General features: G+C 43.7%; 1 protein-coding gene across 1 annotated transcript; it reads right to left on the bottom strand.

The window, feature by feature from the left end:
* Positions 1 to 20,984: 20,984 nt before the first annotated feature.
* Positions 20,985 to 210,825, bottom strand: LRRC52 (leucine rich repeat containing 52). Its single transcript, XM_082266087.1, has 2 exons — positions 209,895 to 210,825; positions 20,985 to 21,341 (listed from the first exon to the last, which is right to left on the bottom strand). The coding sequence occupies exons 1-2, from the start codon at positions 210,571 to 210,573 to the stop codon at positions 21,049 to 21,051; spliced, it is 972 nt and encodes a 323-aa protein (XP_082122213.1). The 5' UTR covers positions 210,574 to 210,825; the 3' UTR covers positions 20,985 to 21,048.
* Between the last annotated feature and the right edge of the window lie 45,361 nt (positions 210,826 to 256,186).

Genomic DNA, 256,186 nt, shown 5'->3' with positions numbered 1-256,186 from the left:
GAATGTATTCCTCTATATATTTATATACACAGAGTAATATCATGAGGTGCCCCCCTCACATTACACTCATGCCCAGGCGCAGTCCTGGGGGGGAGAATGTATTCCTCTATATATATATATATATATATATATATATATATATATATACACAGTAATATCATGAGGTGCCCCCCCTCACATTACACTCATGTACAGGAGCAGTCCTGGGGGGGGGGGGGAGAATGTATTCCTCTATATATATATATATATATATATATATACACAGTAATATCATGAGGTGCCCCCTCTCACATTACACTCATGTACAGGAGCAGTCCTGGGGGGGAGAATGTATTCCTGTATATATATATATATATATACACAGTAATATCATGAGGTGCCCCCCCTCACATTACACTCATGTCCAGGCGCAGTCCTGGGGGGGAGAATGTATTCCTCTATATATATATATATATACACAGTAATATCATGAGGTGCCCCCCCTCACATTACACTCATGTACAGGAGCAGTCCTGGGGGGAGAGAATGTATTCCTCTTATTTCTGTTTATGTAAAATCCCCCCCCCCCCCAGACAGGACTGGGATGGGAATTAGTGGGCTCTGCCTTACAAATTATATTTTAGGGCTCATTTACAGATAGAACAGCCTGATGAAAAAAAAAAACATAAAGCACAAGAACGTGCAAAAAAAAAAAAAAAAAAAAGCGCCCGGACGCACCTTCTGGTTTTAACAAGCCCTCAGACTTATGTGCCACTGGGATTGTGCACAATTCTAAAGGATTTGAAAAAAAATACCAAATTAGAATCCTGGGAGTGTGTGGAAATGGTGCCCGTACCCTCGTACCCTCTCTATTGAGGGCAGGTGCTTCCAGCAATGTACACATACAGCAAACCCCGAAAGGGAAAAAACAACTACAAGGGCTACCAGAATCAAAAATGTATATTTATTGGACATATAATCATAAAAGGCTGCAGGCAAGGGTGGGAAACCTCTCCTCACACATAGTATACAAGAGACCCCTAGTCTGCCTCTCACCCCCCCCACTCCACTCCCGTATGCTTGGGTCATTCCACCCCTTTCAATATCCCCCCTAAAACTACTAAGTGAAACACATGTTCCCACTAGGGTTGCCACCTCATCCCTTTAATCCAGGACACATAATAATTACACAGGTTCTGAGGCTAATATATTACACATAAGGCACTAATTGAGTTTAATTACCACCCTAATCAGCCACAGAACCCATGTAATTAATGTGTGTCCTGGTTTAACCTCTTCCGGACTGCCCGCCGCATATTTACTGTGGCAGGCAGCCCCCCCTGCCCGAACCGTCGGGCAAGCGGGGACTCCGATGTAAGGGGCCAGCGGCTCCGATTGGCCCCGGGCACCTGCGATCGCTCCCCACTGAGAAAGAACTGTTGTAAACACAGCTGACCATTCTCTCTGAAATGATCACAGAGCGCCTGTGATCCTTCTATAGAGGGTCACAGGTCTCTGTAATCATTTTAAAAGCCCCGCTGCCCATACAGTTAGCAACACTCTCCTAGGCTTACATTTAACCCCTTGATCACTTACTGTGTTAACCTCTTCCCCGCCAGTGTCATTATTACATTACCAGTGCATATTTGTAGCACTGATTACTGTATTAATGTCACTGGTCCCCCAAAAAGTGTCAAAAATGTCAGTTAGGGGTCCGATCTGTCCGCCGCAATGTCGCAGTCCCGCTAAAAATCGCAGATCGCAGCCATTACTAGTAAAAAATAAAAAACAATAAAAATGACATAAATCTTTTCCCTAGTTTGTAGATGCGATAACTTTTGCGCAAACCAATCAAAATACGCTTATTGCAATTTTTTTTACCATATACAGTAAACCCCCCTCCATCGCGGGGGTTACGTTCCGGACCCACCCGCGAAAAGTGAAAATCCACGAAATAGAAATACCCTATTAAAATACACCCTAGGCATGTTTCTATAACTTTCACTGTACTTTTAAAAGCATTTTAAGGTCTTTAAACACACTTTTAAAACAATAGAAACTCATTTAAACACATAAAAGATACTAAGAGACAGAGCAAGAGCTATGCAAAACACAAAAATATTTCATTAAATATGAAAAAGAGAGAAATTTTATGTAGGTACAGCATTGCACAACCGTGCCATTGCCTGTTAAAGTAACACAGTGCCGAATCGCAAAAAATGGCCTGGTCATTAAGGGGGCAAATCCTTCCGGTTCAGAAGTGGTTAAAGGGATGAGGCGGTAACCCTAGTTCCCTCCCTACTGATGATATTGTGGTCAATGTGTGTCTACTCGATACATTGTATGCAGCAACTGGATTGATATTGACTCACCTAGGAGTGCTAGTCTGTGAGGTATCCACCCATTCATATTCTTCTGAGACCTCCTTGGTGAGTCATGGTATATGTCTCCAACAAATAAGATAAATGTCAATGTTGACAGTTTTGAACAACTGTAATTACATTGTAACAAAAATGTTCCCACCGTGGTCATTCATTGTATTGTGAACCAGTGTGTGAGACTGGTGAGCTGACATGGACCAATATTATCGGCTGCATTGCAGTTATGTAGAAGATGATCTCCAACAAAAGATTGTTTCAATGCAGTTGCTGCAGTGACTATTTTGCAGCTCATTTGATCTCTTATATTGTTTCTCTTAGGCTCCATGTACACGGGACGTTAGAAAAAACGTCCTGCAAAGCTATTTCTGACGCCGGGAAAAAGCAGCTGTTAAACGTGCTTTCAGTAGCTTTTTCCATTTGCGTTATTGCACGTTTGGCCACGTTGCTTTTAGCAGCGTTTTTCTGCCTCCATTCAAAATCAATGGTTCCCTATGGGAGCCTATTGATTTGAATGGAAGTCGCACCGCAAGTCGGATCCGACTTTCGGCGCGACCTGCACTGTGAGAATCTTGAGGGGGAACTCCACGCCAAAAATGGGAAAAAAACTGCATGGGGTTCCCCCCCAGGTTCCAAACCAGGCCCTTCGGGTCCGGTATGGAATTTGAGGGTAGCCCCCACACCGAAAAAACGGCGTGGGGTCCCCCCCAAAATCCATACCAGACCCTTATCTGAGCATGCAGCCCAGCAGGTCAGGAAAGGGGAGGGGAGGAGCGAGCAGCCCCACCCCCCCTGAACCACACCAGGCCACATGGGGGGGTGTTGGTGCTTTGGGGCAGGGGGAGCTCTGCACCCCCCACCTCAAAGCACCTTGCCCCCATGTTGATGAGGACAAGGGCCTCATCCCCACAACCCTGGCCGGTGGTTGTGGGGGTCTGCGGGCAGGGGGCTCATCGGAATCTGGAAGCCCCCTTTAACAAGGGGGCCCCCCAGATCCCGGACCCCCTCCCTATGTGAATGGGTATGGGGTACACTGTACCCCTACTCATTCACCACATAAAAGGCAGTGTATGGAAATAACGACAGGAGACGTTTTGGAAAGTTTATTAAAATTCTTCATCCGGCTCTTCTTGTCTTCTCCTCTCTGGGGGTCTTCTCCTCTCCGGGGTCTTCTGCTCTTTTGCTGTCCGCTCTTCTTGTCTTCTCCTCTCCGGGGTCTTCTGCTGTCACAGATGGCGTCATCTGTGACATGAGGGGGCGGGGCCTCCCGATGACGTCATCGGGGCCACGCCCCTAATGGCTATATAATAAGCTGCAGAGACCGGAGACCGGCATAATCACCGGAGACGTCGTCGGAGGAGGACCGGAGGAAGAAGAGCCGACAGTCGACAGCAAAAGAGCAGAAGACCGGAGAGGAGAAGAAAAGAAGAGAGGACAGCAGAAGAGGGGACAGCAAAAGAGCAGAAGACCCCAGAGAGAAGAACACAAGAAGGGCGGACAGCAGAAGACCCCGGAGAGGAGAAGACAAGAAGAGCGGACAGCAAAAGAGCAGAAGACCCTGGAGAGGAGAAGACCCCCGGAGAGGAGAAGACAAGAAGAGCCGGATGAAGATTTTTAATAAACTTTCCAAAACGTCTCCTGACGTTATTTCCATACACTGCCTTTTATGTGGTGAATGAGTAGGGGTACAGTGTACCCCATACCCATTCACATAGGGAGGGGGTCCAGGATCTGGGGGGCCCCCTTGTTAAAGGGGGCTTCCAGATTCCGATGAGCCCCCTGCCCGCAGACCCCCACAACCACCGGCCAGGGTTGTGGGGATGAGGCCCTTGTCCTCATCAACATGGGGGCAAGGTGCTTTGAGTTGGGGGGTGCAGAGCTCCCCCTGCCCCAAAGCACCAACACCCCCCCATGTTGAGGGCATGTGGCCTGGTGTGGTTCAGGGGGGGTGGGGCCGCTCGCTCGTCCCCTCCCCTTTCCTGGCCTGCCGGGCTGCATGCTCGGATAAGGGTCTGGTATGTATTTTGGGGGGGACCCCACGCCGCTTTTTCGGCGTGGGGGCTACCCTCAAATTCCATACCGGACCCGAAGGGCCTGGTTTGGAACCTGGGGGGGGAACCCCACGCAGTTTTTTTCCCATTTTTGGCGCGGAGTTCCCCTTCAAGATTCTCAGAGTGCAGGTCCCGCCGCAAGTCGGATCCGACTTGCGGTGCGACTTCCTTTCAAATCAATAGGCTCCCATAGGGAACCATTGATTTTGAATGGAGGCAGAAAAACGCTGCTAAAAGCAACGTGGCCAAATGTGCAATAACGCAAATGGAAAAAGCTACTGAAAGCACGTTTAACAGCTGCTTTTTCCCGGCGTCAGAAATAGCTTTGCAGGACGTTTTTTCTAACGTCCCGTGTACATGGAGCCTTATCCAGGCTCAATTTGCCTTGCGATGAAGGCTAATGTTAATTTGACATTTTCTTCAATTCATAGCCTATTGAGGCTTTTTTTGCTCAGGAGATCCCAGATCTGTTAGCTGTCTGCAGATGTATGTGTATCTATACTATTTCCACATTGTGAATCTACAGTGCCTTGCAAAAGTATTCGGCCCCCTTGAACTTTTCGACCTTTTGCCACATTTCAGGCTTCAAACCTAAAGATATAAAACTTTAATTTTTTTGTGAAGAATCAACAACAAGTGGGACACAATCATGAAGTGGAACGAAATTTATTGGATATTTCAAATTTTTTTAACATATAAAAAATGAAAAATTGGGCGTGCAAAATTATTCAGCCCCCTTAAGTTAATACTTTTTAGCGCCTCCTTTTGCTGCGATTACAGCTGTAAGTCGCTTGGGGTATGTCTCTATCAGTTTTGCACATCGAGAGACTGAAATTTTTGCCCATTCCTCCTTGCAAAACAGCTCGAGCTCAGTGAGGTTGGATGGAGAACGTTTGTGAACAGCAGTTTTCAGTTCTTTCCACAGATTCTCGATTGGATTCAGGTCTGGACTTTGACTTGGCCATTCTAACATATGTTTATTTGTGAACCATTCCATTGTAGATTTTGCTTTATGTTTTGGATCATTGTCGTGTTGAAAGACAAATCTCTGTTCCAGTCTAAAGTCTTTTGCAGACTCCATCAGGTTTTCTTCAAGAATGGTCCTGTATTTGGCTCCATCCATCTTACCATCAGTTTTAACCATCTTCCCTGTCCCTGCTGAAGAAAAGCAGGCCCAAACCATGATGCTGCCACCACCATGTTTGACAGTGGGGATGGTGTGTTCAGGGTGATGAGCTGTGTTGCTTTTACGCCAAACATAACGTTTTGCATTGTTGCCAAAAAGTTCGATTTTGGTTTCATTTGACCAGAGCACCTTCTTCCACATGTTTGGTGTGTCTTCCAGGTGGCTTGTGGCAAACTTTAAACGACACTTTTTATGGATATCTTTAAGAAATGGCTTTCTTCTTGCCACTCTTCCATAAATACCAGATTTGTGCAGTATAAGACTGATTGTTGTCCTATGGACAGAGTCTCCCACCTCAGCTGTAGATCTCTGCAGTTCATCCAGAGTGATCATGGGCCTCTTGGCTGCATCTCTGATCAGTCTTCTCCTTGTTTGAGCTGAAAGTTTAGGTCTTCGTAGATTTGCAGTGGTCTGATACTCCTTCCATTTCAATATTATCGCTTGCACAGTGCTCCTTGGGATGTTTAAAGCTTGGGAAATCTTTTTGTATCCAAATCCGGCTTCAAACTTCTCCACAACAGTATCCCGGACCTGCCTGGTGTGTTCCTTGTTCTTCATGATGCTCTCTGCGCTTTAAACGGACCTCTGAGACTATCACAGTGCAGGTGCATTTATACGGAGACTTTATTACACACAGGTGTATTCTATTTATCATCATTAGTCATTTAGGTCAACATTGGATCATTCAGAGATCCTCACTGAACTTCTGGAGAGAGTTTGCTGCACTGAAAGTAAAGGGGCTGAATAATTTTGCACGCCCAATTTTTCAGTTTTTTATTTGTTAAAAAAGTTTGAAATATCCAATACATTTCATTCCACTTCATGATTGTGTCCCACTTGTTGTTGATTCTTCACAAAAAATTACAGTTTTATATCTTTATGTTTGAAGCCTGAAATGTGGCAAAAGGTCGAAAAGTTCAAGGGGGCCGAATACTTTCGCAAGGCACTGTATGTGTCAGATGTTTTGAAATAGGGCCAATATTCCCGATCTGATTTCACATTGACTTCCTCTCCCCAGGTACTAAGTATAAGCTTATATCAGCCTGATATTTGCCAGCTGGTAACCTTATGGGGCAATGTTGCTCGCGAGAGATCCGAGATCTACCGACCATCTACACCTACCCTTGTGTCCAAATAGGATACACATCTGATGAAGGGGTATTTCCACAGCAATGGGTTAGTACATCAATCTAAGCATAATATTCTGGAGATAAGGCCAGTCTCTCAAATGGCTCCTACTTCTACCCAACGGGTGTAGACTGCTATGCAATTCTAGCTTGTGCCGATATTGACACCTGGCAGCTGATTGACCTCTAATGGGGAGTGGTACACGAGAGATTAAAATCAGCCATTAATATCAACATGTATGTGTAGCAATATTTCCAGGCCTTGGGCCTGAGGTGGGTCTGCCATTAGTACCGGTAACACTCCCAACACATTTAAGTTGTGAACCCAGCTGTGAGAATTGAGACAATAACCATTCCGGCATCTTTGGTTTGTTTTGTTTTATTGAATATAGGGGATGGGAGAAGGGAATGAGTGGGGAAAATGCCTGTTGGCGCTGTCTTGATGCCAGCTAAATGCCGACCAGCGCTTTCTGAAGCCTATAGATACTGTAGTACTGAAACTGTGCTTGAACCTTGACTTTAATTCAGCAGATCCAGGACTGTAGAACACTTGACTCCTGACACTGCTTTAGCTCAAAAGTCACTGAACAGCTCCCTCCAGCCCTGCACTGGCTGAGGTAGCTCTGTGTAGATACTTGTGCTGCTGCAACTCTTAACTTGTACACTTCCCACTGTACACTGACTCTTCAGGGTCCAAACTACGACCCCTTTCACACTTCAGGGTCCTCTACCTGGTTACCCCCTCTAATACTTTAGTGTCCTCTGACCAGGCACCCCCTGTAACCGCTAGCTGACTCCTGGATCCCTAGAACCTTCTCCGGTGTGATCCCCTCTGACACTAGGCAGACCCCCAGGGGCAGTCCACAGTATTCACGACCTTTGTAAGCTTTCCTGGAGCTGGACCCCTTTCTCTCTCCGCTGGTTCTTGGCACACCGGATCCCCTCTGCAGCTTAGCTTCACTCTCTCTGGATTTCCAGGCCGCCATCCGGGACACCCGCTTCCTCTGACAGGAGGAGAGACAGCTGCACTCTCCCTCCTGGAACTCTGCTTCCCGCCAAAGATGCTGCGTCATGCATTCCCTTCAAACTTATACCCACTCCCAGAATCCTCTGCGGCAGAATCTGCCTTCTGGGGTAGATACAGGCCTGACTGAGCCACTGATTGGGTTTCCTCCACTGCCCTATGAGAATCCTCTCACAGAGCCAATGGGGAGACTCCCCTCTCAGTAACCTCACCTGGGAGACATGACAGTCCAGCTGAAATCATGGCCCTGCTATTAAGCAGCCAAGGCCCACTATACTCTACCTAGCACCTACCTGTAGGGTGCTACATATGCATACCCTATGCAGCAATTGTCTGTGCAATAACCTTGAATGACAAACCCGTTTAAAAGTCCATAGGCAAATAAGTTGATAGAAGCCCACAGTCCTTGATGCAATCAAAGCAGTATTGAAATCCCTTTCTTGTTGTAAACCTCCATGTCCGGCCAATGCTGGGAAGGGACATGGGTAATCCTTGTTAGAGACCACAAAATAGTAGCCTTGACAAATAGCAACTATAGTTCACATGTCCACAGAAAAAATTAATGATTGAAGAAAGTAAATTGAATGTCTTGGTTCCACTCACCAGTCCACACCAAAAGCAGATGATCCTTGTTCATTTTGGACTTCTACTGAGGCACTCCAATCCAAATAATTTTTTCAGCTGTGATTTTATATCTAGGCTCCACAGAAGTCCTTCAGAGCTGACTGCTCTCCTATGCTTATGCTGCCAACGATTGGTCCTCAAGTCAGGAGAGATAGCTGCATACAATGTAGTATTACCGGCAATGCGGCCAACATAGCTGCTATAGATACAGGTAGGAGACCATGAGTGGGGATGTGTGTGCCTCTCCGCCTATGCGTTTCGCCTCTCTGACTGACTGGAGCTTCGCCTGGGCGTATGAGGGGAATGAGTGAGAACTCCCTAATTCAGGGCTTGACAAATTTGCTTGAAATCTAGGAGGCAGCTAAAAAAATTAGGAGCCAGTTTTTTCTCACCCATGTCAAATGGCTGGCTTCTGTCGGACCGGCTGCCATACACACGGGCCCAATGGTGGCCAGTTTTTAATGCACCGGCTGATGTTGCCCGCCATTCGACCCGTGTTTACTTTGTTTACTTCTTCTGAGAGATACTGAAGGAACTCTCCAGCCACCATGGCCACTTCAGTGTTTTGAAGTGGTCATGGTGATAGAAAACACTGCACATGCTGGGATATTTACAATTATGTGCAGGGGGCTAGTTGCACCCCTAGCACATGTGACTAACTGCTAGCAGGTACTGCTGGCTGGTACTGCTGCGGGTACTGCTGGCTGGTACTGCTGGCGGGTACTGCTTTGGGTACTCCTTGTGGGTACTGCTGCGGGTACTCCTTGCAGGTGCTGCTGGCAGGTACTGCTGTGGGTACTCCTGGCGGGTGCTGCTGGCTGGTACTGCTGTGGGTACTGCTGGTGGGAAATGCTGCCAGGGATTACAGAGTGGGGCAGTAGGAAGCATGCAACTGCAGTAGAGAGCAGAGCCGATGCTTCCTGTATCTCTCCTGTCACAGACAGAGTGCATTTGATATCACTCCGCCTGTGACAGGACGGAGCGAGAACTATACAGGAAGCATCAGCTCTGTTCTGTCACAGTTGACAGACACAGTTCTTTCGCCACACATCCTAAGTCTCCTGCGAGGTGTGGGAGTCTCCCGCATGCGGGTGAGGCACTTGTGGGTGTCGGGGAGCTGCAGCCCGCATGCGGGAGACTCCCACACCTGGCATTAAACTTAGGATGTCTGGCAACAAGACACCTGCCAAAGTATAACCCAGGCGCCAGGCTAATTCTAGTCGCCAATGCGACCTGATGCCTGGGGTTTGTCGAACCCAGCCCTAATTTATACCAAATTTAACTATTTTTTATCCCATCTCTTAGAATCCCAACTCTAAATGTTAAACTCTTCCATACAGTATGGGCATTTTTTTGACTGATTGGCTATTTAATTTCTCTTCTCTCTTTATGTGACTTTTGATTTTAGTCTCAACCAAGAGAATATTAGTATATTTTTACAGGAATGGTTGTAGGGAAAGCTCATTGTTTAAACCTAAAGGTACCATGCTATTAAGCTGGAAGATGCATCTGGAATCTTTCTGAAGTAGTATTTTATCTTTGTCTCCCCTCCATTAAGATAATATGAATTGGTAGATGGCTGCACGTCTGATGACCTATTAATGATTGTATTGAAGAATTATGATACTGCTGAAAGTGCATAGCCTGGGAAGATTCCACATCTTCCCCTGTTATGCAACTTAGATGCTCTCCAATTCTCCTTCCAAACTCTCTCCGGGTTTTCCCAATATATATCTTTTTGCAGGGCATGTTATTTTATAGATTATTCAGGCTGAAGAGCAGTTTAGGAAAGCATATACTTTGTAAGTACGTTTGTAAAATGTGTGTATGTGTGTGAATCCTGAAACGATTTCATTTTATTTACATATGGAACAATGTCCACATGTGACCAACATGGAAGTGACTATAAGTCTGAGTAAGTTGTTTTACTTCTCTTAATGTCGCTGCGAACTAGGGTCATCCAAGGGTCATCCAAGGTTTATCTTCTATTGATGGTGCTTTACTATCAATCATTCAAGGGTTATCCCCTATAATGTTCGATAACCTTTGATCTAGTTTTAGGATGGGCCAATGTTTAGTTAACCACTTGCCGACCGCCGCCCGTCTATATATACGGCGGCGGTCAGCCCCTCCCAGGCAAAGTGACGTACCGGTACGTCACTAGCCTGGGAGCGAATCGGGGGCGAGCGGGCGCCGCCAGAGGCGCGCTCCCGCCCCCGCTCGTACCAGAGGAAGCCCACGCGTGTGACCGGCGGACCCGATGTCCGCCGGTCACTCGCGATCGTCGGGCAGAGAGGGAGAAAGGCAGGCGGCTAGTGTAAACAAAGCCGCCTGTCATTCTCCCCTGTGTAAAAACACAGATCACTCAGTCCTGCTATGTAGGACCGTTGATCTGTGCTATTACACCACTAGCCACATTCAATGACAGTTAGAAGCACGCCCCTAGGGACACACTTAACCCCTCCCTCTTCAATAAAGTTAACCCCTTCCCTCCCAGTGTCATTTTTACAGTAACAGTGCATATGTATAGCACTGATTACTGTAGTAATGTCACTGGTACCCCCAAAAGTGTCAAAAATGTCAGTCAAGGGTCCGATCTGTCCGCCGCAATGTCGCAGTACCGCAAAAAATATCGCAGATCGCCGCCATTACGCGTTAAAAAAAAAACAACAAAAATGACAAAAATCTTTCCCTTAGGTAGTAAACGCAATAACTTTTGCGCAAACCAATCAAAATATGCTTATTGTGATTTTTTTTACCAAACATATGTAGCAGAAAACAAATTGGCCAAAAATTTAAAAAAAAAATAGATTTTTACATTTTTTTTGGGGGGAATTTTATATAAAAAAATGTGAAAAATATTGTTATTTTTGCAAAATTGTCGCAATTTTTTTTTTTATAGCGCATGATCAAAAAATCGCACAGGTGATCAAATACCACCAAAAGAAAGCTCTGTTTGTGGGAAAAAAAGGACGTCAAATTCATTTAGGTACAGCGTCGCATGACCGCGCAATTGTCCGTTAAAGTCACGCAGTGCCGAATCTCAAAATACCCCCTGGTCAGGAATCAGGAAGGGGGGTAAAATCTTCCGGGGCTTAAGTGGTTAATAAACCTCTTAGTTGGTCCCAATGGGTACCATATCTCGTGACAGAGCCTATTTTAGCCAACTCTTTCTTTCCTTTTTCATTTTTACAGTGCTTTCGTTGTAAAATGTCTCCTCTGTCCTGTTGGAAAGCTCTAAGTCTGCTATTTTCTAAAAACTGATTTTGGATACTCCCTTGCCCTAAACCTGTCTCTTAGTTCTAGACTTTCCAGATGAAAATCCTCTATTTTTGTACAGTTTCTCCTTTTTTTCAAATATTAGCCATAGGGGATTCCTCTAATCAAAGGCCAAGGGTGATGGCTGGTGGTGTGGAGGAGTGTGTTCCCAGCTGTCTCTTTCCTAAAAGTGGTGGTTTAAATTTTCGTACCCATTTTTCTAATTTTTAATCTTGAAATTCCATTTCATACTCTTTGTAAGCATTGCCGGTAATACTACATTGTATGCAGCTATCTCTCCTAACTTGAGGACCAATCGTTGGCAGCATAAGAGAACAGTCAGCTCTGAAGGACTTCTGTGGAGCCTAGATATAAAATCACAGCTGAAAAAATTCTTTGGATTGAAGTGCCTCAGTAGAAGTCCAAAATGAACTAGGATTGTCTGCTTCTGGTGTGGACTGGTGAATGGAACCAAGACTTTCAATTTACTTTATTCAATCATTCATTTTTTCTGTGGACATGTGAACTATATTTGCTATTTCTCAAGGCTACTATTCTGTGGTCTATAACAAGGATTACCCATGCCCCTGACCAGCATTGGTATAGGTAGATGGTTGGTAGATCTGGGCTCTCTCACAAGCAACATTGCCCCATAAGGTTACCAGCTGTCAAATATCAGGCTGATATAAGCTTATACTTAGTACCTGGGAAAAGGAAGTAAATGTGAAATCAGATCGGGAGTATTGACATCTGACACATAGATTCACAAAGTGGAAATAGTATAGATACACATACATCTGCCTCAATAGGCTATGAATTGAAGAAATAACATTAGCCTTCATCGCAAGGCAAATTGAGCCTGGGAAAGAGAAACGATATAATGCCTCGTTTCCACTGAGTGGTACTGTACGGTTCGGTTCAGTACGGAACAGTTCGGAACGGTACATCTTCCGTTTCCACTGCTGATAGTACCCTTTCATGATAGGTGTGGTGTAGCAGGAAAGCTGTGATAGACGATTCTCTGTCAACCAATCAAAGTTCTGCAGAGTGTAGCTCCACCCTGTTGGTACGGTACTAATGTGCTTGGTACCCCAACGAAAGGGTCCCAAAAAAGTGGTATGGTACGGTTCAGAATTAGGGTACCATTCACAATGGAAACGGCAAAAATAGGGTGCCGTACCGAAACGAACCGTACCGCTCAGTGGAAACGAGCCATAAGAGATCATATCAGCTGCAAAATAGTCACTACAGCAACTTCATTGAAACAATATTTTGTTGGAGGTCATCTCCTACGTAACTCCAATGCAGCCGATAATATTGGTCCAAGTCAGCTCACCAGTCTGACACGCTAGTTTACAATACAATTAATGACCACGGTGTGAACATTTTTGTTACATTGTAATTACACATGTTCACATGTGATGTGATGTTCACAACTGTCAACATCAACATTTATCTCAATTATTGGAGGCATATACCATGACTCACCAAGGAGGTCTCTGAAGAATATAAGTAAGTGGATACCTCACAGCAGTGGCGTACCTAGAGCATTTGGCACCCGGGGCGAATCCCCCCCTCAACTTTAAAATGTAAAAATACCCACAAAAATTTGTAACGTTTTCAAGAATATTTATTGCACATAGTTCACAGCCCCCCATCACAGTGCCCCTTGCAGTCTGCCCCCCCCTCTCTCTCTAATCACAGTGTCCCATTTGCACTCTCTGCCTCCCCTGCACAGTCCTACCATTGGCATAAACGGATAGCTAATACTATTAGCAATGTGTTTAAGTTTGAGTAAGAGATTGGAGACATGCTACAGGAGATGGTCAGAGACTGCGGAGATGATGCAGGAGATAGTCAGAGACTGCAGACATTATACAGGAGATGGTAAGAGACTGAGGACATCGGGATGTTGGTTTTCCAGCATGTCCTTTCCACAAAAGCCCGTTTGTCAGACTGGCTTCTGTCGGACAAACATCTGTACACATTGACTAAAAGTAAGAGGAACTGGCTCATTTTCGGACAGTTTGTACCCAGCTACAGGATTAAAATGCCTTTAAACCTGATTTACTAAAGATTCAGAAATCAAAGCTTTTCTCCACCCATTTTTTAAAATTGTTTGTCTCAGTAAGTTATATTCTGTCTGTTTCTTCTATTTTGGAGATATTCCCTCACTTCCTGCCCCATGACACATTCCTGCCTCTATGACACCATCCTGCCCCTTTGACACCTTTCTGCCTCTACGGGGGAGACAGTTAACTGCACAGGCAGGATGTACAGTGCCTTGAAAAAGTATTCATACCCCTTGAAACTTTCTTTCATGTTACAACAAAAAAAGTAAATGTATTTTATTGTTATTTTATGTGATAGACCCACACAAAGTGGCACATAATTGTGAAGTGGAAGGAAAATGATAAATGTTTTTTTACATTTTTTACAAATAAATATTTGAAAAGTATTGCATGCATTTGTATTCAGCCCCCTTTACTCGGATACCCTGAACTAAAATCTAGTGGAACCAAATTCCAAGTCACCTAATTAAAACACTGGGTGTAATTTAATCTCAGTTTAAAGACAGCTGTTCTGTGAAGCTCTCAGAGGTTTGTTAGAGAACCTTAGTGAACAAACAATATCATGAAGGTCAAGGAACACACTAGACAGGTCAGGGATAAAGTTGTGGAGAAATTTAAATTAGGGTTAGGTTCTAAAAAAAAAATATCCCAAGCTTCGAACATCTCAAGGAGCACTGTTCAATCCATCATCCAAAAATGGAAAGAGTATGGCACAACTGCAAACCTACCAAGACATGGCCGTCCACCTACACTGACAGGCCGGGCAAGGAGAGCATTAAGCAGAGATGCAGTCAAGAGGCCCATGGTAACTCTGGAGGAGCTGCAGAGATCCACAGCTCAGGTAGGAGAATCTGTCCATAGGGCAATTTATTAGTCATGCACTCCACAAATCTGCACTTTATTGAAGAGCAACAAGAAGAAAGCGATTGTTGAAAGAAAGCATGGGGAAGCCATGTGGGGGACACAGCAAACATGTGGAAGTAGGTTCTCTGGTAAGATGGGAACAAAATTGAACTCTTTGGCCTAAAAGTAAAATTCTATGTGTGGCGGAAAACTAACACTGCACATCACCCTGAACACACCATCCCCACCGTGAAATATGGTGGGGACCGCATCATGTTATGGGGATGCTTTTCTTAAGCAGGAACAGAGAAGTTGAACAGAGTTGATGAGAAGATGGATGGAGCCAAATACAGAGCAATCTTAGAAGAAAACATGTTAGAGTTTGCAAAAGACTTGAGACTGGGGCGGAGGTTCCCCTTCCAGCAGGACAATGACCCTAAACATACAGCCAGAGCTACAACTGAATGGTTTGGATCAAAGTATTTTCATGTTTTAGAATGGCCCAGTCAAAGTCCAGACCTAAATCCAATTGAGAATCTGTGACAAGACTTGAAAATTGCTGTTCATAGACGCTCTCCATTCAATCTGACAGAGCTTGAGCTATTTTGCAAAGTAGAATGGGCCAAAATGTCACTCTCTAGATGAGCAAAACTGGTAGAGACATGCCCAAAAAAACTTGCAGCTGTATTTGCAGCGAAATTCTACAAAGTATTGACTCAGGCTGAATACAAATGCACGCCACACTATTCAGATATTTATTTGTAAAAAAAATGTAGAAAATGATTTATCATTTTCTTTCCACTTCACAATTATGTGCCACTTTGTGTTGGTCCATCACATAAAATCCCAAAAAGGCTCCATTCACACCTGAGCGTATCGTTTTCAGGCGGTTTTTTTGGGCATTGTTTCAGACGTTTTTTGAAGGTGGGCATTTTAAGACTTCAGAGATGAGCGTTTTACAAGCTTAAAAACATTAAGGACATTTATAACAGCTGTTTTGACCTCACTGCAGCACTGAGAATCATCCTGCACACGACATAGACTGCAGGCTGAAAGTCGCCTCTGTCTTTTAGTCCCCCCAAATCTCTAAGTCGGAATTTGGCAGGAAAACAGAAATGGGGTTTCTTCCTTATCATACATAAGTCTGGCATTAATTATTAAAGTAGTATTAAACACTACAACTTTTTAGCTGAACTAATTCTGTTTAAAAAGGTAAACGTTCCCCCACACATAACTTGGGCAATATATAGGAACAAAAGCTTGCTTGCCATGCCATGGAGCCAGTATTGGCCCAGATTTAACTGTGAGCAGAAGGATATGAGTATACCTGACGTAGGATTGGTGAGTGTGCTTTGCCACGTCTTGTCTCAGTGCTGTTCCTTATTTACACTTATTAGAAGAGGCTTCCTTCTGGGGCGACAGCCATGCAGACCAATTTAATGCAGTGTGCGGTGGGTGGTCTGAACACTGACAGGCTGACCCCCCACCCTTCCAACCTCTGCAGCAATGCAGGCAGCACTCATACGTCTTTTTCCAAAAGACAACCTCTGGGTATGACGCTGAGCACGTGCACTCAACTTCTTTGGTCCGACCATGGCGAGACCTGTTCTGAATGGAACCTGTCCTGATAAACTGCTGTATGGTCTTGGCCACTGTGCTGAAGCTCAGTTTCACAGTCTTGGCAATCTTCTTATAGCCTAGGCCATCTTCATGTAGAGCCACAATTATTTTTTTTAGATCCTTAGAGAGTTCTTTGCCATGAGGTGCCATGTTGAACTTCCAGTGACCAGTATGAGAGAGTGAGAGCGATAACACCAAATTTACCACACCTGCTCCCCATTCACACCTGAGACATTATAACACTAACAAGTCACATGATACCAGGGAGGGAAAATGGCTAATTGGGCATAATTTGGACATTTTGGGGGTACTTACTTTTGTTGCCAGCAGTTTAGACAATAATGGCCGCGTGTTGAGTTATTTTGAGGGGACAGCAAATTTACACTGTTATACAAGCTGTACACTCACTACTTTACATTGTAGCAAAGTATCATTTCTTCAGTGTTGTCACATGAAAAGATATAATAAAATATTTACAAAAATATGAAGGGTGTACTCACTTTTGTGAGATACTGTATGAGTGTGGCCAGCGTGAAGAGGTTAAAGAGACTTACTATTAATGAGCTGAATCCCTTGTGATGCTGGCTTCTGGTTTCCTTGAAAATCAACCCCACACCCCTGCCGCCAGAAACTTCGAGCGTGGCAGTGTTTAATAAAAATGGTAGGAGCGGTCATTTGCACTCATTGAGGAGTTAAGTCATTTAGCCTTGTTTCCATGTCCTATAAACGAAAAGACAGGAACTGGAGTGCAGAAAAATTGCACCACCTGGACTGATAAATCAAAATTTGAATAATTTGGCTGTAGCAGGAGGCAGGAAAAGGGCTGGAGAGAGGCACAATGAGTGTCTGCAGGCAACAGCGAAGGATTGTGGAGATTCCTTTCAATATGGGGCTGCATTTCTGCAAATGGAGTTGGGGATTTGGTCAGGATCAGTGGTGTCCCCAATGCTAAGAAATACAGACAAATACTTATCGATCGTGCCATACCATCAGGGAGGCGTGTGATTGGCCCAAATGTATTCTGCAGCAGGACAACAACCCAAAACATACAGCCAATGCCATTAGGAACTATCTTCAGGGTATAGGAGAACAAGGAGTCCTGGAAATGATGGTTTGGCCTCCACAGAGCCTTGAGCTCAACATCATCGAGTCTATCTGGGATTACATGAAGAGACAGAAGGATTTCAGGCAGCCAACATCCACAGAAGATCTGTGGTTAGTTCCCCAAGATGTTTGGAACAACCTACCTGCCGAGTTTCTTCAAAAACTGTGTGCAAGTATACCTAGAAGAATTTATGCTGGCTTGAATGCAAAGGGTGGTCACACCAAATATTGATTTGGATTTCTCTTCTGTTCATTTACTGTCCATTTTTTTGATTGATAAAAATAAACTATTAACACTTCTATTTCTGAAAGCATTCTTAATTTATAGCATTTATTCATACCTGCCTAACAGCAGCACATACTCAGGTAAGTATTTGGGGGGTGGGGGGGGGGGAGGCTGTGAGGGAGCCAATCATGGAAGGTTTTTGCGTGTCCATTCACACACAGAGCTGTGGCTCGGCCCCACCACCTCTCTCTCCTCATTAGCTCACTGGCTGGGATTGACAGCAGTGGGAGACAAATGGCTCCCGCTGCTGTCTCAGCCAATGAGAAGGGAGAGTCCCCAGAGAGCCAATGCTCTTGTGCATACGTATCGCTGAATTGTAGGTAAGTACTAGGGGGGGGGGGCTGGGGGGCTACTGCACAAAGAAAGTTTTTCACCTTCATGCATAGAATGCATTAAGATAAAAAGCCTTGAGCCTTTGGAACCATTTTAAAGTAGCTGTAAAGGTTTACATTTTATTTTTTTTTTAAATAAGAAACATGCCATACTTACCTGATCTGTTTAGTGGTTTTGCACAGAGCAGCCCTATCCTCCTCTGCTTGGGACCCCCACTGGTGCTTCTGTCTCCTCCCCCCTACTGAGTGCCCCCATAGAAAGCCACTTGCTATGGGGGCACTTGTGCATGCTCACTCCTGAGCCAGCGTTGTGTGTTCATAAGATACACAGAGCAGGGCTCGAACCCTGCCCCCACTCCCTCCTCTTCCTTGGCTGTGATTTACAGCAGCTGGAGCCAATGGATCCCTCGCTGCTGTGTCTGAGCCAATGAGGAGGGAGAGAGTTGGGAGAGCCTCTGCTCTTATGAACATTGTTGGTTTGAGATCTAGCACAGGTAAGTATAAGGGGAGGCCGGGGAGGAAGCTGCATGCCGAAAATGTTTATCCGTTATGCATAGAATGCAGTAAGGTAAAAAAAAGTTTCTGCCTTTAGAACCATTTTAGGGCAGGGGCGTCCAACCTGCGGCCCAAGATGGCTATGAATGCAGTCCAACAGAAAACCGTTAACTTACTTAAAAATGACAATTTTTTTTTTGTTTTTTTGAATTTGTAAAAATGCATTTATAACTTAGCAAACACATGTGGATGAAGAAAAAATTGAGTGTCTCTTTACTGGACTTTTATAATTTTTAGCTTCCTAAAGAAAATATACCCCTTTTCACAATCATGCCATCGGTTTTTGGCAGCATCAATATTTGTGCACAACTATTTTCAAGGATGAAGCACATGAAGGTCAAAATTAGAACAAAAAATATCTGATGAGCACCTTGAGAATTGCTTCTACAGCCATCGAACCAGATATTAATGTGTTTGTCTATCAAAAACAGTGTCAAATATGGCATATCATATCAGTGTCATATCTCAGTGTGTGTCTGTGAAACTTGCTCTTTCTTACTACAACTACAGTGCTTTCTCTTACCCTGTTCTTAATATTGCTGTTGAATCAAGGAGCTGATTTGCAGTGCAAAATGTAACCCTCTTGATTATTGTGACTGACATTATTTTACATTGTCATGGCAGCATGAGTGAGTAAACATAAATTGCATGTGGACACTTTTTGCAGTTGTCAATAAATCTCACAGTCAAAACACTTATGTATAACTTTGTCTTGAAAATCATGGCTTGCATTGCCTTGTTTCAGGATGCTGTCGAAGCACAGCTTACATTACCTTATTCCACCAGGCTGTGGAAGCACACCTTACATTGCCTTGTTCCACTGGGCTGGTGGAGCACATTTTACATGACCTTATTCCACCAGGTTGGTGGAGCACATTTTACATGACCTTATTCCACCAGGTTGGTGGAGCACATCTAACATTATCTTGTTCCACCAGGTTGGTGGAGCACATCTTATATTACCTTCTTCCACCAGGTTGGTGGAGCACATCTTATATTACCTTGTTCCACCAGGCTGTGGAAGCACACCTTACATTACCTTGTTCCACTGGGCTGGTGGAGCACATTTTACATGACCTTTTTCTACCAGGTTGATGGAGCACATGTTACATTACCTTGTTCCACCAGGTTGGTGGAGCACATGTTACATTACCTTGTTCCACCAGGTTGGTGGAGCACATCTTACATTACCTTGTTCCACCAGGTTGGTGGAGCACATCTTATATTACCTTGTTCCACCAGGTTGGTGGAGCACATCTTATATTACCTTGTTCCACCAGGTTGGTGGAGCACATCTTATATTACCTTGTTCCACCAGGTTGGTTGAGCACATCTAATATTACCTTGTTCCACCAGGCTGGTGGAGCACATCTAATATTACCTTGTTCCACCAGGTTGGTTGAGCACATCTAATATTACCTTGTTCCACCAGGTTGGTGGAGCACATCTAATATTACCTTGTTCCACCAGGCTGGTGGAGCACATCTAATATTACCTTGTTCCACCAGGCTGGTGGAGCACATCTAATATTACCTTGTTCCACCAGGATGGTGGAGCACATCTAACATTGCCTTGTTCCACCAGGTTGGTTGAGCACATCTAATATTACCTTGTTCCACCAGGCTGGTAGAGGACATCTTACATTACCTTGTTCCATCAGGTAGGGGGAGCACAGCTTACATTATCTTGTTCCTTTAGGCTGGTGGAGCACATTACCTTGTTCTGTCAGTTTGGTGGAGCAAAGCTTATCTTTTTTCCCCATATTAGGGTTGCACTCGTACATTAACTAACTTGTCTCTGCAGGCTGCAGCACTGATAAAAGAAACATTTTCCAACAAGCCAGTTTTGGAGAAGTCCATCATTAGATTGACTTCTCTGGAACAGGAACGGCCAAGGACTGTATGAAAATCAGCCAGTCCCTCCTGAATCAGCTGAATTTCGATCCATCTATGCCAGGTTAAGTGTGAGTGGGCTGAAGTGCAAGGATATAACAACCAGCATTACTGGTTTAGTCAACCTTTTCAGTTAAAGTGATTGTAAATGATCACCTTGTAAAACAACCCATTCAATATAAAATAGAAATTAAAGGCAAGAAAGTTGTGTATAGTTATAAAAAACATTATAAATTCCTTTTTTCCCCCTTTATTTTTTTTTATAAGTGATCACATTTCCTCTGTTCTCAGCTGCATAAAAGCCGGGGGAGGCGAAAGAGCAGTACATTGAGCTTCCCAGTGATTGGTTGAGCAGTGGGTGTGTGTCAGGAAAAGTCTGATAATTGGAGGAGAGCACACAGAGTGCCCAGTACAGCTAGAGAACTGACCAGGATGTGTTATCATGCCTAGTATGGTCAGTTTTTAATAGGCAAGCAGAAATCCATATATCGAGAGTAGAAATCACTTACACAGCAGCATCTTACATAACTTTCATTCAGTTTCCATTTTATGGAACATAGAATCTCTTACAGTTTATTGTATCAATTTCACATAAACAAGGAGTACGGAATTTGTTTTATAGTTTTGATAATTAGCTTACACCTAAAGATTTCAAAGCTATCAAAGAAAATTATGTAATCTGATGGAAAACAGATTTGTCATGTTGTTTGTGTCTGCTTAGGCTTCTTCTTCTTTTTTCTTTGGTTTTGGGGGTGGAGGAGGTTCTTCATCTTCTTCATCCTCATCGTCCTCACTGGTGCCGCACAGTCGGTCATAGATCACAATACAGACACCAGTTATCCAAGCCACGACTGTACCGGAGCCAAATATGACAAAACCCACCAGCATGAGGAAAATGTAGTCTCTTTCATATAGGTTGGTGAAGCACATTAGATTAATATGTCTTTCAGTATTTTTCAATAATTCTCCATGAATATGCACAGGTGTTGTACATGTCATATTTTCTTCATCTGTAAATTATAGAGAGACAGCAAAAAGTCAAATTGGGACATATGTTAATACTTATAAAATACTTATTAGAAAAGACATACAGTGTGAGGAAATTTCACTTGGATTTAGAAATGTTTTATACAAAAGTTTACCTAGAGAAAAAAAACTTTTTCTCTTCCAGTATTACAGTGGAAACACTTGTTCCAGGTGCTAGCTATCTAAAAGGGGACTTTCCTCACTTTCAAAAGATTTCCTTTCATTTCTTGTTGTTTACAAAATGAGAAATGAAGGGAAACATCAATGGGGCACAGAAAAACAAAAAACAACAACAACCTGAACTACAATTTAAAACATGTACTACGATACCCAAAACTAATAATAATAATAAAATAAATTCTTGTTAAAAAATATTTTTATTAAAATAATGGTTTAGGTTTAGATGTATTTTAAAGGAAATCTTTACTGTGGGCTGTCATTACTGAAATGGAAATAGATTACAGTGCTATTTTTAATATATATATATTTTTTTGTGGTGCCCAGGTCCCAGGTCCATAGTATGCATATTCTAAATGCACACCATTGTGTGTGCAGTAAAATGCATTACCACAGCACAAGGTAAAGCACATCATTCTGTGAGTTGCATTGTGGTGCTATTAGTTATTAAAAGGATCTTATGATCACATATTGCTGCCCAATAAAATAGATTTTAAATACATATTAAATTCATGGAGGGTCATCTGCTCTGATATATCAACTGAAAAAATGACATTTAAGCGAAGGCAGGGCTAGTTCTAAATGGCAGCTCTGGAGCCAGTGATTCTGCAGTATCCTCATTGAAGTTAGGCACACAAACAAGTTCCCACTGTAGCATTACACAGGTAGTGGTGGTATAGTGCAGGATCTCTGGTTTGACACTTTTTTGTGTTTGTGCAGTGTATGTGGACTAAGCTGTTGCCATCCAAGCACACAATTGAATTCTGACTGCGTATTCCAGTGTGGAAAAATATAGTGGAAAAATAATGTCCATTCATCAAGTTAGATACCCATCAAAATAACTACATCTCGTTTTTGTGTTTCTTGTGAATCTTTATATTTTCTTTAAAAAAAACAAAAAAACAAAAAAAAAAAAAATGCATTCTCAAAACCCTAAACCAACAGTGGGTGAGGCAAAATCCTTATAAGGTATAATCCAATTTCCTTCAACAGATAAAAAATATTTTCTGATCCCTAAATTCAATCAGATACTCCCTACAATGGTATTTCTTCTAAAAATAAATAGAACATTGTAATTTATATTTAATGCATTTACAAACACATACAGCATTTTAAGCAAGCCACTGAATTATCTAGAACCAGACTTTTTCACAACTCTTACGGTAAAGAACCATTGTTGTATGTGGAGGTCAAACCTTTTTTTCTGCAAACACAACCCATGTGCCATTTTATCTTTTGCAATAATCTTGAAGTAGGCACCTTTCTTTTGAGTTTATTATATGGACCATTTATATGGTGATCATAATGACTTCATTTAATTTGATCAAAATACATTAATCCAAAAATGCACAGTTTACTCTATGTATTGCTTGTGCGGTCTCTCAATAATAAAAGATCTTATTGAATATCTTATAAAAGATCTTATTAAATATATTTTCCAACCTTTCCAACCTTTAGGGCCCTTTCACACGCAGAGTCCGTCAGGCGGACTCCATTTTTCTCAGCGGGGCATTGATCCCCCAACCCCCCGCTGAGCAGGAGGATGACAGCTGTGTCTCTGCGCTGTGTGCGGAGACAGAGCTGTTGGGTCGCCATGTATCTCTATGGGGGAATCGGATGGGAATGGACCATCTGTCCGTTCTCATCCGATCCCATCTGATCTGATCTGCTGGACGGACGGAAAATAGGGTTTCCATCCATCCAGATTTGACGGATCGGATGTCAGCAGACATGTCTCCGCTGACATATGATGCCCCATAGTGATGCATTGGGGGACCGTTCAGATCCGCCAAAAAAACTGACAGGCGGATCTGAACGGTCCGCCTGTGTGACAGGGGCCTTAATCAAATAACTTTTGTCTACCAGATGACAAATTATTCAGAGGCCATTTTTCTACACCCTGCTTTCCTCCACTTAGCTATGTTTCTTCAGTCATAGCAGTGTATTCACTTCAAACCAACTGGCTTCTCATAATTAGAGCACTTTAGGCAAAAATTATTTATAATACTGTGTTTCTCGGAAAATAAGACCTACCCTGAAAATAAGACCTACTGTGATTTTCGGGGAGGGCTGCAATTTAAGCCTTAGTTTAAAGTGTTTGTAAAATGTTAGAATCCACTCTATTACTGTTTTATATAATGTCCAATGTGTGTGTTTCTCTATTATAATAGTGTCAAATACCTTCGGTACAGCACAGCTCAGTGCACAGCTGATCTCCCGCTGCTCTCCTCCTCTTCTCCCAGCTGTCAGCGGGGGATCTCAGCCCCTCCCCTCTGCAGTGCTCAGAGAGTAGAAGAGAGCTCCAGGGGATCACGGAAAGCGCTGTAAAGAAGGTATTTGGCACAAATATAATACAGGAACACACACATTGGACATGATATAATACTAGGAGAAGAGAGCTCCAGGGGGGGGTCACGGAAGCACTGAGCGGCGCTGTAAGGAAGGTATTTGGCACAAGTATACTACAGGAATACACACATTGGACATGATATACTAATAATAGAGTGAATTCTAGAATTTTACAAACACTTTTGACAAAGTTAAAGGTAGGTGGAGGATCCTTAAGAACGATTTCAGGGACTTAGGTAATAGATTGAGGAAAAGGACCTCCAAGGTGGTTTTCTCTGAAATACTGCCTGTACCTCGAGCCACACAGGAGAGGCAGAAGGAGATTAGGGAACTTAACAAGTGGCTGAGGAACTGGTGTAGGAAGGAGGGGTTTGGGTTCCTGGAGAACTGGGCTGACTTCTCAGTCGGCTACCGGCTCTTTAGTAAGGATGGGCTGCACCTTAATGGGGACGGTACAGCTCCTTTGGGGAGAAAGATGGCCACCAAGTTGGAGGGGCTTTTAAACTAGGAGACGGGGGGGAGGGCTCAGAAGTAGAGTCAGTCAGGAGGGAGCAGAGGACTGAAGGCAGCTGTAGGGTCAGCAGCGACAGTAGGTCCACAATGTCAATTGGCAGGTCTGTGCGGGAAAATCTCAGACCAAACAGGAATAAACATAACCACCAATTGCGCTTAACTTCCGTAAAACTAAGAGGGGTATATGCTAATGCCAGGAGCCTAGCTTATAAAATGGATGAGTTGGAAATGTTGGTACATGAGGAGGACATAGACCTTGTGGGAATAACAGAGACTTGGTTCGACCCCTCACATGACTGGCTGGCCAATATCCAAGGGTATTCGGTGTACCGGAAGGACAGGGTAGGAAAAAGAGGGGGTGGGGTATGTCTCTATGTCAAGAACAATATAAAGGTGATAGAAAGGAGTGACATTACGGATGGGATGAGCATGGATTTAGAATCTGTGTGGGTTGAACTCCATAGGGAAGGAGAAAAGGGGAAAGTAATTGTGGGGGTTTGCTATAGGCCACCTAACCAAGGGGAGGGGGTAGAGCTGGAATTCTTAGCACTAATGAGTAAAGTGGCAAAATTGGGATCAGTCATCATATTGGGGGACTTCAATTATCCCGACATTGACTGGGACGAGGGGACTACACACTCACAGAAGGCCCGCCTATTCACGGAAACCTTACTGGATAATTACATGTCACAGTTGGTGGATTCTCCGACTAGAGAAAATGCAGTCCTGGATCTATTGATCACTAAATGACCCAGACCTAATCTCGCAGGTAGGAGTCCAGGACAACCTGGGCTCTAGCGATCACAGGATGATCACATTTAGTAAAAATAAAAATATAACAAGGCAAGTGGGGAACATAAGAACCCTAAACTTCAGAAGGGCAAACTTTCCAAAATTGTACTCATTGATGGAAAGGGTAAACTGGGACCAAACCCTGGGATCCCTGACCACAGAGGAAAAATTGGAATGCTTTAGGAACATATTGGGCAAAGGCATCTTGCAGTGCATTCCTATGGGAAATAAATTTAGAAGAGACAAAGCCAAACCTGGCTGGTTAAACCGTAGCGTCAAAAAACTTTAGGGGAAAAAAATTGGCCTTCAAGAAGTATAAATCAGAGGGCACAGTATCGACTTTCGAGCAATACAAGGAGGCAAATAAGAAAAGTAAACAAGAAATCAAGATGGCTAAAATCAACTTTGAGAGACAAATAGCGGAGGATAGTAAAAAAAACCCAAAGAAATTCTTTAAATATATCAACAGCAAAAAAACTAGGGCAGAGCATATTGCACACATAATTAACAATGATGGGAGGATGGTTACAGAGGACACTGAAAAAGCAACCGTGCTGAATGCTTTTTTCTCGTCAGTCTTTACACAGGAAACGGAGGGGTACACTGACCATGACTGTATGGTTAGTAGTAATACACAGGACTTGCCACTATGGCTAACAGAGGGTGAAATCAGGGAAAGGCTGGATAAACTTAACACAAACAAATCACCAGGCCCGGATGGCGTACATCCGAGAGTACTCAAGGAACTCAGTAAGGTTATATCCAGACCACTGTTCCTGATCTTTGCTGACAGTATTAGGACAGGAGATGTACCAGGGGATTGGAAGAAAGCTAACGTGATTCCGATATTCAAAAAGGGCCAGAGGCATATCCCGGGAAATTATAGGCCTGTCAGTTTGACATCAATAGTATGTAAACTTCTGGAGGGGATGATAAGGGACTATATCGTAGAGTTTGCTAAAGACAACAACATCATCAGCAGTAATCAGCACGGGTTTACAAATGGGCGTTCTTGTCAAACCAATCTATTAACATTCTACGAGGAGGTGAGCTGTGAGCTAGATAGGGGGAGACCAGTGGATGTGGTGTACTTGGATTTCGCTAAGGCGTTTGATACAGTTCCCCACAAGCGCTTAATTTATAAAATAAGGTCTGCAGGTATCGACAGCAGGGTTTGCTCTTGGATACGGAATTGGCTTAAAGGGCGTGTCCAAAGAGTGGTAATAAACAGCGCATACTCAGACTGGTCTGAGGTAGTAAGCGGGGTGCCCCAGGGCTCAGTCCTGGGACCAACCTTGTTCAATTTATTCATAAACAACATTGAGGTCGGGATCAGTAGTTCGATATCAGTTTTTGCAGATGACACAAAATTGGCCAGAGCAATAACTGCACAGCATGAAGCAGATATCCTACAGAATGACCTGGACAAAATTACAGAGTGGGCAACGACATGGCAAATGAGGTTTAACGTGGAGAAGTGTAAGGTTTTGCATTTGGGGACTAAAAACATAAAAACACAATACACGTTAGGAGGGGAACCCTTGGGGGAATCAAAAATGGAGAAGGATCTGGGAGTCTTGGTTGATGATAGATTAGGCAACAGCATGCAATGTCAAGCGGCAGCTGCCAAAGCCAGCAGAATATTAGCATGCATAAAGAAAGGGATGTATTCCAGAGATAAGACTATAATCCTTCCACTTTATAAAACTCTGGTCCGACCGCATCTGGAGTATTCTGTCCAGTTCTGGTCGCCAGTCCTCAGGAGGGATGTGTTGGAGCTGGAGAGAGTCCAGAGAAGGGCAACTAAACTAATTAGGGGATTGGAGGACCTTGACTATGAAGAGCGTCTACAATCGCTCGATTTATTCTCCCTGGAGAAGAGACGTCTGAGGGGGGACATGATAGCAATTTATAAATATCTTAATGGGGATCCCAGCTTAGAAAAAAAGCTGTTCATTCGAAGGGATTGCATGAGGACTCGAGGGCATACAATGCGATTAGAGGAGAAGCGTTTTAACCTCAGGCAACGTGGGGGGTTCTTTACTGTTAGGGCTACAAGATTGTGGAATTCTCTACCACAAGAGGTGGTTTCTGCGGGTAGTATGGTGGCTTTCAAAAGACTCTTAGACTTGCATCTCAAGGATCAGAACATTCAGGGGTATGTGAGATGATTACAGCCACACACACCTACACAGGTTGAACTGGATGGACTATTGTCTTTATTCAACCTCACCTACTATGTAACTATATGTAACTATGTAACTTTACTCGGTTCACACAGGGGATTCCTGACAGGCAGGGAGGGAGAGGGGGAGAGAAGACAGCACATTATATGTTAAGGCCTACCCCGAAAATAAGCCCTACTGTGTCTTTTGGTGCCAAAATTAATATAAGACCCAGGCATATTTTCGGGGAAACACGGTACTTACAGTATATGGGTTTTCATTCATTTCAAATAACTTTGTCAAATCCACCTTTCTACCTCTCCACGCGCGTCATCAACATGTCTTACCCAAAATGCCAATGTGCATCCCAACCAGTGATGGGAATAACGGCGCTAAAGTAGACAGCGTTACTAACGCCATTACTTTTGCGGGTAACTAGTAATCTAATTGATTACTCTTCCCTCTGCGGTAACGCCGTTCCCATTACTTAAGCGGCATTACCGCACTACCACCACTAGATGGTAGTAGCGTAACTCCTCTACCTCCTCACTCCTGTATGACCCTGCCGGCGCTGTCTGCTCCTCGCGGTACTGGCCTGTGGGAGAAGAGAGACCGGAGTTACAGCTCGCCAGCCAGCAGGCCAGGCACCCGATATAAATATACACCGCTTGCCTCCTGTAGTTCTGTCAAAGTGAAAGGAGCCTGCAAGCGTAGCCTCTGGGAGGCTGACAGACATGGCAAGGGAATGGAGGACAAAGAGGCAAGAAGTAATAACTACATGGCCAGTGGGCAGGTTCAATGCTCCTATACCAGCGGCTGATGGTCTAACAATAACAATCTCCATAAAATGTAACCTTGCAAAAAAAACGTTTTTTTCTCTGCCTTTGAGTTAAGAACCTTAGTTAAAGCGTCCTGAGTCGACAGCCATGTCAAATACTCCTTCTCCAACCTGAGGGTCATTTGAGTCAACTGCACTTCATGGCCTTTGGTATCTTTTTTGATCCCATCATTATTTATTAAAGTAGAACTGTAGGCAAAACTTTTTTTTTCATTTTGGATAGAGTAAGGAAGGGTATTACCCCCTGTAGTTTTTTTTTTTTTTTTTGCCACCTGTGCCCCATTGGGGAGATTTAATTTAACTTCCTGTCCCATAGCCAAACAAGATTTGAGAAAAAATCTCTGCAAATTTAGGAAATTCAGGACCCCCAGGTCACCAGAACTAGTGTCCCCATTGGAAGATTTCCCCTCTATTACTTTTCTGGGAACCAACCCAAAATTTTGAATTTTCTTTTACTTCCACTTTCAATGACAAAAGTAAACAGGACAAATAGGGAAGGTAAATGTCCCTAATGTAGGGCACAGACAGTAATAACAACCTGACTTTAAAAAATGGGTTCTTTCCCTGTGTTTCTCGGGGTAAGGAAGCCCACTGAAATAAATGAGCTACCCTATATGCAGCACGCAGCTGGACAAATGTGAATTGAGGCTTGTTCACTCAAGAGGTTGGGGGACAGTAAAACCACACAATTGAGCAACATTTTTACAACCCTCAACTGCTCCCCCTTTAGCTGGCTGCAGCGGCTACAGATAGGGACATACACATGCTGTTGCTACGGCTTGAAATGTACCCCTAGGTAAATTTGGATGCGCTGCAAGTGTCCTGCAACCGCATTGTGGCATGGTGATGCTGCATTTAAGAGGTTAAAAAAGGTTGTGAGATGGCGACATATTGCCTCCTCACTGCCTGTCAAATCCCTCTGAAAAGCGATGTGAGCAGGGGAGCAGCAGACCTTGCTGCTATAATGAACAAGCCCGAAAAATGTACAGGATGGGGACAAGGGAGATGTCGGTGCCTGGGGTGCAGTGCAGATGCCGACACCCCCACCATGTACGTAGCGCACTCCCGAACTCTGCACTCTGTATGTAATGCACTCTTGGTAATAAACAAATAATGCAGCGCTAATCACAACAGATAAGAACACTGATTACTAAAATGATAGTATATGTGATTAATACACAAACAATATAGAGTCCATATAAGTGGTCAAATCCAGGAGAGAAAGGGTAAACAACACCACCATTCCTAGGAGAACCACAAACCGATAGTAGAAGAGGGTGACTGGAAAACCAGGAAGGAAACTTCACACCCTATGTGATAAAGGTAATCCCCTTACCAGATTTAGTGGACCACTAAATTATAGGTGATCAAATCAGGCAAACAATCAATCATCCATCCAAAGACAATAAAGTATACATGGTCATCTGTCCTCCGACTGTAAAGGAAGTCTTCCTGAGGAGGAAAATGGCATTTTGGTCAAAAGACTATAACTAAAACTAAATCAAAATTAGATGCCAAAATTAACACTGCATGTGTGAACCTGACCTCAGGCTCCATTCACACTAGTGCAATTTCAGATGTGACTTGAGTCACGCAGAATTACATGACAATGGAAATCTCATTGTTTTCAATGGTACCCATTTCACATCAATGCAACTCAGCATGAAACCATTTTGAAAAAGGTTTCTTTACTACTTTGGTGCGATTCTAGCACAATGTGGGGTCCAAGAATTTGGGGTACACAGATACTCACACGGGTACTGCACTGTCAGGTACTGTCTTGTAGGGGGAGGTGGAGAGCTCAGGGCCCAGGAAGCTGCCTCCTCTTTCCACTGCTTTTATTTCATTGTCCTGAGCCCCTGCTGTGACAACGTGAAGTCTGATCTGACCCCCTTTCTCAACCAGGATGCCTTGGCTCCGCTGGCGACTTCAGGAGGCATCCCAGGGTGCTGCACCAACCCGGCTGAAAAAGGCTGGTCTACTTGTTGTTATTTCCTCTTCATCTACTGTATCTGACACTTGTCAAAATGTTCTTTCATGTGCAATTGATTTAATTTTAGTCATGGTCTTTGACTAAAATTGCATTTTAGTTTTAGTCCCATTTTAGTCATTGTATTTTAGACTAAAATCTCCAGTACATTTTAGTCAAATAAAATAAATTTAGTCAACTAAAATCGAATGTATTTAGTTAAACTGTAATGCATTATTTAAGTATTTCTATAGAATTTCCAAACTCATTATATACTCCTGGAGTAAAAAAAAAACTAATACTGTATCATGTTATTATTTATGGTATTAAGGTTTGAACAAACAGATTCAGATTAACCACTTAAGCCCCGGAAGATTTTACCCCCTTCCTGACCAGGGCCTATTTTGAGATTCGGCACTGCGTGAATTTAACGGACAATTGCGCGGTCGTGCGATGCTGTACCGAAACTAATTTGACGTCCTTTTTTTCCCACAAACAGAGCTTTCTTTTGGTGGTATTTGATCACCTGTGCGATTTTTTGATCATGCGCTATAAACAAAAAAAGAGCGTCAATTTTGCAAAAATAACGATATTTTTCACATTTTTTTTATATGAAATTGCCCCCTAAAAAAATGTAAAAATCAAAATTTTTTAACATTTTAGGCCAATTTTTTTTTTTTACCATATGTTTGGTAAAAAAAAAAAAAAAAATCGCAAAAAGCGTATTTTGATTGGTGATGCACACAGTCACTTCAACTCGCTTGCTTGCTGGGAGCGGAAGCAGGCGAAGCTCAGTGAAAACGGGAAGTTAGCAAACGTCCCTGCCTCACATTTTCGTCACGTTTTCTTTCGTTAACTAAAATGGACTTGATTTTTATCATAGTTTTTGCCAGTGGACAAAAATGTGTACTTTTAGTTTAGTTTTCGTCACTGTGAAAATGCCATTGACGCTTAACACTGCACACATGCTGTGGCCGCGGGTCGCCGCAGGGATCTGGTGTGTCCCTATTCACTGGATTCAGGTGTGAATCATGTCCAGATTTCTGCCTGAATTTGCACCTGTTTCAGAGCCAAAGACACACAGGATCCTTTCCAAATGCGGTCTGCGGCTGCCCGGGAGGTGTGTGAATCAGCTCCATTGAGAGCTGGTCACACTCTCCTGTCATATGAATTGGATGTGGGGAAAATCCGCATCCAATTCATATAAGTCTGAAGCCAGCCTAAAGCTTTTTCCTGTTCATAATTTTCCTTGCTATCACCAGGGGGAGCTCTTTTCTTATTCTGATGAATCATGACTGTGCAGAGAAATAGGGGAAATCTTTGCAAATTTCAAATTCTTCACCACCTATAACTGATGCAAAAGTTAATACCTTCTTTAACAGAAGAATATGTTCAGAATTTAATTAAAATGAGGTCTGGTTAACAATGATAATATTTTCTCCTTTTATTATCTGCTCGCCCCTGAGTGTTCCTGTTTTTCGCACAGTCTTTTCTATTTATATATCCTGTCCCTTTTCTCCTTCCTTTTTTTCTTCTAAACAAAGTCACAAGTGTCTTTAAACTCCAGTTTCTTTCACTTTTCTGAATAATTTGTTGACACAAGACACATTGCTAAGGCAGGCCATACACGGTGCAAATAGCAAATTTCTAATTTCTTTGATTGCAGGAAAATATTTAGCATGATTCCCCCATCAACACAGACTGTGCTGACAGGGGAATCCCTCCTGCTGAGCCATTGTCTTCTCCCGGCGGGGAAGACAGTGATTATCGCTAGCGGCTATAGCAGGCTGGTTGTACCCAAGTTGATTGATCAATCAGCTAGCTTGGTAAATTCAACCCGTTCATTAATGATTCGAACCGTGTATGCCTGGCCCAACCAAATCTCCAAATTCTCTTCCCCTTACTGCCAGTTAAATTAAAGCGGAGTTCCACTCAAAAGTGGAACTACCGCTTATCTGTCTCCTCCCCCCCCCGCCGGTGCCACATTTGGCACCTTTCGGGGGAAGCGGGTACCTGTTTTTGACTTCCGTCAGACCTGCCTGCAGTGAGGTACGTCAGAAGTTCGGCTCCCTCCTCCTCCCTATGCTTTTAGGCCAGTAAGAGAGCGCAGACCGCTACACACATATGCAGTAGGCTTCACTGCCGGGTTCCCTTACGGGCAATGGCAGCGGCAGCATCTGACAACCAATGGAAACACCGGCTGCGGTGCTGACAACGCTGGACTCAAGGACAGGTAAGTGTCCTAATATTAAAATTGACTTTTCATTTCCGGAAGGGGGGGGGGGTTCAGAACACGGCTTTAAATATCTCAGAAATCTTTTTTCAATAGTTCATTAAATTTATTAAATTGTGAATTTTCTGTAAATTTATTCAGTTTTTTTCAAGTTTTGATTGATTTTCTGTTCCATTTTCTATAATTGTGCCTTTTCTTCAGCTTTTTTAGTTCTATCACTCCATGGGAAATATTTTTGTTTATCTCTTCATAAATCACTCCTGTATGCAAGTTAGTTCCAGGTATAACCCGTTCTTCTAAATCTCTAAACTCTATCCTAATACTAATAATAATACTCTCATTTATTTGGGCTTATAGAGAGCAAGTATCGCATTTGTGTGTTGGATCACTTTAAGGTTAGCTACTTAGGCTGGCCATACACTATACAATTTTCTTATTCAATTTCCTTTAGATTTACCTTTAACTATGTAGTGCAAGGTAAATGGTGAGGTATGTTGCGCACGTCTGAAAAAGTAAATGAATAAAAATCCAACAGTAAATAAATGAGCTGCCAACACATAGATCTAGAATTAGAACAATAGATCCCCATAAAAATTAAAAACAAACAGGTGTGGCGCTGAAGAAATATTGAATATAAACTGCAAAGTTCTTATCAACAGACAGTCCAAATCTGTATCATATATTCCAATAGGAAAAAGCGACAGGGTGCTCCAAAAGTACTTCAAACTTCAATCACCATGTGTAAGGAGAACCGCCACCACAAGTAAAGCTGGCCTCTTACCATAATGAATTGACCCCCATTACAGAGATCAATAGTAGCCTGTATGAAATCCAATAATAGACCGGTATCAGAGCCTTCATCGACCGCTTCACTCCCAACGGTACAGAGTTACATGCAAAGAAGAGGGACAACTCCCATAGCATAATACTGCATAAACCGCTTTATTATTATCACAATGACAAGTGGCAACTCACGTTTTGAAGTAAAAGTACAGGCATGTAAAGTTCAAACAGACCGGAGCTTCCCTGCAGCTTGTTTCCTGCCAACAAAATGGCCGCCGCGTCTCCCTCGTGGACTCAGCATGACGCACCGCAGGCTCCTCCTACGCGTTTCGTTATAGGTTAACGTCGTCAGGGGGTGTGGCCTGCGGTGATCGTCCGTCATTTATACGCTGAGAGGCAAAGGGGAGGGCTGGATTAAGGGCAGGTCCCGACCCCGGAAGTAAAGCGCTTGATACGCAAACAACCAGGGACAGGAAGAGCATATCTGAATAATCATGGCTATTATAGTACGGACCGTGCGGGTCAAGGAACAGAACCGGAACTAAGCCATGTACAAACCACGACCATGGAAATACAATATGCGATTCACATGCATACCGGCACACGGAATCACAATTAATCATACAACATATCCAGATACAGATAATTCAGGTATATGTCGAGAAGGTCGAGGAGTGTTCCATCAAAAAAGGATAATTGTACTTCAAGCCCAAAAGGGCTAATATAGCCAATATAAGAGAATGTTCACAATGAGCCACAAGGGGACATTGGCGCCATCTTCTGGCCACAGAACAAATCCACAGGGAACTCCGACATACCATATAATAAATAAATATTATAAAACAAATGACAAACAATTACATAAAAACTGTTAAAGGGAAAAAAAATTCTATGCATTTCAAACATATAGCAAAAATATTAAAAAAGTTTTAATTAAAAACAGGCTATAAAGGAGAATTGATTGTGAACATCATTCAAGAATTGTTGATAAAAGAATTGATGTCCCAATCTATATTGAGCCCATGGGGGGCATAAGATTTAAGTCGATATATCCAGCTGGTCTCTAGTCTGGAAACACCTCTCGTTAGATTACTACCCCTCCAATCACCAGAATATTTGTCAATCCCCATATACATGGTGCCTTTAGGATCACTATTATGGCATGAGGCATAATGCCTTGACATGCTATGCTTGGGGAAGGCCTTGATGATATTGGCCACATGCTCGTTCAATCGCACATGCAATTTGCGTATCGTGCGGCCCACATAATCTAGGCCACACGGACAACGCAACAAATACACAACATATCGTGTAGAGCATGTGATGAAGGGTTTTATCTTAAACTCCTGCTGTGTAGCATTTGAGCGAAAGGATTCTACTCTCCTCGATCTGCATATGTTGATTTTACATATTGGACACTTCCTACATGGGTAAAAACCTCCTCTTTGCTGGAAAAAGGAAACTGTCCTCGGAGGATTCACGATGTTTGGGGCTATCTGGAGTCGTAGTGGAGGCACACCTCTAAAGATGACCTTCGGTGTGTCTGGTAGGATTGATCCTAAAACACTGTCACCCTTCAAAATGTGCCAGTGCTTCTGGATTATCTTCCGTAACGAGAAATGCTGAATAGAGTAGGAGGAGAAAAACGCATGCTGAAAATCATCATTCTCTCTGCGTACTCGAGGCTGTAAAAGCTCCTCTCTGTCACGGCTATCAGCCCTTAACAGGGCTTGCTGTAACTCCTCCTCTCTATAACCTTTCTCCAAAAATTTAGACTTCAGTATAAGAGACTCACGCAAAAAATCTGACCTGTTGGAACAGTTCCTCTTTAACCTGAGGAACTGACTGACAGGAACGAACTTGAGCCATGATACATGGTGGCAACTAGATGTATCGATAAATCCGTTCCTGTCAGTCTCCTTAAAAAACGTGGAGGTCTCCAAAGTATTACCCACCGCTTTTATATTCAGGTCCAGGAAGTGAATTTCTGTCTTACTGCTCTCATGAGTGAGTCTAATGCCCCTATCGTTGTCATTGAGCATCAAAATGAAATTGTCCAATGAAGTCGTATCACCATCCCAAAGGAGGAGGATGTCATCGATGTACCTCCGCCAGAGAATGATCTCCGGCCTAGGAACGCCACCGATGACATCCTCCTCCCACTTGGCCATGAATAAATTGGCCATGCTGGGCGCAAATTTTGCGCCCATGGCCACACCCTTATTCTGTTTATAATATGTTCCTCCGAACCAGAAATAATTGTGGGCCATAGCATAGTCCAATAATAACAAAATAAACTGGTTTTGAAAGTTTAGGAGAGTGCCCTGATCAAGAAAGTATTCAACTGCCTCCCTTCCATGTTGATGTGAAATCACAGTATAGAGGGAGGACACATCAGCCGTGACCAAGGTGTAACTGTCCTTCCACTCTATACCGTTGAGGGTATTGATGACTTGAGTTGAGTCCCTCAAAAAAGAAGGGGTCTTGGTAACCAAGGGCTGCAGGAAAAAATCAATGTATTTACCCACCCGGGAGGTAACTGAATTGATGCCACTCACAATCGGCCTCCCTGGGTGGGTTCACCGCATCCTTGTGCACCTTGGGCAGGTAATACATGATGGGCACTTTCGGTGCGGATGGGATCAAGAAGGATTTCTCCTTCTTAGTTAACAACTTTCGCTGAAAACCATCCTCAACCAGTTGTACCAGCTCTTTTTTGTAAGCCATAGTAGGATTCCCACCAAGGGGAATGTATGTATCTCGGTCGGAGAGCAATCTCATCATCTCCCTGTTATATGCCGAGGTGTCCAAAATAACAATACCCCCCCCCTTTATCGGCTGGCCTTACAATGATGTCTTTCCGCTCAGTAAGAGAGCGTAGACCCTCATCGAACATACGTTTATGGTGTGTTTTTGCTAAGGTCAACCGATCCAGATCCCTGGCCACCGAGTCCCGAAAAACGGATAACGTCGGGGCCATGGGGCCTGGAGGGTTAAAGAGGGAGGCATTTGAGAAGGGGGTATTTCTGACTCCCATGGTATAATTTAACCTGGGAACAATGGGATTCCCCATCATATGTCTCCTAATACTTAGCTTGCGCACGTATTTTTGTAAATCGATAAACGTATCGAATTTACTAAGGGGACGAGGAGGGGCATATTTGAGTCCGTGATTTAATACACATTTTTCGGCATTGGATAGGGGGGCAGAGCTCAGATTGAACAAACCCTTATCCCTTAGCGCCGCCTTCTTTTTGTTGCGGACCCGCCTCCCCCCTCTGCGTGAGTCTCTTATACTGAAGTCTAAATTTTTGGAGAAAGGTTATAGAGAGGATGAGTTACAGCAAGCCCTGTTAAGGGCTGATAGCCGTGACAGAGAGGAGCTTTTACAGCCTCGAGTACGCAGAGAGAATGATGATTTTCAGCATGCGTTTTTCTCCTCCTACTCTATTCAGCATTTCTCGGTACGGAAGATAATCCAGAAGCACTGGCACATTTTGAAGGGTGACAGTGTTTTAGGATCAATCCTACCAGACACACCGAAGGTCATCTTTAGAGGTGTGCCTCCACTACGACTCCAGATAGCCCCAAACATCGTGAATCCTCCGAGGACAGTTTCCTTTTTCCAGCAAAGAGGAGGTTTTTACCCATGTAGGAAGTGTCCAATATGTAAAATCAACATATGCAGATCGAGGAGAGTAGAATCCTTTCGCTCAAATGCTACACAGCAGGAGTTTAAGATAAAACCCTTCATCACATGCTCTACACGATATGTTGTGTATTTGTTGCGTTGTCCGTGTGGCCTAGATTATGTGGGCCGCACGATACGCAAATTGCATGTGCGATTGAACGAGCATGTGGCCAATATCATCAAGGCCTTCCCCAAGCATAGCGTGTCAAGGCATTATGCCTCATGCCATAATAGTGATCCTAAAGGCACCATGTATATGGGGATTGACAAATATTCTGGTGATTGGAGGGGTAGTAATCTAACGAGAGGTGTTTCCAGACTAGAGACCAGCTGGATATATCGACTTAAATCTTATGCCCCCCATGGGCTCAATATAGATTGGGACATCAATTCTTTTATCAACAATTCTTGAATGATGTTCACAATCAATTCTCCTTTATAGCCTGTTTTTAATTAAAACTTTTTTAATATTTTTGCTATATGTTTGAAATGCATAGAATTTTTTTTCCCTTTAACAGTTTTTATGTAATTGTTTGTCATTTGTTTTATAATATTTATTTATTATATGGTATGTCGGAGTTCCCTGTGGATTTGTTCTGTGGCCAGAAGATGGCGCCAATGTCCCCTTGTGGCTCATTGTGAACATTCTCGTATATTGGCTATATTAGCCGTTTGGGCTTGAAGTACAATTATCCTTTTTTGATGGTACACTCCTCGACCTTCTCGACATATACCTGAATTATCTGTATCTGGATATGTTGTATGATTAATTGTGATTCCGTGTGCCGGTATGCATGTGAATCGCATATTGTATTTCCATGGTCGTGGTTTGTACATGGCTTAGTTCTGGTTCCGTTCCTTGACACGCACGGTCCGTACTATAATAGCCATGATTCTTCAGATATGCTCTTCCTGTCCCTGGTTGTTTGCGTATCAAGCGCTTTACTTCCGGGGTCGGGACCTGCCCTTAATCCAGCCCTCCCCTTTGCCTCTCAGCGTATAAATGACGGACGATCACCGCAGGCCACACCCCCTGACGACGTTAACCTATAACGAAACGCGTAGGAGGAGCCTGCGGTGCGTCATGCTGAGTCCACGAGGGAGACGCGGTGGCCATTTTGTTGGCAGGAAACAAGCTGCAGGGAAGCTCCGGTCTGTTTGAACTTTACATGCCTGTACTTTTACTTCAAAACGTGAGTTGCCACTTGTCATTGTGATAATAATAAAGCGGTTTATGCAGTATTATGCTATGGGAGTTGTCCCTCTTCTTTGCATGTAACTCTGTACCGTTGGGAGTGAAGCGGTCGATGAAGGCTCTGATACCGGTCTATTATTGGATTTCATACAGGCTACTATTGATCTCTGTAATGGGGGTCAATTCATTATGGTAAGAGGCCAGCTTTACTTGTGGTGGCGGTTCTCCTTACACATGGTGATTGAAGTTTGAAGTACTTTTGGAGCACCCTGTCGCTTTTTCCTATTGGAATATATGATACAGATTTGGACTGTCTGTTGATAAGAACTTTGCAGTTTATATTCAATATTTCTTCAGCGCCACACCTGTTTGTTTTTAATGTAGTGCAAGGGCCTGCCTGATTGCATACAAATTGAAAGTGTTTAGGTTTGACCCTATATTACATGGTTTTGGTAAATCTAAAGGAAAGTTGAACAAGAAAATTGTATAGTGTATGGCCAGCCTTAAACAACATTTTCAATCCCCCCCCCATGTGTTTTCAGTTGTACATTTATGAAATACCATATGCATTTCTTGCTCCAAATCTTTCTCCAGGCGATATGCCATCACCATATTTTTAATGCTGAAATTGTAAAGAGAAACTCCATGTGTCTATATCCCAGCGATTACTACATTTTAAATAAGACTTGCTTCAGGAAAGAGAGGAATAGTAACCCTCTAAATTAATGTATATCATAAACAAAAAAAAAAGTAAAACCTATAGAGTAAATTCTTTGTATCAGATGCAGACTCACCTCAGATTGTTTGGGTACTTCCTTTTTTCAAAAAAGGCATACATAAAAAAAAGCTGGTATGCAATGCCTCACAGGTCGCCCTAGTGTGAACCGGGGCTCAATCTGTGTCTGTAGTGCGTGTTCAAACCTTATAATACATATTATTCGATTTTTACTCCAGGAGTATACAATTCATTTGGAAATGCTAGAGAAATGTTTAAATAATGCATTACAATTAACCTAAACCTATTCGATTTGTAGTTGACTAAAATGCATGAGATTTTAGTCGACTAAAATGTACTGGAGATTTTAGTCGACTAAAATATGACTAAAACTAAAACAATTCAGATGACTAAAATACGACTAAAACTAAAATCGCATTTCAGTCAAAAGACTGAAATACGACTAAAACAAAAATGGCATTTTAGTCAAAAGACTATAACTAAAACTGAATCGAAAATTTGCTGCCAAAATTACCACTGATGCAATGGAGTACTGCTGCCATCTGATTGTAAGAAATTTTAAAATTCCTTTATTTGTATATTAAAAAATGTGTTTCTAGCCCCTCCCCATCTCCAACAGTACTAGGCAGGGGTGCCTCCTTTTGCCTCCTCTCTTCACCCTCTCCCAGGAGCCTTTTCTCTCTAAGGTCAGACTCGACCTAAATTTTTCTGGCCTCTGAATCAGAGATGCTCATTATAATGTTTTGCCTTACGCAGATGATATGTTTTTCTCGCTCACCAAACCCACTATATCTCTGCCAAACCTGCTCCCCCAACTTGAAAAATATGGTTCCCTCTGTAATCTGAAAATAAACCTATCCAAATCAAGGGTATTGCGATACCCTCATACCAAATTAAAGGCCAACTATAAATTAAGGTGGACTTTGACAGCCCTAAGATACCTGGGCACCTACATTTGAACCAAACTTATGCGTTGAACTTCCCACCCCTGCTTAGTAAAATACGTGACTTACTTCATAAATGGAATCAAGGCCTTTTCTCCTTGTTCGGTTCCTGCAACATCAACAAAATGTCTGTCTAACTCAAACTTAGGTACTTATTTCAAGCTTTACCAATTCATATTCCTCTTCCTCTTCTTTTTCAAGCAAACTCATGCTCTGTTTGTCAGATTTATATGGGCCCATAGGGGCCCAGACCCAGATCCAGACTTTCTAACTCCTCCCAAAGGACATGGTGACATTGTGGTATCTGATATACATAAATACTATCAAGCAGCTAATGTGAGGAGATTCATTGATTAGTGTAGACACTCTGACCTGTGGCTGCAAATTGAGCAACTACAGAGTGTCATTCTCCTACATTGGGCAGCCTGGTGCTTTGGGAACTCTGCCCTTAAAAAGCACCTGACTTTGGGACCCACTTTCTGTACCTGCTCTACCACTTCGTTATCGACCTCTAACTCCCCCCTCTACCACATTTTAGGCAACTCGCGCTTCCCTTCCGGGCTCTAGGGGGGGACCCTTTCCCTCTCTCCTAGAGACGCAATGCTTTCAAGCCTCTCATTTTCTGGACTCTGATCACCGAACCCTCTATCCCGATGTTGATGTTGCCGATGGACTGTTATAGCCTCTGGAATGCCCTTCAGCTTTGACAATTTCTGAGCTTCCTCCCCACTCCTAACAACTTTTACCGACCATTGACGGCATTTCAAAAACTCTGTGTTGATACTGACCCACTTCCTCACACCCTCTCTCAGATGTATTTTCAGCTGATAACTCCACTTTACAATTTTACACCCACTTATCATTGGAAATGGTAAATGGCAATGAACAGAAACTTTACTCCAGCTTAACGCAGGCATTTTATTCATTTTGTCCATCTGCACACAGGTTCGGGAGAGCAACTTTAAAATTCTCATGAGATGGTATAGCAAGCCAACAGTACTTCATAAATATTTCTCCAATGTGTTGGACTGCTGCTGGCGGTGTCAGGAGGTGTGAGGGGCTTTACTGCAAAATTTTTTGGTCCTGCCACAAATTGGATCACTTCAGGAAAGAGGTGTGTAGAGTTTCACAATAATTTACTGATTACACCCTCCTAGAGGACCCAGCTTTTTTCCTTCTGCAAGACTCTGATATCCCGGAGAAAACATACAAACATATTGATTTTTTGACACCTTCTCAACGCTGCCAAATCGAACATCGTATTGAGATAGAAAGACTCAGAAAGAAAGATAAGGGAAGATTTAGTATTGCCAGCTCAAAATAAACATGAATCTTCCTCTAAAACCATCAGAACATGTTCCCATTTTCAGACGAGGGTAAGGCAGGCCCCAACCTATCCTGTCCTCCTTTCAGCGAACCATCCCTTCCTCCCTCTCTCTGCCTACTATCCTCCTTTTTTTTTTCTTTCCGCTTTCTTTTTTTTCTCTTTTCAGTCCCTACCCTCACCTGACCCCCTCCACTCAAGCCTGCCCTTACCCCACCTTCAATATTTATCTTTTCCCCCATAATGTAAAGCAGAAACCCTGTATCCCATGCATTCTTATCGTTCTTTAAGGTTATGTTAAACATTGTTCCAGTCATATGTCAGAATTGAGGGATCCCCTCTTAGCAAATAAGTCAGGGATCGACTTGATGCCTTTGTACTTTGTGGTTATTGTACTTTTTTGTTCACCATTATAATGCTCATGATGTGACATTGTATTGCATTGTATCTCTATGTTTGCATTGCAGCTTATCATTCTATGAATGACGGATAATTTAAATAAATAATTAGCAAAAAAAAAAAATGAGATTCTGACCTTTTTTTTTACCACTTATAGTGTCTATGTACTCTACCATACCATACTGTCTATGTACTCAAAGCACCAATGACAACACCACAGAGTATACCAAATATAAAAACAGCTCTGTAACCTAGGTAGCCAGCATATCATTTCATAAACAGGCATTACATCGGCATACTGCAAAATGCATCCAAATTTTTTTTCTCCAACATGTCATTTTATGTTTTTTTTCTATAGGTATAGCAAGACTCTCGCTTGCATCAACGAGATGGGGAGGGGTATAAAAGGACCCACGTGGCAGTGACCATTTTGCTGGAGTCCTAGGAACCTTGTCCATACCACACCCCAAGCAGGTTGTAACCTGAATTTACAGCCTCAATGTATCAATATCCTTAAACTTTATATATGCTTTATAGATTTGATTGATGGTATGCCCTTCATTCCCTTTTAGAACTGGATGTGGCATCTTACCTGGGGATTGACCATCCATTTATGCTTTAAAAGGATAGGTCTATTTTTGATCGGCTTCAGGTGTAATCAAGTTCGACCTAAAGCCCCGTACACACGTCCCGAATGTCGGCCGAACGATCGGCCGTCTTTTGTCCGGTGCTGTCCTGTCGGCTGAAAACTGCAAAAGACTGCACATGAATTTTGTCGGCCAACAACAGCCGACTGCAGAAGTGATGTCATGTGATGGTTAACTTTCCGTGTCTTTTTTCTTTTCTGAGCATGCCCAGTCTTGCTAATCGGCTGTTTGTCGGCCGAATTCTGTACTGACTGGCGAACAATCGGCCGTTCTGGTGTTGGCCAACAAAAATTTTAATGCCTGCACAACAGATTCTGTTCGGCCGAAAAGTCGTTGTCGGTTGTCGGAAGCATCATACTAACAAGCCGACAATCGGCCGATCATTCGGCGGCCGAATATTTACGGCCGACAATCACTACGTGTGTACGGGGCTTAAGTCTTGGTGAATAAACTTTTTGTTTTATATATACATACACAATACCGGACCAACACCAATCTTTGGCTGCTTAAAAGTTTGTTGAAGTGTTTAGCTTGTAATCATTATCATTTACATTATATATTTTAGCACAGTACTTGTAAACAAGCGCCATCTAGTGGATCTCGTTACTCCCTACACCTGCTGTTCAATCTATGCAAAAGTAAGTACTAATTAGGAGTGGCCACAATTAGGTAAATTAAAGGAATATGTTCCTGTTAGTATGATAATACATTGTGTGTATTTGTTTCAAAATTAGAGCCCACTCTTTAAGTAATTAGTGCTCATAACTAGATTCCTTTATGACCATATACCTCTCTCTGCGGGAGATCCGGTGTTTGTGGGCGATCATACCTTAGTTGGTGGGGGGCTTTGTTTTTATGGTTTCGTCACCCCATTATCATTAAGGTAGGAAGCCAATGCTTGGGAACTTTTGCTGGATGGGGGGATGTGTCTTTACCTTTGCTTCACTGTTATCTATAATAGATTTACTTTTTTTTTTTTAATTCAAAAGTTTTTATTGTTTTCAATACATTACATATTATTACTTACAAACATACATTCACAATCCAAAACACACTCCCGGCCCCTCCCCCCCATTATCCCACCTGTTATGTCTAGAGAAAAAAAAAAAAAAACCCATCAGTGTAAGAATTCCTCCAGACAAAGCTCAGAGGAAACATAAAGCAAGAAACATGTTTCATATATTTTCCCCTACCGTGACATACTTGTCTACCTTTGTGACCGCACTCTAGGTGCAAAAAGAAAAAAAAAAAAATTGATTTACTTTAAAGCGGTTGTAAACCTGAAAAAAAAAAAAAAACCTGCAAGACAAAGGCATAATGAGCTAGTATGCATCGCATGCATTTTCCGGCAAGCTCCCGGCATGGAAAGCTGAAGGTCCGCGGGACCTTCAGAGCGCATGCGCCGCTCGCGTGAGCGGCTGAATGCACTGCAAATATCTCCTAAACCATGCCTGTTTAGGAGATATTAATTGTGCCTACAGGTAAGCCTTATTATAGGCTTACCTGTAGTTAAAAGTGTCAAAAAGCGGTATACTACCGCTTTAATAACATATATGTATCGTGTTTTATAAGTGCATCCTTCTCGTATATGTCTTTTCATTCGGTAGTTATTGCACTTTTATTGTACCCAAGTACCTGTCTCCAGCCCAGAGTACCCGAGTACCTGTCTCCAGCCCAGAGTACCTGTCTCCAGCCCAGAGTGTCCGAGTACCTATCTGCAGCCCATTAGATTACCCGAGTACCTGTCTCTAGCCCATCAGAATACCCAAGTACCTCTGAAGCTCATCAGAGTACCCGAGTACCTTTCTGAAGCCGATCAGTGTACCTGAGTACCTGTCTGCATCCCATCAGAGTATCTGAGTACATAGCTGCAGCCCATGCCTCCTAGATTATGTGTTGGGGTGTTTGCTTTCCAAAATTGGGTCATTTTATGGGGGTTTCCATTGTCCTGGTGTTCCAGGGCCTTCAAAAGTGTGATAGGTTGTAATGAAATTATGTGTAATTTATGCTCCTAGAACACCTGACGGTGCTCCTTGGATGTTGGGCCTCTGTATGTGGCTATGCTGTGACAAAGTCTCACATATGTGGTATTGCCATACTCAGGAGGAGTAGCAGAATGTATTTTGGGGTGTCATTTTTGCTATGTACATGCTATGTGTTAGAAATATTTTATAAATTGATAACTTTGTGTAAAAAAAAAAAAAAATGCGTTTTCATTTTCTTTCCAAATTTTCCAAAAACTTGTGGAAAAAAATTACATGTTCAAAAGACTCATTGTGCCTCATAGAATATACATTGGGGTGTTTGCTTTCCAAAATGGGGTCATTTTGTGGGTAATTCCATTGTCCCGGTGCTCCAGGGCCTTCAAAAGTGTAATAGGTTGTTAGGAAATTTATATGTGTAATATATGTGTAATTTATGCTCGTAGAACACCTGACGGTGCTCCTTGCATGTTGGGCCTCTGTATGTGGCCAGGCTGTGTAAAAGTCTCACACATGTGTTATTGCCATACTCAGGAGGAGTATCAGAATGTATGTTGGGGTGTAATTGCAAGTATGCATATACTGTGTGTGAGAAATAACTTATGACAATTATGTGTAAAAAAAATAAATAAATAATATTTCTTAATTTTCCCAAGAATTGTGGGAAAAAATTACAACTTCAAAAAACTCACCATATCTCTTACTAAATACCCTGGAATGTCTACTTTCCAAAAAGGGGTAATTTGGGGGGTATTTGTACTGTCCTGACATTTCGGGGCCTCAAGAAATGAGACAGGCTGTGGGTACATCAGGTGTGATTAGGTGTGATCAATTTTCGATGATTGGCACCATAGCTTGTAGACTCTATAACTTTCAAACAAACTAAATAATAACCACTAATTTGGGTTATTTTTTACCAAAGATATGTAGTAGTATACATTTTGGCACAAATGTATGAAAAAAATGACTTATTTGCAAAATTGTACAATAGAAAACAAAATGTTTTTTTTTTTCAAAATTTTCAAGGTTCACTTGCCCAGCATCTTATCCACATAAATCTTTCCTAAGTGACGGTTCACACTTGTGTGGTGCGGGAACGCTGCGAATATGCAGCGTGTTCCCGCATCGCATCCGCACATCTGGCAGTTCACACTGCCATATGCGATACGCAGGGGGTGTCAATTAAATGTTAATGATACCCCCAGTTTGATCGCATATCGCAGTGCGATCTGACAGTTCGCACAGAATCGGATCGCACAAGTGTGAACCACTGTGCGATCCGATTCTGATGCGGCTGAAAAAATGCCTCATGTGCGTGTTTGGTGCAGATACAGTGCAAATTCAGCCATACAAAGTGTATGGCTAAACTTGCATCCGCACAGGAGATCGCATGTAAAGAAGGAGCAGTGTGCTCCGAATTACATGCGATCTCGCAAGCCGCACAAATGTTGAGTTTCAGATAAACATGGACTTGCAAACTGACCTTTTTTTCATTTGTTTTTGTATCTCTGTTTACAGTTTTTTTCTTAAAACAACCATAAGAAACATTTACTGGTATATCCTTATTACTTTGCAGGTTATGGTGAAAAGAAACAAAGCATTCAAAAAGCCCTTCAGCTGAATTGGTGCATAGCATATTAAAGCAGAAGGTATTCAAGTTTCATTCCATCACATATCCCAAAAATAAGAAGCGTATTCCCCATTTGAGGATAATTCCTCATTGCAGAATAGATCAGGAGCAATACAAATCATTGCTTTATTCCCCATGAGCTAAATGCCCATACAGAAGCACTAGTGTATAGTGCAAATATATCAAAATAAAACACAAAGAAGGTTTTACTGTGCTATTCAGTTGGAGGGCTATTTTTCATTGCTTTATTTTTTTTTTTTCACTATGGTTATACTGTTTCATTGGGTCAAAAGCCCTACTTCATAGAACCCATGATTTCCATACACTGTACTGATGATGGCCAAAAATCCTGAAACAGCCATATGCAGTTTGGAACAAATGGCTCTAGAATATTAGGCTATATTTACACTATAAATAGGGTTGAGCGGACACCTAGATGTCCGTGTTCGACGGGTTCGGCCGAACTTTAAAAAAAAGTCCGGGTCCGTGTCCCGGACTTTTACCGAACTTTTCCCGGACACCGAACCCCATTGAAGTCAATGGGGACCCGAACTTTAAGGCACTAAAATGGCTCTAAAACACCAAAGGAAAGGGCTAGAGTGCTGCAAATGGCAGCAAAACGTAATTAAGAGCATGGCAAGTGCTCTGCAAACAAATGTGGATAGGGAAATAACTTAAAACAACAAAAAAAAACAGAAAAATAAAACAATGTTCTTCTTCATCTCTGAAGGACGAGGCCCATATGGAGTAGGAGGGAGGTTGAGGTGGTGGTGGATGTGGCGGTGACATAGGCGTGCGCACAGGGTGTGCTGGGTGTGCCTGGGCACACCCTAATCACCTAGGGCACATAGCATTGCCAGTGAGGAGATGGGAAAGATCTCCCTGGGACCTGCTCTGCTCTATTTCTCCTTGCCTACAGGTACATGGCCCCGATACATTACTCTCCCTGCTGGCAAACACATGCATGTGTATTTCAACTTTGGGGTGCACACCTTAATGCAATAGGCTGCGCACACCTATGGGCGGTGTAGGTGGAAGCGGCGGTGGAGGAGGACCAGGGCCGGATTAACAGCATCATGGGCTTGGTGCTGAGGATTTTGAAGGGCCTTAAGGGCCGTGCCTTGCCATGCACCCAGAGGAGGAAGGGTGCAGCCATGCATGCCTAATTCAACATGGGATGCTGTCTCTGAAGCCCATAAACACATCCATGCATCGCCAACTGTCCCTCCTTGTCCGGCCTTCACGCTGTGTGGGGAGGTTCTGAGGGTGCTGCCTGGGGAAGCGAGCATAGAAGCCAGACTTCTGTGTTTACAAGTGACAGAAGAGCGGTAACAGTGAATATGGCCAACCCGGGGCCTATATAAAAGGTAGGGGCCTGGAGCTGCAGCTCCAATAGCCCCTACATTAATCTGGCCCTGAGGAGGAGGACGAGGTAGCCAACACTGCTTCTTTTCAAAAATTTTAAATGAGGGTACACCCCAAAAGAGTGAGAAAGAGCAAAAATGGAACAATGGGTGGGTAAGGTCGGTATCCATTGCTATTCTGCATAAGGTACGGAAAAGTCCCGTGGGATCCATGCCTGGTTCATTTTAATGAACGTGAGCTTGTCCACATTGTCTCTGGACAGGCGGCTGCGCTTGTCTGTTATAACGCCCCCAGCCGTGCTAAATACCCGTTCAGATAATACACTGGCTGCAGGGCACGCCAGCACCTCCAAGGCGTAAAGGGCAAGCTCAGGCCATGTGCCCAATTTGGAGACCCAGAAGTTGAAGGGGGCAGACCCGTCATTCACTACATGTAGGCGTGTGCACACATACTGCTCCACCATGTTGGTAAAATGCTGCCTCCTGCTAAGACGTTCCATCTGAGCTGCTGGTGCTGCTGTTTGTTGTGGCGTGCTGACAAAGCTTTTCCACATTTCGGCCATGCTAACCCTGCCTTCTGAGGTGCTGGCGGTGCCCTGGTTGCGCTGGCGACCTCCTCCTCCTCCTCCTCTGCCTTGTGCTTCCACTGTGGCCCCGCTGTCAGATGGGAATGCCAGCAGCATGGCGTCTACCAGCGTGCGCTTGTACTCGCGCATCTTGCGATCGCGCTCCAGTGAGTGAATTAAGGACGGTACGTTGTCCTTGTAACGGGGATCCAGCAGCGTGGCCACCCAGTAATCAGCACAAGTTAGAATGTGGGCAACTCGGCGGTCGTTGTGGAGACACTGCAGCATGTAATCGCTCATGTGTGCCAGGCTGCCCAGAGGCAACGAAAGGCTGTCCTCTGTGGGAGGTGTATCGTCCGTGTCCTCTGTATCCCCCCAGCCACGCACCAGTGATGGCCATGAGCTGGCCTGGGTGCCACCCTGCTGTGAACATGGTTCCATCTCCTCCTCCAGCTCCTCCTCCTCCTCATCCTCCTCATCCTCCAGAACTGTGCCCCTGCTGGACAATTGCGTCCCTGGCGTTTGCGTGTGCAGGAACCCACCCTCGGAGCCCCTTGCGAATGACTGCCCTGAAAGCCTTGGAAATGTTACCTCTTCATCCTCCTCCTCCTCCTCATCCTGTGCCACATCCTCTTCCATCATCGCCCGAATTGTTTTTTCAAGGAGGCATAGAAGTGGGATAGTTAAGCTGAGAACGGCGTCATTGCCACTGGCCATGTTGGTGGAGTACTCAAAACAGCGCAACAAGGCACACAGGTCTCGCATGGAGGCCCAGTTATTGGTGGTGAAGTGGTGCTGTTCCGCAGAGCGACTCACGCGTGCGTGCTGCAGCTGAAACTCCACTATGGCCTGCTGCTGCTCGCACAGTCTTTCCAGCATGTGCAAGGTGGAGTTCCACCTTGTGGGCACGTCACATATGAGGCGGTGAGCGGGAAGGCCGAAGTTACGCTGCAGCGCTGCCAGGCGAGCAGCAGCAGGGTGAGAACGCCGAAAGTGCGCACAAACGGCCCGCACTTTCTGCAGCAGCTCTGACATATCGGGGTAGTTTTTAAGGAACCTCTGCACCACCAAATTCAGCACATGCGCCAGGCAAGGGATGTGCGTCAAACCGGCTAGGCCCAGAGCTGCTATGAGATTTCGCCCATTATCGCACACCACCAGGCCGGGCTTGAGGCTCGCTGGCAGCAACCACTCATTTGTCTGCTGTTCCATGCTCCTCCACAACTCCTGCGCGGTGTGTGGTTTGTCCCCCAAACAGGCAAGTTGTAAAACTGCCTGCTGTCGTTTACCCCTGGCCGTGCTGAAGTTGGTGGTGAAGGTGTTACGCTGTCCGGATGAGGAGGCGGTAGAGGATGAGGAAGCGGAGTAGGAGGAGTTAGGAACAGGAGGCAAACTGAAGCGCCCTGCAATCCTCGGTGGTGGAAGGACATGCGCCAAATTGCTATCCGCCTCAGGCCCATCCGCCACTGCATTTACCCAGTGTGCCGTTAGGGAGATATAACGCCCCTGACCGTGCTTACTGGTCCACGTATCCGTAGTTAGGTGGACCTTGGCACAGATGGCGTTGCGCAGTGCACACCTGATATTTTCCCCCACTTGGTTGTGCAGGGAAGGGATGGCTTGCCTGGAAAAGTAGTGGCGGCTGGGCACGACGTACTGTGGGACAGCCACCGACATAAGGTTTTTAAAACTGTGCGTCTCCACCAGACGGAATGACAGCATTTCAAAGGCCAATAATTTTGAAATGCTGGCATTCAGGGCCAGGGATCGCGGGTGGGTAGGGGGGTACTTCCTCTTCCTCTCAAGTGTTTGGGAGATGGAAAGCTGAACGCTTCCACGGGACATTGTGGAGATGGTTGTTGGTGACCCAGGTGGTGGTGTTGCTGACAGATCGTCTGTTTGCGGGGTGGCAGGTGCCGGTATCACTACAGATGTGGCTGGAGCGGCCGAGACTGCAGCAGAAGAGGAAGCAGGATGAGCCAGAGACGTTTCTTGGTTTTGAAGGTGTGTACTCCACTGCAGCTCGTGCTTTGCACTTAGATGCCTGATCATGCAGGTTGTGCTCAGGTTGAGAAGGTTTATGCCTCGCTTCAAGCTCTGATTGCACAGGGTGCAAACCACTCGTGTCCTGTCATCAGCACATTTTCTAAAGAACTTCCACGCTAGAGAACTCCTTTGAGCTGACTTTGGTGCGCTCGTTCCCTTGCTGCGTTGGGCAGTAGCGGGCGTAGTGTCTAGGGCACGGCCGCTCCGCTTCTGCACCCTGCTCCCTCTTCTGCTGTGCTGGTGGCTCTGTGCGACCACCGCCTCTTCCTCCAAACTACTCAGGTCACCTGCATGACGTTCATTCCATGTGGGGTCGAGGACCTCATCGTCCTCCACATCATCTTCCACCCAGTCTTCACCCCTGCCCTCCTTGTCGGTCTCCACAATGCTGAACGCCGCAGCAGTTGGCACCTGCGTTTCGTCATCATCGGAGACGTGCTGCGATGATCCTTGCATGTACTCATCTTGAGAAATAAGTGGTTGGGCATCGCTGCACTCAATCTCTTCCACTTCTGGGGCAGGGCTAGGTGGATGGCCCTGGGAAACCCTGCTGACAGAGTCCTCAAAAAGAATAAGAGACTGCTGTATGGCTTGGGGCTCAGACTGCTGGCCTGATTTGCAAGGGGGTGAGGTGAAAGACGGTTGGACATTGGCTGCAGGTGCCAACTCTGACCTTTCTGCAGTAGACTGGGTGGGAGACAATGTGAAGGAACTGGAGGCACTGTCAGCAGCAAACCAATCTACTATCGCCTCAACTTGTTCTGGCCTCATCACTTCTAGGGGCGTTTGATGCCCTACCAAATACTGATGCAGGTTCTGTCGCCTACTCACACTTGAGGAAGGTGTTTCACTTGTGCGTGTAGCTGGCACAGATCGACCACGTCCTCTCCTTGCAACAGGAGCTCTACCAGCAGCACCACGACCCAGGCCACGGCCCTTATTTGACGGTCTCCTCATATTTCTGTAATTTAAGATCTTGCCCTAGAAAGGTTTTTATTGAATAGCGGAATAGGAAATATGATCCAAAAAAGTGTATGTATCTCGCACGTACAAAACCACACTAGGCCCCAATTACTATTGTTTCTACCCCTAAAAGGATGGATGAGGAGTAGGAGGAGTATGGAACAGACAGCACCCTCAAATCTTCAGAAGTATGAGATGAACCCCAAAAACTTGGAAAGGTGGATCTCACACGTACCGACACAGACTATCCCGCAATTCAATTGATCCTCAAAGGTTTTTATTGAATAGCGGAATAGGAAATATGATCAAAAAAAGTGTATGTATCTCGCACGTACACAACCACACTAGGCCCCAATTACTATTGTTTGTACCCCTAAAAGGATGGATGAGGAGTAGGAGGAGGAGTATGGAACAGGCAGCACCCTCAAATCTTCAGAAGTATGAGATGAACCCCAAAAACTTGGAAAGGTGGATCTCACACGTACCGACACAGACTATCCCGCAATTCAAATGATCCTCAAAGGTTTTTATTGAATAGCGGAATAGGAAATATGATAAAAAAAAGTGTATGTATCTCGCACGTACACAACCACACTAGGCCCCAATTACTATTGTTTGTACCCCTAAAAGGATGGTTGAGCAGTAGGAGCAGGAGTATGGAACAGGCAGCACCCTCAAATCTTCAGAAGTATGAGATGAACCCCAACAACTTGGAAAGGTGGATCTCACACGTACCGACACAGACTATCTCGCAATTGAATTGATCCCCAAAGGTTTTAATTGAATAGCGGAATAGAAAATATGATCAAAAAGAAAGTGTATGTATCTCGCACGTACACCACCACACTAGGCCCCAACTACTATTGTTTGTACCCCTAAAAGGATGGTTGAGCAGTAGGAGGAGGAGTATGGAACAGGCAGCACCCTCAAATCTTCAGAAGTATGAGATGAACCCCAAAAACTTGGAAAGGTGGATCTCTCTCACACGTACCAACACAGACTATCCCCCAATTTAACTGATCCCCAAAGGTTTTTGATTAAATAGCGGAATAGAAAATATGATCCAAAAAAAGTGTATGTATATCACACGTACACAACCACACTAGGCCCCAATTACTATTGTTTGTACCCCTAAAAGGCTAGATGAGGAGTAGGGGGGGTATGGAACAGGCAGCACCCTCAAACCTTCAGAAGTATGAGATGAACCCCAACAACTTGGAAAGGTGGATCTCTCTCACACGTACCAACACAGACTATCCCCCAATTTAACTGATCCCCAAAGGTTTTTGATTAAATAGCGGAATAGAAAATATGATCCAAAAAAAGTGTATGTATATCACACGTACACAACCACACTGGGCCCCAATTACTATTGTTTGTACCCCTAAAAGGCTAGATGAGGAGTAGGGGGAGTATGGAACAGGCAGCACCCTCAAACCTTCAGAAGTATGAGATGAACCCCAACAACTTGGAAAGGTGGATCTCTCTCACACGTACCAACACAGACTATCCCCCAATTTAACTGATCCCCAAAGGTTTTTGATTAAATAGCGGAATAGAAAATATGATCCAAAAAAAGTGTATGTATATCACACGTACACAACCACACTAGGCCCCAATTACTATTGTTTGTACCCCTAAAAGGCTAGATGAGGAGTAGGGGGGGTATGGAACAGGCAGCACCCTCAAACCTTCAGAAGTATGAGATGAACCCCAACAACTTGGAAAGGTGGATCTCTCTCACACGTACCAACACAGACTATCCCCCAATTTAACTGATCCCCAAAGGTTTTTGATTAAATAGCGGAATAGAAAATATGATCCAAAAAAAGTGTATGTATATCACACGTACACAACCACACTAGGCCCCAATTACTATTGTTTGTACCCCTAAAAGGCTAGGAGTAGGGGGAGTATGGAACAGGCAGCACCCTCAAACCTTCAGAAGTATGAGATGAACCCCAACAACTTGGAAAGGTGGATCTCTCTCACACGTACCAACACAGACTATCCCCCAATTTAACTGATCCCCAAAGGTTTTTGATTAAATAGCGGAATAGAAAATATGATCCAAAAAAAGTGTATGTATATCACACGTACACAACCACACTAGGCCCCAATTACTATTGTTTGTACCCCTAAAAGGCTAGATGAGGAGTAGGGGGGGTATGGAACAGGCAGCACCCTCAAACCTTCAGAAGTATGAGATGAACCCCAACAACTTGGAAAGGTGGATCTCTCTCACACGTACCAACACAGACTATCCCCCAATTTAACTGATCCCCAAAGGTTTTTGATTAAATAGCGGAATAGAAAATATGATCCAAAAAAAGTGTATGTATATCACACGTACACAACCACACTGGGCCCCAATTACTATTGTTTGTACCCCTAAAAGGCTAGATGAGGAGTAGGGGGAGTATGGAACAGGCAGCACCCTCAAACCTTCAGAAGTATGAGATGAACCCCAACAACTTGGAAAGGTGGATCTCTCTCACACGTACCAACACAGACTATCCCCCAATTTAACTGATCCCCAAAGGTTTTTGATTAAATAGCGGAATAGAAAATATGATCCAAAAAAAGTGTATGTATATCACACGTACACAACCACACTAGGCCCCAATTACTATTGTTTGTACCCCTAAAAGGCTAGATGAGGAGTAGGAGGAGGAGTATGGAACAGGCAGCACCCTCAAATCTTCAGAAGTATGAGATGAACCCCAAAAACTTGGAAAGGTGGATCTCACACGTACCGACACAGACTATCCCGCAATTCAAATGATCCTCAAAGGTTTTTATTGAATAGCGGAATAGGAAATATGATAAAAAAAAGTGTATGTATCTCGCACGTACACAACCACACTAGGCCCCAATTACTATTGTTTGTACCCCTAAAAGGATGGTTGAGCAGTAGGAGCAGGAGTATGGAACAGGCAGCACCCTCAAATCTTCAGAAGTATGAGATGAACCCCAACAACTTGGAAAGGTGGATCTCACACGTACCGACACAGACTATCTCGCAATTGAATTGATCCCCAAAGGTTTTAATTGAATAGCGGAATAGAAAATATGATCAAAAAGAAAGTGTATGTATCTCGCACGTACACCACCACACTAGGCCCCAACTACTATTGTTTGTACCCCTAAAAGGATGGTTGAGCAGTAGGAGGAGGAGTATGGAACAGGCAGCACCCTCAAATCTTCAGAAGTATGAGATGAACCCCAAAAACTTGGAAAGGTGGATCTCTCTCACACGTACCAACACAGACTATCCCCCAATTTAACTGATCCCCAAAGGTTTTTGATTAAATAGCGGAATAGAAAATATGATCCAAAAAAAGTGTATGTATATCACACGTACACAACCACACTAGGCCCCAATTACTATTGTTTGTACCCCTAAAAGGCTAGATGAGGAGTAGGGGGGGTATGGAACAGGCAGCACCCTCAAACCTTCAGAAGTATGAGATGAACCCCAACAACTTGGAAAGGTGGATCTCTCTCACACGTACCAACACAGACTATCCCCCAATTTAACTGATCCCCAAAGGTTTTTGATTAAATAGCGGAATAGAAAATATGATCCAAAAAAAGTGTATGTATATCACACGTACACAACCACACTGGGCCCCAATTACTATTGTTTGTACCCCTAAAAGGCTAGATGAGGAGTAGGGGGAGTATGGAACAGGCAGCACCCTCAAACCTTCAGAAGTATGAGATGAACCCCAACAACTTGGAAAGGTGGATCTCTCTCACACGTACCAACACAGACTATCCCCCAATTTAACTGATCCCCAAAGGTTTTTGATTAAATAGCGGAATAGAAAATATGATCCAAAAAAAGTGTATGTATATCACACGTACACAACCACACTAGGCCCCAATTACTATTGTTTGTACCCCTAAAAGGCTAGATGAGGAGTAGGGGGGGTATGGAACAGGCAGCACCCTCAAACCTTCAGAAGTATGAGATGAACCCCAACAACTTGGAAAGGTGGATCTCTCTCACACGTACCAACACAGACTATCCCCCAATTTAACTGATCCCCAAAGGTTTTTGATTAAATAGCGGAATAGAAAATATGATCCAAAAAAAGTGTATGTATATCACACGTACACAACCACACTAGGCCCCAATTACTATTGTTTGTACCCCTAAAAGGCTAGGAGTAGGGGGAGTATGGAACAGGCAGCACCCTCAAACCTTCAGAAGTATGAGATGAACCCCAACAACTTGGAAAGGTGGATCTCTCTCACACGTACCAACACAGACTATCCCCCAATTTAACTGATCCCCAAAGGTTTTTGATTAAATAGCGGAATAGAAAATATGATCCAAAAAAAGTGTATGTATATCACACGTACACAACCACACTAGGCCCCAATTACTATTGTTTGTACCCCTAAAAGGCTAGGAGTAGGGGGAGTATGGAACAGGCAGCACCCTCAAACCTTCAGAAGTATGAGATGAACCCCAACAACTTGGAAAGGTGGATCTCTCTCACACGTACCAACACAGACTATCTCCCAATTTAACTGATCCCCAAAGGTTTTTGATTAAATAGCGGAATAGAAAATATGATCCAAAAAAAGTGTATGTATATCACACGTACACAACCACACTAGGCCCCAATTACTATTGTTTGTACCCCTAAAAGGCTAGATGAGGAGTAGGGGGAGTATGGAACAGGCAGCACCCTCAAACCTTCAGAAGTATGAGATGAACCCCAACAACTTGGAAAGGTGGATCTCTCTCACACGTACCAACACAGACTATCCCCCAATTTAACTGATCCCCAAAGGTTTTTGATTAAATAGCGGAATAGAAAATATGATCCAAAAAAAGTGTATGTATATCACACGTACACAACCACACTAGGCCCCAATTACTATTGTTTGTACCCCTAAAAGGCTAGATGAGGAGTAGGGGGGGTATGGAACAGGCAGCACCCTCAAATCTTCAGAAGTATGAGATGAACCCCAAAAACTTGGAAAGGTGGATCTCTCTCACACGTACCAACACAGACTATCCCCCAATTTAACTGATCCCCAAAGGTTTTTGATTAAATAGCGGAATAGAAAATATGATCCAAAAAAAGTGTATGTATATCACACGTACACAACCACACTAGGCCCCAATTACTATTGTTTGTACCCCTAAAAGGCTAGATGAGGAGTAGGGGGGGTATGGAACAGGCAGCACCCTCAAACCTTCAGAAGTATGAGATGAACCCCAACAACTTGGAAAGGTGGATCTCTCTCACACGTACCAACACAGACTATCCCCCAATTTAACTGATCCCCAAAGGTTTTTGATTAAATAGCGGAATAGAAAATATGATCCAAAAAAAGTGTATGTATATCACACGTACACAACCACACTAGGCCCCAATTACTATTGTTTGTACCCCTAAAAGGCTAGGAGTAGGGGGAGTATGGAACAGGCAGCACCCTCAAACCTTCAGAAGTATGAGATGAACCCCAACAACTTGGAAAGGTGGATCTCTCTCACACGTACCAACACAGACTATCCCCCAATTTAACTGATCCCCAAAGGTTTTTGATTAAATAGCGGAATAGAAAATATGATCCAAAAAAAGTGTATGTATATCACACGTACACAACCACACTAGGCCCCAATTACTATTGTTTGTACCCCTAAAAGGCTAGATGAGGAGTAGGGGGAGTATGGAACAGGCAGCACCCTCAAACCTTCAGAAGTATGAGATGAACCCCAACAACTTGGAAAGGTGGATCTCTCTCACACGTACCAACACAGACTATCCCCCAATTTAACTGATCCCCAAAGGTTTTTGATTAAATAGCGGAATAGAAAATATGATCCAAAAAAAGTGTATGTATATCACACGTACACAACCACACTAGGCCCCAATTACTATTGTTTGTACCCCTAAAAGGCTAGATGAGGAGTAGGGGGGGTATGGAACAGGCAGCACCCTCAAACCTTCAGAAGTATGAGATGAACCCCAACAACTTGGAAAGGTGGATCTCTCTCACACGTACCAACACAGACTATCCCCCAATTTAACTGATCCCCAAAGGTTTTTGATTAAATAGCGGAATAGAAAATATGATCCAAAAAAAGTGTATGTATATCACACGTACACAACCACACTGGGCCCCAATTACTATTGTTTGTACCCCTAAAAGGCTAGATGAGGAGTAGGGGGAGTATGGAACAGGCAGCACCCTCAAACCTTCAGAAGTATGAGATGAACCCCAACAACTTGGAAAGGTGGATCTCTCTCACACGTACCAACACAGACTATCCCCCAATTTAACTGATCCCCAAAGGTTTTTGATTAAATAGCGGAATAGAAAATATGATCCAAAAAAAGTGTATGTATATCACACGTACACAACCACACTAGGCCCCAATTACTATTGTTTGTACCCCTAAAAGGCTAGATGAGGAGTAGGGGGGGTATGGAACAGGCAGCACCCTCAAACCTTCAGAAGTATGAGATGAACCCCAACAACTTGGAAAGGTGGATCTCTCTCACACGTACCAACACAGACTATCCCCCAATTTAACTGATCCCCAAAGGTTTTTGATTAAATAGCGGTATAGAAAATATGATCCAAAAAAAGTGTATGTATATCACACGTACACAACCACACTAGGCCCCAATTACTATTGTTTGTACCCCTAAAAGGCTAGGAGTAGGGGGAGTATGGAACAGGCAGCACCCTCAAACCTTCAGAAGTATGAGATGAACCCCAACAACTTGGAAAGGTGGATCTCTCTCACACGTACCAACACAGACTATCCCCCAATTTAACTGATCCCCAAAGGTTTTTGATTAAATAGCGGAATAGAAAATATGATCCAAAAAAAGTGTATGTATATCACACGTACACAACCACACTAGGCCCCAATTACTATTGTTTGTACCCCTAAAAGGCTAGGAGTAGGGGGAGTATGGAACAGGCAGCACCCTCAAACCTTCAGAAGTATGAGATGAACCCCAACAACTTGGAAAGGTGGATCTCTCTCACACGTACCAACACAGACTATCCCCCAATTTAACTGATCCCCAAAGGTTTTTGATTAAATAGCGGAATAGAAAATATGATCCAAAAAAAGTGTATGTATATCACACGTACACAACCACACTAGGCCCCAATTACTATTGTTTGTACCCCTAAAAGGCTAGATGAGGAGTAGGGGGAGTATGGAACAGGCAGCACCCTCAAACCTTCAGAAGTATGAGATGAACCCCAACAACTTGGAAAGGTGGATCTCTCTCACACGTACCAACACAGACTATCCCCCAATTTAACTGATCCCCAAAGGTTTTTGATTAAATAGCGGAATAGAAAATATGATCCAAAAAAAGTGTATGTATATCACACGTACACAACCACACTAGGCCCCAATTACTATTGTTTGTACCCCTAAAAGGCTAGATGAGGAGTAGGGGGGGTATGGAACAGGCAGCACCCTCAAATCTTCAGAAGTATGAGATGAACCCCAAAAACTTGGAAAGGTGGATCTCTCTCACACGTACCAACACAGACTATCCCCCAATTTAACTGATCCCCAAAGGTTTTTGATTAAATAGCGGAATAGAAAATATGATCCAAAAAAAGTGTATGTATATCACACGTACACAACCACACTAGGCCCCAATTACTATTGTTTGTACCCCTAAAAGGCTAGATGAGGAGTAGGGGGGGTATGGAACAGGCAGCACCCTCAAACCTTCAGAAGTATGAGATGAACCCCAACAACTTGGAAAGGTGGATCTCTCTCACACGTACCAACACAGACTATCCCCCAATTTAACTGATCCCCAAAGGTTTTTGATTAAATAGCGGAATAGAAAATATGATCCAAAAAAAGTGTATGTATATCACACGTACACAACCACACTAGGCCCCAATTACTATTGTTTGTACCCCTAAAAGGCTAGGAGTAGGGGGAGTATGGAACAGGCAGCACCCTCAAACCTTCAGAAGTATGAGATGAACCCCAACAACTTGGAAAGGTGGATCTCTCTCACACGTACCAACACAGACTATCCCCCAATTTAACTGATCCCCAAAGGTTTTTGATTAAATAGCGGAATAGAAAATATGATCCAAAAAAAGTGTATGTATATCACACGTACACAACCACACTAGGCCCCAATTACTATTGTTTGTACCCCTAAAAGGCTAGATGAGGAGTAGGGGGAGTATGGAACAGGCAGCACCCTCAAACCTTCAGAAGTATGAGATGAACCCCAACAACTTGGAAAGGTGGATCTCTCTCACACGTACCAACACAGACTATCCCCCAATTTAACTGATCCCCAAAGGTTTTTGATTAAATAGCGGAATAGAAAATATGATCCAAAAAAAGTGTATGTATATCACACGTACACAACCACACTAGGCCCCAATTACTATTGTTTGTACCCCTAAAAGGCTAGATGAGGAGTAGGGGGGGTATGGAACAGGCAGCACCCTCAAACCTTCAGAAGTATGAGATGAACCCCAACAACTTGGAAAGGTGGATCTCTCTCACACGTACCAACACAGACTATCCCCCAATTTAACTGATCCCCAAAGGTTTTTGATTAAATAGCGGAATAGAAAATATGATCCAAAAAAAGTGTATGTATATCACACGTACACAACCACACTAGGCCCCAATTACTATTGTTTGTACCCCTAAAAGGCTAGGAGTAGGGGGAGTATGGAACAGGCAGCACCCTCAAACCTTCAGAAGTATGAGATGAACCCCAACAACTTGGAAAGGTGGATCTCTCTCACACGTACCAACACAGACTATCCCCCAATTTAACTGATCCCCAAAGGTTTTTGATTAAATAGCGGAATAGAAAATATGATCCAAAAAAAGTGTATGTATATCACACGTACACAACCACACTAGGCCCCAATTACTATTGTTTGTACCCCTAAAAGGCTAGATGAGGAGTAGGGGGAGTATGGAACAGGCAGCACCCTCAAATCTTCAGAAGTATGAGATTGTGTTCACTGTACCCCACAAAGATTGAGTTCACTGCACCCCACAATGATTGTGTTCACTGCACCCCACAAAGATTGTGTTCACTGCACCTCACAAAGATTGTGTTCACTGTACCCCCCAAAGATTGTGTTCACTGCACCCCACAAAGATTCTGTTCACTGTACCCCACAAAGATTGTGTTCACTGCACCCTAAAAGGATGTTGTTCACTGCACCCCACAAAGATTGTGTTCACTGCACCCTAAAAGGATGTTGTTCACTGCACCCCAAAAAGATTGTGTTCACTGTACCCCCCCAAAGATTGTGTTCACTGCACCCCACAAAGATTGTGTTCACTGCACCCCAAAAAGATTGTGTTCACTGTACCCCCCAAAGATTGTGTTCACTGCACCCCAAAAAGATTGTGTTCACTGTACCCCCCAAAGATTGTGTTCACTGCACCCCACAAAGATTCTGTTCACTGTACCCCACAAAGATTGTGTTCACTGCACCCCAAAAAGATTGTGTTCACTGTACCCCCCCAAAGATTGTGTTCACTGCACCCCACAAAGATTCTGTTCACTGCACCCCACAAAGGATTTTGTTCACTGCACCCCAAAAAGATTGTGTTCACTGCACCCCAAAAAGGATTTTGATCACTGCACCCCAAAAAGGATGTTGTTCACTGCACCCCAAAAATGATTTTGTTCACTCCACCCCAAAAAGATTGTGTTCACTGCACCCCACAAAGATTGTGTTCACTGCACCCCAAAAAGATTGTGTTCACTGTACCCCCCAAAGATTGTGTTCACTGCACCCCACAAAGATTCTGTTCACTGTACCCCACAAAGATTGTGTTCACTGCACCCCAAAAAGATTGTGTTCACTGCACCCCAAAAAGGATGTTCACTGCACCCCAAAAAGGATGTTGTTCACTCCACCCCAAAAAGATTGTGTTCACTGCACCCCACAAAGATTGTGTTCACTGCACCCCAAAAAGATTGTGTTCACTGCACCCCAAAAATGATTTTGTTCACTGCACCCCAAAAAGGATTTTGTTCACTGCACCCCAAAAAGGATGTTGTTCACTCCACCCCAAAAAGATTGTGTTCACTGCACCCCAAAAAGATTGTGTTCACTGCACCCCACAAAGGATTTTGTTCACTGCACCCCAAAAAGATTGTGTTCACTGCACCCCAAAAAGGATGTTGTTCACTGCACCCCAAAAAGGATTTTGTTCACTGCACCCCAAAAAGATTGTGTTCACTGCACCCCACAAAGGATTTTGTTCACTGCACCCCACAAAGATTGTGTTCACTGCACACCAAAAAGGATTGTGTTCACTGCACCCCAAAAAGATTTTGTTCACTGCACCCCAAAAAGATTGTGTTCACTGCAGCCCAAAAAGATTGTGTTCACTGCAGCCCAAAAAGATTGTGTTCACTGCAGCCCAAAAAGATTGTGTTCACTGCAGCCCAAAAAGATTGTGTTCACTGCAGCTCACACACAGAAAAATGGATGTGGATCACTGACACCTGCCTATCTCCAATCCCACACCACACAGCAATATCGATTGTAGTTTGTAGAACACAGTTTCCCTAAAATTCAGCAGACTCTGTCCCTAACAGGATTGAGAAGAGATCGTAGATCAGGATTGAGTGCAGATTCACCCCACCCCCCACACAGCAATATCGATTGTAGTTTGTAGAAGACACTGACCCTATAATTCAGCAGACTCTATCCCTAAAATGCCTACAACTCGCCCTGCCTAAACACTCCGACCTGTCCCTCAATTCTATCCGGACACAAATGGTTTTTTCCTGCCTATCTTTCCCTAATCAGCAGCCAGCACATTGATGTGTGCTCTGTCCCTTAGCTAAGCAGCAGAATGACGCTGCTGCGGCGGCTGCCTCGAACTTATAAAGACTTGGTCACATGCTTCAGACGGCCAATCACAGCTACTAAGACATTTGCAGGCATGGCTGGGATGGCTTAAGGCACACCAGTTAAACGATTGTTGATTGGCTGTTGAAAGCCCGCCATGAAAAGAGCGCCAAAGCATGCAAAACCCGGAAATAAAACGACCGGTAAAAAAAATCCAATTATTCGGTACGAACACGAATAATACAGTCCGTGTTCGCTCAACACTAACTATAAACCATCTTTTCTGGATCTGCATTTGAATGTGCATCTGGCTGATAAGGCATACAGCAATGATTTGCATGGCTTCGCCCAGTATCCTAGGAGGAAGCAGAATTATAATTTATATTGGTACTAATCTGTTTTGATATTAGAATAAAATGGCAGGAGTAAGCAGTGAAACGATTTCCCAAACTGCAAACAAACTGTCTGTGCTTCGTACAGGATGAAATTTAGGGTGTGAGATCCTGGAGATTTTTGTAAATTTTAAAGCGGAGCTGCAGGCTCCTTCATAAATATTAAAAGTCAGCCGCTATAAATGCTGTAGGTGTTAACTTTTAATAATTGTACACTTAGCTGTCCAGGGATCTTGTGGTGTCTTCACCCCAGCCGATTTCTCAATTGGCTCTCAGGTGCTGTCACCCTCATTTGGTGTAAGGAAACCCAGCCTTGCGGCTTCACAGCCTCTTCCCTACTCCGCATGCATGAAGCACCCTGCGCTTTGTAAATGGGACGGTGGCTAGCGAACATTCCTGACCTCTGCAATCTGTACATATCGCACTCCTGAACTCTGCACCCTGTAAATAGCGCACTCCTGAAGTCTGCACTCTGAACATGTGCACTCCTGCACTCTGTACTTACCACACTCCTGAACCCTGCACTTTGTACATAGTTCACTCCTGAACTCTGCACTCTGTACGTAGAGCACTCCTGTACTCTGTACATTGTGCATTCCTGAACTCTGCATCCTGTACATAGCGCACCGCTCAACTCTGCACTTTGTACATAGCGTACTCCTGAACTCTGCTCCCTGTACAGCGCATACTCCTGAACCTAGCACCCAGTTCATAGCGTACTATTTAACTCTGTAAGTAGCCCTTCTCGAAACTCTGCACCCTGTACATAACACACTCCTTAAAAACCTTAAACCTGCGCTGTGTACATAGTGCACTCCTGAACCCTGCACTCTGTATGTTGTGTATGCCTGAACCCTGTGCTAACTAAAGAGTTAATTCTTACCTGTCCAATAGTCTCTCACTGGTGCTAGCATGTTCTTCTGAGTGCTGGTCTTCAGGTCTTTTCATTGGCAAGTGGGGGGGTGATGTCACTACTGTTTATGTACAGGCTCAACACTGTAAGCTGAGCTGTGCATGCACAGCTCAGTTTATAGTGCCAGAGAAGACAACAAGCTGGCAGGTAGGTAGGGGCTTTTTTTTTTTCCAGAAAAGACAGTGCATGTCCCTTCTTCAGTAAAAGCCTGTTTGCTTTTTCTTTCAGCAGATCTTTAGTTATATTTTAGCAAAGCCTTTGTAAGACCATCCCACTGTTAGTGAAGTTTAGCCACACACACCTTTAATACAGTATGATCTGCCCCTGTGGGGGGGGGGGGGGGGGGATGGAGGAAACTTGCGTTCGGGAAATGGTGGGGTTCTTGCACCTATTCTCTGAGAAATAAAGCCCTGGATATAGCATTTATTTGTATTATGGTGATAGGGGTTTACATGGAATTCAGGTACTAGGGTGAGGTATGTTTGGTGTCAAAGTGTATTTTACTTAACATAAAATACAAATAAACACCTAAACCAATAAAACCACCAAAATACTATCTAAAATAAGGCAACTATATTTTCTTTTTTGCACCACTTGCCGCCTGGCCACTGTCAAATGATGGCAAAGCGGTGCTGCTCTCGTTCTAGGCTGACGTCATATGATGTCGGCCTATTCAAACAGGGCATGCATGCAATCAAGTGCGCACAGCCCGGCACTGTCAGTGGAGGCGTGTCCCTGAGACACAGCTCGTCACAGACAGAGGGTAAACAGCCAATGATCGCGGCTGTTTACCACGTGATCGGCTGTGATCAATTCAGAGCTGATTACATCGCGCTGCCCCCTGTGTAGACTGCACATGCGTGCGATTGGGAGCATGCTGCGCAGTCATGTCGGTGGCGGCGTGTTCCCAGGAACACTGCTCATTACCGACAGTGGTACACAGCCAATGACAATGGCTATTTACCACGTGATCGGCCTTGATCCATTCACAGCTGATCACAAATGTAAACACAGAGCGGAAACTGGCCGTTACCAGTCATTCTCTCCTCACACACCGTTTCCAGTGAGGAGAGAAGAGCCAGGAGCAGTGAGTGTTTGTCAGTGTACTGCACCAAACACAAATAAAGAGAACCAGTCCCCATCAGCAGTGTACAATCCTCAGTAGTGTTACTGTCGCTCCCCCCCCCCCCCCATTGCAACTGTCACCCAACAGTCACCACATCAGTGGGGTACCTGTCATCCATCAGTGCCCATAAAGTGCACCTGTCACCATCAGAGACTGCCCTCAGTACCGTCAGCAGTGCACCTGTCACCCATCAGTGACCATCGCCTGTCACCTATTACCCATCAGTGCTGTCGCCTGTCACCCTCCTGTCACCCATCAGTAACCGACGCCTGTCACCCATTAGTGACCGCTATCAGTCACTCATCAATCATCCATCAGTGACCGTCACCTGTCCCCCTTCAGTGACCCACCAGTGACCGCTACCTGTCACCCATCAGTGACCCACCAGTGGTCGTCACCTGTCACCCATCAGTCACCCATCAGTCACCGTCACCTGTCACCCATCAGATGCGCATTAGCGACTGTCACCTGTCAGTCACCGTCACCTCCTACCCACCAGTGACTGTCAGCTGTCATCTTTCACCTGTCGCACAGCCTATTACCAAGGTACCTGTCACACAGCCACCATCAGCAGCATGTCCAAAAAAGTGTACAGCAGGGAGGAGGGGTTCATATCCTCTCCATGACTGATGAGAGCAGTGGGGAGTTCTCATCAGATTCCAATTTCGGAAGAGTGGGTCCCTCCTTAAAGGGCACAGCAGCCACCAGCAATAGACCCCAGGATCAAATGCCCAGGCACAGTGCCAAAACTGCCTCCTAGCGATAGACCCCAGGATCAAATGCCCTTGCCCAGCACCAGCGCTGCAGTATCACCCCCAAATACCAGCATAGGAATTTCAATTTCCCAAACTACCAGCACTGGAGTGTCACATCTCCCAAGAGTCAGGGCCACTACATACCTCCCAGATGCTCTTGACAACCCAACATGGCTGCCTAGTGACTCGGGATCAGCAAGCATTCCCCTTTCACCGCACAGCAAGGTGTGCAGGCCAATCCTGAGAATTTCTCAGAAATTGGTTCTCTTTATTTATTTTTGCCCAACAGTTTGCTGCAGTTTATTGTGGACCAGACCAATCTCTATGCCCAGCATTATATTGCAAACAACCCCCAATCATCTGTCCATTTTGAGTGGAGAGATTTTACTTTTTTTTAGACATTTACATTTACTAAGGAAAATTAGTGCAAGTGCAAAGTAAATCCACCCCTATGGCCGCTATCAGCCTCCCTTTTAACAGTGAGGGACTGGATTATCAACCTCTCTTTCTAATATTGGCTGCAGTGAGCATTGTAGGCGGGCTTCAATTATTATTTTTAATTATTATAATTATTAGAATCACTAACCTTAATAGAGGGTTTTTTAAGCCTTAGTTAATGTAAACATATTTAGCCAGGCCCATAGGCCTCTCCTAACAAAAGGTTTCGGTTTTTCACATTATATCTAAATGCTTCCTGGGGGGAGCAGGAGGTATTTCCCCCCTGTGTAGCAAACTAGATAATGCTTTTTTTTTTTTTTTTGCCTTCCTCTGGAACAACTGTGGGCATTGGATTTTTATGGAGGTTTTTTAGTTGTTTATTTTTTTTTCCTATTGGTGGAACTAGATGGACTTTTTGTCTTTTTTTCAACCAAACTGTAAAACTATTTTAATTGTAATAATACACTATCCTGTTCAGCTGTTAAATCTGACATTTCTGTAAGAAAAATATGCAAAGTTTTGCTTTCTGTACCATGGGAAAGCTACATGGATTGATATCATCGATCTGCATGGATAAGGAAAATATGGAATTGTTTAAATAGGAAAGAATTATATTATTTGATTGGAAGAAATAGTCGGTAATAATTTTTGCAGAGCTTGAATTGGTGTTTTCTGTGCTGTCTATAGAATACTGATACTGACAGTCTAAGCTTCCAAGTTTGATTATTGTATTCAGCATTCTGCCTCTTTTGCACCTATCAAATGCTGAAGGAAATTTGACAATAATTTACGTACAGCATTCAAATGGTTTAAATTATAACATAACCCTCAGGTTGCATATAACCATCACAGGTGCACATGAAAAAATAAAATTATAAAATAAAAATGTTACCCCAAAATTTCCCATGCTTGATATATATCTTGTAATATCAGTGCATTCAGATTCAACTTTTTCCCTGCCTTTAATACTGACAATTCCTCATTTTGCCTACTCACTATAAGTCAAAATAATCACCTGTAAAATCACACATTTTTTCAACTTAGTTTATTAATCTACCTTCCTTTAATTATCTCTTAGCAACAATAGCCTGTCACAAAATAACTAGGAAAATAAATATGTGAATGCCTGAATGATAATTTCAAACATTTACGGGATGACCACATTGTATTTTTGCTTGAACAATTAAACCATTCATTTTGATATATATCAAAATAGTTTTGCATTTCCTAGACTTTTCTGGAGCAAAAATGCTGGGCTGTTTTCTTCACTGCTAGTGTACCAGATTTCACCAGGGTGGGGCAGTGTTGGTGGGAGCCAAAAAGCCAAAATGCCAAGAATTCCTAGTAGGAAATTTGTCAAGGAAAATCACTGTTGGATTATCAATAGTAACAAAGAAGTAATGGGCCCACATAGCCCACATGGCATCATGGCCTATAGCTAAAACATCTCTTTTCTGTGGACTGACCCTATAATGTTGACTCCAAAAAATATAGCAAAAATGGATTTTTGTAAGAACTTACCGTAAAATCCTTTTCTCTTAAGCTCATTGACAGACGTAGTCTTCTTGATTCTCAAGAGCTGGGTTATGTTGTCTCCGCAGGAGTAGGACTAGGCAGAATGACAAAACGTTCTGGCTCCACCCTAGGGGGCAGTCCCTGAGGGTATATCCTCCCTCTCTCTGCTACAGGGAATCAGTTCTGTTTAAAGCAGTACAGAGAAATTAACCCAACCCAACTCAATGATAGAGGGGCGGGTACTACGTCTGTCAATGAGCTTAAGAGAAAAGGATTTTACGGTAAGTTCTTACAATAATCCATTTTTCTCTATCGCTCATTGACAGACGTAGTCTTCTTGATTCTCAAGAGCTGGGACATCCAGAAGCAGTGCCACAAATGAGGGGTGGGATTGACAAAATCAAATCCAATCTAGTAGGCCCAACCGGTGCCAAACTAGAAGCTTTAAAGGCTCATTATAAACAAAGAATGAGACTAAAGAAAAATTTTCCAACGGAAAAAACCCTCGAGGTAGACCACTGGTCTCCTCAAATTGCGGCCTGCAAAACCTTGCGGCCAAATGAGGCATCAGACGATGCCATTACATCAACTTTATAATGTTTAGAGAAGGTATGCACCGACGACCAGGTAGCCGCCTTGCACACCTGGACCACTGACGCCTGATGGCGAAAGGCCCATGACGCACTAAGTGCCCGAGTGGAGTGCGCCTTAACAGGGAACGGGGGCTCCCGACCCTTAATAGAATAAGCCTGCACTACCGTCTGTCTGATCCATCTGGAAATGGTCGCGGCAGATGCAGGCAACCCCTTTTTGGGTCCATCTGGGATCACAAAAAGTGAATCCGTCTTGCGAAACGAGTCTGTCGTTTTCAAGTATACCCTGATCGCCCGGACCACATCCAAGGAGTGCAAAGCAAATTCCCGAGGATGACTGGGCTTAGGACACAGGGAAGGTAATACAATTTCTTCATTCAGATGAAATTCTGAAACTACTTTTGGTAGGAAGGATGGATTCGGACGAAGAACCACCTTATCTCTATGAACCACCAGATATGGTGAACGACAAGATAATGCGGCCAGTTCTGACACCCTGCGTGCAGAAGTAATAGCCACGAAGAAGGCCACCTTCTGGGACAACGTGGGTAGAGGAATCTCCCTAATATCTTCAAAGGGAGGTTTCTGAAGAACCGACAACACTAAATTAAGATCCCAGGGGGGTAACGGCGCGTGCACTGGCGGAGCCAGATGTCGCACCCCCTGGATGAAATTCCGCACCAAGGAATGAGTAGCCAAAGGCTTCTGAAAGAAGATGGCTAATGCTGAGACCTGACCCTTGATAGTACTCAAGGCCAGTTTCTGCTCAACCCCTTGTTGCAGAAAAGCCAATATTCGACTAATCGAATAAGACCGAGGACGGAACCCCAAAGGTTCACACCATGCAATGTAGGACTTCCATGTGCGATGATAAATCTTTCTGGAAGTCGCTTTCCTTGCTTCAACTAGAGTAGGAATAACTGAAGCTGACAAACCTTTGTCCTTCAGCACCTGGGTCTCAATAGCCAGGCCGTTAAAGTCTCGGTCCCTGAGACAGTAGATCCTCTCTGAGAGGAAGTCTCCACGGGACGTCCGCCACCAGTCTGACCATGTCGGCGTACCAAGCTCGACGAGGCCAGTCCGGAGCTACCAGGATTACTGGGATTCCTTCCTCCTCTACCCTGCGAAGAAGTCTTGGCAGTAACGCGAGAGGAGGGAAGGCATATATTAGCTGGTATTGCCCCCACGGGGCGATCAGTGCGTCTGCGGTTTCTGCTAGAGGATCGCGGGAGCGAGCCACGAATCTCTGAACTTTCCTGTTGAATCGTGATGCCAACAGATCCACATCCGGGGTGCCCCACCGTAGGCACAACTGGTGGAAAACGTCTGGATGGAGGGACCATTCCCCCTGATCCAGGGTCTGACGGCTGAGATAATCTGCCTGCCAATTCTCCACCCCCGGAATGAACACCGCAGAGATTGCTGGAACAAATCGTTCCGCCCAGCGAAGAATGCAAGCCACTTCTTTGGCCGCTCGGACACTCTTGGTGCCCCCCTGGTGATTGACATAAGCCACGGCCGTGGCATTGTCCGACTGGATCCGAACCGGGCTGCCCTGGAGCTGCTCGGTCCAGTGAATCAGACAAAGTCTGATCGCTCTCAGTTCCAATACATTTATCGGTAATCTGGATTCTTCCGGGGACCAAAGTCCCTGGGCAGATAATTGACCGAGAATTCCTCCCCATCCGGATAGACTGGCATCCGTGGTCACTATCGTCCAATATATTGGCAGAAATGACTTTCCCTGGCTGAGCATTGGAGACCGAAGCCACCAAACCAGAGACTCTCTGGTCTGTTTGCTCAATCGTATCTGATTGTCCAGGGATTCCGGATTCCGATTCCATCTGAGGAGAATCTCTTGCTGAAGAATTCGGGTATGGGACTGGGCAAATGGGACTGCTTCGAATGAAGCCACCATCAACCCCAGAACCCTCATGCAAGTCCGAAGGGAAGACCAGCTGTTGGACAGTAACAACTGGACTGCTGATTGAATCTTTCGAAGTTTCCCTACCGGAAGAAACACTCTTGTCCTGACTGTGTCTAGAATTAGACCCAGATATTCGAGCCTCTGGGTGGGAACCAGAAAAGACTTTTGCTGGTTCACCAGCCACCCGAATTCCTGTAAAGAAATCATAGTAATTTCTATGTTTTGTAGCAAGGTCTGAGGAGACTCTGCATGAAGCAGAAGATCGTCTAGGTAACCTAGAATCGATATACCTCTTTGGCGCAGAAGTGCCAACATTGGGGCCAACACTTTTGTGAAGACCCGCGGAGCCGTGGCGAGACCGAAAGGTAACGCCACAAACTGATAGTGGTTCTCCTCTACGGAAAAGCGTAGAAAACGCTGATGTCCTGCGAAAATGGGAATGTGAAGATAGGCGTCCTTGATGTCTATGGACGCTAGGACATCCCCTGGATGCAGGAAGGCTGCTACCGTGCGAATGGACTCCATTCTGAATCTTCTTATGTTGACGAAAGAATTGAGTGCTCTTAAGTCCAGAATTGGACGCACTTTGCCCTCTTTCCTGGGTATTGTAAACAGGTTTGAATAAAACCCTTGAAACCGTTCTGTCCAAGGAACGTGGACTACCACTCCTTGTTGTAGTAGATCTGTGACTGCTCTCCGCAGATCTTCTAGACGATCCGGAGATAGTCGGATATTGGAAGGGAAGAATCGCGCCGGTGGGAGAGATCGAAACTCGATCTTGTACCCTGACTTTATGACTTCGCAAACCCATTTGTCCGGGATTCTGGAAAGCCATGGATCCGGGAACCGGCGAAGACGTCCCCCCACCCCAGTTATGGGTGGGGGCGCACCTTCAGGCTTTGGATGGTTTATCTTCAGGTCTGGAGGGGGCGGGCTTTTGCTTGCCCGACCAACGACCCCTGACGCCTCCTGTAGGAACCTTGGAGGACTTAGTTTTTTCACCCGCTGGACGAAAAAACCTCTTGTGAGCAGAAAAAGAAGGCCCTCGTCTTTGACGAGTTCCTCTACCTTTAAAATTTTGCGGTAAAAAGGTGCTTTTTCCACCGGTGAGATCCTTAATGATCTCATCTAAGTTGGCTCCAAATAGACGTTCTCCTGAAAAGGGGATATTAGCCAATGCTTTTTTGGAACCTTGGTCGGCTATCCAACCTTTTAGCCACAGTGTACGCCTGAGAACCACTGCTGAGACTGATGCTCGCGCCATTAATGGAGTGGCGTCTAACGCCGCATCACATACAAACTGTAACCCCTGTATCATTTGTTCCAACAAATCTGATACCGCCTGAGGGACTTCTTCTAAGTCCCGGCGTAACCACTTGGTCCATTCAGTTACAGCCTGCGAAACCAGACCAATAGCAATTATTGGCCTGAAAGCTGATCCAATCAAGGAAAACATGGTGCGAGACATAGCTTCTATCTTGCGATCCACTGGATCTTTAAAAGACGGAGCGTCTTCTAAAGGAATAACCGTGGCTTTATTCAATCTAGCAATTGGTGAATCCACCACAGGTGGTTCTGTCCATTTCTTAATAAGGGTTTCCTCAAACGGATAACGCCTGTCAATGCGTTTGGAAATATTAAAAGTGCGTTTTGGCAGACGCCATTCTTCATCGATTGGATTGCCAAAACATTTGGGCAATGGAAAAACCTTTGCCACTTTGATGCGCTTTTTAGTCCCAAAAGGGATCTCAGTTTCAGCTATTTCTGATGGAATACCCTGTAACCTTAAAGTCTCTTGAACAGATACAATGAGTGCGTTTACCAACGCTTCCTCTCGGGCTATGGCAGATGCCGAAACATCCTCCTCACTGTCTGAAGAGACAGGACCCGAGACACCAATACCAGATGAAGTACCTGCAACTGCAGAAATAGGCTCAGAGTCTGAATCCGAGGTTTCAGATAATAAGGGGTTAGGCGGGGGTCGCTTTCTTGCGCCCTGTCCCTGACAAGCCACTTCCACCCGGGACACAAAAGTTTCCATAATGGCTGACAAAGATTCAATTGTCAATGGGGTGCTGGAGGATCCCGCAGACCCCTCGAGGGGATCCGGAGGAGATACATGAGTGGCAGCGTCCATGTTAATACAGGACACTTTTGCCAGCAATAAACAAAAAAACTTTTTTTTTTTTTTTTGTGTGTCTCCCCCTAGCGCAATAGCGCCCCTCAGAGTACCTGCTTCTCGATCCCAGAGAGAGAGAGAGGGACCCCCAAGGCTCACCAACCGATGCAGTGCAGTTTCCAACAAACTGCAGCCAGCGTCTGTCTTACACAGACTGGAAGGAGCTGTTTGCTTTTTCCCGGGCAGAAGGCATGGCTCCGCCCCCTGTGTACGCCTTCCGGCGTTCCCAGCCCTCCACGAGGAAGCTGGGCTCACAAAACATGGCCGCCCCCATAGAAGAGACATAAGACTCCAAAAACATGGCGGCCGGCGTGACCTGAGGACATACATGCATTCGGTCTACGGCAAAATGGCGGCGGACCGCCGATATCGTCTTCCCAGCACATCCACCTGCACTCTGCTGAGAGGTGACATATGGATCTACAGAGATACACTGCACATAAGGTAGGATTATACCTCCTATGTTTGCTGTAATGTTACAGTCTGCTGGGTAGAGTGTTAGCTCTTGAACCAAGTCCACTTCCCACAAACACATGCTGTATTACAAGGGGGACTTGTAAGTGTCAGATATATATTAACCATATATGGAGGGGCCCATAATATATACTGCCTCATAAATGAGGAAAAAAGGGAACGTTTTACTCACCATACCGAACCGACAGGCACCCTCTCTTCATAATACCCTCTCCACCAAGGTGGGGGTTTGTGGACGCCTCGACTCTCTGGTCCTGGCGTCCAAGCGAGCTTTTAACTCGCAAAGTCAGTCCCTTTACTGGGACTCCGTCGCGGCCGACTCAGCGCACTGGTCTGCACGCGCTTTTAGGCAGAAACCGGGGTGACCACTGGATCTCACATCCAGCCCGTCGCCCGGCCCCGCATACTTACTTGAATATGTCGCGGCCGACCAAGCGCAATGCCTGGTCTGCACGTGCTCGTAGGCCGGCTGGGGTGACCACAAGTGTCGCCCAGTCCGGCATTTTTGCTTGAAGATCTCACAGGAAAAAAACACTGGAGAAAACTACCTAAAAAATGTCTTTTTCTTAAAGAAAAAAAGTCTTGCCAGGACCAAAAGATCCCAGCAAGGAACTTAGGTCCTTACTCCTGACTAGACAGAAAAAAACTGATTCCCTGTAGCAGAGAGAGGGAGGATATACCCTCAGGGACTGCCCCCTAGGGTGGAGCCAGAACGTTTTGTCATTCTGCCTAGTCCTACTCCTGCGGAGACAACATAACCCAGCTCTTGAGAATCAAGAAGACTACGTCTGTCAATGAGCGATAGAGAAAGGTAATTTATTAACATCTGTGTTCTTTAAGTGATCATGATAAATAAGACAACTTATGCTAAAGAAAATTTGGATTTATATAAAGACATAATGAAATTGACAGTGGTAAACAAGAGTTCATAGAAGTGAAAAATGAATATGTGGGGTTGGTTTACTAATATGGGTTTGGTTTACTGGAGGAGTAAAGAAGGAGTAAAAAGCTCTCTATTAGTTCATGATTCAAGGTTCACAAGCAGTTAAATAAACATAAATGCCCAGATCATCTATGTTAGGCAAATTTATTTTGATGGAAGTAGGATCAATAGCGTTCCCACTTCCCAGAGACATTTGGTCCCATTATTTATGGTATTACTGCACACTAAAGCTACAGTATATGCAGGGGTATTGTTTATTAAATTTTTTGACAGTGGCATTATTGTAGAGAACATTTATAAAATGCAGAACCTGCAGTATATAAAATAAACAGGAGATTATACTGTTATGATACTGTTATAGTGGTATACTATAATGCATAGTGGTCTATTACAAAATCTAATACAGTAAACCCCCGCTCCATCGCGGTTCAGTTTTTGCGGTCCCGGTATATTGCGTTTTTTTTTGTAATGTTATTTTACTATATAAATCATTAAAAATGAAATATTTTTGTGTTTTCCATAGCTCTTGCTATGTCTCTCAGTATCTTTTATGTGTTTAAATTAGTTTCTATTGTTTTAAAAGTGTGTTTAAAGATCTTAAAATGCTTTTACACGTACAGTGACAGTAAAAAAAACATGCCTACAATGCATTTTAATAGGGTTTTTCTATTTCGCAGATTTTCCCTTTTTCGCGGCTGGGTCCGGAACGTAACCCCCGCAATGGAGGGGGGTTTACTGTATATCTAACAATACAATATTGTAACTTAAACATATCTCAAATAAATATAATAGTTGTGATGACCCTGACCTACTATGGGGAAAAAAGGCTAGTTTTCAAACTTGGGAACACTGGAGACAAAGGTTTTTTGGGTTTGTTTTAAGCAAAGTCCAAGTCACCGACTTCTGTAATGGGTAGCCAGGTAACTCTATGGGCTAAACTTTTCAATAGTCTTTTAGATACCATAAGGAGTGACTTTCTTCACCTGACATGTCTCAGCAGGAGCTTTCTTGGCTGATCATGTTGGTATACCTGGCTAGATAACAAGAAAACAAGTGGAACATACATGCCCAGTTTTCTAGGACTCTAGGACCCTATCTCACTGGGCAGAGTTAAGTCTTTGCACTACAGCCAGTTGTGTGAGGTGCCAAACCCAGCCTGTGCTGGCACTGGCACCAACTCTTCAACTTCAAATAATGCCAAACGCACCAGGTAACTGCCTTTGCTTCTGGTATCGGCTATCATGATTAAACCACTGCACCTGTCCTGCTCTCCTTGGTCTACCCTAAAGAGTCTACTGCTGTCAATTGCACTTCAGGGCAGGTTCTGACATAGGTAGAAACTTTCCCAGAACTGCCAAAAGCAGTTACATGAAAACTTGTAAAGTGGACTTTACTTCTTTATAGGAACAAGCTTGAGAACAGTACAAATTATTTCTAAAAATATGTTATTGTTATTTCTAGATGTTTGTGACTGATTCAGTGTGGCTGATACACTAAATGAATTGAGCGTGTTCATTTTTAAAGTAAATGGTAACTTTACAGGAGAATTTTCTCTTACTTTACTGAACTTTGGGACATTTTGCTTTGAAGAGAATTCCTAATCGCTTGCACACAAAATTAAAAAAAAAAAAGTATTTTTGCTTGAGCATGATTGCATAGTAGAATTTAGCACAGCTTCACCTCATTCAGTAAGCTGAGAAAAGTTCCCTTGCAAAGTGACCATGCTTTGCTCCTTTACTAAATCAGCCACATTGAGTTACATAGGCAGGCTTGATCCATAGGGAAGAACTGGGATTAATGAGGATACGCAAGCTGCACAGCTAAGAACATTTCCCCAGAATCAGTTTGAACAATAAAATATAATTATACCAATTTGTTAGTAACTTGTATGGAGAAAAAATATAATTTATTTTGCTATTCATTTTAGGACATACCATTCTCCATTTTTTATGAGCTTAAAATATGTTTTTACCATATGCACAAGTAACAAACTGTGCTTGGATTGTTTTATTGTTTTAAATATTTTTAGCTTTAATTTATATTTTTGTAATAATATTTTTCATTTGACACATCTGCAACACATCTACCAATGCTTAAGCTTCCCTAAATGTTTCACATGTAAGCAGAAGATGTCCCTTATTCCCATTTAAAAATATTGCAGAAATTTACCTTTAGTGCTTTTCTTTATATTATCTAATCACAATAAAATCATAACATGATTTTATTGTGATTAAACCCTGATAAATTAATAAATAATATGCAATAATGTAAGCTCTTTTTTAATTAATCTGTAATTGTATATATTGTTTCTAATTCATAGAAACATGCCTTTGTTGTAGTGTAATTCATGTATGACTCACTGCAGTCCACCTTTCTTGTGTTATCTTATGTTTCGTAGAAGGCAGTACTTTACATAACTTACTTTGTTTCTCACTTCTGTTGTTACAATAGTTGTGTATAGCAATGTGAAACTTCAGGGAAAAATTTTAGATAATTTTATCAGCTTACCCCATCATGCTGGCAACCAGCTCTTCCTGCAGCGATAAAAGGAGATACAAAAGGCAGGGAGCAGCAGAGATATATTCAGGTGACAGTTATACTATATCAATGTCACCTGGAGCATGATCAGCTGACTTGATCTCATCAGGTAACTCTCTCTGTGCCTCTGATGCCAGGATCTCGCTCTGCAGTGTATAACAATCTATGGTAATTTTCTGATCTTGACAGCAGGAAGCCTAAATTCCACTAGAGCAAAGGAGCTAAAAAGTGCCTGATCTTTACCAGTGGTCCACTAAAACAAGCTTGGGTTTAGCTATGGAAGTATGACAGGTCATAATCCTTTGCCTCTTCTGGTACAACTCATACATAGCTGGCAGACAAATAGTATAGAGAATGGTAAGAGAAGCAGAAACACCTGGAGCAAAGTACAGTAGAAAGCAGGCTCAGATCTAGTGGTAAAGAAATTTGGTCAGTTGGCGAGGTTAGGACAGGTGGCCCAAGTTTTTGGTCAACATACAAGTAAGGGTTTCAAAGTAAGCACATATTCATGGTCAGGATTAAAGTAGTGTTAATTTTGACATCAAATTTAGTTTTAGTTTTAGTCATATCTTTTGACAAAAATGCCATTTTAGCTTTAGTCGTATTTTAGTCGTCTGAATTGTTTTCGTTTTAGTTGTATTTTAGTCTACAAAAATCTCCAGTATATTTTAATTGACTAAAATCTAATTGGTTTAGTTAAATTGTTCTGCCTTATTTAGGCATTTCTGTAGAATTTCCAAACTCATATACTCCTGGAGTAAAAATCTAATACGATGTAGTGGGGATGGAGAAGTTAATGGGACTGGGCAGAGAACTGGTCTGGAAGGCTGTTATTTTACACAGTGCTAAGCATTGCTACCTTGCTGGGAGAGGAAACACTCATGTGGTTTGCAGGGCATTGTTCCAGAACTCCCAGGCAGCAGGGAGAAAGAGGGACCTGCATCTCTCAGCCAATACAGCTTGTCAGGGGGCTGGGGCTTTAACAGATAGGCGGAGCTCTAGGGAAAGCAGAGGTTTAGGTGGGTAAACATCCCTCTCTCACATTTTTCTTACGTTTTTGTTCATTGACAGCATTTTGAATTTTATTTTTGTTTGGTTTTCATCATTGAAGCTGATGAAAATTATGACAAAAGTATTTTCATTGACCAAATTAACACTGGATTAAAGCTGTCATATACCAGGTAAGTATAAACAACAGCTAATCAGTTGTGGACATTATAAGTGATAGATAAGTGGACACAAACCAGTTCATACACAGACAAGCAGACCTTGCACAAAAAAATCTCTGGACTTCTTTGAGCATTTATTAGCATATGATGTCATTATTCCTAAAACACCCTGGGGGGGGGGGGGGGGGGGGGGACTTGCAATAGGTTGTTTTACACATGGTGTTCTGGAAGGGCTGGGAGATGGTAATGACTAACACTACTATAATTTAGTTGAGGTCCAGCATTTGTACATTGAATATGTATTATGGGATGTGAAATGATGTAAGGCACTTATTCTGTTCTTCCTTGTAACATGATTCTATCAGATGGATCTTTGTTCACTTAACCAGTTCTGGACCGCCGACTGCATATATAGTGCAGCAGGGCGGCCAGGCTGCGCAAAACCACATTTAGGTACATGACGCGCGCCCGCCGTCTGGGCGGTGATCTGATTTGGTTTGGAATCAATCAGTCATCAGGTCCAGGCCAATGATTTATGGCCTGGACCTGGTGATCGGTTCTGACCGATTGCAGAACCTCCTGTGCCTGTGTAATTTAAACACAGGCATAGGGAATGATGCAATCTCCTATACTGGAGCCCTTTTCGGTTTTAGCATGAGAGGAGAATGCATCAGAGTAAGTACACAAACAGTACACATAGGCACATATTTATCCCCCTGATCACCCCCCCCCCCCCCATTTACCCTTTCACTCCCTGTCACAGTGTCACTAGTAAAGCGTACAGATCTTTTATTGTGATCACTATATTTGTGTCACGGGTGACACCAGTTAGCGTCAACATCACAGTCGGTTAGGGTTGATCCCAGAAAGTGTAAAATTTTAACCCTTTGATTGCCAGTAACACTAATGCACACTCAAAATCTTTGATCTGATCAGAACTATACTAGCATCCCCAATAGTTTGGTGTTCCCAAAAACACGGTGTTAGCAGAATCAGCCCTGACCCCTGTCAGCACCTGTGTTTAGCTCCTCCACCCAGCCCCCAAGAAGTGCAGTATCAATAGATCACTGTCACTTCCAATACACAGCATACAAAACCGCAGCATTAGCAGAGTCAGGCATGATCTCTGCTAGCACTAGCAGGTATTTTTTTTGTAGCGGTTCATACAGTCCTCGACAACCAGGTGCTTTTTTACCTGTGAGTCACACTAGGTACCTGTAAATTTAGTGGCCAAAATGTCAAAGGAAAAGTACACTAGTGAAGAGGTCTACAGCATACTGAGCATGAAAAATGAGAGTGATGGGGAAGCCTCACTGTCAGAATCAGGCTCAGTATACAAACCTGTAGAGAGCAGCAGCACCCTGACAGATAGCTCTGACGACGGAGTAGAGGTCCCTGCTAATGTTAGGTGTAAATGACCCCGTTCTTCTGTTGCTGAGGTGCAACAACTGCAGGATTCTCATATGCAGCAGAGTGTCGGTATTAGTGCCGCTCAACCTTCTGGTGAACTGGCAAGCATCAGGGGCCTAGTACACCCTGGTCATAGACAAGCCAGCAATGCAGTATCACTTGGTGATGTGGTGAGTCCCATGAGTGCAATTCAAGCTTGTGTGGTGGCTAGCACAAGTAGTGACCCGCAGCCTCCAAGAATTCGAACGCAGGCCCGTAGAGCCCATAGTGCCCTTCCTGATGCGCTTGCAAATCCTGATTGCCAGCCCACAGATTCTGCAGCGCCCGTACTTCCCCCATTCTCTGGCCAAACTGGAATTCAGGTGGAAATAGCTAATTTTACTCCTCTTGATTATTTTGAGCGTTTTTCACAGAAGATCTGTACGGATCTATTGTGGACCAAAGCAATTTGTATGCTAATCAATTTATTGCCGCAAACCCAAATTTGACCCTTGCCAGACAATTTGGCTGGAAACCTGAAACGGTTCCTGAATTTAAAACCTTTCTGGGCCTATCCCTCAACATGGGCATTAATGAAAAGAATGAGTTGCGTTCATATTGGTCCACAGACCCTATTCTTCATATGCCGTGTTCTCTGCTGCTATCGCCAGGGCTCAATACAAGCAAATATTGCGGCTCATGCACTTCAGGGACAATGAACTCTGTTGTCCTCAGGGTGACCCTGAATAGGACCGGCTCCACAAAATTCGGTCCCTGGTAAACCACTTAGCAGCCTTGTTTATCCCCCACGAAGATGTCTGTGTTGATGAGTCCCTAATTAAATTTTCTGGCCGCCTTGCTTTCAAACAGTTTCTGCCCAGCAAGCATGCCAAATACGGGGTCAAGATGTATAAGCTCTGTGACAGGGCAACAGGCTATATATGTCGTTTTCTGGTTTACGAGGGAAAAGATAGTAGCGTGGAGCCCCCCAACTGCCCAGACTACATGGAGCAGTGGCAAGATTGTTTGGGACTTAGTGTCTCCCTTATTTAGAAAGGGGTACCATTTATTTTGTGGACAACTTCTTTACAAGCGTGCCACTTTTTAGACACCTCTTTCAATTAGGAATTGGCGCATGTGGCACCATGCGATCCAATCACCGGAGCTTTTCCCAATGGCTTATAAATGCCCCACTTAGTTAGGGGGAGAGCGCCTGCTTGAGGTGCAATGAATTGCTTGCAGTGTAGCGGAAGGACAAATGGAACGTTTTCGTTCTGTCTTATATTCACGCAGATACAACAGTCCAAATTACAATGGCGATTGGTGTTGTTGAGAAGCTCCTCTGTGTCCACAACTACAACCGTAAAATGGGAAGGTGGACTTCAACAACCAGATGATGGGGCCGTACTTAATTGCCCGGAAGGCCAGATGCTGGTACAAGAAAGTGTCTGTACACTTATTCCAATTGGCTCTTTTCAAAGCTTATGTACTATACAAAGCGTCTGGAATAAGTGGATCCTTCCTAAAATTCCAGGAAGAGATCATCACAGCCCTTCTGTATCCAGAAGGTGCTGTGGCCCATTTTCCCAAACAAGATGCAGTTAGCCGGCTGCATGTGAGGCATTTTCTGGATGTCCTCACTGGTACCCCTACCCAAAGAACACCCCAAAAAAGATGTCTGTAGCAAGCGCAGATATAATCGTGCTTCCCTCTATTTTTGTCCCTCCTGTCCTGGCGAACCTGGTCTCTGCATCAGTGACTGTTTCCATCATTACCACACACTAGTGGATTATTAGTATAGGGTACATCACGGCACAGTCTAGGGCAAACTTTCACACAGGGTCTCGAAAGATGTTAGATGGCTATTAGATTTTGAGAGACCCTAACCTGGAACGTTTAGAGTTATAATAAAAGTGTAAAAAAAAAAAAAAAAAAGACAAAAAAACCCATAAAAAATAAAAAGACAAAAATAGTTGTCGTTTTATTGTTCCTGCTGTTTTACTGTATTTTATGATACTGTAATGTTTTATTGATACTGTGTTTTATTGTTAACCATTGTTTGCTTTGCAGGTATGTCATTCTAATGTTTTACTGTACTGTTACTGTGTTTTATTGTTAACCATTGTTTGTTTGCAGGTACACCATTAAGCTGCAGCACTAATTTGCTTATTTTGACAGCAACAGGGTTTGCTCTCACAATACATAAAATCAGTGACTCCAGCATTTTAGGAGGTGATTTCACCAACACAGTTAAAAAAAAGAGCATGTATGGCGAAGCATAGGGGCAGGGGTGGACATAGGGGCATATTGACCCTATGCTTCGCCATATATTTTTTTACTCTTTTTTTGGCACAGATTTTGTTTCAAACTTTTTATTGAGAATATAAAACATAACATGTAGTAGTACAGAGTACAATAATAAACTGGTAAAGCATAAATGATTAGACAAACAGTGGTAATTAAGTAAACAAAAATAACACCAGGTAGTATCTAGAGTCAGAGGTTAGAGGTGAGTTTCTTTAGCATCATACCACCTGAGGGCTAAGAAGAGATAAACTTTCTGTGTATTGTAAGCTCAGAATAATAGTATAGCCTAGCGAGTGTAGTTATGACAGAAGCGGAAGTAACATCATACAGGGAGGGTTGGAGAGTGGGATAAGGGTGTGAGCAGTGGGAGCCATATTGGCCACCTTTGTCCAGTAAAGCCTGTAATACCCAGCTCCAATTAGCGGTAATCCGCAGTACCAGCTCTCCCGAGCGTGGAAGAGACAGTGAAGTGTACACTGGCTGTACCTTCCAGTACTCTAATATTTCTCTCAGTATGTCTGTCAAAACAAAACACCGTGATTCTACACATAAAACCTTTCTGGGGTCCTTCATGTTCCTGGGGAGGTGGAGAGACTTATTTACTGATGCCTTAGAGGTGGTGCTTCTTAAAAGGGGTTCCTCCCCGCTGGAGGGATCCAATACAACAATCTGGTGCTCTCCCAGAACACAGCCAGATGCGGGATTCACCACAAAACTCTCAGGCTCAGAGTCAATGATCTGTTCCAGGTCTTCTCTATGAATATCAACTTGGAATATGCCTCCATTAACTTCTTTATGGGTTATGGGCAAAATTCCTGCTGTGCATTCATCCTCATTGGTACCTTCTATACAGAGAGGGCCATCATCTGCAAAGGCAGCAAGCGAGCCCTTGTCCAAAAGCGGCTCTGCAGCCCCTCCATTTAACACAGCAGAAATTGTGTCCATCTCATTATTACTTTTAGAAATTTCTTTCAACCATGCTAATACCCTTATGGCCATACTATCCCAGTCTGCCCTGTTTGTGCTCCAATCCACAGCACTCAGCAGCACTGCTCCATCTACCGAAGGAGACACAGGACAGAGTGGCTCAGCAGCAGACACATTGCACATGTCACTTTTGTTCAAACTAAACTCTGGCAATACATTTTTAAACATAGACTGCAATACCATATTTTTACCACCTTGCTCTGGTGGCGCTTCATTAAACTCATGAAGACTCTTGTTGTCAGCTGTGACAGACCGCATTAACCCTTTATCATCACAAGTAAATTCAGACATTTTAGTTTTACCATTCCCCATATTCTCATTGCCAAGGTCAAGTACCCTCTTATCCATCAGAGCGGCACCACAGTTGTCCCAGGCACATCACATTGTCACATTTACTTTTAACACTTGTCTCCCCACTGGACAGGGCACTGCAGCAAGGCAAGTCCTTTTTTGCACCAACAGTGGATCTCCCAGTTGGGATCACGTCCACTCCAGTGTGAGCACTCACACAGTCAGTCTTTCCCATGACTTCAACAGGAACACTCTTACCCATCAGTGTAACAGGTCTTGCCTTGTTCACTTGAGTACGTTGACTTCCTTTTGCTGCACTTCTACTGGCCAACTCCCTCTGGGGGCCATGGGATGAAACTACAGCAGCTGTTTAGCACCCCCTGCAGGCACAACAGGAATTTCCCCTCTGTTGCCAGGGGTGACTGCAAACCTTTGAAAACAGGAATCAGGGCTGGCAGACAACAACTTTTGCCCAGCAACATCATCTCCAGCAGTATTCCAAAATGTAGGACAAGAAAAAATGCCATGCCCAAGTTGACCACATTCTAGGCATGGTATTTGGCGACTTCTCCTGTTGCTAAGGGAGACTGCACTCTCCCAACATGCCGAAACTCATGTGCATCTCTATGGACATGGTGGGCCACCTCTTCTCTGTAGCTCCTCCTTCCGATTTGCACATTTTCTCCCATTGCTATGGGAGATAGCACTCTCTCAGCTGCACTTTGCTGGCTCTCCCAAACATGATGACTTTCTCCACAAAGCATTGTTGTTTCCAACTTGCCATAATCCTCTGCTGGCAATCTCTTTCTCATGCGGTTCACAGCCTTGACATCACAGGCGTTGCTATGGGCAACCGCATGCCTCTCAAACTTCTGGTAAGCCCGTTGCTCACTCCTGGCACTCAGAGCAGGCTTCCCAAACACAGATGCATACCTTTGCTTTGCTGGAGTCTGGGACAAAGGGCACATGGAGACAGCATGCCCCCACTCACTGCACCGCAAACAGCGCTCTTCCCTCCGTGTCTTATCCAGACTTCCCACATTGCATCCTCTTTCCAGCTGAGAACACTGCATCTCCTTAACTGGTCTATTTGCACCAGTGTTGCTAGGGACAACAGCCTTTCTCCTCAGCAAACTCTGTTCAGGCATGTATGGGGTTCGTTCAGGCGGTAACAACCCCTCTAGCCATAGAGCTCTGTCTATCATCTCAGCCATCCTTGCTTTTTTGAGTTTTGACCGACCATCTTCAGTCACTCCACAACAGTTTTTTTTTTCACAGTCCGGCAAAAAAGAATTAAAGCACTGTCTCTTTAAAGCAAGTAGCTTTTCTCTTGCAGGTTCTGCTCACCTGCACACACAGATTGTGCAGTCTCATGCACCAAACCCAGTTCATATAACAGATGAACTTAACTTCTTTGCAGGGATCTCCACTTCTGCCCAATGCATTCCTCCACGATATGTGAGACTCGCATCAAATGTAGAGCTTTAAGGACACCGCCACTCGCTGTTTCTTCTTTAGGGGCTTTCTTTGCCCATGTTTATTAAAAGAAAACTCAGCATTTGAGTCCTCAGCAAAATAAATGATTATTCAGCCCTCCGGGCTTGAACTTGCAGCACTGCTGCTCTGGCCTTAACACTTCAGGCCCTTGTCTGTCTCCTACAGACTTAGCTCACCCAACAGGGTGCACACAGATCACAGCCTTGTCCTGCACTGACTCCTAGGCCAGACCTCCTGTCTGCCAGGGTGGAGCCCAGAACCATGGTCAGGTTACTACTGAAAGCATAGCACACACCTGACCAATTATTATGCTGGCTATACTGAATATCTGGACCTAGGATTGGAGATTCCATCCCACCTGGATCACTTAGAAATCTCCAGGCTCCAGGTCCCAAACTGGACTTTTTAAAATACTAAGGAAACTGAAAAGCCAGTTTCCTCTTCATGTTACAAGCTCCCTGGAGCCCCTCAACCTGTCTGGTTGAGAATTCTGGGTCACATTCACTTTTTTAAACCCTGGCAGGGCAACGCTCTGCTACAGGTGATATCTGAGTAAACTTTTACAAGTGTATTTGTGTCCTGCAACATTATTGCCTCTTTTGCTGTGTCACACAGTGCCAAACTCACTGGCCAATTTTTTGAACAACTGGTGTGATAGACCAGTGGCCCCCCAATACCACATATTGAAGTGCGGTGTTATTTAACAGTATAATTTTCTAAGATTGTATTTTAGTCCTGCAAAAATGTGGCCTCTTTTGCTGTGTTAACTGTGCTACACACAGTGACAACATTTACTGGCCAATTATTTGTAGAACTGGTGTAATAAACCTGTGGCCCCACAATACCACAGTTTGAGGTGAGGTGTTATTTAACAGTATACTTTTCTAAGATTGTATTTTAGTCCTGCAAAAATTTGGCCTCTTTTGCTGTGTTAACTGTGCTACACACAGTGACAACAGTTACTGGCCAACTATTTGTAGAACTGGCGGACTGACGGACCGGCAGATAGGGAGGAGAGGCAGGCAGAACTTGCATTGCACAAGAGGTACAAAGCAGACTGCAAATGTATCAGGAGCTAGCCATCAACCATGTACAGTCACATCTGGCGCTCCCAGGATGCAGTCACATGGCTCCGCAGTGTGGGCTTTTTTTAATGTGTCCGTTGCTGACAACAGTGTTGCCATCTGCAGCCTTTGCAGTCAACGCATAAGTCGCGGTAAGCGCAACACTCACCTAGGGACAACCGCCTTAAGAAGGCACCTGAAATCGCATCACCGAGCCCAGTGGGAGCAACACCATCAGAACCCACAAAGCCACACTCCAGGCTCTCCCCGTCCAGCCTCTTCTCCTTCTCCTGTCTCCTCACAGTTGTTCAACACTCCACCTTCCATGATGCCATCGTCACGTTGTTCTGAAAAAAGGCAGGCTTCTGTGGCTCAAATGTTGGAGCGTAAAAAAAGGTGTCCGACAGGTGTCCGACTACATCGGGTTAACGGCCGATGTGGATGCTCTGAGGAGTGATGAACCCCTGGACTACTGGGTGGGCAGGCTTGACCTCTGGCCAGAGCTTGTACAATTTGCAATGGAACTGTTGGCTTGCCCCCTGTCCAGTGTCCTGTCCGAAAGGACGTTCAGCGCAGCAGGGGGGATCGTGACCGATAAGCGCACTCGCCTAGCTCATGACAGTGTAGACTACCTCACATTTATAAAAATGAATGAGGCATGGATCTCTGAGGAATTCAACACATGTGACCAGTAGACCATGTTTCATTGAAATTCCTCAAGACAGGCCACAAATATCTGCCAGACCGCCATCCACCCACAACAATTCCTGGTCCTTGTTTTCGCTAAATACAGCGGCATAAAAGGAATTTCATGTCCATTGAATGGCTATTTTTTGGGGCCTATACAGGCCGACACTTCTGTATATTGTGAATGCCTAATGTACCTCTAGCAATTAAATACACTACATTCTTTGCTGTCAGTTAAACCCATGTGAGCTAATTTTTGGAGCCCATACAGACCAACACTTCTGTATCCTGTGAATGCCTAATGTACCTCTAGCCATCAAATACACTACATTCTTTGCTGTCAGTTAAACCCATGCGGGCTAATTTTTGGAGCCTATACAGGCCGACACTTACTTCTGTATCCTGTGAATGCCTAATGTTCTAGCCATCAAATACACTACATTCTTTGCTGTCAGTTAAACCCATGTGAGCTAATGTTTGGAGCCTATACAGGCCGACACTTACTTCGGTATCCTGTGAATGCCTAATGTACCTCTAGCCATCAAATACACTACTTTCTTTGATGTCAGTTAAACCCATGTGGGCTAATTTTTGGGGCCTATACAGGCCGACACTTACTTCTGTATACTGTGGGAATGCCTAATGTACCTCTAGCCATCAAATACACTACATTCTTTTCTGTCAGTTAAACCCATGTGGGCTAATTTTTGGGGCTTATACAGGCCTACACTTACTTCTGTATACTGTGAATGCCTAATGTACCTCTAGCCATCAAATACACTACATTCTTTGCTGTCAGTTAAACCCATGTGAGCTAATTTTGGAGCCTATACAGGCCGACACTTACCTCTGTATACTGTGGGAATGCCTAATGTACCTCTAGCCATCAAATACACTACGTTCTTAGCTGTCAGTTAAACCCGTGTGGGCTAATTTTTGGGGCCTATACTGGCCGACACTTACTTCTGTATCCTGTGAATGCCTAATGTACCTTCAGCCACAGAATACTATGTTCTTAGCTGTCAGGTAAACCCATGTGGGCTAACTTTTGGGGCCTTTTATGGCCGAAACTTACTTCTGTATCCTGTGAATGCCTAATGTACCTTCAGCCACAGAGTACTACGACCTTAGCTGTCAGGTAAATGCATGTGTGCTACTTTTTGGGGCCTGGAATGGCCGACACTTACTTCTTTATCCTGTGAATGCCTAATTTTTCAGACTGGAATTGAAAATCAATGGGTCTGTAAAGGTTCCGCCAAATTGTGGAATGGATGAGGACCCATTTTATAGATGTGTGAATGGACCCTATATGTATTAGACATGTTTTTACCGGCTGCTGTCAGTTCTGGCTGATTTATGAAAAAAAATATATATATTTTTTGCTGTAAAAAAAAAAATAAAAATTTAGGGCAACTTTTTCAATTGCAATACTTCTGCTCTGACATTGTCCATGTGCCGGGACTATTTGTGCACAGCTAGTACTTCTTTTGTGGCTGCAAATATGACCTAAATGTTTTTAAAGTTTGCCTCCCATTAAAGTCAATGGGGCCCGCCGCGAACTCGCGGTTCGCGGACTTTTGAGAAAATTTGCGGCTGACGTTTGCGAACCGCCCCGGCCGATGTTCGTCCATCTCTAGTGGTGGAACAGGAGATTCACTTAATGGATGTGCAGCCTGCAAATCTGCAGCAATTGTGTGATGCTATCATATCAATATGGACCAAAATCTCTGAGGAATGTTTTCAAATTTGGGGTTGAAGTGATACAATTTAATGGCTCTCTTGTGTTATTAAATAAGAAAGTTTTCGCAAACTTCCTTCTGTCCCTTCTCCAGGCTTTAGGCAATTAAATTAAATAATACAAACAATAATAATTATAATAAACACAAATAATGTCAGATTCCAAAAGGATTTTCAACACAAATCCAACCAATCTCAAACAAATGAACAAAATACATTCCAAGTAATTAATTTGTCCTCCTATCCTCTAACGCAGGAACAAATTCAAGTCCCAATGAGATTTGGAAAGATCTCACTATTAATGATACCAAATCCATTATCGAATTTATGGAGCTATGGGAGGAAGGTAATCCATCTGATGATTTGGCCGAACCTAGTTCGAGCAATGAGAGTACCCATCTTTTCTCCTCTGGCTCCAACACTGCAGAGGTGTGCTTTCCAACCTCTCAGTTATACAAACCGAAATCTCGTTCATTCCCAGTATTACAAGGTAATCACAATATATGGGCATTAACCCATCAAGTCACAAAAGAGACTGAAAACACTAGATGGACTAGAAATAGAATATTAAATTTGACTTTAGCCCAACAGAAGGCGGTTACTACCCTTAAAAATAATTATGAAATTGTTAGCAAACCAGCTGACCAAGGTGGCAATTTAGTCATTGTGGATTTGACACAATATCAACAGATGGTGATGGATATACTTAATAAGGGTGATTGGTATTAACTTTAAAAAACTTGATTGCCAAGGCTTTTCATGATGAAATTAAAAAACTTGGAAATTTCTTGCAGTAAAAACCTACAAGATGCCAACATTATAGGCCCCACCGAAAATTCATAAAAGTATAGGCCACCCTCCAGGTCAGCCTATAGTATTAGGGAATGGTTGTCTCATGGAACCAGCCACTCAACTTATTGATGACTATTTGCGTCCACATGTGGAGGCTTTTAGTTCATAAATCCAAGACACAATGGACCTATTAAGATCCTTAGATGGTGTCTTGATTCCTGAAAAGACTTGGTTAGTGGCAATCGATGTTGAGGCCCTATACAATTCTATCCCCCATGACTTGGGTGTTAGGGTTGTGGAGGACTTTGTCCCAGAGAGAGGGCTTATAGCAGGCCGATATAACTGTTTTATTTTGGAGCTACTTAAATTTGTTCTGACCAATAACATCTTCCTGTTTGCACGCTCCCACTACCTCCAGGTGCAGGGTGTTGCGATGGGGACTCGTTGTGCCCTGTCATATGCAAACTTGTACCTGGGGGGCTGAGAGCATGAACTTTTTGCCTGTGAGGACCTACAGGACAGTATAGATAAGATACTCATTTGGCATAGATTCATAGATGATGTGTTCCTAATCTGGACAGGATCCAGGGATGAACTATTGTCTTTCCTGGATATCCTTAAGCTTAACACCTACAATCTCAAATTCACCATGACTGTGACCAATGATCTATCAATTTTTTGGACATTCAAATTTTCAGCAATGAGGATGGTAGTATGGGTTCTTCTCTATAGAGAAAACCCTCTGCAGGGAATACCATTTTTACATGCTGGTAGATCTCATCCTTTGCCTCTACTCTCCAGTATACCATACAACCAGTACCTATGGCTGAAACGAAATTGCACCAGTCAGGCAGATTTTGAGCTTGAGGCTTAAGCATTACAGAATCAACTCCTAAACAGAGGATACAGTTGCTCATGTCTCAAAAAGGTCTATCATCGGGCCAAATCACAAAATAGTAACTGTCTGATTCATCCAAAAAAGCATAAGCCTAAGGACCAAAGTGTTAGGCTAATTACACGCTATTCAGGACAGTACAAAAAGGAACTTTTGGTGGCTGATGATGTGGTCTCTAAATATGTAAATCCCCATCCTTAAATTACATATAGAAGATGACGATCTCTGAAAGATCAGTTGGTCCATAGTCATTTGCAGTTCGGGCCAAAGTCTGTGACACAGGGAATTACTGGTACAGCACCTTGCGAAAAATGTAATTTCTGAAGCTTCATGATGAATACCAGAGAGATAATACTGCCCAATGGACAGAAATATAAACCAAATTTTTATGTTAACTGTCAATCTGTGGGTGTTGTTTATTACATGGAATGTGAATGCAAGGGCTACTTTGTTGGAAAAACCAGAAGACCGTTTTTCCATAGAGTCAGAGACCATGTCTCTTTGGTTACAAAAAAAGAAATTACCACTTAACCAGCATATGGGCCTATACCATGGTTTCCAAGCATCCAAAATGAAAAATTTTGCTTTAGAATATATACCCAAACATGAGAGAGGAGGGGATGTGGATAGTTGGCTTTTGCAGCGTGAAACTAAGTGGATCCACACTTTGGCAGCAACTAAATATCCGGGCCTAAACTAATCGATCAGTTTTAAGCCCTTTCTGTGATTTAGCCATGCTCTAAGAACATTAGTTTTTTGTTTTTTCATTTTACATTTTTCATTATATATTTTCTTTATTGTTCATTATATTTATAAATATATAAATACATTGTTAGTATATAGTTATTGATTTCTACTATATGTATTTTAAATATTTTTTTCCTTTTTTGTAAAGCACATATTCACCAGTTACTGGATGTCCATCGCACATGCATGTGATGTCACATCCGTTCGCCATTGCACATGTGTGGCGGCCTTTCTGACGCCCGCGCCTTCATCGGCGTAGACGCCGAAGCAGGTGGGGAGGGGTAAAAAGGACCCCCTAGAGTGTTACTTTTTGCAGTGGCCTGCCCAGGAGAGACCTATGAATGCAAGAGCGCTAACAAGAGGTAATTAGATCTGTGAGCTATGTCAGACTGACATTAGTATAAACCTATGTTTTGGCCAGCTTGGTGGGAAGATGTTTTTAACTATTATCTGTCTATTTTCTGACCAAACTGTTGGGAGGATTTCTTTATATCAGTACTGTTTATGCTTTATATTTAACCTTATGTGGATAGATATTTGTTAAAATTGTCATAAAGTCATCTACGGAAGACCTCAATTTAAGACATATCCTTAGAATTAACCTGATTTGTATACTTTGCAATCCTCCTTAATTGGTCCTCCTGTCTGTTTTGGTTGCACTTTTTCCTGGTTTAGACCTTGCATTCCTGGTAGGTTATTTTTGCAATGTCCTGGACTTCCATGCATCTTAGCGAATATATTTATATTTTTTTGTTTTTTACTCCCAGTTCACAATTTCCTCTTTTTTGTATAGAACTTTCTGGGGATTCTATATTCCTCTCTGTGGTTTCACTGATATCTCCTTCTGACCATCCTCCTGATATGCAGCATGTCACTATTATTAAATGTACATTTAGGCAAGAGGGCCTCATAATGATGATCATCAGTTCACATGCATTTTTGAGAAAATAATAATTTGTACTGTTGTAGAAATTTACCTTTATTTATGGTAGTGTTTTTACTGTGACTAATATGTTGTTCTTCAATTTCATAGCGATTTTGTATGCAGTACTCTTAAGAGTCTCCTGAAGAAGCCATAGGCTGGCGAAACATGTTGAGCGGGAGTTACTGCATGCATACATAAATCATATTGTGCTGGGTTTTTATCCCATGCAAAGTTGACTTTAATTTAATTGTTTCAATAAAATGTTGTTATATCTTTTATACAACATTGTTTTTTCTTTGGCACCAATAAAATCCAATTGTTCCCATTTCTCAAATATTTTTGATTATTAAGGGATGTGGTGCATTTAATTCTTTGACACCTGGCCACATACTCATTGTATATTCAAGTAAATAATAACTTAACCCCTTCATGCCCTTTAAGTGGGGTTTCATGCCCAAAACGCAGTGCGATTTCTCTATCATGTGGCTGCTGTGATTGGCTCTCCAAGTAGTCACATTACCTGTTAGTTCCCAATCAGAAGCGATCTCGGTGACTGAGATCTTTGCAAGAAAATAGCACCAGAACCAATTTTTTTCCTCTTTGTAAAGTTTGTCTTACTATAGCTTTAGTAAAAACTTCAGAAACAAATACTTTAGAAATGTTTTTATAGGCCGTTACAGCTTTATGCATCTCTATAAACTTTCCTTTTTAAACCTTTTTGATTACAAGACTGGCTTAAGAAAATCTTAGGTGGTTAATTATCAATACATATTTTAAGCACATATTTAGTAATTTAAATTAAGTTCTCATCTTGTATTTAGCTGGTTGGTTGGAATTTTTTTGAAAGCTTCTATGAGGGGTGATTTGTATCCATGCATTTCAGGAATGCACGTGTTAACATAAAAGTTACAACATTGAGAGGCATCTAGGCAATGCACATGCATTGCAATGTGCTGCAACACATGGCAAACACCATGGTGTGATGAGGCAAAAAGAAGTGTTATACATCCCATTTTTGGGGTGTTTTGGTGTGTTGGAAGCCCATTGATTTCAATAAGCTGCCTTATAGCAATACACATTACTAAATGGCATAACCCACATTAACATACATGCTTTACCACACCAAACAAATGTAAATGGGAGGCCTTACTTGTGTTTGTAAAATTAGGATGGATGGATTAGTTGTAATATATTTTTCTTGGAGTACATTAAAGTACATAAGGCATCTTCATATTCATGACTACTCATTGCTGCTGCACACAGAAGGTTTTTTTATTTACTATGAGAAATCCTTAAATGCACATAAATCAGTAATGAAATCAATTTTCACATATTTATAAACTAATAAATAAATAAAAAGTTACATATGTGTAATCAATCAGGAAAAGTATGTATATCAAGTGCAAAAATGAAATAATTAATGGATAATGAACACAGTTTCAACAATAAATAAAGTGCATCAGTGCAAGTTAAAAAAATAAAATGTCATCCGTGAAGTGAATCCACAGACCCAATGATCCCAGCACCAAATTTAGGTAATATGCTTACCAGATCCACACCCTCTTATAAAGAGCCTGTTTTCATGTGTGTGACTGAGAAGAATGAATCCTCTCAGTGCTTTAATCCCTCTACATCAGAGACCCGGCACATCTTTGCTGATCAACCCCACCATCCTATCCATCCCTCTCACAGACAGCTCTATCATAAGACTCACAGAAGAAACAGGGAGGAGGCTCTTATAGTGCAGCATTTATAACTTTTTATATGTAGATATTACATAAGTATGGAATGTAAACTGCAACATTAACCACTTGCCGACAGCCGACAGTAATCCTACTGCGGCAGTGCGGCTCCCCTGGGTCCAGCGACATAGACCTACGTCACTGGACTCCTAGTGGTCTTGGCGGCACGCATGCGCCGCTGGAGGCTTGCTCCCGCTGTGTTTAAACACAGCAGGAGTCGGGCCGGAGGAGGAGAGGCGGCATTCGCCGCCTCTCTTCCCCGATTGTCAGGGAAAGTGTGAGAAGCCCCGCCTGCCTATGTAAACAAAGCAGGCGGATCTTCTCAGTGACAAACAGGGAGAGATCACAGGAATCGGCATAGCTGAACCTGCGATCTCTGTCTGTGTCACAGAACCCCCCCCCCCCACACACGTCAGTAAGCATGAGGCATACATTTAACCCTTTGATCACCCATAGGGTTAACCCCTTCCCTGCCAGTGTCTTTATTACAGTAACAGTGCATATTTATAGCGCTGATTACTGTAGTAATGTCACTGGTCCCCCCAAAAGTGTCAAAAATGTCAGTTAGGGGTTCGAGCTGTCTGCCGCAATGTCGCAGTGCCGCGAAAAAGCGCAGATCATCGCCATTACTAGTAAAAAAAAATAAACAATAAAAATGACATAAATCTTCCCTGTAGTTATAAAACGCGATAACTTTTGCGAAAACCAATCAAAATACGCTTATTGCGATCTTTTTTTACCAAAAATATGTAGCAGAAAACAAATTGGCCTAAAATGTTAAAAAAATTTGATTTTTAAATTTTTTTTTGGGAATGTTATATAGCAGAATGTGAAAAATATTGTTTTTTGTCGCTCTTTTTTTGTTTATAGCGCAAAAATTAAAAAATCACACAGGTGATCAAATACCACCAAAAGAAAGCTCTATTTGTGGGAAAAAAAGAACGTCAGTTTTATTTGATACAGCGTCGCACGACCGCGCAATTGTCGGTTAAAATAACGCAGTGCCGAATCGCAAAATAGGGCCTGGTCAGGAAGGGGGTCAAATGTTCCGGTCTTAAAGTGATTAAAAAATATTAACAAAAGAAGAAAAGCGGACAAGAACACTTACAAATTGGCTGCTGCCAAACAGACAGCAGCATGTAGTATCAGTATGCTCAATCTCCACCCAAGCAAGGGGAGATCCATTCAGCCCAGGGATATTATATATGCAGTTTTTTTGTTTTTTAATCAGATTTTTTTTTAAATATTTTTTTTTTCATTTTACATAACAAACATATACAAAAAAACAAAAAAAACCCCAAGAACAAGAAATTCCCTTTCTCTCTTTTTCTTCTCTCTTCCACACCGCTCAGTTAAGCTGATAAAACTTTAACAACAACACATTTATTTCATTATGTTAAGGTATACCAAAAATTGCAGAAATATTCCTGGGCAACTGATACACTGTATAACAAATTAAATAAAACAGGCCAACCTGCTCTTCAAATACTACCTCTCTTTTTTTGGGGTTTAGGCAGGAGCATGGAGCATCTATCCATTTTTCCATATTTTTTTTGATCTTTAAGGATGCATTTAGTAGAACTTAGGTGTATTGTTCAAAAATAACATGTTTATTCATTTCCCGGATCCAGTCCCCCAGGGTAGGAGGGTTGGGCGAGACCATTTGCTGTTTACTTCTGCTTTTGAAGTTAAACATTCATTAAGCTTAAACACTTACTTCTGGGTTTTGGGTCCCAGGTCCTGCCACTTTCAAGATTTGGATATCTAGGTGTTTGTTCTACTTTCTTTGGTAGAAGATATGCTCCATCTAAATGGATTTACTTTGAACAGGTTATGGACTTACGTATTTAATTTATGACACCGTTCCTTTTTTTTTCTTATTAGTTTGACATTTGTTACACATTGCCCATCATAGATATGATTTCAGGTCACTGTGATTTTACTTTGCTGGCAGGTACTGTATTTGCCCCTGAGTATCCAAAGAGTGAACACTAAATGCAGTAGAGTTAAAAGATTAATTGTTAAAATCAAATTCAAATTGACCACTTACAAAGTTAAAGTAGAAAAAGCATGTACTCAACATTCTCCAGCATGGGCGCTTGTTTGTATTCACACTTGCAGTCCTGGGTAGCAGTACTGTCTAATGGAGGTATCTCTGCAGCTGAAGAACAGACCAAAGCTCTGTATTTGGGCACAGTGTGTTGTAGGGAATCTCATGGATGACATCACATGTGGGCGAGCAGTGGGCATAGCTACATAAGCCTACCTAGATGCATACCTCCCAACTTTTGAACTTTGGAACGAGGGACACTTGAGGGAGGAAGTGATTTGCGGATAAGTTCACCGTGGCAGAATGTGGGTGTGGCCAAATGCTTAACAGTGGGAGGGGCTTAGGGAGTGTGGTTAAACAAACCCCTGACAGGGGTCAGCTGGGCGGAGAGCAGGGGCTATCAGGGCAGAAGATAAGGGTCAGCTGGGTGGAGAGCAGGGGTTATCAGGGCAGAAGACAGGGGTCAGCTGGGTAGAGAGCAGGGGCTATCAGGGCAGAATACAGGGGTCAGCTGGGTGGAGGGCAGGGGGGTCAGTAGGGTGGAAGATAGGGGATTAGTAGGGCAGGGTACAGGGGTCAGCAGGACAAAAACCAGGGAGTCAGTAGAGCAGGGTACAGGGGTCAGCCACCCACAAGTGTAAATGCAAAGAAGCATCCATTCTGGGGGAGTATCGAGTATGTGCCTTTCTATTTTATTTTTGGATTGATTTTACCATTACATTTTTTAACTCCACTGCACTTAGTGTGCACTCTTGTTTGTGTAGCACTGTCCCCGCAGGGCCTGCTGAATAATGACTTGACGGGATCCCCTGATTACCAGCACACGGTTACCTTGAGATATAGTTTCTGGATCCCTTCTTTGCTCCTGATGGCCAGTCACACAAATAAACAGTCTAGGGGTGTTGGTTTTTTGATGTTTATTTGGAACTGGGATAGGAGAAGGGAATAGTGGGTTACTCCAGTATTCACATTAGATGAGGACATCTATCTTTAAGCCTTCTAGGTTGATTGGAAACAGCTAGGCTGCTTAATCCACACTGCCACAAGTGTAGAAAGGGTTAAGTCTCTTGCTCTTTACTTTCTAGCAAGACGACTTATTGGATGATAACTTATCTTCAGGACACTCTCACTAGCATCCCCATTCACCTGACACCTATCCACTGACTATCCTAGGAGCAGGGGTGGCCCCCCTCAGGTCAGGCCTCTTCACACAAGTACCTGTACTCCCTGTATTGCAAAGACAGATCCTCCAGTGTCTCCCCTCTCAGTCAGCTCCTCTGGACCTCCAGGTTCAGCTCCTCACTGCTACTCTCCAGGCTCTCAGGATGACCCCTCTACAAAGGAGGAGGCAGCCGCCCCCCCTCCCTCCGGGACTCCGCTATCCAGAGGAAAGACCTCAAGCACATGTGTTCCTGGCTTTTATACAGTATCCCAACATGCACCGAGGAACTTTCCCTCTGCCAATTATCAGGACTGTATCATAAGCCTGTGCACCCATTCGTCAGGTTTCCTACCACTGTCCAACATGTCTCCCTATTGGACCAGTGTGAAACATTCTCTAGACAGAAAGAGTTGCATCCTGAGCACAATGAGCAGACCTCACTAACAGATCATGCTCTCTGGTAGGCAGAGAATAATATGGATTTACCTGCAGCCCCTCTGGTAATCAGACAGAGCTCAAAACTATAATTTCTCACTAGCACCTACCTAGGAGGGTGCTACATTTGTTTTTTTTTTGTATGTCACTTGTAGATTTCCCTAATCTTGTGAGGAGCAGCAACAAAGGCAGCAAGAGGTGTTTAATTACTCTTTATGATTCTAATGCCTGGATTAAGCATCTGTGGTTTAAACTGTTTTTGTTTATGGGCTTTTTTCTGATGGACTTGGTCTTTGCTTACTTTCCACAAGCTCTTCTATTTATATATACAGTATTTCTAAAGTCACAAGTATAAAACTTTTGTTTGCTTTTAGTTTTCAGTTCTTACAAAGTATCACCCAGTTCAGGGCTGTCTTGCAAAGCCAGAGGGGCTGTAGATGCACATATTTATCAACTTATATCGGCATCAACTGATATTTATATCTGCAGTGAGCAAAGGACAGAGGGTAATAGTGGATGCACTATTGATAAAATATCCATAACATCTATTGCTGATGTAAATGACTTGACAAATCAAAAAAGAAGCCTAAGAAAACATAAGAAGAAAATAATATGCACCCATACAATACTGAGAGGCATATACACAAATTCCAGGAGCCTAGCTAACAAAATGGAAGAACTGGATATGCTATTACACGAGGAGGACTTAGACTTTGTGGGAATAACAGAAACATGTTTTGACAGCTCACACGACTGGCTGGCAAATATCCAGGAGTATTCCTTGTTTCGGAAGGACAGGGAAGGTAGAAGAGGGGGAGGGGGTGTGTCTATACATCAAGTATGATTTAAGGGTGGTAAAGAGGAGTGACATTGTTAATGGTGTAGCACCCTACAAGGTAGGTGCTAGGTAAATTAAAGTGGGCTTTTTCTGCTTATCAGCAGGGTCATGATTTTCAGCTGGGCTGTCATGTCTCCCAGGTGTGGCTGTTGAGATTGGGGAGTCTCCCCACTGTGCTCCATGAGAGGGTTCTCATTGGGCAGTGGAGGAAACCCAGCCAATGGCACACTCAGGCCTGTATCTACCCCAGAAAGGCAGATTCTACCACACAGCATTCTGGGAGTGGGTATAAGTTTGTGGGGAGCACATGACGCAGCATCTTTGGCAGGAAGCAGAGTCCCAGGAGGGAGAGTGCAGCTGTCTCTCCTCCTGTCAGAGGAATCGGGTGCCCCAGGCGGCTTGCCTAGTGAGAGGGGACAGAAGGCTGAGCTGAGCTGCAGAGAGGATCCTGTGCAGAGGACCAGTGGAGCTGAGAGGGGTCCAGTTTCAGGAAAGCATTCCCAGTTTGTGATTACTGCAAACTGCCCCTGAGGGTCTGCCTAGAAAGAGGGACCACTCCGGTGAAGGTCAGAGGGATCCAGGAGCTAGCTAGCCGGTGCAGTAGCAGGTGTAAAGGGGGTGCCAGTGTTGACCCTGAAGAGTAGAGGGGGTGAATAGTGAGAGGACCCTGAAGTGTAGAGGGGGTGCCTAGTGAGAGGACCCTGAAGTACAGAGGTGGCGCCAGCGGTTGGGCCCTGAAGTGTTACAAGTGTGCAGTGTGCAGTGTACAGTGTTGAGTGTGGCAGCAGCAGAAGCAGTATACAGAAGCTACGTCAGTCAGGAAGGACTGGAGGGAGCAGTGTTCTGGACTTTTGAGCTAACCAGAGCGTCAGGAGTCAGTTCTCAGTACAGTCCGGGACTTTTGAGTTAACCAGAGTGTCAGAAGTCAAGTTCAAGTATAGCACGACAAGTCAGTGTTTTTCAAGCGCCAGCAAGCGTTGGCCGGCATCAAGACAGTGCTGAAAGGCATTTTTCTCCAAAGTGTTCCATTTGTACCTAGTTGAGCCAGAGGAGTATCCCACTCATTTCCTTCTCCCATCCCCAATATAAAATAAACAAAACAAACCAAAGATGCTGGACTGGTCTTTGACTCATACTTGGGCATTCAGCTTAAATGGGCTGAAGGTGTTACCGTTGACCATGGCAGACCCACATCAGGCCCAATGCCTGGAAATCCTGCTACAATGGGGCAAAGGGGGAAGTGGAATCTGTGTGGGTGGAACTTCAAAGAGAAGAAGTAAGTGGGAAATTAAAAGTGGGGGTATGTTACAGGCCCCCAACCTGAAGGGGGAGGAAGAGTTTAACCTCCTATCACAGTTAGAAATGGCATTGAGGCAGGGAAATGTCATCATAATGGGGGAATTCAACTATCCCGATATTGACTGGCAACTACATGGCAATGATGTTTATTGTGGAGAAATGTAAAGTACTGCACTTGGGAGCTAAAAACATAAACAAAAACTACTCACTAGGGGGAGAACCTCTGAGAGAATCAAGGATGAAGAAAGATCTGGGGGTCGTAGTAGAAAACAGACTGAGCAATAGCATGCAACTGTAACGCTCCGGCGTTTGTTTAGTGAACTGGATTTGCAGCTGCAGAATTTCCACTCAGTAGTCGTGTAGAGATGTGTTGAATCACCATATCCAACTCTCCAGACTCATCATTGTGGCCCAGCCTGCCTCAGCATGCAAATATACAGACACTCAGATAAGATGTTCCTGGAGTGATAGGTTGTATACGATAGTATAGAGGTGATGTGCTGAAAGGACAGGCGTGAGTAGTGATAGCAATGATAGGCACTCAATAGTAATGTTCAGGAGTGTTAGCAGATGGTGATAGATAGTATGCAGATAGGTTAGCAATCATGTACAAATAACAGGTGGTAGGGGACAGCAGATGAAGTGTACAGGAATTGCTAACTCAGTGCTAGGATATAGATGGTAGTAGACTCAAGAGCTAGCAATCTATGTAACAGTGCAGATGATAGAAATAGTAATGCATAGATAGCAACAGTCTTTAGTATGCAAGAGTAGATAGTGTAAGTTGATAGGAAGGAATCCCCTGTGGGGTACTTATCATTAGTTGGTTTAGAGAGATGAGGGGTCCGGTAATGAGATAAGGATCAGGTAGCGAGATACAGGATCAGTAGCGAGATACAGGATCAAGTAGCGAGACTCCGGTCTATCCAGATACTGGGGAAATAGCTGGAGGCTTCGGCAGCGTCAGACAAGGCTGTATAACAAGCGGTTTGCACGAACACCTTGTGAGTGAAAGCCGGCGATTGAAATAGCCGCTCAGAGCGGCGCCTAGTGATAACGTCATGCGGCTTAAAGAGATAGGCAGGTATATGCGTTCCACCTAGCTGAAAAGGTGGGACGCAATGCGGAAGAAATGGGCTGGAAGGGTACCGAAGGTACCAGAATCTTACAGTACCCCCCCCTTAAGGCCGGCTCCGGAAGGCCTATAGCACTGGTCTCTCCGGGTATTTGGAGTGGAACCTTCGTATAAGCCTGGGAGCGTGAACGTCAGAAGTATCCAACCAGGTGTCGTCTTGGGGTCCATAGTTTTTCCATCTTATGAGATATTGGAGTTTCCCTCTGTGGATACGACAATCCAAAATCTCCTTAATCTCAAATTCTTCTCCGCCCTCAACTTGTACTGGAGGTGGAGGCGAGATGGTAGGTCTTATTCCTTGGTTGGGAACATGTGGTTTCAGTAGCGACACGTGAAAGATGGGGTGTATTTTAAGATCTGCCGGTAAGGTGAGTTGAACTGCAGCTCTCCCAATGAGCTTCTCAATTGGGAAAGGTCCTAGAAACAAAGGCCCAAGCTTTTTACTGGGGATCTTTAACCTTAAGTTTTTCGTAGATAGCCAAACGAGATCCCCAATAGCATATTGAGGAGAAGGTCTTCTACGGAGGTCGTAGTACCTTTTTTTGTTGGCTATGAGCATGTGAGATGGTGGTGTTAAGTAAACCCAGAGAGTCTTTTATTTGGGTAAGATAGTCAGAGGCTACTGGGTTACTTGATGGCAGGATGCGTGGTGGAAGAAGTGTGGGATGAAACCCATAGTTTAGGTAGAATGGACTTTGCTTAGTAGTACTGTGGGTTGCGTTATTGTAAGCAAATTCTGCCAGAGGGAGGAGGTCCACCCAATCATCCTGTAGGTATGAGGTGTAGCAACGCAAATATTGTTCAATGCACTGGTTGACTCTTTCAGTTTGTCCATTGGTCTGAGGGTGGTAGGGAGAAGTAAGTTTTCGCTCAATTCGTAGTATATGACATAGAGCTTGCCAAAACTTGGAGATGAACTGTGAACCTCGGTCAGATAAAAGAGTCTTTGGAATTCCATGTAGCTTGAACACATGTTTCACTAGTAATTCCGCTGTTTCCTTAGATGAAGGTAGTCTGCGAATAGAAATGAAATGTGCCATCTTTGTCAGATGGTCCACTGACACTAGAATGGTAGTAAATCCTTTGGAAGGTGGTAATTCTACTATAAAGTCTAAGGACACAACTTCCCATGGAACTTTGGGTATTGGTAGACTGCAAAGTAGACCAGATGGTTTTGTAGTGTCAATTTTGGACCTTGCACAGATGTCACACGAGGAAACAAATTTTTGTACAGACGTCTTCATATCAGGCCACCAAAATTGCCTGGTGAGCAAATTGAATGTCTTAGTCATACCCATGTGTCCTGCCATAGGTACGTCATGTGATAATTCCAAGATCTTGGTACGCATACCAGGAGGTATGTAGAGTTTGTCGTTAAAGTAGAGGAAGCCTTCTGCATCAGCACTTAGTTGTGGTGGTGGTGAATCCAGTCCTATACTGTGCAGAATCTCTTCCTGCAAGGAACGAACAACACCAATAATACGGTCATGGGGTATTATAGGGAGTGAAGGGATTTCGGCGCAGTTATCTTCGGTTAGCCGTGATAGCGCATCCGCTTTTTTGTTTTTGTCTGCAGGCGTGTAGGTCACTAGGAAGTTGAATCTTAGGAAGAATAATGACCAACGTACCTGCCGGTGGGAAAGAGTCTTGTTGGTCTGAAGGTATTGGAGATTCTTATGATCTGTATATATGAGTATTGGCAATCGAGTACCTTCAAGTAAATGTCGGCAATTTTCTAGTGCCAGTTTTATGGCAAACAACTCTTTTTCACCCACTGGGTAATTCACCTCTGGGCTACTTAGTGATTTAGAGAAAAAAGCAACTGGGTGGAGTGGTGAAGTATTCGTTGGTCGTTGGGAAAGAACTGCTCCTACAGCCATATTTGACGCATCTACCTCCAGGATGTATTGGAGGGATGGGTCTGGATGGCGTAGTATGGGAGCAGAAGTGAAGCTTGATTTTAACAAGCGGAAAGCTTTATTTGCTTCTTCAGACCATTTGAATGGTTTCTTTACACTTGTAAGTTGTGTGAGCGGTCTCACAATAGTAGAGAAGTTCTTGATGAACTTCCTATAGAAGTTTGAAAATCCAAGGAATCGTTGTAATGCCTTACGAGTTGTTGGTACAGGCCAATCCAGTATACACGATATCTTGCTCATATCCATCTTGATACGTTCTTAGATATGATGTATCCTAGGAATAGTACTTCTTCCTTATGAAATAGGCATTTTTTCAATTTTACGTATAAATTGTGTGCGAGTAATCTGGATAGCACAAGTCTTACATGTCTTACATGTTCGGACAAGGACTGAGAATAAATGAGTATATCATCCAGATATACCACAACACAAACATCAAGTAAGTCTCTGAAGATGTCATTTATGAATCGCTGAAATGCTGCGGGAGCATTACACAACCCAAAAGGCATCACTAGATATTCGAATAATCCGTATCTGGTTCTGAATGCCGTCTTCCACTCATCCCCATTACGGATTCGGATGAGGTTGTATGCCCCTTTTAGGTCCAATTTTGAAAAGTAGGTAGCTCCGCGCACTTGTTCAATGAGTTCGGGAATGAGAGGTAAAGGATAGCGATCCTTTATCGTAATGGTATTTAATTGCCTATAGTCAAAAATAGGCCTGAGACTTAAATCCTTATTGCGGACAAAGAAAAGTCCTGCAGCTGTGGAAGAAGTAGAGGGTCTAATAAACCCTTTCGCTAAATTCTCATCCAAGTATTCCTTGAGATGAGAAAGTTCATCCTGAGAAAGAGGATAAACATGACCGAAAGGTAGTTTACTATTAGGGAGTAGATCAATAGAACAATCGTAGTCCCTATGGGGAGGCAATACTTGAGCATTTTTCTCAAGGAAGACTTCTGATAGATCCTGATAACATGGTGGTGGTGAAATTTCATCTGACACCATGGACAGGATTTTTCTATATGATTGGAGGTTACACGTGGTCTCGCAGTAGTGAGAGGGGAAGGTTAGAGTCCGTGTTTTCCAATCAATGGTTGGTTGATGTATGTGTAACCAGGGAAGTCCCAAAATAATGGGAAAATGTGGTAAAGGTAATACATCAAAAGTGGTGGTCTCAGCATGAGACTCGTTAGCAGTAGCAAGGAGTGCTTGTGTCTGATTGGTATTTGGACCAGAAGATAACGGAATACCGTTAATAAAACTAACAGAGACAGGTTTAGATTTTGAAATAATAGGTATTTTATTTAAAGCAACAAAACTAGTGTCAATGTAGTTCCCACAAGATCCTGTGTCGATCATAGCCTTGGTGGTGATCCTATTGTGGTCCCACTGTAAGGTCAAATGAATAAAAAGATAGGGATTAGAAAAAGAAGTCGTTAATCCCCCCAGCAAGACATGTGAACACTCACCCTCTTTTTTGCGGACAAGGGGACAGACGCTTATCAAATGATCCGGGGAGGCGTAGTACATGCAGAGATTTTCAGATCTTCTCCTGGCTCGTTCAGTAGACGATAATGGTGGGCGTATGGTTCCTACCTCCATAGGAGTATGGTCAACGGGTGAAACCCGAGAAGGATTGGATAATGGTACTCCCATTTTCTCAGCCTTTCTTTCTCGCAGTCGCCTGTCAATATTGATGCTGAGTTGTATTAAGGCATCCAAAGTGCCAGGTAAATTCGCTCGGGCGAGCTCGTCTTTAACGGCTTCTGATAACCCGAGTCTGAACTGGGTTCGCAAAGATGCATCATTCCACCCTGAATCAAGGGTCCATCTATTGAACTGTGCTACGAAGTCTTCAACAGGTCTCCTTCCTTGTTTTAAAGCCCTCAATTGGCTGTCAGCAGTACTCTGCCTATTTGGGTCTTCATATAAGCTAGCGAGTTCTGCTAAGAATAAAGGATAGGAGTTAAGAAGAGGGTCATTTTTCTCAAAGAGGGAGTCTGCCCAAGCCCGTGGATCACCCGACAAATATGAGATAGTGGTGCAGACTTTAATTTGGTCTGTAGTGTAAGTACGAGGTTTTAAATTAAAAAGCAATTGACATGCGTTTTTAAATTCACGAAATTTTTTCCGATCACCTGTAAACACTAGAGGAGGGTTTATTTTGGGCTCACGAGGTTGAGCAGCAGTGAGCTGTGAAACACGGGCTATCTGCTGTCTCAAAGTCTGATTTTCATTTTTCACTTCGGCAAGGGAAAGGATTAATGCATCTACCTTTTGTGTTAGTTGTATCACATGAGTGGCTAATTCTGCTGAATCCATTTTTTTTTTCTGGTTCGTGCAATCTGTAACGCTCCGGCGTTTGTTTAGTGAACTGGATTTGCAGCTGCAGAATTTCCACTCAGTAGTCGTGTAGAGATGTGTTGAATCACCATATCCAACTCTCCAGACTCATCATTGTGGCCCAGCCTGCCTCAGCATGCAAATATACAGACACTCAGATAAGATGTTCCTGGAGTGATAGGTTGTATACGATAGTATAGAGGTGATGTGCTGAAAGGACAGGCGTGAGTAGTGATAGCAATGATAGGCACTCAATAGTAATGTTCAGGAGTGTTAGCAGATGGTGATAGATAGTATGCAGATAGGTTAGCAATCATGTACAAATAACAGGTGGTAGGGGACAGCAGATGAAGTGTACAGGAATTGCTAACTCAGTGCAAGGATATAGATGGTAGTAGACTCAAGAGCTAGCAATCTATGTAACAGTGCAGATGATAGAAATAGTAATGCATAGATAGCAACAGTCTTTAGTATGCAAGAGTAGATAGTGTAAGTTGATAGGAAGGAATCCCCTGTGGGGTACTTATCACTAGTTGGTTTAGAGAGATGAGGGGTCCGGTAATGAGATAAGGATCAGGTAGCGAGATACAGGATCAGTAGCGAGATACAGGATCAAGTAGCGAGACTCCGGTCTATCCAGATACTGGGGAAATAGCTGGAGGCTTCGGCAGCGTCAGACAAGGCTGTATAACAAGCGGTTTGCACGAACACCTTGTGAGTGAAAGCCGGCGATTGAAATAGCCGCTCAGAGCGGCGCCTAGTGATGACGTCATGCGGCTTAAAGAGATAGGCAGGTATATGCGTTCCACCTAGCTGAAAAGGTGGGACGCAATGCAGAAGAAATGGGCTGTAAGGGTACCGAAGGTACCAGAATCTTACAGCAACGTCAAGCTGCAGCTAGCAAAGCCGGCAGAATATTAGCATGCATAAAAAAGAGGATTTACTTCAGAGATAAAACTATAATACTGCCACTTTATAAAACTCGGGTTAGGCCACATCTGGAGTAGTCCATCAAGTTCTGGTCACCAGTTCTCAGAAAGGATGTGCTGAAGCTGGAGAGAGTCCAGAGAAGGGCAAAAAATTAATAAGGGGATTGGAGAACCTCAATTACGAGGAACGACTACAGGCACTAAATTTATTCTCCCTGGAGAAGAGATGTTGAGAGGAGATATTATAGCGATATACAAATACCTCAATGGTGAGCCCAGCGTAGGAAAAAAAATATTCAATCTCAGGGAGTATAAGAGGACATACAATGAGATTGGAGGAAAAGCAGTTTAACCTTAAGCTGCGTAGGGGGTTTTCTACTGTCAGGGTGATAAGGATGTGGAACTCTCTTCCAAAATTGATAGTGTCAGCGGGTAGTATTCATATTTTTAAAAGACTCTTGGACGAGCATCTTAGTGAACACAACATACAGGGATATGGGAAATGATTATCGACACTGACACACATACACCTACACAGGTTGAACTGAAAGGACTATTGTCTTTATTCAACCTTACCTACTATGTAACTATGTTTGTAACTATGTAACTTGATGAGGCTCTAAATGAATGTAGCACCCTCCTAGTCAGGTGCTATATAAAAGCATCAGATTGCTTTCCTGCTTATCAGGGAGCAGGATTTCTAGTTAGGCCTGTTACATGTGTCCAGGTGTGATTCACTTGGTCTGAGGGAGCATGTTGGACAGTGGAGGAAACCCAGCCAGTGACACACAGGCTTTTGTGGCAGTCCCAGTGGGAGGGCATAACAGTGGTGCATCCTGGGATTGCAATAAAAGTCAGGGACACATGTGACAGGGAGTCTTTGGGTGGGAAGCCAGGTCCCAGGAGGAGGGTGACGGCTGTCTCTCCTCCTGTCAGGTTGGAAAGTGGTCACAGGCAGTCGGCCTAGTGGACCAGAGTGTGGAGCTGAGCTGTGAGGTCCAGGAGAAACTGACGTTGAAAAACAGTGTCCGTGAGTACCAGGGAGCTTGCCAGGGGTCTGCCCAGGAAGGGGACCACTCTAGGGAAAGTCAGTGGACAAGAATCAGCACACACAATGGGTCAGAAAAAGGGTATCAAGTTACACCCTGAAGAGAAGCTAAAGTACAGTTCATCAGTTAAATCTTCACCTAAGTGGCAAAGTGAAGCAGATGCCTTGCCGCATCCTCTGCAGTTAGATGTCCTCAATGTGTGCATAGTTGCTAGTTGGAGTATCCCACTCATCCCTTCTCCTATCCCACTATAAAATAAAAAAACAAAAAAACAAATCCCCTGGACTGTTCATTGACTGAGCCAAGTGTAAAGTGAGGAATATTTTACAGACTGTTGCTATGGGTAACCCAGGGGAATCCACTTTAAGCAGCTCCTATGGGGGCAATGCTACATGAAGTAAGCCAAAGGAAAAAAACTGTAGTCATCCACTAGTGTGGGGACAGACTATACTGTATGTACGATACGGACCTGTTTCCAAGAGAAGTCTTAAAAAGGACAATCCCTCTTCCATACCTGTACTAGTCTAAACCAAAAGAAAACCCATCTTAATCCTCACATGCACCAATGGTCCCACTATTACCCATTTAGGGATTTCAGTGGTATATTGCTTCTGACATGAGAGGGCAGAGAAAGAAAGATCAAGGAAGAAAAAAAAAGTAAATGTAGAAGGAGAGGAGAAAAAGGGGAGTGGGGGGGGGGGGGGGAGGGAGGTTGACGAGGGGCAAGGGGAGGAAGAAAGGGTAAGAACCCCCCTCCCAAGAGACCAGTAAGGGCTGCACAGGGCCCAGCTACATTTATCCAGCAAGCAGAACATAACTAAAGAGGATGATGCAAAATGGTCCAGCCAAGGCTTCCAGGTACGTAAGATCTTATCATGCGTGTCATTTAATACCGCCTACAACTTTTTATTAATAAGTGTACCCGGTTCTTTACTGCGCCAAAGTGAAGTATCAGTGTTTTCCATGCCCTCACTATCTTTTGCTTGGTGGCCATAAATATTTGCGTTATCAAGGTTCATTCACATTGTTTAATATTTTGTATAGGCTGATGTAGAAGAGCTTCCTATGGGTTTTCCTCAAGTTAACATAGAGAATCGTATTGACCATCACATGCAGTATGCCCGAATCCAAAGCCTCTTAATCTTTGGGCAGGTGCACCAAATATGTTTCATGTCACCAAGGTCAGGGCAGCCCTGAAAGCACATGGGCGGGTGACTAGGAGGACCTCTTGCAATCCTAGCTGGAGTATAATACCATCGGGATAGAACTTTATAAGAGTTCTCTAACGCTAAGACATTACGGAGGATTTATGAAGCGTTTCTCATATCTTGTTCCACTATTCAAGAGGCTTAAAGACCTCAAAATTCCGCTCACACCTCTGGCAATCGTTTGGAGTGTGTACATTGGTATTACCTAAGATAGAGGAATAGAGCATTGAGAGAAAGTTGGATTGAAACAACACCTGGACTCAAACGCTGTTTGGAGTGAGATCCAATTGAGATTTCTAGTTTAGGGACCCTGTTAAACGATCATTCTGGAGATGGTGAAATCTCTTCGAATCTGGGATGTGATGCGAGTCTTTAAGTTGCTAAAAGGACCAAATACCTTGCGCTGTCAAAAAGGACCAAGCTGTTTTAAGTTTATGGGCTTGCCACAGCGGTAGCTCTAAGGATTTTCCAACTTTGGAGGAAAAAAGGGGGCAATTAAATATTTGCAACAAAGGGAGGTGCAGAGAAATCAGCAGGAGTGAATATTTCAGTACAAAATGATCACTTCCAGCACTCAGAGAACCTCCACTGTTGAATAGGACTATGCAAAAAATCCAAATGCTAGGCAGATGCAGCCTTCCATGGATAAGGGAATCTATAGTGGAACTACAAAAGCCTTCCTGGCTGAATATTTGATTGAGTCCCATTCCGCCAGTGTGTGTGACAGAACTGGATTGAGTGTATTTGGACAAAGCAAGGGGGAATCCAAAGAATGGAAGAGAGGGAGATAGGCTTCACATCCAGCATGTCAATATAGGTCCCTTGGGGTGCAGCCCAACCTGCGTAGAGTTGGACTAGAAATGTGATCTAAGCTGCCTTATAATAGTATAGCATATTCAGGTCTAGCAGGGTTCCAAATAAATTTAGGTATAGGTCGCTGCAGCGAATGGAGAATGTGGGGCAGGACTGCTAGTACTCAAAAGGGATATAAAAATTTCAAGAGGAAAGACATCTTAACCGCGTTTATTTGGGCCATCCATGAGATGTTAGAGACATCCCAAGAAGTCAGCAAATGAGAAAGAGATGAAATAGGAGGCAGGTGATTGGCCTTGTACAGAGTTTGATAGAAAGGTATGAGGCGGATGTCCAAGTAGGAAATGGAAGTGGACCATTGGAATGGAAATTGAGAGTGGATGGAGTCGTATAAATTTTCGGTTAGGGTCACATTTAACTCTTGTGATTTGTACTGATTAACATGAAGACCAGTAAGAGAAGCAAAACCCTGTAAGAGGGAAATGAGATTTGGCAAAGAAGTATGAGGAGACGGGACGTATAGCAAGATATTATTCACGAACAAAGCCAGTTTATGTTGAACAGAACACTAGCAAATTCAATACCCTCTATGTTTACATTCAAGCACACATGTGCCGCCAGAGGCTCCAATGCAAATATAAACAGAAGAGGCGATAGAGGGCACCCCTGTTGTGTGCCTCTTGAGATAGCGAACAGGGACAATTTATATCCAAGGTATTTTAATCTTGCTGAGGGTTCAGCATAAAGGGTAATGACCCAATAGGGAGCCCCAAAGCCTCTAGGGCTCAATACCACTCGAAGATATGGCCATATCGAATGCTTTGCGTATATCAAGAGAGAGCAACATTATTTGTTTGCTTTTGGTTTTATTTTTATCCAAATACTGAAGTACTTTCTCCTCTGGATGCTTAGAATTAGGACAAAAGTGGCAAGTCAATGTCCTGATTCTGGTAGAACAAGAAAACCAGCTAAGGTAAAAAACAGTATCAAGACCTGTATCCTGGAGAATCAGGAAAGGTTAAATGCAGAAGAGCACAGTCAGCTTCAAGACTCTATAAGCTGAAGCAATGGCAACCAAAAAGGCAACCTTGCATGTAAGAAGTGACAGGGGGTTCAAATGGAGAAGTCTTTAAAACAGACAATACCAAATAAAGATCCCATGGGGGCCACTCAGGTGAAACAATCCACATGATACCCTGTACAAAGACTTTTATTAAGGAATGAGATGTGATAGGTCTTTGGAACAAAAGGGCCAAAGTCAAGATCTGTCACTTGATGTTACTTAAGGCCGGAGACATCTCCACATCAGACTGAAGAAAGCCAAAATGCAACCATGACATACTGTTGAGGAGGACAATTGTAGGTCTCAAACCAGACAAAATAAGCCTTCCATTTACTGTATGACGGTACACCTTCCAAGAGATCAGCTTTCTTGCCTTGAGAAGGGAAGGAATTTCCGAGTTGGAATTAACCCAGACCCTCAGGACTTGGGCTTCATCAACCATGTGAACCATGTGTTAATCTCCAGTGACCATAAAGCAGGATGTAAGATGGGTCCCTGCAACACCAAGTATGACTTATCTTGAAGAGCTCATGGCTTGTCCAGCAACTGATTTACAATATCCACGTACTATGTTCAGAATCCTTGGAATGCACTCCACCTGTATCCTATGCAACAAGTGAGAAAGAAGCTGCAGTAGAGGAAAGGCACAGATCAGGGTTAACTGGTCCCAAGGAGTTACCAGGGCATCTGCTGCAAATGCCAAAGTATCCCTGGTTTGGTACACAAACCTATCAAGCTTGTTGTTGAATCCGGATGCCAAGAGACAGACATCTGGCATCCCCCACCACAAACAGATTACTGTGAACACCTCCAGGTGAAGAACCCATTCATCCAGATTCAAATGTTGAGGCTTGTCCAATTTCTACCCTGTGCACAGTGAAGCTCTGCCCAGGACTAGACCAGATCCACATCTTCCATTCTTAATGAGTGATGTACACCCTATCTTGGAGACCCCGAAGGCAGACAGACCAATGTAGGAGTGCCAGTCAAATCACCCAAAGTTTTAAGATGTTGATAATCAATCTCTGCTCCTCTGATGGCCATGTTCCCTGAACCAGAAGGTTCTCCAGAACACCTGCCCAGTTCAACAAGGAGGCATATGTTGTCAAACCCTTCCAAGTCATCAGTAGAAAAGGTTCTCAGGCATCCAGCATCTGCATGTCAATCCATAATTCTAGAGGTAGTCCTGGGAGTCAGATGTTTCAAGGACTTCTGGGGTTTGTTCTATACTGACAGTAAATTTATAGGGTTAGGACTGCAGATAATACTGGGATGCCTTATCGCTGCCTCTGCAGCTTATGCATGTATTCTCAAGTGTGTGAAAAAAAAAATCCTGTTTTTAACATGAATTGTTAGACAGGACAATTCAGTTTGTTGCAGGCTGATTGGTAAGTTGAGCTGTGAATTTTTCTTTGCTGTAAGATATTGAGTTGCCCTGAGTAAAACTGGGCATACTGGACTGCATCGAAGATGGCTACCTTCTTTCCCAGAAGCCTCATGCTGATACGAATCAAATGACTTTCCAGCAACCTCAGACACTCCACCTGGAAGCCAAGGGACAGGCATATCTCCTGTGGAAGCAACACTTTCACCTGTGCTGTGTCAAGGACTAAGCCCAAAGATTCCAGGCATTGCATCGGAACCAAAGTTGACTTCTGATGATTCAGCACCTTACTAAACCTTTTCCAGGACCTGTATCAAATGATGGGCATTTGATGTCAAGATCTGAGCTGATTGCTCCCTGAAAAGCAGGTCATCCAAATACCCCACAAAAGGAATACCCCAAGTCTTAACAATCCCAGAATTGGAGCCAGCACCTTGGTAAGCACTCAATGAATGCAAACACCTCAAACTGGTAGTGGTAATCCACTACCACCAGATGCAGAAACTGTTGATTAGGCTTGAAAATCAGGATGTGCAGGTAGGCAACGTTGACATCCACTGAATCCATTGGAATGCAAAAAATTGTTGAGACCCTCGAGTTACAGGATAGGCTGGATATCTTCATTTGGCTTTAGTTCTAATAGAAGCTGTGAACTTCTCCCCTTCTGGCATGGGTTTGATAACACCGTGAGACAGCAAATTTTCCAGTGCTGTAAAGAAATCCGCTCTTTTATGAGGCTTTCAAGAGACATTTCTGAGACTCCGTAATCATGGAGGGATGAAAAACATTGGAAATCTAGTTTGTAACCTCTTGAAGACACATTGCAGACCAGTTTGTCTGATGAGTCCAGGCAGCTGCAAAGGCCAATATTCATCTCCTTATCCACAAGAGTGGTGTCACTCCTTCAGTGGGAAGAAGACTCTCCAGACTAAAGCCTCATAAACACGATCATCTGTTTTTTTGTGGCATGCATCCATGGATATGAATGTGTTCTGTAAAGTATGATTATTCTTAATCATGTAATGGTGAGAGTGTCCCATTTTGTGTAATTACAAGACAGTTTCTACTCTGTAAATGTTTGCCATACACATACAAAGAAAATTATTCAAAATGACAGAAATGTTTTCCCTTGTCATCCACTTGTCTGCTAAATAATCTTTATATAGAAATTAAATCTGCAATGTCTGTTATAGGCTACCTTCATACTGAAGTCTGTCAGAGAGGCCTGGTTGCCAACTCAGTGTGACAAAAAGGCTCAGATACTCATACATGCACATGAGGTGCTCTTAGCACATCTATTGCCTGTAGAATTGTAAAACAGTACACCATATACTCTCCATCTGTAGAGCTTGTGTATAATGATCCCTTCAGTAAATTTAACCACTTAAGCCCCGGAAGATTTTACCCCCCTCCTGACCAGGGCCTATTTTGCGATTCGGCACTTGACTTTAACGGACAATTGCACGGTCGTGCGACACTGTACCTAAACAAATTTGACGTCCTTTTTTTCCCACAAACAGAGCTTTCTTTTGGTGGTATTTGATCACCTGTGCGATTTTTTGATCATGCGCTATAAACAAAAAAAGAGCGACAATTCTGCAAAAATAACAATTTTTTCAAATTTTTTTATATGAAATTCCCCCCCAAAAAATGTAAAAATCTAAATTTTTTAACATTTTTGGCCAATTTGTTTTTAGCTACATATGCTTGGTAAAAAAAATCACAATAAGCGTATTTTGATTGGTTTGCGCAAAAGTTATTGCTTTTCCTAACTAAGGGAAAGATTTTTGTCATTTTTGTTGTTTTTTTTTTTAACCAGTAATGGCGGCGATCTGCGATTTTTTTTGCTGCGACATTGCGGCGGACAGATCGGACCCTTGACTGACATTTTTACACTTTTGGGGGTACCAGTGACATTACTACAGTAATCAGTGCTATACATATGCACTGTTACTGTAAAAAAAGACACTGGCAGTGAAGGGGTTAACTTTATTGGGGAAGGAGGGGTTAAGTATGTCCCTAGGGGCGTGTTTCTAACTGTGATTGGCTACTGGTGTAAGAACAGAGATCAACCGTCCTACATAGTAGAACCATATGAGCTCCATTTTTACACAGGGAAGAATGACAGGCGGCTTTGTTTACATTAGCCGCCTGCCTTTCTCCCTTCACGGCGGACGATCGGTCACACGCGCGGACTCGTTAGGGAACGAGCCTGGGCGGGAGCGCGCCTTCGGCTCACAGGCTAGTGACGTACCAATATATGTACTTGCGGCGGTTGGCAAGCGATTAAGTCCAATTATTTGTTGCTCCTTGGAATGGTTCTAAGGCAATGCTACAATTCTCATGGTTAAGGTGGCCATAGAAATTAGATGGTTGTTTACCAATCCTGAACATTTTGGCCAGATCTGGGTGTGTTTCTTCTTCCCCAACTATAGGTATAGGTAACCAGAATGCTTGGGTGATCCAAGCAGTAATGTTTTGTGCCAGTTGCAAAAGAAAATATTCTTGAATTAGTTGTATCATGCCTGCATATCTCACTAACTCTAATTTCCCAGCTTTATTGAATGCTGCAGCCAGGCATTTAGATTTAACCACTTAAGCCCCGGAGGATTTGGCTGCTAAACGACCAGAGGGTATTTTGCGATTCGGCACTGCGTGACTTTAACGGACAATTGCGCGGTCGTGCGATGCTGTACCTAAACGAATTTGGCGTCCTTTTTTTCCCACAAACAGAGCTTTCTTTTGGCGGTATTTGATCACCTGTGCGATTTTTTGATCACGCGCTATAAACAAAAAAAGAGCGTAAATTTTACAAAAATAGCAATATTTTTCCCTTTTTTTTATATGAAATTCCCCCCCAAAAAAATGTAAAAATCAAAATTTTTTAATATTTTCGGCCAATTTGTTTTATGCTACCTATGTTTGGTAAAAAAATCGCAAAAAGCGTATTTTGATTGGTTTGCGCAAAAGTTATTGCGTTTACTAACAAAGGGAAAGATTTTTGTCATTTTTGTTGTTTTTTTTTTTAACGCGTAATGGCGGCGATCTGCGATTTTTTTTGCGGTACTGCGACATTGCGGCGGACAGATCGGACCCTTGACTGACATTTGTGACACTTTTGGGGTCACCAGTGACATTTCTACAGTAATCAGTGCTATATATATGCACTGTTACTGTAAAAATACACTGGTAGTGAAGGGGTTAACTTTATTTGAGAGGGCGGGGCTGTGTGTGTCCCTAGGGGCGTGATTCTAACTGTGATTGGCTGTGGCTTCAACTGTATGCAGAGTGATCAATGGATCTACATAGTAGATCCATGTGATCATCTCTCATACAGAGAGGAGAATGACAGGCAGCTTGTTTACACAAGCTGCCTGACTTTCTCCTTCTCCCCCGCCGATCGCAGAGTGGCCGGCGGCGATCGGGTCCGCCGGTCACACGCGCGGGGGGGGTCCGTGACCACGCGGGAGCGGGAGCGCGCCTCCGGCGGCGCGCGCTCGCTCCCAAAACCCTCACAGGCGAGCGACGTAGACCTACGTCACTTTGCCTGTGAGGGGCTGACCGCCGCCGTAGATAGTCGTGCGGCGGTCGGCAAGTGGTTAAGTATATGTGAACAGTCACCTTGTAAAATAACGTATTCAGTTTAAAATAGAAATGAAAGGCAAAACACTTGTGTGTGTATATTTAAAAAAAAATATATTATAAATAACCTTTTCCGCTCTCAGACATTGAAGAGTGGAGTTTTGTGAGACTAGTATTTGTTTGAGCAATAAGTATAAATTCCTTCCCCTTCTTCTTCATTTCCCCCCCCCCCCCCTTTTTTTTCTTTCTTTCCACTGTATGTATCACAAATTATGGTATTGGTTGGTTTAGGGGATAATCACATAGGAGTGTAATTCACGATAATGGGAAAGAGGGAAAAATTAGGGTTCCTTTTTTTTCTTTCTTTTCCCCTCAATACAGGGGACACTGGGGTGACACTGGGGTGTAGAAAGGTTTTTGAGATGGGAGATATCTCCCCTTAATGATTGATAATATGAATTAATCACTTAGGGGTATAATTCACGATAATATGATGGAGGAGGGAGGGAGAATATTTTCTCCAAAGGCTGTTAATGAAATTAACTGATGGCTAATATGGAGAACATATGAGGTTGGGGGGTTGGGGGGGGCAATGTTTTTATAATTGAAAATGTTAGAAATGAAAGAGAGAAGATTTTTTTGGGTTCTTTCCCCATTTCTTTGTATGTGTTTAGAAAAATGTAATAAAAATATATAATATAAAAAAAATAAATAAATAACCTTTTCTTTACTTTTTTTATAAGTGATCACATACCCTCTGTTCTCAGCTGCATAACGAGCTTAGAGAGCTGGGGAGGAAAATCAGCAGCACACTGATCTTCCCAGTCAATGACTGTGAGGGGATGGGGGGGGGGGGGGAGATGACAGCAAAAGTCTGATCAATGGAAGAGAGCAGGCTGAGTTCTCAGCACAGCCAAAAAACTGACCAAGTTTTGCTCTCATGCCTATTGTGGTCAGTTTTTAATAGGAAAGCAGAGGAACTGGCAGGAACACCAGGTATTTCACACAAAGGAAGCAAAACAAACATAACAGAATACTTTTTAATACAAGTATATGGTACAGCATGCAAAAATCAGATATATGAAATGTTGGGTTAACATATTCTTTATCGGTGTATCATATGGGCAAAACAAATTGCCTGGATTCATAACTCCAAATACAAGCTGCTTATCACGTCTACAAAATTATTTCTATTTATAACAATAATATATAAATACATTTTTCTCATTCATGTGAGTTTTAAGGTGGTTATAGGCAGCTGGCTTGTGGAAAATGCAAGTGGTAAGTCTTTTTTTTATTTATTTCCTGACTTTCTTAACAAACAAGAAGATATTGATAAGATGCCTTTCTCAATTACATTTTTCCCATAATTAAAGAGGAGCTCCAGGCTCCCCCAAAAAAACTGAAAGTCAGCAGTTACAAATACAGTAGCTGCTGACTTTTAATAATAGGACACTTGCCTGTAAAGGCACCCAGCGGTGTCCTCACCCTAGCCGATATTTCAATCGGCTATCAGCTGCTGGTGCCACCATCTTGATTAAGGGAAACCGACAGTGAAGCCTTGTGGCTTCACAGTCGGTTTCCTACTGCACACACGTTTGAAGAGCACTGCACTCTGTGAATACTTAGAAAATGTAAAACGAATGTGCCTCGCGCTTATGGTAAGTAAATAAACTGAACTGAAACAAATGAATAAGCTGCCTGCTGCAATAAAAAGTGCAAGTGCTTTTTAGATGTGTTTGTCTGTGTTTGCAGCGCTGCTATAAAGTGTTAACGTGCATATATACCATAAATTACAATAAAATTCATAAGTGCATAGTAAAATTCATAAGTGCAAAATAAATAGATAGAAACTGCATAATAAAATATATCATCAAGTGCAATAGTGCTATGCTGAGAGTGTGCATAAACGACCTGTTGAATATCACCATAAAACAAGTGCAACAATAAATGCTCATATACAGTCCATTATAAAAGTCCTTTTTCAAATTATAAAGTGCTGGTGCTCATCCGTGTTGCTTGTGGGGTCTCCCCCTTTGTGGATGTACTTACCCCAATCTGGCTTAAGCAGAGCAGGAAATAATGATCATGGTGATCTTTGGATTCATTGATGTTTGCTAGAGATCCAAAAAAGACTCCTTTTCCTCTTTAAATGCTCCCAAGTGTCCTCATAAAAAGAAAAGACTTTCCATGGTGAAGCCCGTTTAAAAATACAATTTATTAGGGTTAACAGACAATGGGATACTCACAAACATAGTAATGTAAAAGACATGTAATACACTCGGCTCGGTGGTTAGCTGCTCCCGCAGCGTGCGCTTCACCGACCGGATATCATGTGACAGGGCGCTCGGCCAATGGCTAGACGCGTTTCGCTGTTGAACACAGCGTCTTCTGTAGCTAGCTATCCGAGCCTGTCACTATGCTTAAATAGTCATACACTGTGCATCTCTTCCGGTTACCGCTACCTCCTTACTTCGGAGTTTCACTTCGCTACCCAATGTGATGCTTGGTTATGCCATGAGATAATAACCAAGCATCACATTAGGTAGCGAAGTGAAACTCCGAAGTAAGGAGGTAGCGGTGCATGATATCCGGTCGGTGAAGCGCACGCTGTGGGAGCAGCTAACCACCGAGCCGAGTGTATTACATGTCTTTTACATTACTATGTTTGTGAGTATCCCATTGTCTGTTAACCCTAATAAATTGTATTTTTAAACGGGCTTCACCATGGAAAGTCTTTTCTTTTTATGAGGACACTTGGGAGCATTTAAAGAGGAAAAGGAGTCTTTTTTGGATCTCTAGCAAACATCAATGAATCCAAAGATCACCATGATCATTATTTCCTGCTCTGCTTAAGCCAGATTGGGGTAAGTACATCCACAAAGGGGGAGACCCCACAAGCAACACGGATGAGCACCAGCACTTTATAATTTGAAAAAGGACTTTTATAATGGACTGTATATGAGCATTTATTGTTGCACTTGTTTTATGGTGATATTCAACAGGTCGTTTATGCACACTCTCAGCACAGCACTATTGCACTTGATGATATATTTTACTATGCAGTTTCTATCTATTTATTTTGCACTTATGAATTTTACTATGCACTTATGAATTTTATTGTAATTTATGGTATATATGCAAGTTAACACTTTATAGCAGCGCTGCAAACACAGACAAACACTCTGTGAATAGGTCGTAGCTTTTCTGGGACCTGTGAAGTGTCCCAAAAGGCTGCGGGGGAAAGAAGGGGGCCAGAACCTGGTCAAAACCAGCTACCCTCTCCCCCCCCAAAAGGTGCCAAATGTGGCAGCGAAGGGGGGGGGGAAGAGGCAGACAAGCAGAGCAGGTATTTAATGTGAATAGATAAGCTGGTCTTGGAAAGGTCCTAGGTCTGAGACATTTGTTTACTCTTAAAGTGGCCATACTTGGTGCAATTCCTATGCAAGAGGGTGTTGATAGTCTCGTAAGAAGGTAGATTACTACATCATATGGAAAAAAAATTTAATAAGTAAAGGCAAAATGCAAAGCCTATGGGGTTTATTTACTAAATGCAAATAGACTGCATACTTTGCAAGTGCAGTTGCTCCAGAACTTACAGAGTTGCATAAAGTACTCGAAACCCGTACTTGAGTAAAAGTACAAGTGCTCGATCAAAAAGTGAATTGAGTAGAAGTGGAAGTGCTCAATCAAAAAGTGACTTGAATAGAAGTACTAAAGTATTCAACATTTTTTGTACTTAAGTATTGCAAGTAGTTTTTTTTTAAATTTTGCTACTCAAGTACTTAAAGTAAAAGTACAAATACTGTGTTATGTAGTTATTAAAGAAAGAAGTCAAAAGTTTGAACATCATATTGTTTTTTATTATTTCAAATGCAGCTTTTATTTATAAATACAGTAGCATTTATTTTCGTATGCGCTGATAATACACATGTTTTGAGCTTCATGAAACCTGCCATCTACTGTTCTGGCAGTGGTAATTTTTATAATAGTAACGAGTAACTATGCAGCACAAAAAAAAATATTGGAGTAGAAGTATTGAAATCATCGAAAAAATGTAGTGAAGTAAAAGTGGAAGTAGGAGAAAAAAATTCTACTCTTGGAAAGTACAGATACCGCCTTTCCGTACTTAAGTACAGTAGTGAAGTAGTTCTACTTAGTTACTATACATCTCTGAGAACTTAGTATATGAGATGAATCTTTGCTCACTTCAATCATTCAATCATGTGCAAGCAAAATTCTGTTTTTTTTTTATTTTCCTTGCATGTAATTGAGTATTCTTTGCAAAGTGCAGCTTCACCTTTTTAATGCAAAGTGTACAGTTTATTTGCCTTAAGTAAATCAGCCCCTATGTGTATAGTGCAAAAGCCCCTAGTAAGCTATCAGATCCCATATTTTACTGCTCTGACATCAGTAGAAAAAAATCTGATTGGTTTGCATTGTGACACTGCTCCTGGTACTTTAAGTGCACTTTGCAATTCTTTACTACCAAAGCTTAATATTACATTGCTCAAACAATTAAAGAAACTTTTTAATCAGAGTATAGCATCAAGTCAATTAAACTCCTGGGATATTGATCTGGTCAGTTAAGTAGCGGGGGGGGGGGGGTTTAATCGGTTTTAGCTGCTTTGGTGTTAATGAAATTAACAACAGGTGCACTAGATGGGCAACAATGAGACAACCCCCAAAACAGCAATGGTTTTACAGGTGGATGCCCTGACATTTTCTTTCACTACTCATCTTTTTCTGACTCTTTTTTCACTAGTTTTGCGTTTGGCTAGGGTCAGTGTCACTACTGGTAGGGTGAGGCGATACCTGGACCCTATAGAGGTTGCACAGGCTGTCCAACTCCTCCAGAATGGCACATCAATATGTGCCATTGCTGGAAGATTTGCTTTGTCTCAAAAGCATGGAGGAGATTCCAGGAGTCAGGCAGTTACTCTAGGAGAGCTGTACAGGGCCGTACAAGATCCTTTACCCATTAGCAGGACCGGTATCTGCTCCTTTGTGCAAGGAGGAACAGGATGAGCACTGCCAGAGCCCTACAAAATTACCTCAGCAGACTACTGGTGTGAATGTCTCTGACCAAACAATCAGAAACAGACTTCATGAGGGTGGCCTGAGGGCCCAACATCCTCTAGTGGCCCCTGTGCTCACTGCCCAGCACCGTGGAGCTCTTTTGACATTTGCGGATGAACACCAGAATTGGCAGGTCTTCCACTGGCACCCTGTGCTTTTCACAGATGAGAGCAGGTGCACCCTGAGCACATGTGACAGACATGAAAGGGTTTAGAGAAGCGGTGGAGAACCTTATGCTGCCTCTAAGATCGTTCAGCATGACCGGTTTGGTAGTGGGTCAGTCATGGTCTGAGGAGGCATATCCTTGAGGGACGCAGAGACCTCTACAGGCTAGACAATGGCACCCTGACTGCCATCAGATATCAGGATGAAATCTTTGGACCCATTGTCAGAACCTATGCTGGTGCAGTGGGTCCTAGGTTCCTCCTGGTGCATGACAATGCCCGGCCTCATGTGGCGAGTGTATGCAGCTGGTTCCTGGAGGATGAAGGAATTGATACTATTGAATGGCCCCCATACTCGCCTGACCTAAATCCAACACCTCTGGGACATTATGTTTCGGTCCATCCAATGTGGCCAGGTTGCACGTCAGTCTGTTCAGGAGCTCAGTGATGCCCTGGTTCAGATCTGGGAGAAAATATCCCAGGACACCATCCGTTGTCGCATTAGGAGCATGCCCCAACATTGTCAGGCACGCATACAAGCACTTGGAGGCCATACAAACTACTCAATACCATTTTGAGTAGCTGCAATGAAATTTCAACAAGATGGACTAGCCTGCTGCATCATTTTTTTCACATTGATTTTCGGGGTGTCTTTGAATTCAGCCCTTTGAAGGTTATTAATTTTAATTTCCCATCAAACAATGTGGCATCCTTTACTTCTTAACACATTACCCAGTTCATATCAGTATAGATATCCAGTATGATATTTTTCCCCATTGAGATCTGATTTGTTTTCAAAGTGTTCCTTTAATTTGTTTTGAGCAGTGTATGATAAGATCCAAATAAAGCAAAAGAATTGCGCTAACCGTGAAGTGAGCTGCTTAGCACAAAACAACTGACAAAATGTTGATCCAGTGAAACAAAAATAATAAAACGTGCAGCGCTAAAAAAATATTGCATATAAACAAACATAAGCAATAACATGTGTCCAATTAGAGTCCATGGTGAGATATATATATATATATATATATATATATATAACATAAATCCCAAGTGTCTATAAAGTGCAGGGAAAGGTGTCCACAAATATAATAGGTGATTATGGTGCATGTGGAATCCCAACAGGGGATGTTATAAGCGCTCACCAGAAGTGGAGGACCCAGAGTACCATATAGTACCTGGATCTACACGGCTTTAGGTGGTAGATGACGGTTGATCGAGCCCATACGATATCATCCGATGCTTCAGTGTAATATAGTAGCCGGTATATGCACCGCAATGGCTCCCATTTGAAAATGATGAAAATAAACCAAAAAGGAGCAAAAATAGTGTAATACTGCTACAAATTTATTGATAAAATAAAGCAATTACACTTACAGACATCCCAAGAATAGTGCATCAAAAGTACATGGGTAGGCTGTCCACGGCGTGATATGATAAGATCCACCTGGCAGTTTGCTCTGGAGAACCTTAGTCACTTGCATACATGGATTTCTGGTATATACTTTGACATGTAGTGCAAAAGACTACAGAGCCCTATCCAAATGATTCCGCATTAGGCATCATGCAGTAAATGGTTTAATTTACTGTTGTGAGCTTAATGTATATCTAAAAACACATATTTTTATCTTGTAGTTTTGGCTATTGGTTACAACTACTGTAATTTTTCTGCTGTCTGTGTACCATGAGGAAGTTTTCCATTCACTTTCTGTCCCAGAAACAACAGGAAGCAATAAAAAATCTCTCCAAAATGCAGAGAAATGTACTCTTGTCATTTATCCCTTGAACAAGTGTCCCGTTTAGAAAATTGCTCCCTCATTGGTTTAGTAACAATTGAAATGTTTTAGATTTCCCATCTCTTTCTGTTTGCGTGCTAATGTTCACCAGTAAGGGAAATTTCCCTAAACAGGGTCATGGGTGGAAAAAAAGGGTTTTAACTAGGGATCAACTGATTATCGGCAATACCGATATATCGAGGGGCGATATGTACTTTCCCCTATATATTGGAATCGGCCCCGGAAGTTACTGATATTACCAATATTGTGTGTGGCGCACACGTGACATCATTCTCCGGTGCTGTGCACACATTCTGTCTTTTAAGATCGCCTCCCACGCCATTCTCCAGCGTGCTGCACACGTTCTGCCTTCTAAAACCGCCTCCCACGCCTTGGACAGCCTCGTGTGCAGCCCGCTGCAGTCCAGTCACGATGCTAGCCAGCCACCCACAGGCCCTGGCCTCCGCCACCCACCACAGGGTGCCAGCCAGCCACCCACCACAGGGTGCCAGCCAGCCAAGGCAGGGTGCCAGCCTCCAGCCATCGATCCACAACAGGGTTCCAGCAAGCCAGCCACCCACTGGGTGACACCAAGCCGGCCACCCACCACAGTGTTCCAGCAAGCCAGCCACCCACAACAGGCCAGGGTGATTGACACCAAGCCAGCTACCCACAACAGGGTGACACCAAGCCAGCCACCCACAATAGGGTGACACCAAGCCAGCCACCCACCACAGTGTTTTTAGCAAGCCAGCCACCCACAACAGGGTGACACCAAGCCAGCCATCCACAGTGTTCCAGCAAGCCAGCCACCCACAACAGGGTGACAACAAGCCAGCCACCCCCCACAGTGTTCCAGCAAGCCAGCCACCCACAACAGGGTGACACCAAGCCAGCCAGCCACCCACCACAGTGTTCCAGCAAGCCAGCCACCCACAACAGGGTGACACCAAGCCAGCCACCCACCACAGTGTTCCAGCAAGCCAGCCACCCACAACAGGGTGCCACCGACCTACAACAGGGTGCCAGCAAGCCACCTACACTGCCAGGCATCAGCCACTGACCCACAACAGGGTGCCAGCCAGCCACCCACACTGCCAGGCATCAGCCACGACCCACAACAGGGTGCCAGCAAGCCACCCACACTGCCAGGCGTCAGCCACCGACCCACAACAGGATGCCAGCAAGCCACCCACAGCAGGGCAGGGTGCCAGCAGCCAGCCAGCCATTTTTTTAACCTTTTTTTTTGTAAAATTCTTTTTATTGAAGTTTTCACACAAACAAAACATACAGAAACAATAGACCAGCTCACCCCAACATGGGGGAGTCACACAAACAGCAACATCAAAACAGTAAAGTCCCCCCCCACCCCCCACCCTGGCAACCCAACCCCCAAACACAGCCGGATTCCCTCCGAAAAAAGTAGGATAATGGGACCCGGAACGACTGAGCCCCGGCGCACCAGTGCCCAGCCGTCCCCGCTCCCAGCCCACACATAAAGGAAGCATCACTCAGTTAGGTGAACATTATCATAACAAATTACAAACGCTATCTACCGTACCGTAACAGGAGACTCCACCCATGCCCTCCACACTTTCTCAAACTTCTTGGGGCACCCTCGGGACAAATATGTTTCTTTATAAAGGGGCAACACGGCATTCACCAGACCCTTCCAGTACAGCAGGGAAGGCGGGGTCACCTTCTTCCATTGTAACAATATGGCCTTCTTGGCATAAAATAGCAATATAGTTAGAAGGGTTCTATGTGCCATCGAGGGAACCACCTCCTCCACCAAACCCAGCAGACAAACACTTGGAGTCAGCGGGACCGCAGTCATCAGCACCTCCCCTAAGCAGGTGGTAACTTCCGGCCAGTAGCGCTGAATCAGCGGGCAATCCCAGAAAATATGGGACGCATCCGCCGGAGAGGCAGAGCATCGCCAGCATTCAGCGGAGGACGTGGGGTAAATTTTAGCTAGTCTAGCAGGAGTGTAGTATATTCTATGGAGAAACTTGAACTGAATAAGTTTGTCTCTAGCAGCAACGAGGTGTTTGAATGGTTCAACCCACATGTCATCCCAGTCCTCCCCCTGGAGTTCAGGAATTTCAGCGGTCCAACGCTCCCTACACTTCACAATACTTGGTGGAGTCAGTCTGAATAAATCCTTGTAAACTGAAGATAGGGTTTTGGTAAGGTCAGGATTAGTTAGCATTAATTCTAGGTCAGATGGTACCGGTTCAATCTTGGTGTCAGTAAATTGGCATTGAAAGGCGTGACGCAGCTGTAGGTATCTGAAAAAATGAGTTGAGGGTAAGTCATGTCTTGTACGTAGGTTGTCAAATGATAGCAATTCTCCCTCTGTCGTTATGTCCCCTAACGTCTTCACCCCCACAGTAGCCCACACCATATGGTCAGGTAAGCGGTAAAAATGAGGGAGCTTTGGATTCATCCAAAGAGGGGTAGACGGGGAAAGTCCAACGTAGCTGGGGCAGGCCAGTCGTACAGTCTGGCTCCATGCCCTAATGGTAGCCTTCATTGACGCTGTCAACGGGAGGTCGGAACCCACCCCCCTGTGGAGAGCCAGACGGAGACTTTCATAGGATCCCAGGTGCGCCGCCTCCAGGATCGTAGCCGAGTCCTCCTCATCCGCCCGCAGCCATCGCCTCGCAAAAACCATTTGCTCAGCCAGATAATATTTCCGCCAATCAGGGAGAGCCAGACCCCCGCTACCCCAAGGCTCCTGGAGGGCCTGAAGGCCAATCCTGGGAACCCCGGGGGACCAGAGGAAGGAGCTAATAAAACTATCCAATCTGCTAAAAAATGTCTTTGGAACCCACAGCGGGGAGTGGCGCAAGAAATATAGAACCACAGGGAGAAACTTCCATTTTAAGGAGGGCTATTCTTCCCATTAGGGAAAGCGGAATCCTCCTCCACACCTGCACCAGGCGCTGAAGCCTAGGCAGGAGCGGGAGGAGATTCAGGTCATAATAGTCCTTCGGATGCCTAGTTACCCGGACCCCAAGGTAGGTAAATGCGTCAACCCAACCCGGGAAGGGGCCATCTCCAACTAGTGCACCAGGCACTCCTGTTACAGACAACATCGAGGACTTTCCCCAATTCACCCGGAGTCCCGAATACTTGCCAAATTCATCCAAGATCCGTAAGACAGCCTGTAAGGAAGGACCAGGATCATTAAGGAAAAGAAGCATGTCATCAGCGTATAACGCCACACACTCCTTTATGGAACCTACTCTGACCGCCTCAAAACCCTGCGAGGAGCGCAATGCAATGGCAACCGGTTCGATGGTAAGCCATGACGGGTCCCCCTACCCACCCTAAAATACACCGGGTCAACAGACCCAAGCAAATGGCCGTACGAGGAGAAGAATATAGCAGTTTCACCCAAGTCCGGAAATTGGGGCCAAAACCCATGAGCGACAGGACCGTGTGCATATAGGTCCAGTCGACAGAGTCGAAGGCCTTTTCTATATCAATAGAGACCACTACGCGTTGCGAGGAGGCAGCCACCGGGAGTTGGAGGTGCGTAAACAGACGCCGAATATTGGTATCCACCGATTTCCCCGGCATGAAACCCGTCTGGTCAGGGTCAACCAAGCTATGTATGACTTTCGCCAGACGATTCGCAAGGACCTTGGTTAGGACCTTCAGGTCCGCGTTCAGCAGGGCTATGGGCCTGTATGAGGAACAGTCCTCAGGGTCTTTTCCCGGTTTTGCCAGCAGCACCATATATGCATCCATCATGGACGGCGGGAGAGCCTCCCCCTCCAGGCAGTGTTGAAACAGGGCACTCAGGCGCGGGGCCAACTGCTCCGAGAACTCCTTATAGAAGTCCGCAGGGAACCCATCCGGGCCCGGAGCCTTCTGCGGCGGGAAGGAGGCAATGGCCCCTTCCACTTCTAGGGGAGTGATCGGAGCGTCTAGCAAGGCGCTATCTTCGTCAGTCAGGGTAGGTAGAGCCAGGCCACGGAGAGTAGTCTCCATGACAGCATCGTCATAGTCATGGACAGGGGCATATAAGGACTCAAAGTAATTCCTGAACTCCTCCAAAATATCCCGCGGATCAGTGAGCATGTCCCCCCTAGAACTCTTAATACGTGGGATGTTAATAGGGGCCCTCTGATCCTCCACCAACCTAGCCAAGAATTTGCCATTTTTATCCCCTTGTGCAAAGGCAGCAGCCCTGAAATGGGAAGCCTCAGTATGGGCCAGATCAGACAGGTGGAGTGAGAGTAGACGCCTCGCCTCCAATAAGGAGGTGTAAGTGGACTCGGATGGCGAAGCAGCATGATCCCGCGCCCTCTCCCTCTCCATCTCCTGCATAGGCCCGGAGCTCCCCATTATGATCTTTCCTGGCAGTTTTAATAGCTGAGATGCACTCCCCCCTGGCCACCGCCTTGAAGGCCTCCCAAACCACCGAAGGCTCGGCAGAGTCTACATTGCTCGCCCAGTACGTCTGGACCGCCTGTACCAGGTGGGAGGTGACCTGATCCTGTTGAAGCCAGCCCAGAGACAGTCTCCAACCCCCAACCAGAGGTGCACTGTCAAGAGAAGCGGGTTATGATCAGACACCCCCCCAGCCAAGTAATCAGCAGCAGTCACGAGGGACTGGAAACGAGCACTACCAAAAGCCAGGTCTATCCTGGCCGCCGAGCGGTGCGTAGTGGACAGGTGAGAGTACTCCCTACCATCCGGATGCTTCCAACACCATAACTCAACCAGGCCCTGAGCAGCCGCCCAGGCAACCAGATCCACCGAGGCCTGTCGGGTGGGGTTGGAAGTATCCAACGCCCCATCCAAAATCGCATTAAAATCACCCATAAATAACATAGGCAGGGAGGCATGAGCCGAGAGCTTAGCAGGCAGGTCATACAGCATCTGAACATTAAAGGGAGGAGGTACATAAACAGCAACCAAAATAAATTTGAACGAATAGAATTCCATCACCACAGCCACATATCGTCCCCCCTGGTCTGAGATCACCTGGTGGACGGAACATGGAATAGATTTACTGATAAGCACCGATACACCTCTGGCGTACGTGGAGTATGTGGCATGAAACGCCTTTTGAATCCACGGTTTCTTCAAAGCGAGCACCAGATTACCATCCAGGTGAGTCTCTTGCAGGAGGAGGACATGCGGTTTCGCCTGTTTCAAACATTGAAATACACTGGCCCGTTTATATTTATTGTTCAGACCTCTCACATTCCATGAGAGGAAGCGTACTGCATCAGCCATGGGCATCAATAAAAAATGTCAGCAGGGATTCAGAAAAAGAAATGTTCCACCAAAAATAGCGTTGTGAACTGAGAGCAAGTAGCAGCAAACGGATCCAAGATCACTGAGGTTGAAACGTTAGAGGGTCGAGTTGCCAACAAAACATTCCCAATGCCCTTATACCAGCAACAACAAAAAAAAAAACAAAAAACTAGTAACCATCCAGCCGGTATGAGGCTTAAGCCCAGAACTCCCCAACATCTGGAACTGTGGACGAGTGTCAAATGCGATCAAAGTCCGGCAGTCTCTTAGGTGATGACAACAGAAAAGACTCCAGAGGAGCCCCCGGAACCAACAGGGCAGCCAAGGGGCATTGCAGGAAACAGAAGGGGAAGGGTATCGCACCAGAGAGATGGCACAGGCCCACTATGCGGCCAGCATAGAACCACATGCATGATCCAGGAGGGGGAATAAACAGGTAGAGGAAGCGGCACTTCAGCGCAGACCATCCAGCCAGTCAGAAACCTCTTGCGGCGTTTCATAAAATTTAACTGCGCCATTGTATTGGATCCTGAGCCGACTTGGATACATCATGCTGTACTTAATCTCCTTATCCCTGAGTCGTTTGCGCACCTCCGTGAACGAACGACGTTTCCTCTGGGTTTCCGCAGAAAAGTCAGGGAAAAGCATAATCCGGGTATTTTCAAAGTGCAGATCCTGGTGCTTCCTGGCCTCCGATAGCAGCATGTCCCGATCCCTATAATTCAGGAACTTAACCAGGAAAGGCCTCGGCGGAGCTCCGGGCGGTCGGGCACCCATCGGAACCCGGTGGGCTCGCTCAACCACATAGGTAGGCGGGAGATCCGAAAGGGACAGGAGCTGTTTAAAGAACTGTTCAGCAAAGATGGCCGGCCTAGTCCCCTCTGCCCCTTCAGGGAGTCCCACCACCCGGACATTATTGCGGCGTTGGCGGTCCTCTGCGTCATCAGCTCTATGTTGCAGGGATTTGACCAGGTGCTGTAGGTCCGCCAACTGTGAGGCATGGGAGTGAGTACTATCTTCCACCTCGGAAATGCGCTCCTCCGCTGTTGTAATGCGGCCCCTCATTTTGTCCAGGTCATGCCTGATTAATGTGCACTCAGAGGCAAGGTGGTCTATCTTGACCATGAGCGCCGCTTTGCTACTGTCAATTGCAGCCAGGATGGGGGCCGTGATGGCTCGCTGGCCCTGCTCCTGCAGCGGTGTAGAGGGCAAGGGGACAGGTACCTGTACAGCCGGAGAAGAAGCCGCTCCCTGCTGTGCCGCATCCATTTTCGCGCCCGCTCCAGAAGCACGCTGAGGGACGGATGACGAATCCAAGATGGCGGAGGCGGAGCCCCGGGCCGCGAGTGGAGCGAGTCTGCCTCTGTCCGGATTGTTGCCCGCGCTGCGGTTTTGAAGCCGAAGTGGGCATCCCCGAAGTGCAGCTGGACTTCCCCACGATAGGTGACCCGCAGATAGGCAGGAGGATAGCCCCAAACAGGGTAATTAGCAGGATACTGCGGGAGCTCCTCAGAAGCACGACTTGCCTCGATCACATCCGGCCACGCCCCCCCCATTTTTTTTAACCTTATTGTCTCTTTCAAATTGCAATGGAGATGTTTGAAGGCAGAAAAAGTAAAAGTGTGGTCTGGGACTATTTCTCGTCTCAACCATCTCCAGGAAAAGCAGCAGTGTGCAACACATGCACAAACAATATAAGCATGGGATCAGTAACTGCAAAAAAAACAACAAAAAAAAAAGATTTCATCATATTGAATTATATCATGCAGCACAGAAAAAACAGAGTGAATATCAATGTGATTTTGAAATACCTCCTCCACTATCCCAGGCAACAATAACAGATATGTTTCAGAAAAAAAAAAAAAACAGGTGTCACAGTCTAGATTCAGATAGACGATCCCAACTGCTGGACAGAGTAATCAAAGAGATAATGGTCACTGATAACCAGCCATTTATAATGGTGTCTGACTCAGGATTGATGTCTGTTGATGCTAATACTTGAGCCAAGGCACACACTGAAGAGTGAGAAGTATTATCGAACAGAAATGCTGGGAAAGATTCACCAAAAGGTCGTTCAGAAAGTAAAGGCTATGCTGCAACCAGAGAATGCTGGCAACTCACTTTCATTCATGACTGACTGCTGGTCAGGACAAACAGAATCACTAATGATTCGTACATGCCACTTCATTGACAGCGCATGGACAAAAGTGATGCAAGGATCCCACACTGAGTACAGTAGAGAAATGTTTCTAGGCATGCTTGAAGACTGGGGAATCAACAAAGACCGAGTGATGCTTGTGCTCCTTTGAGACAGCGGAGCAAACATGCTGAAAGGAATGAGGCTTGCTGATATGTCAGACCTCAGTGTCATGGCACACAACCCCCTCCAACTTTCAAATGATGGTCTGTCAAGCCAGAGAGCTTTGATTGATATATGTTTTGAGAAACATGAAGAGTTTATAAATGTTGTGCTGGCAAGTCTTTTGAATCCTCAATACAAGAACAATGCTTTCGCTTCTGATGATGTATTGGCCAAGGCAAAACAATGGCTGGCAGAAGATATTCAACAGGAGGTGCAGGAGGTTCCTGCCAAAAAGAAAAGTCCAGAACAACATTTTTATAATCTGAAAGAGCAGCATGCTGCAAAAACAGAAAAATGTCCAAAAAGACGGCAACGAACAGAAGAGAATCTGCTTCATTGTGGTCGAATTGATCATGACATTTTCAGTGTTTTATTGGGGCCTCATGCGGAGGATTCTTCTGAATCTGCAATAATGAGCCTGGATGATGAACTTCATCTCTATTTGATGGAACCAGTAATTGACAGAAGGAGTGGTGATCATCTTCAGTGGTGGAAAGAAAATGAGGCACACTACAAAAGACTTGCTTTCCATGCTAGAAGATACCTCTCTCTCTTTGCTCCTCTGTCCTCCTCTCCTCCTGTACCAAGTGATCATGTTAATGAAGTGGCAGCATTATATAAAAAAAAAAAACAGAAGCCGTTTAACAGGTGAACATGAACATGCTGAAATGTTCTGCTTTCTGCAGTATAATATTGTTCTACTTAACTGGGAGTATTGAAAACTGTAGTACTACTAGTGTCCACTTCAATCCACTGTCTAGCTTTTGTCTAGCTTTTTTTCTAGCAGTTTTGCACTGACTTCAGTAGTGATTAAAAATCATTGCAGTGAGTGCGCTACTGCAGCAGTACTCCACTGACTCCAGTCCAATCCATTGTCTAGCTTTTGTCTAGCTTTTTTTCTAGCGGTTTTGCACTGACTGCAGTAGTTGCAGTGAATGCCCTACTGCAACAGTAATCCACTGACTCCAGTCCAATCCACTGTCTAGCTGTTGTCTAGCTTTTTTTCTAGCGGTTTTGCACTGACTGCAGTAGTTGCAGTGAGTGCACTACTGCAGCAGTAGTCCACTGACTCCAGTCCAATCCATTGTCTAGCTTTTTTTCTAGCGGTTTTGCACTGACTGCAGTAGTTGCAGTGAGTGCCCTACTGCAACAGTAGTCCACTGACTCCAGTCCAATCCACTGTCTTGCTTTTGTCTAGCTTTTTTTCTAGCAGTTTTGCACTGACTTTTGCACTGACTGAGGTAGTTGCAGTGAGGGCAATTCTGCAACAGTAGTCCACTGACTCCAGTCCAATTCACTGTCTAGCTGTTGTGTAGCTTTTTTTTTCTAGCAGTTTTGCACTGACTAGAGTAGTGATTTAAAATCATTGCAGTGAGTGCACTACTGCAGCGGTAGTCCACTGACTCCAATCCACTGTCTAGCTGTTTGTCTAACTTTTTTTCTAGCAGTTTTGCACTGACTGCATTGTAGTAGTGATTTAAAATTATTGCAGTGAGTGAGTGCACTACTGCAGCAGTTTATGCATCATTCACAATCAGATGATGTGAATTTCTGATGTCCCTGCAAGTGCAGTTTTCATGCAGTTAAGGTGTGAAGAATGAGCCCTTAATGTTAAAAATGTTAATAAACAAACATTAACATGTTCAGTAACAGATTTGTGTCAAAAATTGTGTTTATTTTGCAAAACTTTTAATGTTCAAAATATTGGCGCATATCGGCTGATACCGATATGCATTGGCCAAAATATCGGTATCGGCAACGAAAAACCGATATCGGTCAATCACTAGTTTTAACTCTTTCCCATGCTATCTACAACTAAAACAAATGGTTTTGTGTTTAGACCCCCTTTATTAAAAATTGAATTTTGGACTGTATGGTGACTTAGAAGTGGGTAATCTGCGCACAATTACAATATTCTGCACGTCTAATAGTGTTGGGTGAACAGTTTGGCCCAAGCATTAGTTCGGGCTAAACATTGGCTGTTCGCCGGTTTGGTGAACACCCAAATTATCGGGGTGTTCGAACATTTGTTCAGCCCGCCGAACGCCTCTCAATGCACTGTGTGCCGCACAGTGCATTAGAAGCAATGAAGGCTTTGCCCAATCAGGGCACAGAACACTATCAAAGCCATGATTGGAGAAACTAATTATGATTGTGTCTAATCATAGCTCATTGCTCATAGACCCACCTCAGACTTTTAAAAGGTTCTTCCCAGAGACGCCATTTGCAGTGTGTCATTCGAGTGGAGATAGATAGAACAGGGCTCTGTTCATGGCTGCTAGCAAGTTAGTGTTCTATTGTGAGTGTAGAGTGTCAGTGTAGTGTCAATATAGTGAGAGTGCGCCCACCTCCTTTTTTACTTTAGTGTCAGTTTAGTGTGTCAGGGCACGTTTACTGCAGTTTATTGAAGTGTATCAGTTTAGTGTGTCAGGGCAGGTTTACTGCAGAATATGGAAGTATATCAGTGTAGCGTGTCAGGGTACTTTTACTGCAGTATATTGAAGTGTAATAGTGCATTTTTACTGCAGTATATTGAAGTGTGTTAATGAAGTTTTGCTGCAGTATATTGAAGTGTGTCAGTGCAGCTTACTACAGTATATTTTAGTGTGTCAGTGGAGTATGTCTATGTAGTGAGTGCTCAAGTTAAATTGCACCAAACACCACTTTCCATTGAATAAAGTGCATCAAAGTACACATTTCTCTGTCTCTATTACATTTTGGTAATAAGCCTCCCCCCCATCATGTCTGGGAGGCCAACAAGGAGAAGCAGATGTGACCATTGCCCTGTGAGGGGGCCAGCAGTGTCTGTGTCCACAGGCAAAGGTGGACGTGGTCTGTCCTCAGGCAGGGCACCATTTCCTCTGTTTAGTGATGTTGACCGTGCTATTCAGCCACAGCATTCAGGAGGTGGTTGACTGGCTTACTAAACCATCCTCACCCTCCTCTTCCTCTGTTACCCAAGCAGAGAATAGTGTGCAGTCCACTGCAGCTGCCAGAGCAGCTAATTCTGCCTCCTTGTCCACAGCTACTCCTGCTATAGCCCCAGCATCATGCATGGAGGAGTCAGTTGAGCTATTTGAACACAGCGTCAGCCATTTGCTTCTTGATGATGCACAAGCATTACTTGATTCTAATGTTAGTTCTGAGGTTGAGAAAGGGAGTACCATGAGCCTACAGAGAGTGAAGCACACTGATAAACAACAAAGTGGCAGTCATGTTCTCCCATGAACTTGGGCCTGAGTGTACTATAATTTGGCTTCTTCACATAAGGCTCACTGTGGGGCAAAACGTTGTTATTTCCATTCAAAGTCTCCTAAAAGACACCAGAATTTTTCCAAAAAATCTCTAATCTTGTTCCAAGTGCACTAAATCGTGCCTCGTCATACAGACTGGATCCCTAAGCCATTGTTTACAAAATAAAGAAAGCTTACAGAGAAAGTTAATTCAAATTTCATATATTTTTTCATTTTTATGTATGTCAATTTTGCTGACATACACTGTACAGATGTGCCACTTTACAGGCAGACTTAGGGGATCCCTCAGGCACTACACTATATTACCCAAAGTATTGGGACACCTGCATTTACACGCACATGAACTTTAATAGCATTCCACTCTTAGTCCCTAGAGTTCAATATTGAGTTGGCCCACCCTTTGCAGGTATACCAGCTTCAACTGTTCTGGGAAGGCTATCCACAAGGTTTTAGGAGTGTGTCTATGCCAATGTTTTACCATTCTTCCAGAAGTGCATTTGTGAGGTAAGGCACTGCAGTCTCTGCTCTAATTCATCCCAAAGGTGTTCTATCGGGTTGAGGTCAGGACTCTGTGCAGGCCAGTCAAGTTCCTCCACCCCTAACTCGCTCATTCATGTTTTTATTGACCTTGCTCTGTGCACTGGTGCGCAGTCATGTTGGAACAGGAAGGGACCATCCCCAAACTGTTCCTACAAATACGGGAGCATGAAATTGTCCAAAATATCTTCATATGCTGATGCCTTAAGAGTTCCCTTCACTGGAACTAAGGGGCAAAGCCCAACCCCTTAAAAACAACCCCACCCCCATCCCCCCTCCACCAAATGATTTGCACCAGTACACAAAACAACGTCCAGAAAGAGTCCTGACCTCAACCTGACAGAACACCTTTGGGATGAATTAGAGCGGAGACTGCGAGCCAGGCCTTCTTGTCCACATCAGTGTCTGGCCTCACAAATGCACTTCTGGAAGAATGGTCAAACATTCCCATAGACACATTCCTAAACCTTGCTAAATATTGTGGACAGCCTTCCCAGAAGAGTTGAAGCTATTATAGCTGCAAAGGGTGGGCCAACTCAATATTGAACCCTACGGACCAAGACTGGGATACCATTAAGGTTCATATGCATGTAACGGCAGGCGTCCCCCAATACTTTTGGTAATATAGTGTATATTTAACCTTCCTAGCGGTATTCCCGAGTGTGGCTCTGGGTTAATATTCAGTGCCAAAAGCGGTAACCCCGAGCCACACTCGGGATTACCCCAGGATGATACTCACCTTCCCCTGCAATCCTCCGCCATCCTCCCCAGCTTCCCTCCAGCCGTCCTCCTGCTGCACTCTCGCCGACACCTTCTTCAGGTTCAATTCCCTGCGAGCGCCTTGTCACGTCACAGGGGGTGGAACCGGCGGGAGATTAAAAAAAAAAAAAAAAGATTGACATGATACAGTGTAATCTGTTAGGATTACAATTTTGTATCATGCCATCTCACCTAGAGGCTTTTCCAGTGCCCTGCCTATACTTTTTGTGGTCCTTTGTGCCTGGAAAATTGATAACATCCATGGCATCCAAAAAGCGTTCGTTTAGCTCAAAAACGCTTTTGAATGAACTGGAAAACAGCGACGATGAATCAGAAATATTTGAAGAACTGAGTGATAGCGAATTCGTGGGAAAATTCGTCATCAGGTACTAAAAGTGACAACAGCGATGATCCCTGCGACTGAGCTCAGCGATGTGCGGACTTGGTGCTCTATTGACTGCGGTACGGATCAGGCAGTACCCCCAAGATTCCCATTTACTGGAGCACCTGGTATGAAAGTTGACGTTGACCATGACAACCCCTTGGCATACCTACAATTATTTCTGACCGATGAGGTTATTGAAAAAATAGTTACCGAGACAAACCAGTACAAAGAGCAACAATTGTCTACGCATCGGAAGTTTGCAAGATGCAGAAAGTAGGAACCACTGACCAAAGATGACATTTGGAAATTTCTGGGCCTAATAATTCTTCAGGAAGTGGTGGGGAAACCCCTGCAGAAGTGATATTGGACAACCAATACATTACTTGCCACTCCATTCTTTTGCACGGTCATGTCAGAGTACAGATTCTCCCTCATAATGAAATATCTACACCTCGAAAACAATGACAAATTTGATGAACTTTATTATTATTATTTTATAATTTATGGTTTCATGTTTCAGACTTTATCATACCCGGGATGTCTATTAGACTTTTGTTTGGACAGATTTAAGTGAGTTATTCCTAAGAATTACAGGCCTAAAATATAAAACATATTTCCATGCAAAACAATGTACCGCTTTTAACACAAAAACTCTGATATAATCAGACCACCAGGGAGGTTAAAGGAAGTTTTCATTTTTATTATTTCATGTTAAGCATCAGTTAATCACTGATCGTTTTTACAAACTTTTTTTTCATTGATACATGTCCCCCAGGGCAATACCCGGACTCCCTGTGTATGCTCAATAATTTGCATATAAGCCTTCAAAATTTCCAGTTTGGGTCCCATAGACTTCAATGGGGTTCATTGTTTGGCTCTGAACTTTTGCGATGTTCGAAAGTTCTGGCGCAAACCAAACAGGGGGTCGTTGTCTCATAGCTGAGAGCATCAAATACAATGTCACCTGTACCAGTACTAATACTGCAAGAAAATGTATTATTTTAATTATTTAATATGTAGAATATGTAGATACTACTGTGCAAAAGCTTTTGTCAGGTGTGAAAAAATGCTGTAAATTATGAATGCTTTAAGAAATAGAAATGTTAATAGTTCATTTTATCAACTAACAAAATGGAAAGTAGACTGAACATAATAGAAATTCAAATCAAATCAATATTTGGTGTGACCACCCTTTGCCTTCAAAGTAGCATCAATTCTTCTAAGAATACTTGCAACCAGTTTTTGAAGGAACTCGGTTTGTAGGTTGTTTTAAACATCTTAGAGAACTATCCACAGATCTTTTGTGGATGTAGGCTGCCTTCTGTCTCTCATGTAATTCCAGAGAGGCTCAATGATGTTGAAATCAGGGCTCTGTGGGGGCTGAACCATCACTTCCAGTACTCCTTGTTATTCTTTATGCTGAAGATAGTTCTTAATTACATTGGCTGTATATTTGGGGTCGATGTCCTGCTTTAGAATACATTTGAGGCCAATCACATGCCTCCCTGATTTATGGCTGGATGGATAAGTATCTACTTGTATTCCTCAGCATTGAGGATTCCATTGATCCTGACCAAATCCCCAACTCCATTTGCAGAAATGCAGCCTCAAGCGTGCAAGGAACCTCCACCATGCTTCGCTGTTGCCTGCAGACACTCATCATTATACTGCTCTCCAGCCCGTGATCAAACAAACTGCCTCCTGCTATAGTCAAATATTTCACATTTTGAGTCATCAGTCTAGAGCACCTGCTGCCATTTTTCTACACCCCAGTCCCTATGCTCATGCATAGTTAAGTTGCTTAAACCTTGTTTCTACATCGGAGGTATGGCTTTTTGGCTGCATTTCTTCCATATAGACCAGTTCTGGCCAGACTTCTCAGGACAGTAGATGGGTGTACCTGGGTTCCACTGGTTTCTGCAAATTCTGTGCTGATGGAAGGAAAGAAAGCATGGCCGACCACTGTTTCTATGGTCCTCAATATTGCCCATTACTTTGTGCTTCTTCAAAAGAACTTGAACAGCAAATTTTGAAACTCCAGTCTGCTTTGATATCATTGTTTCGGAAAGACATTGCTGATGCAGTATAATTATCTTGTGTCTCTCAGTTTCTGTTTGAGTTAATGACTGTGTTTAACACTCATATGAAATTGATGATCAATCATAAGCATCTGCTTGGTGTAACTGGTTTATCCTACACCAGATTATACTGACCTGACCTACACTTGTACAAAGTGTGCAAGTATAAGAATTGATGCTGTTTTAAAGCCAAAAGGTAGTTCCACAAAATATTGATTTGATTTAGATTATTCTTCGGTGCGCTCACTTTGCATTTTGTAAATTGATAAAAGTAAACAATTAAAAATATATATTTTTGAAAGCAATCTTACTTTACAGCATTTATTCACCCTTGCCTAAAACTTTTGCACAGTACTGTATATATAACAAGAGCCAGAACCACAAGGTAAGTAGGCAATCTTAAAGGATATTCTCCATTTAATTGGAAGCCAGGGTAAGGAAAGAAGAATTGGGGTGATGTGGCAGTGATGGGGATGGTGGACAAGTAGCCTGACCCCTGCACTGTGTACCAGCTGCACAGAATATTGTTTTTCCCAGGGAGATCATAGTAGTGCACACTGCAAAAATCCAGTCTGAATGTTATAAAATCATGGATTTATTTTGGCATGTCCTCTGTTGGCATTAAACGTTTGATTCTGCTAATGGTGGAAGGAAATGGAAGGAGGACTGGATGGCAGCTCATGCCTGTTGCTTAACCACTTGCCTACTGGGCACTTTCACCCCCTTCCTGACCAGGCCAATTTTCAGCTTTCAGCGCTGCCACACTTTGAATGACAATTGCAAGGTCATGCAACACTGTACCCATATGAAATTTTTATCATTTTTTCACACAAATAGAGCTTTCTTTTGGTGGTATTTAATCACCGCTGGGTTTGTTTTTTTTTTGTTTTTTTTTTTGCTAAATAAATGAATACATACATAAAATTTTGAAAAAAAAAACAAAACTTTTTCATAATTTGTTATACAATTTTGCAAACAGGTAATTTTTCTACTGCACTGATGGGCACTTATAGACAGCAATGATGGGCACTAACAGGCTGCACTGCTGGGCACTGATAGGCTGCACTGATGGGCACTGAAGGGCACTTATAAGGCAGCATTGCTGGGCATTGATGGGCACTGATGGGCGCTGATGAAGCAGCACTGGTGGGTACTGATGAAGAGGCACTGATAAGGCTGCACTGATAGGTGGCACTGATGGGCACTTATACAGTAGGTGGCAGTGATAGGCGGCACTGATGGGCACTGGAGGGTGACACTGGTAGGCAGCACTGATAGGTGACATTGATGAGGAGGCTAAGGTGACCACTGACAGTGTGAGAAGGAGCCATGAAGAGAGCCTAAAACCGGCTTCTGTTGAAATCGTGATCAGCTGCTGTCAGTGGACACAGATAATCACGTGGTAAAGAGCCGCTGTTTGGTTCTTTATCTCAATCTGTGTTCGTCAGTGACCAAAGCGTGCCACTCATGCCCAGCAGTGGGAACAATAACGGGAGGCTGTCATATGACGACCTCCCAAAACTGGACAACTGCACTGTAGCCATCATTCAGCTATAGCACGGTCGGCAAGTGGGTAATTTATATGTCTGTGTTGAGGACCACACCCAAGCTGCACACATGACTTCCCACTGGAACCTTTTGCATTGTGTTGTTGGAGATAGATAGAGCAGGGCTCGGTGATAACTAGTCATTGTGTTATTGTGACTGAGTGTAGAGTGTTAGTGTAGTGTGAGTACAGAGTAAGTATAGTGTGGTGTTAGTGTAGTGTAGTGTGAGTGTAATGCAGTTTTATAGCATTACACTACATTTAGTGCTATATACAGTGCTGTATATATATATATTTGGGTTGCTGCATCTTTGGGTCCTTTGGGTCTGGTATTGATTTTCAGATGAATCTCACGCCAAAAAAACCCCCCCAAAAAAACCCTTAGGTCTAGTAGGGACCCTGGGGGGTAGTTGTGGGGGTTTGTGGGTAGGGGGCTTATTGGAATCTGGAAGCCCCCTTTAAACACTTGCCGACTGCCTAACGACGATTTACGTCGGCAGTCAGCCCCTCACAGGCAAAGCTCACGGACCCCCCCCCCCCGCGCTCACTCGCAATCGTCGGTTACACCGGGAGAAAGGCAGGCGGCTAATGTAAACACAGCCGCCTGTCATTCTCCCCTGTGTAACAGCAGAGATCATACGGTCCTGGTATGTACCGATAACTTACTCTGCCCATTCATACCGGAAGCATAGTAAACTGTTTTTACTATGCTTCAGTTTTTGAATGAACGGGAAGCTCTGTAGAGAGCTATTCCTGTTCATTCATTCTGTGAAGCTGAGGCTGCAGAGATGGAGATTGAGGACTGTGTCCTCAATTTTCTTTTCTCTGTCTCAAAGATGAAACATCAGGGATCTGTTTAGACCACTGATATTTATCAAAGTCCCCAAACAGGGCTCCTAAAAAAATGTAATTATAAAATAAAATAAATTAAAATGGTAAAAAAAAATAAAATTCAAAAAATAAAAAAATATTGGCAGAACTACCAGGGTCTCAAAGGTTGCACTAGAGACCCTGGTGTTCCGCTGCTGGGCTTGGTGGTAGGGCCCTGATGGGATAGTCATCACACATCAACTAAGTTATGTTGTGTGAGAAGTTTTTTTAACCAATGCATTTGTGAGTAAGAGATAGAGCTTCTACCTGTTAATGTATTATTGGTAGGATTAAGAACACAGTTGAAATCTCCCGCAAGGTGAATCACCTCTTTGGCAAATCCCAGCAGTTTGTAAAATTATTGAGTAGCCTGAGCTATTTGATCCTGATAGGGAATGTACAGATTGGCTAATGTATATGTTTTGTCACTAATGGTAACTTTCAGGAATAAGTATGCACCCTCTGGATCTGAGCAAACATCTACTAGATTGTAATGTACTGATTCATAGAAGGCAAATGAGGTGCAACTATGTGGCAAATGAGGTTTAATGTTGATAAATGTAAAGTTATGCACTTTGGGGCTAAGAATATGCATGCATAATACTACTACTAAATTTTTTTTTTTTAGGTAAAGTTGATCCAGGGAATATCCGATTGCCTCTCGGGGGATCAGGAAGGAATTTTTTCCCCTGCTGTAGCAAATTGGATCATGCTTTGCTGGGGTTTATTTTCACCTTCCTCTGGATCAATAGCGGGTATAGGATTGTGTATATGGGATTGTATGGTTGGGTTTTCAACCAGATGGACTTTTTTTTGTCTTTTTTCAACCTGACTAACTATGTAACTGTGTAACTATGTAGCATGCAATCACTGCACCCCTGGATTTTGAGTGAGCATAGGTACAATTGAACCAGGTTGAGTATTATTTATTCTGCAGATTAGGAATACTATCTGTGCGAGAATGGGTTTCTTGAAAAAAGACAATACTGACATTGAACTTATGAAAATGATGTCGAATTTGTGATCTCTCTGACAAGTCATGCAAGCCTCGAGTGTTAAATAAGCAAATATAGAAAGGTTTAATAGAATCACTCTGATGATAATGAATAAATCTATAACACTAGCAGCGCTAAATGCTAGTTAAAACCATGCATATAGTGCATCACATTAATACATAGCATATAAATAACCACTTGCAAATAAATGCAGAATATGAAAAGTCCCAACTGAGAAGCATTCACAGTCCAGTCTGGATAAAAATCATGCGGGGGGGGGGAGGGTGTGAAGGATTCCTAAGTCTCCCCATAAACCTCCACCATCAAGCCGTGCTCCCTGTCACAATGGACACTCACCAGACTGCTGCCAATATAACGCCTGTCACTCTCAGAAAGAACCTCTTAGACTAGTATCACATCTGCTGCACTGTGGTTCCAGAATATAATCCAGCCTTCATAAACACTCCACTTACATCCGCCGTGTCATGGAACAGACAAATGCAGAGCGGGGACACATAGCGTAATTTCGTATATTTTTATTCAAAACTCACACAGATAAAACACTATCCCCCGCTCCCATCCCAATCCTACTTACAAGAAGGGAAGTAATGAAGGCATTGCAAATGCATATCCCGCTGTCTGCCACCACTGCTGTCCGTGTTGCCTGTAACTGCAGCGTCCGGAGCTAGTAGCGTGGCTCGGCTTGGCGTCCAGCGTCACTTTGGCGACCGCGCACTCACGCACTGATGCGTTTCGTCATCACGGACTTCAACTGAGTGCGCACATGTTAAATAAGCAAAGCTTGACAGAAGCCTCTTTCCTGGGACCAACCATGAATGAGAAAGACACAAATGTTGATACAAATACCAGCAACTCTTAGCAGGCCTAAGAAAATTGGCTATGTAAGCCAACAGTGATTCGTCTGTTTTAGGATTAAGAGAGCAGACAGAACCTCTGCAGTCTACAGTATGTGTGAAAGAGAACCAAACAATGGCATCAGTAGTAGAGCAGCATCCACCTCTACTGTAGGCAATGCATAAGGAGAAATGGAAATGAGAGCCCGGGGTTAGATGACCATACAGACTTAAGCAAAGTGACATTGTATAAGATTGTAACCCTAGGTTGTCAGATAGTTAGCAGTATAAAATACCCCCCCCCCCCCATAACAGGAGGTTAACGGACATATCTTACAGAGAATACAAGTGGGGGGAATACAGTTCAGGCTACAACTCCCTGGAAAGTGGGTTGGTGGATGGTTGTCAAGGTTTCTTTCTGCTTAGAGGTGTATGGTGCCTTCTTTAGGGTGGTGGGTTTACTTTAGAGGAAATGTTCTTTGCTAGCCATTTCGGCATGTCAAGGGGGTGGATGTTTAAAATATGAAAAAACATCTGACAGTTAGCATGGATTATTCAAAACAACCTGGTCATTGTGCATAAGGTTAAGCCGAAAGGATAGTTCCAGACACAAGTGCCCCCATGTTCTCTAATTGCATCCAGCAAAGGCCTCAGTTGACATTAAATTGAAACTGGCGCCTATCCCCTCTTTCAATGTAAAGCCTGCACTCGACACAGTATGTCTCTGGACTGGGATCGTTTGGTGCCACCTGGGACAAAAACTCTATGTACCATGCTGCTTTTAAAGGTCACACAAGTTTTCTGGGCCTGTAGCTTCAGGGATACCATGGATCTTAATATTGTTTTCCCTATGGGGATTTTCCAGATCATCCTGCTAAAGGCGAATATGAGGCATTATCCTGTTGCTGCTGATGAAAGGTTTCTAGAGCAGTCAGTCTCTGTAAGTTAGAGTCCCTATCCATGGATAAGGTGTTACCAATATTCTCAAGGACAGTCACCAATTGGTTCACCTCAGTAAGATAATTTCTGATGGAAGCTTCCAGCCTGGCTGCTATATAACTTTTAGGGGAGGGTAAGCAGAATGGCCAATATTTTTGCTTGACAGAGAATAGAGCCTGCAGCTGAGGCAGTCTGGGCTCCAGGTTCAGAGCAGGTGGCTGTCAAACTGGGATGTGAAGGGCTGGCTGATGGTTCATCACTCAGTAAGGCTGGTGTGGCAGACAGACCTGTGCTCAGTGGAGACAGGGCTCTTGTAGAAGCAGCAGGGTGAGAAGGTGACTGTCTTATCTGCCTATTACTACCTGAGTGTCTAGGAGTACCTATTACTACCTGAGTGTCTGGGAGTACCTATTACTACCTGAGTGTCTGGGAGTACCTATTACTACCTGAGTGTCTGGGAGTACCTAATACTACCTGAGTGTCTGGGAGTACCTATTACTACCTGAGTGTCTGGGAGTACCTATTACTACCTGAGTGTCTGGGAGTACCTATTACTACCTGAGTGTCTGGGAGTACCTATTACTGCCTGAGTGTTGGGACTACCTATTACTACCTGAGTGTCTGGGAGTACCTATTACTACCTGAGTGTCTGGGAGTACCTATTACTACCTGAGTGTCTGGGAGTACCTATTACTGCCTGAGTGTTGGGACTACCTATTACTACCTGAGTGTCTGGGAGCACCTATTACTACCTGAGTGTCTGGGAGCACCTATTACTACCTGAGTGTCTGGGAGTGTCTGAGTGTCTGGGAGAACCTATTACTACCTGAGTGTCTGGGAGTACCTATTACTACCTGAGTGTCTGGGAGTACCTATTACTGCCTGAGTGTTGGGACTACCTATTACTGCCTGAGTGTTGGGACTACCTATTACTACCTGAGTGTTGGGAGTACCATTTACTACCTGAGTGTCTGGGAGTACCTATTACTACCTTACCTGAGTGTCTGGGAGCACCTATTACTACCTGAGTGTCTGGGAGCACCTATTACTACCTGAGTGTCTGGGAGCACCTATTACTACCTGAGTGTCTTGGAGCACCTATTACTACCTGAGTGACTCAGGTACCTATTTCTACCTGAGTGTCTGGGAGTACCTATTACTACCTGAGTGTCTAGGAGTACCTATTACCTAGTAGCTCAGGTCCTGAATCTAGGGAAGCAGCTGGCAACACTGAGACGAATGTCCATACCGGAGGAGAGCCAGGATTGTACCAGTCAGGTGCAGGCAGGGGTCTGCACAGAGGTGGGCGGAGTATTGGAGGTGCAGGCATCAGAGCAGAGTAGAGGGGTGACAGTTCGGAGGGGTAGAAGGGGACAAGGCAAGGAGGCTGATCCTGGGCTGGAGCACCCCAATAGATACGCCCCGTTGTGTGATGTTGGGGAAACCAGTCAGGGACCAGCATTGCTGGAGCAGAGCGACGCCCCTAGCTGCCAGGGGAAGAACTCCTCCAGTGAGGCCGGGAGAAAGGGAAAGGAAAGACAGGTGCTGGTGTTAGGGGACTCAATTATTAGAAGGACAGACAGTGTAATCTGTTACAAAGACCGTGTGCGCCGAACAGTCTGTTGTTTGCCGGGCGCTCGGGTTCGGCACATCACGGATCGGGTGGACAGATTATTGGGTGGGGCTGGGGAAGACCCAGCTGTCATGGTACACGTGGGTACCAATGACATAGGCAGAGGAAGATGGAGAGTCCTAAACGATTTCAGGGACTTAGGAGCTAAGTTGAGGAGTAGGACCTCCAAGGTAGTATTTTCCGAAATACTACCTGTACCTCGAGCCACACCAGAGAGGCAGCGGGAGATTAGGGAAGTTAACAAGTGGCTGAGGAGCTGGTGTAGTAAGGAGGGTTTCGGGTTCCTGGAGAACTGGGCCGACTTCTCAGTCGGCCACCGGCTCTTTGGTAGGGACGGATTGCACCTAAATGGGGAGGGTGCAGCCGTAGTGGGTGAGAGGATGGCCACAAAGTTAGAGGGGCTTTTAAACTAGGTGACGGGGGGGGAGGGTACAGATGTAGAATTAGCCAGTGGAAAGCAAGATTCAGAGGGCACAAGTGGGGCCATTAGCGGTAGGGTGTTCGGAGCTCCTAAACCCAGGGTGGGTATGGGGAAAAATCAAAAGAGCAGCCTAAAAACATCAAATGAGGATATATGTAACCGATCAAAATTAAGAGGTTTGTATACCAATGCCAGAAGCCTGGCCAACAAGATGGGAGAGCTGGAGCTACTGATGTTTGAGGAGGACTTAGACTTTGTGGGGATAACTGAGACTTGATTTGACAGCTCTCATGACTGGATGGCGACTATTCAGGGGTATTCCCTTTATCGCAGAGATAGAGAAGGTAAAAAAGGGGGAGGGGTATGTCTGTATATTAAGAACAGTATACAGGTAAATATGAGGGACGATATTAATAATGGAGCTATGGATGAGGCAGAATCCCTGTGGGTAGAGCTTCAAAGGGAAGTCACGGTGGGGAAGGTAATATGGGGCGTATGCTATAGGCCCCCCAACCAGAGGGAGGAGGGGGAGGCGGACCTCATGTTACAGATAGGATTGGCAGCAAGGATGGGAAATGCCATTATAATGGGGGACTTTAATTATCCAGATATAGACTGGGCAGAAGGAACCGCGCACTCAGCCAAGGCTAGGCAGTTCCTAAATGTTTTGCAGGACAATTACATGGGTCAGATGGTGAATGCACCGACAAGAAACAATGCGGTACTTGACCTACTGATTACCAACAAAACAGATCTGCTCACGGATATAGAAATACGGGACAACTTAGGAAACAGTGACCATAGGTCAATACGTTTCTGTATTAATTACAGTAATAGGAAACACAAGGGTAATATAAGGACACTGAATTTCAAAATAGCCAATTTCCCAAAACTGCGCTCGCTGCTAGAAAATATCAAATGGGATAGATACCTGGGAACAAATAACACGGAGGAAAAATGGGAGTGCTTCAAGAGCATACTTAACAAGGGGATTGGCCAGTGCATTCCAAAGGGAAATAAATTTAAAAGAGCAAAACTAAACCCTGGGTGGCTAAACTCCAACTTAAAAATGCATATTAGTGCTAAAGAAAAGGCCTTCAAAAAATACAAGACTGAGGGGTCATTGGCAGCATTTAAGCATTACAAAGAGTGTAATAAGAAATGTAAAGATGAAATCAGGGCGGCTAAAATAGAACACGAGAGACATATAGCGGAGGAGAGTAAAAAGAACCCCAAGAAATTCTTTAAGTATATAAACAGTAAGAAAGCGAGGCCAGAACACATTGGTCCCATAAAAGATGACAAAGGAAATATGGCCACTGAGGACAGAGAAAAGGCGGAAGTGTTAAATAATTTCTTCTCTTCAGTCTTCACAAAAGAATCGGGGGGCTACACGAACCTAGCTTTTAAGGCCGAACTAAACAACACACCTCAGGAAGTGCCGCCATGGCTAACAGAAGATAGACTTAGAACTAAACTAGAGAAACTTAACATAAATAAATCCCCGGGACCGGATGGCTTGCACCCGAGGGTTCTTAAAGAGCTCAGCCAGGTGATTGCCAGACCATTATTCTTGATCTTTAAGGAAAGTTTACAGACGGGTATGGTGCCAGCTGATTGGAAAAAAGCCAACGTGGTACCAATATTTAAAAAGGGGCCGAGATGTATCCCGGGTAACTATAGGCCGGTCAGCCTAACATTTGTAGTCTGCAAGATTTTGGAGGGGATGTTAAGGGACCACATACAAGACTTTAGTAATGAAAACTGTATTATTAGTAGTAATCAGCATGGATTCATGAAAAATCGTTTATGCCAAACCAATCTATTAACCTTCTACGATGAAGTGAACTGCCACCTAGATAAAGGAAAGCCTGTGGATGTGGTGTATCTGGACTTTGCAAAGGCCTTTGACACCGTTCCCCACAAACGCTTACTGTATAAATTAAGGAAGGTAGGTATGGACCATAAGGTGAGTACCTGGATAGAGAACTGGCTCCAGGGGAGAGTCCAGAGGGTGATGATTAATGGGGAGTACTCGGATTGGGCGGGTGTGGAAAGTGGGGTCCCCCAGGGTTCTGTCCTGGGACAGAATCCTGTTTAATTTCTGGATCCTGTTTAATTTATTCATAAATGATCTAGAGGAGGGGATATCGAGTACAATCTCAGTATTTGCAGATGATACTAAACTAGGCTTGCCAATATCTTCTATGCAGGATGTGGAAACCTTGCAAGCGGACCTGAACAAAATAACGGGGTGGGCAACTACATGGCAGATGAGGTTTAATTTTGAAAAATGTAAAGTAATGCATTTGGGGGCCAGAAACCAGAAAGCAAGCTACTCACTAGGGGGGGAACCTCTGGGTGAGTCTAGGATGGAAAAGGACTTGGGGGTACTGGTAGACAACAGGCTTGGCAGTGGCATGCAATGCCAAGCCGCTGCAAGCAAAGCCAACAGAATGCTGGGATGTATAAAAAAGGGGATTCACTCCAGAAATAAAGAGATTATTCTCCCGCTCTACAAGACTCTGGTCCGGCCGCATCTGGAGTATGCTGTCCAGTTCTGGGCACCAGTCCTCAGGAAGGATGTGCTGGAACTTGAAAGAGTCCAGAGAAGGGCAACAAAAATAATTAGGGGAATGGAGGACATCAGCTATGACATCAGCTATGAGGAAAGACTATTCTCTCTGGAGAAGAGATGATTGAGGGGGGATATGATATCAATGTACAAATACTGTACTGGCGACCCTAGCATAAGGAACAAACTATTCAGAGAAAGAGAATACAATAAGACACGTGGCCACTCACTAAAACTAGAGGAAAGGCGGTTTAACCTTAAAGTGCGTAAGGGGTTCTTCACTGTAAGAGCGGTAAGGATGTGGAATTCTCTTCCACAATCAATCGTAACAGCAGGGAGCATTGATAGTTTCAAAAAACTATTAGATGGGCACCTTAGAGACCACAACATACAGGGGTATACAATGTACGGTTAAAAGCAAACACACACACGCATCATAGGTTGAACTGGATGGACTGATGTCTTTTTTCAACCTCACTAACTATGTTACTATGTTACTATGTTGCTGTCTTGTGGGTAGAGGTACTGCGCCGAGGTGACTGGTGCCTTGTTGTCCTGGGAGGCCGATTAGGTACACCGTGCTGCAGAGAAGAAGAAACCCTGGATGTCGGCTGATTTCAGTCTGCACAGTTCCCCTTTCTGTGGCCTGTGCTTGGCATGGAGAGGTCAGGTAGAAGTAAGAAGCTGGCCTCTAACTTTGAAGCAGTGGCGTAGCGTGGGGGGTGCAGGGGGGGCCGGCCGCACCGGGCGCAACATCTGGGGGGGCGCATCCGCAGTGTCTGTCTGACTCTGACATGCACAGTTCACACACTGTCTGTGGCTGCCTCCATCTTTACGATGGGAGATGTTCAGCGCGGCCACCCTATGGCTGAAAATGGCGGGTGGGGCGGGGCTGGACTGTGCCTCACCTGTCCATTGGTGTATGGTGGGGTAGCGTTGCAAGCCAAGCCCCGCCTATGCCGCCTCTCCTCACTGCTCAGTCAGTTTAGCAGCGAGTGAGTCAGCAGCCTGGCGCTGTCACAGAGTGGGGTTTTTTTTTTTTTAATCACCCGATTAGAGCCAGAGGCTCTAATAGGCTTCAAAAAAGGGTGGACCCGGGGCGCAGAGCAGTGCGCCCTGAGCCCACCCATTGTGTGACAATAGCGAAAATTGCTATTGTCACACGGATCCTCCTCCTGGCCAATCAGGAAGTAGGTCCGAGACCCGCTTCCTGATTGGCCGAAAGGCGAACGCATGCCATTGGCCAAGGAGGAGGCTGGAGGACTCGAGGGGATGTGGGGAACTGAGGAGAAGCCCCCACTGCAGGTAAGTCTCTCTGCATTGAAGGGGGCACGCTGGACACTCTGCATTGAAAGGGGGCACGCTGGACACTCTGCATTAAAAGGGGGCACGCTGGTTATTATGCATTGAAAGGGGGCACGCTGGTCATTCTGCATTGAATGGGGGCACGATGATCTCTCTGCATTGAAAGGGGGCACGCTGGTCATTCTGCATTGAAAGGGAGCACGCTGGTCATTCTGCATTGAAAGGGGGCACGCTGGTCATTCTGCATTGAAAGGGGGCACGCTGGTCTCTCTGCATTGAAAGGGGGCACGCTGGTCATTCTGCATTGAAAGGGGGCACGCTGGTCTCTCTGCATTGAAAGGGGGCACGCTGGTCATTCAAACTTGTATTTAGATGCATTTTACTTTAATTACATCAGTATTTTCATAACAAACAATACATGTGCTTAGGGGGTAAGGGTTTCTTTAACTAACCTAGTGGAAGAGACTCGAGTGCTAAATTCCCGCGGGTTAGGGGGCGCAAATTACCTGCCTTGCCCCGGGTGCAGACAACCCACGCTACGCCACTGCTTTGAAGCAGTGGGTTTAGAGCTCTTTCGTAAAAGCTTCCTCATGCTGTCATTGCTTAGCCACGCCCCTCAAAAATATATATTTTAATTGTTTATTTTGATCAATTTACAAAATGCAAAGTGAGCAAACAGAAGAAACATCTAAATCAAATCAATATTTGTGTGACTACCATTTGTCTGCAAACCAGCACAAAGTCAAGGATTGGAGTCAGGGTGTATGATTAACCAATTATAGCAAGCAGATGCTAATGATCATCAATTTCATATATAGGTTAAAACATGGTCATTAACTGAAACCAAAGCTAATGGCAAGACTGAGCACAGCAACAAGGTAGTTATACTGCACCAGCAAGGTCTCTCCCAAACAATGATATCAAAGCAGACTGGATTTTAAGATTTGCTGTTCAAGCTCTTTTGAAGAAGCGCAAAGAAATGGGCATTGCTGAGGACCATAGACACAGTGGTCGGCCAAGAAAATTGAATGCAGCAGATGAAAGACATATCACATATCATGCTTTCTTCCCTTCAATCAGCCCAGAATTGGCAGAAGCCAGTGGGACCCAGGTACACTTATCTACTGTGCAGACTAGTCTGGTCAGAAGTGGTCTTCATGAAAGGACTGCTGCCAAAAAGCCATACCTCCAATGTAGAAAAAAGGTTTACGCAACTCAACTATGCAAGATAATATAGGAACTGGGGGTGCAGAAAAATGGCAGCAGGTGCACTGGACTGATTACTCACAATTTGAAATGTTTGGTTGTAGCAGGAGGCAGTTTGTTGTGCTGAAGTTCTGGAGAGAGGTACAATGATGAGTGCTTGCAGGCAACAGTGAAGTATGGTTCCCTTGCAAGTTTGGAGCTGCATTTCGGCAAATGGATTTGGGGATTTGGTCAGGATTAATGGTGTCCTTAATGCTGAGAAATACAGGTTGATTTTTGTCCATCATGCCACATACCATCAGGGAGGCGTATGAATGGCCCCAAATTTATTCTGCAGCAGGACAAGTACCCCAAACATGCAAATGTGTGCAACCAAAACCCTGTTTTTAACGCATACTGTTAGACAGGTCAATTCGGTTGATCGCTGGCTGGTTGGTAAGTTGTGACTGGAAATCTCGGTGAAATATAGGTGGAGGCAGTGACTACTTTTTGCATTATCGTTGATATCTACATTGAACGAGGCAACGCACTGACACCTTTGCTGCCATTGTGCGATGTGCTGGGTGTTCAGTGTGACCCTGTGCCTTTAAGGAGGGGTGGGCTCCCTCTAGTCACCTGTCCTCCATCTATCCCATTAAATGCATGTGCTCTCATTGTAGAGACTCTTTAAATTGTAGAGTTAGGGACTGCAGATATCAGGGTGCCTTGCCGTGGCCTGCAGCTTACGCATGTATTTGCAAATGTGTGCAACCAAACCCCTGTTTTTAACACATACTGTTATACAGGTCAATTCGGTTGGTCGCTGGCTGGTTGGTAAGTTGTGACTGGAAATCTCTTCGTTTTTTTTTTTTGATCCAAGTACCCCAAACATACAGCCAACATCATTAAGAACTATCTTCAGCATGATCTCAGCATCAATAAGTCTGTCTGGAATTACTTGAAGAGACAGAAGGATTTGATGCAGCCAACATCAACAGAAGATCTGTGGTTAGTTCTACAAGATGTTTGGAAGAACCTACCTGCCAAGTTCCTTCAAAAGCTGGTTGCAAGTGTACCTAGAAGAATTATTGCTACTTTGAAGGGTGGTTACACCAATAATTTATTTGATTTGGATCTTCTCTTCTGTTCATTTACTTTCCATTTTTTTAGTGATAACAATAAACTAATAACACATCCAGCATTCTTAATTTACATTCTTTTTCTCACTTGCTTTTGTGCAGTTGTTTACATTTTGGGTTTTTAACGTAAAAGCTGCCTACCTGTATAAAACCTTAATTGTGTAAACTATCACATTCCATTGCTGTGAATTTGTAAATGCTAGTTAGATAGGGGCTGCCAGGGCATTTGTGACATTTAAAAAGCTGATAATGAACAATCACCCTGAAAAAAAGATGTGTGGAAACAAATTGATTCTATCACCAAAACAAACTATAGGGGTGAAAAGTTTATATTGTTCATGATACACCAAGATACAATCAACACAAGATGTTATTTCTAGGCTAAGTGCTCTCATGCATGTTACCAAATGAGCTAGCGTGCTGGCTCCTATAACAGTGACCCAGTCACTGGATATACAGTAAGTGTTACTGCTGAACCTCTTACCCCTGTTGCTAAGTGCCAACATTCAACGTGTACCTGTTTAGAAACTAGTAGATGCAATTACACACGACTATGAAAGATGAACTGCATCTTCTTTGTGGCTTGCTGAAGGAATCCTTACTAAATTGCTTCTAATAAAGTGAACCTGTACTGCTATTTAAACTTCCAAAAGTAAAAGTGCCAAAGAACAGACACCCCCCAGTATCCCTATTATTATTTGGAAACCAGAAAAATGTCTTCAGTCCAGTTCCCTGGTTTAGTTTCATCTTGTTGTAGGGCCTGGAACTTACTTAGTCCTATTGCTAAGCTCTGCCAGCTGGCAATCCACTAGCCAATGAGACGATGATCCCATTGACCAGTACGGGCACTGTCATTTGATGGTGGAATGGCAGTTGTTGGAACTTAGTATAAAAAATGGCATCCTCTGTGGTGTTTATTCTTAGGAAAAGGTTTATTTTAAAAGTTTACAATTTTGCAAAGGTTCACTGTTAATATAGGTGTTTGCACAAGTACAAATCACAGAGATCAAATATTTGTGTTTTTTTAATAAAATTTCTAATTATAAAATTATAAAATTATAAAATTTCTTTCTAATTGTTAATTGTGATAGAACTATGCAGTAACAATTATTCATTGATAATAATGTAAAAAGGGTGCGCTGATATGTGAATAAGCTGCTACCAGAATTAAATAAATATTAATAGGTGAAATGAATTGGTGCGTTAAATCAAAACTACATCCAAAAATATAACATATTAGTGATGTTTTCAAATGAACTTAAATCTCATGTATAAATCATAAATCCAACAGTCCAAAATAAATGTGAATCTTCCAATTCGTGGTGATATGAAGATACAAAATCAAGGTGCAGGAATCAAACAGGTGCTATCCAAAATGGTAAATGTGAAATCCCACCAACTTGTGGATTTCCTCCTTACCCGGCGGATGAGAGGTAAGTGCAATAAATAATTTCCAAAAAACACTCTTCTTGTGACAACAACCGCAAACTCTGTGCTCTTCACCGATCGGTGCAAAAGATAACTCTAGCCTCTTAACTTTAAATAGGACATCCCAGCCCACAGTTTGCAGAGAGAAGCTGCTGAGCCTTGCAATTGTAGAAAACCCATTTTCTTTATTATACTTGTTGTAATCATGGAGAAGGTTCCACGTCACGTCTACTGTTTATTTACATGTCTCTACTGTGGAGGAACATCTGAAAGCTCTATCTAAGGTTACATCTTTGGAAGCCGCTATGCCTGGTCTGATTGGCAAGGGAGCGGAATACCTCTCCATATATGAGCACTTTAGAGCCTACATATCATTTATATCTGGTAAGAGGCTAGAGTTATCTTTTGAACCGATCGGTGAAGTCGTTGTCACAAGAAGAGAGTTTTTTGGAAATGATTTATTGCACTTACCACTCATCCGCCGGGTAAGGAGGAAATCCACAAGGTGGTGGGATTTCACATTTACCATTTTGGATAGCACCTGTTTGATTCCTGCACCTTGATTTTGTATCTTCATATCACCACGGATTGGAAGATTCACATTAATTTTGGACTGTTGGATTTATGATTTATACATGAGATTCAAGTTCATTTGAAAACATCACTAATATGTTATATTTTTGGATGTAGTTTTGATTTAGCGAATTAATTAATTTCACCAATTATTCATTGATATTTGGTAAAAAAAAAACAAAAAAAAAACACACACATTAGTGTGATTCTCACAGTATTTGAAGTGATTTGATTTCCCTAAAGGTATTGCTGAGGAACAGTGATATCACGAGCACTTACAGAAATTGGCTAGAAGTTGGGGTCCTAACTAAATATCTTTACTTTATTCATCTAATCCTTTAGGTGTTTTTAGTTTCTGTTTTTAACAGGGAGTGTGAGGCTTAGTAATAAGTTTGGAGTATTAAAGGGGATTTATACTTTTACAAACATTTTTACAGCAATGATCTATGGCAATTAATCTATGGAATATTTATCACCAAGCATTTTTGTTGAAGGGAGAACCACTACTTGAAGTAAATGAAATCAGTATTCCATAACACTTCAGGTAATTTTATATGTTACAATTACAAATGTATTGAGCTGATAAAAGAACTTTTCAGTAGCGGCTCATATTAACCAATGTATTTGCTAATGCTGATAACAAATTATTGATCTGTATTGCAGCTGGACAGCTACAAGTGAGGCAGACTATAATGGGGTTAAGCTTGCCGCCAATTGGGTGCTTGGGGAACAGATAGGCAGTTTTTATTGGTATCTTGGGAATACCAACAACTGCTTTAAGTGTTGAAGAAACTGTTTTCATGAAGATGCATTTTTCAGGTTGTTGGAAAATCTGAAAACAACCTGGCCCTTCCTTCCATGTTGTAACTGAAAAGAGGGAAATAAGTAGAGAATCACAGATGCACCATCGGTGCAGTGGAGGACAGTCTCAGGATAACTTCTGGATTTGAGGTTGATAGGCACTGCATTTTGGGTTACCTACCACCCTTTCTTGAGGTTCTGGTCATTCACAGTCTACAGATGCCTGCATGAGCTTTACAAGATGGTGCTAAAAGTTAGTACTCAGATGTGAGGCTTTAACTACTATAAAAGCAATGTAACATGCAAGGGAATATATATTACCCAAGTAGGGAGGACTGACACAGTTTCCAGCAGACTATTACAGCCCAGCCCCACAGCACAACTGGACTGTAAAATCAGCCTGAAACTAAAATGGCCAGTACACCAATAGCAGATCTTCATTTTAACTGAGATAATTGATTTAAATATCCAACTTAAACTGTATCTCAGGGAAACCCCACGTACTTCTGTACAAATACCTTTATAAACTTGTTAACACTGAACATGAAAATTGTATATACATTGAAAGCTGTATACTGTTTTGTATTATTGTTTTATTTTTTCATTGGATAAATAAAATAGTTCAACCAAAAAAAAAAAAAAATATCCAACTTAAACGAAAGAAATGAGTCTCTAAGTAGGAGTTTTAGCAATCTAGCAGCCTTGGTGGTTACACTTTCTTGTCCTACAAGAACCTGGTCAAAGGGTGCGAATAAGCACCTTAGTGGAAGGGTGTCCACTTACCTCTTGAAATAAAACCCTTTATTACTTATTATTTGCCAAGCTGAGAAATAGAGAAGTGTTTTTTAGGAACCTGGCTCAAACACTAGAGTACTAGTTATCTGCCAAATGAAGGCAAACACATCAATGTTTAATAACCTTAGCAGAAATAAACAATGGTGAACTTTATCTTTGATCTTCTGGAACATAGATGGTAAGAGAAACTGTCAGTGAGAGGTGATACCAACCCATCTCAATCTGCTAAAGTGATACTTTCCTTTTGACTAGAAGTATAAAACACAGCTGATACACATAATATTACAGTTAAAACTGTTTAGAAGTAAATAATATATTGCAGCCAATTGTGCATGTAGGGGATTATGAAAGAAATGGTAAAAATATCAGCAGGTGCCTATGTTAACATTTTCATTTCATTACATTGACAATAGGATTGCTGTGCGCACCAATCAATTGAGGTCCCCATACATAGACAAAGATGTATACAGCGCTATATAAAATCAAATAAAGTGACAATGTGCATCATATAAATCAATAAACTCGCTTACAGTGCAATATATATTCCTCTTAGGTGCAATATATAATGTCCATAAAGTGCATTCAAAGTAAATTGCATAAGAGTCCACTAAAATATAAATATAACCGTGGTTTAAAATTCAATAAAGTGCTTGATAGATGTTTCCATATAAAAGCGCAAGTGACACCACCACCATTTAGCCACCAGATGGCCTCTGACCTCACTGAAGCATTAAACCAGCATTGAATCCTCAATTAAAAAATGCCACTTCCTGGATCGATCTCTCACCATCCCATGGACATGATATGTGAATAAAGATAATGAGGCATCTAAGTGTACACTGCTATTATCCTTTAATTGATTCACATTCAAAGTAGAATTGCATGAATCGGCACAATGGGCTTGTGCGGACCGTACACGCCAAAAACAGTAGCTGTCGGGAGCCGTGCTGGTGGTCCCCATACACCCTATTAAATATATATATATATATATATACAGTGCATCCAGAAAGTATTCACAGCGCTTCACTTTTTCCACATTTTGTTATGTTACATCCTTATTCTAAAATGGATAAAATTCATTATTTTCCTCAAAATTCTACAAACAATACCCCACAATGACAACATGAAAAAAGTTTGTTTGAAATCTTTGCAAATGTATTAAAAATAAAAAATGAAAAAAATCCCATGTACATAAGTATTCACAGCCTTTGCTCAATACTTTGTTGAAGCGCCTTTGACATCAATTACTGCCTCAAGTCTTTTTGAGTATGATGCTACACGCTTTGCACACCTATTTTTGAGCAGTTTCTCTTATTGTTCTTTGCAGGACCTCTCCAGCTCCATCAGGTTGGATGGGAAATGTTGATGCACAGCTATTTTCAGATCTCTCCAGAGATGTTCAATTGGGTTCAAGTCTGGGCTCTGACTTGGCCACTTAAGGACATTCACAGAGTTGTCCCGTAGCCACTCCTTTGTTATCTTGGCTGTGTGCTTAGGGTCATTGTCCTGTTGAAGATGAACCTTCGCCCCAGTCTGAGATCCAGAGCGCTCTGGAGCAGATTTTCATCAAGGATGTCTCTGAACATTGCTGCATACATCTTTTCCTCGATCCTGACTAGTCTCCCAGTTCCTGCCACTGAAAAACATCCCCACAGCATGGTGCTGCCACCACCATGCTTCACTGTACGGATGGTATTGGCCAGGTGATGAGCAGTGCCTGGTTTCCTCTAGACATGACGCTTGCCATTCAGGCCAAAGAGTTCAATCTTTGTTTCATCAGACCAGATACTTTCCGTATTCACTGCATATTTGGATACATCATGAGTGTACAAAGTTAAAATAATACGTTTTTTGGGGGAATTTCATACCTTAGTATGGTTTTTTGGCTTTTTGTTTTTGTCATTTGATTTGATTTATTATTAGTGCACAAGATATTTGTGACACTTATAATAGGATCTATGAGGGTGCCTTTTTGATGGGGTCACCATACGTCCTATCTTCATTGTATTAGCCCTGCACAAGTATTCTACCTGATCACTGTATTAGTGTCACTATTGATGTTAGTGTCAGTTAGTCTGTTAGTGTACCTCCCAGTGAGGGTCTGTTAATTCCAGATTGCCTGCCACACTATCACAATCCCACTATAAGTCGCCGATCACCACCATTACCAGTATTGCGTCATAGCTGTGTAAATTCCAGTATACAGTATATACCATAGTTTGTAGACACTATAACTTTCACACAAACCAATTAATATACACTTACTGGGATTTTTTTTTTAACAAAGATATGTAGAAGAATACATTTTGGCCTAAATTTCTAAAGAAATTATATTTTTTTATTTTGTTATTGGATATGTTTTATAACAGAAAGTATAAATTTTTTTTTCAAAATGTATGGTCTTTTTTCATTTATAGAATAAAAAACAAAAAACCCAGGGTGATCAAACATTATCTAAAAGCTCTATTTGTGTAAACAAAAATGGTATAAATTTCATTTGCATACAGTGATGCATGATTGAGCAATTGCCACTTCAAGAGTGTACCATGGCTGTGTGTTTGAAAGCTGGGGGGTGGGTGTAGACTGTAACAGGTTTAATGGGAGAACAGTGAAAACCTGCTCACATTTCTCAAGTTAAAAACAGTCACAATAAATGTATCTTATCCAGTGTAGTGGTAGGAGGAGAACCAGGGGCTAGGCCAGAATGGACCGCAGCCCCGAACACGATGATGTCTCCGGATGTACTTAGACGCATTTCGGAGCATGCGCACTCGGATGCAGAGAATAGAGAATGCTTCTTTGTCAAGCTACTGAGGGGAGAGACGGAGGTGCCTATATATGCTGCCATCTAGTGGGCAATTGACGGAAATATTATAACATAATATACAGATATAATGTAACAGTGTATAATCAGCTAATAAACTATTCTTTTTGCACGGTAACCACAGTTAACAAAATATAGGATCAAAATACATATGGGGGCAGCTGTTGATAGAAACATATGAAAAAATATGTAAAAATAATTATCTAAAAAAATTATACGGTATATAAAAAAATACCAAAATAATAATGTAACAATAGGACGCTATATGTTAAAAGATAAAAGGACTGTGTATAGAGTGCATGCTTACAGATATATAATATGTGCACATATTGTGCTAGTTGGCTGATGGGGGGCCTGTATAAATACATAAATACTGTATAAGTGGCCCCAGACAATAATAAATACACGTAATGGGTGTCTAGTAAACCTATGGTAGGTGTTGTAAAACAATAATAAAATTGCCATAAGCTATGAATGGTGAAAAGTTGAGAGTGAGGAACCCCTAATATTTCTAGTGTACATAACAGCTCACCTCTATATTGGTTTGTTATATATATATATATATATATATATATATATTCACACACACAGGTACATCTGAAAAAAATAGAATATTATCAAAAAGTTAATGTATTTCAGTAATTTAATTTAAAAAGTAAAACTCATATATTATATAGATTCATTACACACAGAGTGATATAGTTCAAGCATGTCTTTCTTTTAATTTTGAGGAGTATGGCTTACAGCTAGTGAAAACTCAAAATTCAGTATCTCAGAAAATGAGAATATTGTGAAAAAGTTCAATATTGTAGACTTATGGTGTCACACTCTAATCAGCTATTTAACTCAGTACACCTATAAAGGTTTCCTGAGCCTTTAAATGGTCTCTCTGTCTGGTTCAGTAGGTTACACAATCATAGGGAAGACTACTAAAAACAAAAAGCAGAGTGCCTCTAATGCCCAGTACACACGATCCGAAAATCGGGCGACGTTCCATCCGTTATTTTTCGTATTCTAGCAGCTCTCAATAATATTCGCTTAAAGGGAGAGGTTACTCATGATACGAATTTTCTCGGACGATAATTCTTAGCTTCCGGTATGCGTAACCACGCTGTAGCGTGTGAGGGGAAAATGATGTCTACTGCTCATGCGCTGTCTACTGCTCACCATTTTTTTCGGACGAACAACATACTGATAATACGATTATCGTACGATGTGTTATAATACGATCAAAATTTTTATGCTTGCACGACCGGATAATATCGGGTGAACTGTTGTGATCGCCTCTCGTAAGCTGTGTACTAAAGATCCGATTATCGTCCGATCCTTTCACAAGCGTTAATTTTCGTCCGATTTTCGGATCGTGTGTACGGGCCATAAGTGTTATAAGTTTATTAAAAAGGGTAAGGCAGGTACAGGAAAACTGCTCACATTTAAAACAGTATAAAATAGCTCATCTGCAGGAACAAAGGGGTCCACGGCTGGATGTTTGTGGCTCCAAGAGGTGGTGCAGGGGATGGTGAAGGAGGGAGATGTCTGGAGGGCCAAGAGACCAGATAGTAGGATGGCCAGCGGCTTCAGGAAGGTGTTCTGTTCCTCAGGGAGACACCTGGTGAGCCGACAGACCGTTAGGTAGGATGGCTGTCGGCTTCAGAAGGGTGCCCTGCTCCTCAGTACATCCTGCGCCGACAGATAGGAGAGCCGACAGATCCTGGAGCCAATCGTACAACGCGTTTCCGAGCGTGCGCAGTAGCCTCACAGAGCGTGTGCGCTCCTTTCTCAAGTGCAGTGGCATGACACAGAAGAGCTGAACAAGTTTATAGGAAGCCAGCACTCAAGCTGGGTGGATGCAGATGGACTTAAAGTGGCCATTATAAATGGGCTGAACAGTGGGACCACAATACTTAAAGCGGCAATAAGAAAATAAACACAAAAAAAAAAAAAAATCAAAAATCGCATACAAATAAAATCGCATTAAAAAAATTGCATAAAGGTAAATAGACATATAAAAATATACATAGAAAAGAAGCACTTTATATGATAAAAATACATATAACAATCTGAAAATGTAATCAGAACAAGGAGGAGGAATAGCAGATGGTCAGAAAAACAGTAAAAAAAGGGGCGAGGAAAGGGGGGGAGGGGTAGGGGGTAGGATGAAACGTTAAGGGGGGGGACGGGGTAAAAAAAAAAAGAGAAGGGGGGAGGGGGGAGAAGTATAGGGAGGGAGAGGGGGGAGGAAAGTGAGGGACGGAACACAACATACTTACAGACGAGATGAGGGCATGGTGCATATAACTTATATCAAAATGTAGTACATGGTACTACGAGCCTGAGGACAAGTGCATATAGAAAATGGTTATTTGACAAGGTAAAAAGACATACATCGGCTCTAATCATAATATGGTGTTAGGGATAGGGAAGACTACTGACTTGACAGTTGTCCAAAAGACAGTCATTGACACCCTCCACAAGGAGGGAATGTCACAAAAGGTCGTTGCTAAAGAAGCTGGCTGTTCACAAGCATATTAATGGAAAGTTGAGTGGAAGGAAAAAAATGTGGTTGAAAAAGGTGCACAAGCAACAGGGATAACCACAACCTTGAGAGGATTGTAAAGCAAAGGCAATTCATGAATTTGGGGGCGATTCAAAAGGAGTGGACTACCGCTGGTGTCAGTGCTTTAAGAGCCACCACATACAGATGTATCCAGGACATGGCCTACAACTGTCGCATTCATTGTGTCAAGCCACTCCTAAACCAGAGATAACATCAGAAGCGTCTTACCTAGGCTAAGCAGAAAAAGGACTGGACTGTTGCTCAGTGGTCCAAAGTCCTGTTTTAGGATCAAAGTAAATTTTGCATTTCATTCAGAAATCAAGGTCCCAGAGTCTGGAGGAAGAGTGGAGAGGCACAGAATCCAAGCTGCATGAGGTCCAGTGTGAACTTTCCACAGTCAGTGATGATTTGGGGAGCCATGTCATCTGCTGGTTTTGGTCCACTGTGTTTTATTAAGTCCAAAGTCAGCACAGCCCTCTACCAGCAGTTCATACTTTCTTCTGCTGACCAGCTTTATTGAGATGCTAAATTAATTTTTCAGCAGGACTTGACACCTGCCCACACTGCCAAAAGTACCAATACCTGGTTTAATGATCATGGTATCACTGTGCTTGATTGGCCAGCAAACTCTCCTAATCTAACCCCCATAGAGAATCTGTGGGGTATTGTCAAAAGCAAGATGAGAGACACCAGACCGAACAATGAAGATGAGCTGAAGGCCACTATCAAAGCAACCTGGGCTTCTGTAACACAAGGGGGGAAAGTTAACTCAGGGCACGGGAATCAGAGTGCCAGGAACTTCACCAGTGTCTGCAAATCAGAAAAAGATGTTCACTGCATAAAGGCGAGTCACAGAACATTTCTGAGTGGTGGCGGTGAAGGAATTACATTTTGAAATATGTGTTTACTGCGGGTATGGAAGCTATCCTCTACATTACAGCAGAGCCTAATAATGGTGGAGTGAGTATGTCAGCAGAGTCTGTAAATATTAGAGTAGCGGTGGGCAGTGGGAGAGTTAATCCACCTCATGAGACCTGTTGGGAGGTTGAGAACACTGATGCTGGAGTGTGTGCCACTGTAACATATCAGACTGATGCTGTGAGTGGGCCGAGCAGCACAGAGAGAGTTAACCTGGAGCATGCTTGGAGGGCACTTGGGGGGCCTGCCCAATCGGAGAAGAGCCTGTCCATGGGTCAGCTTACTGGGAGGAGTTGGGGGAGCACATGCCCAAGATCAGCCAATCCTGGGAGAGGGACAGAGTAATGGCACAGCTGATGGGAAACCATGAAGAGACAGCAGCAAGATGGCTATTGCTATAGTGAGTACCGAAGCAATCCCTTGGCAGTCTGGCACTGTGCAGCGATGACGAGGCCTGGAACTGGTATGTGCAGATGCCAGTGGGTTACTGGGGGGAGATGCTGTTGAAGAGAGTCCCCAGTCACATTCGTTCAGTTACGCTGCTAACAAACTGGGAGATAGGACATACTGCTGAGGTCAGGAATACTCTTGTGGTGGCTTAGAGAAGAGATAGAAGTGCGATAAAGTCAGTGCTGGGGACGGTACCAGTGCTGTATACGCATATCATGCTGGATCAGACCCAAGAGATATGCACCTTTGCAATCAGGAGCACTACAAAGAGCAGTCAGCAGCCTGTAACCAGTATGGCAGATCCTGTAAACAGCCAATTGACTGCAACATTCTCTTCAGAGACTCAGAAGGTCCAGAGTTTGAAGTCTTTAAGCTCTTCAGGAGAAGGGGAGCTAGGAATCGTGGATGTGGGGTCCCCAAGGTTTGAGAATACTTTTGGGTCCCTAGAGGAGGGGATAGGAGACTGGAGGTCGATGACAGAGTCTGGATGGGACTGGGAGGCGGAGAGTGATTCCCAGTTTTTCAAGCTGAACAGCGAGGAGAAAGAGCACAATATCCAGTTGATTCAGTGTGCTAAGAATCTGGGGGTGCTGACAGACCTATGGGGATAGGAGACCTGGTTTGTCCCCTCCTTGCACCTTTTGCAGGATACAAGCACAGAATGAAGCGTACAAGAATTACATATGAACGGAAGTGAGTCTGTATGTACCACAAGGGAGACGTAACTGTAATGCGTTGCACAGAATCTCCCATTTCCAGAGGATAGTCCAAAGACAAGTAGCCCTGGAGTACCGGTATGATTTTCCATACATTCCCAGGGAAATAATGAAGAAGTCAAAGCAAAGAGGGTTTCATGGTGTGAAGAAGAAGTATAGGATTTCATGCATATTCCAAAGCCCTTCAGGAATCAATCTAATCCTGAATTATGGCAGCAGTTTCTGTCCATTAAACAGAACTGGAGCCAAAGACCAGGGGAGACTGTTATCATCCTGCTGCTGTTATTGGGCATGAACTAGGCCCCTTTTCTGTTGCTATTGCTGAGTTTAGTTACCAGTTAAGTGCTGACATTTAGGAAGCCATCTTCCCACTTTACAAGTTGTCCTTTTTTCCTACTGTACATCTCTGAAATGGAAGAAGAAGAGAGCTCCACTTTCACTTACAGGATCAGCCGAGACTTGCAGTTCACCTAAACAACCACTGTGGCCTGTGATTGGCTGTTTAAACCCAAGTTCACCAAGTGCAACAAAGTCCCAGTATGTTCTGTGTGTGTGTATGTAAGTATGTTCTGTGGAAGTTTGGCCTTGAGGGGTAAAATTCATGCCACCTGTACTTTTCCTTTTGCACGAAGGATGGGGGAGTTCCTGGCCCATGTTTGCATATGTGGGACCAGAATTTATGAAAACTATGCAAAGATATGTTCATGGACACTGCGAAGATTCCTGTTTCGTCAGCAGGGGGGTAATCAATAACTATCTGGAGGGACCCATTTTTTTTGCGTACCACCACTATGGGGGATGCGTAAGGTCTCCTGGATTCTCTGATGACCCTAGACTTCTTCAACACTGTAAGAGACGTTCAGCTGGACCCAAACAGGCAATGGTGTGCATGCCCAGGCACATTAATGTGTGCACAAGAAAAAATATGCGTGTGCACACAAATACGCTTTGGTGCCAAACAGCCTATTTAAACTGAGCAATGACAGGAGCACATTGCTGAGTGGTCTTTCAGCTTGTTCCTGTTCACCTGTGCCCTGACCTGCTTCTAGTTTACCTGTGCTGACTCGGCTTGTCCCTGACTCTCCTTTGGATCCCTGCCTGTCTACCTGTGACCCCAGCTCGTGATTGACCCTGCTCCTGTCTTATGTCTTTGTACCTCGCTGCCAGACTGTGTACCGACTTCGGCTTGTATCTTGACACTGCTTCGGTCTCACGTTCCTGTACCCATGCTGCCCGGCTGTTGACGACTCTTTGGCTTGTGTTCCGGCTACGCTCCTGCCTTCTCGTCCAGCATCACGGAGTTCCAGTTCCAGGTGCTCATCTGGTGATCCATGGCCATCAGTCTCCTTCCAAGGCACAGCCAGTGCCACCTGCTATACTGGCCCTCGTTCCACTCTGTGCCCCACACCACCTGTAATCTCTACCAGGGATGTTGGACAGGAGGTGCAAGAGAAGCCCCTATTACAGCTCGATCTCCACCAGATACGTGATAAACACGGCCAACTGTTTCCTGAAATCTTCAAGATTACTCCAATGTATCTGATGAGCCCTCTCTCAGAAAGGCTTGCCCTCACTCAGCCGGATTCGGTGTTGTACACTCTTTGCACCATTCCCATCAAAGTCATTCTTAGAGAACATCTCTTCCCACTTGGCTAGCTGTACATTGACCCTCTCTTCCCACCTGGGGGGGGGGGGGGGGGCAGAGTGGCTCCAGGCTGACAGGTTGACCAGTGATGTTCTGAACACTAATTGGAACTCTTCCCCCATTTCTCAGCATCTTGGTGGGCCCTATTTCTGGAATAAACTCTATTCCTGTCTCCTGTTCCTGTGGATCAGCTTCAAGCACCATGAAGTGACAGTGCTGGTCCCACGACAGCTTAACAGTTTTAATGCAAGCTCTCTCTCCTGGCTGTAACACTCTCTCTCTAGTGTCCACTCCTTCAGCCAGGGCCCTCTGCTCCTGGACTATACAGTGAAAAGCCTGTCTCAGATGTGGATGTATCTTCTCCATGGCTGAGCCCTGTGAGGCCAACGATGTGAATAGTCTCCTTACTAGGTCATTGTTGGTCCAGATGAGCAAGGAATTCTGTCCTGCTCCAGAGGGGCGAGGAAAGACAACAGCCAGCGTGTCAAACGTCTCAGTCTTCCCTGAGTGAACAGTTCCACTTGCTTTGGTTCACTTACCAACTTTGGACCATCAAAACTGTCGTGCCTCTCTCGATCTGTCTCTGCTTCACTGTCCTCATCTGGCAGACACCTTTTCCCTCCTTCCCCCAGCCAGAGCCGGCTCTCTCGGCTCTTGATTCTTCTCTTCTAGTAAATCTTCCTCTTCCATCACTTCTCTCACCAATTCTAGGTAAGTAGGAGCTTCTAGAGCTCCCTTCAACAGCAACTTCAAAACAATTGGATGATTTTGACATGCTCCTTGTAGAACTCGGTCCAAGCAGACTCGGTCAGCCTCTTTGCCCCTTTTCAGGATGATCTGTTGCATTATTCTGTCTGCTTGGGAAATGTATTCTGAAAGTCTCTCTCCCTTCCACTGGTGAGTCAGAAGGTCTTCTGAATACAGCGTACAAGGCCTCTATGTAGTCCATAGCTACACAGTCCTTCTTTTCAAATTCGCAAGTTACTGAGTACTTCCGCCACCAGACCTCTAATTCTTTCACTAAGCCGCTGTCTCTTTACACCTTCCGGAACAATCCTCTCTTCTACAGCCTGTGTGGCCTGACTCATCCAGGTCTCAAACTCTTCTTCTCTAGCAGGGTTTGGTATTTGCCCTGAGTTTCCTATACCCTTGGTTGGAAGTGGCAGAGCCATTCTTCACCAAACTCTCAACTAGCCAGCTTATACCAGCATAGAACAAATCAGGCGGAGCCTGGCCCCATAGAGGTCTGTGCAAGCCATTCCAGTGTTCTGCGCACTGGTCTGTGACTCCCCTTCTGCTGCGCCTTCTCTTGACTGTAACAAAATTACCTGGGCATTCACGCCCTATGCTAGGTGTACCTCTTCTTCTCAGGAGGTAGGCGGGTATATCTTCCTGCCATTCCATCAGCACCCGAACACAGTCCCAGGTAAACTCTGCCCTCACATCCAGAATGTACGCTCTCTGTTCTGGTACTAGGCACTTAAAGCACTTAAATGTACAAAGCAATGACAGACACTTAGCAATGGGATTATCAGAGTGACTTTAACTGATTATGCTACTACTAAAAGAGGAAAAGGGCAGGCCTACAGTGACTCTAATCCTAATTAGAGGATAGGCGGGTATATCTTCTTGCCATTCCTTTAGCACCCAAACACAGTCCCATAACACAGTAGCATAATCGGTTAAACTCACTCTAATGAGAGATTGAACTGTATAAGAACCAGTCACACTTCCCTTTAAAGGCAAGAAGAGTAGTAGTCCAAATGTTAGGCCTGAGAGTTGTCTTCACTGGCAGCATTGGAGCTCAGATGTGAATAGGGAATCCTCAGTGTATAACATAGAGGTTCAATAATCAGCAAAGGAATGCTAGGTATGGCAAAGTGGTAGATCCCTTGACAATCCAGGTTATTCTGTATGCATGCAGTGTCCATATGTTGTATGTTACTGACAGGCAGGGGAGGGTTTGGGCATAAGCCTGCTCGCCAGATCCTGGAGACAGCTAACACTCACACAGAAAGCAAAGCAGGGTCTGTACATTGGTCAGCAAGGAGCTGGATATGGTGGATCAGTCATATATGGATTCAGCGATCTGAGTTGTCACCCACTGTGCTGTGTCCCTTTCATTAGCAAAGTTCACAGGGGTCTTGAGTGCAGCGATGCACGGCAGGTCCTTTTGGGCAGGAACAGCGGTGACTCCTGGTGCTGCAGTAGGCCGCAATTCCCACAGCTGGGCAGCGAAGCCGGTGCTCACTTGATGGATCCAGGGAAGAAGAGAGCGTGGGCCTGCTGGGAGGTTGCTTTTATAGCTTCTCCAATAATTTTCCCATGGAGAGGATGGATTGTTGGGAGATGTAGTCTGCAAAGGATTCAGCAAATCAGTAATGGCTGCGCAGAGGACTACAATTCCCACAATGCTCTCCTGTGGGCTCAGAAATTTGATGCAGATCATCTCAGTCCAGTACTGAGGGGGAAAGAGGAATAGCCTGAGAGGTGAGGATAAAGTCTGCTACATCCTTAACCAGTTGACTACCTTCAGCGTCTTACAAACGTCCAACGTCCTGTGCAGCCTGCAGTTTCTTATCTCCCCTGCTCTCCTGTGCACAGCCCTGTGAGACCTGGTGTCTGTAGAACAATGATGCTATGACTTGGAGCCAGTCAGAAGCCTTCCTCATTGAATGATCACTCTGACAGCCAATCACAGTGAGCATTCAGTGTAACATTTTAAACAAAAAAATAAATAAATAAAAATGTAACACAGTAGATGTCTTATCACCCATGTTCCCAGGTCAGACAGATCTGTGAGTGAGAGCTGCAGCTGACAGAAATTTTTTTATTGTGTGCACAGGGAATTAACCAGGTCATGCTCTTATTTTACTACTTAACCCATGTATTTGAACCTGTATAAGCACTATTTAACAGTTTCATCTCCTGTTTCATGATTCTATTTTAAATTATTTGCTAGAAAAAAAATATTATAAAGCACATATATACACTGTTATTTTAAGGATTTACTGTTAAAAAATATGTGGTTTAGGGTATATCTATTTTATTTTAAATCACTGAGAACTTTAAATTACTGATGCATTATGAGAAAAATAAAATTTATGCAAAAAAAAAAAATGTATTTCTTTCGTAAATAACTTTAACATGCTTTGTACCAAAATGTCATTTTTATGTTGCAGTGAATAGAACAAGCAGTAGAATAAAATGTATGTTATTTCCCACAGTAATGGTTTTCAAAATATTACTGATGAAACTTAAAAAAAAAAAAAAAAAATTCAGATTTTACTCTTTTCCCCCTTAAAATGCAAATAAATTAAAAAAATGTATTGAGGACTTTAGGGTCACAGGAAAGCCCCATTTGTTCCCCCCAAAAAACAATATATGTATCAATTCTTTATCATAAGTAATAACAAAGTTATAGACTCATGAATAGACACACAGCAGAAATGTGAAAATATGGTCTGGTCCATCTGGTCTCACAGGTGTGAGAGCCAAAGTGGATATTACAGTAGCCTGTTCCCAATTACATAAGCAAAACTCCATATTAAAGTGGATGTAAACCCCATTCATAAAATCTGACCTGGGCACATATATCTGTAGTGTTTACTTATCCTTCTCCAAAGCCCTAAGTACTGTGTTCCTCTACTGCTCTGTTCCTCTGTTATCAGCATGATAACTTCTGACAAGTTCTCTGATAGGGGAAATAAAAGCAGCTGGAAATTTGTGTCGGTGTGGGTGCATAGAGATATATTAGCAGCGAGCTGGTCTATTCACAGCACAGCTCAGCATGTTTCTTCCTTCCTCTGCCTGTGTGGAGGGGGCGCCTTTCCTCCAATCAGCTGTAACACAGTGTATGCCATGACTCCACACCCAGTGCTGGAACTGGAAGAAAAAATTCTAACAGAATGTTCACATTCTAAACAGTGTAGAGAGCTGAAGATATCGGATATACAAATAAAATGTATGTAGGGAGATTTGTTTCATCTCTGTGTATCATCTGTGGCCGTTCACTTCACTGGGTATATGTGAAGGTTTACAACCACTTTAAAGCAGTAGTATCCCCTGAGTACAAAAAAAAAAAAACCTGCAAGACAATGGCATAATGTGCTAGTATGCATTGCATAATAGCACATTATGAAATACTTAGAATGAAGCTCCCACACAGTCGCCCGGACACCGCTAAGGGAGCTGTCATGTTCCCTCGGCATCTCTTCCGGGTTTGGCGGCTCTGGCTCTGTGAATGGCCGGAGCCACGATCTCGTCACTCCTGCGTTTCCGGCAAGGAGCTCTGAAGTTCCGCCGAACCTTCAGAGCGCATGCGCCACTGGTGTCAGCGGCTGCATGCAGGGTGAATATCTCCTAAACCGTGCAGGTTTAGGAGATATTAATTTTACCTACAGGTAAGCCTTATTATAGGCTTACCTGTAGGTAAAAGTTAAAAAGCGGAGTATACTACCGCTTTAAGTATTCCAATATTAGTTTTCTTCAGTAGACAGAACAAGTTCTCCTGCTGTTTGAATCTAAATGGCATTTGGTGTTCTCCCTTGCATTTGGAAAGAAGGGTTGCTCTAGGATTTACTTTGAATAAAAATGTTATAGAATAAGGAAAAACAAGCATAGATTTTGATTTAGCCTGACCACTAAAATTAACATGTCAATTCACTGGTCTTTAGTTTGCTAAAATTTGCAGCTTAAAAATGGCCATGAATAATGTCTAGAATTTTAAACCACTATTCAGGAGATACACAAATGTTGCCTTTTGGAAGAGGGATAAAGCTCCAAAGACTGGGTTTTTTTTTTTTCTCAATAAAGGTTTATTGACATATCCAAACAATGGTCAAAGTGCATTTGCAGTGATTGTAACGGCTAAGATATAAATATTTAAAAGTAACAAACATTATGCATACTGTTTCTGTGCACAGAGCGGCTCTGAACCTCCTCTTCTGGGGTCCCCCACGGGCACTCTTGGCCCTCCTCTTTTCAACCTCCTAAACCAGTTCCTATGGGGGAGCATGTGTCCACTCGCTCCTGAGCTGGGCTGTGTGCGTCCATAGACACCCCCGGCCCCGCCCCCGATTGCAGGATTTGATTCATAGCAGTCGGAGCTAATGGTTTCTACTGCTGTCTCTCTGTTCTGTGAGTGCAGGGATAGAAGACAGAGCCTCTAGAGACAGGCACAGCTCTGGATCGAGTGAGGACTCAGATAAGTAAAAGGGGAAGGGGGCAATATAGATACTTGTATATTTTTTACCTGAAATAGGAAGTAAACTCTTATTTTTTACTTGTACCTACAGGTAAGCCTATAATAAGGCTTACCTGTAGGTACTGTGAATATTTCCTAAACTTGAGATATGCAGAGTGCATGCAGCCGCTGACGTCATCAGTGTAAGCGCTCTGAAAGTCCTGCTTACCAGACTGGACCTTCAAAGCCCGTGCCGTAAACGGCGGCTCCCACGCGCATGCGCACCAAGAAAAGAACACCGGGGAAGATGTCAGCCATCTCAGTGGTGTGCGGACACCGCTGGAGGGCTTTGTTCTAAGGTAAGTATTTATTTTTCATTGCAATGCATACTAGCTCATTATGCTTTTTTCTTACAGGTTACCCCCCCCCCCCCCCCAGGGTTTACAACCTCTTTAATGCTTGGAATGCATTAGGGTAAACAAATGTCCTGGCTTTAGAGCCACTTTAAACATATCACAATGTTTTCTAACATCTGGGAAGCCCATGCCTGTTCTTCATTTATGGACATTGTGGTTTACAATATGATTTATGAATCCAGAGCAGGGCTGGCCCAAGATATTGTGCTGCCTGGTCCAAGAATTAAATGCCCCCCCCCACCCCATCAAAAAAAAAAAATCCCACCCACCAAAAGGCCCTCACATCCATTTTTTATATGAATATAACATTTTGAAAATATTATATATACTGTTCTTCCATAACTCACCACCGGACCAGTCCACCAAACACTCACTGTCTGTCCTTAGTCCTCCTGTCACTCCTGTGTCTGCCCAGCCTTCCCTGCGTGAGATGGAGTGTGCTGATATCTGACATCATTGCCCACACCACAATCACACATGGTACGTTCCCCCGGAGACACTCCACCTCCTCATACTCATCAGTTTGCACTACGAGCAGCAGTATGAGATTGGGAAATGCTGCCAGTAACACGCCACAAACTGATGACACACAAAACTGCTGGAAAAACAATCTTGGGCGTCAATGTGCCGCCCCTCTCAAAGTTCCGCCTGGGTCCGATGGACCCAGTGGGACCCATGGTAGGGCCGGCCCTGATCCAGAGCAAAAGTGCTAAGGCTTTGACCAGCAAGATCTTCCCTAACATCTACACACTGTTTCTGAGACTTACATTAAGCCCTGCCTAGAGTCTTATTAAGTAATGAGGCCTCACAGTATTTTCTAATGTCTTGGAAGTCCATGCCTGTTCTTCATTCATGGATAGTGCAATTTCCATTACAAGACACAACAATCATAAAAGCTTTTACATGTATTGCATAGATCTAAGTGCACTCAGACTCTCTGGGCAGTATCATCTGCAAGGATAACATTACTAAGCATCCTAGAACAACAAAGAAGGAATACCTTCAAACAGTGAACACATTAACAAAAAGACAAAAGAAACACATGGGGGAAGGGGAGGGGTAATAGATCTGTTCTAGTAAATGAGTCACCTGTTATGCTATGGTCTTTGTTTAGTGGGCCTTCTTGTAACTGTGTCGGTAAGTATATAACATAACAAGTTCTACTGTAAAATAAGATCTGAGACTGACTCTAAGGATGATTTACGGAAATCTGAGTTTTTAAAATGTAGCCAGCTTGCTCAAGTGTTGTGATGGGTTTCATATTATTTGTATTATACAGGATTTATAAAGCGCCAACAGTTTGCTCAGCACTTTACAATATAAAGGGAGACAATACAGCAGCAATACAGCAACAATAAAATTCAATACAAGAGGGCTGACACAGATCTGTACCACCAGGCAGCACAGCTCTTCACTGCTCTCTACACCCTGTATTCGCATTGGCTTGGAGGGAAGGGCTTTGCCTGGGACCTGGCTCGCAAAATGCAAGGCTGGCATAGAGCATAGTGTAACCATCGATCCACCACATGGATGATCTGCTGCTCTCCAGGTCACAGATGTTTCTCTCTTTTCCTTTTGGTCTAGCCTCAGAGAAGGTCCTCAGACATACCAATGCTGTGCTGCTTCTGGCATTCTTCTGTTCATGCTAGGTAACTGTGAGAGACTATGTGTCAACTGGCAATGTTAGTGACTGAGGATGGGCTGAGTCTTCCATTCCTGTTGTGTTAGGCCCCATTCACATTTAGTGATTTGGGATCATGGGAAGAATCGCTGCTATTCTGTCGGAGATTCCAAATTGCACTGCAATGCTGGCAAAACGTAGTATGCGTATTTGTGTGCCATTCATTTTTATTGGCATGACAATGCAGTGTGGTTTTGCTGCAATTGTCATTCAAAAGAAGCTCCTGCTCCTTTTTGAGCAGCAAGCTACACGCGGTGCTGTTTGCTGCACGATAAATCACAGGGCAATTATTTAGGTGCCATTAAATGAATGCCACACAAAAACGTTTGCTGTGTTTTGCCAGCATTGCAGTGTACTTTGGAATCACTGGCAGATCCGCAGCGATTCTGCTTGCAATCCCAAATCACTAGATGTGAAAAGGGCCTTAACCACTTGATGCACAGTTGCGTACATGTATGTCATTGTGTTCAAGCAGTTATACCGGGGTCCATGGCTGCAGCTGTCAGCCAAACCCCCGATATGGTTTTGTTCCGCCAGCGATGCCCTACACTGTAAAAGCGATCCTAGTTGCTAATTAGCCACTGGATTGCTGTTGATGACCCCTCCTGCCACTCTCCAGTGCTTTTCCTGGGCTGTTCCTTCCCGCCAGAGAGCTAATGATGATTGATTATCTCTATGGTAGATAGGGGAGAGATCTGGGGTCCTATAGACCCCAGGTGTCTCAATAACTAGGACCTGTAATGCTTTGTTGCTATCAAAAAGGATGTTTACATTTTTTGTGACAGCAATAAAAATGCTCAAAAAGAAAATATAAAAGGATAGTGTAAAAATATTTAAAAAAATAAAAATAAATGTAATGTTTTTTTAAAGCACCCCTGTCCCCCCTCTTTCTCGCGCACAGAGGCAAATGCATATGAAGGTCACACATGCATATGTTAAGAGTGTTCGCACCACTCATGTGAGGTAGCACCTCGTAACATTATAGCGGGAGCAAAAATTCTATCTCTAGACCTCCTTTATAACTCTAAACTGGTAACCTGTAAACAATTTAAAGTGTTGCTTATGGAGATTTCTAGGAATCATAGTTTGTCACCATTCCAGGAGCATGAGCAATTTTAAAGCGTGACATGTGCACTTTGAATGACAATTGTGCGGTCATGCAACACTGAACCCAAACTAAATTTTTATCATTTTGTTCACACAAATAGAGCTTACTTTTGGTGGTATTTAATCACCACTGAGTTTTTTACTTTTTGCTAAATATATAAAAAAAACTGAAAATTTTGAAAATGAATGTATTTTTCTTTGTTTCTTTTCCAAAATTTTGCAAATAAATAATCTTTCTTTATACATTTAGGTCAAAGTATATTCTGCTACATTTCTTTGGTGAAAATGCCCCAATCAGTTTATTTTAATCAGTCTATGTGAAAGTTATAGAGTCCACATGCAATGGGAAATATCTGAAAATTGATCAGTCCTGATGTACCAATGACCGATCTCATTTCTTGAGGCCAGAAAATGCCAGGACAGTAGCAATGCCCCTCAAATTACCTTTTATTGGAAATTAGACAGTCCAAGGTATTTAGTAAGAAGCTTGGCGAGTTTGTTGAAGTTGTAATTTTTTTTTTTGTCAGAAGTTTTTGGAAACTAAGGAATTTACATGCTGTCTCCAGTGCAGTACAGCAATATCATATAATGAGTATGGTGTTAATAAGGGACACTGGTGACCGTTTAAAAAAATAAATAAATAAAATGAATAGGTTTTTTTTCCAATTTGTTTTATTAAACTTTTTTCTTTTTTTACAATTTTTTTTTAACACACTGTGACCAGAGCAATATCATGTTACCATAGTAACATTGTACTACTCTGGAGAAGTGATCAGGATATTGTTTTTTTTTTTACTCATTATGTTTGCTTATAGCAACGCATTCCATTGCTATATGCAAGCATTTTACTGAATGAAACTGATTCCTTCAGGCTCCTTTCACACAGCAGTCCGTCAAACGGACTCCGCTTTTCTCAACGGGGGATCAAGCCGCCGATCCCCCGCTGAGCAGGAGGACGACAGCTGTGTCTCCACGCTGTGTGCGGAGACACAGCTGTCAGTTCCCCATGCATCTCTATGGGGGAAATCGGATGGGAACGGACCGTCAGTCCATTCTCATCCGATCCTATCCGATCCGCTGGACAGATGGAAAATAGGGTTTCCATCTGTCCAGATTTGACGGATCGGATCGGGTGTCAGCGGACATGTCCCCCTGCTGACATCTGATCCCCCATAGAGATGCATGGGGAGATCCGCCAAAAAAACAGACAGGCGGGTCTGAACGGTCCGCCTGTGTGAAAGGGGCCTTAGTCTGTTTTGTTTTGATTAGCTCTAATTGGCCATAGCTAATCACGTGGTACAGATTGGTTGTAATTGGCCCTGTCTGTACCATGTGATCACATTGACAAATCACGGCTAGCAACACAGTTGTATTCACTGGATAGCATGAAAGGAAGCTATTCATTGTTTACAATTGTCATGTGACCTGCTGTGATTGGTCACGTCGATCACATGGTACTGGCAACAAGATGGTACTCAGATTGGTCATCGTCCGTGTCCCGTGGATGCGGACGCGATTGGTGCATTCTGACAGAATGTCATATGATGCCCAATCAGGATAAATGAACCACTGCCCAGCCGTCAATCTTTTATTGGCCGGGCGGGAAGGTATTAAAGTGTATTTTTTCCCCAATTTGGTTGCATACCCAACTTATCAAACAGTTATCCCCGAACTCAGGCCTTCAGCTCCTATTACCGACCCAAAAAGTATACTAAACAAATTCCATTTGTTTTATTGTGCAATGCATAGTTGTCGGGCCCTATGCCATCCCTGCTGGGTGAACTAGGGAGATTCCATTTAACCTCACTCTAGTCTGAGGACAGGGATATTATGGAGGCTCCCCTAACGGTTTTGAAGGTAGAAGCAGCCATATGCTCGTTCTCCAATAATAAATCTCTAGGTCCAGATGGACTGCCAGGGGAGTGATACAAACCGTACGCTTCCCTGCTGGCCTCTAAACTACCAATTGTTCACTAGTGAAAAAAGACAAGAAAATATTGCGCTAACCGTAAAAATAAGCTGCTTGCACAAACAACTGACAGAAAAGTTGAACAAAAGACTATGTAAAAAAAGTGCAGCGCTAATAAACAATCAGTGTGTAAATAACACATAAACCGTGAATAAGTTGTTAAAACAAATACAGTCCCAAATGAAATTAAGCTTGCATAAACATAAATCAACAGTCCCAAGTGCTAGGAGTGACATAAAATGTCCAGTTAAGCAGTGAGTGATCACAGTGCTCGGCAGATTCCAACACCAACAGGGAATAAAGATTTTATGCACTCACTAGAAGAATAGGACCCAAGGTATCGTATATCACCTGGGTCAAACCGGCTTATATGATGTCGGTGGGTAATCCAAATCAGTGTGAAATCCTCGGATGCTCCAGTGAAATCTTGTAGCAGGTATATCATCACCAGAAAAACTCCAATTCGACCAAGGTGTTGCAAATGAACCAAAAAGGTAAAATGTATTCATAAAAATAAACCAAAATACACTTACAGACATCCCATGGATATGCACATAACAGAGATACATAGGTAGGCTGTCAGTGGCGTGGCCTTGACGCGTTTCAGCAAACATGCCTTCCTCATAAGATATTGGCAATCTGGGTGAGTCTTTGCTTTCTTTAGAGAAAGCTGTGATAAGTATTCGTTTAGATTCTGGAAAAAGGTGAGCCTAAAGTAATTGCTTTAGTAAGTTTTAAGAAGTGAGGAGACAAAATTTGTTCAAATAGCTTATCATTTTTGAAAATGTAGCCATTAAGGCTTTTACAACTGGACATGCACTGGATTGCCTCCAGAAATTCTTCCTCGGGTTAGATCTTTCTCCATAGCCTCTGATATGGTAAAGGCAATATTTGCAATTATGGATTCTAAAAGATATTTGGAAATGTCTGTTAACTTGAATTAGATGCAGTATAGGATTCGAACGGTATAACATTGTAAAAAGATTGATAGAGGGTTTTTCTGTTTCCATGTCTTCGTAATACAACAAATGTATGTTCTAGCTTGTTGATGCCGCAGGGCTGATTTCCTAGTTTTTTTTTTGTCAATCTACACAGTATTTTTGGTCTATTCTGTTGAGTGCTTTCTTGGTTTCTGTGTCAAATTTTTGCCTTAAAGAGAGCTTAATTTGGAAAGATGACATTTGGCTAGAATCTCTTTGTGTAGGGCTTAAGGCCTAGTGATGCTAAGGGTGTGAGGTGCGTTAACCCTCCTACTCTGCAACTCATTGTGCAGGTCCTCTTTGTTCTACCTATGTCTCTGTTGTCAGACAATGGCCAAATATTGGGAATTGCAACACTGTATAGACAGTGGAAATAGTTTTAGGGGGTTGTATGTTAATAGAACCTGAGCTTATTTACTGTATGCACAGCACATGCAGTATTTTTTTGCGAATTTCATAAAAAAGAATGTGGAAAATATTGTTATTTTTTCAGAATTGTCCCTATTATTTTGTTAGTAGCGCAAAAAATAAAAATCGCACAGGTGATCAAATACCACCAAAAGAAAGCTCTATTTGTGTGAAAAAAGGACATCAATTTTGTTTGGGTACAGCGTTGCATGACCGCGCAATTGTCCGTTAAAGTCGAATTGCGAAATAGGGCCTGGTCATTGAGCAGCCAAATCCTCCTGTCTTAAAGTGGTTAATACTTTGAACTCTTCAATCATATACTATTGTTTGTGCACTTAATATAGACATACAGTTAACGCTTTGTCTGAGCCTTAAAGAATACTTAAAGCAACCAGCAGCTGTAGAGACAATGAACACTTTGGTCATTGGTATGTAAATAAAACATAGCATGTAGAGTGTAGGGTTAAGGGTTTATAATGTACAGTGGAGTGCAGTGTACAAATGTATGCTGTGTAAAGCCCAACGTATAGAGTGCAGTGGTCAGGAGTATATAAAGTTCAGTCCAGAGTACATAATGCAGCAGCCATAAGTATATATACGATAGTTACAACAATGAAAAGATGTGTACTACACAGCACAGAATATATAGTATGGTCAAGAGTATGTAATGTACTGCTGCAACTCGTATGCTGTGTCGTACATTGCATACGCTTGACTGTTTCCCTTGTATACTGCACAATACACTATATAATCCTGACCCCTGCTCTCTATACACTATATGGTACATACTCATGATCACTGCACTCTGTAAGCTGTGCCATACATTACATACTTATGACTGCTGAACGCTGTAGGCTGTGGTTTACTTTCCACACACATCACTGCTGTACGACCATACAAAGAGTGAACTGGTCAGGAGTAAGTAACATACGGTCCTGTGCACAGAGTACAGTGGTACACAGTTCAGGGCTCAGAAATTCGTAACATACACCCAAAGTGCCACAATTAGGAGTATAGTCCAGCGGCCAATAATATGCAACAGTAATAGGTACAGTATGTAACATAAAACAGCATACAAATGGCTGGCAGGAGTAACTAATGAGTAAGGTACGTTACAAAATTCTGAACTACATTACATACTCTTGACCATTGAACTCTGTATGTTGTCATGTATGTTACATACTTCTATATGCTTTGTCGTTCTCCAATCTAAATCTTCATTGTGCTCCCAAAGAACAAAAACCCACTTTTCTATGTACCCCTCTTCCATTGCTCACCTCTTTGCCACCCATGCACAGCTCCACTCTGCACCCCCATCCATCTCTGCCTCTCCACAGGTCATCTATGCACCCCCTACACAGTTTCACCTCTATGCACCATGAAAGAGTGTATGAACGTGCCTTAACTGAAATATTATATTTTCATAATACATTTCAGCTGATGCTCACTTTTGCAATGGAATGTGGTCCCTTGCAATTACATAGTAACGAGCCAGACTAACACTCATTCATACACCCTGGACAGCAGACAGCTGTATTTTGCATATGGATGGCAAGACGTTGACATGTTAAACACCTTTCCATCCATTCATTTGAACACTTGACCGTTGGATATTTTGCATAGAGATTACTGACACCACCCATAAACAATTGACAATTGCTTACACTAACACATCAGACAAGCTGAACACAGACGGATCGACTCTCCAACAAAACACAGATTCAGATACAAGACACCTCATATTGACACAGATGCATAAGGAAAACAAAAGCCTTTCATGTCTTGTTTCTGTGAGATATGTTCTATTGTTAAATTGAACGATAAATTGTAACCAGTTTAAAGCAGTTTTTCCCGCTCAAACTTGTCTTAAATATGAGCGAAACCTGCAATAAAATCAGTTGTGTCTGCGCTAAGCTTGAGTGCTATGTGTCGTCACACCTCCTGGCCAGACGAGAGAGAATTCACTATCCAGGGAGAGTTAGCAACCGAAGGGCCGTATATCATCTTGTAAATTGCCTCCTGACGAGATTTGAGCTAACCGTTTGGTGTCAGAAAAGTGGGATCTGCCATAAACACAGTGTTGGATGAGTAATTTTATTTTTTATTGATTATCACCCTATACTGTCAAGAGCAGATTAACGGTACCCAGTTAACCGCTATTTTTAGCGCCTCCCAGGAATCTGATATTCCTAAAGATAAGATGGGGTCTGATATACCAGGGTCTGAAGCCCCAAAGATAATATGGGGTCTGATATCCCAGGGTCTGAAACCCGGTTACAAAGAAGTACTGTGTGTGATAGTGAATTCTCCCTCTAAAACATTGTATATTGCTGTATAGACATTTAAGTGTATTTTTAGTCGTTATATAAGATTGCATGCCATTGTATAGATGTATGTGGAGATTGTAGGTGATATTAAGCTGAGCTTGAAGGTATAAACTTGCCCACCCAGGATAGGTAACAGAAAACCATAAATTGGGTGTATATAAATCTGATTAGTAAGACGCAGGAAACCACATAAGTTGGGAAACTAGGTTTTCCAATAAAGTCTAAATACTGACCTCACCATCCCTATATATATATATAAACCTTCAAACTCAGCTAAATCTCACTTTGTATTCTGAGCTTAAGATAATGGGAAATTCTCAAGGTAAGGAGAATCCCGAGAAAATAATGAATTTTACGTTTAGGAAAATTGTATGAAAATTGTATTGTGTATGGGCAACCTTAGATCCATGAATCATTATGTTGTGTTCGTTTTAACACTGTTCCTAAAGGTGCTGTATCAGCAAAGCATTTCATAACACTGAATGAATACTGGTTGCATAATGATTTGTTTTGTGTTTATTACTTATGTTTTAAAGTGATGTTATTTTGCCACGGGTACAACAAAAAAAGTAACAAATCCGTACTATGCTGGTCATGGCAGCTTTTAGAAGCAAGAAAATATATTTGGTGTGTAAACCGTGACCTTAAGGACTAAAATTGTATTTCTATCCTTAAAAATCGTAAGCAATTTTGAACTTTTATCATTGAGGTTTTGTGTCACCGACTTTTTTTATCACTGACCTTTTAAAACAAAAAATTTTGGTGCCTTTTTTTGCACACAAACCCCCCCCCCCCCCCTTTCTCCTGTCTGTGACACAGGTAATTGCAAAAGGGAGTGTAAAGAGTTGCATTGTCATACAAATTGACTGAGCTGGATGAACTTGAAGAGGAAAGTACAAATCTGTTAATTGTACATGCAAATGTGTATTGACTATCAGTTTTGCTTTTATAGAAAAACCAGTTTTGAAGGATGTTCCAAATGGGTGAAGGGAATGGTGACGTATAAATGGGAAATTACTAATGTTTATTTTTGAGCTGCTCATTTTTTAACCATGGTGAACAATAATAATTTTTTCTTTAAGTTTATGGTATACCATAGCATAACAAAAATATAGAAATCCACGTGGTAATAATTAATTTGACGTCAACACATTTTTGGTATTAGAGAAGTGCACTGTTAGGAAGGGAAATGTTTGACATGCTTACTATCTGCTAAATTCCTCTAACCGTTGGTTTATTTTAGGAGTAAAAGTAAAATGTTTTGTTACTAAATTTTTCTTGATGCTTATTTCTCAGATAAATTTAATTTGAGACTTTCAGAACGGAGGACGATCACAGCCTTCAACGACAACCCAACCTTATGGGAGTATTGTTTACAAATTGTTTTTTTCTGATTGATTAGACTTGATTAGTTTTTATGGGTGTTAGAAAGTTCTTATTTATTGGGTGTCAGATATTTGATGTGTTCTAATTTGACATATATGAGCTCTGGCATTAATGAGGTGCTATGCCTTAGATAATTAAGCATCTCTGGTCTTTTTAAAGTTTTCTTTTATGAGATTGTGAAAAAAAAAATAGGATGGAATTGTATAACGTGTTGATAGTGTGCTAAGAATTATAATGAATTTATGCCAGCGTTACTACTTTGATATTGTAAGATTTAAACTTTAAGGCAAGGTAACCTCCTGTGGTGAATTCAATTAGTTGCACGGCCAGCTAAGCCATCTCTTTTCATTCTAAGGTGACTCATTGCCCAGGCTTTGCATATAAATGGTCCTTGAAGTCAGATCCTGTGTCTCCAAGGCTATTTGGTTTCAATTTCCCGTTCGGTGTCACTGAGCAATTGTGTAAACCCTGATAAATTTATGTTTGCATGAGTACTTACTTCTAGCTGTTTTGTGTGTCTCTATGTGTCCATGTACACAAGACCGCTTGAATTTTACTCCCTGCTGTTCAGTGATCACAGCGTCTTGGCCATGCAAGGGATTCTCAGTTGTCTATTGGCCTTTGGTTCTGGGTAGCTGCCTGCTTGGGTGAGTAAGAGGACTGCAAGTTAACCCATCTCCCCCTTTGGAGAATACAAGGCAGTTCAACCCCTCCAAGGGCCCTCACCATTGTTGCATGTGTGGACATGCTGTGTTCTCACAAAATAGTGCCATTAGGTATCCTTCCTGTCTTAAAAATTACCTGCTTTCCTGTAGGCCCTAAACCCCAGTGCTGCGAGTAGTTCTTACTAGCATTTATTTTGCTGCCTGCCTGTAAGGCCAGAAGCCCAGTGCCGCAATATACTCCTGCCATTTTTGTAAAACTTGTATTCTTGTCTCTGTACTTACCTGCTATTCTTGCTGAAGTCAGAATGACTCCAGACCAAGTACCAAGCTATCTCCCTTTGAAATGTTGATGGGGAGACCCGTCCCAACCCCATGAGTCCATTTATTCTCATATCTAGAGATTTTGCAAGAGGAATATGTGGCAGAATTAATTGAAAAAATTAAACAGTGATTATGGTCATATTTCGCTCTCGTTTCGTTTGCCAACAGGTGCACCAACCCACCCATTCAAGCCTGGAGACAGACGGAAGCCCCACCCCTGGACCCCACGACTGTGGACTGGAGATTGTGACGAGCACCAGCCCCACCCCTGGACCCCACGACTGCGGAGACCCCACGACTGCGGACTGGAGATTGTGACGAGCACCAGACGAATTATTGGAGATTGTGACGAGCACCAGACAAATTACCGGAGATTGTGACGAGCACCAGACAAATTCCAGCTGGATCCAGACAGACGCATTGGTACAATGCCAATGAACACCCCTACTCCTGGAAGACTTCGCATTCATGCAACAGTGGTACGCTTTGTAGCAAGCTTAGCACTAGTAGCCACTGTCTGGTTACTTGCAACATGTGCTCACCACCCGGAGAACCTCTCCTCATTTTGCCCTTCCTCACCCCAGGAAAAGAGAGAGACACGAGACATTCATGTCTCCACTTTACAGTCGAAGTCAAGCCTATTGGACACAAAGGACAGTGTTTTAACGTTGTAACCGCCAGGGATTTAGTCTGACCGCTCTGATGATACGAGGGTCGAAAGGGAATTTTTTCCTCCCATTGAACGGGGGAGGTTTATTTTTGCCCTTTCCTGGCAAAGGCTTTAGGAGATGTTGAAAATTCACATGCTATAGTCAACAGGTGGTATGTGCTGCCAGGGTCTATTTTTAGTGACTTTATTGCCAGAATATGGAGTTTGGATTTTTCAGGCCATGGATTCTTGCAAGCTATGGCCCTCCCCATTGAACATGTCTGTTTTTGGTTTGATAGAAGTTATATCCCTATGTGCACACAACCAAGTCACCAGCCTACATACACCTTGGAATATAATGTCACCTGTTTTGTGCAAGTCAGTTACCAATAAAATGACATGCACTCATACAATGACACAACCCAGGTATGTCAAGAATGCCCAGCTCATTTATAGTTGGATATATATCCCAGGAGGGCACTTAGTGCCATTCACAGGCTATAGGTGATCCCACCCTTATGAATAAGGTTGGGATCAAAGGTTGGGTTGAAAGAGTGTATGAACGTGCCTTAACTGAAATATTATATTTTCATAATACATTTCAGCTGATGCTCACTTTTGCAATGGAATGTGGTCCCTTGCAATTACATAGTAACGAGCCAGACTAACACTCATTCATACACCCTGGACAGCAGACAGCTGTATTTTGCATATGGATGGCAAGACGTTGACATGTTAAACACCTTTCCATTCATTCATTTGAACACTTGACAGTTGGATATTTTGCATAGAGGTTACTGACGCCACCCATAAACAATTGACAATTGCTTACACTAACACATCAGACAAGCTGAACACAGACGGATCGACTCTCCAACAAAACACAGATTCAGATACAAGACACCTCATATTGACACAGATGCATAAGGAAAACAAAAGCCTTTCATGCCTTGTTTCTGTGAGATATGTTCTATTGTTAAATTGAACGATAAATTGTAACCAGTTTAAAGCAGTTTTTCCCGCTCAAACTTGCCTTAAATATGAGCGAAACTTGCAATAAAATCAGTTGTGTCTGCGCTAAGCTTGAGTGCTATGTGTCGTCACACCTCCTGGCCAGACGAGAGAGAATTCACTATCCAGGGAGAGTTAGCAACCGAAGGGCCGTATATCATCTTGTAAATTGCCTCCTGACGAGATTTGAGCTAACACACCACCTCCACAGTTCTGCTCTTACTCCACCATCCACAGCGCATTGATCCGCCTCGCATCCACAGCTCATTTTTGTGCCCTCTCTACACAACTCACCTCTGTGCCCACCTCCACAGCTATTGTCTGCTCCCTTCTCCACAGCCTATCTCTGCACCCCCCATTCACTGGTCACCTCTGCACACTCCCTCTACAGTTAATTTCTGCAGCCCCCTCCAAAGCTCACCTCTGCATCCTACCATTCATAGTTCATCTCCACACCCCAACCACACACACACACCACAGCTCTTCTCTCTTTTCTCCCAAGACTCTTCTTCTATCCAAAACTAAACACTCATCTTTCTTAGAGCAGACAGCATGGCAGGTGCAGTCTCAAGCTCTCTTTTAATGGGCAGAGGCTACTACTCATATTGGATGGCATCAGGCACTCGGGGCACCAGTTGAGAGATTTAGAACACATGCCCCCGTGCTAGCAATGCCCCTGGGTGCAGAACAATATAATCACAATGATGAGAAGTAGCTTTACCAGACTCAGATGGGCCAAAAGTATTACCCTGTGGTCAGGGTGGTCGGTGACCATATACAAATCAGGGAGGTTGTAGGAGGGCAGCAAATGGATCAGATGACTGTGAGCTGCTGGACCTGGCCCAGTATTCAAAGAGATACGTATAGAACTGTCAGGGCTTTTCTGATAAAATTATCAATGAGATGGATATCAATGAAACCCTAACGTAACATGAACTCACAATCACAGGTGTTTACAAGTCTCAAAACGAATGACTTAATTCAACAAACCAAGTGGAAAATGGGTTAGACAAACAACAAGCAAACAACACCTGAGTAAAAAGAAATCATCTTCAAACTGAAGAAAGGAAGACAGCCACAAATCTTCTTCTATTTGCCAGGCATTAGCAGATACAAACATCAACCAGTTGTTTTTTCCACTTGAGAGATTCAAAAAGTCTATGCAGCATTATTTCTATAGCTGAAAGAAACAACACTCTTTGCATATTCAGCTGTTCTCATTATCTAAATATCCAGAATGGCTAACAAACTGAATTTGTACACCACGACTCATTAACAGAAGAAAACTCTTTGACTCATTCTGATTCACTATAAACAATTTCCAAATAAAACAATACTATTTTAGACCTCCTAGACACTATTGGCATAGAAAAAAACTTTAAAGTGCTCAAACACTGCCCATTTTACTTATATACAGGGCATCATACTATATAAAGGACTCAATCATGATGAAAATAATGTTATCAAGTATATATTGTCATAACACTAATAAAACAAGAAACAGTTATGGTTTCATAATATGATTGATTCAGAAGTAAGAAGGAAAATTATGATGTAATACTTATCTAAATTTCATTAAGAAACAATAATTATAACCTCAGCATTGATATCTTGATAGTTCATGCATGTTTAGCAAATATCCCATGGTTAAAATGAAATAACATTAAATATTAAAATCACAAGAAAAATATCTACACCAGGGACATCGTTCATCCTATTATGAGAGTACTATATCTAGAATTAACCCATGGATAAAAATATAATGTGCCAGATAGGGTTGATTTAAATAAGTCAATACATTTTATTTCCAGAGACCTAAAACATGAATTTCTGGTCCTAGAGTGCCATCTGGTGGACAGATATATTCAACACATAAATAAACAGCTGTGTGATCAATAAAATGCCTTCCCATCCGATGTGGGTAAATATTCTGAACTGCACCTTTAAAACTACTCCTTAAATAAGAGAATTTTGGGAAAATTTTCTACATGCCATCACTTAGAAATTCATTTGACCATCTTCTAGACTCTCCATCACAAATCCAGGTTCTCCATACTAATCTGATTTCAGTGTGGTTGGCCTTTTAAATACTCAGGTATGGCCTATAATCCACTACAACCATTTTGCCTGGTAAAAAAATAATTTAATACCTACACTGGAGAATTTTCTCACACTTCTGTATCTGACTAAATGTGAGTTCAGTTTTCTGTAATAGGGTCCTTTCACACGAATGATCCAATCAGATCCGCCTGTCAGTTTTTTAGGTGGATCTGATCGGATCCTCCATGCATTCCTATGGAGCAGCAGATGTCAGCGGAGACATCTCCGCTGACACCCGCTGCCATCCGCATCCGATCCTGTCTGTGAAATCCGGATGGATGGAAACCCTATTTTTCCATCCATCCATGGGATCGGATGAGAGTGGACAGGTGGTCCGCTCTCATCCAATTCCCCCATAGAGAGCAGCGGGGCTATGACACCTCCGTCTCCACACACAGAGCGGAGCTGTCACCTGCCTGCTCAGCGGGGATCAGGGTATCGATCCCCTGCTGAGCAGCACGGAGTCCGCTGACTGAGGCGGACCGTGTGAAAGGAGCCTAATTAGGTTGAGCTGTTTCAGCATAGCTAGGAGCATAGCCTCAAACCTTGCATTCAGGTTCAGAGAATTCAAGGGGTGGGGCTGGTTGGGGTAGATTTTATTGTCGGGCAGTATAGGTGGAGTTCCTTCAGTTCCAATGTACACTGTTTATTTTGTTATATTTATTACTAGTAAAATACAACAATATGCTATTGATATAAATGTGATTTTGCATTGCATGATAAATCAAACATATATATGATTGTAGTGACTTGATGGTTAATAAATTGTCATTTGTTTTATTTTTAGTACTTTCATTGATTGATATCTCTACATAGACTTCACAGACTGATTTGGTTCAAATAAAGTTTTACTATAAATAAAAAGGTATATATTTTAATCTAAGCTGGTAATATTAAAGCTGGCACCCTATTAGAATCTTGTGGTAAAAATGTAGCTTTATTGTTAAACAGCCTAGTTGGGTACCAGCTTTATTATATACTTGGACATTTTCGGTGAACAGGAGGTTTAGCCAGAGCACTGGCTTATGCTTTCAGTCTGAATAGGACACTTGGGTTCAGAATGGTGAGTTTATTTCATACATTATAATCTATATTTTGTCCCATTTAAAACTACACTAAAATTAGATTTCTGGTACAAAACATGGGAAAATTGCAAATAAAAAAATAAAAATAAATATTAATAGTTAAAAAATAGAAATAAAAAACAATAATAGCTAAGGGAAGAGGGGGAATAATTAATTAGGAATGGTTAGGGTTAACTAGGAATTATTAACCAGTTGCCGAATGCCCACCGCGGATGTACTGCGGCAGGGTGGCTCGGTGTGCGCAAAATCACATATATCTACGCGATTTTGTGCACACGATCTGTGTTTAGACACAGTGGAAGGCGGGCCACGGGAGGAGTGGCGGCGATTGCCGCCGGCCTCCCGCGATCGTGAGAGAAACTGACAGAAGACCCTCCTGCTTATGTAAACAAAGCAGGTGAATCTTCTGTCACACAGGCAAAGAGAGATCAGGAGTTTCAGCTAAGCTGAAAACCATTCTCTCTGTGCCTGTAACAGAGCCATTCCCCCACACAGTCAGTAAACATATTTAGGCATACATTAACCCCTTTGATCACCCCCAGTGTGAACCCCTTCCCTGCCAGTGTCATTTATACAGTAACAGTGCATATTATTTAGCACTGATTACTGTATTAATGTCACTGGTCCCCAAAAAGTGTAAAAAATGTCAGTTAGGTGTCCGATCTGTCCGCCACAATGTCGCAGTCCCGCTAAAAATTGCAGATCGCCGACATTACTAATAAAAAATAAATACATAAATAAATAAAAAGTCCAAAAATCTATCCCGTAGTTTGTAAACGCTGTACCTTTTGCGTAAACCAATTAAAATACGCCTCTTGGGATTTTTTTTAAACCATAACTATGTAGCAGAATACAAATTGGCCTAAACTGATAAAAGAAAATTTAAATTTTTTTTATTGGGAATGTTTTATAGCAGAAAGTAAAAAATATTGTGTTTTTTTTTCAAAATTTTTTTTTGTTTATAGCTTAAAATCTAAAAGCCGCAGAGGTGATCAAATACCACCAAAAGAAAGCTCTATTTATGGGTAAAAAGGACATCAATTGTATTTGGGTACAGCATCGCACGACTGTGCAATATTTTGTTTAAGTATCGCAGTGCCGAATCGCAAAAAATGGCCTGGTCATTAAGGGGGTAAAACCTTCCGGAGCTGAAGTGGTTAATGGGTTATATAGGAATAGATTTTGTTAAAAGTTTAATGAACTCATGTAATTAATTGCAGAGTATTTGCAAGTGTCATTTTACACAGAAGCAGCTGCATTTTGACAGTTGCTCTTGCTATTTAAAAATTAGCAATTCCCAACTGTAGTTTTGACAGTCAGTAATTGCACGTATTAGCGGGGAGAAGGGGCAGTGGCAAGGGAAGAAGAGCAGGATTTATGAGCTATGTCCTAGAAAGTTTGTTGAGGTTTTTTTTTAGAATGCTTACAATTCTGAAGTGGTTAAACAGTTTGTGGTTTTATTTCATGCACCTTTTATTCATTTCCTCAAAACGGATCCCTCTAGAGGAGAATTCTTTACACGCTATCATACAAAACATTTGATGACTCTAAGAAAATGTATGAAGGATGTGATAGTATCATTGTAAGTTCAGTGTGTTTATTCTGTGTATAAAATGTGTATCTTTGTTTCACATTTCTTGTTTCTACATGGGAATGTACCTGTTACTGTTTCTTGTGTCTACATGGGAATGTACCTGTTACTGTTGGGTGGTCAAAGTTCTTCAGATCATCTTCTTCTATAAAATGGGAGGTTAAGTGTAGGAGAGTAGAGAAAGATATGTAAATATTTCCATCATTGGATTGTCAAAATTTTGTAACTTGTAGTTTGGGGTTTAACATCACTTTGGGGACTTGCAACCCATCATTGGGTTGCAAACTACAAAATGTATTATATTGCAACTTGCCAATTCATAGATGTGGTGGCTGCATTACTTTCCTTTCTTTTTTTTTTTCTTTCCTTTATTTTCACCTGTTGATCTTGCCAGTAAGTCTGCTATTTTTCAACTTCCTTTAACTGACCAAGCTGTTCAGCAAATGTGAGACAAACCATTTAAGAAGTACTGTATCCCAGAGTGGGACTTTAAAGAGAAACTGCAGTCTGCTCACATCATTTGTAATAAAAACATATTTGCCATTCTGAAGCTTCCCTCCAACCACTTTGCATATTATTTTATATATACTGTGATTCTGTACTTGCCATACTTGCCACATATGCTGCAGAAATCTCCCTCCACTAAGTCAGGTTGCAGCCATTTTAACTGTGGGCAGCTGAAGCTGCTGTCTGTTCACTTCCTGGATTTACACAGACACAGAGACACACAGACACACACACACACACGCACATTTATACAGACAGACAGACACACTCACACCACTGCTTGCCTGAACATTCTTCCTCTCTTGATGAATACTCATGGATCTCTGCAGTCTCCTGTTATATCCGCCCTCATCCAGCCCCCCTGCAGCTCTGAAACTCTCCATGGCTCTCCTATTACTCACCCCTCCTCCCTTTCCGGCAAACTCTCACAAGAGCGTGAGAGAGCTGTTCATGGTGTCATTAGCCTAGGCTAATTACCAGACAAGAAAGAGGAAGTGGGCTGTATAAGGTATTTACCAGCAGAAAAAAAAATATTTTACTGTCCAAAGTTAAAACAACAAGGGTAGAAGATTTAATAGATGAAAGATGAAAAATAGATGAAGGTCTGCTTTAAGAAGAAAACATGGAGGAGGGCATGGTAAGGTCTAGAATATATGTTTTTATTTTGAATCTGCAAAATTGATGACCATTAGTATGCAAATGTCATGCTAGGCCCACTCTTAGCCTTTTATGGTCCTTTCATCTATTTTCATTGTTCCATTGTCCTGCTGTTGCTAACAGGCATAGTCCTCTTAGGTTCATGTAATATCTGTCTTCTCCTGAATGTTTGATAATCAAAAAGAAGGGGACAAGGGCTTAAAACAACCTTTTCTGATGCAGTTACTGCTATTACACAACACTCAGTTGGTTCAATCAGCATGCACTAAATTTGACACATTTATGTGTAAACTTAAAAATCAAACTCATTCCATTTTCAGAACTTTTTATTGCTCTGTACCTGTACGAGAGATTTTCTAGTGTTAGAGGGATATAGAGGGTGTAAGCATTTCTTACTCTTTTGCTTGGCAGGCAGAAAGCAACCAAAGAAGCAATACAGATATCAAGATAGGCAGGAGGAAGAGGAGTCCCAATGTCAATGGAATTAATTATTAGTATTTTAAGGTCCTACCTAAGTTTAACATCAAAATTAAGACCTTTGCAACACTACCCTGCAAACTACTACACTACTCTTTCCCTATGAAGGCTGCATCTCTCTGTCTGTATTGTACATATAATCTTATCTCATTTATCTGCCTTGAACACTCTTATGTATGTCTGGTGCCTTTGTAAACCACTGGAGCCATCAGTCAATAATCCTGTGGTTACCTGTTTCTGTCTCCCTGTTTCCTTGCATTTTTTTTCTAGTTTTGGCTTCTGGCTTCCAGTCCTCTGTGATCTGGTCACTCTCTTTGTCTTGTATCAACTGCCCCTTCTGCTTTGTTTCTCGCTCTCTGTATTCTCTGTTTGGCCTTAGCCTTTTTATTCCACCATTAGTCTTGTCTCTGCCTGCCTGCCTCATGCCTTGCGACTTTCATTACCAGCTGTGCAAGTCCTATTTGTCTTTGTCTTGTGCATGCCTCTGCTGCTTATCCTTCTTTGTCAGCTAATGCCCTTTCTGTCGAATTTTCTATTTCGGTGAGAAACCTATTCTTTGTGCATTGATTAATCTTTTCTTTCATTCACTTCTGTTCACATTTCCTCATGTATATGTTATTCTCACATGCTTGCACCATACATTGGCCAGGTAAAGGAGAGGTTTGTTGAATGGTATGCTTGGAGAAACTGGGCACTTAGGAACTTATCACATTAAGCATAAAGTGGGCTACCATAGTAATAAAAGGTTACCAAAATAATTACCACTTTTCTGTTCTGCCCTCTTTACCTATGTGGTTCTTTGTGTGTATTATTCATACATTTTGTGTTTAAAGGCCACTCATTTAAAAACCACATTACCTCCAGAAGATTTACCTCTCTTCCTGACCAGGCCATTTTTTTTACTTTTTTGCACTGCATTACTTTACCTGACAAATGCGTGGTAATGCAATGTTGTATCATTTTTTCCCAACAAATAGAGCTTTCTTCTGGTGGTATTTGATCACCACTGGGTTTTTTTTTTTTTTTTTGCGCTATAAACAAAAAATCACTGAAAATCTGGAAAAAAACAAAACAATATTTTTTTACTTTCTGCTTTAAAAAAACAATAAAAAAATATAAAAAAATATATATTTTTTTTAAATAGGCCAATATTTTTGGTAGAAAATTTCTAATAAGCATATATATTGATTGGTTTACGCAAACATTATATTGCCTACAAACTATGGTATATATATATATATATATATATATATATATATAAAAGTTTGGGCACCCCAGGTAAAAATTTGTATTAATGTGCATAAAGAAGCCAAGGAAACATCTCCAAAAGGCATCAAATTACAGATTAGACATTCTTATAATATGTCAACAAAAGTTAGATTTTATTTTCATCATTTACACTTTAAAAATAACAGAAAACAAAAAAATGGCATCTGCAAAAGTTTTGGCACCCTGCAGAGTTAATATCTTGTACTGCCCCCTTTGGCAAGTATCACAGCTTGTAAACGCTTTTTGTAGTCAGCCAAGAGTCTTTCAATTCTTGTTTGAGGTATCTTTGCCCATTCTTCCTTACAAAAGTCTTCCAGTTCTTTGAGATTTCTTGGCTGTCTGTCATACACTGCTCTTTTAAGGTCTATTCATAGATTTTCAATTATGTTGAGGTCAGGAGATTGTGAAGGCCATGGTAAAAACCTTCAGTTTACGCCTCTTGATGTAATCCCCCGTGGATTTCGAGGTGTGTTTAGGATCATTATCCATTTGTAGAAGCCATCCTCCCTTTAACTTCAGCTTTTTCACAGATGGCATCAAGTTACCATCCAAAATTTGCTGAAATTTTATTGAATCAATTTTTCCTTCTACTCGTGAGATGTTCCCTGTGCCACTGGCTGCAATACAACCCCAAAGCCTGATTGATCCACCCCCATGATTAACAGTTGGACAGAGGTTCTTTTCATTAAATTCTGTGCCCCTTCTTCTCCCAACGTACCTTTGCTCATTCCGGCCAAAAAGTTCAATTTTAACCTCATCGGTCCACAGAACTTGTTTCCAAAATGCATCAGGCTTGTCTATATGTTCATTTGCAAAGTTCAAACGCTGATTTTTGTGGTGAGGACGTAGAAGAGGTTTTCTTCTGATGACTCTTACATGAAGACCATATTTGTATAAGTACAGTGGGTACGGAAAGTATTCAGACCCCCTTAAATTTTTCACTCTTTGTTATATTGCAGCCATTTGCTAAAATCATTTAAGTTCATTGTTCTTCCTCATGAATGTACACATAGCACCCCATACTGACAGAAAAACACAGAATTGTTGACATTGTTGCAGATTTATTAAAAAAGAAAAACTGAAATATCACATGGTCCTAAGTATTCAGACCCTTTGCTCAGTATTTAGTAGAAGCCCCCTTTTGATCTAATACAGCCAGGAGTCTTTTTGGGAAAGATGCAACAAGTCTTTCACACCTGGATTTGGGGATCCTCTGCCATTCCTCCTTGCAGATCCTCTCCATTTCTGTCAGGTTGGATGGTAAACGTTGGTGGATAGCCATTTTTAGGTCTCTCCAGAGATGCTCAATTGGGTTTAAGTCAGGGCTCTGGCTGGGCCATTCAAGAACAGTCACGGAGTTGTTGTGAAGCCACTCCTTCGTTATTTTAGCTGTGTGCTTAGGGTCATTGTCTTGTTGGAAGGTAAACCTTCGGCCCAGTCTAAGGTCCAGAGCACTCTGGAGAAGGTTTTTGTCCAGGATATCCCTGTACTTGGCCGCATTCATCTTTCCCTCGATTGCAACCAGTCGTCCTGTCCCTGCAGCTGAAAAACACCCCCACAGCATGATGCTGCCACCACCATGCTTCACTGTTGGGACTGTATTGGACAGGTGATGAGCAGTGCCTGGTTTTCTCCACACATACCGCTTAGAATTAAGGCCAAAAAGTTCTATTTTGGTCTCATCAGACCAGAGAATCTTATTTCTCACCATCTTGGAGTCCTTCAGGTGTTTTTTAGCAAACTCCATGCGGCTTTCATGTGTCTTACACTGAGGAGAGGCTTCTGTCGGGCCACTCTGCCATAAAGCCCCGACTGGTGGAGGGCTGCAGTGATGGTTGGCTTTCTACAACTTTCTCCCATCTCCTGACTGCATCTCTGGAGCTCAGCCACAGTGATCTTTGGGTTCTTCTTTACCTCTCTCACCAAGGCTCTTCTCCCCCGATAGCTCAGTTTGGCCGGACGGCCAGCTCTAGGAAGGATTCTGGTCATCCCAAACGTCTTCCATTTGAGGATTATGGAGGCCACTGTGCTCTTAGGAACCTTAAGTGCAGCAGAAATCTTTTTGTAACCTTGGCCAGATCTGTGCCTTGCCACAATTCTGTCTCTGAGCTCTTCAGGCAGTTCCTTTGACCTCATGATTCTCATTTGCTCTGACATGCATTGTGATCTGGAAGGTCTTATATAGACAGGTGTGTGGCTTTCCTAATCAAGTCCAATCAGTATAATCAAACACAGCTGGACTCAAATGAAGGTGTAGAACCATCTCAAGGATGATCAGAAGAAATGGAAAGCACCTGAGTTAAATATATGAGTGTCACAGCAAAGGGTCTGAATACTTAGGACCATGTGATATTTCAGTTTTTCTTTTTTAATAAATCTGCAACAATGTCAACAATTCTGTGTTTTTCTGTCAGTATGGGGTGCTATGTGTACATTCATGAGGAAGAAGAATGAACCTAAATGATTTTAGCAAATGGCTGCAATATAACAAAGAGTGAAAAATTTAAGGGGGTCTGAATACTTTCCGTACCCACTGTATCTCTTTATAGTGGAATAGTGTACCACAACTCCATTGTCTGCCAGATCTTTCTGGAAGGATCGTGCAGTCAAACGTGGGTGCCCGCGCCCAAGCCCGCCATCCCTGCGGAAATCTGATTTGATTCATTACCGATCAGTCATCAGGTCCAGGCCAATGATTTATGGCCTGGAGCTGGTGATAGGTTCTCACCAATTGCAGAACCTCCTGTGCCTGTGTAATGTAAACACAGGCACAGGAAATAATGCAATTGCCTCTCCTGGAGCCCTTTTTGGTTCCAGCGTGAGAGGAGAGAGCATCCACAGTGAGTATACAAGCATTACACTGACACCAGTACACATAGGCACAAATTTACCCCCAGGTAACCATTTAACTACCTACTACTACTCACAGTGTCACTATAAACATTATACAGATAATTTACTAATTACTGTATTAGTGTCACTGGTGACGCCATCTGAAGTTGGCAGTAGTTATCGTCAGTCCCAGATAGGTTTAGGGTACCCGCTATATAAAGGTTTAACCCCTTGATCACCCCCAGTTAACCCCTTCACTGCCCTGTCACAGTGTCACTATATACAGTGTACAGATAATTTACTGTAATTAATACAGATAATACAGATACAGATTAATACAGATAATTTCACTGTATTAGTGTCACGGGTGACGCTAGTTAGCTAGTTAGGGTCAGTCTTAGTATAGTGTCAGGGCCCCGCCACCCTTTTTCTAATAACGTTTTAACCCCCTGATCGCCCCTCCCAGTTAACCCTTTCACTCCCAGTCACAGTGTTACTAGTAAAGTGTACAGATCTTTTTTTCTGATCACCGTATTAGTGTCATGAGTGACACCAGTTAGCGTCAGCATCAGCATCAGTAAGGGTCAATCCCAGACAGTGTCAGATTTTAACCCTTTGAATGCCAGTAACACTAACACACACACTATATCAGTCATGGCTAACCTTGGCACCCCAGATGTTTTTGAACTACATTTCCAATGATGCTCACGAACTCTGCCGTGTAGTTGAGCATCATGGGAAATGTAGTTCCAAAACATCTGGGGTGCCAAGGTTCACCATCACTGCACTATATACCTCCATTACTAGTATAGTGTCTGAACGGATCCATATCTTTGATCTGATAAGAACTATACTAGTGTCCCCAATAGTGTTGTGTTTCCAAAAATGCAGCGTTAGCAGGATCAGCCCTGACACCTGCCAGCACCTGTGTTTAGCCCCTCTGCCCAGCCCCCAAGAGCCCTTTCCAATACACAGCACACAAAACCGCAGCATTAGCAGATTTAGGCCTGATCTCTGCTAGCACTAGCAGTTAATTTTTTTGTAGCGGTTTGAGAAGTCCTCGAAAACCAGGTGCTTTTTTACCTGTGAGTCAAACTAGGTACCTGTAAATTTTGTGGCCAAAATGTCAAACAAAAGGTACACTAGTGAAGAGGCCTACAGGACACTGAGCATGATAGATCAGAGCGATGGGGAGTCCTTACTGTCAGAATTGGGCCCAGTATTATGAACCTGTAGAGAACAGCGGCACCCTGACAGATAGCTCTGACGACAGAGTAGAGGTCCCTGCTAAGGTCAGGCGTACCCAACCTCATTCTGTCATATGCACCTGACCCCGTTCTTCTGTTGCTGAGGTGGAACAACCACATTATTCTCGTATGCAGCAGAGTGTCGGTATTAGTGCCACTCAACCTTCTGGTGAACTGGCGAGCCCAGCGGCCTACTACACCCTGGTCGTAGACAAACCAGCACTGCAGTATCACTTGGTGATGTTGGGAGTCCCAAAAGTGCAGTTCAAGCTGGTGCGGTGGCTAGCACAAGTAGTTGCCCACAGCCACCAAGAATCTGAACGCAGTCCTGTAGAGCCCATAGTGCCCTTCCTGATGTGCTTGCAAATCCTGATTGGCAGCCCACAGATTCTGCAGAGTCCGTACTTCCCCCATTCACTGGCCAGCCCGGAATTCAGGTGAAAACAACCAATTTTACTCCCCTCAATTTTTTTGAGCTGTTTTTCACGGAAGATCTGTACAGATCTATTGTGGACCAATCAATTTGTATGCTAATCAATTTGTTGCCGCAAAACCAAATGTTACCCTTGCCAGACAATTTGGCTGGAAACCTATAACGGTCCCTGAATTTAAAACCTTTCTGGGCCTATCCCTCAACATGGGCATTACTAAAAAGAGTGAGTTGTAGTCATATTGGTCCACTGACCTAATTCATCATATGCCCGTGTTCTCTACTGTGATTTCGGCTCTGAGGAACAGGGTTCTCCCTCGAAACGCATAAGCCAGGTCATTGTGGACGCCATCACGCCATCCACCATTATAGAAGTGTCCTGGAGGCAATTGTTTCCTATTCCCTACATGGATGTATACATCTTAAATTTTTTGAGTACAATGTATGCTATCTATTTGGATTTTTATAAACTTTTTAGTGGTAATGCACAAGGTTGGTGCGCTCTTCTCTTGTTGTTGTTTTCTCTGCTGCCATGGCCAGGGATAGATATGAGTAAGAATTGCAGATCATGCACTTCAACGACAATGAACTCTGTTGTCCTCGGGGTGACCCTAAATATAACCAGCTCCACAAAATTCAGCCCCTCGTAAACCACTTCAACCAAAAATTTTCAGCCTGTCACGGAACCATGAACCAAACGTACAACAACAGATAAGTGAAAATAAGAAGGCTTCATTGAAAATCAAGCTGTAAAGCAAAAGTCCAAACGGATGGTGAAACCGAAGCAGAGTCCTTGCGAAGCCAGAGGTCAGGAACCAGGAGGGTAGTCAGACGAAGCCGGGATCAGGAACCAGCAGGGTAGTCAGACGAAGCCAGGATCAGGAACCAGCAGGGTAGTCAGACGAAGCCAGGATCAGGAACCAGCAGGGTAGTCAGACGAAACCAGGATCAGGAACCAGCAGCAGTCTTAGAAGCATGTGAACACAGGAGGACCAAGCAGGGAACTGAAGCCACAGACCACCTATATATATGAGCTAGGCATCCAGCTCCTCCCAGTGGGAAGGAGGAGCCGCAGGGTGGGAGGCTACAAGAAACCCAGAAACCAAGATGGCCGCCAGCACATGTCAAACGAAGGAGAACAGCAAGAAGGTAAGACCATGACAGTACCTCCCCCTCAAGGGCCCCTCCTCCGCGGAGTAAAGAACGGTTTCTGAGGGAAGCGTGCGTGGAAGGCTCGGAGCAAGGCAGGAGCATGGACATCTGAGGAGGGAACCCAGGAACGCTCCTCTGGACCATAACCACGCCAATGAACCAAAAACTGCACCCGACCGCGGACCAGGCGTGAGTCCAGGATATTGCTCACCTCATACTCCTCTCGATTGCCCACTTGGACCGGACGAGGCCGAGGAACCGAGGAAGTGAAACGATTACACACCAGTGGCTTCAACAGGGAGACATGAAACACGTTGGAGATCCGCATGCCAGGAGGAAGCGCAAGGGCATAGGCTACCGGGTTTACCCTGCGAAGCACTCGGAAGGGACCAACAAAGCGAGGCGCCAGCTTGGGAGTGGGCACTCGAAGGTTGAGGTTGCGGGTGGACAACCATACACGGTCTCCGGCCTGGTAGGAAGGAGCAGGCGCTCATCTGCGATCAGCCTGGAGTCTCTGGCGCTGCGCAGAGACCTCAAGGGACTTCTGGATCTGTACCCAAGAAGCACGTAGGACGGAAAGGTGATCCTCCACAGCCGGAATATCCTGGGGAGAGAATACCTCCGGTAACACGGCAGGTTGGAACCCATAGTTGGCCATGAAGGGAGACGTCCCAGAGGAAGAGTTCACCGCCGTGTTCCTGGCAAACTCAGCCCAAGGCAGGAGGTCAACCCAATTGTCTTGGTGATCGGAGACATAGCAACGAAGGAATTGCTCCAAGGCCTGATTGGATCGTTCTGCGGCCCCATTGGACTGAGGGTGGTAGGCCGAGGAGAAGGAGAGATGAATCCCCAACTGGGAGCAAAAGGCACGCCAGAACCTGGACACAAACTGACTCCCCCGATCCGACACAATCTCCTTGGGCAAACCGTGCAACCGGAAGACCTCCCTGGCAAAAATCGTGGCCAACTCCTGTGCAGAGGGTAACTTCTTGAGAGGAACACAGTGGCACATTTTGGAAAACCGATCCACAATCATGAGAATGACCGTATGGCCTCGGGATGCAGGGAGGTCCACAATGAAATCCATCCCCAGGTGTGACCATGGGCGCTCCCCGGTGGCTAAGGGTTGCAGAAGGCCCAACGGAAGGTGCCGAGGGGACTTACTCTGGGCACAAACGGAGCATGCCGCTACATATGCGGCGATGTCGGAACGTAGGGAAGGCCACCAGAACAGACGTGAAACAGCCCAGGACAGCTGATTCTTTCCAGGATGCCCCGCGGTCTTGGAGTTATGGTAGGTTCGCAACAACCGAGTGCGCAACTCCTCAGGCACAAAACATCTGCCGTTGGGGCACCCAGAGGGAGCACCAGATTGAGCCGCCAAAATCTGCTCACCCAGGGGAGAGGTCAGGCTGGTGCGAATGGCGGCCAGGATCTGATTCGGAGGTATGACCGAAGTCGGAATCGACTCCTCCCTGGACAGGTCGGAGTACTGCCGTGATAAGGCATCCGCCCTGATGTTCTTGGAACCGGGTAGGTAGGAGACCACGTAATTAAAACGTGACAAGAACAGGGCCCATCTGGCCTGACGTGGTGTCAATCTCTTGGCCTCAGAAAGGTAGGTCAGATTCTTGTGGTCCGTCAGGATGGGGACCGGAACCACCGAACCCTCGAGCAAGTGCCTCCATTCTTTAAGAGCCTGCACGATGGCCAATAACTCCCTGTCACCAATCTGGTAGTTGCACTCCGCGGAAGACAGTTTCCGGGAGTAAAACCCACAAGGAAGCAGAGGACCCTCTGGTGTTCTACGCTGAGACAGAAGGGCGCCTACTCCCGTCTCAGACGCGTCCACCTCGAGGACAAAGGGCAACCCAGGGTTGGGATGCGACAGAATCGGAGCCGACACAAAGGCGGACTTTAGAGCCTCAAAAGCTCGGATGGCCTCGGGCGGCCAGACCTGGGAATTACTGCCCTTCCTGGTCAGATCCGTGAGAGGCTTGGCTAGCATGGAAAAGTCCCTGATGAACTTCCGATAATAATTGGCGAAGCCCAAAAAGCGCTGCAGGGAGCGAAGACCACTGGGCTGGGGCCACTGTAAGACAGCCAAAACCTTCTCAGGATCCATGGAGAACCCCTCAGCGGAAATGATGTAACCTAAGAAGGTTACCTGGGATCGGTGAAATTCGCATTTCTCAAGCTTACCGAACAGCTTGTTCTCTCGTAACCGTTGCAACACTCGTTTGACATCCAGAATGTGGGTCTCCATGGACTCAGAGTATACCAAGATGTCATCCAAATAGACCACCACACACTGCTGCAACAGGTCACGGAAAACATCGTTGATGAATTCCTGAAAGACTGCGGGCGCATTGCACAGCCCAAAGGGCATAACCAAGGATTCATAATGACCGGTCCTGGTGTTAAACGCGGTCTTCCACTCATCGCCCGCCTTGATCCTTACGAGGTTATATGCCGCCCTCAGGTCGAGTTTGGTAAAGACCGTGGCCCCTTTAAGGCGATCGAACAGCTCGGAAATCAAGGGTATCGGGTAAGCGTTCTTGATCGTGATGCGATTGAGACCCCTGTAATCGATGCAAGGCCTCAACTCACCGCCCTTCTTTTTCACAAAGAAAAATCCAGCCCCTGCCGGGGACGAGGATTTGCGAATGTGTCCGCGTGAAAGCGCCTCCCTCACGTACTCCTCCATGGCCTCATTCTCCGCTACCGACAGTGGATAGACTTTGCCACGAGGGGGAATGGCACCAGATTGTAACTCGATGGCACAATCGTATGGGCGGTGCGGAGGTAGGGCAACCGCGCGCACCTTATCGAATACATCCCGGTACTCCTCGTATTCAGGAGGCAACAGAGAGTCCGAGGAAGTACACAGCAACTTGACAGGCCCATGGATGCAACTGGCCCCACACTGCGGTGACCACGAGAGGATCTCGGCCGATCTCCAATCGAAAATCGGATTATGCTTCTGGAGCCAGGGGTACCCCAAGACCACCGAGTAGTGTGGAGACGAAATAACCTGGAAGCAGACCGACTCTCTGTGGACGGCACCAATGGCTAACCCCACTGGAAGGGTCTCATGAGTCACGTGTGGCGGCAGAAGGGGTCTGCCGTCTATCGCCTCAAGAGCCAGAGGAGAACCTCGAGCCTGCAGAGGAATGGAATTGGCGGCAGCGAACACACTATCAATGAACAAACCACCAGCACCAGAGTCCACCAACGCCTGGGTCGTCACCGAGCCCCCGACCCAGGAGAGGACAACAGTGATCAGTGGTTTGTCAACACGGGAAACCGGGGACGAGGAGACTCCACCCAAGATCTGCCCCCGACAGGATCTCAGGTGCGAGCGTTTCCCGGACGGTTCGGACATGCCAACCGAAAATGCCCACCGAGACCACAGTACATGCATCGGCCCTCGCGTCTCCGGAGTACCCTCTCCCCCTCGGACAGGCGAGCAAACCCCAGCTGCATGGGTTCACCCCCAGACAAGTCATCCCCAGGAGGCGTGGGAGGAGAGGGAGGCACGGGTGGGACAGCAAAGGTAGGCGCCAATCTGTTAGGAGGCCTCCGCAGACTCTCCTTAAAGGAAGGTCTCTCCCTGAGTCTGGTGTCAATCAAAATCAGGAAAGAAATAAGAGACTCAAGCTCCACTGGTAGGTCCTTAGCTGCAACCTCATCCTTCAAGGCATCCGAGAGACCATGAGAGAAAGCAGCGACCAGAGCCTCATTATTCCAGCCCACCTCTGCTGCCAGGGTACGAAACTCAATGGCGTACTCAGCTACGGATCGTGAACCCTGTCTGATGGACATAAGGAGCTTCGCAGCAGAGGCAGCACGAGCCGGCACATCGAATACCTTCCGAAGAGAAGCAACAAAACCGGAAAACTCGGCAACCACCGGATTGTTGTTCTCCCATAAAGGGCTGGCCCAGGCCAAGGCCTTGTCCGAGAGCAGCGAGATTAAGAAGCCCACCTTTGATCTCTCAGTAGGAAAGGCATGTGGCAGCAACTCGAAATAAATGCCCACCTGGTTAAGGAAACCTCGGCACTGAGTTGGCTCTCCCCCAAAGCGCTGTGGAAGGGGGGCAGAACCGGACATACCCCGAAACACCGCAGGCACAACAACAGGTGTCGGGGTAGACTCTGGCGCAACAACCGGAGCGGCAGTAGGAGCGGGCCCAGGAGCGACAACCGACCCATCGGCAACGGGAGCTAAATGAGCCGTGCGTTCAAGCAGGGTTTGCAACGCCACGGCGAACTGACCCAGGTGATCCTGCTGATCAAGTCTGGCAACCAGCGTGGGTAGTGAGGATGGCCCTGTACCGTCAGAATTCATGGCCTGTGGTACCGTGCGTTCAAGCAGGGTTTGCAACGCCACGGCGAACCGACCCAACAGGTGATCCTGCTGATCAAGTCTGGCAACCAGCGTGGGTAGCGAGGATGGCCCTGTACCGTCAGAGTTCATGGCTTGGTCCTAATGTCACGGAACCATGAACCAAACGTACAACAACAGATAAGTGAAAATAAGAAGGCTTTATTGAAAATCAAGCTGTAAAGCAAAAGTCCAAACGGATGGTGAAACCGAAGCAGAGTCCTTGCGAAGCCAGAGGTCAGGAACCAGGAGGGTAGTCAGACGAAGCCGGGATCAGGAACCAGCAGGGTAGTCAGACAAAGCCAGGATCAGGAACCAGCAGGGTAGTCAGACGAAGCCAGGATCAGGAACCAGCAGGGTAGTCAGACGAAACCAGGATCAGGAACCAGCAGCAGTCTTAGAAGCATGTGAACACAGGAGGACCAAGCAGGGAACTGAAGCCACAGACCACCTATATATATGAGCTAGGCATCCAGCTCCTCCCAGTGGGAAGGAGGAGCCGCAGGGTGGGAGGCTACAAGAAACCCAGAAACCAAGATGGCCACCAGCACATGTCAAACGAAGGAGAACAGCAAGAAGGTAAGACCATGACACAGCCTTGTTTATCCCCCAACAAGACGTCTGCGTTGATGAGTCCCTGATTAAGTTTTCTGGCCACCTTACTTTCAAACAGTTTCTCCCCAGCAAGCGTGCTAGATATGGGGTCAAGATGTATAAGCTCCGTGACAGGGCAACAGGCTATACATGTCATTTCCTGGTTTACAAGGGAAAAGATAGCAGCCTGGAGCCCCCTGACTGCCCAGACTACATAGGGAGCAGTGGCAAGAATATTTGGGACTTGGTGTCACCCTGATTCAGAAAGGGGTACCATTTATAAGTGGACAACTTCTACACAACTGTGCCAATTTTTAGGACACCTCTTTCAGTTAGGAATTGGCGCATGTAACACTGTGTGATCTAATCGCTGGGGCTTCCCCCAATGGCTTCTAAATGCCCCACTTAGTCAGAGAGCCTGCTTGAGGTGCAATGAATTTATTTCAGTGAGGTGGAAGGACATATGGAACATTTTTGTTCTGTCTTACATTCACGCAGATACGGCAGTCCAAATTACAACGGTGACTGGTGTTGTTGAGAAGCCCCTCTGTGTCCACGACTACAACTGTAAAATGGGAGGGGTGGACTTCAATGACCAGATGATGGGGCTGTACTTATTTGCCCGTAAGGCCAGACGCTGGCACAAAAAAGTGTCTGTATACTTATTCCCATTGGCTCTTTTCAACGCTTATGTACGACGCAAAGTGTCCTGGAATAAGTAGATCCTTCCTTAAATTCCAGAAAGCAGTCATCACAGCCTTCTGTATCCAGAAGGTTCTGTGGCCCAATTTCCCAATCAAGATGCAGTGAGCCGGCTGCATGAGAGGCATTTTCTGGATGTCCTCCCTGGTACCCCTACCCAAAGAGCTCCCCAAAAAAGATGCTGTGTCTGTAGCAATCGCAGATATTGGCGTGACACCCATTATTTCTGTCCCTCCTGTCCTGGCGAACCTGGTCTCTGCATCGGTGACTGTTTCCACACACTAGTGGAGTATTAGTATAGGACACAGCATGGCACAGTCTAGGGCACACTTTCACACAGGGTCTTGAAAGATGTTAGATGGCTATTACATTGTGAGAGACTCTAACCTGGAAAGTTTTTAGTTACAACAAAAGTGTAAAAAAGACAAAAAAAAAACATAAAAAATGAAAAAATAAATAAAAAAGACAAAAATAGTTGTTGTTTTATTGTTCTTACTTTTTTACTGTATTTAATGCTATACTGTAATGTTTTATTGTTACTGTGTTTTATTGTTAACCATTGTTTGCTTTTCAGGTATGTCATTTTATTGTTTTACTGTACTGTTACTGTGTTTTATTGTTAACCATTGTTTGCTTTTCAGGTATGTCATTCTATTGTTTTACTGTACTGTTACTGTGTTTTATTGTTAACCATTGTTTGCTTTGCAGGTATGTCATTCTACTGTTTTACTGTACTGTTATTGTGTTTTATTGTTAACCATTGTTTGCTTTTCAGGTATGTCATTCTGCTGTTTTACTGTACTGTTACTGTGTTTTATTGTTAACCATTGATTGCTTTGTAGGTATGTCATTCAGCTGCAGCATTGATTTGCCTTTTTTGACAGCAACAGGGTTTGCTCTCACAATACGTAAAATCAGCAACTCCAGCCCTGTAGGAGGTGATTTCACCACCACAGTTAAAAAAAAGAGCATATATGGCGAAGCATAGGGGCTAGGGTGGACATGGGGGCGGATTGGTTCTATGCTTTGCCATATATTTTTTACTCTTTTTTTGGCACAGATTGCAATAAAAAAGTTGTTTTATTGAGTTAATGTTTTATTGATAGTGGCTTTTATCGTTAACATTTTTTTGCTTTGCAGGTACGCCATTCAGCTGCACCACTGATTTAGTTTATTTTGACAGCAACAGGGTTCGCTCTCACGGTAAATCTGTGACTCCAGCACTGTAGGAGGTGATTTCACCACCGCAGTTAAAAAAAAGCATATATACCGAAGCATAGGGAATGGGGTGGACACAGAGGGCGGATCTCCCCAATGCTTCGGCATATATTTTTATTCACTTTTTTTGGAGGAATCTGTTAGGTTCTCTTTTTTCGTTCAGCCCACAGGCTGCATGTTAAAAAAAAACATTACAATATATGTCCAACAAGGACCACCAACCTACTGGTATATTGAGTGGTTATACCGGAATGATGCCTGCAGGTTTAGACATCATCTTAGTATCGTTTTTTTCAACCGGCAGACGGCTTTCATGTAAAAGCAATCCTAGCAGCTAATTAGCCACTAGACTGCTTTTATAAGCCCCCCTCTATTTCATGGCCTCCTAAACTGTGATAGGTAGTGAGGAGTGAAATCAACAATTTACGCCCTTAGAAAGCTTGAAGGCAGTAATTGGTTCCTGTACGCAGCTAGACTGCCAACAAGTCTCACACATGTAGTATCCCTGTACTCTGGAGAAGCAGCAGAATGTATTTTGGGGAGTAATTTCACATATACCCATGGCATGTGTGAGCAATATATTATTTAAGTGACAACTTTGTGTAAAAAAAGAAAAACATTTTTGTCATTTTCACAAAACTTTTGGCAAAATATAAAATATTCTATGGACTCAACATGCCTCTCAGCAAATATCTTGGGGTGTCTACTTTCCAAAATGGGGTCATTTGGGGGGGGGGGGCTGTGCTATCTTGACATTTCAGTGCCTCCGAAACTGTGATAGGTAGTGAGGAAGTGAAATTACCAATTTACGCCCTTTGAAATTCTGAAGGTGGTGATTGGTTTTTGGGGACCCAAAAATTCTCACACATGTGGTATCCCCATACTCAGGAGAAGCAGCAGAATGTATTTTGGGATGTAAATTTTATTTTATTTTTTTCATTTTTCAATCACTTGTGGCAACAAAATGAAATATTCAATGGGCTCAATATGCCTCTCAGCCAATTACCGTATACACTCGAGTATAAGCCCACCCGAATATAAGCCGAGACCCCTAATTTTACCACAAAAAAAGTGGGAAAACTTATTGACTCAAGTATAAGCCTAGGGTGGGAAATGCAGCAGCTACTGGACCCAACTGGACCACTACAAGACACAAAACAGGGGCTGCGGGCATGGTACAGGAGATAGCGCAGGTCATAGTATAGGCATTGCACAGGTCATGGTAAGGGCATGGCACAGGTCAGGGCACAGGTGATGGTATAGGCATGGCACAGTTCATGGTACAGGCATGCCACAGGTCAAGGTACAGGCATGGCACAGGTCATGGTACAGGCATGGTACAGGTCATGGTACAGGAGATGGTATAGGCATGGCACAGGTGATGGTATAGGCATAGCACAGGTGATGGTATAGGCATGGCACAATAAGTACAGGCATGGCACAGTATGTACAGGCATGGCACAGTATGTACAGGCATGGCACAGTAGGTATAGGCATGGCACAGTAGGTATAGGCATGGCACAGTAAGTACAGGCATGGCACAGGAGAATGTCCTGTACCATGCCCGCAGCACTGCATGAGGAAATGCAGGGGCTGCCGGGGAGCCTCACTTACCTGTCGGTGAGCCGCTTTTGATTTAAAAATTGCGCCGCCCGTCGCCAATACTACGTCACCGCAAATGCGCCGCCGATGCTCGGGAAAACCCGAACACGTTAGGCTATTCCGGGCATGCAGTGAAGACAGTGACTCGAGTATAAGCCGAGGGAGGCACTTTCAGCATGAAAAAACATGCTGAAAAACTCGGCTTATACTCGAGTATATACGGTAATTGGGGTGTCTACTTTCCAAAAAGGGGTAATTTGGGGGTTTTGTACTGCCCTGCCATTTTAGCACCTCAAGAAATGAGATAGGCAGTCATAAACTAAAAGCTGTATAAATTCAAGTAAATGTACCGTAGTTTGTAGACGCTATAACTTTTGCGCAAATCAATAAATTTTTGCCTATTGAATTTTTTTTTTACCCAAGACATGTGGCTACATTCATTTTGGCCTAAATGGGTTTTTTTTATAACAAAAAGTAGAAAATTTTATTTTTTAAAAAACCTTTTGGTATTTTTTAGTTTATATTGCAAAAAAGAAAAATCCCAGTGGTGATGAAATACCACCAAAAGAAAGCTCTATTTGTGGGGAAAAAAAGGACACACATTTTGTTTGGGTACAGTGTTGCATGACCTTACAATTACCAGGTAAAAAAGCACAGTGCCACATTGCAAAAAGTGTTCTGGTCAGGAAGGGGGTAAAGCCTTCCGGAGCTGAAGTAGTTAATATTTTGGCTGTAATTGAACTTTGAAGAAGAAAAGTTGAGTATAGTGGTATGAGGGCTGCCATTACTGGGTAACCAACTAATTGAGTTCACTCTGGTAAATATGCATTACTGGCTTGCTTATTGCATGTTTTTTACACCAGCCTATAAGTACAAGTGGCAATTACACAAATAACAACAGAGTCACCCAATCTAATATGGACACTTGTAACAGAGATATATACACTGACTATCAACGAAAAATAACTTCTCTGAGGGAGCATGCTGCACTATATATGTTGAGTTGTATGCTGTATGCACTCAAGACCAGTGTACCTTTATATGCTGTGGTGCATGTTACATGCTTTGGACAACTGCTCTGTATATATCATTCACAAAAATGTAAGTGGATTTGAATTTTTACTAAATTCCTTTTTGTATTTTTGGTAATCCTGTAGCCAGCAGTTGGCTGTAGTACAGCCTAACTGCACCTCAAAAAAGTGTTCGTCTAAGCAGAGTTTATATTCTCAGTCACATTTTGTTTGAACTTGCTCCAGCAGGTTGGGCTAGAGAGATGTGATTCTGTGTTATGGATATCTGAAAGCCTGACCAATCAGTAAGCTTGAGGAACCTGGTGAGGCATGCTGGGAGAACTAATAAATATTTGAGCCATTTCCTGTTCTTTCTCTTTCCTCTTGGGCTGTTGCCCTTTCAGGATATCAGCTTAGAGGTCAGACTCTCCTCAGCCTTGGGGCTGGGTGCATAGAAAGATGCAGGGATCTCTCTTCCTGGGAAAATCCCCTGAAGATGTTGGCTGCTGGAAAAGGTAAAAGCAGTACAAGGGAAAGCAGGCTGCTGGTTTCCCCCACATATAGACACGTGATGAAGTACACAAGAGTCCTGCCAGCAATAGTCTATGATTGTGAAGGTAACAATCAGAAACTTTAAAAAGAGAGACTTTCAGAAAGATTTAGAAGAGATTATGGCCTAGTGTAGAGTATACAAACCCATGTACTTTAGGATATCCCAAGCTGTACCTTACCCTTCTTCCTAATTTTGCTTTGGGGCTCACTCCAGCATTAATAGTCAGGGACTATGGCTGGCGAGTGGCACTTCTGCCATTCGTTTTTCCAATTCACAGCATATACACTATAATGTCAAAAGTATTGGGATTCCTGCCTTTACACGCACATGAACATTAATGGCATCCCAGTCTTAGTCCGTAGGGTTCAATATTGAGCTGGCCCACCCTTTGCAGCTATAACAGCTAAACAAGGTTTAGGAGTGTGTCTATGGGAATGTTTGACCATTCTTCCAGAAGCACATTTGTTAGGTCAGGCACTGATGGTGGACAAGAAGGCCTGGCTTGCAGTCTCCGCTCTAATTTATCCCATAGGTGTTCTATCGGAAAGAGGGCAGTCAAGTTTCTCCACTCCAAACTCGCTCATCCATGTCTTCATGGACCTTGCTTTTTGCATTGGAACAGTGATTGTTGCTAGTTGCTATATACCAGGCACTAGTGATAATTGTATGTAAAATCCTGCAGGCTGGTTGTACCCAAGTTGATCGATTGATCAACTTGGTACATTCAGCCTGCCCATACAGTTCTGTGAAAAGGTATTTGGCCCCTTCCTGATTTTTAATTTTTTGCATATTTGTCACACTTAAATCATTCAGATCATCAAACAAATTTTAATATTACACAAAGATAACCCTGAGTAAATACAAAGCAATTTTTAAATGATGATTTATTGTATTAAGGGAAAAAGCTGTAGAAACCTGCCTGGCCCTATGTGAAAAAGTAATTGACCCTAAACTTAATAACTGATTGTGCCACCCTTGATGGCAACAACTGCAATCAAGCGTTTGTGATAACTGGCAATGATTCTTTCACATTGCTGTGGAAGAATTTTGGCCCACACTTCTTTGCAGAATTGTTTTAACCACTTCTGGACCGGAAGGTTTTACCCCCTTAATGACCAGGCAGTTTTTTGTGATACGGTACTGCGTTATTTTAACTGACAATTGTGCGGTCATGCGGCGCTGTACCCATATAAATTTATGTCCTTTTTTACCACAAATAGAGCTTTCTTTTAGTGGTATTTTATCACCTCTGGGATTTAAATTTTTTGCGCTATAAACAAAAAGAGTGACAATTCTGAAAAAAAAAAAACAACAACAATATTTTCTACTTTGTGCTATAAAACATTCCCAATAAAAAATTAAAAAATTTAAATTTTCATCAATTTAGGCCAATATGTATTCTGCTATATATTTTTGGTAAAAAAAAAATCCCAATAAGTGTATATTGATTGGTTTGCGCAAAAGTTATCATGTCTACAAACTAGGGGAAAGATTTATGTCATTTTCATTTATTTATTTTTTGCTAGCAATGGCGATGATCAGCGATTTTTAGCGGGACTGCGACATTGTGACGGACAGATCGGACACCTAACTGACATTTTTGCCACTTTTGGGGGGACCAGTGACATTACTATAGTAATTAGTTCTAAAAATATGCACTGTTACTCTACTGGAAGGGTTTAACACCAGGGGCAATCAAAGGGTTAAATGTGTCCCTGCAGGTTGCTTTCTAACTGTGGGGTGGGGGGGGGGGGGGTGGGCTTGCTGAACACAGAGACCTGTGTTCTTAAATTGAAGGAACACAGAATCCCTGCGCTCATTACTGACAGAACAGCGGTCTGTCGTGCTTACAACGGCAGACCACAATTCTGTCTCCGCAGGGAGCGATCGTGGGTGCCTGGCGGGCATCACACCCGCTGGACCTGCTGATTGGCTCCCTTTGTAGCCAATCGGTGTATGCACGGCGCACCCCCACTAGCGGTCCCACGAAACAACGTACAGTTACTTCGTTTTGCGGGACAGAGCCGACCTGCCGCAGTATATGTACTGCTGGCGGTCGGCAAGTGGTTAAAAAGTTTTCAAGCATGAACGGCCTATTTAAGTTCATACCAAAGCATTTAAAATGGGATTAAAGTCTGGTTTTTGACTAGGCTACTCCAAAACCTTAATTTTGTTTTTTTGAGCCATTCAGAGGTGGACTTGCTAGTGTGTTTTGGGTCATTGTCCTGCTGGGTAACCCAAGTGCGCTTGAGCTTGAGATAGCAAACTGATGGCTGGACATTCTCCTTCCTGCAGAATTCATGGTTCCATCAATTATGCCATCAATTATACCAAGTCAATTATGCCAAGTCATCAAAGCAAAGCAGCCTCAGACCATCATACTACCACCACCATGTTTGACTGTTAGTATGATGTTTTTTTTTATAAAATGCTGTGTTCGTTTTACGCCACGTGTAAAGGGACAAACACGATCCAAAAAGTTCAACTTTTGTCTCATCAGTCCACAGAATATTTGTCCAAAAGTCTTGGGGATAATCAAGATGTTTTTTGATAAATGTGAGACGAATCTTTGAGTTCTTTTTGGTCAGCAGTGGCTTTTGACTTGGAACTCTCCCATGGATGCCATTTTTGCCCAGTCTCTTTCCTATTGTTGAATCATGAACACTGACCTTAACTGAGGCAAGTGAGGCCTGCAGTTCTTTGGATTTTGTTCTAGATTTTTTTTATGACCTCCTGGATGAGCCATTGTTTTGCTCTTAGAGTAATTTTGGTAGGTGGGCCATTCCTGGAAAGGTTTACCACTGTTGCAAGTTTTGTCCACTTGTTCATAATGGCTCCCATCATGGTTTGCTGGAGTCCCAAACCTTAGAAACTTTTTAGAAAGTGATTTCTTGATTCAACAGGTCTGGCAGTAATGAGGCCTGGGTGTGGCAAGTAAGTTTAAAAAATGTGGTTAATCACAGTTCATTCATGATTTAGCGGGGGGGGGGGGGCATTACTTTTCACATAGGGCCAGGCAGGTTTGGACAGCTTTTTTCCCTTAATAAATAAATCATCATTTAAAATCTGCATTTTGTATTTACTAGGATTATCTTTGTGTAGTATTAAAATTTTTTGATAAATTTAATAATTTATAATAAATAGTATGCTTTTCTTTTGTCTGACTTTCCAGTATAGCTCTGCTAAAACTCTACTTCTTTGTCAGTGCTTCTATTTTTATTCTATGATTTTCCCTACAAAACTGATTTTTAGAACGGCTCACCTAAAAGGGATCCTATTACAAAGACTCACTCCTCACAGTGGGGCTGTTCACTGGATAACTCTTCTCTACAAGACTACTAAATATTGAGATCATCGTTCCATTTAATTTTTTTTTTAGTTTTGATAACTGGCTATACACATGCAGATCTTTGAGGGAACATTCACATGAATATGCGTACGAACATTTGTGCAAAAATTCTTTCTACATTCGTGACTGAATGGATGTCATTCGAAAGTCCTTTAAAAAAAATGTTAAGCTTTTAAAATTCGATTTTGGACTGAATGTGGTTCTTCGAACGAAAGCATATATACTTTCAGAAATATGTTAGTTGGAAACATTTTCCATCCTGCCCCTTTGAGTTTTATCATCACTGTTGGTCAAAAACATACATTCATTTGAAATTTTGAAAATAAATATTTTTTTCTCCTTCACTGATGTGCGCTGACGAGGTGGCACTGATGGGCACTGATAGGCTGCACTGATGGGCACTGATGAGGTGGCACTGATGAGGAGGTACTAATATGCCGCACTGATGGGCACTGATAGGCGGCACTGATAGGCGCCACTGATAGGCGGCACTGATGAGCACTGATAGGCGGCACTGATGGGCACTGATGGGCATGGAAAGGCGGCACTGATGGCCAGCACTGATGGGCACTGACAGGCAGCACTGATGGACACTGACGGGTGGCACTGATGGGCACTGATGGGCGGCACTGATGGACACTGATGGGCAGCACCAGCCTATCACATGGGTAAAGAGTCATGTCATTGACTCTTTACCGAGATCGGGATCATGCCGTGTCCTAGCAACACGGCGCGGTCATGATCGCTGCTCCATGCCCCCAGTTGTGTGTGCGAGAGAGGCTGTTCTGCTGCACTGTCATATCCCAGAACAATAGCTACACCGCTCCGCCGTCATTTGATGGTGGGTGGGTAGTATGTGGTTAAGCAAGCTTCGGGAGGCAGTGGAATAAAAGCCTGGCGCGCTATGGTTCATGAGGTCACGAAGAGTCGGGCACGACTAAACGATTGTACAACAACAATGATTAGAAATTCAAACAAAAGTTTTTAAAACTATTATTTCTTACCAAATTGTGCTAGTGTATAGCCAACTTAGCTCTACTAAAAACATTATTTTTGCTTCTGTCTGTGTTGCTGTTAAATGTTTTTCCTTGAGTTCTGTCTGGTGAAATTATTATGTCTATGGGTACCTTTATACAGGGTAGCATGGTTCTTTTGAGTACATACAGGGTGGGTATAATGGCCCACATTAATACAGATTTGTTTTCTCAGCCACTCAGATATACAATAGCAGAATACGAATAAGGTTTGAAAATAGGAAAGGTTTGGATCTATGAGTCGGTTTAGGCTACATCTTCTCTATCTTCTCTCCATTACTGACCCTGCATCTGCAGTCCCATTACTTAAACACCACACCTTCCCTTTCCTTATAGCCCTATCCTTGTCCTTGCTGCCCATGATGTGTAAAAATAATCTGGAATAAAAACCTTATTACAGCTCTAATGCTTTTTTATTTTGGATAGAGTAGGAAATATTTAGCACCCTTTTTATTTGGGCATCTATGTCCTATTCTAGGAATTTCCTTTACTTTTTGTCTAGTAGACACAAAAAAGTAAGAGGGCATACCTCCAAAAGTGAGGGGACCTCTTAGACATTTATCCCCAGAATCAGTGTCCTCTTTGGAGGATTTTCCAGCTATTGCTATTCTGGAGAACTTTACATTTTGGATTTCCTTCACTTTTGTTCTGGTAAGATGGAGAGTTGTAACCACTCTTTTTTTGTAAAACCTTTAACAAACAAGTTAAACATAGTATATATATTTTACATATCTCATTTTACCTATTAAAATATAGAGTTGGAGGATTTGAATAGCGTCCTTCCCTTTTTTATGCAGTTGGTCCCTTAAATACCATTTTGTTTTAGTAAGATAATTGTTAGGCCACTATACCTGCAATTTTGTACATGTAATAGAAACATTATGGCTGATTTACTAAAGGCAAATAAACTATAGAGGTTAGCGAATGAGGTGAAGTCAGGGAAAGGCTGGATGAAATTAACACAAATAAATCACCAGGTCCGGATGGCGTAAGATTATATCTAGACCACTGTTCCTGATCTTTGCTGACAGTATTATGACAGGAATTGTACCAGGGGATTGGAGGAAAGCTAACGTAATACCGATATTCAAAAAAGGGCAGAGGTATGTCCCTTGAAATTATAGGCCTGTCAGTCTGACATCAATAGTATGTAAACTTCTGGAGGGGATGATAAGGGACTATATCGTAGAGTTTGCTAAAGACAACAACATCATCAACAGTAATCAGCACGGATTTACAAATGGGCGTTCTTGTCAAACCAATCTCTTAACATTCTACGAGGAGGTGAGCTGTGAGCTAGATAGGGGGAGACCAGTGGATGTGGTGTACCTGGATTTCGCTAAGGCGTTTGATACAGTTCCACACAAAGCACTTAATTTATAAAATAAGGTCTGCAGGCATCGACCGCAGGGTTTGTTCTTGGATACGGAACTGGCTAAAAGGGCGTGTCCAAAGGGTGGTAATAAACAGCGCATACTCAGACTGGTCTGAGGTGGTAAGCGGGGTCCCCCCGAGGCTCAGTCCTGGGACCAACCTTGTTCAATTTATTCATAAACAGCATTGAGGACGGGATCAGTAGCTCTATATCAGTTTTTGCAGATGACACAAAATTGGGCAGGGCAATAACTGCATAGCATGAAGCAGATATCCTACAGCAGGGATCCTCAAACGACGGCCCTCCAGCTGTTGTGGAACTACACATCCCATGAGGCATTGTAAAACTCTGACATTCACAGACATGACTAGGCATGATGGGAATTGTAGTTCCTGAACAACTGGAGGGCCATAGTTTGAAGACCCCTGTCCTACAGAATGACCTGGACAAAATAACAGAGTGGGCAACGACATGGCAAATGAGGTTTCATGTGGAGAAGTGTAAGGTTTTGCACTTGGGGGCTAAAAACATAAAAGCACAAAACACTTTAGGGGGGGAACCCTTGGGGGAATCAAAAATGGAGAAAGATCTGGGAGTCTTGGTAGAGGATAGACTAGGCAATAGCATGCAATGTCAAGCGGCAGCTGCCAAAGCCAGCAGAATATTAGCATACTTAAAGAAAGGGATGTATTCCAGAGATAAGACTATAATCCTTCCACTTGATAAAACTCTGGTCCGACCACATCTGGAGTATTCTGTCCAGTTCTGGTTGCCAGTCCTCAGGAGGGATGTGTTGGAGCTGGAGAGAGTCCAGAGAAGGGCAACTAAACTAATTAAGAGATTGGAGGACCTTAATTATGAAGAGCGTCTACAATCGCTTGATTTATTCTCCCTGGAGAAGAGACGCCTGAGAGGGGACATGATAGCAATTTATAAATATCTCAATGGTGATCTCGGCATAGAAAAAAAAACATTCAGTCGAAAGGATTGCATGAGGACTCGAGGGCATACAATGCAATTAGAGGAGAAGCATTTTAACCTCAGGCAACGTGGGGGGTTCTTTACTGTTAGGACTACAAGATTGTGGAATTCTCTACCACAAGAGGTGGTTTCTGCGGGAAGTATGGTGGCTTTCAAAAGATTCTTGGACTTACATCTCAAGGATCAGAACATTCAGGGGTATGAGAGATGATTACGGCCACACACACACCTACACAGGTTGAACTGGATGGACTATTGTTTTTATTCAACCTCACCTACTATGTAACTATGTAACTATTAGTCTCATCAATCAACCATGTAATGGAGATAAACAATGGAAAATGTGTTTGAAGTCCAGAAGACTATGGTGACAACCATGACTTATTCCAGAGATACAGTGGAGAGATCAGTGTAGCCAGGAAGGGACAGGAAGTGAAAAAAAAACTGAACAAGAAAACAAATGCAGCACAACAGGTACTTTATATGCCAGTCATTCATTCATTAATTTAATAAGCATAAATATCTAACACATTCTATCTTGTTAAATATGGTTTCCCTAGTATGGCCCTTTATATTTTAGGTGCCCAAAAACAGCATAACTTGAGATTCAAATAACCTGAAAATCAATTCAAGATGAATAATGCACAAAAAGTTCCAAAACTCATATAAAACACAATTTTCACCAGTGTACAGAATTCAAGCACTTCTTCAATCTTTCTCAATCCTCCTAGCATAACTCCATATAACAGCTGATTCCCTACAGGTAATGATACATACGTAGAATACATTCAGATGGAACTACAAGTCCAAGTACCACACAGATGCATACAAATGCAATGAAAATCAAAATTTGATTATGGATTCAACAACCCAGTGTATGGTATCCTTTTCATACAACCACCCAACCTTAGTCTTTTATTTTGGAAAGACAAACCTGATAGTTTTCATGTTCTTTGCCAAATGTGATTTCTTTTTACTGTGTCTCTTTTAACATCTTGGCTTACAGTGTTACATATTTACCTGATTCAATTGCTCACCTGTGAAGTAAATATCACTTTCCATCACCCATTTAAGGAATTCTTTCAAGGGGCAATAACAGTCCCAGGGGTTTGAGCTAAGGCCTAGTGTTCGTAGGCTAGGCAATTCACTGACTGTAGTGACGTCCAGATAAGTCAGTGCTGTACGACTGAGATCCAGCTGTCGAAGGCCTGTATTGTTGGCAAATGCATCCTTTTCAATCTCCTCCAAGTTGGGATTGTCTGATAACTTCAAAACAACCAAACTTGTCAAAAGGTAGAAAGTGGCAGATGTGATCTTGGTGATATTATTATGGCTCAAGTCCAGATAAACCAATGGCATAGCAATGAACGTGGCTTCCAAGGAACTTCCAAGAATATTGTGGCTGCAGTCCAGGTACACGAGGTCAATCAGAAGATTCAGATCCACTGATGGCAAATAGGTTAGATTGTTACGAGTTAGAATTAGCTGTCTGGTATCCATTGGGATTCCAGAGGGAAATTCTTCAAGCTGTCTGTCAGTGCAGTTCACTAAAAGGTGTTCACAAGTGCACTCCTTTGGGCAGCATATGACAAGCTCTGTAAGACTAAAAACTACACTAAAAAGTAAAACATTCTTTGCTTCCCAGAGAGAATAATGTCTATGATTATCCATGAAACTGATGTGTCTTGTAGGTTTTCTGCAGAGAAGGGTAACCATCTGAGCAAGGGTAAGACCTATTTGTACAATGTCTTTTTACAGCATATGATAACAAGTCAGCGGTCATGTCAAGCAACATGCACATTTTCCTTACCATGTATACTGATGTCTACTGTAACAATTCTCTGCTTATTCAGAGGCTCACGTTGCTCTCATTCTTCAAGTCTCATTGACAGTCTATTTTCACTGCCTGGCTGTGAAAGTGCTGCTGCTTACATGAAGCCACTTTGAACTTGAAAGTGAGGAGGACAGTTAAATAGCTGGCTCGGACATACAAGAGGACACATCTCCCTCAGTCACACTGGTTGCCAGTCGACACCTTCATGACGTCAGCTGCTAATCAAAGGCAGCTCTGCTTTTGCTGAAGCAGAACAGTAGGGCATTGCTGAATGCTTGGGAAAGCACCACACATACGCTCTTCTCGTTTCTGCAAGGTCACAATGCTTACTTCTTAATAGGACGTGTAACGTAGAGCTACAGGTCATAGCTCTTTTCATTCTCTGCTTCTTTGGCATGTAGGATACAAGAAGAGGGTTCCCACAAGCATTTCTTTTCATAAATAAATAGTTGTATTGTTGTCTTTCCTATTATAGCTAAGGCTACATTCACACCTGAGCGTAGCGTTTTTCGCGCGTTTTTTACCGCGATTTTACCGCGATTTTTGCGGCGTTTTTTACCGCGATTTTACCGCGATTTTTACCGCGATTTTTGTGCAGGCGTTTTTAGATTGAATAGAGATCAATGGAAAACGCCTGTAATCTGCCCAAAAAGAAGCTCATGTACTTTTTTGAGTGTTGGGCGTTTTGTATACAGCGTCAAAACGCTCAGATGTGAACAGGGGCCATTGAAATGAATAGGATTTGTCTTGTTGGGCGTTTTGAGAGCTGATCCTAGAGCAGAAAAACGCCCCAAAAACGCCCCAAAACGCCTAGATGTGAACGGAGCCTTAATGATTATATTATAAATACATATTATAAATATATATAAATATTATATAAATATTGTATTTCATTCTACTACTTTGCAGTTTTAATATATACATATATATGTATATGTATATATATATATATATACACATATACATATATATGTATATATTAAAACTGTAAAGTAGTAGAACAACAATATATATATCTATATCTATATATATATACAGTACTAGGCAGTTTTAGGCAGGTGTGAGGAAATGCTGTAAGGAGTAAGAATGCTTTAAATTTTTAATAGTTTATTTTTATCAATTTACAAAATGCCAAGTGACCCAGCAGAAGAAAAATCGAACAAAGCCTAAAATAACATGTAATAGAATGCAAATTTATCTTTAAGATATATAATATATATGTATATACACACTACTACAATACAAAACTTTTAGGCAGGTTTAAACACTTCTGAACCATAAGGATTTGCCCCCTTAATGACCAGGCCATTTTTTGCGATTCGGCACTGCGTTATTTTAACGGAAAATTGCACGGTCGTGCGACACTGTACTGAAATAAAATTGATGTCCTTTTTTTCCCCCACAAATAGAGTTTTCTTTTGGTGGTGTTTGATCACCTGTGTGATTTTTATTTTTTGCGCTATAAACAAAAAGATAGCGACATTTCTGAAAAAAATATATTTTTCACATTCTGCTATATAACATTCTCAAAAAAAATAAAAAAATAAAAAATAAAAATGTTTCATCATTTTAGGCCAATTTGTATTCTGCTACATATTTTTGGTAAAAAAAAAAATCGCAATAAACGTATTTTGATTGGTTTGCACAAAAGTTATCGCATCTACCAACTGGGGAAAGATTTATGTAATTTTTATTTATTTATTTTATATATAAACTAGTTTATATATAAAATAAATAAATAAATATAAACTAATATTTTACTAGTAATGGCGACGATCTGCTATTTTTGCTACATTGCGGCAGACAGTTCGGACCCCTACCTGACATTTTTGACACTTTTTGGGGGACCATATTACTACAGTAATCAATGTTACTGTATGATCATAGAGACCTGTGATCCTCTATAGAAGGATCACAGGGCTCAGTGATCATTTCAGAGAGAAGAACGATCACCTGTGTTCACAACAGCTGACCATTCTTCTCTCTCAGCGGGGAAAGATCGCAGATGGCTGGCGGCAATCGGTGCCGCTGGTCCCGTGCATCGCCATCCCCGCTGCCTTGTGGGGGTGGGAGCGCTGCTGGCGGTGCGCACTTGCCCTTCCAGCACCAGGCGCATGACCGTTCGTGCAGGAGAGGCTGCCTGCCGCAGAAAAACTGCGGCAGGCGGTCTTAATGTGGTTAAAGAAATGCTGTAAATTAAGAATGCTTTCAGAAACATTTTCAGAAAAAGAAGTGTTAATAGTTTATTTTTATCAATTAACCAAAAAGAAAGTAAATGAACAGAAGTGAAATCCAAGTAAAGTCAATATTTGGTGTGATTACCCTTTGCCTTCAAAACCACAGCAATTCTTCTAGGTAAACTTGCACACAGTTTTAAATGGAACTTGGCAGGTAGATTGTTACAAACATGTTGGAGAACAAACCACAGATCTTCTGTTGATGTTGGCTGTCTCAAATCCTTCTGTCTATTAATGTACTCCCAGACAGACTCGATGATGTTGGGATTAGGGCTCTGTCAGTGCCAAACCATCACTTCCTGGACTCTTTGTTCATATTCCTGCCGCAGAAAAAAAATTGGGACAAATCACACGCTTCCTTGATGATATGACAAGGTGGATAAGTATCTGCCTGTATTTCTCAGCATTGAGGACACCATTGATCCTGACCAAATCTCTATCTTCATTTGCAGAAATGCAGCCCCAAACAGTGGAAAAGGGGCCATCAGTGATCAAAGTATAGTGTGCCCCATCAATGAGTTACTACAGCGAGCCCCCATTCAATGCAGAGTTACTACAGTATGCCCCCATTCAATGCAGTGACCAGCATGCCCCCCATCAATGCAGTGACCAGCGTGCCGTGCCCCCATCGATGCAGTGACCAGTGTGCCGTGCCCCCATCAATGCAGTGACCAGCTTGCCGTGCCCCCTTCAATGCAGTGACCATCTTGCCGTGCCCCCATCAATGCAGTGACCAGCTTGCTGTTACCCCATCAATGCAGAGACCAGCGTGCGTGCATGTCCCCTTCAATGCAGTGTGGGCCCCCCCCCAAGACCAGTGCACTTACCTGGAGCCCTGGAGCAGCGGCGGCTTCTCTTCAGTCCTGGCGGCGGCTTCTCCTCACTGTGTCCCCCGGCGGCACGTCTCCTCCAGTCCTCCCGCTTTCGCCTCCTCCTCGGCCAATGGCATGGGGTTTGCCTTGCGGCCAATCAGGAAGCGCGTATTGGATGCGCTTCCTGATTGGCCAGGAGGAGGATTGGTGTGACAATAGCGAATTTTCATTCACTATTGTCACACAATGGGTGGGCTCGGGGCGCACTGCTCTGCGCCCCAGGTCCACCCTTTGCATCACCCTATTAGAGCCTCTAGCTCTAATCAGGTGATTTAAAAAAAAAACATTAAGCCCCTATGCGTCCGGCGCCCTGCATGCAGATTAGGGGGCCGGATGCATGGATGGGGGCGGCGCCCCTGCGCCCTCAATACACCGGCCGCCACTGGCCCCAAATGACCCCCAAACATACAGCCAATGTCAATAACAACTATCTTCAGCATAAAGAAGAATAATGAGACCTGAAAGTGATGGCTTGGCCCCCACAGAGCCCTGAATTCAACATCACTGAGTCTGCCGGAATTACATGAAGAGACAGAAGGATTTGAGGCAGCCTTTATCCACCGAAATTCTGTGGTTAGTTCTCCAGGATGTTTGGAACAACCTACCTAGCTCCTTCAAAAATGTTTTAGATAGATAGATAGATAGATAGATAGATAGATAGATAGATAGATAGATAGATAGATAGATAGATAGATAGATAGATAGATAGATAGATAGATAGATAGATAGATAGATAGATAGATAGATAGATAGATAGATAGATAGATAGATAGATAGATAGATAGATAGATAGATAGATAAACACCCAAGTTTATCCACCTTCATAATATGAAGATAGTTGTGGGTGAGACTAGCAAATATGACAAGCATTGTTTAGTGTCTATTCACATGGGTGATTAGCACAGCCTGTAAATTCCAGCAGCAAGAGCCTGCGTATTTCAGAATCTGGAATGACAGGCGTTTATATATAAAGAGCTGCGGCAGCTAAGCCAATGACAGACCATTCACACAGGCGATTAGCACACCCTGCAAATTCCAGCAGCACTAATGATTTCCTGCATCTGAAATGGCAGATGTGTGCAGGGAGCTGTGGCCGATCTGCCCATATGTAGCGCTCACCCACAGCAGTACAGAGGTTGCCATCTACAAGCACGTTTCCACGCACACCGACAACACCGGCTCAGTCTAGGGTATGTCTTTTTAAAATTGTTGCTGCATAACTTGAAACAGGAAAGGACTTCAGGGGTTTTAGGATACTCCAAAATGATCAATAGGAGGACAAGCTTCTAGCACAAATCTTTATAGTAGCGGGCACACAATAAAGTCCCAACCGGGTCTTACTCACAATGTCCTTGGAGCTGTCTGCCACCCAGCTTCCACAGATAGATCCTCAGTGAGGGAGATAAAAGATCCTGCACCAGACTAGGACTTCTGCTGAGGTTCAGACTACAATTCTTGTTTCTCTCTAGTTGCCATCAAGGGGCAGCAGCCCCAGGAGAACTGTAACTCTCCTAGCAGAAAAAGAACACTCTTGAAAGGCCACCAAACAGTTATCAGCTACCTAGCCACTTTCTTAATGCCTCTTTACAGGGATAGATGTACAGGGGTTGCCATCGCGACCGGGCCCCATGCTGCTTTTTTTTTAAAGGCTATCTGTATGTATGTGCATTTATATATGTGTGTTTATATGTGTGTGCATATGTGCATGTATGTGTCTGTGTGTGCATGTATGTGTACATGTGTGTGTTTATATGTGTGTGTGCGCTTATATATGTGTATGCTCATACATATATACAGTATGTGTGTGTATTTATATATGTGTGTGTATGTGCTTTTATATGAGTATGTATATGTGTGTATATGTGCGTACATGTGTGTTTACATGTATGCGTGTGCGTGTGTATGCACATTACTTTTAATCCTGACACTCTATATGTGTACAATTAGACATGATTTTTTTTTTGATGGCTTGTTCATTGTACCAGCAAGAAAATGCCATTCCTCTAAAAAATGTGATCCATGCTCATATCGCTTTTCAGAAGCATTTGACAGGCAGTAAAAAGGCAATATGTTGCCTCCTCACCGCCTGTTTTACCCCCCTAAATGCATCATCATTATGCTGCAACTGTGTGCAATACACATAAGTGTGGGGTGATTGTAGTGCAGCCCCATTCACCTGGGGGTATACCAGCCGCAGCCACAGCATGTGTCCACCCCCAGCTGCTGCCTCTGCAGCTACGGGGTGAACAGTTGGGGGTGGTAAAAACAAAGCTAGAAGGAGGATGGGGCGAGATTCTAAACTTGTAAACAAATATGCCACGGTATATGCAAGAGCAATTGCAAGTGCAAATAGACAATAGGAGAAACCTCAACCCTCAAACTCTCATAGGAGAAACAGGGGTGAATATAGAGGGATTTAGGGGTACCAGGCATAAATAGACATATCAAACATATATAAAAAATAGTATATTTTATTAACCACTTAAGCCCCGGAAGATTTTACCCCCTTCCTGACCAGGGCTTTTTTTGCGTTTCGGCACTGCGTGACTTTAATGGACAATTGCGCGGTCGTGCGATGCTGTACCTAAACGAATTTTATGTCCTTTTTTTCCCACAAACAGAGCTTTCTTTTGGTGGTATTTGATCACCTGTGCAATTTTTACTTTTTGCGCTATAAACAAAAAAAGAGAGTAAATTTTGCAAAAACAACAATATTTTTCAAATTTTTTATATGAAATTCTCCAAAAAAATGTAAAAATCAAAATTTTTTAACATTTTTGGCCAATTTGTTTTCTGCTACATATGTTTGGTAAAAAAAATCGCAAAAAGCGTATTTTGATTGGTTTGCGCAAAAGTTATTGCGTTTACTAACTAAGGGAAAGATTTCTGTCATTTTTGGTGTTTTTTTTTTAACGCGTAATGGCGACGATCTGCAATTTTTTTTGCGGTACTGGGACATTGCGGCGGACAGATCGGACGCTTGGCTGACATTTTTGACACTTTTGGGGTTACCAGTGACATTACTGCAGTAATCAGTGCTATACATATTAAACATTAAAATATGGATTGTCTCCATATTTGATAGTCATTTCTTTTGCATGTGTGCGCTATTCTTTTTATGTATAAGTGCTATACATATGCACTGTTACTGCAAAATGACACTGTCAGGGAAGGGGTTAACTTTATTGGGGAAGGAGGGGTTAAGTGTGTCCCTAGGGGCGTGCTTTTTACTGTGATTGGACATGGCTACTAGTGTAGGAACAGTGATCAACGGTCCTACATAGTAGAACCGTATGATCACCATTCCTACACAGGGGAGAATGACAGGGGGCTTGTTTACATCAGCCGCCTGCCTTTCTCCCTTCACGGAGGACGATCGCGAGTGACCGGCGGACATCGGGTCCGGCGGTCACACGCACTGACTTCCCAGGGAACGAGCCGGGGCGGGCGCGCGCCACCGAGCTCGCACGCTCGCCCGCTCGCCCGCTATTGGCTCACAAGGAAGTGACAGGCTAGTGACGTATATATACATCACTTTGCCTGGCCGGGGCTGACCGCCGTATATAGTCATGCGGCGGTCGGCAACCGGTTAATATCCAAAAATATAAAAGCAAGATAGTATATCAAGAACCAGGTACATCAAATAGTATTATAAATCTCACAAAACAGTAATAACAGCAGATGTGGGTCAATCTGAGGTTGGATGTACGCATTTCGCCCGCAATGGCTTCTTCAGGATCCCATGACAGATACAACAGACACCACTAGAAATATAGAATACAGTCAAAACAGATCCTATAGATAATCAATAAAATAATGTATCCTTGACAAGATATATATTGTGACAGGGCACATGGATCCGTGGTCGACGGAAGATACGTGTCACCGAGGTTCCTGGCCTCGGTGAGATAAGAGCCGGTAATTCTGTGTCAGCAGCAGCTAGTGCTGTTTGACATTTTTCTATTTTAGTGTGGCTGCAAAGCCGAATCCGGGCCGGCTCTTATTGGGAGCAGTTAAGGTATGGGTGGGTGGCTGCTCCCCACGCTCCAGGCCAGGTCTTGCCTGGGGTTTATAAGGCAGACAGCCTAACAGGTGATTGAGAATTATCTCCATGCACCAGAAGGCTGTGGAAGTGAGTGCTGAGACTGGAAAGGTTTCAAGCAGGTGAACTGATCCGTGGCTGTGTGTGAACAGCACCAAAGTTACACAGGTGAATGGACTTGTTGCTGGGTTTAAAACCTGCCTTAAAGACTGTCGTTTTCCTTTTTGTTGGGTGTGAGTTAACACCAAGAAAGACGGTTATTTTTGTGTTCCTGAAGTGTAAATAAAACACTCCTGATTTACTTGAAGAACCATCTGTTTTGCCTCTATACTGCACCCGCAAATCCTACCTACCAGAGCAAATCCCCACATTTGGTGCTCGGATGCGGGCAAGCGCAGTGAGGCTGGCGTAAGACACCAAAATATTTTTGTTCTGCTGAACGTGACTGTACATGTCCTATATTAAGCCTGCTAAGCTGCAGCCACAGGAAAAGATGGAGGAGATGATAAGGCAGCTTACCCAGGTCAGTTTAGGACAACAGCAGGCCTTGGAGCTACAGCGGGAGACTAACCTGCATCAGCAAAAAAGACATGAGGAGGCTATGCGTGCACAGCAGGAGACTAATCAATGGCTGCTGCAACATGTGTTGGCTTTGGAAAAGTCTGGGGTGTCTCAGAGAGTGCATGATGTCCGGAAAGCGGTCCGTGCAGCAATACCTAAGATGGCTCCCACGGATGACGTTGAGACGTACCTCGCCATATTTGAAAAAGTGGCGGTCCGGGAGAAGCTACCCCGTGACCAGTGGGCTGAGGTGGTCGCTCCGTTCCTGGCATCCGGACCCCAGCAGGTGTTTTTCGATTTGACAGATGACCAAGCTGCCGACTACCCGACCGTAAAAGGTGAGATCCTGGCGAGACTGGGCGTAAATGTCTTAGTCCGCGCTCAGCGAGTGCATCAGTGGGGCTACAAAGCGGCCGAACCGGCCAGGCCACAATATTACGATTTACTGCACAGATTGCAAAAATGGCTGCAGCCTGATCTGTTAAAGCCCACTGATATGCTGGACCGCTTGTTGGCTGACATGTTTTGGAGGGCCTTGCCTTATCCCCTCCAGCACTGGATCGGCCAGGCTTCTCCTGACAATGCTCTGTATATGGTTGACCTGGTGGAGCGCTATGAGGCCACCAAGAACTTGCAGGGATGTACAGGGGGGAGGGGGTCAGTCAAACCCCGGAAATCTCCGCCACAGACCCAACGCTTGGTGGCAATGAGACACACTCAAGACGTACTCCCTGTATGCCCGGCCCCAATAGTCTGTTGGCGGTGTCAGGAGCCAGGTCACGTGAGGGCTGAGTGTCCACAACAGGACGAGCCTATGGAGACTAAAGGCCCGTACACACGTACCGATCGTCGGCATACAAACGTCGGTGGACGAAGGATCTGCCGATTGTACGCGTGTTAGTATGGTGCCTCCGACAGATGTCTGCGCACAATCCGCGGACAAAAGTCTTTCGTGCAAACATGAAAATATTTGTATGCCGACACCAGAACGGACGATTGTTCGCCTGTCAGTACACAATTCGGCCGACAGACCGCAGATTTGCAAGACTGGGCATGCTCAGAAAATAGAAAACACAGGGAAAGTTAACCATTACATGACATCACTTCTGCAGTCGGCGGACAAAATTCTTGTGCTGTCCTTGTGCTGTCTTTGCACTTTTCAGCAGACACCGACATCCCGGGGAGAAAAGAGGAACATTTGTAAGCCGACCATCGGTACGTGTGTACGGGGCTTAACTATGGACACCGCCACTCGTTGTATGCACGAAAGCTATGCGCCACAGGCACTGGTGAGGTGATAGACAGTAACCATCTGTGTCAGGTGGAAGTGGGAGACACTTTGGCGGTGGCTCTGCTGGACTCTGGAAGTCTGGGGTCCCTGGTGAGAACGGCGTTAATATGGCCTGCTGAATATACCGGCCGCAGAGTCGGGGTCGTCTGTATTCATTCAGACTTAAAGGACTATCCCACAGCGCTGGTAACTTTGTCTACAGCGGCCGGCAAATGGACCCATGAGGTGGCTGTCGCTACCAAGTTGCCACATGAACTAATAATCGGAAGGGACTTTCCAGGTTTTCTGGCGCTGTGGCCTACGGTTAAAGGGTCTGACAAGCCTGAGACAGGGACAACCCTAGCAGAATGGCCTGGTTCCAGTGTGAGGCCAGAGCCCTGGGAGCCTGAGTCCGAAGGGCCCTCGGTAGGGGTGACCACAGCTTCTGTAATAGAGGGGGACACCACCCCACTAAATGTAATGGTGGGAGACGTGGAGGACTTGCCATCCGGCCCTGAGTTGGCAGACCTCAATGTCTCCGGGGAAAATTTCGTGACCGCACAACACCGGGATACGTCCCTAAGCAGGGCCTGGGAAAATGTTGTAATCATTAATGGTAAACCAAAAAACCCTGGGGCTGAATTGATGTTTCCACGTTTTATTGTTCAACTGGAAATGTTATATCGAGTGAATCAAATCCGGGGTGAACTGGTTGAACAGTTGGTGGTGCCCACAGCGTACCGCAAGCTTGTTATGGAGCTTGCCCACCAACATGTTCTTGGGGGACACTTGGGGTGGCAGAAAACACAGGACCGAATACTACAGAGGTTTTATTGGCCCGGTGTGTTCAGAGAAGTGGAAGAGTATTGTAAGTCATGTCCGGTCTGTCAGATAACTAGCCCCCAGCCCCATTTCCGTAGTCCCCTGATACCTCTCCCAATAATTGAGGTCCCATTTGAACGAATCGCTATGGATCTAATCGGCCCTGTTCCAAAATCTGCCAGGGGTCACCAACATATTCTAGTCATCCTTGACTACGCCACTCGCTACCCGGAGGCGATACCCCTGCGACATACATCCGCCAAACTTATAGCTAAGGAGTTAATGGAAATGTTTTCCCGGGTGGGACTGCCTAAAGAGCTCCTGACTGACCAAGGGACACCGTTTATGTCCAAGGTTATGAGAGAACTCTGTAAGCTGCTCCACATAAAACAATTACGTACATCCGTCTACCATCCCCAGACAGATGGCCTGGTCGAGAGATTTAACCAAACATTAAAAAACATGTTAAAAAGAGTAGTTTCCAGGGATGGCATCTGATGTTTGCAGTGCGAGAAGTACCTCAGGCTTCCACGGGGTTCTCGCCCTTCGAACTGTTATATGGTAGGCATCCTCGCGGGTTGTTGGATATAGCCAAAGAGGCCTGGGAACAACAACCCACCCCCTACAAAAGTGTTGTTGACTATGTCACCCAGATGCAGGAACGGATGGAAAAGGTGATGCCCTTGGTCCGGGAACACATGGAGGCAGCCCAACGAGCCCAGAGTAGGATCTACAATCGACAGGCTAGGGTCCGGAACTTTAACCCGGGTGATCGGGTAGTGGTACTAGTACCAACAGTAGATAGCAAGTTCCTAGCTAGGTGGCAAGGTCCCTATGAGGTGCTCGAAAAGATAGGAGAAGTAAATTACAAAGTACATCAGCCATGGCGGCGGAAGCCGGAGCAGGTGTACCACGTAAATTTACTAAAGCCGTGGAAAGATAGGGACTTGTCCGAGAACGACAGCCCCGAGAACGACAGCCCCCAGCCAGGGTTTCTAGGTGAAAAGGGTCCAGCCCCTCCTCTTGAAGCCTGTGAAGCAGTAACCTCTGTAAAAGCGGCAGATAGCCTGTCCTCCAAACAGGTCCAGGAAGTCAGGGAGTTCATTAGTCGGAACACAGATGTGTTCTCAGACCTCCCTGGACGCACGTCTCTAATCCTACATGATATCGTCACTGAGCCCCGGGTCAAGGTCCGGGTAAAGCCATATCGGGTACCCGAGGCTCGGCGACATGCTATTGAGGAAGAAGTACAACTCATGTTAAAACTCGATGTTATTGAAGAGTCTAAAAGTGAATGGGCCAGTCCTATAGTCTTAGTACCCAAACCAGACGGGACGTTGCGGTTCTGCAACGATTTTCGTAAGCTAAACGAGGTCTCCAAGTTTGACGCGTACCCTATGCCCCGAGTAGACGAGCTGATTGAGAAATTAGGCCAAGCCCGATATTTTTCAGTGCTAGACCTCACCAAAGGGTACTGGCAAGTACCCTTAACGGAGTCTGCCAAGGAAAAAACGGCTTTTGTTACTCCTCAGGGCCTATATCATTATAAGGTGTTACCCTTTGGCCTGCATGGCGCCCCTGCCACCTTCCAAAGACTAATGGACATAGTGTTGCGACCTCATCGTCAGTACACCTCGGCTTACCTGGACGATGTCGTCATCCACAGCCGGGATTGGGAAAGTCATCTGCCCAAAGTGCAGGCGGTAGTGGATGCCCTTAGGAAGGCCGGGCTGACCGCTAATCCAAAAAAGTGTTCAATAGGATTAGAAGAGACTAAATACCTGGGGTATGTGGTTGGGCGAGGAGTCATCAAACCCCAAGTAAACAAAATAGAAGCCATACGTAGTTGGCCCCGACCAGTCACCACTAAGCAGGTCAGATCATTCCTGGGAATGCTGGGATATTATATGAGGTTCGTTCCCCATTTTGCCACCTTAGCTGCTCCACTGACAGGGCTACTAAAGGGACGAAAGTCCGTCATAGTTCACTGGAATGATAAGGCGGAAGAGGCTTTTTCCGCTTTGAAGTCGGCACTATGTGGGTCCCCAGTCTTGGTCACCCCAGACTTCAAGAAGGGATTTATAGTACAGACCGATGCCTCGGAAGTAGGTCTAGGGGCTGTACTATCACAGGAGGTCAATGGGGAGGAGCATCCTGTCGTGTACCTCAGCCGGAAGCTCACCCCAGCAGAGACCCGATACAGTATAGTGGAGAGAGAGTGCCTGGCTATCAAATGGGCACTCGAGTCTCTTCGCTATTATCTGTTGGGGAGGAAATTTCGTCTGGTGACCGACCATTCCCCTCTCCAATGGATGAGCCAGGCCAAGGAGAGAAATGCTCGGGTCACCAGATGGTTCCTGTCCCTTCAGAACTTCAAGTTCTCAGTGGAACACAGGGCAGGCCGCCTACAGGGAAATGCGGATGCCCTGTCTCGCGCACACTGTATGACATGTGTTCACCCCCTGAGGGTTGAACAAAGGGGGGAGGTATGTGACAGGGCACATGGATCCGTGGTCGACGGAAGATACGTGTCACCGAGGTTCCTGGCCTCGGTGAGATAAGAGCCGGTAATTCTGTGTCAGCAGCAGCTAGTGCTGTTTGACATTTTTCTATTTTAGTGTGGCTGCAAAGCCGAATCCGGGCCGGCTCTTATTGGGAGCAGTTAAGGTATGGGTGGGTGGCTGCTCCCCACGCTCCAGGCCAGGTCTTGCCTGGGGTTTATAAGGAAGACAGCCTAACAGGTGATTGAGAATTATCTCCATGCACCAGAAGGCTGTGGAAGTGAGTGCTGAGACTGGAAAGGTTTCAAGCAGGTGAACTGATCCGTGGCTGTGTGTGAACAGCACCAAAGATACACAGGTGAATGGACTTGTTACTGGGTTTAAAACCTGCCTTAAAGACTGTCCTTTTCCTTTTTGTTGGGTGTGAGTTAACACCAAGAAAGACGGTTATTTTTGTGTTCCTGAAGTGTAAATAAAACACTCCTGATTTACTTGAAGAACCATCTGTTTTGCCTCTATACTGCACCCGCAAATTCTACCTACCAGAGCAAATCCCCACAATATATATATATATATATACATATATATATCATTAATCACATCTACATATTAATCAAAATCAGCAATATTATTTATAAATAATCAAAGGTCAAAGTTCAGGATAATAAAAAAAAAGGGGGGGAGGGGGGGTAGAGAGGGAAAGAGGGGGAAGGCGGGAAGGGAGGGAGGGGAGAGACAGGAATGGAGGAAGGAGAAAGGGGGGGAGGAAGAAAGGGAAGTGATCATAGGAGCGATAATGGGGAGCAATAATGGAGAACCCAAACGTATATCAAAGACTGGGGGAGCGGTAGATATGATCAACAAACCATCGCATGCACAGAAACTAGCAATCAATAAAGAAAGATATTTGTAAATAAAGATTTTTGGTAATATACCTTCAATGATCAGTGAGGACAAAGAATAATCCCCCAGCCAACAAATCTCGCTGGATGAGGAAATTCAGGATATACTCCAAAATATATGCATAGGCACTAACAACAACAAGGATCCCAACGCAGATACAGAAAGGATACTATGTGCTCTAGATCTTTCTGTATCTACGTTGGGATCCTTGTTGTTGTTAGTGCTTATGCATATATTTTTCTGCCGCTTATTGGAATATATCCTGAATTTCCTCATCCAGCGAGATTTGTTGGCTGGGGGATTATCTTTTGTTCTCACTGATCATCAAAGATATATTACCCAAAAACTTTTTTTACAAATATTTTTCTTTATTGATTAGTAGTTTCTGTGCATGCGATGGTTTGTTGATCATATCTCCCACTCCCCCAGTCTTTGATATCCGTTTGGGTTCTCCATTATCGCTCCTCTGACCACTTCCCTTTCTTCCCCCCCTTTTTCCTTCCTCCCTTCCCGTCTCTCCCCTCCCTCCCATCCTGCCTTCCCCCTCTTTCCCTCTCCCATCTATAGGATCTGTTTTGACTGTATTCTATATTTCTAGTGGTGTCTGTTGTATCTGTCATGGGATCCTAAAGAAGCCCTCGCGGGCGAAACGCGTAGATCCAACCTCAGATTGACCCACATCTGATCTTATTACTGTTTTGTGAGATTTAAAATACTAGTTGATGTACCTGGTTCTTGATATACTATCTTGCTTTTATATTTTTGGATATTAATAAAATATACTATTTTTTATATATGTTTGATATGTCTATTTATGCCTGGTACCCCTAAATCCCTCTATATTTACCCCTGATTCTCCTATGGGAGTATGAGGGTTGAAGTTTCTCCAATTGTAAAAACAAAGGTAAAAGCATGTGGTTTTACCACCCCTCAACCTCACATGTGAACAAGCCCTTGATTTACATCTGTGACATTGTGTGCTGCGTATAGGGCAGAAAATTCCTTTCAGTGGGCTGTCCCACAGAAACCCAGGGAAAAAAATTACTTTATCTTTTTTTTTCTTTAATTGTGCTGCACCAAAAATGCACCATGTTTGACAATGCCTAGGGGTACCATCAAGAATGAAGGACACCCCTGCATGTTTCTCTGCATGTCAGGAACACGTGCACTTTTGTGTGTATTCTGTGACACGGAGTAATGGGAACCAAGCCTTGCACTGGGTGCCTCCTGACTGAAAATACTTTCAAGGGTTCCCTGACTGGAAAAAGATTGAGAAACAATGGCATAAAGGAACCAATCTCTCCATTTTCCTCCTGCAGCCACTGAATGCCTGTGGGAGGGAGAGGAGGAGAAGCAGGGGGGAATGAAGAGATCGGTTCTGTTATATGCAGCTGCCCCCACAGCTGTTCCTATACAGCTTCTTTCTGCTGCCCCCCCGTGTGCTCTCCAGCCCCCCTGTGCTTTTTCCTTCCCCCCTCCCTTGTCCCTACAGCTCTGCAAGGCTCCCCCCTCCCCTATCCAACCGGATGCAGTGGGGGATCTGTCAGAATGAAGCCTTTTCTGAATGGAGAGTCAGTGATCTGTATCGATCACTGCCTCTGTCTATTCATAGTGAAAATAATTGAGACACGATCTCAACAAGATGATGCCACATCCCAAAAAAATATGTACCAAAAGGGGGAAGAAAGAAGGATTCTTTATCCCCTTAAAAACACTGGAACTTTCAGGGCATCTATTAAACTGATCTCAAGAGGAATAGACATTCAAATTAATATGTTTAAAAACAAATTTATTGTACAAAAAAATTCAAATGTATTCATAAAAACCATTGTACAAACATACATAAATGGTTATATAACAGTATGCTCCTATGTCAAGGGAACCCTTGTGCATAACACACATAACATATTTAATATATAGGATTCAAACCATAGAAGGTCAGACTTGACAGTTTTTTTTAGTTATGCAGGGTTTGCTTGTGGTGAGGACATAATCGGAGAATCACTACGCGTTTCGCTCCGCAGCTTCTTCAGGCGATTCCGTGGAGTTGTAATCAAAAACAACATTTACTTGTAATCACAGAAGCATTTTGCTTGTAATCACAGCAGCATTGCATGTCCTCTGATCTCTCCCATATGTAATCACAAAAGGGTTGCCAGGAGAGTATGTTAATTCCACAAGGGGTTAAACCATCTGAGTCTCCTTGTGTGGAGTTCAGGTGTCAAATACAGAGTGCCGGTCCCAGTCTAAGCACCGCCAGCCTCTCCGGGAGATTCTCTCAGTGTCTCTGGAGTTCCTGTGGTAGTGGATGGGACTACAGTCTTCACTTGTATACCTGGGGGATGCTGGACAGTCGGCCCAGGTCCCCAACAGCCTGACGAAGTGAACCCTGCCACCCTGTCTTCTCTCCAGCGGCTGAAAGGACTCCTGGGAGAAGGGCCAGTCCATGTTTATCCCCAGCGGCGGATATGTGCTACGAGAGAAGCAGAGGTTGGCTGGGTGAGTAGCGCTGTTTTCCAGACAATGTGTTTGGGGTACTGGGCGGGTGCAGACATTGGGAGGGTCCGTGGAACACAGCCTACCTTAGAGAGGTTGGAAAATCACTCTCTTGGCTCCTAGGCCCCTCTTATATCTAAGTCACCCTGTGTCTATTAGGGACACAGGGTGACCAAGAAGCCCAGTCTGGCTTGCCCAAACCAGACTTTCACAGACTGATCGGCTATGAGAACTCCATGCGCCTTGCCAGGACAAACCTACAAACTATGTGGAACTTTTTCAAGGAAGCTGCCATGATGGATTGACTCATTGGGACTTGTTACCCGACTAACTCAGGCACAGACCGATTGGAGGTCTGGTACCTGGTTAGTCTACCTTTGGGGGGAAGATATATGATGGTGTTCACCGTCACTGGGAGTGAAAGACAGATACTTAATGGGTTGGATTGCTTCAGGTGGGACAGTAATATTTGTCAGCAATATCTCTTAAGGAATATGAAGATTCAATCCCACTTTACACTGTGAGACCTATAGCCTGTTGCCATGAAGTCTGACTCCTAAATAATCATAGCAATACATAGATGTGTATTCCATGTAGTTCAATATAGGGGACGTTCAGACTGTCATTGGCAGGCTTGTCCTATTGTCTGTTTTGAGATGTATTGTGGATTGTGTTAAGTTTGCCTGTTCCATTGTTAAATGTAATAAGCTCACATTGTTCTGTCCAGATGGCCAGATAATTAGTTCAGGAGAGCCAGGATCGTACCAGTCAGGTGCAGGCAGGGGTCTGCACAGAGGTGGGCGGAGTATTGGAGGTGCAGGCATCAGAGCAGAGTAGAGGGGTGACAGTTAGGAGGGGTAGAAGGGAACAAGGCAAGGAGGCTGATCCTGGGCTGGAGCACCCCAATAGATACGCCCCGTTGTGTGATGTTGGGGAAACCAGTCAGGGACCAGCATTGCTGGAGCAGAGCGACGCCCCTAGCTGCCAGGGGAAGAACTCCTCCAGTGAGGCCGGGAGAAAGGGAAAGGAAAGACAGGTGCTGGTGGTAGGGGACTCAATTATTAGAAGGACAGATAGTGTAATCTGTGACAAAGACCGTGTGCGCCGAACAGTCTGTTGTTTGCCGGGCGCTCGGGTTCGGCACATCGCGGATCGGGTGAACAGATTATTGGGTAGGGCTGGGGAAGACCCAGCTGTCATGGTACACGTGGGTACCAATGACATAGGCAGAGGAAGACGGAGAGTCCTAAACGATTTCAGGGACTTAGGCGCTAAGTTGAGGACTAGGACCTCCAAGGTAGTATTTTCCGAAATACTACCTGTACCTCGAGCCACACCAGAGAGGCAGCTGGAGATTAGGGAAGTTAACGAGTGGCTGAGGAGCTGGTGTAGTAAGGAGGGTTTCGGGTTCCTGGAGAACTGGGCCGACTTCTCAGTCGGTCACCGGCTCTTTGGTAGGGACGGATTGCACCTAAATGGGGTGGGTGCAGCCGTACTGGGTGCGAGGATGGCCAAAAAGTTAGAGGGGCTTTTAAACTAGGGAATGGGGGGGAGGGTACAGATGTAGAATTAGCCAGTGGAAAGCAAGTTTCAGAGGGCAGAAATGGGGGCATTAGCGGTAGGGTGTTCGGAGCTCCTATACCCAGGGTGGGTACGGGGAAAAATCAAGAGAGCAGCCTAAAAACATCAAAATTACGAGGCTTGTATACCAATGCCAGAAGCCTGGCCAACAAGATGGGAAAGCTGGAGCTGCTGATGTTTGAGGAGGACTTAGATTTAGTGGGGATAACTGAGACTTGGTTTGACAGCTCTCATGACTGGATGGCGACCATTCAGGGGTATTCCCTTTATCGCAGAGATAGAGAGGGTAAAAAAGGGGGAGGGGTATGTTTGTATATTAAGAACAGTATACAGGTAAATATGAGGGATGATATTAATAATGGAGCTAAGGACGAGGCAGAATCCCTATGGGTAGAGCTTCAAAGGAAAGGCACGGTGGGGAAGGTAATATTGGGCGTATGCTATAGGCCCCCCAACCAGAGGGAGGAGGGTGAGGCGGACCTCATGTTACAGATAGGATTGGCAGCAAGGATGGGAAATGTCATTATAATGGGGGACTTTAATTATCCTGATATAGACTGGGCAGAAGGAACCGCGCATTCAGCCAAGGCTCGGCAGTTCCTAAATGTTTTGCAGGACAATTTCATGGGTCAGATGGTGAATGCACCGACAAGAAACAATGCGGTACTTGACCTACTGATTACCAACAATACAGACCTGCTCACGGATATAGAAATACGGGACAACTTAGGGAACAGTGACCATAGGTCAATTGGTTTCAGTATTAATTACAGTAATAGGAAACACAAGGGTAATATAAGGATGCTGAATTTCAAAAGAGCCAATTTCCCTAAACTGCGCTCACTGCTAGAAAATATCAAATGGGATAAAACCCTGGGAACAAAGAACACGGAGGAAAAATGGGAGTGCTTCAAGAGCATACTTAACAAGGGGGTGGGCCAGTGCATTCCACAGGGAAATAAATTTAAAAGAGCAAAACTAAACCCTGGGTGGCTAAACTCCAACATAAAAATGTATATTAGTGCTAAAGAAAAGGCCTTCAAAAAATACAAGACTGAGGGGTCATTGGCAGCATTTAAGCACTACAAAGAGTGTAATAAGAAATGTAAAGACGAAATCAGGGCGGCTAAAATAGAACACGAGAGACATATAGCAGAGGAGAGTAAAAAGAACCCCAAGAAGTTCTTTAAGTATATAAACAGTAGGAAAGCGAGGCCAGAGCACATTGGCCCCATAAAAGATGATAAAGGAAAAATGGCCACAGAGGACAGAGAAAAGGCGGAAGTGTTAAATAATATCTTTTCTTCAGTCTTCACAAAGGAATCGGGGGGCTACACGAACCTTGCTTGTAAGGCCGAACTAAATAATACACCTCAGGAAGTGCCGCCATGGCTAACAGAGGATAGACTTAGAGCTAAACTAGAGAAACTTAACATAAATAAGTCCCCGGGACCGGATGGCTTGCACCCAAGGGTTCTTAATGAGCTCAGCCAGGTGATTGCCAGACCATTATTCTTGATCTTTAAGGATAGTTTACAGACGGGTATGGTGCCAGCTGATTGGAAAAAAGCCAACGTGGTACCAATATTTAAAAAGGGTCCGAGATATATCCCGGGTAACTATAGGCCGGTCAGCCTAACATCAGTAGTCTGCAAAATTTTGGAGGGGATGATAAGGGACCACATACAAGACTTTAGTAATGAAAACGGTATTATTAGTAGCAATCAGCATGGATTCATGAAAAATCGTTCTTGCCAAACCAATCTATTAACCTTCTACGATGAAGTGAGCTGCCACCTAGATAAAGGTAAGCCTGTGGATGTGGTGTATCTGGACTTTGCAAAGGCCTTTGACACCGTTCCCCACAAACGCTTACTGTACAAACTAAGGAAGGTAGGTATGGACCATAAGGTGTGTACCTGGATAGAGAACTGGCTCCAGGGGAGAGTACAGAGGGTGGTGATTAATGGGGAGTACTCGGATTGGGTGGGTGTGGAAAGTGGGGTCCCCCAGGGTTCTGTCCTGGGACCAATCCTGTTTAATTTATTCATAAATGATCTAGAGGAGGGGATATCTAGTACAATCTCAGTATTTGCAGATGATACTAAACTAGGCATGCCAATATCTTCTATGCAGGATGTGGAAATCTTGTAAGCAGACCTGAACAAAATAACGGGGTGGGCAACTACATGGCAGATTAGATTTAATGTAGAAAAATGTAAAGTAATGCACTTGGGGGCCAGAAACCAGAAAGCAAGCTACTCACTAGGGGGGGAACCTCTGGGTGAGTCTAAAATGGAAAGGGACCTGGGGGTACTGGTAGACAACAAGCTTGGCAGTGGCATGCAATGCCAAGCCGCCGCAAGCAAAGCCAACAGAATACTGGGTTGTATATAAAAAGGGATTCACTCCAGAAATAAAGAGATTATTCTTCCACTCTACAAGACTCTGGTCCGGCCACATCTGGAGTATGCTGTCCAGTTCTGGGCACCGGTCCTCAGGAAGGATGTGCTGGAACTGGAGAAAGTCCAGAGAAGGGCAACAAAAATGATTAGGGGAATGGAGGACATCAGCTATGAGGAAAGACTACAAGCACTGAACCTATTCTCTCTGGAGAAGAGACGATTGAGGGGGGATATGATATCAATGTACAAATACTGTACTGGCGACCCTAGCATAAGGACCAATCTATTCAGAGAAAGGAGATACAATAAGACACGTGGCCACTCACTAAAACTTGAGGAAAGGCGGTTTAACCTTAAAGTGCGTAAGGGGTTCTTCACTGTAAGGCTCCATGTACACGGGACGTTGTTAAAAGTCCCTTTGAATGCTGGAATTTTTAGGACGTTTGAAACGTCCGTTCAGTCGCGTTTGTACCCGCGTTTAGCGGGCGTTTAGCAGCGTTTGTGAGCGTTTGCGTTTAGAAGCGTTCCTAGAGGTCATAAAAATTATTCCCCTTTAAAATGGAAAAAAGCGAACGCTAAACACAGGTCATCACGTTCAGATGCGTTCGGACGCGTTCAGACGCGTTCGGACGCGTTTGTGCGTTTGAAACGCCGGGAAACACACGTTCGAACGCAAATAGTTGCGTTCTAAAAATAGTCCCTGAACGCAACTGCCTGCAAATGACTGTAAACGACCTGGTGTACATGGACAGATAAGATAAAATGTAGATGGGTTCAGGGGCTTCTGAAAAAAACGCCCAACTGCTCCTAAACGGCCATTTCCAGCGTCCCGTGTACATGGAGCCTTAGAGCGGTAAGGATGTGGAATTCTCTTCCACAAGCAGTCGTATCAGCGGGGAGCATTGATAGTTTCAAAAAACTATTGGATGGACACCTTAAAGACCACAACATACAGGGGTATACAATGTACGGTTAAAAGCAAACACACACACACATCATAGGTTGAACTGGATGGACTTATGTCTTTTTTCAACCTCACTAACTATGTAACTATATATATACAATTTCATCTGCATATGCTAATGTAATCAGACTCACCTGACCTGATAGTGTATATAATGTGTGTGAGTGGGTACAATAAAGGAGTTCTACTTCATCCTCAATCTAGAGTCCTGTCTTATTGGGGGAATCTGCTACAAGGGATTGCTATGCTCTTCATACTCTCTTGGATAATCACTAAGCTCTTGTAAGAGCTTGTTCCTGTTCCTGCTTCACTCTCTGGGGAAAGAGAGGTTCACCCACAAGAACCTGGAGCCTTGGCGTAGGTTCAGGGTGGGTAGGAGACGGCGAGACCCCAACCAAGCTGCGGCGATTCGTGGGGTCTGAGGTGGTTATGGTGTCTGGTGGAGTGCCCTGAGTCCTCAGGAAGCACTAGGAGCATCCGTTAATGGAGGTACCCAATTGGTGTACCAGTTGATCCATTACACCGAGGAATGCAGGCTCACCAGTGCCCAGGAATGCAGGCTCACCAGTGCCCAGGAATGCAGGCTCACCAGTGCCCAGGACTGCAGCAGTGCCCAGGTTTGCAGGCTCACCAGTGCCCAGGAATGCAGCAGTGCCCAGGAATGCAGGCTCACCAGTGCCCATGAATGCAGGCTCACCAGTGCCCAGGAATGCAGCAGTGCCCAGGAATGCAGGCTCACCAGTGCCCAGGAATACAGGCTCATTAGTGCCCAGGAATGCAGGCTCACCAGTGCCCAGGAATGCAGCAGTGCCCAGGAATGCAGGCTCACCAGTGCCCAGGAATGCAGGCTGACCAGTGCCCATGAATGCAGGCTCACCAGTGCCCAGGAATGCAGCAGTGCCCAGGAATACAGGCTCACCAGTGCCCAGGAATACAGGCTCACCAGTGCCCAGGAATGCAGGCTCACCAGTGCAGGGGATCAAGGAGGAGAGCGGAGGAGAGAGAGGAGAGCCATATCACATCTTCACACAGGCCGGCATCCCCCACTTTTTCAGATTTAATTTGAATCCCGCGTCACACAAGTCCCGCCTTCTGGATCGGCTCCTACCTATGACAGACAGCACAAGTCCCGCCATCTCCACCCCTGGGCATAGGAGTCAGTCTCTCAAGGCCAGTGAACCTAAACGGAGGCAAATCACCAGAATGTGATTCTTTAAAGTGAAATGAAACATTAGAAACATGCTTTGCATTTGGATTGATAGAGTCACAATAGTGTTCTCCGATTCTTGTTCGTAAAGCACGTGTGGTACTACAGGTTTTTCAATTTAGCGCGCTAAGCAACATCTCCTCCCCACCCCGAGTCGGCTGCTGCACAAATGATACATACACACAGGTGCTGTGTATGAGGAAAACACAACAGAAGCCCTAGGAGAGCCGGAGGACACAGCAGACTTGTCTGCAAGGCCAGTCCCCCTCCTCCCCCCTGTCATACACAGGTCGCCCTCAGAGTCTGAGATATGCTGCTGATCAGCCATCCGTGCTGCTGCTGGAGGGAGCCAAGGTGACCGAGGATGAGTGCACTGCAGCTTGGGAATGGTGAGAGAGATGACCCCACATTCCCCACACTCCATCCCATCCCCCACCCCACTCTATGTCCCCTGGGAACAGGGACCCCTTCTTTCCTGGGAACAGGGACCCCCTTCTCCCCTGGGGACAGGGACCCCTTCTCCCTTGGGGACAGGGACTCCTTCTCCCCTGCGGACAGGGACCCCTTCTCCCCTGGGGACAGGGACCCCTTCTCCCCTGGGGACAGGGACTCCTTCTCCTCTGGGGACAGGGACTCCTTCTCCTCTGGGGACATGGACCCCTTCTCCCCTGGGGACAGGGACCCCTTCTCACCTGGGGACAGGGACTCCTTCTCCCCTGGGGACAGGGACTCCTTCTTTTCTGGGGACAGGGACTCCTTCTCCCCTGGGGACAGGGACTCCTTCTTTTCTGGGGACAGGGACCCCTTCTCACCTGGGGACAGGGACTCCTTCTTTCCTGGGAACAGGGACCCCTTCTCCCCTGGGGACAGGGACCCCTTCTCCCCTGGGTACAGGGACTCCTTCTCCCCTGGGGACATGGACCCCTTCTCACCTGGGGACAGGGACCCCTTCTCCCCTGGGAACAGGGACTCCTTTTCTGGGGACAGGGACTCCTTTTCTGGGGACAGGGACCACTTCTCCCCTGGGGACATGGACTCCTTCTCCCCTGGGAACAGGGACTCCTTCTTTTCTGGGGACAGGGACCCCTTCTTCCCTGGGGACAGGGACTCCTTCTTTTCTGGAGACAGGGACCCCTTCTCCCCTGGGAACAGGGACCCCTTCTCCCCTGGGGACAGATGCAGATGCGATAGCTTTTGCACAAACCAATCGAAATATGCTTATTGCGATTTTTTTTACCAAAAAATATGTAGCAGAAAACAAATTGGCCTAAAATGATGAAAAAAATCGATTTGTGTGAGTTTTACCACCTCAGGGGTCTCATCATCCCCGTCGGGCAGCAGTAGGGCCCCTGGGACTCCCTGTAGGGAAAGAGTTCCTGCTGGGAGATAGCCACGGAGAAGCCTTAAGGGGTGAAGGGGTTCCTGTCCTCAGGAAAGAAGGGGTCCCTGTCCCCCAGGGGAGAAGGAGTCCCTGTCCCCAGGAGAGAAGGGGTCCCTATCCCCAGGGGAGAAGGGGTCCCTGTCTCCAGAAAAGAAGTAGTCCCTGTCCCCAGGGAAGAAGGGGTCCCTGTCCCCAGAAAAGGAGTCCCTGTCCCCAGGGAAGAAGGGGTCCCTGTTCCCAGGGGAGAAGGGGTCCCTGTCCCGAGGGGAGAAGGGGTCCCTGTCCCCAGGGGAGAAGGAGTCCCTGTCCCCAGGGAAGAAGGAGTCCCTGTCCCCAGGGGACAAGTGGTCCCTGTCCCCAGAAAAGGAGTCCCTGTCCCCAGAAAAGGAGTCCCTGTCCCCAGGGGAGAAGGAGTCCCTGTCCCCAGGGGAGAAGTGGTCCCTGTCCCCAGGGGAGAAGGGGTCCCTGTCCCCAGAAAAGAAGGAGTCCCTGTCCCCAGAAAAGAAGGAGTCCCTGTCCCAGGGGGAGAAGGAGACCCTGTCCCAAGGTGAGAAGGGGTCCCTGTCCCCAGGGGAGAAGGGGTCCCTGTCCCCAGAAAAGAAGGAGTCCCTGTTCCCAGGGGAGAAGGAGTCCCTGTCCGTAGGGGAGAAGGAGTCCCTGTCCCCAGGGGAGAAGGGGTCCCTGTCCCCAGGGGAGAAGGAGGTCCCTGTTCCCAGGAAAGAAGGAGTCCCTGTCCCCAGGTGAGAAGGGGCCCCTGTCCCCAGGGGAGAAGGGGTCCCTGTCCCCAGAGGAGAAGGAGTCCCTGTCCCCAGAGGAGAAGGAGTCCCTGTACCCAGGGGAGAAGTGGTCCATGTCCCCAGAAAAGAAGGAGTCCCTGTCCCCAGGGGAGAAGGAGTCCCTGTCCCCAGGGGAGAAGGAGTACCTGTCCCCAGGGGAGAAGTGGTCCCTGTCCCCAGGGGAGAAGGGGTCCCTGTCCCCAGAAAAGAAGGAGTCCCTGTCCCCAGAAAAGAAGGAGTCCCTGTCCCCAGGTGAGAAGGGGCCCCTGTCCCCAGAGGAGAAGGGGTCCCTGTCCCCAGAAAATAAGAAAAGAAGGAATCCCTGTCCCCAGGGGAGAAGGGGCCCCTGTCCCCAGAAAAGAAGGAGTCCCTGTCCCCAGGGGAGAAGGAGTCCCTGTCCCCAGGGGAGAAGGGGTTCCCTGTTCCCAGGAAAGAAGGGGTCCCTGTTCCCAGGGGAGATAGAGTGGGGTGGGGGATGGGATGGAGTGTGGGGAATATGGGATCATCTCACTCACCATTCCCAAACTGCAGTGCACTCATCCTCGGTCACCTTGGCTCCCTCCAGCAGCAGCACGGATGGCTGATCAGCAGCATATCTCAGACTCTGAGGGCGACCTGTGTATGACAGGGGGGAGGAGGGGGGCTGGCCTTGCAGACAAGTCTGCTGTGTCTTCCGGCTCTCCTAGGGCTTCTGTTGTGTTTTCCTCATACACAGCACCTGTGTGTATGTATCATTTGCGCTGCAGCCGACTCGGGGGTGGGGCGGGACTCTGGCTGGGGAGGAGACGTTGCTGAGCGTGCTGAATTGGAGAAGCCAGCTGAGCACAGGGGCGGGAAATTTCAAATTGCCGCCTGGATCTCCGGCTTGCACACCATTTTTAAATGTTAGTAACAGGTTCCAAAGAACCGGTGCGAACTGGCTGAATCCCACCACTGCCCTTGGGGTTAGTAGTGTAGTTATAGTCTGGCATTCCATAGTAAAAGTAGCATCAGAAGAGCAATTATTTCAGGCCCCATCGAATTCTCCAACAAGGATTGTGGGTTGGGTGACAACTGGTGGAAAAAAGAGTAGTATTTCCTGAGCATAGCTTTCTGTAAGTGCAGGTGTGTATAGCTTTTGCATATGGATCCCCGTACAAGGAGATATCCAGAAAGTCAATGCTCAGGGAATTAAAAGAGACTGTGAGGAATGAGTTCATTGTCATTAATGAAAATTATAAATTAATTCACTGAAAAGTCTTTCCCATCCCACACCATCAGCAGATCATCAATAAAACAACCATACCAGACTATTATATTATGTGCAAAGAGATTATCCAAAGAGAGAAGACAAAGCTCCTCCCACCAACCCATGTATAGATTTGCCATTGATGGTGAAAATCTGGCCCCCATCGATGCCCCACAGTGCAGGACATAAAAGTAATCATCAAAAAGTAAATAATTATGTGATAGCAAAAATTCCACACTCATTATAATACACTCTTGTAGCTCCTGTGAATAGGACCTATATCTGCTTAGATGATGTTGAACGCTCCTAAGCCATCACTGTGGGGGATCGAGGAATATAGTGCCTTAACATCCCTGTTGATATTTCATGGTGGATATAACATATATTTATGTCTAATGTTTATCTAATGGTAATGATGCAATACGTCACCTAATATTTGTTGATTTACATGTATTTGTATATGTTGTTACATTTTAATAAAATCTGAGGCCCTGATGAAGCGGGTCTGCCCACGAAGTGCGTTGGCCCAATAAATTGTATACTAAGGCCAGGAAAGTAACCATTTTGGATAACTGACTTGTGGATATGTTTTTAAATAATGTTTTTTATATATTTGTGATTTTCTCACTAAAAATTTTATATTTTTATACATAAAATTTGTATTACCCTGCAGACGCCCAACACCCGGAGACACTGCGACTTGATCTCTCCCAGTGTTTGGACCGCAGGGCCAGGGTACTACGCACATTGCTTCTATGAACAGGGGAACAAATGTGGCAGGTTATTTTCACTGTCCATAGCCTGACCATCAACAAATAGTAAATACCAACTCTATAGCAGCTGAGTTCCATACATTTTTAGCTTCCTTATACAGCATCCACCCTCCCTCTTCGGTGGGAGAGGAATAATCTCTTGCCGATAGTATCCGAACCTACCTTAAAAATTCTGACTTACCAGCCCTTCTTACCCAGATTTTGTAGTTCTGTCAATGGATGCTGAAAATGATGCTGGTTCGTATATTGAATTGATGTCATCACTCTTCCAATAAATTATGGGTCCCGTTGGAGAAGACGATGGAGGGTAGGAATCTTGCAGGCGCCCCTTGGATTCCATCAGCCTATAGAGGTCTTTCGGACTGTGAACCCCAATGACTCAAGGATCCTTGTTTCTATGGGACTGATTAAATGCCTCAGCCCAATACGTGCCCCAAATCTCCCTGTTGGCGCCTCTTGGGGCTATCCCTGGTTCCCCCCTGGAGAGGAGCCAGAATTTTTTGGCTTCTGGGGCTCCAACGGGAAAGTTGCATGTGCCAAATATGTACATGAGGGCACATTATTCCCTCTTTCTGCAATATAGGCTTCATACGGCATTATCCAGTTTGCATCCTGGAGACATCGCCAACTAACGGACTTCTTTAGTAAATTACAACCCCAACTATGACCACTTAGTACACTTACCACCTTTGAGTCCTTATGCCTTAAACTCCTGGAATCTAAACACTTATTGTCCCAAATGTACAAGCTTGTGCTAACTCACAAACCAAATATGTCCCCTACTATATTCGAGATTGGAGAGAGATAGGTCAGAATTTTAGTCCCTTACAGATACAAAGGATGATCAAATTTACACACACTTCCTCCGTTAGCTCCCGCACTCAAGAAACATTATATAAATTTCTCTCTAGATGGTATGAGCCCCATCCCGCCTAGCAGAGATGTTTGCGGTGGCAAACGATTGCTGCTGGAGGGGGTGTAACCAACAGGGCACTCTTCTTCATATATGGTGGACATGTCCCTTGATCAGGGCCTTTTGGGAAGCAATCACCCCATGGATCCAGAAAATGACCCTTTGTCTCATAAAGCTTTCAAGCTTACATTTCATTTTCCATGGTGCCCCTACCTCCTCTAGAGTATACAAAAGGAGTGTCACTCCATACTTACTATATGCAGCTAAATCCATGATACCCAAATACTTAAAACAATCAGTATGTCCCACGTTGCTGGATTGGAAAAGGAACGTTGATGCTATCATGGTGGCGGAGAGGTGGATACATATGATCAAAGACCAACAAGATAAGTTTAGGGACACCTGGTCAGGCTGGATGTATTATTCCCTTGAAATAAATGCTAACTCACAATGAACTCCACACTCTATCCCCATTGTGTATATATTAACCATCTAAATTGCCCAACAGACATACCCAGCACTAATTGTTAAATTGATTACTAATGTCCCTATATTCCCTTTTCCTGAAGTTGGCTTCCCATTCCCTACTATCCTTTTCCCCCTCAATCCTATGATATTCTACTTAAGCCACATCCAACCACCATGTATGTATTGCACTTGCTTGACCATATCAGGTGTGCATACTTGATAGAGGTTCCTGGGGTGCCTTGGTCTGCAACCGCCTGGTCGCCCAAGGGCCGTGAAGACAATGGTGTGGGGGTGGATGGGGGATCTGGGTGATTTTGGTTTCTGTTACATATCTGATCTGTATATATGTAATTTACATCCTGTGTCTGATAGATTACTTTGAGAATGTGCATCGGAGATGGAAACTACAATTACTCACCTTCTTTTTACTTCTTTGTGATACTCACTGTATACTTTGTATTTTGTTTTTTATTCTGAAAACCTAATAAGCTTTTATTATATAAAATTTGTATTTATTCATTATACCCTAGGAGGTACATCTAACATCCCATATAATTGTTGTATTTTTTTAAATGCATCATGTAGGGGATGGTACCTCCAAAGGGTAGAAGTTATATGCGGCTCTACCCCCACACATACACTCAAAAATAACATGGTGCAGTGTTATACCAATATTTCAAATGTTTTATTAAACAACCATATGGATAATAATCACATTCGGTAAAACCATGTTGGACTGATCAGTAGTAAAATATATCTACAATGTGTACAATATAAAATAAGAGTATACAAGTAACAGCATCAACATACATTGTGAGCACATACAAGCATGTACAAAAGACATGATAAAATCTAGCACCCTTTATACTCTGTGTTTCACGCAATATAATTCGCTTCCTCAGGAGTAGGTGTACATCATGAATCTCTAAGGTAAAATAGTATTGTAAATGATGTGTGTGTGCACATATGGAGTGTCAAATAAAAGACGGAGCAAACATGAAGGCTCCATACTTACTAGATCAGTCTTAGCATGGAAGCACTGGAAACGGTGGTCTGCTGGAAGGTCTGACCCGGTGTAACGCTCCTGCGTTTTACGTATGATGTGGATTTTCAGCTGCAGAAATATTCCACTTCAGTAGTCATGTAGAGAAACGCTGAGACACCAATCCCAACTCCCAATGACTCATCATGTGTGGAGGATCTCAATTCAGCAAGTAAATACACACACTCAATAAGATGTTTCCTAGAGTGACTTATGTATATAGTAACACAGTGATGATAGGCTGAAGAGACAGGTTGGGTAGAGATGGTAGATGACAGACACTTGAAAGGAAATGTTCTTGAAAGTAAGATAGTAGCAGATGGGATGCAGATAGGTTTAGCAATCATGTATGGTAGCAGATGACAGAGTAGCAGGTGGACATACAAGAGAGATCAACCCAGTGCAAGAACAGGTGGTAGTAGGCTTTAAGAGCTAGCAATCTTAGATAATGCAGATGTAGTAATAGTCCTTAGTATGCAGAGCTAGATAGTGTAAGCTTTAGTATAAAGGTTATAGAGGTTTCCCCTGTGGGGTACTTATCACTAATAGCAATGTAGCAGAGGAGAGGTTCGGCAAGAGCGGATGATCCGGTAGCGGGATACAGGGATCAGCGCAGCGTGGTTCTGACAGCGAAGTATGCTTGCAAGCATGAGAGCTTCAAGACAGGTTAGCATCAAGGCACAAAGCAGTTTGAACGAACACATGTGAGTGAGAGCCGGCGATCTAAATAGCCATCCAGTCCGGCGCTCAGTGATGACAGCATCAGTCTTAAAGGTGTATGCGCACCTTACCAAAAGAGAATGGTGGGGCGCATACACTTATGAAAGAGTAATTAGGGTACCCAAAGGTACCAGAACATTACAGTACCCCCCCTTAAGGCCGGCTCCTGAAGGCCTCTGGAGCTGGTTTGTCTGGGTACTTCGCATGAAAATTGCGGATTAATCTAGAGGCATGTATGTCAGAGGTGTTTAGCCAGGTGTCGTCTTGGGGCCCATAGTTCTTCCATCAAACCAAGTACTGAAGTCTTCCTCTGTGGATACGAGAATCCAGAATCTCTTTTATCTCGTATTCTTCTCCACCTTCAACTTGTACAGGAGGAGGAGGTGGGATAGTAGGCCTTATTCCTTGGTCAGGAACATGGGGCTTCAGTAGCGACACATGGAAAATGGGATGTATTTTGAGGTCTATTGGCAATGTAAGCTGTACTACAGCTTTTCCAATAAGTTTCTTGATTGGGAAAGGTCCCAAGAACAGAGGTCCAAGTTTTTTGCTAGGGATTTTAAGTCTTAAATTTTTTGTTGAGAGCCAAACGAGGTCCCCGATAGCGTACTGAGGAGAAGGTCTTCTGCGAAGATCATAGTACTTCTTTTGTTGACTATGAGCGTGTGCAATGGTAGTATTAAGCAAACCCAGAGAGTCCTTTATTTGGGTAAGATAGTCTGAAGCTACTGGGTTATTTGAAGGAAGGATGCGTGGTGGAAGAATAGAGGGATGAAACCCATAGTTCAAGTAGAACGGACTCTGCTTGGTCGTACTGTGGGTTGCGTTGTTGTAGGCAAATTCTGCCAGAGGGAGAAGATCCACCCAATCATCCTGTTGGTAAGTGTAACAACGTAAATATTGCTCGATGCATTGGTTGACTCTTTCAGTCTGTCCGTTGGTCTGCGGACGGTAAGGAGAAGTGAGCTTCCGCTCGATCCGTAGTATGTGACATAGTTCTTGCCAGAACTTGGAAATAAATTGTGATCCACGGTCAGACAGAAGAGTTTTTGGGATACCATGTAACTTAAAGACATGTTTCATCAGGAGTTCTGCCGTTTGTTTGGACGAAGGTAGTCTGCGAATAGCAATGAAATGTGCCATTTTTGTCAGATGGTCCACTGACACTAAGATGGTATTAAATCCTTTGGAAGGAGGCAATTCCACTATAAAGTCCAAGGATACAACTTCCCATGGAGTTTGGGGTATTGGTAGACTGCATAGTAGACCGGATGGTCTCGTAGTGTCAATTTTGGACCTGGCACAGACATTGCATGAAGAGACGAATTTTTGTATAGATGTTTTCATGTCAGGCCACCAGAATTGCCTGGTAATCAGATTAAGAGTCTTTGTCATACCCATATGTCCTGCCATAGGCACATCATGCGATAATTCCAAGATCTTGGTGCGTATGGTAGGTGGTATGTAAAGTTTGTCGTTGTAGTAGAGGAAGCCTTCTGCATCAGTATTTAGTTGTGGTGGGGGTGTATCCAAACTTATACCATGCAAAACCTCTTCCTTCAAGGAACGGACAACTCCAATAATGCGTTTGTGAGGTATTATAGGAACGGAAGGGATTTCGAAGTAGTTTTCTTCAGTTAGTCGTGATAGTGCATCCGCCTTTTTGTTCTTATCTGCAGGTGTGTAGGTCACTAGGAAGTTAAACCTTAGAAAGAATAGTGACCATCGTACCTGTCGGTGCGAGAGAGTTTTGTTAGTCTGAAGATATTGGAGATTTTTATGGTCCGTGTATATAAGTATTGGTAATTGTGTGCCTTCGAGTAGATGTCGCCAATTCTCCAGAGCCAATTTTATAGCAAGCAGTTCCTTTTCACCCACGGGGTAATTTATCTCTGGACTGCTTAGGGATTTAGAAAAAAAGGCGACTGGATGAAGTGGTGAAGTGTGAGTTGGTCGTTGGGAGAGTATTGCTCCTACTGCCATGTTTGACGCATCTACTTCCAGAATGTATTGGAGGGATGGGTCTGGATGGCGTAGTATGGGAGCAGAAGTAAACCTTGTCTTTAACAGGTGAAAAGCTTTATTTGCTTCATCTGACCATTTGAATGTTTTTTTAATGCTAGTGAGCTGTGTGAGGGGTCTCACAATGGCAGAGAAGTTTCTAATGAACTTCCTGTAGAAATGCGAAAATCCAAGGAATCGCTGTAGCGCCTTGCGTGTGGTTGGTGTAGGCCAATCCTGAATGCAGGATATCTTACTCATGTCCATCTCGATTCCTGTTTTGGATATGATGTAGCCTAGAAACAGTACCTCTTCCTTATGAAACAAGCATTTTTTCAGTTTCACATAAAGGTTGTGTGCAAGCAATCTCGATAATACTAGTCTTACATGTCTTATGTGTTCAGACAGGGATCGTGAATATATAAGTATATCGTCCAGATATACCACAACACAGACATCTAGTAAGTCTCTGAAAATATCGTTTATAAATCGTTGAAAAACTGCAGGGGCGTTGCATAACCCGAATGGCATTACAAGATATTCGAACAATCCGTATCTGGTTCTGAATGCAGTCTTCCACTCGTGTCCATTACGGATTCGAATGAGATTGTATGCTCCTTTCAGGTCCAATTTTGAAAAATAGGTAGCTCCACGCACCTGCACAATGAGCTCAGGGATAAGCGGTAGAGGATAGCGATCTTTTATTGTAATAGCATTCAATTGCCTATAGTCGATGATAGGCCTGAGACTTGAGTCCTTATTGCGGACAAAAAAGAGTCCTGCTGCTGTGGAAGAAGTGGAAGGTCTAATAAAATCTTTTTCCAAATTCTCATCCAAATAGTCTTTGAGATGGGAAAGTTCATCCTGTGAAAGAGGATAAACATGACCGAACGGCAATTTGCTATTTGGGAGTAGATCAATGCTACAATCATAGTCTCGATGGGGAGGTAGTGCTTGAGCATTTTTCTCAAGAAAAACCTCAGAGAGATCCTGATAACATAGTGGTGCAATCTCATCTGTCACCACAGACAGGATCTTCCCGAAAGACGGGAGGTTACACGTACCCTCGCAATAGCAAGAGAGGAAGGTCAGGGTCCGTTCCTTCCAATCTATGGTTGGTTGATGTGTGTGCAACCAGGGAAGTCCCAAAACAATGGGAAAGTGGGGTGAAGGTATTAGATCGAAGGTAGTGGTCTCCATATGAGACCCGTTAGTAGTGACTAGGAGTGCCTGTGTCTGATCAGTGATCGGACCAGAGGATAAAGGAACACCGTTAATAAGACTCACTGAGACAGGTTTAAGTTTAGAAATAATAGGAACTTTATTTAAAGCAGCAAAACGTATGTCAATATAATTTCCACAAGATCCTGTGTCAATCATGGCCTTAGTAGTAATCCTGTTCTGGTCCCACTGTAATGTTAAGCAAACAGAAAGGTAAGGGTTAGTGATTGAAGTTGTCAATCCCCCTAGGAGGATATGTGAACACTCACCCTTCTTTTTGTAGACTAGGGGACAGACGTTTATCTTGTGATCCGGGGATGCACAGTACAAGCAGAGATTACCAGATCGTCTTCTGGCTCTTTCCATAGTTGATAGAGTTGGGCGTATGGTTCCTACCTCCATAGGAACGGGGTCAACGGCAGAGATCCGAGAAGAACTGGATAATGGCATTCCCATTTTCTCAGCCTTTCTTTCTCGTAGTCTTCTATCTATGGTGATACTGAGTTGTATCAATGCATCCAGGGTTTTTGGCAGATCCGCTCGGGCGAGCTCGTCTTTAACGGCCTCTGATAGGCCAAGCCTAAATTGGGATTTCAGAGATGCATCATTCCATTCTGAATCAAGGGTCCATCTCTTGAATTCTGCGACAAAGTCTTCTACAGGTCTCCCACCTTGTTTCAAGGATCTTAATTGAAGATCGGTAGTACTCTGCCTATTGGGATCATCATATAGGCTAGTGAGTTCTGCTAGGAACAAGGCATAGGAGTTGAGAAGCTGGTCGCTTTTCTCAAAAAGAGAGTTTGCCCAGGCCCGAGGATCGCCTGTTAGGTAAGAAATAATAGTACAAACCTTAATGTGATCAGTAAGGTAGGTACGGGGTTTTAGCAAGAAAAGTAACTCACATGCGTTTTTAAATTCGCGAAATTTTTTGCGATCGCCTGTAAATACCAAAGGAGGATTTATTTTGGGTTCAGGGGACTGAGCAGTGGTAAGTTGTGTCAGTCTAATTACCTGCTGCGACAGAGCCTGATTGTCTTCTTTTAATTCAGCAAGTGCGTGTATTAACGCAGTTACTTGCTGTTTTAATTGTGTCATCTGAGTGGTTATTTCTGCTGAATCCATTTGTGGTTCGTTCAATCTGTAACGCTCCTGCGTTTTACGTATGATGTGGATTTTCAGCTGCAGAAATATTCCACTTCAGTAGTCATGTAGAGAAACGCTGAGACACCAATCCCAACTCCCAATGACTCATCATGTGTGGAGGATCTCAATTCAGCAAGTAAATAGACACACACTCAATAACATGTTTCCTAGAGTGACTTATGTATATAGTAACACAGTGATGATAGGCTGAAGAGACAGGTTGGGTAGAGATGGTAGATGACAGACACTTGAAAGGAAATGTTCTTGAAAGTAAGATAGTAGCAGATGGGATGCAGATAGGTTTAGCAATCATGTATGGTAGCAGATGACAGAGTAGCAGGTGGACATACAAGAGAGATCAACCCAGTGCAAGAACAGGTGGTAGTAGGCTCAAGAGCTAGCAATCTTAGATAATGCAGATGTAGTAATAGTCCTTAGTATGCAGAGCTAGATAGTGTAATCTTTAGTATAAAGGTTATAGAGGTTTCCCCTGTGGGGTACTTATCACTAATAGCAATGTAGCAGAGGAGAGGTTCGGCAAAAGTGGATGATCCGGTAGCGGGATACAGGGATCAGCGCAGCGTGGTTCCGACAGCGAGGTATGCTTGCAAGCATGAGAGCTTCAAGACAGGTTAGCATCAAGGCACAAAGCAGTTTGAACGAACACATGTGAGTGAGAGCCGGCGATCTAAATAGCCATCCAGTCCGGCGCTCAGTGATGACAGCATCAGTCTTAAAGGTGTATGCGCACCTTACCAAAAGAGAATGGTGGGGCGCATACACTTATGAAAGAGTAATTAGGGTACCCAAAGGTACCAGAACATTACACCCGGGAGCCATGGGGGGGGGGGGGGGCTCAGGTGGGCACAGGGGTGACAGGGAGAGCAGGAATGCTGGTGACAAAGTTTGTGTCCATGTACCTAGATTTAGGTTGAAAACAACCCAGGAAGCCAATCAGTGACTGATGTAAAAGAGTAAATATAAATATTAAATAGTATAATTTGATATAAGTGATACCAAATGGCATAAAAAAGGCATAAAAAATATGATGGACTAAGGGGTTTGTGGGTTAGTGGAGCCACCAAATCCCACAGTCAGGTGCTGTCTCATAAATGTGAAAAAAAAACTGTGAAACATGATAAAAATATATACATAAAAGGGGCTGACTTACTGTGTGATGGATGAAAAAATAAAAAATTTATAATTCAAAAAAGAAAAAAATGATCAGCAAGTGGTGTGAAGCGGTGAGGTCCTGCTCTCTCAAGGAGATCCCAAGGCGACCACACTAGGCATCCCCCAATGCCATGTGTGCTGCCAAAGGGGTGCGGGGGAAGCCACAGCGTGAGAACACACTCGGCAAGGCCGCCGGGTGTATGTTGCAGCCGGCTGTCTCCTCACAAATGGCAGCATGTGGAAAGATCACCACGTTGGCGTGCAGCACCCACCTAAGTGCGAGTGCCACACTTACCCCCAAACAAGTCGCTGATGTTTAGATCCCCTCACTCAACGGTAATCAATGACCTTCCCAGCAATGCCACACTGTTTGACACACCAAGGCTAAAGATAAAATATTTATTAATGTAACACACAGTTAAACAATAACCAAAACATGGAAAATCAGTCATAAACACTTTAACAAGTATACGGAAACCATTACAAAATATTGTGTGATTGTTTTGGGACTTTATTTCTTATGATTCCTTGCCCACCTATCACACTGTACATGCACTGCACTTGAGTAGGCACAATGCTAAGGACTCCAGCCAGAACAATGCATGAGCTCCCTCAGGAAAAGAGAGGACACCTGCACATGTGCTTCATATGTGCGGTGCCCGAGCACCCTGAGAAAGGGAGAGACCTGGCCAGGGTATATACAGTATCTCACAAAAGTGAGTACACCACTTACATTTTTGTAAATAATAATAAATTATCTTTTCATGTGATAACACTGAAGAAATGACACTTTGCTACAATGTAAAGTAGTGAGTGTACAGCTTGTATAACAGTGTCAATTTGCCGTCCCCTCAAAAAAACTCAACACACAGCCATTAACGTCTAAACCATTGGCAACAAAAGTGAGTACACCTCTAAGTAAAAATGTCCAAATTTGGCCCAGTTAGCCATTTTCCCTCCCCGGTGTAATGCGTCTCTTTTACAAGGTCTCAGGTGTGAATGGGGAGCAGGTGTGTTAAATTTGGTCTTATCGCTCTCACTCTCTCATACTGGTCACTGGACGTTCAACATGGTACCTCATGGCAAAGAACTCTCTGAGGATCTGAAAAAAAGAATCGTTGCTCTACATAAAGATGTGCTGCCAGCATTGCTAAAGAGGTTGAATGGGGTGGGGGGTCAGCCTGTCAGTGCTCAGACCATATGCCGCACACTGCATCAAATTGGTCTGCATGGCTGTCGTCCAAGAAGGAAGACTCTTCTAAAGATGATGCACAAGAAAGCCCACTGAAGAAAATTTGCTAAAGACAAGCAAGGAAATGGATTACTGGAACTATGTCCTGTGGTCTGATGAGACCAAGATAAACTTATTTGGTTCAGATAATGTCAGTTGTGTGTGATGGCAACCAGGTGAGGAGTACAAAGACAAGTGTGTCTTGCCTACAGTCAGGCATGGTGGTGGGAGTGTCATGGACTGAGGCTGCATGAGTGCTGCCGGCACTGGGGAGCTACAGTTCATTGAAGGAACCATGAATGCCACATGAACTCTGACATACTGAAGCAGAGCATGATCCCCTCCCTTCGGAGACTGAGCCACACCTCCAAAATGACCACTGCCTTGCTAAAGAAGCTGAGGGTAAGGGTGATGGACTGGCCAAGCATGTCTCCAGACCTAAACCCTATTGAGCATCTGTGTGGCATCCTCAAACGGAAGGTGGAGGAGCGCAAGGCCTCTAACATCCACCAGCTCCGTGATGTCGTCATGGAGGAGTGGAAGAGGACTCCAGTGGCATCCTGTGAAGCTCTGGTGAACTCCATGCCCAAGAGGGTTAAGGCAGTACTGCAAAATAATGGTGGCCACACAAAATATTGACACTTTAGGTCCACTTTTGTTGCCAGTGATTTAGGCATTAATGGCTGTGTGTTAAGTTATTTTGAGGGTACAGCAAATTTACACTGTTATACAAGCTGTACACTCACTACTTTACATTGTAGCAAAGTGTAATTTCTTCAGTGTTGTCACATGAAAAGATATAATAAAATATTTCCAAAAATGTGAGGGGTGTACTCACTTTTGTGTGATATTGTATATCAAGGTGGCTGCAAGGAGATTGGCAAGGCAACTGAGTGACACTTGTGGTGGAAACTGGTTGCACTTTGCTTCAAATGTGAAAAATGCTACAGAGAGAGGCTGATCACATAAAGGGGACTAGAAACATGCATCAACCATATAAGTAAGGATTGTAAACCCTTACATATTCCATATTCCACATGTCTTCTTGAGTGACCTGAGACTGAATAGTCTTTTTTCCTATGCTAGGGTTACCATCTAGATATTTGTATATTGCAATCATATCTCCTCTTAAGCGCCTCCTCTCCATGGAGAATAAGTTTAACCACTTTACCCCCGCTCACTGTGCCTCTACTGCGGCACAGTGACTCGCTCCCGTCCAGCGACGTAGACCTATGTCGCTGGACTCCTTCCCTTGTGGGCGGCGTTCGCGCACTGCCGGAGGCTCGCTCCCGCTGTATTCAGTCACAGCGGGAGTCGGGCCAGGGGAGGAGCAGCGGCGATCGCCGCTGCTCTTCCCCGATCGTCGGGGAATCGAGTTTGGAGATCCGCCCGCTTGTGTAAACAAAGCGGGCGGATCTCCTAAGTGACAGACAGTGACAGATTGCAGGGTTCAGCATAGCTGAACCTGCGATCTGTCCCTGTGTCACTCAGTCACCTCCCCCCACACACGTTAATAAGCACCAGGCATACATTAACCCCTCCCTCTCCAATAAAATTAACCCCTTCCCTGCCAGTGTCTATTTTACAGTAACAGTGCATATTTATAGCATTGATTACTGTAGTAATGTCACTGGTACCCCCAAAAGTGTCAAAAATGTCAGTCAAGGGTCCGATCTGTCCGCCGCAATGTCGCAGTCCCGCAAAAAAAATCGCAGATCGCCGCCATTACTCGTTAAAAAAAAAAACACCAAAAATGACAGAAATCTTTCCCTTAGTTAGTAAACGCAATAATTTTTGCGCAAACCAATCAAAATACGCTTATTGTGATTTTTTTTACCAAACATAGGTAGCAGAAAACAAATTGGCCAAAAATTTAAAAAAATTTTGATTTTTAAATTTTGGGGGGGGGGGGGGGGGTTTCATATAAAAAAATGTGAAAAATATTGTTTTCAAAATTTACGCTCTTTTTTTGTTTATAGCGCAAAAAGTAAAAATCGCACAGGTGATCAAATACCACCAAAAGAAAGCTCTGTTTGTGGGAAAAAAGGACGTAAATTTCGTTTGGGTACGGCGTCGCATGACCGCGCAATTTTCAGTTAAAGTCGCACAGTGCCGAATCGCAAAAAGTGGCCTGGACGTAAGACAGCAAAATCCTCTGGTGGTAAAGTGGTTACATTTTGTAATCATTCCTTGTAACTGAGATTCTTCAGTCCCCTTATCAGTTTTATAGCCCTTCTTTGGACTCTCTCCAGTTTTATCACATCCTTCCTAAGGAGTGATGATCAGAAGTGGACGGCATACTCAATATGTGGCCAAATAATAGTTTTGTCTCTTGAGTAGACACCCTTTTTGATGCATGCTAATAGTCAATTAGCTTTGCTAGCTGCACCTTGGCATTTTCCATCCTAGATTCCCCCAGAGGTACTCCTCCTAGGCTGTAAACTGCATTCAAATTTTTAGTCCCTAAGTGCATCACTTTATATTTATCAACATTAAATCTCATTTTCCATGTAGTTGCCCACCCATCTATTTTATCTAGGTCTTTCTGTAAGGCTGCTATATCCTGTTGTGAGGTTATTGCCTACCTTTGTATCATCAGTAAAAACTGAGATCGAACGATGTATTTGACCCCTATATCATTTATGTACAAGTTACACAGAAGTGGTCTAAGAACAGAACCTTGTGGGACCCAACTTACAACTCCAGGCCATTCAGAAGATATACTACTTATCACCACTCTTTGTACATGTTCCTGTAACCAGGCATTCCTCTGTCCAGATTATAGCTTACTTCTTCATATCATATAATGATAATATTTTCATCAGCAAATTCCTGAATATAGTCCCTTATCCTCCAATAGTTTACACACTATTGATGTTAGACTGACTGGTCTATCACTTAAACATCTTATATTTTATTATTTCTTTACTTTCAAGTTAACATTCTTATGGATACAGTTTTCATACATGTTTATAGCAGCTTGAGTTCTTGCATGTGTATTACTGTAAAATGAAAGAGGTATTTTAATATTATGTGTTTGACAATAAAACCTTACAATTTTCAGGCAACCCTCAGACATACTCTTCTGGGTCTTTGACAGCAAATAAGTTCTCTCAAATTGTAATATAAAATGGAAACAATGCTATTAAAATAAAATGGCACTTAAGGGCTGACAGATAATATCAGTCAACCATGAACAGTTCTGTAACAGTGTCTGCACACTCATGCTGTTTGAAATATCGAACAAGGGGAATCCTGAGCTAAAATAGACCCGTGAACGTATTCCTTTCATCAGAGTAACACGCATCTAGTGTTTCAGGCTTTGTAACTTAACCCTTTGTTCCATGCACTTTACTGTCCTTACAGAAAGTGATCAATTAAGAACGTGTCAAAATAAACGTACAACCAAGTAAATAATCCTTCTTTAAAATTTGACACTTTATATATAAAATTACGGGTAAATTAATTTCACGGTTAACAGATTGTACTCTCTTATACATAACAATATCCTAATGGCTTTTTAATAATGCAATACAAAGAGCAGTGATGTGCACCAACCCATAGTAACCAACTGGATTTTATCTTTTATCAGTTTAGAATGATCAGAACAATGAAAGAGAGTCACTGAGCAGATGCTAATAGTTAAATAAGTAAAGTAGTGTGTGTCATATTACACAGGATCTTATAGATTTTTATGCTCCATTATTTAGCTTCTGAATGTATCTGTCTGTTGCTGGTTAAATGTCAACAGAAGCCTGATTGCTGCATGAATATATTACTGCAAGTTAGCATAATTTATTACATGAATTCAATCATTATATGCAAAACACAGTACTGTGTGTTGCATATAAAGTTTTTTTTTTTTTTTAATATCATTCAGATATTTATACAGCAGGTTGGATTTAGGGGGTTTAGGACTAATGTAGACATTTTGTATTTGATGATGAATGCAATCATGCAGGAATTTAAATAACTCAAAGAGGTTGCAAATGAATGTATACATGCACATGAATATTCAACCAACATTACCTTATAACTAGAGCAACCTGAACTTGTGTGCTGATTTGACAAAAGCTCTTGTATTCAACCAGAGGACTTTAGTTTGAGTAGATGCCATGAATGCAAGGTGGCTGGTGACAAGAACGGGATGATAGAAAGAAGATTCTCACATCAGATTGTGAACTTTAGCCTGCGTTGAAGAGCTTTCCATAAGGAAAGAGAACATTTTGATCACCTTGTGATATGTGTTCAAGATAAAAAGTAGTGAGGTAAAGGAGGGCACCCTTGTAATCCATCCCATGCTATATAGAAAAAGCTAATTTGTAGAAATGTTGTTTTAAAAAAAGCTTTAGATTCAAGATTACCCTCAACAAGACATATCTAAATGTACTTGTGATTGCTACAAACATTTTCCAAAATAAAGTACTATACGTATATGTGTAGCTGAATTTTAATTTTTTTTTTTCATTTTGATAGAGTGGGGAAGGATTACAACCTTCTCAGATCTTTACTTTTATCCAGAGTTACATTAAAAATGGTTCTCGCACAGGAAGTACGTTGACGCCTTTTGCCCGCCTACAATGGGCGTCATCATCATGTCTTTGATGACGCCCATTGTAGGCGGGCGAAACCTGTCGACGTACTTCCTGGCAGACACTAACCACACAACGTCACTTCCTATACCCCGTGGAACGCACACCAGCAGCGTATCCGGAAGTGGACGGATTCATTGTGACTACTGCTGTTATATAAATGCTGTTTTATGCTATATCTTGTGAGTAGTTTTAATCTATTTAAAATTTAATAAATGCCATACGGGCTTCACTATGTTTGGCGCCTTCCCTTCCTTTCTGAGTACCTAATTGAGGGGGGACTGTGAATAGAGGCTGGAGGATTGTTGGAGGCTCTGCTGACCCATCCATCCCTATTGGCTATCCTTTGGAAAACCACTGCATACTTGAGGCTCAATTATATTTAAAGTCTGGTGAGTGCATCCCCAAATGGGTCTGTTTGCAAGCACTTTGGCACCTGTGTGGAGCACTTCAAGCACTCAGCACTTCATTTAAATTTCAAGTGGATTATAATTTTGGACTGCACATTATTCAGCACTTTGGCACTTCTAGCACCATCTAGAAGTGTTTGCACTTTTGTATACTATTTATTGACTTATTTTCTCACTAGTGCACTTTATTAGTATTCATTGCCATTGTTGATTAATTATTATTGGATGATTTTGAATATAGATTTTGTCACTAGTGCACTTTACCATTTTATATATTGTAATGGAATGATTCTGAATTACTTATATTTCAATTTTGTATACGCCTGGTAGCGCTGTTTTAGATTATTTTACAACTTCTTTCTTGGTTTTTACCTAAGTGAGCAGCAGCTGCAGCTGACACTATTTTATATTTACTTAGCGCAGGTTTTAATATATATTTTTCAAACAAAAAAATCTGTTGTAATAAATGGTAATAAATTAAAAAGAATGCCTCATACAGTGACTCACTATGTGAGGCATTCTTTCCTTATACATGATCTGGATCCACCCTCAAATATACTTTGGATATTGACGTCCACCGATCCCATTGAGTTTAATTTATTACCCTTGAGAGATGATCTGATTTGAAGACCACAGCTAGTGATATCAGTGTCCAGGATCCCTGCCGTACAGGAGTGAACCCCAGTATTATACCACACGCTGGCCACCCCAGTAGGGGAACATAGCTCTGGTAAGTCCCGGCTGTATTGAGAGGGGAGCACAAGATTCCTCACCTGCACATCCACTTCGGATCACCTCAAGAAATCACCCAATATAATCCTTTGGACTCTGCACTGAATACCAATATATGGACTTTTAAATATTTATTATTTCAGTCACCAATTAATTAATTCATATTTATCACTATCCCTTCTTTGGTGAACCCACAGGCCAGTGGACAAAGCAGGGCTGTATTTACACTAGTCACTTTAATACCTGACCTGGTATTTTTTGCACCTTATCTATTTATCAGATATCCTTATTTCTACTATTCACTCAATCACTGTTTACATTCAATATTTCATTTTGTATCATATGCAGAATATTTATAGTTTTTATCTATTGTGATCTATTGATTTTCTTTAATATTATTAAGCAGTTTTTGCACTACCACTCAGCACTTTTTAGCACTTGAGCCACTTTGACATATCTATTTATTTATTATTTTGTACCTTCACAATACTAGCAAACACTCTTTCAGGTATAATCACCTGTCACTTTATTGCACTATTTGCACTTTTATACACACATCTTTTATACAGGTTCTATGTGCTTAAATTGATTTAATGTGGTGTAATATTATGTGGTATTAGTATATGAGTTATGATATATGTATATACACTAATTTATCACACCCTGAGTGTTACAAAATAGGCAGCGCCATTTACCTTACACCTTTAACTTACTATGTATCCCTTTTAGGGTTATATTTTGAGGTGGGCTGCAGCCTGATCCTTTTTCCATAATGTGGATTCTTTTTCACTTTATTTAATAAATGCATGTTGTTCATTGGAGCAGGGACACAAAGTGAGAAGCGTCAAACAGCAAACAACTAGGGTATGCATCTTCCCCCAGCTTGGAATCTGCCTTTCCTGCTTCCTGAAAGCAGGAAGGCACAGCCAACACAGAGTGCATTTTTAAAGGAAATGTCCTCCCCATGGAGAGAAACTGGGGCCAATGAATTCAATAGGAACCAAAATTATCCTGGTGATCACACAGATTCTTTTCGCCTCCAAGAGTCCAGCAACCATCACACCTCCAGAGGAGTGGAGAAAAAAAGGGGTTTACCCCCATCCACTATGCATAGCTTAGCAGGATACACCATGCTCTAAACCAGGGGTCTTCAAACTATGGCCCTCCAGTTGTTCAGAAACTACAACTCCCATCATGCCTAGTTATGTCTGTGAATGTCAGAGTTTTACAATCCCTCATGGGATGTGTAGTTCTGCAACAGCTGGAGGGCCGCAGTTTGAGGATCCCTGCTCTAAACCATATTGAGATCTGAGATGTTTTTTAACCTGCAAAAAGCATGCCCATTGTTTTTGCATGGCCATAGAAAAGTCCGGGTATATCGAAATATGATTTCTGTTATTGTCAGAATTTAATGACAGAGATGACTAGATCTACATAGTTATACAAGGAAACTGAGACCAAACAATATTTAGTGAAGTAAATGTATTAATAGTAAACAAAAAGATATACACAGACCAGCAAATATCGAACATAAAAAAACAATCGAAGCACAACCCTATAACCAGAATGCCTAACAAAGTAAGAGGAAGCCTAAAAAACTAACTATAAACAAAATATATACAAATTGAGGGACACGGGCAAATAGGGAATACCAGAGATGCAAGGAATGTGGGAACCCGGACTGGGTACAGGAACAGTGGGTGCCAATGTAAGACAGCAGGGTAGAGGATGCAAGGCTAGAACAGGATCAGGAGCAGAAGCACGATAAATGGCACAGCACAAGCCTAACACAGTAAGCAAATCAAAACACTGATGCAATGTTAATTATCAGAAAGAGGCTTAAGTACCCTCCAAGCAACCAGCTAGGTGGAGACTAATTATCAGAAACTGCTGGCTGCTGGGAGACACCAGCTGGTGGACACTGTGACTACAGCTATCTGCCCTGGGAACCACAGTGCTACAAGCTGGTGGACACAGGAACTACAGTTATCTGCACAGGGAACCATAGTGCCACCAGCAGGTGGACCAGGTCCTGACAGTTATATTGTAAATCATGTGAGGTTTTGGCCACTCTCAGAATATTTTCTTTATCTCACAAATGCAGAATATGGGCTATAAGCGGCATAGGGTATTACCTGCAATAGGGGCTCTCATTAGGATGTAATGGACACCTTCTATGGTAACTAGACAAGAGAAAGTTGCCCCCTCCAGGTTATCCTTAAGCCACTGCTCTAAGAAATCCTCTGGCTGGCTGCCCTCAACCCCCTGAGGGAATCTAACCAGCTGTATATTGTTTTTTTGTTACATCTCATGCGATATTCCAGATCACTCAATTTAGCTATATGCTCCTTTAACACTTTGTCACTTTTATTACCCTCCAAAGGGTGTATTGTATCTTCCAAATCACTAACCATTTGCTCAGCTGCAGCAGCCCTCTCCTTCACTTGTTGCATATCTTGGTACAAAAAGTCCACGCACAGCCCATCTATATGGTCAGTAAGAGTAGACTGGCATTTGTGTATTGCAGCCATGATCTTTTTATGGGTGGCTCCTCCTCAGTCACAGCCTGCCTCTCCTGCTCTGTGTCAGCAGTCTTAGATCTGTCTAAGGATTTTCCCCTCTGCCTCTGATGATCTCTGCAGGGTTGTGGGCATGTGAGTGAGGTAGCAGGCTCACCTACAGTGTCCAAAATGCACTACGGGTCGAGAATCTTGAGCAGGGTCCCAGGCAAACCTAGCCAGACAATCCCCCAAAGCTTTACCCACTCTCTGGCTGATCTTTACCTTCCTAGCGGATGCCTGGTGTGTCTCACTGGTAAGGGAAGCCATGTTGGTGCCAAAAGACTCTGATGTGATGTCAGAATTACGGCGGGATGCTGTTTACTGAAGCTCCGATCCTGAGCGGCTGGCTATGGATATTTTTAATTATATGGCGAGTAGATACATTAATGTTGAGCAGTTTTTGATAAACAGAAAGGGGCTGGTAATAATATTATGGGAAGTGTGTTCAAACAGTTAGGACATAATATGGATAAACAAATAAGAGTCTGGTGGGACATCACCACCTTGGAGAAATACATGGCAGAGGGCATAACACTAAGAAGGCTAAGGTGGGATGTCCACCCAAATGATGGGTTAAACAATAAAAGTTTAATGGACAAATGGTTTGCATTTTTCAGTCAGTATAAAAGGAAGTTATTAACATTGATCATACAAAGAAGGAAGAAAAAGCTGTAGAAGGGAGAATTCACTGAAGGAAAAACTCCAGCCATTTGTTGAAACCAATGAATATAATTAGCAATTGCGAGAGATACATGTATTTATTATTAAATCAGATGCGGATACAAAAACTAAAAACACTAAAAAAATATCTGAGAGATAAGGGAGATTACAAGAATTCATAGGTTTACAAGTATTAGGAAGATAAATTGGAGGAAGCAATGGCCTCCAAAGAACCTTCAGTGGAAAAGGAGGTAGTAATAACAGAAGAATGGCAAACAGTAGGCAATAAAAGAAAAGGAACAAAGGAGGAATGGGGTCCCAGAAGGTCTATGAGAGGAATGTAAATTATAATAATAGGATAGAGAATAATGGGTGCCCAGGAAGAACAGAAAGGGGACTCACATTACTTGTATTCAATAGATTTGAAACTCTAAATGAGAACTCCCAAATGAGAACACAGAAAGGGGGATATTAAGAAAGAGCTATTTTTTGGGGCAGAAAACCCCAAGTGAGACCCCCATAAAACAGGTACAACAATTACAACCAGGGAAGAAAAAGAGGAAAACAATGGTAGCCCTAAAAAGGGTTAGTTTAATTTTAGTAGGGAGA

Source organism: Pelophylax lessonae (assembly GCF_965119305.1).
Source record: "Pelophylax lessonae genome assembly, chromosome: 8".
NCBI lineage: Eukaryota > Metazoa > Chordata > Amphibia > Anura > Ranidae > Pelophylax > Pelophylax lessonae.
This window is presented reverse-complemented; position numbering and strand designations above follow the sequence as displayed.

What these genes read in the sequence shown, in the direction of transcription:
- LRRC52 (XM_082266087.1), bottom strand. Translation starts at nt 210,573, where the DNA reads ATGGTTACCCTTCTCTGCAGAAAACCTACAAGACACATCAGTTTCATG. An exon ending in AAGTGATATTTACTTCACAG is followed by an intron (nt 21,342 to 209,894) that starts GTGAGCAATTGA and finishes TATAATTTACAG; the next exon opens with ATGAAGAAAATATGACATGT.